General features: G+C 47.7%; 5 protein-coding genes, 1 long non-coding RNA gene and 1 pseudogene across 13 annotated transcripts; 3 read left to right on the top strand and 4 right to left on the bottom strand.

The window, feature by feature from the left end:
• Positions 1–15625: 15625 nt before the first annotated feature.
• NPAS1 (neuronal PAS domain protein 1) lies at positions 15626–110326 on the top strand. 5 transcript variants are annotated; one of them, XM_081921981.1, is made up of 12 exons: positions 15626–15739; positions 28034–28208; positions 31300–31538; positions 57503–57576; positions 75786–75875; positions 86893–87067; positions 94224–94336; positions 98440–98636; positions 99123–99229; positions 101833–101980; positions 105617–105714; positions 107313–110326. In XM_081921981.1, exons 2-12 carry the CDS (start codon positions 28117–28119, stop codon positions 108512–108514), a joined length of 2535 nt encoding a protein of 844 aa, XP_081778107.1. In that variant the 5' UTR covers positions 15626–15739; positions 28034–28116; the 3' UTR covers positions 108515–110326. The 5 variants fall into 5 exon arrangements, with proteins under 5 accessions (XP_081778107.1, XP_081778108.1, XP_081778109.1 ...); XM_081921982.1 differs by having other exon boundaries at positions 15637–15739; positions 28037–28208; XM_081921983.1 differs by lacking the exon at positions 15626–15739 and adding an exon at positions 16880–16897.
• Positions 110327–112589: 2263 nt separating this feature from the next.
• TMEM160 (transmembrane protein 160) lies at positions 112590–123166 on the bottom strand. The gene is made up of 3 exons (XM_081922452.1): positions 122967–123166; positions 119971–120063; positions 112590–113435 (listed from the first exon to the last, which is right to left on the bottom strand). Exons 1-3 carry the CDS (start codon positions 123157–123159, stop codon positions 113179–113181), a joined length of 543 nt encoding a protein of 180 aa, XP_081778578.1. The 5' UTR covers positions 123160–123166; the 3' UTR covers positions 112590–113178.
• Positions 123167–123339: 173 nt separating this feature from the next.
• Positions 123340–156980, top strand: LOC309376243. Of its 2 annotated transcripts, XR_014171101.1 has the most exons (6): positions 123340–123821; positions 124226–124331; positions 124845–124935; positions 133664–133734; positions 142969–143143; positions 156655–156980. It is a non-coding gene; the product is annotated as an uncharacterized lncRNA (long non-coding RNA). The 2 variants fall into 2 exon arrangements; XR_014171100.1 differs by lacking the exon at positions 124845–124935.
• On the bottom strand, positions 126491–132751 carry LOC309375967 (NTPase KAP family P-loop domain-containing protein 1-like). 2 transcript variants are annotated; one of them, XM_081922026.1, is made up of 4 exons: positions 132546–132751; positions 131144–131837; positions 130313–130441; positions 126491–130159 (listed from the first exon to the last, which is right to left on the bottom strand). In XM_081922026.1, the coding sequence occupies exons 2-4, from the start codon at positions 131145–131147 to the stop codon at positions 128076–128078; spliced, it is 2217 nt and encodes a 738-aa protein (XP_081778152.1). In that variant the 5' UTR covers positions 131148–131837; positions 132546–132751; the 3' UTR covers positions 126491–128075. The 2 variants fall into 2 exon arrangements, with proteins under 2 accessions (XP_081778152.1, XP_081778151.1); XM_081922025.1 differs by having other exon boundaries at positions 131755–131837.
• LOC309375679 (UDP-N-acetylhexosamine pyrophosphorylase pseudogene) lies at positions 149989–151635 on the bottom strand (annotated as a pseudogene). Its single transcript has one exon. The product of its transcript is annotated as a UDP-N-acetylhexosamine pyrophosphorylase pseudogene (transcript).
• A 3463-nt stretch (positions 156981–160443) lies between the features above and the next one.
• Positions 160444–185508, bottom strand: LOC309375818 (uncharacterized protein; the record flags this gene model as incomplete). The annotated part of the gene is made up of 6 exons (XM_081921742.1): positions 160444–161486; positions 161706–161899; positions 179868–180840; positions 183022–183180; positions 184980–185124; positions 185473–185508. 6 exons carry the CDS (start codon positions 185506–185508, stop codon positions 160444–160446), a joined length of 2550 nt encoding a protein of 849 aa, XP_081777868.1.
• A 7288-nt stretch (positions 185509–192796) lies between these two features.
• EHD2 (EH domain containing 2) lies at positions 192797–235930 on the top strand. Its single transcript, XM_081922172.1, has 5 exons — positions 192797–194042; positions 201888–201985; positions 219614–220026; positions 230590–230754; positions 231944–235930. The coding sequence occupies exons 1-5, from the start codon at positions 193645–193647 to the stop codon at positions 232478–232480; spliced, it is 1611 nt and encodes a 536-aa protein (XP_081778298.1). The 5' UTR covers positions 192797–193644; the 3' UTR covers positions 232481–235930.
• Positions 235931–239587: the final 3657 nt, after the last annotated feature.

The following is a 239587-nucleotide window of genomic DNA, read 5'->3' as shown; positions in this document are numbered from 1 at the left end:
CTTGCTAATGCCCGGGGAAACAGCTCGCCACCAATCATCTCTGCAAACGAGATCCTTGTGGGGCCTGCCTTCTTTTCTCCTAGAGCAGGCATGGGCAAACTCCGGCCCTCCAGATGTTTGGGACTACAATTCCCATCATCCCTGACCACTGGTCCTGTTAGCTAGGGATGATGGGAATTGTAGTCCCAAACATCTGGAGGGCCGGAGTTTGCCTATGCCTGTCTTAGAGTCATTCACAACGTGAGTTAACCCAGGGATGGGGCACCTTGGGCTCAAGGGACAAGTGTGGCCCTCCATGCCTGCCTACCTGGCCCTTGAAACACCCCCTGAGCCACACCCCTCACTGCCTCTGCTTCACGTCATGAATGCTTTTCCTCAAACGCCGCTCATGCCTCTTGCTTACCTGAGTAGAGGCTAAAGAAAGGTGTGTGTTTAGAAACCAGCCTATGACAAACAGGTCAAATATATGTTCCTTTCTCCGCCCATTTTGGCCTCTGGCGCTACCCACCCCTGGCAAGAACATGTAGCGCTCAGGCTAAAAAAATGTTTCTCATCTCGCTGAAGCACATTGTGCAGTAACTACATGGCCAGCAGGTGGCAGTGCTGCTTTATTTTGCTTTGGAGCCCGTGATTGAAAAGGAGAGGCATCTACATCAGATTTACTGATTAGGTTGCAATTCTAGACTTCTTGTGGTTGGCATCCATCTGCCTTGAGAGACAATGGAGTGTGCCTCTGGGGGTGAAGGCAAACCGCGGGAGAATCGCAGCACCTGCCGGGGCTGCAGAAACTGGTGACTGCTGCCTCCTGTGTTTTTGCTGCGTTACCAAACCTGGGTAGTGTGTAGGGAGCCCCTGGGCTGCCCAGGTTAGAAAAGAAAAATCCTCTTGTCTTCACTGCTGCGGTCCAAAGGAAAGAGCAAGACATTTGGCACCAGCTGGGCGTGCAAGCCGCCATCCAACCTTCTTAGGGACGCCACTCTGGATTTGTGTAGACTCTAGTTCTCCCAAAGACATCCCAGAAGGTAGCAGAGGTTTAGGATCAGAGTTTTCTTTCCCAAGTTGATGAGCCCCACCTGCCCCTCACTTCCTTCTGTTGTTGTTGAGTCGTTTAGTCGTGTCCAACTCTTCGTGACCCCCTGGACCAGAGCACGCCAGGCACTCCTGTCTTCCCCTGCCTCCCGCAGTTTGGTCAAACTCATGCTGGTAGCTTCGAGAACACTGTCCCACCATCTCGTCCCCTGTCGTCTCCTTCTCCCTGTGCCCTCCATCTTTCCCAACATCAGGGTCTTTTCCAGGGAGTCTTCTCTTCTCATGAGGTGGCCAAAGTAGTGGACCCTCAGCTTCAGGATCTGTCCTTCCAGTGAGCACTCAGGGCTGATTTCCTTCAGAATGGATCGGTTTGATCTTCTTGCAGTCCATGGGACTTTCAAGAGTCTCCTCCAGCACCAGAATTTAAAAGCATCCATTCTTCGGCGATCAGCCTTCTTGATGGCCCAGCTCTCACTTCCATACATCACTACTGGGAAAACCAGAGCTTTAACTAGACGGGCCTTTGTTGGCAAGGTGATGTCTCTGCTTTTTAAGATGCTGTCTAGGTTTGTCATTGCACTTCCCTCTACATGCTAAAAATGCCTTCTTGATTCATTGAACCCATTTTTGGTCAATCTGCCAAAGCCTGTCTTCACGTGCAAGGGACGTCCCTCACGGTGGGGACACAAGATGGACAGACTACCCCAGAATGAGCGCGACATGTCTCCCACCAGAGGTACTACCCCTCCCCTAACACCCCATCACTAGGACCAGAGACTTGAAAGCACAGCAACGTAAAATCAGACAGTAAAACGTAAAATCAGACAGAAAAGAGTGGGTGCAGTTTTTAACCTTCAGTCACCAGGGTGGTGTCCCCCTTAGACCTGTCCCAAAGGTAGGACTCTCAGGGGTCAAAAGTAGTAGTAGTAGTAATAATAATAATAATAATAATAATTTATTTATACCCTGCCCATCTGGCTGGGTTTCCCCAGCCACTCTGGGCGGCTTCCAACAGAATATTAAAATACAATAACCTATTAACCTATTAAACATTAAAAGGTTCCCTAAACAGGGCTGCCTTCAGATGTCTTCTAAAAGTCTGGTAGTTATTTTTCTCTTTGACATCTGGTGGGAGGGCGTTTCACAGGGTGGGTGCCACTACTGAGAAGGCCCTCTGCCTGGTTCCCTGTAACTTGGCTTCACGCAGCGAGGGAACCGTCAGAAGGCCTTCAGCACTGGACCTCAGTGTCTGGGCAGAATGATGGAAGTGGAGATGCTCCTTCAGGTATACTAGGCCTTTGAGGCCGTTTAGGGCTTTGAAGGTCAGCACCAACACTTTGAATTGTGCTTGGAAAAGTAAAGAGTGCTTCTGTGCTGAATTTTTTTGTTTTTGTTCAGTTACTGATGAGTAGTGGACCTCAAGATAAGAGGCTGGGGTGACAGCGGTGGGGGAAGCCGCTTGGGCGCCTGGGGCGAGCCGCCCATGGGGTGGGGCGCATCGTGGGGCCTCCAGAATTTGCCTGCCTCCGTCCACTCAGCCGCCCCACAGCTGGGGGGGAGGCAGCGGGCAGACCTTTTGGGCAGCACAGAGCCTGCACACGCCCAAGCCAGGAGAGACGCGTGACTCAGGCGCGCTGCAGGCCCTGTGGTGAGTGCCACCCAGCATTTTGTCACCCGCTCTCAGTGGTGACACCCGGGGTAGACCGCACCACCTTTCCACTGCCCCTGGGGGGTGGTTGTGGCGAGACATAGAGAGGGGATTCAAGGCAGATCTAAGCTCGCTCCTTCTATATATTTTTTTGCAACTGAATTCCACCAGCCCTAAAACTCAGGTTTGAATCTGGGATATGCCCTGAACAAAGAACTGCATAGTTTAAGCTATGGTTTTCCCAGTAGTGAGGTATGCAAGTGAGAGCTGGACCATGAAGAAGGCTGATCGCCGAAGAATGGATGCTTTTAAATTATGGTGCTGGAGGAGACTCTTGAGAGTCCCATGGACTGCAAGAAGATCAAACCTCTCCATTCTGAAGGAAATCAGCCCTGAGTGCTCACTGGAAGGACAGATCCTGAAGCTGAGGCTCCAAGACTTTGGCCACCTCATGAGAAGAGAAGACTCCCTGGAAAAGACCCTGATGTTGGGAAAGATGGAGGGCACAAGGAGAAGGGGACGACAGAGGACGAGATGGTGGGACAGTGTTCTCGAAGCTACCAGAATGAGTTTGACCAAACTGCGGGAGGCAGTGGAAGACAGGAGTGCCTGTTGTGCTCTGGTCCAGGGGGTCACTAAGAGTCGGACATGACTAAACGACTAAACAACATTAGCAGGGGACTGGACTGGATGATCCTTGGTGGCCCCTTCCAAGTCTACAATTCCATGACAATTTTACCAATGTACTAGATAAGAACATCAGAAACTGGATCAGGGCAAAGGCCTGCCTAGCCCAGCATCCGGTATCCGCAGCCAGATCCTTTGTCGGGAAGCTCAGGAGCAGGACCTGAATCGATTCACACTCTCCCCCACTCGTGAGGAACGGGTATTTCACCAGCGGAGGGGAAACGGAGACGCTGCGGGCTGCGCCGCTGTGCTCAAAGGGTTAACTCCCGAGCCAGTCTTCTTCGGGTCTCCTCTCTGCTCCCCTCCTCCCCCCTCTATCCTAGCCGTGAAAGAGTTAACGGAGGTCAGGCATGTGTCAGCGGCTGGCAGTGTCTGGAAACCGGTGCATGGTTATGAGGCAGCGCAGGGGCCCCCCAGGGATCATCTGACATGGATTGAAAACTGCCTGATTGACAGCCGTGGCTCCGCCGGAGTCAAAGGGCTTCCCAGCGGAGCCACACGGGTCAAGCTTGGGCCTAGTCCCTCCAGGCAGCTCTGGCGATGGGTCTTTCCACAGCCCACCCCTCCTCCTGCCATGCGCACCCTGCATCACCAAGCGCCTCCCTTCCCCATTCATCTTCCTGATCACGCTTGCATTCCTCCGCTGGCCGGGAGCCTCTTCAAGTATGCAGGGAAGACAGCCTGTGCGCACACAGACGGGCGCACCCGCTGTAGACGAGGCCCGGCTGGAAGGAAAACCCTTGGCTACATTGGGTGGGGTGGAGGGGCATGGCAGAACCCCAAAGGAGGCAGACCTCATGCAACATAGGATGCTCTCTGCATGGCACATCTTCCAGAACTGTACTGGTCCCGTGGGTTATCCGAGAAGCAAGGTCTGTGGTCAAAGGTGCAACGAGGAGGCAGTCCGTAGTAGCTGAAGCCAGGTGCAGGGCAGGGAGTCGGGTGAAGTCAGGAACAGGCTTGCAAGCAGGGAGCCAGGATGGGTCAGGAGCTCTGGCAGAAAAGCAGGACAGGGTTCAGGCAGGAACTAACAACCAACAGTGTTGCTCCCGCAACTTGGGACTGGGGCTGGCTGGCTTTTATCTGCCCCGAGGCATAGGGCGGCCCCGATCCACTGGTGACTCGCCTCTCCTGGCCTGGAAGCGAGCACTCCTCCTGCGGGAACTTAGTTCTCTCTGCCTCTCTGCCCTGAGCCTCTGCTGGAGGCTGGAGGGTTACCAGACCCAGAGGCAACTTCAGCTTCCCCTGACGGGGCTGAGAGAGGAGCACCTGCAGGCAATGGGTCCTCCATCACCTCAGGAGTCAGAGCAGACTCAGCACCTGAGGATCCAGCACAGGTGAGGACCCTTCAGGTTCAAGCCCCAGCCCCGGCTCAGCTGGTTCTGGAGGCGGGGAATCCTGTGCAGGCTGGGATCCCTCAGGTTCAGCACCCGAGTCCGAATCCCAGGCCATCACAAGAACTCTCCAAGAATCCCAATTTTCCAGGGACAGTCCCAGATTTACAGAAGCCATCCCGGTTTCTGATTTGATCCTGGAACGTCACGCTTTTCCTTAGGGCGTCCCTGTTTTCATTGCAGAAATGTTGGAGGGTATGGAACAGGATGTCCCTAGGGCAGGGGTCAGGGATGCTGTGGGTTAAACCACAGAGCCTAGGACTTGCTGATCAGAAGGTCAACGGTTCGATTCCCCGCGGCGGGGTGAGCTCCCGTTGCTCGGTCCCTGCTCCTGCCAACCTAGCAGTTCAAAAGCACATCAAAGTGCAAGTAGATAAATAGGTACCGCTCCAGCGGGAAGGTAAACGGTGTTTCCATGCGCTGCTCTGGTTCACCAGAAGCAGCTTAGTCATGCTGGCCACATGACCTGGAAGCTGTACGCCGGCTCCCTCGGCCAGTAAAGCGAGATGAGCGCCGCAACCCCAGAGTCAGCCACGACTGGACCTAATGGACAGGGGTCCCTTTACCTTTACCTTAGGGCAGGGGTCAGCAAACCTTTTCAGCAAACCCCCCCTCAGACCTTGTGGGGGGGCTGGACTATATTTTTTTTGGGGGGGGAAATATGAACAAATTCCTATGCCCCACAAATAACCCAGAGATGCATTTTAAATAAAAGGACACATTCTACTCATGTAAAAACATGCTGATTCCTGGACCATCCACTGGCCGGATTTAGAAGGTGATTGGGCCAGATCTGGCCCCCGGGCCTTAGTTTGCCTACCCATTGTCTAAGGCTTCTTTTCAGCCGGGACTCTCCAGAATTCACTTCTCAGGTGGGCTGCCATTGCCATTCAAAGAGAACAAAGGAGGTGGGTTCTGGGATATCATCTTCTAGAAAAATGGCGCTGGGCACCCCTATTTTCGTTGGAGACATGTTGGAGGGTATGATCCGTTGTTTGAGAGTTGCAGAATCGGGTGGCAGCTTTCTGCGCGATGAGTGTGAATGGGTATTTCAGATCCACAGCATTGTGGAGCTTCCATACTGCTCCGAACGCGGCGGGTCATCTCTGGCCAAGTTTTCCTCGAGTAGTCCCACTGAAACGGCTGGACCCAGCTTAGTCATGTTCGTGGCTTTTCATGGGCCTCCTCTGAGTAATAATAATAATAATAAATTTTATTTATACCCCGCCCTCCCCGGTCAGAGCCGGGCTCAGGGTGGCTAACACCAGTAAAATTACAGTAAAAACATAATAGGAAAAGAAAGAAAGAAACAATTTAAAATACAGGTTAAAATGCAATTTAAAATGCAGCCTCATTTTAAAAGTAGCCTCAATGGTCGCAAAAGGAGTGAATTCAGAGAGTACTCAGAAGTTATTCAGACATCACACAATGCCCACCGTGGACCAGGGAGCAGGTTGGTTCAGTCTACATTTACAGGCAAACTCACGTGATTTGTGCTTTCCGAACCAATACCGGAACTGAAAGACAACCTGCCTTAGAAATCTGTACTTCTCTGGATTTCGCGAACGTATAATGGTCAAGTTGGAAGGGACCCCAAGGGCCATCTAGTCCAGCCCCTTGCCGTGCAGGAATTGCAACTAACCATGCGGTTCTCCAGCCAAGTAATGTGTACATAAATTGGCATATACTAGAGTACAGAGCGCATTCAAATGGATGTTCAGTAGTGAACATAATATGCAAAAATAGGGAAACTAGCTAAAAACATGCAAAAGACTATTGTTAAAAGGTAATTAGACTCTTACAGAATTGAAACTATATATAAAGAAGCAAATCTATTACAATACAGATAATAAAAACAGCGCAACATTATTAAAAGTCCTTTAAAAAACAAACAAACTACAAAACAGTCAGTTTCCAAGGGCCTGTCAGAATCAAAGAGCCTTCACCTGCTGCTAAAGGGAGGAGGGAGCCAATCTGTGGGCAGGGAGTTCCAAAGTTGCCTGGGAGCTACCACCAAGCAGGCCCTGCAGCAGCATTTCTAAGTTTCCCTCTGGCTACCAAGTGGACTCCAAATGGGGACTCCAGGAGTTGCAGGAACACTGGACACCCACAAGCTAACTTTCTGCCTCCCAGTCTTCAAAGAAGAGAAGAGGAGGAGTTTGGATTTGATATCCCACTTTATCACTACCCGAAGGAGTCTCAAAGCGGCTAACATTCTCCTTTCCCTTCCTCCCCCACAACAAACACTCTGTGAGGTGAGTGGGGCTGAGAGACTTCAGAGAAGTGTGACTGGCCCAAGGTCATCCAGCAGCTGCACGTGGAGGAGCGGAGACGCGAACCCGGTTCCCCAGATTAGGAGACTACCGCTCTTAACCACTACACCACACTGGCTCTTAACCAAAAGCCCAGGGGCGCCATGCCGTCGTAAGGAAGGTGCTTCTGTCGGAGTCCCTGATGTGAAGTTCTTGACTGTCAGTCCCATAAGATTTGCATCCTGCTCTTCCGATACATTTGCATTGCTCAGAGCAGCTTCTAACACATAGGATGCAAGACTCTCTTAACAAAACGAGGTGGAACAGGGCTTGTTATTTTCCACATCTCTCCTGGCAAAGGAATGTGCAAACCCGGTGGTCCCCGAACTTTTTCCGGGCCCACTTGGTTCCGTAAACTCCTCTCTAGTGCTCCCCTATCCTGTAAAAAGCATTACTCAGAATAATGCTTTTCACGATCCACTACGGAAGAGAACACAGTAAAATTCAAAACAGTAGCATTCAAAACAGTAACGATTACTTGCATAGCTATTCAAATCCAATTTGTAGCCCTGGATTCCCAGAAAAACTGAGTGTGTGACATTGATGTTCACAAAAATTTATAAATATATGCTCTGATCTAATATTGTAGCACGCGCGCGTGCACGCACACACACACACACACACACACACAAAACATACACAGCAAAGAGTGCTGCATGGAAAATATTTTCACACATTCTTACAGAACATAAGGGTGAAGGAAAGTCATAGCATAAAATATTGATGGAAGGGACCCCTGTGGTCATCTAGTCCCACCCCTTGCAATGCAGGAATCTCAATTAAAACATCCATGACAGTGGACATCCAACCTCTGCTTAAAAACCTCCAGTGAAGGAGTGTCCACCAGCTCCCAAGGGAGTCGGACAGCTCTTGCTGCCAGAAAGTTCTTCCCGATTTTCCTTTCTTCTCGCTTGAAGCCATGGGTTCGGGTCCTACCCTCCAGAGCAAGAAATAAGAAGCTTGCTCCATCTTCTGTGTGAAAGCCCTTGAGATATTTGAAGATGGCTCTCATATCTCCTCTTTTCCAGGCTAAACTTCCCCAACTCCCTCAACCATTCCTGATCAGGCTTGGTTTCCGCACCCTCTGCTACAAGAGTCCTCTCCCCTTCTGTGGTTTCCAGAAACTGGTATTCAGCTAGAAGCGGTTTAGTCATGCTGGCCACATGACCCAGAAAAGCTGTCTGTGGTCAAACGCAGGCTCCCTCGGCCTGAAAAGCAAGATGGGTGCCGCACCCCACAGTCACCTTTGACTGGACTTAAGCATCTAGGGGTCCTTTGCCATTTTTATATTTATTCAGAAACATTGCTGCTTATAGCTGTGGAGGCAAACAGAGCCTCCACCATAGTTAAGAGCTAGATCAGAGGTCAGCAACCTTTTTCAGTCATGGGCCGGTTCACTGTCCCTCAGACCATGTGGGGGGCTAGACTATATTTTGGAAAAATAATAATGAATGAATTCCTATGCCCCACAAACAACCTAGAGATGAATTTTAAGTAAAATGACACATTCTACTCATGTAAAAACACCAGGCAGGCCCCACAAATAACCCAGAGATGCATTTTAAATAAAAGGACGCATTCTACTCATGTAAAAACACACTGATTCCTGGACAGTCTGCAGGCCGGATTTTGGTGATTGGGCTGAATCCGGCCCCCAGGCCTTAGGTTGCCTACCCCTGAGCTAGATTACCCTCGTGCTCCCTTCCAACTCTAATAAGAATAATAATTTCATTATTTGTACCTTTCCCATCTGACTGGCTTTCCCCAGTCACTCCCTGGGCTGCCTCAGCCATCTACAATTCTCTGAGTCTCCGTAAATTTGCCCAATCCTCTTTTACAGCCGCCATCACTGTCTCCTGTGGGAGAGAGTTCCGCAGTTGAAACTATGTGTGTGCTGTGTGTGTGTGTCCCGCCCTGAACTTCCCACATCCAGAAATTCCTCCGGCCCTTTGACTGACCTGCCTGTTGCCGACGCCTTTCTGACTGTCAAATTCTATCCGCTGATGGAAAAAAGGGAACAGAGATTTTTGAAAAATGCCTGCGTTGTTCATTCCAGGACACGTAGCACCACGATAAAGGTGGACGTGGACTCCCCGCCCACTCCGCACAACTAGAAAATGACAACAGCGTATCTGACAAGTTGATTTCGGAGGAATGAGTTGTCAGAAAAACTGGGCGGGGGGGGGGGATAATTCTCCAGATAGTGTTGGAAGCGCTGTACTTGGGTACCAAACAGCATCGCGAGGACTAGCGACATGTTCTGCCCTCACTGAACCACCGCAAGCATGCGGGGCGGCCCCCCCTCGCCCACGTGGCTCCTGCCTCTCCCTTCTCCCCACCCCCACCCCACACGCAACGGCCTGTCAATCAAGCCCAGGGTGACATGGCAAGCCGTCCTTGGTCATTATGGCTGACAGATGTCCATTATCTCCTAATCTCTCTGCATTAATCAGGTGTTTGCTGCCAATCACGTTGGCTGGGGGAGATGTGTTTTTATTTGCATCTGTCAGGGCCAATTACTGCTGTGCAGACAAAAGCTTGCCATGTTTCCCACCCCCCCTCTCCCTCTTCTGTCATGGATTTCATCTTTCCTCCTGCAAAGGGGAAAGAAGGCCAGAGGGACCTTTGAAAGTTGCAGGATTTCCACAGCCTCCAGAAAGGGCCGATCAGGAGGGAGGGAGGGCTTCTTAGAGGGCAATAAATTCTGCAGCGCCGCAAACGCCTGGTCAGCAACTAGGGACTCTGCTAGATTGGTAAAGAAAAGGCGTTTTATATGCGTTGTAAATGCAATATAACACTGCGACACCAGAGGGCGCTGTGGAGTTCCATTTTTTGCCAATGCGATTTTTCATACCAAGTTTACAACGTGTTTTCCTGAAACGCTGCATTGATGTGTCTGGATCCAGCCAAGGTTTCTTGGTGAGCTGCTTGTGGAGGAAGAAGGGGCCCGAGGCCACCCCAAAGTGGGTGCCATGCCCTGTGTTTATGTCTTTGTTGTTGTTATTTAGTTGTTTCCGACTCTTCATGACTCCATGGACCAGAGCACGCCAGGCACTCCTGTCTTCCACTGCCTCCCGCAGTTTGGTCAGACTCATGCTGGAAGCTTCGAGAACACTGTCCCACCATCTTGTCCTCTGTCGTCCCCTTCCCCTTGTGCCCTCTATCTTTCCCAACACCAGAGTCTTTTCCAGGGAGTCTTCTCTTCTCATGAGGTGGCCAAAGTATTGGAGCCTCAGCTTCAGGATCTGTCCTTCCAGTGAGCACTCAGGCTGATTTCCTTCAGAATGGAGAGGTTTGATTTTATTGCAGTCCATGGGACTCTCAAGAGTCTCCTCCAGCACCAGAATTCAAAAGCATCCATTCTTCGGCGATCAGCCTTCTTGATGGTCCAGCTCTCACTTGCATACGTCACTACTGGGAAAACCATAGCTTTAACTATACGGACCTTTGTTGGCAAGGTGATGTCTCTGCTTTTTAAGATGCTGTCTGCCTTGCCGTGGCGAAGGGGCTTGAATAACTCAGAGAAGCTATGAGCTATGCCGAGCAGGGCCACCCAAGATGGACAGGTCATAGTGGAGAGTTTTGACCAAACGTGATCCACCTGGAGCAGGAACCGGCAAGCCACTCCAGTATCCCTGCCAAGAAAACTCCATGTCTTACTATATTTATTTATTTATATCCCACCTTTTTCTTCGAGGAGCCCAAGGTGGAGCACATGGTTCCTCCACACAACAGCCCTGTGAGGTAGGTTGGGCTGAGAGGCAGCGACCGGCCTAAGGTCATCCAGTGAGCTTTGTGGCCAAGTGAGGATTCGAACTCTGGTCTCCCCGGTTCTAGCCCAACACATTAACCCAAGGTTTCCTGAAACTTGAGTCTCCTGCAGCCCCCTCCCAAACTAGCAGGGATTATGGGATTTGTAGTCCACAAAACAGCTGGAGACCCAGGTTTGGGGAACACTGCTCTAACCGCTACACCACACTGGCCCTGGCAGTATTGGTGGATGGGAGGCAATTCATTTCAGGCCAGCCTTCCTCAACCTGGTGCCCCCTAGCTTTTCCCCTTTTGGGGGGCTACAACTCCCATCAGCCCCAGCCAGCACAGTTGATGGGAGTTGTAGTCCAGCAGCTGGAAGCCTACTAGCCTTAGGTGGCTGATGTTGGTCCCCAGTCTCACCATTCAAATCAGTGGTTCCCATAGTGTGCAGCAGCGCCCCCTGGGGGTTGGTAGGATTACCCAGGGTGGGAGCTAAGAGGCGAGGGCGATGTAAAAGATTATCAGACTTTGCAGAACTTGTATCCCTGCGTCAAGCTCGTCGGTTTTGTTGAATTAATTTGACTAAACAGTTTTATATATATATATATATATATATATATATATATATATATATATATATATATATATACAGTCATACCTCAGGTTACAGACGCTTCAGGTTCCGTCTTTTCGGGTTGCACACCACGCTGAACCCAGAAGTACCGGAACGGGTTACTTCCGGGTTTCGGCACTCACGCATGCGCAGTACCACTAAATTGCACTTTGCGCATGCGCAGAAGCGACATTGCGGGTTGCAAACGTGCCTCCTGCATGGATCATGTTCGCAACCCGAGCGTCCACTGTAATTTTTATTGGTTTTTGCACATGTTTTCCAAACATAACACCCCATTTTATACAATACAGTGGTACCTCGGGTTACATATGCTTCAGGTTACAGACGCTTCAGGTTACAGACTCCGCTAACCCAGAAATATTACCTCAGGTTAAGAACTTTGCTTCAGGATGAGAACAGAAATTATGCTCCGGCGGTGAGGTGGCAGCGGGAGGCCCCATTAACTAAAGTGGTGCTTCAGGTTAAGAACAGTTTCAGGTTAAGAACGGACCTCCGGAATGAATTAAGTACTTAACCCGAGGTACCAGTATTTAACCTTTGGCTATCACAGCCTAGGACTTCCGTCAACCTCGACTAATGGTTTTCTAACTTTCTTTCTGTTTTTGCCTTTTTATTTTAATAGTTATTGCTATAAAATCCAAATCCTAAATAAACTCCTTCTTAGTCCTTTTTCGCAATAATTCATATAGTTCTCCTTACGAAACTCCTGGCAACCTTGCAAGCGATGTCAATTGCTTGCAATTGTCTCTGAAATATATCATAAATTTCTTTCAACCTTTCAGGAAAGTCTGGTCTTGCTGGTTCCGAAATTAGTTAATTTCGCCAACTAAACAGTTTTAATTGGATTTTGAATAAAATGTGGAATTAATTGTTACTGCTTTGAATTTTGTGGTGTTATCTTTCTTAGAGGGTTGTGCAAGCAGCAATTTGGAATAATGCTTTTTACGGGGAAGGGGGTATTGGGGAGGTGTTTATGGGACCAAGAGGGTGATGGGCCCCCCAAAAGAGTTGGAAACCATTGATTTAAATTGAGGGCTGGAGGACAGAGGGGAATGAGGCTGGGAATTTCCGTCTGTGGAGGAAAATGAGCTTGTTTGCAAATATTGGGAACTTCCCTTTCAGATATTGCGAGACGCTGAAAGGTAATTCCGAATGAGACACTGACCCTCAAAATGTGGAACTCGTATTAAATTTGGGAGCATTGGTCAATCAAAATGTGTTTCAATTAAATTAAAATTGAAATCTCACATGCTTTTCGTTGTCAAATACTTGATGCCATTAGTCAGCAATTCAATGCTGTTTCTTTCTATTTAGTTGTCCATTGTTCTTGACACATTGGAGAAAAACGTATTGCTCGGAATGTCAAAAGACAAGGCTGGGTTTTCCAAAAAATACCGTCTTAATATGGCTATCACACATTGGGAAGAGTTCCTAAGGCACAAGTCCCATTTTACAAAGTTTATGCAAAAGTGTGCATGCACACGAAAGCTCATACCAAGAACTAAATTAGTTGGTCTTTAAGGTGCTACTGGAAGGAATTTTTTTGTTTTGACTATGGCAGACCAACACGGCCACCTATCTGTAACTGCAAAAGTGGGTGATAGCCAACTTAGGTCTAGCTATTGAAATCAATAGGCTTAAGTCACGCCCTTTATTTCCAGTGGGTCTTCTCTGAGTAGAGGTGGCATTGCCCACAACCTAGACTCTACTGGAAAAGCTTGATTATTTCAGTTTTATTTCTTTCATGTCGAATTTCTCGTTATGATTAATTGCTACGTATAAAACCGGAAATTTAAAATTAAGATTTAGGTATGTAAGTGGTTGAGTTGGGCTTGGCAATTGTCTTATTTGTTGGGTCGACAGCCAGGCTTATTTATTTATCTAATGTGTGTGTGCGCACACACACCACTCTAGCCACGATAAACATATTTTCTCCAAAGCACACAGAATTTTAAATGTGATTTGCGCTTAATTAAACTCATTTTACTTCTCACCTCATTCATTTTATAATGTGCACTCCCCCTCTTGTTTTTACACTGTGATTATGATGATGATTTATTAAATTTGTATATTGCCCTTTGTCGGCAAATCTCAGGATGGTACACAACATAAAAATGGTGACCTTTGGCAGCAAACTTGATGCCTTCCAGAACATTTTGGACCATAACTCTCAGCCTCCCTGAACTTTGGCCCTGCTGGCAGAGGGGCTGATGGGAAATGGAGTCCAACAAGAGCCAGGAGACAAAAGGTGAACGACCCTTGATTTTATTACGATGATTATAAACCACCCTATAACAGAGGTGCTTTGTTTTTACAAAACGAAATAAAACAGATTAGGTACAGACAATACACCGCACAAACCAAAAGCTAGGCTAAACCTAAGAACTGGTATAGATTTAAAAAACTGATCCAAGTTTGAAAGATCTGGTGTTGAAAATACTTTGGAGTGGTTGCCAAGTGGAGTTTTCTGGAGAGAGAGGGTGCCACCACCAAAAAGGCTTTTCACTCCTCATTTGGGGAACCGAAAATGGGCCCCCCAAAATGACTCAGGATTCAGATAGATAAGGTAGTTGGGACAAACTGCCTGGTCCCAAGACAATCCAGGCCAAATTCTGTTGTCGTGTTTATTTTGGTTGTTGTATACCATGGGTAGGCAAACTAAGGCCCGGGGGCTGGATCAGGCCCAATCGCCTTCTAAATCCGGCCCGTGGATGGTCTGGGAATCAGCGTGTTTTTACATGAGTAGAATGTGTCCTTTTATTTAAAATGCATCTCTAGGTTATTTGTGGGGCATAGGAATTTGTTCATCATTTCCCCCCAAAAATATAGTCCGGCCCCCACAAGGTCTGAGGGATAGTGGAACGGCCTGCTGCTGAAAAGGTTTGCTGATCCCTGTTGTAGACTAACTTCCATAGGAAAAAGAAACAGAAATTGTAAGCTTTAATATGTGGAACTCATAATAACAAGAAGAAATAGAATAAATAAATGGAAAACCCCGAGAGGAGATACTGAGCTTCCTTACCTTAACACAAGGAACAAACCTTTATAGTGAATACTGATTCATTCAAGAGCACAGGTTAGAGGAATATTTGGCAAATAAAATGTAACTAGCCACAAAGGGGAGCTCCATGATCCAGCAGAAACCCATGTTAAATTCATGTATTTGAGTGCAAACTCTTGGTATGCTCAGAGGCAATTCCAACAACTGGCTTTGCATAAAAGTAAAGAACGATTAAACATCTTTGGTGCTGCTTCTACATTCCTACAGTGCGGGGGGTTGGACTAGATGGCCTTGGGGTGACCCTCCCTATTCTACAATTCTGATTCTATGGTTGCTGCTCTTCTTTCAATGCATGGACGCTTTTTGGCTTTGGTCTGCACGAATTTCTTCTTCTTCTTTTTTTGCCAAATAACATTTATCAGTTTTCCCAATCTGTGCCAAATCACATCAAATTTAACACAATCTCCCCCCAAAGTTGACTTCCCGCTTTGCGTCCTAGACGCGTCCCTGCTTTCCCCCATCGCTTGCTATTACATTTTGATTTCTGACCCCCATTTCCTTCCTTAAATTACAATTACAAATTTTAATTTTTTTTAATAAAAAATCCCTTTCCCATTATCCATCAGCTGTCGATTGCTCAACTCCTGCTCGCATATATTCACGCAACAAGAACCCATTCCTTTCAAGAACAAAAGGCGGTTATTATCCATCTTCCTTGCCTGCCCGCTTCGAACCTGCGCGCATTTCCAAAACCTTGCGTCTTTGGTGCGCGCGCGCGTGGAGAGAGCGCCCCTGCGCGCGTGCAGAGCGCCCTGGCCGCTCAACTTCGGCTCGGGCCGACCCCCCCCTTTTCTTCCCCCTCTCCCCCTCCCCTCCCCTCCCCCGCCCCCCCCCGTCCAGTCGGCGGAGGGGCGGAGGCGGCATCAGTATGCGCAGCGCCGCGCCCGCTCATCACCATGTGAAAGGCAGCCGCGCCGGCGGCGCCTGCTGCTTCTGCACCCGCTCCAGCGAGAGCGCAGCGCAGCCGGGGCTCGCCGGGGCGGACGCGCCTTCGCCGGCCGGCCGGCCCGCCTCCCTTCCCTTGCCTTCCTCGTGCGCGCCTGGCCGGCTCGCCCCCTCCATCGCCCGCTCTATGGCGGAGCCTCCCCGCCGGGCCGCCCCGAGGCCGCGCTGGACGGGCAGCTCCCGGCGGGGGCGTCCCGGGCGCGGGGAGGAGAAGGAGGACGCGGGCGCCGCCACCGCCGCCGCTTCTTCTGCTTGTGCTGCCATCATGCGCGCCCGGTGAGTGAGGCGCGGGGAGCCCGGCGCGCCCCGACGAGCCCCCGGCGGCCCCGGGAGCGGAGCACGTGCGCGGCGGGCGCGTTGGGGTGGGGTCGTCGGGGAAAGTTTGGGGGGCGGATTGGAGAGGGGATCCGAGAGCGCCTGAGCGGGAGGCGAGGTGGTTGGGGGACCCCCCATCCCCCCGAGGGTGAGAGTTCAGGGACGAAGAGGGAAAAAGTTTTGGGGGCCCCGTAGAGCAACGTGGGTTTTTTGGGGGGAGGGTGAGAAGATGGGGGGAGATAGGGGGCGAAGTGGCGCAGGAAAGCTTTCCTGAAGGCTGGAGCCGCCTTTTGGGGGAGCCCCTAGACGGGGTTTGGGGTGGGGAGCGGAAAGACGGTTGGGAAGAAAGTGGGACGGAGGCGCGAAGTTGGGACTGGGTGGGGAATCCAGAAGGGGACGGGACCCCACGGGGTCATCTAGCTCAACCCCCTGCAATGCAGGAAGCGAGGGGGTTTCGATGGAGGCTGCCTGAAAGTGGGGCCACCCGCTTTTTTACATGGGGGGTGGTGGTGGAGGGAGTGGTGAGGCTACCACGGAGCTGTGACCTGGCTCGTCTGAATTGTCTGGAGCAGCGGTGATGTCTCAGATAATGGCGGGGAGAGAGAACCCCATATAGGAAGGGAGCACAAAGTTCCTAGTGGGGGTGGATGTCTCCCTGAACGGGGGGCGCTTGATGAGAGGTTCCTGGGGTCACGTGACTTGCATTAGGCACTGGGTGGGTACCCATAGGTGGGTCAAGAATGTCTGAGTCAAAGCCTTTGGGAGTCCAGCCTCCTCCCAGAGCTGCATGGTGGCGCTAGGGTGCTTCCTGGCCGCTTTGCTGGGACCCTCTGCCCCTTGGCAGAGATGCTCCCTGCCCTCGATTCTGTGGGGCCCTCTTTCCATTTCCCCCAGTGTGGGGTTTCCCCCACCATCTAACCCTCCTCTTCCATCTGGTGCTTTCCCTGTGTCCAACTTCCGATAAGATTTAGGCTTGGTGGGGTGGGGTAAGTCGTCCCCCCACTTCAGGAGAAACAAGGCCACCCCCATAATTCTTGCTTGAACCCCCTAATCCAGGGTGGTGGGTTCAGTGAGTGACTTAACAGGAGCTTTTTACAGGATCCAGCCAAAGCGAAAAAGGTAAGTGAGAAGTTTGCTTCCTGTAAATTCTGGGCCGGGATGTTCCTTTCCCCTTATCTTTCTGGGGTGCCAAAGAGCAAACTGTGGGCGTCTTGTCTGGTGACTTCTGTGTTGGCCCAGAGGGAGCTGCATGGTCCCAGCCTTGCTTTGTGCCAAACTTGAGGGCTTTTTTCCCTGTGCGGAGGAGGGGGGGAAACAATTGTTGCTTGTTTTTGCTCCACCAGAAGCAAAAGATGGGCATGAGCAAGTAAATAAATCGACTCACCGCTGAACTGTCAACTAGGCAAACACCCTGGTGAAATCTGAATCAGCCAAGAAGTGCATCGCCTGCCCCCAATTTGGCCCTTGAGGTTCTGAATCGTGGCCACTGTTTTCTATGATACCTTCTCTGCACTGAGCCAAGAATTAGTCAATTCTGTGAAAGAGGTGCTGGGGCTGAAACTCCCCAATCCCAGCTTTGCTGGCTGCTTCCTCCCCCTCTCAGCTGCCGGTGTCTCGAGTGTAGTGAGCAGGGAGGGGAAAGGCACTCTGCACGTGTTCAGAGGTTGCAGCCTCCGTTCACCGCAACTTTGCCCGTCCAGCAGCTGATGGCAGAAAACAGGTTTGCAGGTCTTGAGCACTGGGGTCAAGAATTGTAAAGCTCAAGGCTGGACAGGGGTCTCGGCTGAGTTGGTTGGATCCTCACGGAAGAAGATGTTATCCTGACAGAGTTTCCAGCTGTGGAAAGGGATGCTTTCGGGTTTTTTGCTTAGGGCAGAAGCAAAGCGAGGGAACTCAGACCTCCCAGTGTGTGCATTTGTTCCTGAGATGCAAAGGTGACGTTTTTGGAAACAGTGCTCCAGGTTTAGCTGGGCTTTTGTGGAAGGAATGCAGGTGTCGAAAAGTGTTTGGGTTGCAGAGTTTCGGAATCCGGTTGCATGCAGGTATACAGCTTGGGCGTCTTGTTTGGAGCTTCTGCCAAAACCTGGATGTTGAGGGCTTCGGAGAGCTCAGGGATAACTAAAACCAGAGCAGAAAGCTCCAGAGAGTTGCCTTTATCCTTGCTATCATTTTCAGGGACTCGTTATAACACAGGGACTCGTTATAACGCTTCCACACCTTTAACTGAAACAGTCACATATTGGACTGCTTTTTGGCCAGCTAGTATTACTTCTGGCCAAGAATGTAGCAAGCTGCCTGTTGGTCCACTTAACTCAGTGTTGTCTACACTGACCGGCAGTGGCTCAGCCAGGAGTCTTTTCCAGCCATGAAATGAACCCAGGACCTTTTGCATGTCCCAGGGTGGGGTGGGGAGGAGGGGAAAGCCTCCCCATGTTTCCATCAGGCCTCCAGATGTTCTAGAAGTGATGGGCGGTGTGTTTGATGGCGGATGGTCCAGCCTTGTGTGCTACACTTCCCTTCGAGTCTGGGCTGCCAGCAGGAAACTCTCTTGTAAAAATTATTTTAGGAGCTAGCAGAACTTTTCTTCAAACCTGACACCCCCCCCCCAATTTTTGATTAAAACTGCAGAAATGGTTTGTATTCTTTAAAAAAATCAATCTCCCCCTTTCTTACTTGCCAGGTTTAAAAGGAAAGGGTTTGCCGTTTCTGGCAAAGTGTGCTCTGTGCCGCCCAGCCCCCTGCCAGTTTTTGTTGGGGTGGGGGCATCGGCGCAGATTGTCTCAGGGCCAGATTGAAGGCAGGCTCAGCGGTAGAGCATCTTCCTTGCGTGGAGAAGGTCTCTAATTCAGTCCCCAGCAGGTGAGACCAGGAAAGGTCTCTTTTCTAGTTGCAACCCTGGAGAGCAGCTGCCAGTCTGTGTAGGCAGCACTGAGCTAGGTGGACCCAAGTCTGTGGGGCAGCTTCTAAGAGCCGGATGTGGTTGAAGAGATGCTTTGCTGGCACACGTCTTCCTGCCAATTAAACAGGTTGGGCAGGCTTCCTGAAACCACACCAAAACCTTCCCAGCCTGCTTTCAAATCCCCTCCGGTTTCAGGGCACGGGAAGGGAGACCCTCACATCCCTGAGCTCTCTGAGATGAAAGCTGCATCTGAATTGTGGGGCACAGTGAGGAAGAAGCCAAATGCATCCAAATACTTTGAGGGGCTCTATGTGGAATGAATGGTTCCTTTGGAATGAATGGGAGATCCTTGTCCTCCAGGGGCTTTGCTCCCTTGTCGCTGCTGTCAGAGATGGTGGCGTGAATGATTTTGGTAGAGTGCAACCCAGCGTTTCCTAATCCCCGTTTCTCAGCTGGGTGTCTTCTCTGCCACTTGGGGCGTGTTTCTGGGCAAAAGGGCATTTATTTCCCTTTCATTTTCTGCTGAATTTCTCTCTCTGATTGAAAGTCTTTATGCAATTAAAACACCGCCAGATCCCTGCATAAGAGGGAGTTGGCAGGCAGCAGGTACGACATGACTTGACCCCTGATTTGGAGGGGCAGAGTAGACTGAAGAATAACAGGGAGGAGAGATGCAATGGAGTGTCTTGGAAGAAGGCATGACTGGCTGGACAGCAACACTGCGCTGCAACTTTTTGTTGCAGGGCCCGCTTGTTTATTTCCTTCCGTCAAATCCTGGCTTTATACCACACGTCTTTTTCAAGCCTTGCATGTGTTTTCAAAACCATTTGGGCTTTCTTTAATTTCCCGTGTTGTTTGAACAGTCCTCCCAACTTTCTCTGCCGCGTTTGGGACAGTCTTTCTGGAAGTCTGGCCCCAAACATTTCATTGTCCCATCAGCTGTGAGCGTTTGGAGGGGTGCTTTTTAGATCCCTCTCAGTGTTGCAAAGGATGCTACCGACTGAGCACGTTCCACAAGTTGCACTCTCCGTTCTGTGGCTTGGCAAGGGACGATGGGGTATGTGCACCCCAGGAATCGTGCTTTGCTTCTCTGCACCTCCCAAAAATCTTGTCTTGCTTTAGCGATAGCCCCGGCGTTGCTCATAAACCTGGGGAAATTCTGGTCTTGTGGCTGCTTAAAATGTTTGCCGCTAGGAATGTGATATCGGTGTTTCAAAGAAAGCTTCCCTCCTAGCTCTTTTGGCTACTTTATCTCTTCTCAGGGTTTTTTTTTTTGGTGCAGTGAAGCGCTGCCGTGCCAAAAATCTTTAAGCTGCCTACCCACCTGAACTCCCCTTTGGAAACTAATTTGTGTGCCCTTCTGCTCTTCCTCGGCGCCCTCTGCGGGGTGATCTCCCCCCAGTTGCAGGCTGCCTTTTCCTGGTCTTCTCCCTCATCCTAGTTAGTCGCTTCCACCCCTTTTGTTGTCCTGGCTGTCGCTGGCGCACCAAACAAATGCACCTTTCCAAAAAAAACAACACCCCACCTTCCTGGCCTGAAAGTTTCAGGCGTGCACAAGTCTTCGATGGAGTGGGTCTCCCTCCTCTCCCCGCCACCCAAAAAACACCCCGCCTTCTGCTCCAAAGTCTCCTGGCGCCCCAGTCCTTTCCATGCCATCCTCAACATGCAAAGGTGTTTAACCGGCAGGCCTGCGAGGGCATTGGTATGCGCGGTGCGCAGCGTCTATTGATGATCTCGATTTTATATGCGAGAGAGGTGTGGGTTTTGTATTGGTATGTGTGAGAGGGTGCTGGTGCAGTTGTGCGTGCCTCTGGATCGGTATGCGTGGGCACTCACGCATCGAATGCGGGGAGGAGGAGAAAGGAGAGGCTTCGGGGGGTGTGCCCCCCCTCCGGAGCCTGCCTGGCAGAGCCGACTCTATGCTGATGCTTGAAAAAGAATCACTTTTTGCTCCTGCTTTCTTGAATTCCCAGCCACTGCAGATTATACTTATTTTCAGCTTTCCCAATGGACTGTTCTGCACAGCCGGGCCAAACTGGGCAGCCTTCCTCCTCCTCCTTTGGCGAATTGCACCTCAGGGCGAGAAGTTTATTTGGCACAGTCCGAAGGGGCTTGGATGTTGCGAGTCTCTTCTTGGTTAGGTTGTTGCTTTGAAACCGAGGTTGTTGTTGTCGTTTAGTCGTGTCCGACTCTTCATGACCCCCTGGACCAGAGCACGCCAGGCACTCCTGTCTTCCACTGCCTCCCGCAGTTTGGTCAAACTCATGCTGTCCAATCATCTCGTCCTCTGTCGTCCCCTTCTCCTTGTGCCCTCCATCTTCCCAACATCAGGGTCTTCTCCAGGGAGTGTTCTCTTCTCATGAGGTGGCCAAAATATTGGAGCCTCAGCTTCAGGATCTGTCCTTCCAGTGAGCACTCAGGGCTGATTTCCTTCAGAATGGAGAGGTTGGATCTTATTGCAGTCCATGGGACTCTCAAGAGTCTCCTCCAGCACCAGAATTCAAAAGCATCAATTCTTCGGCGATCAGCCTTCTTTATGGTCCAGCTCTCACTTCCATACATCACTACTGGGAAAACCACAGCTTTGACTATATGGACCTTTGTTTGGAACCCGAGGTTAGCTGAGTTTAAGCAGAACGGGGATGCGCAGTCCGTTTAAACCAGGCCGTGGCAACCTGGCGCCCTGCAGACTATTTGGACTACAACTCTCACAGCTGGGCACCCGGCCAATCCTTATGGTACACTGCCTCTGGTCTTGGAGTCTCTATTCTTAACCAATGTGGCCAGTCACTTAAGTAGAGTCCTGCTGGATCAGGCAGTGTTAGAAACTCAAATATTTAAGCTGACCGCCAAATGGCACCTTAGACCTAGGTTATGGTCCCAAAACGGAATGTCTGGGCACTTTAAAAAAAAAAACTATAGAATTTATTATTATTATTATCATTATTAGTATTATTATTATTATTCATTTCATTTCTGTACCACTTTGTATTTTAAAGAAAACATCTCAGACTGGGTTAAAGCACATTAAAACATCAAACAAAACAATCCAGAATAAAAGAAATTCAAGCTTTCAGGAAAATATTTCAGATCCTTCTCTCAGTGACACTTCGCTTCCCCCACATTTAATGACCTACCGTATTTTTCGCCCTATAGGACGCACTTTTCCCCCTCCAAAAATGAAGGGGAAATATGTGTGCGTCCTATGGAGCGAAAGCAGGCTTTCACTGAAGCCTGGAGAGCGAGAGGGGTCCGTGCGCACTGGGCTCCCCAGGCTTGTGGATAGCCACCTCCAAACCTGACCTGGTTTGGAGGCTGGCAGTGGGGAAAGCAGCGCTTCTCCCCACCGCCAGCCCCACAAGCTGGGGGGACAGTGGGAGGCGGAGCACCGCCTTCCCGCTGTTCCCCGACCTGGTCTTTGGGGCTTGTGGTGGGGGAAAGCAGCGCTCCTCCCCCGCCAGCCCCAAAGAGCAGGTCGAAAGGAACCCAAAGCCTCCAAAGCCCAGCGGGAACGCCCGCTGGGCTCCGGAGGCTTTGGGTGAACGCACCTTGAATGCACAGAATGCACCTTGACTTAGAGGGGGAGAACAAGAATTTTTTTTTTCCTGTTCTCCCCCTCCTATGGTCCGGTGCGTCCAATAGAGCGAAAAATACGGCACTTGGTTTCTAGAGCTGCCCCATAGCAGAAGGACTCTAGGAAGGCAGTGTGGTGTAGTGTCAGACTGGGAGCTGGGAGATCAGGGTTGAAATCCCCCACCCAGCCATGAAGTTCGCTGGGTGACCTTGGACCAGTCACAGCCTTATAGGGTACTACTTTGTAGAAATGGATGGAATATAAATGCAACAAATAAGTTCTTTTTGCTTAACTGCTTAAGAAAGCTGGAGGGGCCAGCCGGATGGAGATGTCAGTCGCCAAGCTGGCATCCAGAGATCGCAATTTGATCCTCGCCGGTCCCAAAATGTGCCTGGCTCATGTCTAACACTGCATCTGTAGTGATGCAAAAGCAAAATTTCGTTTCTGAAATACACGTTGGGCTGAGGTCTCTGTGATCCTTTCGTTGTCCGACTGGGACAGAGGTCTCTGCCTGATATGTAAGGGGGAGCAGGGCAGGTGGCAGTCGCCAAGCGGTGAGGGTAAGGCCCTTTGTGCATGCCCAGAGGTACAGTTCCGAAAGTACGAGGCCCAGGAGCCTGTGGCCCTCCAATGTTTGGCCAGCCTCCAGTTCCTGTAATTCCTGATGGTTGGGCATGGTGGCTGGAGCCATTGGGAGTCCAACAGCATTTGGAGAGTGCAGAATCCCGACCCCTGCGATATATTATTACTTTGGACTGCCCGGATGTTTTGTTCACTCTTGCCCAGCCATACAGGTAGAAGCTTGCAAGGGAAACTGGGGAAAAGAGGTGTCTTCTCATGTTGGTGCTACCACTTTTTTGTTATTCAAAGTGCTTGGCAATCCTTCGCTTTTTCACCCCTGATATCCTGGAAGACTGTGTGTCAATCATCCATGCCCGGGTTAACTCTAGGCTTGGCTACTGCCCTATGCTCCGCATGGGGCTGCCCTTGAAGACAGCTCAGAAACTACAATGGAGGAGAGGAAACCCACTAATATATTTAGATGTATTTTTACAGTGGGACAACTTAGCTTGAGAGCTAGCCAAGGCTGACTCCACAGGATAGATTTGAACTCGGGTCTCCCGGGACCCACCCTGAAATCCCTTCTGCCCCCTTTGTTTTATTGTCTCCAAAGAATATGGCGATGTGCTCGATTTATTTATATTTTATTTTTAGGAAGGTCTCCTTCTCTCTGGGTTTTTACTGCCAGCTCTGTGGATTTTTAATTATAACTCCAGCAAAGGGAGTCAGCGATAATTGAGCTAAATTTGTGTCATAGCTTATGCTAATAATTTTTTTTTTGCAATTAGTGGCTTTTTAGCAAGATTCTTCTCTCGAGCTCAGCTTCTTGCTGCTCGGAGAGTTTGTCAGCCCTGCAGTTTTCCATTCTTCCCTCTGCGCCGTTTCCTCCCACCCTAGTAATACAAACTTGTTTTCAAATGGAGAGCTATTTCAGGGCCTCTTTTCTGCATCCCAAAAGGCAGATTTCTCTCTCCTCCCCCGCCCCCCCCCCCGGTGTCATACGACTTTTCTATATGTCTCTTTCCCTAAATTAATGTGAGTGTAAATATGTATACTTTCAAAAAATTGACTGTAAAGGCAGCTCAGCAGTATAACTCTCTCTGAGCTGTTTCCCAGCAAGGAGCAAAATAGCGAATCCAAAATTCAAGGCACGACTAGGGCAGGATTAAATTCGCTGCTTCTCCAGCTTCAGCTGAGGGCTAGCGCATCTCATGCCCTGCTTGTGCACTTTTGGGGTGGCCAGGCGAGAAGAGGGTGCTACACTGGGGGGGGTCTCCTTTGGCCTGATCCAGCTAATGGGGACTCTAAAGGTAAAGGGACCCCTGACCATTAGGTCCAGTTGCGGACGACTCTGGGGTTGTGGCGCTCATCTCGCTTTACAACCCAGGTCCCAGAAGCCATTTGGCTCCTAGTTTTTCTATCCCAGTTTCTAACACTGGCTAGAAGGGACCACAATCAAACAAAAGGCCTGTTGTTGTTGTTGTTGTTGTTGTTATTATTATTATTATTAAAATTTATATACCACGCTTCATCAAAAGGTCTCAGGGCGGTTCACATAAAAAACACAAGATGAAACACAAGTAAACAATTAAACCAAAACAACAAAACAATAACACCCCCCCTCTTCCCACGGATACATTTTAAACACTGTAGGATATTCATCAGCCAAGAAAAGTTTTCACCTGGCACCTAAAAATATATAATGAAGGCGCCAGGGGAGCCTGTCTGGTGAGAGCGTTCTACAAACGGGGAGCCACTGCAGAAAAGGCCCTGTTCTCTTGTGGTCACCCTCCGGTCCTCATGTGGAGGAGGCACACGAAGAAGGGCCTCAGATGGTGATTGAAGGGTCGGGGGGGGGGGCAGTGTTATAAGTAGCTGGTCCCTTACCTTTCTCGCCCTGATCTGGCCACAGTGATCCATGTGACGGTCACCTTCAGGCTTGATTATTGTAACTTGCTCTACGCAGAGCTGCCCTCGAAGCTGTCCCAGAAATTCCAGCAGGTGCAGAATGCCACAGCGAGGCTCCTTACGGGGTCTTCGCCGCGGGACCACATTCATCCAGTGGTTTACCAGCTGCACTGGCTCCCGGTGGAGTACAGGGTCAGGTGCTGGTTTTAACCTTTAATGCCCTATACGGCCTAGGACCCTCATACTTACGGGACTGCCTCTCCTGGTATGCCCCGCGGAGGACCTTACGGTCCACAAATAATAATATCTTGGTTAGGCTGGCCTCAACCAGAGCCAGGGCCTTTTTGGCTTTGGCCCCAGCCTGGTGGAACGCTCTATTGCAGGAGACCAGGGCCCTGCGGGACTTGACATCCTTCCGCAGGGCCTGCAAGACAGAGCTGTTCCGCCTGGCCTTTGACCCCCATCTGTGGGCCCCTGTAAGTTACCTCTTTGGCCCTTTTATCGGCTCATGTGGGACCAACATGGATAGCTGGCCCTGAGGAATACTTGAGGTTCCCGACCCCTATGGTTGTAATTCGTGGGCAGTCATTTAATTTTATCCGGGTTCTAATTTTTAAGCTGTATTTTAATCAATTGTTTGATTGTGTTTTAATGTATTTGATATTTGATGTTAGCTGCCCTGAGCCCGGTCTTTGGCCAGGGAGGGCGGGGTATAAATCAAAATTTACTTACCTATATGGAGTCCAGTGTGTTGTCCTCCCGCAATTCCATAGCCACTGGCATTCTAAGGTAGACTGCTTCTGAATCGGTAGGTTCCATCTGGACCATTGTGGCGAATCGCCATCCACAGACCCCCTGCTCCATGAATTTGTTGAATCTGTCATCCACCATCAGATTCTGTGAAACAGGATTAGGGAACCTTGAACAGCGTGGCCCTCCAGGCTTCTCTATGTGGCCCTTGGAACCTTCCCTAGGACCCACCCTTTCACTGGCCCTGTTTCGCACCCCAACTGTTTTTGCCTGGCTGTACTGTGTCTTTGGGGACGCGGGTGGCGCTGTGGGTTAAACCACAGAGCCTAGGACTTGCCGATCAGAAGGTCGGCGGTTCGAATCCCCTCGATGGGGTGAGGTCCCATTGCTCAGTCCCTGCTCCTGCCAACCTAGCAGTTTGAAAGCACCTCAAAGTGCAAGTAGATAAATAGGTACCGCTCTGGCGGGAAGGTAAATGGCGTTTCCGTGCGCTGCTCTGGTTCGCCAGAAGCGGCTTAGTCATGCTGGCCACATGACCCGGAAGCTGTACGCCGGCTCCCTCGGCCAGTAAAGCGAGATGAGCGCCACAACCCCAGAGTCGGTTACGACTGGACCTCATGGTCAGGGGTCCCTTTACCTTTTACTGTGTCTTTGAACTCTGCTCTAGTCTCGATGGAAGCCAGAGAGGCAAGTGCGAGTGTCTGTAGAAACTAGCCTACCGTGTAAGGGTTAAAAACCAAATTCATGGCCCCACCCACTTTTGTTTCCATGTGGCCCATGGGGAGAGGAATAGGGCCCTTGGGTGAAAAGCGGTTCCCCAATCTGGAATTAAAATTTGTTTCCCAAGTTTGGTTGATTGATTTGCAGCCTGAAGTGGCTCATAGCTATTTCCTGCTGGAAAATAAGCACATTGCATGGGGGTTGGGCCAGATGACCTTTGGTGTCCCTTCCAAGAATGTGGCCCGGCAGTTTGGACAAAGGCAGCAGCGGGTGTTCACCTGTAGCCACCCCAAGGAGCTGGGGGAAAGCCCATCGTGGAACCCAGAGGCTGTTGCCATGCAGAGCCAAGTCAGATGAGGCGGTTTTTCCTCTGCAAAGCGTTTTTGCAAACAAATCACAGCAGTTTCCGCCGCAATCCACGCTGTTCTGAGAAGGGCTGGGATATATGAAGCCACGTATGGCAGGTGCAATGTTGGGGGGTGCCAGAGAAGTAAGTGCACCCCATTGTCACAGGGCAGGTTCTGAAATGTGTAGAAAAAATCCCGACATTTCAGTTCACTAGCCGGTGCGTGCGCTGCTGAAATAATAATAATAATAATAATAATAATAATAATAATAATAATAATTTATACCCCGCCCTCCCCAGCCAAGGCCAGGCTCAGAGCGGCTTCCAAGCAATAATAAAAACAAGTTGAATGAATACAACTTAAAAACAAAATTAAAACACAACATTAAAATATTGAAACATTAAAATATTAAAATGTAGCCTCATCGCAGGAGGAGAAATATTGAAACCAATCCCCCCATTTCTGGAATCATGGCACGAGGCACTTTTTTTAATGATAATTGGAGTAAACGTGCTGCCAGTCACTGTCGGGAAATATTTTTCTTTCCAATTCTGGATGACTGTTAATGCAGCAGGGCAAAAAACGTTTTCGTGTTTGCCCTTCGCTCTCAGACTTTGCCGTTTGACTGGCTCAAGCGGGGGGCGAGGGGCCTGCAAGGCGGTTGGACTCCAACTCCCATCAGTCTGCGTGGCCAACACTCAGGGACCATGAGATCGTAGAATTATAGAGTCGGAAGGGTCCCCTAGGGGTCATCTAGTCCAGCCCCCTGGAGTTGTTGTCCAGCAGTATCTAAAAGATTCCTTACCTCTGGACAGAAGCTTTTGTTGATTAGTCTGCTGATTGAGACTTACAGATCAAATTTAATGTTTAAGGGCATGAGGACTAGAAACCTGAGTGCTGTTTTTTGGCACTGATTTTGAAAAGATTCTGGATCTTGCGCTGGGCACTCAATTCTTCTCTTTTGGGCTGGTGTGTGTGTGAGTGTGTGTGTGTGTGAGAGAGAATATACACAGCATTGTATACAGTTTTGGCTCCAAGTGATTGCAGTGTGAAAACGGCGTTCACAGGAGGAAGTAAAAAGATCTGCATACTCCAGAGATGCTGAACTTGGTGTTGGCTTTTCCTTGTGCTTAGATTTAGTTGCTCAACATGTTCTTTGAGGGAGGCTTCGATAACAAAAAAAAAAACCCCAACAAAACTTTGCTGAGCAGCAGATCAAGTGTACAGCCTACCAGCGGTGTGACTTATAATTCTCTGGCAAGGAGGATTTTAATGTTTCATATACAGGCTGGGGCCTGAGACCTGCAGGTACAGGGCAGTATACAAATTTAACAGATAGATGGAGATTTCAGTCGCCAGCCTGGTATCCAGAGATCTCGCCATTGAACCCGCGCCAGTTGCAAAACTCTCCTGGCGCCTGGGGAATTTTGAACACCGGGGAGAAGAAAGGCAAGAGCAGGGGACCCATTGTAACCCCAATTTCCCTCTTTTTCCAGAAGGTTGTGGCCTTCCCTAACGGAAACCAGCCATCGGAGGATGCGTTGAGGCTGCCCCGAAATCGGATGGTTCCGGGGTTGAGATGGCAGCCCTGTACGGCAGCGAGGTGAAATGTGTCAGCGTGGAATGGGATTTCCTGCAAGGCTTATTAGTGAAGAACCAGCCGGTGCCTTGGTAAGAGGTCTCCATTTACTGCCTCCCTTCTTGGGGCTACTGGGCGTAATATTTCATAGCCGCTGTGGCATGGATTGCGGAGATCTTGAGTTCAAGTCTTTGCTCGGTCATGAAGCTGCTCCCTCTTGTAACCCGAGCCTACCTGGACTAATTTAGCCAGCTAGCCCTGGTGATCACCTAATGTTTATTGGATGGATTTTCCCCCCAAATTGATTTTTGAATTCTGAATTTATTGTTATTCATGTTTTATACGGTATTTTATGCTGTTTTTTGTTGCATCAATTCATAGCTGTCAACGTTTTCCTTTTTTAAAGGGAAATTCCCTTATGCCAAATAGGATTCCTCGCAAGAAAAGGGAAAAGTTGACAGCTACGCATCAATTAAGCGTTTTAAATTGTTGTTAGCCACCCTGAGCCCTGTTTTTTGAACCGGGAAGGGCTGGGTATAAATAAATTATTATTATTATTATTATTACTACTACTACCTTGCAGGGTTGCTTGAAGGCAGGGCTGTCTTACCCATGGGTGCTAGGGGTGCGGGGCACCCGGGCGCCGGGCTCTCAGGCGCACCAGGCCAAGAGTCCGGGGCCCGAGAGTTGAGTCCGGGGAAGAGCCCGTCTGCCCGTCAGAGCGCTGTGGCGGGCTCTTCTGTTGCGGGCAGCTCTGTGCCGCGAGTTCGGGGCCAACCGAGCCAGCGAGACGCTGAGGTGGCCGGCCGGCTCTGTCCTACTGGGACTGGGCAACCTGGGGGGGGGGGCGTCAGGCAGATTTTGCACCCGGCGCCGCATATGCTTAAGACAGCCCTGCTTGGAGGGTTAGCTGGGGCAAACACCCACCCACCCACATGAGCCACCCTGAACTCCTTAGAAAGCAGTCTTTGCCGTCCAGGCGTCCTGGACTACAACTCCCATCAGACCCTGCAAGCCCTCAGTTCCTTCTGTCCCATTTTGTGGTGCTCCCTAGAAAGGTCTGGCAAGAGCCAAACGCGGCAGTCTCATGTCGAGCAATGAGGAATATGGACGCATGGCTTGAGTGCGTGTGACAGGCCAAACCTACGCCATGCATTTAAAGCGCAGGCTTGGCTCCCCCCAAAGAATCCTGGGAGCTGTAGTTTGCTGAGAGTTGTCCGGGGACCCTTTATTCCCCTCACAGAACTAACGTTCCCAGAGTGGTTTTACAATCCATTCCTCCTCCCAGGGAACTCTGGGAATTGTCGCTCTCTGAGGAGAATATAGGTGTCCCCTAACAACTCTCAGCGCTCTTGTCAAGCTACACTTCCCAGAATCCTTTGCGGGAAGCCATGTTTGTTTGAAGAGGCACCAAAGTGCTTTTAATGTGTAGTGCAGGTCAGGCTGGATTTGATTTAAATCAAATCGATTTAAATCATGATTTAAATCACTAGTCAGTAAGACTTGATTTAAATCTTTTTTTTTTACAGAAAGACTCATTCTTGCTGGTATAATCTTAATACAGTGGACTCTCTGGATACGAATGTAATTTGTTCCAGGGGTCCGTCCGTATCCCGAAAAATCTGCAAGTAGAGGCGCCACTTCTGTGCATGCGCTCGGGGCAATAGAGTGCTTCTACACATGTGCGAGGTGCGCAGAGTGCTTCTGCGCATGCACGCAGCAAAACTCGAAAGAATATACTTCCGGGTTTGCTGCGTTCACAACCTTAAAGTTACGCTACCCCGAAGGTCCACTGTATTCACAACCAGATGAAGGTTTCATTTTTGGAATAATAAATTTTCAGAGTAGTTTTTACAGTTATATCAAAAATTACTGATTTGGTTACACTATTAGAAATACATTGACAGATGATTATGAAATTATTGTGAGGTTTAATAAGTTAACTGTTTATATTTGGACAACTTTTCTGGTGTACTTTATTGGAAGGAGAAAAATAATCTTTTCCTTAATAACAATTTAAACAATTTATTTAACTAAAACAATAACATTATAGCATATGTATCCATGTTTGTTAACTGACATGGTTAAACAATTTAAAAAACAACAACAACAACCTTAGGCTGAGTTTTAGCACACATGAAAAACTTACAACAAAGCCTTATTTCCTGATGGATAGCCTTTGGACTATAATGTAACGTAAATAGAAAACTATCTTTAGAAATATTTTCCCTCCAAAAGCACTTTATTTTAAAAATCCAGTTTAAATAAAAAAAAGTTTTTCCTTTTTTTTAAAAAAACACATTAATTTTTATCCACCCTGGTACAGGTGTCTCCTCTGACACATTTCATATGATATAACTACCATCTTTCTCTTAGTATTTTGAACAGGAACCTCTGAGGAAAAGTGGGGGCTGGGAGAAACAAATGGAAACCCTTTTGCGCTTTTTGCAGAAGCGAGATTCCTGCATTCCAGTGGGTTGGACTCCGCAACAATTCTATGAGTTTTAAGTGTACCTTGTCGGCCTTTTCTGCCATTCACGGCTGGTCCTGCTGCTCTGTGAGCGGTTAAATGGCCGGCAAAGGCTTTCAATCCTGTTGGTTGGCATTTGGTCAGAGCAGGCCCCTATCTCTGTCCTGTTCAGGAGGCTGGTGGTTATAATAATAATTTAATAATAATTTATTATTTAAACCCTGCCCACCTGGCTGAGTTTCCCCAGCCACTCTGGGCGGCTCCCAATTGAGTGTTAAAAACAATATAGCATTAAATATTAAAAACTTCCCTAAACAGGGCTGCCTTCAGATGTCTTAATAATAATAATAATATTTTTGTGGCTCTTACGATCCGTATTTTGTGTTTTTATACCAGAAGCCGCCCTGTGATCTTCGGGTGAAGGGGATGGTAGATAAATTTAATAAATAAAAATACAGTCATACCGCGGGTTACAGACCCTTCAGGTTGCGTTTTTTCGGGTTATGGACCTGCCGAAACCCGGAAGTACTGGAATGGGTTACTTCTGGGTTTCACGCATGTGCAGAAGCGCTAAATCGCGCTTTGCGCAGAAGGACCGAATCGCAACCCACGCGTGTGCAGATGCGCCGCTGCGGGTTGTGAACGTGCATCGCGCACGGATCACGTTCGCAACCCGAACGCCCTCTGTAATAATGATGGTGGTTTTTCCGCAGCCTCCAGGCCCTGCGCAAGGAGAAGTCCCGAAACGCTGCACGCTCTCGCCGGGGCAAGGAGAACTTCGAATTCTACGAACTGGCCAAGATGTTGCCGCTGCCCGGAGCCATCACCAGCCAGCTGGACAAGGCCTCCATCGTCCGGCTCACCATCAGTTACCTCAAGATGCGAGACTTTGCCAACCACGGAGACCCGCCCTGGAGCCTGCGGGCAGAAGGGCCTTCCCCGCCTGGCAAAGGTGGGTGGCAGATGCGTGTGGAATTGTCCGTGGGCCATGAGGGACGGCGACTTGGTTTGTTTTTTTAGCTGTAAGAGTGGCAATGATCATCGCTGCCTCTGGAAGGAAGCTGGAGCCAAAGGTTAAGGACTCCCCCTTGTTTAGATCCTAAGAAGTTGTCCCCTACCAGGGCAAAGGCATTGAGGGCTACCATACGTCCAGAATTTCTCAGACATAGCTGGGTTTTGGCCCTCATAAACAGCGTCCCGGGTGGAATTCGCTGAAACGTCAGGGGAAATCTGAGTTTATGGCAACCCATGCCGTAAGTGTAGATTTTGGCGAATCTCCTTAAAAATTGCTTAAAGCTTCAGCAACAACTTTGGCAAAACAACAACAAAGCTCAACAACTTGTGTGTTTGTATATGTGTGTAAACACACACACACACACACACACACACACACATATACACATGGTTTTTTTCCTAAAAAAAAGTTTAAGGGTACTCTCATTTTCCTACCCATATTGAAATACTCCCCCTCAGTGAGGCCCAACTTAGATTCACAAAATGTTTAGGGGTATGTGTCCCCCTCAGGAAAAAAAAGCAGTGTGTGTGTGTGTATAATTGTTTTATTAAGTTTTGTTTTACAATTTAAAATATTATTTTACATCCATAAGATATCAGTGACTCCCTTTCTTCTCTTTCCACGGTTCATTTTACAAATCATAAATCCCTGCACATTTTACAAAAAAAACTATACCATTCAGTATTCCATTATTGCATCCATCAAAACTTGTTTGCACTGCTGAATTTATCTCAATGCTGTCAGCCCTCAACAACTTTTGGGTCCAGATTTTCACTGTTTGGAATATGGCAACCCTATAGTACAGTCTACTTTGGCTGGCAGTGACTCTCTGGGACCGCTGGTTAGAGGAAGGTCTTTTCCATCACCTGCTACCTGAGATCCCTTTACCTGGAAATTGAAGCTGGGGACCTCTGCATGCTCTGCGGCTGAGTTGCAGTTCGTCCCCTCCTGCCGGTCTCTCGCAAGACCGACGTCCTTCTTGGCGCCCCTTTTGCATGACACAGTTAAATCTCGTCTCCCCCCAGAGCCTGTCCATTTCCTCCTCCTCGTCCTCCTCCTCTCCCCATATCCCTAATTCCTCGCAGAAAAGGCCAGGGCGCCGTTTCATTCCAACACACCCATGCGCTCACGCACGCACCGCACAAAGGCGCTTGCCCAGATAAAATAGCATTGATTAGCCATGCAATAAATCACCATTTAAATAATGCAGCTTCAAAGTGTGTAATTAAATAAATTAACTGCCTTGGAAGAATACAGGCTTGCAGCAATTTCTGATTACTATCATTACCCGCGGGGTAATTATCAGCCAAATAACGAGTGTTCCATGAAATAGGGATAAACATCTGCCTATTGTTTGGAGAGGCTGGGCGAGGTGCTGTCTGTTTCTCCCCCTCTTCCTGCACCCCCTTTGCCTCTCCCCCCCCTCAAAAAGCAAATTCCAGCACTGAGAAAGGGGCATTTTGCTGTTGAGCTGAACTCTGCACCCCACCCTTAGGCACCCTGTTTGCAAGAGGAGCCAAAATCTCTGCAGAGTGAATTCTGTTAATGATCAGCTAGGAAAAATGAGCGCCGAGAACTTTATGAAACTATGGAAGGGCTTTCCCCCTATTGTTCTGCTGCAGCTGTGTCCTGGAAAAGGGTTTAAAAATAGAGAGTGGTGTTGGAGGGTCAAAGCAGGGTCAGAACAGAGAATTAGGATGCCCGAGTGCTTAATTTATGGGCAGAGTGTGCTGTGTGAGTTAGCTTTTTACAATGAGGACTAGTGGCATGGTATGGGGAAAGCAGTGTGGAAATTGATGTTTGGGCCTGAACTGTGGAGAGGGTAATACTAGTAGCTGGGAGTGGCAGCTTTCATCCAATGAAACTGACGGGCAGCCGGTTCAGGGTGGGCAGAAGGAAATATTGGTCACACAACAATGCACAATTAACTTGTGGAACTCACTGCTTCAAGATGTGGGTGATGCCTGCTACCTTACATGCCAATACGTTTCCGAGCACAATTCAAAGGGTTGGTGCTGACCTTTAAAGCCCTAAACGGCCTCGGTCCAGTATATCTGAAGGAGCTCTCCACCCCCATCGTTCTACCCGGACACTGAGATCCAGCGCCGAGGGCCTTCTGGCGGTTCCCTCACTGCGAGAAGCAAAGCTACAGGGAACCAGGCAGAGGGCCTTCTCGGTAGTGGCGCCCTCCCTGTGGAATGCCCTCCCACCAGATGTCAAAGAGAACAACAACTACCAGACTTTTAGAAGACATCTGAGGGCGGCCCTGTTTAGGGAGGCTTTTAATGTTTGATGTAGTACAGTATTTTAATATTTTTTTGGGAAGCCGCCCAGAGTGGCTGGGGAAGCCCAGCCGGATGGGCGGGGTATATATAATAATAATAATAATAATAATAATAATAATAATAATAATAATAATAATAATAATAATTATAGGTTTAGGCTAATTCTTTTAAGAGGGAAAGGACTGCTACCTTAGATGTCCTTTTTAAAGATTTAGGCCATTTCTTTTAAGAGGGAAAGTCTATTGGCCACTCTGAGATAGCACCATGGAGCCTCCAGCCTTGGGAATAGCATATCTCTGAATATCAGGTGTTGGATTCAGAGGGGAGAGCTGTTGCCTTCACGCCTTGCCTGGGGAACCTGTGTCCCGCCCCAGAGATGTTGCTGGACTAGAACTCCCACCAGCGCCAGCCAGAGCGGCTGGGAGTTAGAGCCCAACATTGCATTTCAGGGGGTTGGACTAGATGACCCTTAGGTCCCTTCCAACAGTACGGTTCTGTAATTCTAACATAACTGGTACAGGTTCCTTTTTTCTGGAACTTTGGGTGCAACTCAGCTTGCAAAAGAGGAGTTAAGACTGGTAAAGTTTGGGACCTCCAGATCCCCAAATCATCTCTGTTTCTTTAACTTCTTGCACTGACCTGTCTGGCAGATGTTAGACTGATCCCTCTTAGGTTAACAAAAAATGCATCTTCCATTGTCCAAGGTACTGCCAGCTGCTACAATATCATAGGAACATAACAAGGTGCCCTATACAGAGTTAGACCTCTAGCTCAGTATTCTCTGCAGCAACTCTCCAGGGTTTCAGGAAAGTGCAAATGTCCTGTTTGCCCCTGTCCCTGAGAGGATTGTGTCCCTCTGAGCCTCGGTGTTCCCCACCTGTAAAATTGGACTTCATGCTTACCAGTGTTTGCAGAACTTTCCCATTTCATAAAACTGAATCTTGCAGCCCCTTTCTTTCTCACCTGCAAAACATAAATATTAATTGGTTCTTCGATGCAGCTCTGCGGGCAGGTTTTCTAATTTTCTGCAAGGATCTCTGATCTTAGTCACTTGGGTGAAGATCCATCCTGGCTACAGGACAGCCAAGTGTTTTAGACTTATGAGGGGCCAGGGAGGAAGGGTAATGGGTTTGATTCCTGCTCCCTGAGTCAGCCATTTTGTGCTTGGTCCGCCCCCCCATTATTTTGTACTTCACATTTTGCTGCCTAAGTGGAGCAGAAAACATACCCCGCAAGCGTCCCAGGAAAAAACAGGACATCCCGTTTTCTCATGCGAGAGCATGGCTGCCATTTAGGGTGCAGTGATTTCGCACTGAGGTCTCACAGGAAGATGTGCATCCCAGTTTTGGTGGGTATGCAGAAAACGGTCCGCCCCATTTTCTGCTTCTCCTACTCAAATTGCAAATTGATGTATTTTTCGCTCCATAAGACACACCTGACCATAAGACGCACCTAGTTTTTAGAGGAGGAAAGGGGGGAAAGCCTGTTTTGGGGGGAATCAGCTCACAGTTGTGCAGCTTCTTTTGTAAAGGGGAAAAAATCTTGTTTTTATGGGGTTCAACTCACAGTTCTGCTGCTTCTTTAGGAAAGGAAAGGGAGCCATTTCTACAGTTTCCAGACAGATAATCTAATCAGCCAGTCACATGTCACTGGGGAAACAAACTGCCTCCGTCTGCAGAGCATTCAACAATGGAGGCTGGGGCAAAGGAGCCAGCGATCGACCACACATTCGCTCCATAGGACGCACAGACATTTCCCCTTACTTTTTAGGAGGAAAAAGGTGCATCTTATGAAGCGAAAAATACTGGCTGAATTACTTTGACACTTGAGGTAGAAAATCTGCCCGAGCACCTTAACCTGGGCGTGAAAATGCCAGAACTGTTAAGTTACCTAACAATTTGCAGCCACGCCATACATTTAACACGCTATGATTCCACATTAAACAGTCATGGATTCCCCCCAGAGCGGCCTGGGAGCTGTAGTTTGCAAAGGGTGCTGAGAGTTGCTAGCAGACCCGCTGGTCCTCTCACAGCACTGCAATTCCCAGAATGATTTAACAATCGATCCTTCCTCCCAGGGAATTCTGGGAATTTTAGCTCTGGGAGGGGAATGGTGGTGGTGGGGTCTCCTCACAGCACCATTAAGAAACTACAGTTCCCAGAATTCTTTGCAGGCAGCCTTGGTAGAACAGTACAGTGTTACCTCAGGTTAAGTACTTAATTTGTTCCGGAGGTTCGTTCTTAACCTGAAACTGTTCTTAACCTGAAGCACCACTTTAGCTAATGGGGCCTCCTGCTGCTGCCGCGCCGCCGGAGCACGATTTCTGTTCTCATCCTGAAGCAAAGTTCTTAACCGGAAGCACTATTTCTGGGTTAGCGGAGTCTGTAAGCTGAAGCGTATGTAACCTGAAGTGTATGTAACCTGAAGCGTATGTAACCCGAGGTACCACTGTACTTAAAATCTATGGTGCAGACACGCCTTGAATTTTATAATTGTGCTGGTTCTGAGTGGACCTTGGAGTTTTAGAAGAAGAAAAAGAACGCAGGTCCCGGAAGCCTGAATTTCACCCGTCCTCAAATAACAACCCGTAAAACTCTTAACCACTTGCAAATGTCGCCTCTGGGCAGAACCCAGGAATCCTGACTTGCAGCACCTTGCCTGATGGGCAAATTATTCTCTCTCTCCTTCCCCCCCCCCCAACCCCCATCCGCAAAAGAGGCTGTTGGCCAGCGATTTCCCCTGTACTAATTACCATCTTTGACCCGGGGCCAATTTCCTAATCAATCGCATTAGCGCAATTAGCAGCAGTTTTTAATGCCGCCAGCAAAGATCTTCCCGGGGCTTAGCCAGGGAAAAATATTAAGGTCATGTTGATTAATCAATCAGCGGTTTATTAAAACATCTGGAGGGAGACCAATTGTTTAAATTGGCCCTAATTTGACAAGGAAAATGGAGCCTGATTTTTCAGTTCTCCCCCCCCCCCGCCCCCAGTCACCCAGTGTGGAAGAAATGGGAGGAAGGAAGTGGTGTAGGGGACAGCAAGCATAAAACTGAATTTGCTTAGGGTTATTTTATGGGGCCTTGAGTGTTTGCAGTGCTCTGCAGAGTTCAGAGAAGGGAACCAGGACGGTTTGGAAGTTCTGCTTTAATATTTCTTGTAAACCCCTGGAGGTCTTGCTACGATCCGGAGGTATGTGGGTTTTGCAAAATAAATAAAAAGAGGGTTTGGAAGTTCCCTCATAGCTGTCAACTTTCAGATTTGAAAATAAGGGATCAGCAGCCTCGAAAATAAGGGATCAGCAGCCACACCTGTCCAGGGGACAGTCTACGGGATATCTGACAATCCGGGATTGCAGTGGGAAACGGTGCTGGAATAAGGGAATTTCCCGCAAAAAAGGGGAAGGTTGGCAGCTATGAGCTCCTTCCTTGTCCCTTGCGAGAGATCAGGCTCCGAATTAAAGTTTGCCCCGTCTAGGTGACAGAGTTGTGGAGCATCACCAAACACGAGGCTGGCCTTGAAGGCACCAGCCAGGAAATTCATTCCGATTTATCCAGAATGCAGCCTGCAGGAAATTTTGTTTGGAGCAAGCAGGTCACATCACATTAGGCCAGTCCTTGACCTGCTGCCTTGTTGCCAGTTCAGTTTCTGGGTTTAGTTCAAGGTTAACAGTTAACGCCCTGCCTAAAAGGAGCTGTAGTTTGCAAAGGGTGCCAAGAGTTATTAGGAGCTGCAGTTCCCAGAGGGAAGAGGGATTCAACCGCTCTGGGAATTGTAGCTCTGGGAGAGGGGAATGGGGTGGGTGTGTTTCCCAACACGTCTCAGCACCCTTAATTAACTACAGTGGTACCTTGGTTCTCAAACGCCTTGGTACTCAAACAACTTGGAACCGAAACACTGCAAACCCGGAAGTGAGTGTTCCGGTTTGTGAACCTTTTTCAGAAGCCAAATGTGCTCCGTTTTGAGTGTACACTGAGGTCTGTCTGTTTTTGCAATTTATTTTGCGTTTTTGTGGTTCTTCTTTTTGTGTTTGTGACTGTGTGGAACCCAGTTCAGCTACTGATTGGTTGGTTGTGTGACTGCAGTACATTGTTTATTGCTTCCGTTTTATGGATCAGTGGTCTCGTTAAATAGTAAAATCCATGTTAAATTGCTGTTTTGGGGGTTGTTTTTTAAAGTCTGGAACAGATTAATCCATTTTGCATTACTTTCTATGGGAAAGCGCTCCTTGGTTTTGGAACGCTTTGGTTTTGGAACGGACTTCTGGAACGGATTAAGTTTGAGAACCAAGGTACCGCTGTACAGGTCCCATAAGTCTTTTGGGGGGGGGAGCTGTGGCTGTTTAGAGTGGAATCACAGTGCTTTAACATTTGTGGTGCAAATGTAGGCAGAGAGACTTTCCTGAGCAGCAGCCCTGACAGATGACACCCAAGGGAATGTAGCCCCTGATGGAAGCAAAAATTCCTGTCTCCGATCCGTATACAGAATGGGTGTCTCGTGCACAGAATCAAAAAAGAGAGACACGTTCTAAGAGCCCACCCAGGGGCATCATTTAGTTGCCTATCCTTACGTTCAAAGGTTTTCTGATTTTTATCTGTGCTTCAATCACAATAGTTTCATAGAATTATAGATTTTGAAGGGGACCTAAAGGGTCATCAAGTCCAAACCCCTGCAATGCATGTACAGTGGTGCCTCGCAAGACGAAATTAATTCGTTCCGCAAGTCTTTTCGTCTTGCGAGTTTTTCGTCTTGCGAAGCACGGTTTCCCATAGGAATGCATTAAAAATCAATTAATGCGTTCCTATGGAAACCGCCTTCAGACCAGGTCCGGGGACAGTCTGTCCCCCGACCTCTTCTGAAGGCCGGCGGGGGGCAAAAGTCTTTGCTTCCCCCTGCCTGCCTTCCCGGGAGAGCGGGAAGGCAGCGCTGCGTTTTCCGCTCTCCCGGGAAGGCAGGCAGGGGGGAGCAAAGACTTTTGCCCCCCGCCAGCCTTCAGAAGAGGTCCGGGGGCTTTTAAATTACCCCGGACAGTCCCGGGGCGATTTAAAAGCCCCCGGTTAGGCAGGCAGGGGGCACAAAGACTTTTGCCCCCCGCCCGCCTTCAGGCGGGGGCCCCCAGTTAGGCTGGCGGGGGGCAAAAGTCTTTGCTCCCCCCCCGCCTGCCTTCAAAAGCCGTCCGGGATAGCGGGAAGCGCTTCCCTGCTATCCCGGACCGCTTTTAAAATGCTGGCGGTGGGGAGCAAAGCCTTTCGCCCCCGCCGGCCTTCCTGGACCTCTTCTGAAGTCCGGAGGGGTGGGGGGAAAGGCTTTGCTCCCCACCGCCAGCATTTAAAAGAGGTCCCCGGAGATTTCCCTATGGGCTTTCGTCTTGCGAAGCAAGCCCATAGGGAAAATCGTCTAGCGAAGCGACGCAAAAACCGAAAAACCCTTTTGTCTTGCGGGTTTTTCGTCTTGTGAGGCATTCGTCTTGCGGGGCACCACTGTACATAAATTTGTTTTTTGAATGGTCTTGCAGATTTTAGCTCCTGTTTTGTCTACAGCTCCTTTTGCACACCATTAGCGATCTCTTTCATTAAGCCCTTCGCGAATCTTCCAAACAAACGGGCACGTCAGGGGGAGACGCGTTTGACAGCTTGAAAATGTTTATTTCTTCCTTGCGACGGGGAAACTTTCGCCTGTACTTTGCCTGAATGTGGGTCAGGCGATCGGGAGCTGGAGAAAACTGCCCTTGGCTGGCCCAGTTTTGCCTGCTGGTGGCCGACTCCCTGCTCTTAAATCGTTGCATTTTGCAGTTCCACCCTGCATTCTTATTTTTGTCATGCATTCTCATTTTAATAGCACCATCGCTGCATGCATGACAATGGGCCCGGCAGTGCGAATGGAGGGAAGAGTCCTTTCCCAGAAGAGCTTGAAACAGAAAGAGTTGGGGAAGGAGGGGAGAGGCGAAAGAACACAGCAGCTGAATATGGGCAAGTCCAGCGGGGCTGCTGTTTGACAGCCCATGCAGCTGGCCTCTCTTCCCAGCCTCTTCGGGATCCGGGACAGAAGTCCTTCTCCTGACCCAGGGGCATTTTCTCCACCTTCTCTCTCTGCCTGCATTGGAGAAGGGCTGCGTCTCAGTGACAGAACACCTGCTTTGCATGCAGAAGGTCCTTGGCAGCGTCTCCAGGCAGGGCTGGGAAACGTCCCCTGCCTGAAACCATGGAGAGCGGCTGCTGCCAGTCATTGCGGGCAACATTGAGGTCTGTGGAAGCAGCTCCCTGCGTTTCCATTTCCCATTACCGTATTTTTCGCTCTGTAAGACGCACCAGACCACAAGACGCACCTAGTTTTTGGAGGAGAAAACGAGAAAAAAATATTATGAGTCTCAGAAGCCAGAACAGCAAGAGGGATCACTGTGCAGTGAAAGCAGCAATCCCTCTTGCTGTTCTGGCTTCTGGGATAGCTGCGCAGCCTGCATTCGCTCCATAAGACGCACACACGTTTCCCCTTACTTTTTAGGAGGGAAAAGGTGAGTCTTATAGAGCAAAAAATACGTGCGACTTTTCCTTCTCAAGCGTTGCTGCCCTCGGTCACGTTCTGAATGGGGCGGTGGGAGTGTCTGTGCTCTAAAAGAGGATTGCACAAATTCACAAGAGGGTAATAATAATAGTAATAGTAATAATAATAATAATAAAATAAAATAATAAATTATTTATATCCCACCGAAACCAGGCTCAGAGCAGCCAACAACAATAAAAGCAACACAGTTCACATAAAATCACAATCAGTCAATTGAAATGCATTCTAAAATCAATTCATTCTAAAACCAATTCAAAATCAAATTAATGGCAACCATTGGGCTAGAGTGCTATGAGGATTACCGAAGGAGGGGGTCAGACTGTGCCTTGGCCAAAGGCCAGGTGGAACAGCTCTGTCTTGCAGGCCCTGCGGAAAGATGTCAAGTCCCGCAGGGCCCTAGTCTTTTGTGACAGAGCGTTCCACCAGATTGGAGCCATGGCCGAAAAAGCCCCGGCTCTAGTTGAGGCCAGCCTAACCTCCCTGTGGCCCGGGACCTCCGAGATGTTTTTGTTTGAAGACCGTAAGGTCCTCCGTGGGACATACCAGGAGAGGCGGTCCCGTGGGTACGAGGGTCCTAGGCCGTAGAGGGCTTTAAAGGTTAAAACCAGCACCTTGAACCTGATCCTGTACTCCACCGGAAGCCAGTGCAGCTGGTATAGCACTGGGTGAATGTGATCCTGTGGCAAGGACCCCGTAAGGAGTCTCGCCGCTGCAAGGCTCTTCTTCCACGTTTGGAGGCGGCAAAGCTTCTGAACACCAGTCGCTGGAAACCACAGGAGAGAGTTGATATTGTAATCAGGTCTTGCTCCCCTGGGAAGCATCTCTTTGGCCACTGTGATGCGGGACTGGAAGGGCCATTGGTCATATCCAGCAGACTCTCCTTATTATCTCAGACAAAAAAAAAAATTATTATTCAAAGATGAACATGGCAGAATCTTGGCAGTTGAAATACAATATCAAGGAGAAAAAATTATGTTATTAGGAATTTATGCACCAAATGAAGGGAAATCGGAATTCTACAAGAAGTTGCATGAGAGCATGCTGGAGTATCTGGACTTTGATAACATCATTATGATGGGAGATATGAACGGGATTGTATCAACTAACATGGATAAGTCGCAAGGTCAAAAGGTTACCAAAGATGGCAGACTACCAAAGACCTTTTTTGAAATGACAGACAATATGGACTGGATTGACATTTGGAGAACGAGAAACCCCTTGGGAAAGGAAGGAACATTCTTCTCTGAAGCCCACCTGACTTGGACAAGAATCGACCAAATATGGATTACTAGAGGTCTGGCACCTAAGGTTAGGAAAGTGGAAATCTGCCCAAAGACCTGCTCCGACCATAACGCTTTGAAAATGGATTTGACACTGCTCCCAACCGGTTCCTTTCGATGGAAGATGAATGACAACTTATTTAGAGATCAGGAGATTATCAAAAAGGCCCAAAAAGCTTTGAAGGACTATTTCGAAATAAATTTGAACACAACGGTGGAAAAAAGAACAATTTGGGACGCAAGTAAAGCTGTGATGAGAGGGTTCTTAATACAACAGAATGCTATTAAGAAAAGGAAACAAAATGAAAAGAAAGACAAGATTTTGGAGAAAATAAGAGAATTAGAGAAGAAGTTAAGAGCAAATCCGAAGTCACAGCCGATTCTGAGAGAAATTAAACTTTATCAGGCACAATATTCTAAATTGATAAATCAGGAAATAGAATGGAAGATTAAGCTAATGAAACAAAAAACATTTGAATCGGCAAATAAATGTGGGAAACTGCTGGCTTGGCAGTTGAAGAAGAGACAAAAGTTGAATATAGTAACAAATTTAGAAATTGAAGGAAGAAATATCCAGAACCCTGTGGAAATTAGAAAATCCTTCCAGAAATATTTCAAGAAACTATATACCCAAGGGCCGCAAAATGAAGTTGAGATTGAACAATTTTTGAAAAAATATAGTCTTAAAAAATTTACACAAGAAAATAGACTACTCCTGAATAGTCAAATAACACGACAAGAAATTGAACATGCCATTCAGAACATGAAGCTGGGCAAATCTCCAGGACCAGATGGTCTGACCTCCAAGTATTACAAGACAATGAGTGACTATTTGATTCAACCTTTGATGGAGGTCAGCAATGAAATTTTGGAGGGAAAGAAGGCGCCGGAATCGTGGAAGGAAGCTTTTATCACGTTGATACCAAAATCAGAAACTGAAAAGACACAACTGAAGAACTACCGCCCCATCTCCCTTTTAAATGTGGATTACAAAATATTTGCTGATGTTTTAGCAAGCAGACTTAAAAGAGCTTTGAATGAAGTAATTCATAAGGACCAGGCAGGCTTTCTCCCAGGAAGACATATGTTTGCAAATACAAGGAACATTATAGACATTTTGGAACTTTTGCAAACAAATATAAACACTTATTATCTCAGACAGATTTCCCCCAGCAAGGTGCTTCTTACGTCCTTGCTCTCTTCTCTGGTAAGCAGACCACAGCCGTGGGTGTGAGAGAGCCTGTGTGGTGTAGTGGTTAAGTGCGGTAGTCTCGTAATCTGGGGAACCGGGTTCGCTTCCCCACTCCTCCACATGCAGCTGCTGAGTGACCTTGGGCCAGTCACACTTCTTTGAAGTCTCTCACTTTTTTTAAAAAAATGATATTTATTAAGATTTCAAAAAAGATTACAAAAATGGTAAAAAAAGATAGAAAAAAAGAAAAAGGAAGAAAACAAAACATACAAAATACAGAAGAAATAGAAACAATTAAAAAATAAATCCCTCTTTCTAAATCTTGCCTTTCATTTACTTGTTTCCCTGACTTCCTCGCACCTCCCTTTTTGTATTCCAATTCACATGTTTAATTCAGCAAATCCTTTCCCTCTTTGTTTTTATCTTCATTCTATGTCTTAACATATTGTAGCTTTATATTATCATCTGTTATCAATCCATTTTTACATATTCCCTTTTAACCTTATTGCTAAAACCGCTTCATTTCAAACCGGCATCATTTTAACATTCATTAATTTTACACTGTTTCTGTAAATAGTCTTTAAATTTCTTCCAATCTTCTTCCACCAACTCTTCTCCCTGGTCTTGGATTCTGCCAGTCATTTCCGCCAGTTCCACTTCTTTGAAGTCTCTCAGCCCCACTCACCTCACAGAGTGTTTGTTGTGAGGTTGGAAGGGAAAGGAGAATGTTAGCCGCTTTGAGACTCCTGAAGGGGAGTGAAAGGCGGGATATCAAATCCAAACTCCTCTCCTTCTTCTTCTTGCTTTCTTCCCCGGTAAGCAGACCACGGCCGTGGGTGTGAGAGACAGACAGAGAGAGATGGATGGACCTGGGTGCGTGACGATTTAGGCACCCAGCGTTTGCCATCAAATCCCTTGGCAGCACGCCCTGTCCTCTCGCTTCTCAGCGGGTACCGAATCGCCCTCAGCCTGGCGGAGAGCCAGGGGCCAGCCCCAAACTCAGTTCCTGAAGCCCAGCCTTACCACGACTCCTGTCTCTTCCACCCCCAACCAGCCCGGCTGAGGGAGGGAGGTGGAAGAATGTCTGATGCCTCAATTTCCCCCCTTGCAAAAGTGACTCGCCCACGCTTGCCCTCCATCCATGGTTGCGCCACCCCTGGGCCACTCAATCTAATTGACCCAGATTGCCTCGCGTTGGCTGGATATGTCCCCCTTGTTCCCGGCTGGTGTTTGAGTCGGAAGACGGGGTACTTTTGGCTTGCAGTGTAGGAGCAAGAGAACAGGCAAGGGCTGGCTGGAGTGCGGATTATGGGAACAAAGTGAGCATAAGTTTAGTGCCCTAATGCCCCCTTCTTCTTCTTCTTTTATACATTTTAATTGTTTTTTTTAACATATCATTTCCAACAGTCATCTAACATAACTTCTTATCTTATACAATGTTTTAGACTTCCATCAACACCTCTGATGATTTTTCGTTCTTATCACCTATTCTGCATTTCTTAATTTCTCTATTACTCTTAATTGTTATTAACTAACAATTCACTCATAGTCTTTCTTGCATTATTTCAAATCATCCTCCTTACAAAACTTCTTGCAGTCCTACTAGCGTAATCTGTTCATTACAATTACTTTTCAAATAGTTCATATATTTACTCCAGTCTTCTAAGAATCTCTGATCCCGCAGGTTTCGAATCCTTCCTGTTAATTTATCTAATTCTGCATAGTTCATCAATTTCATCCTCCATTCTTCTTTCGTTGGTAATTCTTCTTGCGTCCATTTTTGTGCCTAATGCCCCCTTCTTGTGCTGCCGGTGCTGTTGGCTGGAGACCGTGATGCCTTATTTTAATCCTGGTCATCCTCTAAGGAGCTTGGAGAAATTTGTTCTTATATCCTCACAGCAACCCTGCCATGTTGGCTAAGGTGAGAGACAAGGGACTGGCGCAAGGGCATGCAGTGAGCTTCACGACTGAGGACAGATTTGAACCCAGGTCTCTCCAGTACTAATCGGGGACCCTGCCCACAACACGCTGCTGTCCCTGGCTTGGCATGTTTCTCTGCCGCAGCTTCACATTGCAGCTTCTCTTCTTCTCAGTATTAGGTCCCCACCTGACAAATGGGGGATACGGACCTACCTGGCCAGGCTATTGTAAGGTGTGCTGAGGATGCATGAAAAAGGTTCCACAGCTGTGTATAAAGACTAAGCAAGCGCTTATGACTTTGCATCTGGTCTTCCCTGGAGATGTTGTTGTTGTTGTTAAGTCGTTTAGTCGTGTCCAACTCTTCGTGACCCCCTGGACCAGAGCATCCCAGGCACCCCTGTCTTCCACTGCCTACCGCAGTTTGGTCAAACTCCATGCTGGCAGCTTCAAGAACACTGTCCCACCATCTCGTCCTCTGTTGTCCCCTTCTCCTTGTGCCCTCCATCTTTCCCAACATCAGGGTCTTTTCCAGGGAGTCTTCTCTTCTCATGAGGTGGCCAAAATATTGGAGTCTCAGCTTCGGGATCTGTCCTTCCAGTGAGCACTCAGGGCTGATTTCCTTCAGAATGGAGAGGTTTGATCTTCTTGCAGTCCATGGGACTCTCAAGAGTCTCCTCCAGCACCAGAATTCAAAATAACCCTGGAGATATTTTCCAGTAATTCCCTGAAGGCATTTTCCACAGCGAGCCCCAGAGTTCCAGGATCTTTTGGCCAGGCGGCGCAGAATATTATTCCCTCCTTTCTTCCCCCTACTGTCACCCTCCCACCTCTAAATTATGAGGCATCGGTTCGTCCCCTTCCCAGCTAACTTTGCCAGCAAGGAGCCAAGAGACGGGTTTGCTCTTTGCCTTTCAGCTGCAGCTAATTCTCCCGCTGCTCCGACTGCGCAAAAGGGGGTTTGCAGCTGTTCGGCCGTAATCCGCTGCGATTCCACTGGCTTTATTCTCCCACATAATTACACACTTGGGGGAAGAATTCAGTGATTGCTCCAGCTCTGGACGACTCTCTTTTTTGTGACTCCAATAATCCCGCCAGATTTTGACATTAACCCCCTCGCGGCTTCTGATTCTTCTTCTTTTTTGAAAGGGGGAGGGAACCCTTCCCCCCCCCCCTTACACTTTTGCCAGAAGAAGGGAGACTCTGCTGGATTAGGAAAGGATAATATTCTGTGCCCTCCAAAATGTTTGGCGGTTATAGTAGGGTGTGCAGGATTCAGCCTCCATTTTTCTGGGTCTGTTGTTTGCAATGAAAGATGCTCTCAGCCCTCACAGGTACAGTGGTACCTTGGGTTACAGGTGCTTCAGGTTACAGGCGCTTCAGGTTACAGACTCTGCTAACCCAGAAATAGTACCTCAGGTTAAGAACTTTGCTTCAGGATGAGAACAGAAATCGTGTGGCGGCAGTGGGAGGTCCCATTAGCTAAAGTGGTACCTCAGGTTACGAACAGTTTGAGGCTAAGAACGGACCTCCAGAACGAATTAAGTTCTTAACCCGAGGTACCACTTTTCCAGGGAGAAAAGTACCACTTTTACAAGGAGAAACCTGCAAGTGTGCAGGCAGCTGACCTCTGAAATCTGAGGGGTAGGAGCTGAGCAGGTTTTTAAGTAATCAAGGATGGATTTGGGGCCTTGCTTCTCTAGAGAGCCAGTGTGGTGTAGTGGTTAAGAGCGGTAGACTCGTAATCTGGTGATTATGGTTTGCGTCTCCGCTCCTCCACATGAAGCTGCTGGGTGACCTTGGGCCAGTCACACTTCTCTGAAGTCTCTCAGCCCCACTCACCTCACAGAGTGTTTGTTGTGAGGGAGGAAGAGAAAGGAGAATGTTTGCCGCTTTGAGACTCCTTAAAGGGAGTGATAAAGCGGGATATCAAATCCAAACTCTTCTTCCCCACCCGCAAGTAGAATAAATCATGCCAGATGAATAGCAATGGGGGCAAATGTGATATATAAATGTGGTATACATGGATATCTGTCTTATACTGAATCAGACCATCTGGGTCAATATTGCACGGCAGCCATTCTCCAGTGGTTCAGGCAGGGGTGTCTCCCAGTCCTATCTAGAGATGCTGCCGCATTTGAACTCAAGGCATTTCGCATGCAAGCTTCTACCACTGAAATCCAACCCTTCCCCACAGAAGTTTCAGCTTGGCCCCTCGACTGTGGGTGCCCGGGGGCCATGGGTGCCATGCAACATGCATGGCCCTGGCTCCAAAATTTGTGGGTGCCTGGCCCCTTCATGGGGAATTTTGTGGTTGCTCGAAGCCCCAGGGAGCCGGCACCTATGCTTCCCCATTTGAAATTGAAAAACCACTTGATTATAGCTGGGACTTCCAGAGCAGGCACAGGCAAACTCGGCCCTCCAGATGTTTTGGGACTACAACTCCCATCATCCCTAGCTAACAGGACCAGTGGTCAGGGATGATGGGAATTGTAGTCCCAAATAACATATGGAGGGCTAAGTTTGCCTGTGGCCTGGCATAGAATGAGGTCCATTTCTGAGCCAAGAAAGCTTAACTTTTGGAAAAGGGAGGAAAGGGTAAGTGGCTTCTTTTTCTCAAGAAGGGCATTTAAAAAAAAAATTCTGGTCCTCAAAACAGGTGTTCCCTTAATTTTTCAGATTTCATTTTTTTTCATCCATGAGAGCTTTTATGTGGCTTGCTGAGCGTAGTTTGCCCATCAGTACAAATGAGAAAATATATGCAGATGTGCCTAATTTTTACAGAGTGCAAAAATTAGTTTTGGCTTTACACAGATTCCGCCCCCTCCCCCCCCCAAAAAACCCCCCTTTCAGTTTAGATAGCAGTGTAACCCAGAATGGCAGTAAGGAACTGGCAAAAATCTACCATGGATTAAAAACAGTGTCAATCAGGATATGATGAGTCAAAGCAACAACTGCTTCACAATATTTTGGCAGCTTGAGTGGAGTTTGGAAGGCAGGGGCTCTTAATTTTGTTGGGGTTTTTTCAGGTTTCCACCTTGAACCTGGTGATCTTTTGCTTTTTCAGAATCTGTGGCTTCTTAAACATACCGCTCTTTTGAAGCAAGCTCCTTGTCCTCTTGGGGGTATGAAAGCCTCCACTAAGTCAGGGGGTTAAGAGCTCCCAGTACGTTTCTGAGCACAATTCAAAGTGTTGGTGCTGACCTTTAAAGCTCTAAAAGGCCTTGGCTCAGTTACTCTCATCGTTCACTGAGGTCCAGCTCCAAGGGCCTTCTGGCAGTTCCACACTACGAGAAGTGAAGTTATAGGGAACCAGGTAGAGGGTCTTCTTGGTGGTGGCGCCCTCCCTGTGGAACACCCTCTCCCCAGATGTCAAGGAGATAAACAACTGCCTGACTTTTATAAGACATCTGGAGGCTGCCCTGTCTAGGGAAGTTTTTAATGTTTGATGTTTAATTGTCTTTTTATATATGTTGGAAGCTGCCCAGAGCAGCTGGAACAACCCAGTCAGATGAGTGGGGTACAGTTGTTGTTGTTGTTGTTGTTGTTGTTGTTGTTGTTGGCCTCCAGTCAGGTTCCACTACTGCTCTGGTCAGACCTCACCTGGAGTACTGTGTCCAGTTCTGGGCACCACAGTTCAAGAAGGACACTGACAAACTGGAACGTGTCCAGAGGAGGGCAACCAAAATGGTCAAAGGCCTGGAAACGATGCCTTATGAGGAACGGCTAAGGGAGCTGGGCATGTTTAGCCTGGAGAAGAGGAGGTTAAGGGGTGATATGATAGCCATGTTCAAATATATAAAAGGATGTCACATAGAGGAGGGAGAAAGGTTGTTTTCTGCTGCTCCAGAGAAGCGGACACGGAGCAGTGGATCCAAACTACAAGAAAGAAGATTCCACCTAAACATTAGGAAGAACTTCCTGACAGTAAGAGCTGTTTGACAGTGGAATTTGCTGCCAAGGAGTGTGGTGGAGTCTCCTTCTTTGGAGGTCTTTAAGCAGAGGCTTGACAACCATATGTCAGGAGTGCTCTGATGGTGTTTCCTGCTTGGCAGGGGGTTGGACTCGATGGCCCTTGTGGTCTCTTCCAACTCTATGATTCTATGATTCTACCCCTACACCAACTGCTACTCCTGAGTTACCTTTCCTCTTGATGCCAGAGGAACGATCTTGCAAAATATTTGCTTTGATTTAGTTAGCACAGCTGTCCTGCTACTTCCACCTGCAGTAGCTTCCTCAAGAAAACTCTGGGTTTTGTAACAGGAGGGAGTCCGTTCTTAAAATTGTGTGTGTCTTTTCTAATCAGAGTTGGAGAACTGGATTCACTATATGCTTTTCTCTCTGATTGGGCCTGCCCTTTGCCATAAGGTCCCAGGGTGGGTTGCAACAAGGTGAAAACACAATATTTAAATTGGTGGAAACAATCTAGAATCAGAAGGTGGGGGGGAAATTATATCTCGGGTGTCAAAGGCCAGTGCGGTGAGATGGAAATAACAAATTCAAATAAGCAGCTGCAGAGCGTAACAAATGGAACAGGAGTTTCCAGCTACCTCTTGTTTAAGAACTCAAACGCATATGGGATGGGAAATGCCTCTTGTGAGGTGACTCAACAGCTTGGGTGCCACCACTAAAGAGGCCCCGTCCCTGGTACCTGCCTGTCTGACCTGCAAAAGCAAGAGCAGGGCCTTTGGTGATGATCTCAGAAAGCAGGTGGGCTCATATGAGAAAGGAGGTGTTTGTTTGCTTATTTATTTTTTATTAAATTTGTTAATAATAATAATAATAATAATCATCATCATCATCATCTATTATTTGTACCCCGCCCATCTGGCTGGGTTTCCCCAGCCACTCTGGGCGGCCTCCAACAAAGATGAAAGATACACTAAAATGTCACATATTAAAAACTTCCCTGAACAGGGCTGTCTTCAGATGTCTTCTGAATGTCAGGTAGATGTTTATCGCTTTGACATCTGATGGGAGGGCGTTCCACAGGGCGGGCGCCACTACCAAGAAGGCCCTCTGCCTGGTTCCCTGTAACTTGGCCTCTCGCAGTGAGGGAACCGCCAGAAGGCCCTCGGAGCTGGACCTCACTGTCTGGGCAGAACGATGGGGGAGGAGACGCTCCTTCAGATATACTGGACCGAGGCCGTTTAGGGCTTTAAAGGTCAGCCCAGGGCAAACCAAAGCAGCAAACAAACAAAACAGATTTTTTTAAAACCCCACTTAGATGTTTTAAAGGCAAAAGCAAATAGAAATAGCGTAAAAACATCCACTTCTAAAAGGTCACAGATAGTTGAATGCCAACTGGTTATAGAGGAAGGTTTTTGCCTGGCACTTAAAAAAAAATGTAATGAAGGTACAAGGCAAACCTCCCTAGGGAGAGCATTCCACAAATAGGGAGCCACTGCAGAGAAGTCCCTGTTCTCGTGTTGCTGCCTTCTTGACCTCTCGTGGAGGGGGCACACAAGGAAGGGCGTCACATGATGACCGCAGGGTCTGGGTCAGTTCATAGGGGGAGAGGCGGTCCTTGAGGTGTTGGGGTCCTGAGCTGTTTTATACGTCAAAACTAGCACTTTGAATTGGGCCCAGAAACTAATTGGTGGAGCTAAGCAAATAGAGACTTAGCTTCTAAATGGCTGCGGGGCAGGAATCTGGCTGCTTTAGAACAACCCGTTACTCTGGTTCCCTTAGAACAACCTTTTACTCCTGATAAGGAAAATTCCGGGTTGAGAGACTACTCAACAGCCCGGCTTGCTGGGGTACAGGTCCCCCCCGGGTCCATGCGGTCAGTAAAAGAAGGAAATTCCAGCTCCATAAGATGCACCATAAGATGCACCTGACCATAAGATGCAACTAGTTTTTAGAGGAGGAAAAAAAATATTCGGAATGAAACAGTGGATGTATGATTTTTGTGGTTCACTCTGTGGCCACAGACATGTGATTTGACGGTGAGTTTGGGGTAGCCCAATGCTAAAATCCTGAGAATCCATGTGGATCCGTGCTTTGTAACCACTTTTTTTGCCATTGCATGAACTGCTTTTCGCCCCTGGGCAATTCCAGTGGCGTAGCGTGGGTGGTGCAGGGGGGGCCGGCCGCACCGGGCGCAACATCTGGGGGTTAGGGTTAGGGGTGCAAATCCACGGGTTAGGGGGCGCAAATTACTTGCCTTGCCCCGGGTGCTCACAACCCACGCTACGCCACTGGGCAATTCGGCTTCAGGAACCATGCATTCGCTCCATAAAACACATAGACATTTCCCCTTACTTTTTAGGAAGAAGAAAGTGTGTCTTATGGAGCAAAAAATACGGTAACATGGAGCAAAACAGCAGTCAGTAGACTTAGATCCTTTATTGTTGCGCAACAGGTTCAAACTTCCCACAATATCCCAGAATACAGTTCGTACAGCATCATTGATACATCATCTTTCGTGTCCTCACGCTTGAGGCTGGAGGTGACAGGGGGACGAGTCCTTTTTCCAAGGGCAAAATGGCGTTGGAATGGAGGAACTTGGCGAAGGGGTTGATTTGATATGATTTATAAAGCTAGGTATCTTCCCTGAGCTGTCGAGTCAAAAGGATACATTCAGGCATAATATTTGTAACATTTAACAGCTTTAAAGATGTGCCCCCTGCCCTGTAATTTCTGTAACACTCCCCTCCATAGAAGTGAATGATGACTGTTCTCTCCTGTGTGCCATTTGCTCCCCTGAAAGTCAGCAAAAAGTCCAGGATGTGAACAGGCAGGCCTTGCGCTGTTTGGTCTTAGGCGTAGCAAAATACATTCATTTAAATAGAGTTTCCTCCTGCCGCGGAATGGAGGGAGGGGAAAAATAACATGTTTTAAGAGATTAAGAACCATTGTTCAGTGGAGGGTGAAATATTATGATTATTGCACGTTGACAGGACAAAATTACTGAGTGGATTGCGATGGTGCTTGCATGTGCTGTCCACCCCCCCATCTTCCTCCCCCGCCATGGGCCTTGTTTTCGCACAACGCACACCGCGGAATCAGTTCTTCGGTTGCTGTTTTCGTTCAGGTGCGGCTGTAGGCTGCTGCTGCACTAACACTGGAGCACATGGGCGCTGCATCAAATTCCTTAATTTATTTGGAAAAAAGTAAGTTCCTAGACCTCAGTGTGGCCACATGGAGATTTAGGAAAGTCATTTCTGCACTGGGCTCCGTCTTTAACCCTCTTCCCCCCACCAAACTCAGAAGCTGCGAAAGGAAAGGGGGGGAAATTGAACTTCCGAAGGCACTACAAGAATTTAGGACAGAGATTATGATATTATTATTATTATTATTATTATTATTAATAATAATAATACAGTGGTACCTTGGTTAAGAACTTAATTCGTTCTGGAGGCCGAGTGGGGATTTGAACCCTGCTCTCCCAGGTCCTAGTCCAGGGGTCCGCAAACTTTTTCAGCAGGGGGCCGGTCCACTGTCCCTCAGACCTTGTGGGGGGCCGGGCTATATTTTGAAGAAGAAAAATGAACAAATTCCTATGCCCCCCACAAATAACCCAGAGATGCATTTTAAATAAAAGCACACATTCTACTCATGTAAAAACACACTGATTCCCGGACCGTCCGCGGGCCGGATTTAGAAGGAGATTGGGCCGGATCTGGCCCCCGGGCCTTAGTTTGCCTACCCATGTCTTAGTCTGACACCCTAACAATTACACCACCTTGGCTCTGACCCCATGGCAGCCCTCGTGGAAGCTGATCAGATTAGGGTGCCTGGTCAACAGCTTTTTGCGCTCCATTTGTGGGTCCCATCCTGCTGGTTGGAGACCTTTGACCTGATGTTCTGGCATTTTCCTTCCACCTGTAGAGTCGGCTGTCTTGCTCCCTTGCCGATTCACACCGTGTATTGATCACATTTCGAACCCGGGACGTCCCAGTCCAAGTTCACCATGCCATCAGCTCCCACTGTCTCTCTCTGCATTTCAGAGGTTTCCGCCAATAATAATCAAATATTATAAGCTGCTTGCATTTTCTGGGCAGCCTGTGGTTGTCGTTTCCTCCTGCTTTATGGCTTTAAAAGCTGGCGATATTGCAATCGTGTGTGTTAGGGGGGGTGTATTTCTGTCCCCCTCCCCATATATTCCTCTTTCACTCTCCCCCCACCACACTGTACCCTTCTTTTCCCCGTAATCCTAGCAGCTTTCTAATTCTTACATTAAATGCTTTTAATTATAGGAGCATTCTGTCTGACCCGCGGGGTTATTTCAAGAGAGAAAAATGAAGGAATTAAAGAAAATGACAGAGCAAATTGCGGCAATTAGCGGTGCTGGTATTGTTCCGAGTGTCTGTCAAGGGAGTTCTCTGTTTGTTAGTTACAAGTAAATTCGTACAGATAACGGAGACAGCCATTATAAATGCCATCTCCGAGGCTGCCTGGTGCTGCAGCTATTTTTCCTTTTTTTAAAAAAAAAGAGGGAGAGAGAGAGGGAGAGAGATTTTCTTTGTAAAAATAATATTTCTCCTTGTAAAAATACTATTTCTCCTTGAAAGTGAGCTCTGAAAGAGAATTGGTTTCTCTTCCTGCCCTCCTTTTGCCCCAGTAAGTCCAGGATCATGGTTTTGTGGGTCTGTGTCTGCCTAGTCGATCATCAGACTGAAAGAGCCTTAGAGATGCAATGGGTGACCATTTGAGTTTGGGGGGCAAGATTTCACCCGGGGCTTAACCCCACAGCCTGCTTCCCATGGCTGAGGGCAAGCTGGGGGCTAGAGCCCTTTCCTTACACACATAAACCCTCCCATGTCCATTTTCCCGGCATCTGCAGTTAAAAGGATGAGGTAGGCAGCGATCATAGGGACGCGGGTGGCGCTGTGGGTTAAACCACTGAGCCTAGGACTTGCCAATCAGAAGGCCGGCGGTTCAAATCCCCACAACGAGGTGAGCTCCCGTTGCTCGGTCCCTGCTCCTGCCAACCTAGCAGTTCGAAAGCACGTCAAAGTGCAAGTAGATAAATAGGTACCGCTCTGGCGGGAAGGTAAATGACATTTCCGTGCGCTGCTCTGGTTCGCCAGAAGCGGCTTAGTCATGCTGGCCACATGACCCGGAAGTTGTACGGCGGCTCCCTCGGCCAATAAAGCAAGATGAGCGCCGCAACTCCAGAGTCGGCCACGACTGGACCTAATGGTCAGGGGTCCCTTTACCTTTAGGCAGCAATAGGGATGTCTATTTCCTGCCAGAGACCACGGAGGGCTGCTGCCAGCCAGAGCAGAGCCCACTGAGCTCAGCAGAATAACGGTGTGACTCCCTGCAAGGCAAGCTTCACATGTATGTATAAACACCAGGCGTATAATTGAAGCCAAGTGGTGTCTCTGAGCATTTGAGGCATCATAGAATTGGAAGGGACCATGGGGGCCAATCTAGTCCAACCCCCTGCAATGCAGGAATATTTTACCCAACACGGGATTCGAACCCACAACCCTGAAAGTAAGAGTCTTATTCTGTACCAACTGTGCAACTGAGGAGTTGGGGTGTGTGTGCTAAGCTCCAAACCTTCGTTTCCAAAAGGTTATATAGAATGCCAATTTATACAGAGTCAAACTGTTGGTCTATTTTGCTCAGTATTGTCTACACTGGCTGGCAGCAGCTCAGGCAGGGGTTTATCCCTAGCTCCACCTGGAATTTGACCCTGGCACCTTCTGCGTGCAAAGCAGATGTTCTGCCACAGACTCACAGCCTTTCCGTTTCATCTGTGCCCCTTTCAAGCAAAGCCCCCTGCCCACAGGCAGGTGTGGGTTTTCCGTAGTGTCTGATGAGCCGGGGCAAGACTGTGGCACCTGGTGCAAATGATCCCCTTGCCACAGCAGTCTGGAAGCTCAAATCTGTTTCCCACAGCCAATTATGCAGTGGCATCCCGTTGACAGATGGGATAGAAGATTAGGGCAGAATTGCAAAATGGAACTTTCTCCGATTTTTAAGTTGTCGTAACCAGCGCTGCGGGACGCGGGTGGCACTGCGGGTTAAACCACAGAGCCTAGGACTTACCGATCAGAAGGTTGGCGGTTCGAATCCCCGCGACGGGGTGAGCTCCTGTTGCTCGGTCCCTGCTCCTGTCAACCTAGCAGTTCAAAAGCACGTCAAAGTGCAAGTAGATAAATAGGTACCGCTCTGGCGGGAAGGTAAACGGCGTTTCCGTGCACTGCTCTGGTTTGCCAGAAGCGGCTTAGTCATGCTGGCCACATGACCCGGAAGCTGTACGCCAGCTCCCTCGGCCAGTAAAGCGAGATGAGCGCCACAACCCCAGAGTCAGCCACGACTGGACCTAATGGTCTGGGGTCACTTTACCTTTACCTTTAACCAGCGCTGGGACTTTGCTGGTGAAGGGCAAGTAATAAATTTAATGATCATTAAATCATCAGACAAGAGTTGGGCAGACCCACTGACACTAACAGGAGAGGGGGGGCTCAGCATTTTGCCCTGTTCTCTCCCCCCCCCCCATTGACTTCAACAGGGCTGGCACAGGAAGATTCCCTGGTTAAGTGTCCAGGGTTAATTGGCAGGTTGGCTCTACAGTTCTATGATCCAAGGTGCCATTTTGCTACCCCACCTCAAAGCACCAAACAATCCGGTTTCTGCCCAGGCAAACTCCCGGCGGATTTTTCAAACTCCTCCCCACCTGCGTCAAAACACCCCAGGATAGGGGCAGAAATTCAGAAAGGTGGCAACTGGAGGATGATATTGATGGACTATGCAGAACTAGACAAACTAACAGGAAGAATTCGAAACCGGTGGGACCAGAGATTCACAGAAGATTGGTGCAAATTTACGGACTATTTGAAAAGTAATTGTGATGACCAAATTACACTTGTAGGTTTGCAAGAAGTTTTGTGAGGTGAATAATTTGAATTATTGCAGAACTGGATAAAAAGGAAGATGTTAGTTAAGATAATTAAAGGCAATATGAATTTAAGAAATGCAGAAGAAATGATAAAAATGGGAGATCATCAGAGGGGCTGATGGAAGTCCAAAAAGATTGTATAAGATGTGAAATTTTGTGGTATGTATGACAATATGTTCAAAAATTAATAAAAATTATTTTTTAAAAAAGGAATTCAGAAAGGTGGCGGAACAGAAGCCATCTTTTTCGGGCTCGTGTAGATTTCTCCAAGGCCTCTCCTCTTGGCATCTCACAGTTGGGTGTCCTCGTCCGCACGTCACCCCCCCAACACCCCCTCTCTTTCGGCCCCTGAGCCAGGGAACTTCGCTGCAAGGGAGTAAAGGGGCTGAAAGGAAGGTTAAGCCGGGGTCTTGTGAGCTTTTCAGCTTTGCTGGGGAGCAGTGAATGCAGAGCTGATAAGTATTCTAATCCCATCTCCCAGGAATGTGCAGAGCACAATGGCAGGTCCTCACTCTCCCCTCCAGACTTCCCCCTCCACACCCCCAGGGCTCTGTCCTTGTCTTCCCCCAGAGTGAGTGCCTGGTCCTTGCTTGTGTGAGCTCACCACCCCAGAGTGGGGTTTGTGCAAGCATCAATGTGCACAGATGCACATGCATGTAAAGAGAGGAGATGTGGGTGACAGGCTGGGTTTATTGTTGTTGTTTTGTATGTCCCTGTATAAAATTGTCCCGGAATTGAGATGCAAATTCCCCTCTTAGTAACAGCTTTTGTTTTGCCAAATTACTTGGTAAATCTCTCTCTTTTTGTAAAAGATCTCTGTCTGAGGCTTCTCTCCTCTTCTTCACATTTCCCTTCTACCTTTAAATTACTTCTGGAAAAGAATCCCAACCTTTCTGCCCCCCCCTTCCTCTTCTGTTTTTTTGGTATTTGCTCTTTGGTGTGGGGAGAAGAAGCTGTGGGGAGAAGAAGCTGTGGGGAGGAGGGTCTCTGCCTGCGGCTGACCTATAACCCCATGGTTCAGTCGCTTGAGATGCTTTCTTGCCTTTGAGCAAAATGGATGAGGTTTAGGATTGACATGCTTATATACAGACCTTAAAACACTTGACTGCTGATGGTCTACAAGCCGTCCTCAAGCACTGGCTGGGCTGCTGTGATGTCACAGCATGCTCACTGCTGAACGAAGGAAAGGCCTTCGAAAAATGAGGAGGTCGATGTGTGGGAAAGATTATATTTGCACTTCATTTATTTATTGTGGGGACAGGTGGGGAGACTGAAACTTTGGTTGTCAGTCCCTGATCATTATCCCCTGAACAAATATAAGATGAAAGAGTTTCTGCTCCTCCTCCTCCTCGTTCATATTTTTTTCCAGAATATAGTCCAGCCCACCACATGGTCTGAGGGATGGTGGACCAGCCCATGGCTGAAAAAGGTTGCTGATCCCTGGATTAAACTCTCTTAGGACAAATCTCTCGCTGATAAGAGAGATCTTCAGTTCTGCAATTCCAGCTTTAGGGGGGCGGGTAAGCTCTGTGCTGGAGCCAAACCTGCAATACGTGTTGTGATTATTTTGGGGGTCCAAGAAGGATCTCCCAGGGCTGGCAAATTCCACTCTCCCCCCAAGCTGTAACTTTGCAAGTTCTCAGCCTCTCGAATCCATGCTCTCCTGGTCACACCATGAGTCTCAATGCCATGGCACCAGCAGCTTCTTCCTGGCAAGTGTGGAGTTCAGGGGGCCAAATATTGGGTGGTGGGGTGTCCAAGGTGTGACCTCTCTGATAGCGGGTTCCTTCTCTCTCTCTCTCTCTGACAGCTGCCGGCCGGAGGAATGTGAACACCCTGCTAACAGAGCTCTTTGAACAGCACTTAGGGGGCCACATTCTACAGGTGAGTATGGCTCACGTGACCTTCCTGTCTCTTACCGGTCTGACTCTATTTGGCAATTATCTGCAGGATCTGATTTCTTTCCGCCTGGCCTTTGGCTTGGAATCAACTTGGTCCCCTTCCCCTCTTTCTCTTTTCCTTTCTCCTTCTGTGATGGAACTCCTATTTGGGGACTTCCCTGGCTTTTTTCTGGCCCACGTAGGACCAGTCTGGATAGTTGGCCTTGGTGAAGATTTGATGTTTTCATCCCCCAAAAAGTTTTTTGATTTGAGTTTCTACTGAAATGAGGCTGCATGTTGTATTTTAATCTTGTTTTTAAGTTGTATTTTAATCAATTGTTTTTATGCCTGGTGTTAGCCGCCCTGAGCCCGGTCTTGGCTGGGGAGAGCGGGGTATAAGTACATTTTATGATTATTATTATTACTTATTGTGAAGAGCCAATGAAGTCCAGATTCTGTCTGATCTCCCTCGCTTCACCTAAAAGATTCTTCTCCTTCAATCTCTGGGCAGGCTCCGCCCCCTTCCTAAGCCACCTATTGCACTGAAATTCCACTAGTGCATTTATTTGGTCCCCACCCCCACACTTTTTATGCATTTTTTATGCCCCCACACTTTTTATGCATTGGTATCCTGGCGTTCAATACTTTTTTTTTTTTGTCAAACGTATTTTGCAGAAAATCCTTGAGGCATCCCATTTTGAAAATAGTTTGCTCGTGCTACTTTTGGGGGAAGGGAGGGAAGTGAGCTTGCTTGCACAGTTCTTCCATCTTTGGGGAGTTTTGTGGCCAGGCAGAAGTAAACCAGTTTCCTCCTCCATTCGATACGATATGATATGATATGATACGATAATCTTTATTGTCATTGTCCCATACAGAACAACGAAATTTAAAAAATCTATATCAGACATTCAAAACCAACAAGCCTGCTATCCCAGCCTGGTTAGCCCCCTAAAAACTCTGATACCCCATAATTAAATACAATATACTCCCATAGAGACTACCTTGCACTGCGTTTAAAACCAAAATCGCATTTGGATAGAAATTGTTTCTCAGGCGGCTAGTCCTGGTCTTTATAACCCTGTACCTTCTTCCAGAAGGCAGAAGCTGAAAGAGATCATTTCCGGGGTGTGCACTATCCTGCGCTGTCTCTGCAGCTTTCTTATGGCACCTGGAAGCATAGATTTGATCCAAGGTGGGAAGAGTGCACCCAGTTATTCTCTCTGCAGTCTTTACAACCCTGGACAGCATTGTTTTTTCCCTGGCCATGCAGCTCCCAAACCACACACACAGACCATAAGTTAATACACTCTCAACAGGACAATGGTAAAATGCCATCAACAGGTCCTTTGAGAGATTATTTTTCCGGAGGATTCTCAGAAAATATAACCTCTTCTGTGCTCTCTTCATCAGGTCTTTACTGTTTTCGCCCCAGGTTAGGTCATCTCTCAACTCCATTCCCAGAAATCTAAACACCGAGACCTGCTCCACACATTTCCCCTCAGTAATGAGTGGCTGAATATTCATGCCACCTATTGTTACAGCAGAACATTTCTGGTGCAGGGAGCTGTGCCGTTTTGGTTTCCTTGTTAGGAGTTTATGGGTCTAAAACTCGACTTCTTACACCATGTTGCACAAGGCTTGGAGTCAGGGTTGGGAAGCCTGGGGCCCTACAGATTCCATCTCCCATCAGGCTCAGCTAGCATGACCAATGGTCAGGGGTGAGGCAAGCTGAGGTCTCGCAACATCTGGAAGCTCACAGTTTCCGGCTCAGAGAGTCTACCACAAAGCTAAGCAGGAACGTTCATTATCTCTTACTGGGAAGAATAGAAAGCTCCCGATTTTCACAGTGACCCAATCAAGTCCAGCGCCACCCAGTGGCTAAGCGATGCCACGACGCTATCCATGCATCTTGCGAGTCTTGACATTTTGAGGGCAGGCACCGGTGAAGCCGACGGATCGGGCTAATTATTTCTTGAGAGCGCTCATTACTGCTGTCTCCTGGGGCTGTGGGCTAATTATCAGAAGTGGCATATGGTAATATTTTAAACAGCAATTTATCAATCCCCAGCCGATGGCTGCCCTTGTTGCACAGCCTGGCTCGTGACAGCTGAGGGGAAGTGTGTGAGCAGGGGAACAGACCCTGCATTACATCTGTGCCCCACAAGCCCGCGCACATGAAGGATCTGGGAGACTTGCCTCGTCACGTTTCCAACAGGTCCCCTCAAATCTGGATGTGGTTTAATCTGTAGCTTTTAAAATCAGAGTCCAATCCTGTGTTACGTAAATGGTGCTTGCTTATTTCATCTTCCTAACATCCCTGCAAAGTAGGCTAGACAGAGAGAGAGAGAGAGACTTGATCAGAGAAGTCCCATTCAAATTAATGCACCGTAGTCACGTTCATTCATTTGACTGGGTCTCCTCACAGTACGGCTAGTGTTAGGTACAGCCTCACCTGGTAGCAGCGCAGCCACAGATTCACACTGGAAGAAATATTTATTTGTTTTTTCACACTACTGGAAAACTTTGATAGGGAAACCATTGAAGGACTAAGACGCTCTGGGAGAAAATCGAGTTGGGCACTACCTGCTGATGCACGTAATCCATTAAATGCAATTTGTATACTTTAATTACTGGCTACTTGCAAGCCTCTACCTTATAGGCAGATCGGGTACTCTGCTGGCCTCTTTGGTGTGGCTGGCAGCGGTTAGGATTTGGCCTTCCTTCTACCTTCTGCTACCTCAGCTAGTCATTTTAAAGCCCTCTCAATAGAGGTATGTTCTTGCCCCTTCTCCTCAAGGAGCTGTCAGAAAGAGAGAGAGAGAGAGAGAGAGAGAGAGAGAGAGAGAGAGAGAGAGAGAGAAAGAAAGAAAGAAAGAAAGAAAGAAAGAAAGAAAGAAAGAAAGAAAGAAAGAAAGAAAGATAGATAGATAGATTCTGGTTTCCCCCTCAATGTTTCCAAACGCTGTCCATCGAAACTTGGCAGGAAAGATGATGATGATGATGATGATAATAATAATAATAATAATAATAATAATTATTATTATTATTATTATTATTATTATTATTATTATTAATATACCACCCATCTGGCTGGGTCTCCCCAGCCACTATGGGTGGCTCCCAACAGAATGTTAAAAACACAATAAAAGATCAAAGATTAAAAACTTCCCTAAACAGGGCTGCCTTCAGATATCTTCTAAATCCAGATAGTTGTTTACCTTGACATCTGATGGGAGGACAGGTGCCACCACCGAGAAGGCCTGATCCTTTCTCTTCCCAGGGGTCCCTCTCTTTCCAGAGACCCTGAGCCTAGCCCACCTCACCTCCCCGTTAGATTCTAGCTTGCCTGTCCAGCCCCCTTCTCTTTACCTGCCCCACCCTGCTTAAAACAACCACCCAGCTTTTAAAACCCTGCCATTTCTCTTGGGAGGGGAAAGGCTGGAGGCAGTTTGGCAGCTGTTGACCCAGGGCTTTTCTGCACCATAGCCTGAGAGCAGCCTGCCATCATTGCTCTGCATTCGACTCACTGATTGGGACAAACTTGGGACTGGCAGAGGGTGTGTGTGGGGTGTGTGTGTGTGTGTGTATTAGGAGAGGACTTTGCTTTGCTCTTTTACAAAAGAGGCTACGGGAGTCAATCCAAGCTTTAAATTGAGCCAGGATGAGACTTCCCTCTTGATTTACGTTTTCATCTTTCCAAAATTCTAACATTGCAACCTGTTCATTGGGGTTTTTTTGGGCCTCGTCAGAACAGGTATTCCCCACCCCCACTCCAGGTAAGATGTAAAAAGGAAAACGGTCTCTGACGATATGTTGTTGTTTGTTGTTGTTTAGTCGTTTAGTCGTGTCCGGCTCTTCGTGACCCCATGGACCAGAGCATCCCAGGCACCCCTGTCTTCCACTGCCTCCTTCAGTTTGGTCAGACTCATGCTGGTAGCTTCGAGAACACTGTCCAACCGTCTCATCCTCTGTTGTCCCCTTCTCCTTGTGCCCTCCATCTTTCCCAGCACCAGGGTCTTTTCCAGGGAGTCTTCTCTTCTCATGAGGTGGCCAAAGTATTGGAGCCTCAGCTTCAGGATCTGTCCTTCCAGTGAGTACTCAGGGCTGATTTCCTTCAGAATGGATCGGTTTGATCTTCTTGCAGTCCATGGGACTCTCAAGAGTCTCCTCCAGCACCATAATTCAGATCTGCCTTCTTTATGGTCCAGCTCTCACTTGCATAGATCACTACTGGGAAAACCATAGCTTTAACTATACGGACCTTTGTTGGCAAGGTGATGTCTCTGCTTTTTAAGATGCTGTCTAGGTTTGTCATTGCTTTTCTCCTAAGAAGCAGACATCTTTTAATTTTGTGTCTGCTATCCAAAGTTGGAAGTAGAGGCTCCCTTTCCCTCTGCCTCTGTTTCAAATCAGCCATAGCTACGGGTGTAAGGAAAGCACTGATTTCTGATCCACTCTACATTTGTTGCTGTCCTGCTTCTGGGGTAGGGGAATGTTGTTTGCCTTGCTGTCCTCTGTGGTGGAACTTCGCGTAATTAACTACATGCTTAATGATGTTTTCATTATGTTATCCCCACCCCCGCCCCAATTCATGTCCGTGCAAAGGAAGCAGAATGCAAATGAGTTTGAGGGGAGAGCGATCAGTTGTGTATCTTTTGAGGACTGAAAACAACAGCGACTATAGATCCTATTTGCCGGGTGCATTTTTGTTCTGGACACAGGACTAATAAGTGAATCTTGGCCATTTCCACACCCCTAACTGTTACCTCCCATGCTGAGAACTTCATCTCCTGCTCAGCCACAGATCGTTGAAGTGTGGCCTGCAATTAACTCATTTCTGAAAGCAACAAATTGTCTTGCGCAGGGGTAGGCAACCTAAGGCCCAGAGGCCAGATGCGGCCCAATTGCCTTCTCAATCCGGCCCGCGGACGGTCTGGGAATCAGCATATTTTTACATGAGTAGAATGTGTCTTTTTATTTAAAATGCACCTCTGGGTTATTTGTGGGGCATAGGAATTCGTTCATCCCCCCCCCCCAAAAAATATAGTCCAGCCCACCACACGGTCTGAGGGACGGTGGACTGGCTCACGGCTGAAAAAGGTCGCTGACCCCTGGTCTTGCTGGATCATCTCTAAGACCTGTGCAGTGCAAGCTCTTTCTTCCAACAGGGGGAGCCCAATTGCTGCAGGAGATCACCAGCAGAGCATGAAGGCAACAGCCTACTACTGCTGGCTGCCTTCCTGTAATTAACACAAGAACCTGTATCATAATGATGTTGTTCTGCTTCTCCCTGGGAAACTGCTTTACACTGAGTCAAGTCCTTGGTCTATCTAGTTCAGCCTTGCCCACACTGACTTTCAGCATCTCTCCAGGGCTTCAGAGAGGGCTTTCTCCCAAGCCCTACCTGGTAGGGAACCTGAGGGGGCCTTGCTGCATGGGAAGCTGATCCTGTACTTCCCTTCTCCTGCCTTGAAACAGAGCTCAGAACAACACACACATCTTCCTCTCACTTTTGTACACCACTTCTCGCTGGCATCCGTCTGTCTCGAGAGACAATGGAGTGTGCTTCCGGGGGTGAAGTCAAACCGTTTGGCATCTTCTTGGCTGCAGGTGTTGCCGGAAGGAGGCATTCAAGGTGCCCCCAAAAACCCCTTTTGGACTCCATTCCGGATTTATGTAGGGTTCACTCCCGAGCCTTTTCTTCTCTCAAAGATATCTCGCAAGGCAGTGGAGCTTTATGATCAGAGTTTTCCGTCCCCTAGATGGGCTCCCTTCCCAGGTGGACGAGCCCCATCTGCCCCATACGCCCCTCTTCTACAGAACGTGCAGAAACCACCTTCTTGACTGCTGGACCCCATACACCACACTTTGTTGTTGTCATTTAGTCGTGTCCGACTCTTCGTGACCCCATAGACCAGAGCACGCCAGGCACTCCTGTCTTCCACTGCCTCCCGCAGTTTGGTCAAACTCATGCTGGTAGCTTCGAGAACACTGTCCAACCATCTCGTCCTCCATCTTTCCCAACATCAGGGTCTTTTCCAGGGAGTCTTCTCTTCTCATGAGGTGGCCAAAGTATTGGAGCCTCAGCTTCAGGATCTGTCCTTCCAGTGAGCACTCAGGGCTGATTTCCTTAAGAATGGAGAGGTTTGATCTTCTTGCAGTCCATGGGACTCTCAAGAGTCTCTTCCAGCACCATAATTCAAAAGCATCAATTTTTCGGCGATCAGCCTTCTTTATGGTCCAGCTCTCACTTGCATAGATCACTACTGGGAAAACCATAGCTTTAACTATATGGACCTTTGTCGGCAAGGTGATGTCTCTGCTTTTCCCCCCTTCCTGCTTTTTCTCCTTCATGGATCACTGCCTTGCCGTGGTGAAGGGGCTTGAATAACTCAGAGAAGCTATGAGCTATGCCGAGCAGGGCCACCCAGGATGGACAGGTCATAGTTAAGAGTTTTGACCAAATGTGATCCACCTGGAGCAGGAACCGGCAAGCCACTCCAGTATCCCTGCCAAGAAAACTCCATGGGCAAAGACAACAGGCATACACCACACTAGACATCTTCTATTTCTGGGTGTAGTGCATTGGCCTGGCAACACGCTTTTCCTGGGTTGCTGATTCAAAGGGAACCTAATTTTGCCTGCAGCCAGAGCAGGTGCGAAGAGGCAGGAGCGAAAAGGTGAGCAAGCTGGATCAATTGAGTTAGAGGATTCTGTGCAGAGGGGGAATGGAGGTGTTAACCTCGTTTGGCTCCTTGGCCAGGTGTGGCGGCTTCCTTTCCACAGCCCACTGTCTCCAGCTTGAGGGCTTGGTTTTTTTAAGTGTGAGAGGCTAATTCAGGTTTATTTGGAAGCAATCTGATTTGGCCGCTAGTGTGTGTGAGGAGGGGGCTACGTATAGGGAGGGTGAGGGGGATGCAGATGTTGTGCCAACAGCTGGCTGACAGAAAGCACTGCTGTGGGGGGCAGCCCTCCATGTGCAACCTCGGAGGGAGTGCCATAGCTCCTCTCAGTATAGTGGAAGCTGCTTGCTGGACTATGCTTTTATACGAACACGGCTAATCCTCCCCCCTTTGGACTCCTTCCTTCCTCCGCCAGCACTGTTGTTGCCAGAACGATTTGTCTTTTCTCGTTGCTCTGACCATGGGATGCAGGCCTTAAAATCCCTCTCCTGGCTTCCTGACCGCTCTCGGATCCGGCAACAAGCCCCTTTGTTTTTCGCTCCCATGTGACGCGGTAGAAATCCCGTGGAACGATGCACAGAATGGAGAAAAGAGAATGTGGAAAAGTTTATCTCCCTCTCTCGTAACTCCCACAACTTGTGGACATCTGAGTGTTGGGAAGATTCGGGAGAGATAGAAGGAAGGCTTCACACCAGCGCAGAGTCAGAGCATGGAACTTGCTCTCGAGAGAAGTAATTATTATTATTATTATTATTATTATTATTATTATTATTATTATTAAAAAAAATTATTTATACCCCACCCACCCCAGCCAAGACTGGGCTCAGGGCGGCTAACACCAGCTATAAAACAATTGATCAAAATACAACTTAAAAACAAGATTAAAATACAACATTAAAATGCAGCCTCATTTCAGCAGAAACTCAAATCAAAAACTTTTTGGGGATGAAAACTTCAAATCTTCACCAAGGCCAATCATCCAGACTGGTCCTACGCAGGCCAGAAAAAAGCCAAGGAAGTCCCCAAATAGGAGTTCCATCACAGAAGGAGAAAGGAAAAAGGATAGAGGGGGAGGGGATCAAGTGGATTCCAAGCCAAAGGTCAGGCGGAACAACTCTGTCTTACAGGCCCTGCGGAAAGAAATCAGATCCTGTAGCCATCAGAAATCAGAAGTAGCAATGGCCACCAGCTTGGATGGCTTCAAAAGAGGATTGGACAAATTCACAGAGGAGAATAAGACTGTCGATGGCTATGAGCCACAAACAGCGATCCTCTGCTTCCATGTTTGGAGGCAGTAGTAATTCTGAATCCCAGTTGCTGGAAACTACAGGAGAGGGTTCTTGCGCTCAGATCCCACAGGCATCTAACTTGACATGAGCCAACAGTGTGACGCGGCAGCTAAAAAAGCCAATGCAATTCTGGGCTGCATCAATAGGAGTATAGCATCTAGATCAAGGGAAGTAATAGTGCCACTGTATTCCGCTCTGGTCAGACCTCACCTGGAGTACTGTGTCCAGTTCTGGGCACCACAGTTCAAGAAGGAACGTGTCCAGAGGAGGGCAACCAAAATGGTCAAAGGCCTGGAAACGATGCCTTATGAGGAACAGCTAAGGGAGCTGAGCATGTTTAGCCTGGAGAAGAGGAGGTTAAGGGGTGATATGATAGCCATGTTCAAATCTATAAAAGGATGTCACATAGAGGAGGGAGAAAGGTTGTTTTCTGCTCCAGAGAAGCAGACACGGAGCAATGGATCCAAACTACAAGAAAGAAGATTTCACCTAAACATTAGGAAGAACTTCCTGACAGTAAGAGCTGTTTGACAGTGGAATTTGCTGCCAAGGAGTGTGGTGGAGTCTCCTTCTTTGGAGGTCTTTAAGCAGAGGCTTGACAACCATATGTCAGGAGTGCTCTGATGGTGTTTCCTGCTTGGCAGGGGGTTGGACTCGATGGCCCTTGTGGGCTCTTCCAACTCTATGAGTCTATGATTCTATCTAGTTGGCCACTCCTGAGATCTGGATGCTGGACTAGATGGGCCATGGGTCTGATCCAGCAGGTTTTGTCTTATCTCCTACATTCCAGGACCACCATGGGCTTGACCCACCCATCTTTCTGCTCCTGTATCCTTTCCCCCTTGCTGCATCCTTGTTGCATCCTCAAAACACCTGCCTGGAATCCATCAAGACTTCCTCCCAGAGCTAGCAAGCTGCATTGCTCAGCTGGTGAGCTGGCCTGTGGGTCCTTGCCTGCCTCAGCCTCTTAGAGCACCCCATCCGCTGCTTCTCCCTATGCCTCGGAGCCCTTTGTGTTCATGGAGACAGGGGCTGCTCTGGGTCCTGTGCACTGGCCCCCATCCCCTTGTCATTCTCCATCAGCCCGTGAGTAGCTTCCTACATCTACCTCTTCTTCCCCATCTCCCAGCTTGCCCCCTTGTGCCCCAAGTCCTGGCAACACACCTCACCCAGATCCTCTTTCTCTTTCCTGTTGTCCTGCCAGTTTGTGACACAAATGAAGATTCTCAGTGGTTTGTCCTTTAAGGATTTGCCAGGGCCCAGAGCCTGAGAGAGAGAGAGAGAGAGAGAGAGAGAGAGAGAGAGAGAGAGAGAGAGAGAGAGAGAGAGAGAGAGAGAGAGAGATTTCTGTGCTCTCAGACTCTGCTGAGCAAGGTGCCTGTTTGGAGCTGTCCATGGTCCTGCAGCTCCTCACCTGCTGGATGGGAAAATGGTGCTTCAGGAGACCTCTCCTCTCAGCTCCTCCAAACCCTTCCTTGAAGCCCCTCTTTCCTGTGAAGTCTTTAGCACAATCCCTGCATCCTCAGGCCTGGGGGCTCTTGGATGATTTGGCCTGCAGCTTCCATCTGCCCCAGCCGGCATGGGCCGTGGCTCAGGGACCTTGCACGCAGTTTGATCCCTGGTAGATAAAAGGCAAAGGTAAAGGGACCCCTGACCATTAGGTCCAGTCGCGGCCGACTCTGGGGTTGCGGCGCTCATCTCGCTTTACTGGCTGAGGGAGCCGGCGTACAGCTTCCAGTTCATATGGCCAGCATGACTAAGCCGCTTCTGGCGAACCAGAGCAGCGCACGGAAACGCCGTTTACCTTCCCGCCAGAGTGGTACCTATTTATCTACTTGCACTTTGAAGTGCTTTCGAACTGCTAGGTTGGCAGGAGCAAGGACCGAGCAACGGGAGCTCACCCTGTCGCAGGGATTCGAACCGCTGACCTTCTGATCGGCAGGTCCTAGGCTCTGTGGTTTAACCCACAGCGCCACCTGCGTAAAAAGATAAAGGTAAAAAGTTAAGTCCAGCCAAAGGCAACTCTGGGGTTGCAGCACTCGTCTTGCTTTCAGGCCGAGGGAGCCAGCGTTTGTCCACAGACAGTTTTCCGGGTCATGTGGCCAGCAGGACTAAACCGCTTCTGGCGCAACAGAAACCAGAGCGCACGGAAATGCCGTTTACCTTCCTGCCGGAGTAGTACCTATTTATCTACTTGCACTGGTATGCTTTCGAACTGCTAGGTTGGCAGGAGCTGGGACAGAGCAATGGGAGCTCGCTGCAGTCACACGGATTCTCCAGGTGACGCTGCCAGCCAGGTTCATGCCCCAAACCCCAGACAGACACTGCTGCCAGCCAATGCACACAGTAAAGAGCAAGATGGAACCCAGTGGTCTGTACCCATTATGCCAATAAAGTCTGAATGAATGAATATATGTACCTGTAGCTGCCTGCGTTCTTAGGAGAAAAGCAGAGGCTGGAGTCAGTGCGGCCTGCTTGCTCAGCAGCTGGTGAGAAGTGCTGCGGGGAGGTTGGTTCACTGATGTGGGGGGGCAGGGGACCCACAGAGAGCTCCTTCCCCCAACGAGGGGCCCCCAGAACTTAAACTGCAGCTCTCTCTGTCTCTCTTAAACTGCTCTCCCCCCGCTTCTACTTTTGCTACCCTCACCAAGCGTGTTTTTCTTGATGTGCATGTGCTGAAAATCTGGCAAAATGAAATCTAGGGATTGATCCATGCATACCTCTCTTCTTCACTGTTTGCAGCCGCCTCCCCCCCCCCCCCCGCAGAGACGTCCCCATCATGTGGTGTCAACCATTTAATTGCCACAGCAATGACCTCCGGCCGGCACATCGAAACCACTTGATGATGATAAAAAAAGCAATTTTATCTGTCAGCAGTAATTAACGTGCTGGAACGTTAACGTGGCTGTCGGTTCCATTCATCTCCTGCTATTTCTTTCTCTCCTCTCTCCCCTCTCTCCCTTCCACCCCCCCTCCCCACCACCCAGGCTCCTTCGTGGGGGAAAGTCGTAATTGTGCAAATATATCCCGTTGGTATAAAGAGGCATTGTTGCTGCAGGGCAGGCCTTGGGAGAGAGGCAGGGGGTGAGAGATGGGGGGGGGGCTAAGAGCAGCCCCCTTGCCCCAGGACAGGGATTCTGGTAGTGCAAGCTCCAGAATTTTTATTTTCGGGGAGGAGACTCATAGAATCGTTGACTTGTAGAGCTGGGAGGGATGCCAACGGTCATCTAGTCCAGCCCCTGCAATAATAATAATAATAATAATAATAATAATAATAATAAGCCACTGGGCAGCTTCCAACAAAGATTAAAAATACATTAAAATGTCACACATTAAAAGCTTCCCTAAACAGGGCTGCCTTCAGATGTCTTCTAAAAGACTGGGAGTTGTTCTCTTTGACATCTGGTGGGAGGGCATTCCACAGGGCGGGTGCCACCACCGAGAAGGCCCTCTGCCTGGTTCCCTGTAACTTGGCTTCTCACAGTGAGGGAACCACCAGAAGGCCGTCGACACTGGACCTCAGCATCCGGGCAGAACAATGGGGGTGGAGATGCTCCTTCAGGTATAGTAAGCAGAAATCTCAGCTAAAGCAAGAATCTCAGCCAAAGCATCCATGACAGATGTCCATCCAACCCCTGCTTAGAAAACCTCCAAGGAAGGAGAGTCCACAACCTCCTGAAGGAGACTGTTCCACTGTCTCCTTCAGCTCTCGCTGTCAAAAAGCTCCTCCTGATGTTTAGTTGGAATCTCCTTTCTTGTAACTTGAAGCCATGGGTTCGAATTCTACCCTCCAGAACAGCAGAAAACAAGGAGATATTTGAAGATGGCTGGCGCTGTGGGTTAAACCACAGAACCTAGGACTTGCTGATCAGAAGGTCGGCGGTTCGAATCCCCGCGATGGGGTGAGCTCCTGTTGCTCGGTCCCTGCTCCTGCCAACCTAGCAGTTCGAAAGCACGTCAAAGTACAAGTAGATAAATAGGTACCGCTCCGGGGGGAAGGTAAACGGCTCTGCTCTGGTTCGCCAGAAGCGGCTTAGTCATGCTGGCCACATGACTCGGAAGCTGTACGCCGGCTCCCTCGGCCAATAAAGCAAAATGAGTGCCGCAACCCCAGAGTCGGCCACGACTGGACCTAACGGTCAGGGGTCCCTTTACCTTTACCTTATCACATCTCCTCTCCTTTCCAGGCTAAACATAGCCAGCTCCCTCAACCGCTCCTCATAAGGCTTGGTTTCCAGACCTTTGACCATCTTCGTCACCTTCCATTGCACACGCCCCGTATTGTCAATGTCCTTCTTATATTGTGGCGTCCAGAACTGGACACAGGAGTCCTGATGGGGTCTGAGCAAGGTAGAATAGAGTAGACAAAGCTACTTGATTACGGGAAAAGACACTGTGGCTCACTTCATCTGAGAGACGCCAACTGTGAAAGCACATCTGACTTATTTTGGGTGTGAAGCAATATTGGGAGTCTGAATTTTGCACCAGGGTAACCCACCCCAGTTGGAAAACCCCCTTTCTCCGGGCTCCAAAAATTTTATTAGGCGCTGCTGGTTCATCCTCTAGCTTATCCTGGCAATCATATGGACTAGAAATTTTGCCAAACTTCTGCTTGTTTAAACTTCCTTTCAGAGCGGAACCACATTTCAAAGGCAAATGTGTTGTGCCCTAAAAGAACACCCCCCCCGGTCTATTTTGAATGAGAAGTTTCTTCGGGAACAGGCAATCTAGGGTGGAGAAGCAAAGTGGGGTGCTTAACTTCTTCCTGTGCAAATGGCGATGACTCTCCCTTTCCAGCTTTTTAAATGCGTGTTTGTGAGGGTAAATCATCATCAATCTTTATTATGGTCCAGAGACCCAACAAATCATTACAAAGCAATACACAATTCATACAGCCTACCTCCAGGTTAAACAAGCATTTTGTTCAGAATATAGGGATTATTTGTTCTTGCAACCACCGATAAAAACTTTGCCACTGCTAATGTTCTAGCATCTGTCCGGTCTTTCAATAGGAACCTGACATAGTGAGCCTCTGATTTTCCCGGGAAAGGTACCAGCAAGGGTAGTATCAGTTCAGCCCTGGCTTGCTCATATTTTGCACAATGCAACAAAATATGTTTTATGGAATCGGTGTCTTGAGGGTAAATAATGTCTTTTGAACCGGGGGGGGGGGTGAGAGTAGCAGCTGATTTTGAGTTTAGGGCAAAGAAGGTGAGGAAAGGGTTACATCAGCCACTTCCATGCTTCAAATCCGCTCCCCCACCCCACCCCACATCCCCCTGGGACCAGTACACAAGTTGGCATATAACATGTCCTTTGGCCCTGGGAGTGGCGACGGCTTTGGCCCCGATCTCTCTTTCCAGCCCTGGGCATTGTTGCAGCCACAGAGGGGGCAGGTTAACATTCATCCCTCCTTACGGGGATTTATCGCCCGGACTTTGCAAAACGAAAGGAGGGCGAACTCAGCGTGGAGCCCCCAAAGTCCTCCCTTTGGAGCTCGCAGAGTCGTTTCTGCCCAACGGCCCTGGGACCGGTTTCGTAAACTGCTTCAAACGTTGCCTTAGGAGAGGACATCATCATCCAGCTTTAAAGGGATTTGGCCGGAGACCCGAAAACCGGGCATTTTTTGGCGTTTGCTAACATTTGCCATGGCGAGATTCAAAGGGGACGTCTGAGGCTTCCGTCCTGTGTCTCCTTGGGGAGCAGCTTCCTGTTTTCTGGAACAGTTTGGAGTGGGGGGGGGGGTGAAAAAGCAAAGGAGAGAAAAAACTTTTGGCTGTGGCTCTTCTCCCCTCCCCCTCTCGGCCTTATTCGGCTCTCCTCCCTGGATGAACCCTGAAGAGGTTGCGCGCTCTCTCTGTCTGGTCTTTGCTCATCACAAATATTCAGGGCTTTCTTGCTCCTTATTTTGCAGAGAGGGTTTGCTGCCTCGCCTTCTCTTTGCCCAGGGAATTTCCAGATGTTCCTGCACTTTTAAACAGCTGCTTCTAGGTGCCTCTTTAGGCGCTGTGCAGATCTTAAACCCACACAGAGGTGCATAAAATTTATGCTCAATTTGGAGAAAGCAGAAAGGAAGTTGTCTTCCTCATCACGGTATTTTATTTTATTTTTGGGAAATAATATTTATTAAAGTTTTAAAAGTTACAAAAAGAAAAAATAAAAACACCATATTAGACAAAAACAAAACAGCACATCACAATAACCTCCTCATCATGGTAAAACACTGCAATCCGGAGTCGGCCAACGAAGCCGAATGCTATAAACTTCAGGGCAGGCAAAATAAGTTACTGTATTTTTTGCTCTAGAAGACTCACTTTTTCCCTCCTAAAAAGTAAGGGGAAATGTGTGTGCGTCTTATGGAGCGAATGCAGGCTGCGCAGCTATCCCAGAAGCCAGAACAGCAAGAGGGATTGCTGCTTTCACTGCACAGCGATCCCTCTTGCTGTTCTGGCTTCTGGGATTCAGAATATTTTTTTTCTTGTTTCCCTCCTCCAAAAATTAGGTGCGTCTGATAGTCTGGTGCGTCTTCTGATAGTCTGGTGCGTATTTTAACTGTTAGATGCAGGTATTGCTGCACTTTTATAGTACTGAACCTTTTGGAACCTCGTCTATATGCCAGTAAAGGTTTGAGAGGGGTTGGTTGACATAGAGTTGGAAGGAACCAACCAAAAAGAATCTTTTTCCCCAACGTGGGACTTGAACCCATGATTCTGATTGTAAGGGTCTCATGCTATACCGACAACTGCTCTTCTTTATCTTCTGAGCCTGCCTTCACTACGACGAGGTTTAGGAATGCCTTTTTGCTCAAAACGAACCCTAATATTCTTGTTGTTGTTTAGTCGTGTCCTACTCTTCGTGACCCCCTGGACCAGAGCACGCCAGGCACACCTGTCTTCCACTGCCTCCCACAGTTTGGTCAAACTCATGCTGGTAGCTTCGAGAACACTGTCCAACCATCTCATCCTCCGTCGTCCCCTTCTCCTTGTGCCCTCCATCTTTCCCAACATCAGGGTCTTCTCCAGGGAGCCTTCTCTTCTCATGAGGTGGCCAAAGTCTTGGAGCCTCAGCTTCAGGATCTGTCCTTCCAGTGAGCACTCAGGGCTAATTTCCTTCAGAATGGAGAGGTTTGATCGTCATGGGACTCTCAAGAGTCTCCTCCAGCACCAGAATTCAAAAGCATCAATTCTTTGGCGATCAGCCTTCTTTATGGTCCAGCTCACATCACTACTGGGAAAACCATGGTTTTAACTATACGGACCTTTGTTGGCAAGGTGATGTCTCTTCCTAATATTCTTAGGAAGTCTTAATTCCAGGACCGCTTTGGGTGACATTTGGTCCTTTGGTATTGACTTGGCTCTAGTCCTGATGTTGCCCAGCCCTTGCAAGCAGCTCTTTTGTGGAGTACTTCTTCTGTAGCAAATAGGGTCCCTGGGGTGTTGCCATGCCGCCTGTTTTGGCAGACGCGACAAAGAGCCTTGTGGCACCTTAACAACGGGCGCATTTATTGTAGTTTAACAAGCTTCCATGAACGAGAGTCCACTTCATCACATGCAGATTGGTGTCTGACTTCACCTTTGGGGGGTGAAGCCTGGGAGTCAGGAGTGGGAGAGAGAAATCCACTCAGAAACAGCCCATGACGTCCCTACTAACCTGGTGCTAGGGGAGTAAAGTATTGCACTTGGGCAAAAAAAATGAGAGGCACAAATACAAGATGGGTGACACCTGGCTTGAGAGCAGTACATGTGAAAAGGATCTAGGAGTCTTGGTTGACCACAAACTTGACATGAGCCAACAGTGTGACGCGGCAGCTAAAAAAGCCAATGCAATTCTGGGCTGCATCAATAGGAGTATAGCATCTAGATCAAGGGAAGTAATAGTGCCACTGTATTCTGCTCTGGTCAGACCTCACCTGGAGTACTGTGTCCAGTTCTGGGCACCACAGTTCAAGAAGGACACTGACAAACTGGAACGTGTCCAGAGGAGGGCAACCAAAATGGTCAAAGGCCTGGAAACGATGCCTTATGAGGAATGGCTAAGGGATCTGGGCATGTTTAGCCTGGAGAAGAGGAGGTTAAGGGGTGATATGATAGCCATGTTCAAATATATAAAAGGATGTCACATAGAGGAGGGAGAAAGGTTGTTTTCTGCTGCTCCAGAGAAGCGGACACAGCCCTTGTGGTCTCTTCCAACTCTATGATTCTATGAGTCCTTAACTCAATGGTGGAGCGCATATCTTGTCTGCAGGAGCTCACAGGTTCAGTCCTCATGAAAAGCAATCTTTGGTGGATGGGAAAGTTGTGGAAGAGCCCTGCACCTGGAGAGTTACTGCCGGCCAGAGCAGGTCAAGCCTAGCTAGATGGGCCAGTGATTTGTCTCTGTGCACGGCAACAGCTCACATACTTTATTTTCTGCACATACTTTATTTTTCCGTGTATAACACCCCCCTACTTGTTGATCTTTTTGGGGGTTTGGGGGAGAGGATTGCCCAGAGCTTTTCCGGGGGGGGGGAGGGGGATGCAATAAATCACTAACCCAATGGATAGGCTCTGACAATCGCTTGCATTGCAGAAGCCAAAAAGCGTCTGCCCAATCGCCAGCAGTGGCCGACAATCGCACGCACAATTGCCGTGGCACCAGCCAATACAAACCAGCCTTTGCCGCAGCCACCAATCGCCTATGACAATCTGCAGCTTGCGGCAGTCACATGTCCTCCCTACCCACGCTCCGTGTATAAGACAACCCCCCCCCCATTTTTTAACACTATTTTGGAGTAAAAAAACAACTCGTCTTATACACGGAAAAGTATGGTACATCTTTAACATAGGCTGCCAGCCAATCTGAAGGTGCTTCCTGTTTTAAATTAATTTATCCCCACCCCTATTTTGCTTACTTGATCTGAACTTAAATATGTTTGCATATTTGCAGTGTTCAAAATTTCCCGGGGCGACAGGTACGTTTTGCTACTGGTGGAGATTTCTGGGTGCCAGACTGATCACCACAGTTTAAAAACCTCTGCCTTAGTCCATGTTGTTGTTGTTTAGTCGTTTAGTTGTGTCTGACTCTTCGTGACCCCCTGGACCAGAGCACATCAGGCACTCCTGTCTTCCACTGCCTCCCGCAGTTTGGTCAGACTCATGCTGGTAGCTTCGAGAACACTGTTCCACCATCTCGTCCTCTGTCGTCCCCTTCTCCTTGTGCCCGCCATCTTTCCCAACATCAGGGTCTTTTCCAGGGAGTCTTCTCTTCTCATGAGGTGGCCAAAGTATTGGAGCCTCAGCTTCAGGATCTGTCCTTCCAGTGAGCACTCAGGGCTGATTTCCTTCACATGCCATGGAAATGGAACTGGTATTAAAGTTAATACCAGTTCCTTTTCCATGGTGTGTGTCTCTCCTCCTTGCATACAGGGACAAGTGAATTGTTGTAACAGCAAGCTGCAGTCAAGCTATATGTAGCAGAGATCATAGAATAGTAAAATGGTAGCTTTGGAAGGGACCCTGAGAATCATCTAGTCCAAACTCCTTGTGAGTAGACATTATTTTGTGGCGACCGCAACCTAGGTTTAAGGTGCCATTTAGAGGCTGGCTTATATTGCTGAGATTCTAACACTGTTTGCATGTTGAAAAATCATTCCTGGAGGAGGAGAGAGCCCCCTCCCCATTTTTAAATGTGAGGCAGATAACAATTTATATGAGTATTAAAAAAAAAGGAAGGAAAAGGCCTTCTGCAATTTTTTGTTCGCCATCCAGCTTGGAAGCTGGCGAGATCCAGTCTCACCCATTAATTAATCAACGGGCTCCTTTTAAGTTGCAGTTAATATCTGCGCTGATCAATCGTTTTAAAGCCTGCTGCCCTATTTTTAGTGCATTGGGTTGCTACCCTGGATCTGTTTGGGCTGTAAACCGAATTAGGAACTGTATTTACCAAGGTTTGATTTGGGGTAGAGTTTCTAGTCCCTATGACGTAATGCCCTGGGAGTTTTGTAGCAAGGTTTTATTCTGTGAACCACCCTGTGATCTTCGGATGAAGGGCAGAATACAAATCTAATAACTAAAATAATAATAATAATAATTTTGGAATCTTCCCTACACCTGGACCAGCTGTGTTGGTGTGACACGTAACTTTCTTTCCACCTTTCCCCCCTCTGCTTGGCAAAAGCACCAGCCTTGTTTATTTGGAGTGGGGGTGGGGAAACACATCTATATAATATAAATGTTGTTTCTGTGTTCTCTCTCTCTCCACAGTCTCTGGATGGGTTTGTGTTTGCACTGAACCAGGAGGGAAAATTCCTTTACATCTCCGAGACGGTGTCTATTTACCTTGGGCTCTCGCAGGTAGGAGCTGTGTGAGCTGTGTGCTAAAACGTGAATAATACATGCACAGACTGGAAATAAAAGAGGGGGGGGAACCCCACTCATGCGGCCAGATGTATAGCGCATGAGTATTATGCAGTCGGGTGGGGGTTGTGCTGGGAACAGGCAAGATTATTCTCTGCGGCGTTTGCAAGGTGGAGAATCTACAGGCTCCCAAATACTTTGGGGGCTGCAGCCAGATAGCGTTGGACAGCTGGAATGGGCAGGAATGGTTGCAGCCAACCCATAATTTGCTTACTATGGTATTCTTGAAGCATGCAGAGCTGTGAGCTTCTGCAGACTTCTGAGAACCTCTGCTGCTATTTTAATAGGGAGAGAGAAAGAGCGTGCATGTGTGTAGTCCTCATGAGGACAGTCCTTTTTGCCCATGCATAAAGGAAGTTGACTTGTTTAGCTTAGGAGGTTGAGACCAAACGTGCTAGAGCAGCCTTTGTCAACCTGGTGCCCTCCAGCTGTTTTGGACGGCAATTCTCATCCGCCCCAGCCAGCACAGTTGCGCTCAAAAACATCTGGTGGCCAGAGATCTAGGACTCCACAAGTGATTCTGGGAGAGTGAACAGGATTGGGCAATAGCTCCCCAAAATGGACAACAAAACGCTGCTGAAATGTGTACAATGAGTAAGGATGCAACTTTAATCTGACAAAGAAATGTATACATACGAATACAATTTCTAAAATGCAGTGAGATATGATCTCAGCTACCCAGAATGACGCCTAAAGGCAGGTGCATGGGAAAGTGTGGGATAACGTTTGCTCTGATGCGGCAGCAGTTTAACTCTCCTTTTGCAAAGAAATCAGAATGATTGCTCATTAAATAGCCAGTGTAGCGGATCTCCCTGCAAACCAATCTGGATGAATGCTCAACAAAAAGGGCGGTTTGGAAACACCCTTAGTTTCACAAGGATGACGATGATGATGATGATGATGATAATAATAATAATAATAATAATAATAATAATAATAATAATAATAATAATAATAATAATAATTTATTTCTACCCCGCCCATCTGGCTGGGTTTCCCCAGCCACTCTGGGCAGCTTCCAACAAAGATTAAAAATGCAATAAAACACCAGTCATTAAAAACTTCCCTAAACAGGGCTGCCTTCAGATGTATGTCTGTGATCCCTGTAAGGAACAGCGGCATATTCCTGCATGGCAGGGGGTTGGACTAGATGACATTCAGGGTTCCCTTCCAACACTATGGTTCTATGATCTATGAGAGTGTGGTGCATTAGGGACTCTCTCTCTCTCTCTTTCTCCCTTAAATTGGGCTGCCTTTTTGTGCTCAAGCTTCAGAGTGTGAGCTTCCAAGTTCTGCAGGATGTTTCCTTGGGCCTGGCTGCATAAGAAACTTCTGAGCCGAAAGCTTCACCCGACCCCAGCGTCCCCCTTTGCCTCCTGGCGAAGTGTGCTCTCCCCGTGCTTTTTAGCGTTCTGCGTCCCACCTCCCAACAGAGAACATCGCTCCCCTTCCTGGCCTGCCGATTTCCAGCCCCCCCCAATAAACACTTCACAGTCCTTGCCGCATGAATAATTAATCGTGGTAATTATCTCTGCTACAAACGATGCAATTTAAACATGCTTTGTCTGATAATTGATGATCGGCCTTCCTTCTGAGCTGCGATTGATGGGTTGCAGCTAGGAGAGAAGGAGAAGAGAAGAGCGTCGTCGTCCCCCCGCCATATCCCACGACGCGCATGTTTTCCAGGAGACCTTGGGGAGGAGGAAGTCGGGAGCAAATTGCAAACCGCAGATTCCACACACCCAGCCTGCATCTTCCTTGCAAAGCACCCTGTTAAAGGTGGTTTGCCCTAAGGGAAGGTAAAGGTAAAGGGACCACTAGGTCCAGTTGTGGCCGACTCTGAGGTTGCAGCGCTCATCTCGCTTTACTGGCTGAGGGAGCCGGCGTACAGCTTCCGGGTCATGTGGCCAGCATGACTAAGCCACTTCTGGCGAACCAGAGCAGTGCACGGAAACGCCGCTTACCCTCCTGCCAGAGCGGTACCTATTTATCTACTTGCACTGGTGTGCTTTTGAACTGCTAGGTTGGCAGGAGCAGGGACCAAGCAACGGGAGCTCACCCTGTCACGGGGATTCGAACCGCCGACCTTCTGGTCGGCAAGTTCTAGGCTCTGTGGTTTAACCCACAGCGCCACCCATGCCACCCGTGTCCCTATTTGTACCCTCAAAAATATCAGCCTGCCATTGCCGGGACTCCCACTGTTGTCCCAGGTGCCATGCTGCTTGATGAGCGACCTCGTAGCAGTAAGCAATTTTTGATTTTTGCATTGTCCCAAATTGCAGGTTTTTTGGGGGGTGGCAAGCTGACTCCACCCAGTGTCATTTACGCGTCTGTTTAAAGCGTTTTTTGTTCTACCCTTCGGCCAAAAAGGACCCCGCACCTCCCACAGCTTGCAGTCTGAAAATACGTGGTACGAAAGGAAAAGGCGATGAGGAGAGAAAGCGAGCTTGGCTCTTCGAGTTTCAAATCTCTTGTAGCAAGCAGCTGAGAAGGGAACTGTGCTTCTGGGGATCCGACAGCGAAAGGAGCCGGTTTGTGAGCACAGTCGATGGCCCGACCCTGCTTCCCTTCTCTACTTCGGCTCTGCGGTTTGATGGGACGGTGGCTGCGTGTGAGAGTTGGGACAGAGACGAAAGGTTGCCACCAAGTCTTCACTCCCTCCCTCTAGCCTCTTGTGAAGGAATCATCCATAAAAGCAGCAGAAGAGCTGCAGATTCGTAAAGCGAATCGTAAAACGACCATGGCCATTTCTCCTGAGAGACAAGGCCTGTTTCCTGTGCACGAAAGTCGCTCAACGCTCAACACCCCGCAAGCTTTCCCTCTTCTTTTTAAGCTTTCTTATTTTTCGTTTTCACCTTGACAACAAGGCAAGAATGTGAAAGCAGGGGGCTGACGGCGGGATTTGAATATCAGCAGAGGGGAACGTGCTCCGGCCCCGACCAATCAATAGCACCAGTTTCACTCCGCGCAGTGCCGAACGAGACCTCTTTTGCCTTTCAACTTTCCATTTCCCCTTAAGCAATTAGAGCTGGATGAAGGGGTAAGGGGAGGCAAGGGACCAGCCCCCCCCCCCAGCGGAGAGCCCTGTTGTTAGGAGGTGTCAGTCGGCTGGCGCCGGGCCCAGGAACGGCAGTTTGTGCAGCGTGAGTGACAGCTGCCTCATTCCATCAGCACATCTCCCTTTCGGAGGAGGAGAAAGAGAGGATGCCAGCAACCGATTCCTCTTATTCCCGAGGAGTCCAGCTATGCAGGAAGGGAAACTGAGGCAGAGACCAGGGAGGGCGCCTTGAGCGAAGAAGACCCTAGGGGAAAACTGGCTTGAGTGACACCTGCCTCCCAGAGTTGGCTTCTGAACCCTGCTTGTTTGCCACAAACCCAACTCAGGTGCTGGAATTTAGGCGGCTGCGTTCCGGCCCCCAGAATCCTTTGCTCTTACCCGCCAGGAACCAAACTCTTCAGAGAAGAGTTTTGAACGGAGGCCAAGAGCTTGCAGCCGTTCGGACTTCGTGCTGGCTGCAAAACGGTGTGGGTTGCTTTTCTCCGGGAAATATACCACGGAGGCAACTGGATCAGAATCAGGCCTTATCTGCCCCCGTGCAGAGAAGGGTGACAGAACGAGAGCCCATGTGCGAAAGCCGTATTCCTGTTTTGGTCCTAGGAATACTCTGCTGGGAAGATCTTGAGAGACCCTGCAAGCCAAAACACACCTCCTGATTGTCTGGAAGTCAGGATTTTTTCAGTGTACACGGAATAATTATGGGGAAGCCGTTGTAAATAACGAATCTTGAGTCTGGTTCATCCCCACCCACTCCTTCTTTCTTCGGGTGGCTTCCTTCCTGTGCTTTCCTCCCCCCCCCCTCCACAGTCTGGTTGGGGTGTGCCTGAGAACAGCTGCGGGGTGGGGGGTGGGCGCGGGGAGAGACAAGGCGACTGCTCCGCTTTTCAAGCTGATTTTTGCTCCCCGAGGCCCCCACTTACAAACTGGGCACTTTCAACCTGTTCTCTGGCAAAGATTCCAGACTGGAGCGAACCCCGGGCAAGGAGAAGGCAGCCTTTGATATAGCATTAAATTGTGATGGAGAAGACCTTGCCGGAGGCCGTAGGAGAAAGGCAGAGGGGACTAGCGGGGGGGGGGGCGGGTGAGAGGAAAAGAAGACAGGTACTGTGTGTGTGTGTGTGTGTGTGTGTGTGTGCGCGCGCGCGCGCGCGCAGAAGGAAGGTGACTCTTGCATCCATTCTAAATTTCATCAGGACTCCACTGGGCAGCTCCTTCTCATACTGGGTCTGGAATGGAGTCGGTTCGCCTGGGTCTCGGGCATCCCCGAATTCTTCTCCCCTCTTCAAACAGGAGCTTCAAATGCACTGGAAACGCATCTCCGTCATCTCTGTGCCCCCCTCGAATCCCACCCACTCTGTCCCCCCAAATTCCTGCCTTTCTCATCCTTTACATTTAAAACCAACCAACCAACACCACAGCTTTAAGGCTGAGCCTGGCCAACGTGGTTCTTCATCTCCTTGGGGCCGGCTCAACCAAATACTTTGGCAGTGGGAGGCGGCCGCTTCAGGCAGCAGTTGCTTGGTTGAAGGAGTTGGAGGGAACAGAGTTGTGTGTGGTGCAAGGTTTTTTCTGCATCTCTTAAGCTACCCTGCTGCCCTCAGGTGCAGAAGAGGACGCTTGGCAGAGTTGAAGTAAGAGGCAACTCCCAGCCCGGTCGGATTCTGCACACAAAAGAGGGAGTGTGTGTGTGATCTGGGCATTTGCCTCTGGCAGCAGAACGTCTTGGACCAGCCTTGGCCCAGCCCTTTGCTCTCTGGCCCTCAACCCATCAGCTCAGCAAGACAATGCTATCAGGATGTGATGGTCGGACTCATCGCCTGTTTTTCCCTCCCTTGGCAATCTAATCTGTGGCGGTCTTCCTGCTGTGGAGAGGCATCCTTAAGAACATAAGAAGCGCCTCCTGGATCAGGCCAACGAGTCCAGCATCCTGTTCTCGCAGCGGCCAACCAGATACTTCTGGGAAACCCTTCAAGCAGGATTCGAACACAAGATCCCTCTTCCCTCCTGCAACGGGCTTTCAGAACCATTGCCACCTTCAACCATGGAAGCACCGAGGGCCTTCTGGCGGTTCCCTCCCTGCGAGAAGTGAGGTTACGGGGAACCAGGCAGAGGGCCTTCTCGGTAGTGGCACCTGCCCTGTGGAACGCCCTCCCATCAGATGCGAAGGAAATTAGCAGCTATCTTCTCTTTAAAAGACATCCAAAGGCAGCCCTGTTTAGGGAAGTTTTTAATGTTTAATGCTGTATTCTTTTTAACACTTGATTGGGAGCCGCCCAGAGTGGCTGGGGAAACTCAGCCAGATGGGCGGGATATAAATAATAAATACCGTATTTTTCACTCTATAGGGTGCACCAACCCATAGGGCGCACCTAGTTTGGGAGGGGATAAAGAAAAAAAATTATCCCCCCCCCCAGGCGCAGGGCTGGGGCGGGGGAAGCCCGAGCTTCCCCCCGACTCCAGCCCCCAGAACAGGCTGCTATCCGCAAGCCTTCGGAGCCCGGCAGGAACTCCCCCACGCTCAGAAGGCTTGCAGATAGTTGCCTGAAGCGCGGAGAGCCCAGCACTGCGCTTTCCGGGGTTCGGGCTGCAGGCTGCCATCCGCAAGCCTTCGGAGCCCGGAGGGAACTCCCACCGTGCTCCGAAGGCTTGCGGATAGCTTCCTGAGGCCTGGAGAGCGAGAGGGGTTGGTGCGCACCGACCCCTCTTGCTCTCCAGGCTTCAGCGAAAGCCTGCATTCGCTCCATAGGACGCACACACATTTCCCCTTCATTTTTGGAGGGAGAAAAGTGCGTCCTATAGAGCGAAAAATACGGTAATAAATTATTATTATTATTATTATTATTATTATTATTATTATTATTATTATTATTAGCAGAGCGCCCCTGTTGTGGCTAGTAGCCATTGGGGAAGACAGTGCCAGGTGCTGTACAGAATTGAGCAGCCAGGCCAGAGGTGTGTTGCTAACAAGCCCCGGCTCTTTAGAGGTCTTTGACCCTGCAGGAGGGGGCAGCAAATATATTTCCTTTCCTCCCGTCTGCTTTCCGCGTCCCCCCCCCCTTACCCACCGCCCCCTCTTTCTTCTTCCTCCGCCTTCCTCGCCTCTTTCAGTCAAATTGCCCTTTGCTGGTGCATCTTTAATGAGGAGCAGCTCCTTTCAAATGCACCTGACCCTGCCGATACCTCGGCATTATTATTTATTGATCCCTTTCTCCTGTCCGCCCCCCCCCCAATTCATTACGATGTGGGAAACGTTAACCCGAAGTGCTGACCTTTAGTATTCAAATCAGGCAGTGCGGTTCCCTGGCTGCCTGCATGCTGATGAGGTGCTGTTGGGTCGGCAGGCAGGGTGGCTCGGAGGTCACGGAGGTGGGGGCCTACCTTTTTATTTTATTTTATTCCTGGGGAGAGGGTGGCGGCTAACAGAGAGGGCTGGGTTGTGGGCTCCTAGCTGCCTGGGGGGGGGCCTTTCAGGCAGCAGCCGAACGCAGCTGCCGCTTCTCTATGTTTGCGCAGGGCAGGCCCCTTCTGCATGCAGATGTGCCGGCACACCCAGATTCCCCCAAAATCTAGGGCAGACCCACAAAACAAGGGATGTTACACCGGGCAGGAAGGCTGCAGCTTGATTGCCGAGTGCACTGAGGAATAATAATAATAATAATTTTTTATTTACCGTATTTTTTGCTCTATAAGACTCACTTTTTCCCTCCTAAAAAGTAAGGGGAAATGTGTGTGCGTCTTATGGAGCGAATGCAGGCTGCGCAGCTATCCCAGAAGCCAGAACAGCAAGAGGGATCGCTGCTTTCGCTGTGCAGTGATCCCTCTTGTTGTTCTGGCTTCTGAGGTTCAGAATATATTTTTTTCTTGGTTTCCTCCTCCAAAAACTAGGTGTGTCTTATAGTCTGGTGCGTCTTACAGAGCGAAAAATACAATATATCCTGCCCTCCCCAGCCAAAGCCGGGCTCAGAGCGGCTAACAACAATAAAAGTAACACAGTTCACATAAAATCACAATCAATGAATTAAAATACATTCTAAAATCAATTCAGAATCAAATTAATGGCAGCCATTGGGCTAGAAGTTCTGTGAGGATTACCAGAAGAGGGGGTCAGACTGCGCCTTGGCGAAAGGCCAGGTGGAACAGCTCCGTCTTGCAGGCCCTGCGGAAAGATGTCAAGTCCCGCAGGGCCCTAGTCTCTTGTGACAGAGTGTTCCACCAGATCGGGGCCACGGCCGAAAAAGCCCTGGCTCTGGTTGAGGCCAGCCTAACCTCCCTGTGGCCCGGGACCTCCAAGATGTTTTTGTTTGAAGAGGTCCTCCGGGGGACATACCAGGAGAGGCGGTCCCGTAGGTATGAGGGTCCTAGGCTGTATAAGGCTTTAAAGGTTAAAACCTGCACCTTGAACCTGATCCTGTACTCCACCGGGAGCCAGTGCAGCTGGTATAGCACCGGATGAATGTGATCTTGCAGCGAAGACCCCGTAAGGAGTCTCGCTGCGGCATTCTGCACCCGCTGGAGTTTCTGGGTCAGTCTCAAGGGCAGCCCCACGTAGAGTGAGTTAGAATGCCTGGAGACTGACCCCCCCCCCAACGCTGGATCCTTTTTTAAAGGTAGAAAAGCATCTGGTTGGCATGTAGAAGGTCGACTCGCCAGTGGCACCACTGGCAGGCTAAACGATCAGGTAGCGGCAGGTGATGGGAGGGACCTCTTTTCTCTGAGAGCCCGGAAGAGCAGCTGCCAGTCAGGCTGGACAGCTCTGGTCTAGACGGGCCAGTGGTCTAATATTGGAGGCAGCGACTTCACAGAGCAACCGAGAGCAGTTACAGGTAGGTAGCCATGTTGGTCTGCTATAGTTGAAGCAAAACAAAATAAATAAATTAAAAAATTCCCACAACCACTTCAAATTTGGTGATGATCTGTTCCTCTACAGCAATGGGCACTTGCATGGCTCCACAGTATGCCAACATCTTCATGGCAGATTTAGAACGTTTCCTAAACTCATGCCCACTCAAACCTCTCTTGTACCTGCGGTACATTGATGATGTTTTTATTATCTGGACACATGGTCAACAGACTCTGGACACTTTCCACCAGACATTCAGTGACTTTCACCCCACCATCAACTTAACAATGAACCAATCTGTTCAAGAAATACATTTTTTGGACACTACTATAAAAATACAGGACGGGTGTATAGACACCACCTTATACCGTAAACCAACTGACTGATAAACGTATCTACATGCTTCTAGCTACCATCCCAAACATGCCAAACAATCCATTGTATATAGCCAGGCTCTACGTTACAGCCACATCTGTTCACTCTAAGGTGCTACTGGAAGGAATAATTTTATTTTATTTCTTTTATATTGTTTCAACCCAGAGCAGCGAGTCTGCTGTTCTCTTTAAAAAGATAAAATAAAGGCAAATGAGATTCTGCAGGAAGAAAATTCTGGGCATGCATGAATGTGTATGCCCCTCCTTCTCATTACTGTTAATGAGTTTTTGCCCCTCCTGTTCTGCATAATTTATTTTTAGTGCATTGTATTGCCCTGTTTCTTCTGCTCCCGGGAAGAGGGCAAAGGACTACCAGGAATGTATACCTCTTTAAATATAATACAAATAACTAAGCAGGGCGTTGGATCCCCACCTTGGCCCCTGAAAACCTTCTTCATCCGCACCTCTGGTTTTTGCTGAGCATTGCCCGCGGACTTTCAAGCCACGAGGACTAGAAACTTGCCTTCTTTACAAAACAATAAGCAAAAGCTGGAGTTCTCTGGAGGCTGAATCCTAAAGCCAGTGCTGCATTCAATTCTGGATTCCCACGCTCCCCAGAACTGCAGTGCTTCTATGAAAATCCAAGAGGATCTGTTGCACTAGGCGAGAGGGATTTGTGTAAACCTGCTATGTTAACCTTCAGCATTTAAATCAGGGCGGTCCAACTTTTCATATCAAGTGGGCTGCAAGAATACTTCAGCATAGAACATTGCTTTGTTGCGCAGGGGTGGGGAGTAAGGCCAAAATGGAGGGCACCTTTCCCCCTGCCCCAAGGGTGGTGCTTTGGGTTAAACCACAGAGCCTAGGACTTGCTGATCAGAGGGTCAGCGGTTCGAATCCCCGCGACAGGGTGAGCTCCCGTTGCTCGGTCCCTGCTCCTGCCAACCTAGCAGTTCGAAAGCATGTCAAAGTGCAAGTAGATAAATAGGTACCACTCGGGCGGGAAGGTAAACAGCGTTTCCGTGGACTGCTCTGGTTCGCCAGAAGCGGCTTAGTCATGCTGGCCACATGACCCAGAAGCTGTACGCCGGCTCCCTCGGCCTATAGAGCGAGATGAGCGCCACAACCCCAGAGTTGGTCACGACTGGACCTAATGGTCAGGGGTCCCTTTACCTTCCCCCTGCCCCAGCCCTTCTGCTGCCTTCCCAAAGCCAGATAAGCAAGCAAGTGCTCCCCTTTTGAGAAGGAGGCACAAACAACAACAACCATACATACATACATGCATGCATGCATACCCTGCCCATCTGGCTGGGTTTCCCCAGCCACTCTGGGTGCCTTCCAACAAAGTATTAAAATACAGTAGTCTGTTAAACATTAAAAGCTTACCTAAACAGGGCTGCCTTCAGATGTCTTCTAAAAGTCTGGTAGTTGTTCTTCTCTTTGACATCTGAGGGGAGGGCGTTCCACAGGACGGGTGCCACTACCGGGAAGGCCCTCTGCCTGGTTCTATGTACCTTGGCTTCTCACAGTGAGGGAACCGCCAGAAGGCCCTCGGCACTGGACCTCAGCATCCGGGCAGAACGATGGGGGTGGAGATGCACCTTCAGGTATACTGGACCGAGGCCGTTTAGGGCAGTGTTTCCCAAACGTTTTTGGGCAACGGCACACCTGTTTACTGAAAAAAAATCTCGCGGCACACCACCATTAAAGCCCCGCCCCGTGACGTCAGCGCGCAGCGTCACGCCGGGAGGGACGCACAAAAGTGAAAGTTTTTTCCCTCCCCCTTGCTGGGGAACCTCCAAGCTTTGGGGGTGGGAGGAGGCAGCAGAGCGAGGGACTGAGGGACGGCGGCAACTGAGGCGGCGGCGGCTGAGGCAGAGCTGGGAAGGGGGTTTCCAGGGGACACGGCAGCTCCTCGAAAGGCTTCTCTCAGCTGCGCTCAATCCGCCTCGGAGAGGATTTCCCCTCCGGTCCCATGCGTTCGTTTGGGGCATCGCTCCGGCTGCTCCCTCTCCCGCCGCGCAGGAGCGATGCCTCTCTCTGGCTCTCCCTCCGCGCAGGCTGAGGGAGGGAGGGAGAGGCGCGTGTGACCCGTCTCTGCTGGGAGACCAAACCCAGCGAGGCAGAGTCGCGCGGAGGCGCCCAGGCAGCGCTGCCGGCTGCGAGGAGGAGCGCCAGGCAGCAGCAGGAGGCGCGGCCTCTCCTCGCCGCCGCCGCCCCGCCTCTCGCCGCCCGACTCGCCCGCCTCCCTCCAGGCATCTCGCGGCACACGAGGCAACGTCTCACGGCACACTCGTGTGCCGCGGAACACCGGTTGGGAAACACTGGTTTAGGGCTTTAAAGATCTGACTGGGTCCTAAAGCCTCCCTTTTCCCTCCCAGACCTGGCAAAGCAATAACTATATTTTGGGAAGGAGAAGGGAGGACCCTGCCAGTGTCCTCACACCTCCTTCCCAAAGCCCAGCGCCATGTTTACCTGGCTGTGCAATGGCAGCACTGAGGCCTGGGGTGGAGGGCTGTCCAATGTTGCCCAAGGCCACTGAAAAAGGCCTCAAGGGCCACACGTTGGACCACTCTGATGTTGATAAATCTGGGTAAGGAGTAAGAAGGGAGTCAGAATGCTTGGAATCCCGAAAGATCCTGCTCCTGTTCCTGACACAGCCAGGTGTTCCTTGTCTTCCAGGTGGAGCTGACGGGGAGCAGCATCTTCGATTACGTCCACCCTGGAGACCACCCTGAGGTCGCTGAGCAGCTGGGCCTGAAGCCTCCCTCGGAGACGTCTCACTCGACGCGACAGAAAGCGCCCACTCTGGCTACTGCAACCTCCTCTTCTGGGCTGACGGAGACCTCTGAATCTGGTATGCCTTCTGGGTAACAGCAAGAGGGGAGAGGGCTCTTGTGTTCAGATCCTGCTTGCAGGTTTCCCATAACGGGCTTCTGCTTGTCCACTGCAATAACAGGATGGTGGACTCGACTGGCCGCCAGCCTGACCCAGCCAGGTGCCCATGCTTCAAGTACACCGAGAAATGGGTGTATTGCAAGCATGGAAGCTGTGTGTGGTTGCTCAGGTCATGGGGAACAGGCACTTGGCACATGCTTAGAGGTACCCTCTCGCCTCCAGGGCTAGAACAAAGCCATCTGTTTCAAGGGGGGGACCACACATGGCTCCAAGGAACAGCGACAGGGAATTTCGTTTTGACGTTTCTTGTCTGAGAGCCATGATGACTGAAGCCCATTTAATGTCCAGTGTAAAAGGTAAAGGGACCCCTGACCATTTGGTCCAGTCGTGACCGACTCTGGGGTTGCGGCGCTCATCTCGCTCTGTAGGCCGAGGGAGCCAGCGTACAGTTTCCGGGTCATGTGGCCAGCATGACTGAGCCGCTTCTGGCGAACCAGAGCAGCACACGGAAACACTGTTTACCTTCCCGCTGGAGCGGTACCTATTTATCTACTTGCACTTTGACGTGCTTTCAAACTGCTAGGTTGGCAGGAGCAGGGACCGAGCAACGGGAGCTCACCCCGTCGCGGGGATTCGAACCGCCGACCCTCTGATCAGCAAGTCCTAGGCTCTTTGGTTTAACCCACAAGCCACCCACATCCCAGTGCAATGTCCAGTGTAGACTAGCCTTTATAAATGAATTAAAACTTGCTCCCGAACCAGCCTACCCTCACCCGATTCCCTCTTTTTGTCAGCTTTGGCAGCCAATCACCCAGTCTCCTCCTCTTCCATAATACTGGCTATATAGTATTTCACCTTCATTAGCTCAGCAATCTTTACAACACCCCGGCGAGGTAGACCACCTCTGCAGTTTTGACATTGTAGATTGGGCCACTGAGGTTAAGGACATGCCTATGATCAGGGCTGTCTTAAGCATATGCGGCTCTGGGTGCAAAGATCCGCCCGGTGCCCCTCCCCCCCAGGTTGCACAGGTTGCCGAAGCCTCAGCATCAACAGAAGAGCCCGAGGCGGTGGTTGCAACAGAGCAAGGCCGGGGCTGGGCGCCTGGGGAGGGGGTGGGCAAACAGAGCCCATTGCAACAACGGTTGGGCCCGTGGCGGTGGCGACTGAGTGAAGCTGGGTGCCTCATGTGAACTGTGCGCGCTGAGTGGGCCTCTTGATGGCCTGCCAATCCCAGGTGCGCAGGAGGACAGAGCCAGCGGCTGCCTCAGCGTCTCGCTTGCCCGCAGCAGAAGAGCTGCGCCGCTCTGATGGGCTCAGCTCTGCTCGGCAGCGGCTGTCGGCTCTTCCCAATCTCTGGACTCCAGATCTCTGCCCCGGAATGAGAGCCCGGCGTCTGGGTGCCCCGCACCCCTAGCACCTATGGGTAAGACAGCCCTGCCTATGACCGAGTGAATTTGTGGCCGTGGCAATGGTTGTGTGCTGGTCCCAGGGGGTTACCGTGCGGCGTGGTCTGAGTCCAGTCCGTGTTCGATGGTGTGGTATGGAGGCTGTCCGTCAAGGCTGATGCGGGGTCCAAGGCAAGGAGTCGGATGTAGTCAGGAACTCTGGCAGAAGAGCAGGACAAGATGCCTGCAGGAAGAGGTTACCAACAATGTTGCTCCTGCAACCTGGGACTGGCTGCTTTTATCTGCCCCGACGCATAGGGCAGCCCCGGTCCACAGGTGACTCGCCTCTCCTGGCCTGGAGGCGAGCACTCCTCCTGTGAGAACCTAGTTTCCTCCGCCTCTCTGCCCAGAGCCTCTGCAGCTCAGGAGAGGCTGGAGGGTTACCGGACCCAGAGGCAACCTCACCTTCCCCTGACGGGGCTGAGAGTGGAGCACCTGCAGGCAATGGGTCCTCCATCACCTCCGGAGCCAGAGCAGATTCAGCTGGTGTCTGCTCCTGAGGATCCGGCACAGGTGACGGCCCTTCAGATTCAAGCCCCAGCCCCGGCTCAGCTGGTCCTGGAGGCAGGGACTCCTGTGCAGGCTGGGATTCCTCAGGTTCAGCCTCTTAATCCGATTCCCAGGCCATCACAGGTTGAACCTGGAATATTCCAGCTCAGGCTCCTGGGATCAAACGTCATCGCATGCAGTTGTGTGGGTTTGCGGCCCCCGTGGGTTTTCTTTCTCCCGAGGAAAACGCTTGTGGGAAGCTGGAATCGTGAATCAATCTGGGCTGCAAAGGCATCCAGGAAACCTCTTTCAGAACACTATTTTCTCTTGCAGACAGAGGGGGAAAGACCTGGGTGCATAATTGGAGCCCATGACCCCCGTCTACTCCCTTCCCCCATGGACGCCTCCAGCTCTAACCACTGGCCAGCATTTCCCTCCCCAGGGAGTTGGTGGGAAATAAATCTTTTGAAGAAAGGGGGAGGGGAATCCCAGATAGCCGACACGATTAATTTTTAAAGCTACGTGTCTATTTATCTAGTACCAATTTATTTTTGACAGCAAACAGGAACGCCGGCACAGAATCTTCTGAACAGGCCTCTGCTCTTCCAAACAGTGGAGCTCACTCCTTTTCCCCGAATCTGGAAGAGAATCCATGCAAGGGTCATAGCTCAGTGCTAGAGCATCTGCGATTTGTGCAGAAGGCCGTAGGTTCAAACCCCGGTGTCTCTAGGTAGGCCCGGGAGAGATTCCTGCCTGAAACCCTGGAGAGGTTCTGCCGGTCAGTGTTGGACCAAGGGCTGCCAATTCCATGCCTCCAGATGTGTTGGACTACAATTCCTAGCATCCCAGGCCATGGGTCATGCTGGGAGTTGTAGTTCAAAACACCTGGAGAGTGCCAGGTTAGGGGAAAGCCAGAGCAGACAACACCGACCTGGGTGAACAAATGACTCTGGCGCAATTCACGCTGTAAATTTAAAATGCTGTGATTCAGCTTTAAGCAGACATGGCTTTCGTCAAAGAAACCTCAAAACTGTTGCCTGTTAAGGCTTAACCCTGTTCCCCCTCCTACAGTTCCCAGATTGGCTTACAATCATCAATCCCTCCTCCCAGGGAACTCTGGGAATTGTAGTTCTGGGAGAGGAGTAGGGGGGTCTCCTAACAATTCTCAGTGCCCTGAACAAACTACAACTCCCAGGATTCTCTGGGGGAAGCCGTGACTGCTCAAAGGGGAATTGTAGAGTCACAAAATTGTAGAGGGACCACTATGATCATCTTTTGCCCAACATGAGGCTTGAACCCACAAGATGAAGAGTCTCACACTCATGCTTGGACTACTGTAATACGCTCTACGTGGGGCTACCTTTGAAGGTCACCCGGAAACTACAACTAATCCAGAATGCGGCAGCTAGACTGGTGACTGGAAACGGCCGCCGAGACCATGTAACACCTTGAAAGACCTACACTGGCTCCCAGTACATTTCCAAGCACAATTCAAAGTGTTGGTGCTGACCTTTAAAGCCCTATACGGCCTCGGCTCAGTATACCGGAAGGAGCGTCTCCACCTCCATCGTTCTGCCCGGACACTGAGGTCCAGCGCCGAGGGCAATCTGGCGGTTCCCTTGCTGCGAGAAGCCAAATTACAGGGAACCAGGCAGAGGGCCTTCTCGGTAGTGGTGCCCTCCCTGTGGAACCCCCCTCCCACCAGATGTCAAAGAGAAAAATAACTACCAGACTGTTAGCAGACATCTGAAGGCAGCCCCGTTTAGGGAAGCTTTTAATGTTTAATAGGTTATTGTATTTTAGTTTTTTGTTGGAAGCCGCCCAGAGGGGCTGGGGAAACCCAGCCAGATGGGCGGGGTATAAATAATAAATTATTATTATTATTATTATTATTATTATTATTATTATTATTATTATACCAGCTGAGCTATCACAGTGCTTTAAAGGTATGGTACAGATGCGGCCTCTTTCTCTGTTTTTCCTGTGCTGCTTTGATCCTGTTTCGCCCTTGCTTGGCTGCAAGTGCCATTGGGCTGATGGGACGTTGCTGTCTGGGATCAGGCGCCGAGTCTCCAGTAGCTCTCCCTGTTGCTTCTCCGCAAGCTGACCTGGCGGGTCAGAGGCTGCCGCCGGGTGCCCGGTTTGCCCTCTGTCCCCACTCACTTGCACACCTGCGAAGGACACCGAGGGGGGGAGAGAGAGAGAGGAGCAAAGCATGATCTCGAGTCTCCTCCTTTCTCGTTTGGCATCCGCCCGCTCGGCTTTTATCCAGGGAACTTGTGAAAGATTTATACCGAGCTGGAAAGTAAAAGAGAATATGAGAGCAGTGTTCTGCCCCTGAGTGTGTTCTCATAAGAATGTGGGGGGAGGAAAGGGGGGGGATCAGATGAGGAGTCTGTCTCATCCAGCAGTCTTGTTCTCAACATGGCCTGGCTAGCTAGATTCCTCTAGGACAGCTTTCACCCCAGCCCAGCCCCCCTCCAGCTGTTTTGGACTACAGATCCCATGTGGCTGTGTAACTCTGGGAGCTGCTGGGAATTGTCCAAAACAGCCGAAAGGGCTGACCCTTTTATAAACGCGAGAAGCAGGGATCCCCACAACCGAGAGAAGGAAAACAACAGGTGTGCTGGTTGCTCAGATAAAACATTTCTTCTAGGCCTGATGTCCTACGTAGGGCATTGGAGCTGCAGAATGCTAAAATTAAATATATACTTGGTCAAGGTTCTCTCCCCCATCCCAATTAAAAAGCTAAGCCAGGAACCAGCTCCTCATGTGGCAGGCAGTTCCATAGGTTAAATTGTGCTTTGATGGGAGTGGATGGGAGTTGTGGTCCAAAACAGGTTGATGAAGGCTGATCTGTGAGTCCTGATTGCAGCCTCCTGTGGTTTCTTGTTTTGTTACAGTTGGGTTAGGTTAGGGTTCCGTTGTTTACTTCACTACATTTGTATCCCACCTTCTTCCTCCAAGGAGCTGAAGGTGGTATGTATAATTCTCCCCCTCCTCATTTAATTCCCACAACAACCTGCTAAGGTAGGCTGGGTGGAGAGGTAGTGACTAGCTGAGCTTCGTGGCTGTGCAATCCACATTTTGGTTTTTATGACCTTCAATAGTTCGATGTAGACAGCATCTTAAAAAGCAGAGACCTCACCTTGCCAACAAAGACCAATATAGTTAAAGCTATGGTTTTCCCAGTAGTGATGTATGGAAGAGAGAGCTGGACCATAAAGAAGGCTGATCACCAAAGAATGGATGTTTTTGAATTCTGGTGCTGGAGGAGACTCTTGAGAGTCCCATGGACTGCAAGGAGAGCAAACCTATCCATTCTGAAGGAAATCAGCCCTGAGTGCTCACTGGAAGGACAGATCCTGAAGCTGAGGCTCCAAGACTTTGGCCACCTCATGAGAAGAGAAGACTCCCTGGAAAAGACCCTGATGTTGGGAAAGATGGAGGGCACAAGGAGAAGGGGATGACAGAGGATGAGATGGTTGGACGGTGTTCTTGAAGCTACCAGCATGAGTTTGACCAAACTGCGGGAGGCAGTGGAAGACAGGAGTGCCTGGCGTGCTCTGGTCCAGGGGGTCATGAAGAGTCGGACACGACTAAACAATCTGATGTAGCTCTTGGCCACATCACTGTTTCTCACACAAACTCCAGAGCATCTGTGAAGGAGTTAAGTCAAGCTGGTCCCAACACAGATTCTTCTTGCATCCCTTCATTGCATCCCTGCTCTCTGCCTTCGGCCTTCAACCAGTTTCTGATAAGGATCTCTTTCTTACCCAATAACTGCCAAGTTCGCTCAAGAGCCCTTGATGAGCTTTTGGGACGTTCAGATATATAATATTGTTTCCAGCTAAGTTCTGTTCAAAGTAGACCCGTGAAATTAATCTAGGTTAGTCATGCCCATTAATTCCAATGGGTCTGAGTATGTCTAGCATCTGATCCAACCTCTCACGTCTACCAGATTACCCCTGGCCATGTGTTTTTGGAGACACACAGACAATTACAGAAGGCTAGAGTGAGGCAGGACCGCCCATTGCAGAAACCGTGCTGATTCTTCCTCAACATGGCTTGTTCTTCCATGTACTTAAAAATACTAGCTTTAATAATGGTCCCTGCAAATTTACCTGGGAGGAAAAATAAGGTGGTGAGTCTGTAATGGCAAATGGCCACCACATTCCTTAATGCTTAGGTTACCTTCCAGACCTCTGGGAAGAAGGAATCTGATTTTTAACGCTGAATATTTATGTTAAAAGATCAGCAGTTTTGCATTTGAGTTCTTTAAGGACTCTTGGGTGAATGCCATCTGGCTCTGACTTCTTGTTAGTTTGTCAATTAGCTCTTAAATTTCACCCTTTGTCACCTCTATTTGACATAGCTCTGCAGACGCATCTCTTCACCCCCCCACCCGCACGAAAACAGTAGCCCAGATATGGACATCTTCCACGGGGAAGGCCAACACACAAATACAATTCGCCATTCTTTTTCAAAACTCTCCATTCTATGGAAAGTCATCTAAAAATCTTCTGGCTCCCTGGTTTCCTGTTCCTAATGTGTCCAAACTTGGCAAAACTTCTGCTTCTTAAAAGGAAGTCCGCTCACCATTTACGGTGTCCTTGACATGGCTGTTTAACCACGCTGGCATCCTCCTGGACTTTTTCGCAGGGTTACTGTATAGGTAAAAGGTAAAGGGACCCCTGACCATTAGGTCCAGTCAGGAATGACTCTGGGGTTGCGGCGCTCATCTCGCTTTATTGGCCGAGGGAGCTGGCGTACAGCTTCCGGGTCATGTGGCCAGCATGACTAAGCCGCTTCTGGCGAACCAGAGCAGCGCACGGAAATGCTTTTACCTTCCCGCCGGAGCGGTACCTATTTATCTACTTGCACTTTGACGTGCTTTCGAACTGGTAGGTTGGCAGGAGCAGGGACTGAGCAACAGGAGCTCACCCCGTTGCAGGGATTCGAACCGCCAACCTTCTGATCGGCAAGCCCTAGGCTCTGTGGTTTAACCCACAGCGCCACCCGCGTCCCTCTACTGCATAGGTACGAATCCTGATTGCTGGTTGGCCATTGTGAGGGCAGGATGGTGGACTATGTGGGCCATTGGCCTGGTTTAACAGGCTCTGCTTGGAACAGCTCCTAATATTGAAGCTGTGCCCCTTGCCTGTCTCCGTGTTTTAGATCCAGCCAGCTCCCATCCTGCTGAGGGCGACGTTTTGGACCGCTCCTTTTTCATCCGTCTGAAATCCACCCTGACCAAGAGAGGGCTTCACGTGAAAACTTCCGGCTACAAGGTAAAATGACGCCCGCTCCGGCTGTGGGTCTTACTTCCTCTTTATTTATTTATTAAAGATTTTCTTGATTTACAAAAGTGTGTGCAATGTCTCTCTCGCGTATTTCCCCCCCCCCCCATGTAACATTTTTACAAATCAGTTTCATTTGTTGAGACATTAGGAAGAAAAGGGGGAAAGAGATGGAGGGGGGAAAGATGGGTGGGGATCGGGTGGCAATGTTTCTATTTTATTTAATATATGTGGGGTTTGGTGTCAGCGTTGCTTGTGCAGGTTCTCTGCTGTTCACTCGTGTTCCTTTGGTGGTGAGAGAGGTTGGGGTTGGCCTAGGGTGTGGTTGTTCATTTGTGGTTGGCTGTGGTGGTCTTTGTTTTCGTGTGTGAGTGGGGTGGGTGGGTGTTTTGGATCAGGTTAGCCATATTGATTTGTATGCTGTTGGTGGATTTTTGTCGTTGTCTTGTTGGGCTGTGTTGTATGTGATAAAAGGGAGCCATACCGGGGTGAAGGTGTCTTCTTCTGTTTGTCCCCATGTCAGTTTCAGTTTATTGGTTAATTTTTCTAGTAGGGCTGTTTCCCATACTATTTGGTACCATTGGTCCATGCTTACTCCTGACAGGTCTCTCCAGGGTCTGGCTATGTGGGGAGGCACTGTTGACGGCCTGTCTTGTGGCAGTGGGGGGTGGGGGGTGGGGTGGAAGTGCAGAATTCCCTTTTCCCCCCGCCCACAATAATATTTATTGAATTTCATACAAACACAACACATACTATACATTGAATAAAACAAAAATAAGAAAAAATAAAAAATATAACAAATAATAACCAAGGATACGACCACCAACACATATACAATAAGTTAATTAATTAGTCAAACTTCCAGCTTCATAAACATATTACTTGACTTCCTCTAATCTCTTCCATCTGAATTTCCTTATAATCGAGTGTAGCAGTTTTCCAGTTTATTATTCAAAAAACAATATTCCAATTATAATCAAATTTCTTAACTTTTCTTAACATTATATTTCTCATTTATTTGTTTAATTCTAATTTAATCCTAGGCCTATTTGGTACTTTCAAGTAGTTACTAATCTTTCATATTACAATATTTGTTCAAATAATCTTTAAATTTCTTCCAGTCATCTTGAGGAAGTGCAGAATTCCCAGTGTGCATCTGAAAACAGCAGCAAAGAATCAAGTCGCTAGTCCTTAAGGCGATCACCTTGTATAGGCAATCTCAAAAGCAGTATTCCTAGAAATCAGGCCTGGGGCTTTCAGGTTTGCTTCCTGCCGCACTGCTAACAGGCGCAGAGTAATGCACACAGAATAAAATCCTGCAAGATGCAAGGAGCGGTGCAGATGTGTGTGTGTGTTCTTTGTAGGTTGCAGAATTCTGCTTTTCTCGATGCAAAATGTGGTTCGCCTTTGCACAAAAACGTATAACGTTTTTCCCATTTGGAAAAAAAAAGTAGTTGCGCAGAATACATAAGCCGCCACTTAGAACCAAAGAGGTGGTTGTGGCTGGACAAGGATTTACCGTATTTTTCGCTCTATAAGACGCACCAGACCACAAGACGCACCTAGTTTTTGGAGGAGGAAAACAAGAAAAAAAATATTCTGAATCTCAGAAGCCAGAACAGGAAGAGGGATCGCTGTGCAGTGAAAGCAGCAATCCCTCTTGCTGTTCTGGCGTCTGGGATAGCTGCGCAGCCTGCATTCGCTCCATAAGACACACACACCACTTCCCCTTACTTTTTAGGAGGGAAGAAGTGAGTCTTATAGAGCAAAAAATACGGTAAATGAAACAAAATGAGGTAGGATTCCTGCTTCTGGCCTGAGATGATAGAATCATAGAATTGTAGAGTTGGGAGGGACTTTGTTTAAATGACTTCCTATGCACCATTCTTGATGATGATTATGATGGTGATGATGAAGATAACAACAACAGCAACAACAACAACAATAATAATAGTAATACAGTGGTGCCCCGCAAGACGAATGCCTCGCAAGATGAAAAACCCGCAAGACGAAAGGGTTTTTCGGTTTTTGCGACGCTTCGCTAGACGATTTTCCCTATGGGCTTGCATCGCAAGACGAAAGCCCATAGGGAAATCTCGGGGACCTTTTTTTAAATGCTGGCGGTGGGGAGCAAAGCCTTTTTCCCCCCTCCGGACTTCAGAAGAGGTCCAGGAAGGCCGGCGGGGGCGAAAGGCTTTGCTCCCCACCGCCAGCATTTTAAAAGCGGTCCGGGATAGCAGGGAAGCGCTTCCCGCTATCCCGGACGGCTTTTGAAGGCAGGCAGGGGGGGCAAAGACTTTTGCCCCCCGCCCGCCTTGGGAAGAGGTCCTGGACCTCTTCCCAAGGCGGGCGGGGGGCAAAAGTCTTTGCTCCCCTCTGCCTGCCTTTCCGGGAGAGCGGAAAAGGCAGCGCTGCCTTCCCGCTCTCCCGGAAAGGCAGGCAGGGGGGAGCAAAGACTTTTGCCCCCCGCCCGCCTTCGGAAGAGGTCCAGGACCTCTTCCCAAGGCGGGCGGGGGGCAAAAGTTTTGGCCCCCCTGCCTGCCTAACCGGGGGCTTTTAAATCGCCCCGGGACTGTCCGGGGCGATTTAAAAGCCCCCGGACGGCTTTTGAAGCCTCCCCCAGCCGCCCGGCATCGGGGCGAGAAAGCCTCCCCCCGCCGCCCGGCATCGGAACGATGTCCCGAAGCCGGGCGGCGGGGCGGGAAAGCCTCCCCCCGCCGCCCGGCTTCGGAACGATGTCCCGAAGCCGGGCGGCGGGGCGAGAAAGCCTCCCCCCCGCCGCCCGGCATCGGAACGATGTCCCGAAGCTGGGCGGCGGGGCGGGAAAGCCTCCCCCCGCCGCCCGGCTTCGGGGCATCGTCCCGATGCCGGGCGGCGGGGCAGGAACGCCTCCCCCCGCCGCCCGGCTTCGGGGCATCGTCCCGATGCCGGGCGGCGGGGCGAGAAAGCCTCCCCCCACCGCCCGGCATCGGAACGATGTCCCGAAGCCGGGCGGCGGGGCGAGAAAGCCTCCCCCCGCCGCCCGGCATCGGAACGATGTCCCGAAGCTGGGCAGCGGGGCGGGAAAGCCTTCCCCCTCCGACTGGCTTCGGGGCATCGTCCCGATGCCGGGCGGCGGGGCGGGAACACCTCCCCCCGCCGCCCGGCTTCGGGGCATCGTCCCGATGCCGGGCGGCGGGGCGGGAAAGCCTTCCCCCGCCGCCCGGCTTCGGGGCGGGAAAGCCTCCCCCCGCCGCCCGGCTTCGGGGCATCGTCCCGATGCCGGGCGGCGGGGCGAGAAAGCCTCCCCCCGCCGCCCGGCATCAGAACGATGTCCCGAAGCCCGGCGGCGGGGCGGGAAAGCCTCCCCCCGCCGCCCGGCTTCGGAACGATGTCCCGAAGCCCGGCGGCGGGGCCGCGAAGCCTGGGCGTGCTGGCAACTCTCCGCAAGGAGCGCTCCCGCTGCTTGCGGAGAGGTCCGCGAAGCCTGTCCTGGACCTCTTCTGAAGGCAGGCGGGGGGCAAAAGTCTTTGTCCCCCCTGCCTGCCTTCCCAGGGGCTTTTAAATCGCCCCGGACAGCGGAGAAGTCCTCCGCTGTCCCGGGCGATTTTAAAATGCCGCCTGCCAGAAGAGGTCGGGGGAAGGCGGTTTCCATAGGAACGCATTGATTTTCAATGCATTCCTATGGAAAACCGTGCATCGCAAGACGAAAAACTCGCAAGACGAAGAAACTTGCGGAACGAATTAATTTCGTCTTGCGAGGCACCACTGTAATAATAATAATATGATGATGATGATGATGGGTAGGCAAACTAAGGCCCAGGTGCCGGATCCGACCCAATCGCCTTCTAAATCCAGTCTGGGAATCAGCATGTTTTTACATAAGTAGAATGTGCGCTTTTCTTTAAAATGCATCTCTGGGTTATTTGTGGGGCATAGGAATTCGTTCAGTCCCCCCCCCCCAAAAAATAGTCTGGCCCCCCACAAGATCTGGGGGACAGTGGACCGGCCCCCTGCTGAAAAGGTTTGCTGACCCCTGATGATGATGATGAGGTTCGCCTGTCCATGCCCCCTCCCTCAAACCCTCTTCTCCTGCTCTCCCTTGCCCCCTGCAGGTGATCCACGTCACGGGCCGCCTCCGCCCCCGGCTGCCGTCCTTCTCCCACGCCCACTCGCTGCTGGGCCGCGTGATGGGGCTGGTGGCGCTGGCCCACACCCTGCCCCCTTCCACACTCAGCGAGGTGCGCATCGAGTGCCACATGTTTGTCTTCCGGGTCAACATGGACTTGCAGATCGTGTACTGCGAGAGCAGGTGGGTTGCCAGGGCCCTCTGGGCTGCTTTGTGCCATTCCCGGGGAACGCGGGCATCTGTTGGCAGAGACGGCTGAAAAAGTCACAGCGCCCGAGTGAGTTGGAAATCGAAGTTACGCACATAGCACTTCAAAAGATGGTGGCTTTCTGTTGTTTTTATTTCTCTGCCCATCTTGGTTTCTGCTATTGCCTCTAGATTTGCTGCTCCTGTCCCCCAGCCCCCCACCCATATTGTATCTGAGCCAAAGTCCACATAATTGATCCTATATCCTCCTCCTGCCTCCTTCCCCCGCCCACGTTCCTTCTCTTGTTTCCCTCTGTCTGGTTTGGATTGTAAGCTCCTTCGGGCAGGGCTCTGTCACACCTCTTTCTTGTAAGGTGCTGTACGCACAGATGGCCCCGTATGAATGAATGGATCTCCGGCTCAGCCCTTCCGTAATCTGCCTTCCTTTTTCCTCTCTCTTCCCCTGACACCCCCCCACCCCAGGATCAGCGATTATATGGACTTGACCCCCTCAGAGCTCGTGGGCAAAAGCTGCTACCAGTTCATTCACGGCGAGGATGTGGAGGGAATCCGGCAAAGTCACCTGGACTGTATGTTGGCTTCGTAATGGTGTTAACAGTGATAGTCTTTTTGTTTTAGAGCATCCCGTGCATGTTCCTGGGTTGTGCCAGAGCTTCCATCTAGTCCAGGGCATGCCCTCCAAAAGCTAGAATTCCTGGCACCCTTAGCGAACTACAGATTCCAGGATTCGGGGCAGGGGAGTCCATGTACTTTAAATACAGGCAGCCTTTGGCAAGTCCACAAGCAGAAGCCACCAATAATAATAATAATAATAATAATAATAATAATAATAATAATAATAATAATTTATACCCGGCCCTCCTCAGCAAGAGCCGGGCTCAGGGCGGCTAACACCAGTAAAAATTACAGTAAAAACATAATAGGGGGTGGGGGGTGGGGAACCAATTTAAAATACAGGTTAAATTCAATTTAAAATGCAGCCTCATTTTAAAAGTAGCCCATAGATCAAAACCATAAGGGGAGGGAAACATAAGGGCCAGACTGAGTCCAAACCAAAGGCCAGGCAGAACAGCTCTGTCTTGCAGGCCCTGCGGAAAGATGTCAAGTCCCGCAGGGCCCTGGTCTCTTGTGACAGAGCGTTCCGCCAAGTCGGGGCCAGTGCTGAAAAGGCCCTGGCCCTAGTTGAGACCAATCTAACCACCTTGCGACTTGGGACCTCCAAAATGTTGTCATTTGTGGATCTTTCCCCTTGGAATCCCCCAGGGACTGGAGGCTTTGGCTGCTTTGGGAAACAAGAGTCTTGGGCTAGAGTGGCCTTTGGTCTGGTCAGCCAGGGCTCCACTTAGAATCATAGAGTTGGAAGGGACTGCATCTAACCCTCTGTAATGCAGGGATCTTTTGCCCAATGTGGGGCTCAAACCCACAAGCCTCAGATTAAGAGTCTCATGCTCTATTGGCTGAGCTATTTATGTCGTTCTAGAACATGGCTGGGCAGTCTATAGCCCTCCTGATGTTTGCTGGGATCATTGGGATCATTGATAAAACTTTATTCACATTAGCCAATGGCAGTGGTGTAGCGTGGGTTGTCAGCACCCGGGGCAAGGCAAGTAATTTGCGCCCCCTAACCTGTGGATTTTAGTAGGGGCAGAGAGCTGCGAGTGCGAGCATGCCCCCCCCCCCAGATGTTGCGCCCGGTGCGGCCGGCCCCCCTGCACCCCCCACACTACACCACTGGCCAATGGCCATAGCAACAATAAAACATTACAGTTTTCGCAGAAAGGGAAATTTGATATAAGAGCACAATTTAAAGTCCTGAATCAGCCGTCAGTTAGTGGCCCTTATTCTGATTGCCCCTGCTATGAACCTAGCAACCTTTGCTGTTATCTGCTCATATTGATCTGATAGAAGAAAGGACATTGTGGCAGTGACTGAGTGCCCTGGGATGGTTAGTATGAGTGGGGTGATGATCTCGTTCCCCAGGTCTTTGTAGAGAGCGCAAGACAGGAGGACGTGTGCCGCTGTTTCGGTGCTGCCATCTCCACAGGGGCAAAGGCGTTTCTCAGGCGGGATCTTTTGGAATCGACCCTCAAGTGCCGCAGATGGCAAAACACCCAGTCTCGCAAGTGTAAAAGCACGTCTGTATTTTGGGATCATAAGTTTGTGCAGATATGGGGCCAGAGAATCAAAATGGAGAGGTGGAAAATGAACATACCAAGGGCAGAATTTCCTTATGGTGGCCAGGTTGTTCTGATGCTCGATATATTTTAGACGTTGACCAATTAGACTGTTTGCTTTAGTGGGGCCCATAGTGAGTAGGTGTTGTGGGGATAGGCCACAAGAGTGAAGTTTTTGATGGATGGTTTTAAGCCAGGCACTTTTATGAGAGTCTTGAAGTACTAAGGATAGTAAACTGGCGGCGTGTGTGTTTGTGTGTGTTGAATTTAGGTGGAGCCAGAAGTTAAGAGTTCTTTGCCAAGTCCGTACTTCTACTGAATGCAGACTTGTTTGCTGGACTACAGCTTCCATTGTCCCTTGCGGTTGGCTGTGCTGGCTGGGACTGATGGGTGTCAGAGTCTAGCATCACCTGGAGGGCAATGGGCCCCCCCCCATTACAGACCAAAGGGGTCACTGTTTTGGCCAAAGCAATCTCTATAAGCCACCCCTGGCTTCTCCTGATCCGTTTTCAGTCAAGATTCCTGCCTCGTAGCGGGTTGGACTAGATGACCCTCAGGGTCCCTTCCAACTCCACAGTTCTAAGATTCTTCTCCTACCCTGGCACCTCTTCAGCTCTGCTGCCTGTGAAAAGCAGATTGTCCAAGGACCAGTTTGATGCAGTCAGCAGAATCAAGCGGTAAAGCTCTTCCTGGACTGTACTACCTTCCGACAAAGAGGGGAGGCTGTTGAATTTTTGATTGGCCCCCTCCATTAAAAAAAACAAAAAACCCTCCTTGCATTTAACAAATGTGTTGTGAAAGAGTGAAGAATTTCAGCCAAGCTCAAGGCTTGCTTTCTACCCAGCTTGCAACCTTCCCTGGTGACCTGAAGTGGTACAGTCCGGGCAAGTCTTCGCCACTGTTCCTCAGCACTTTGGGGTAGACACAGTTAATGTTTTTCTTCTTAAAACTGTTGTTAACGGCTGTTGCCTCCCCTTCCTCCTCTCCTCCTCCTTTAGTGTTAAACAAGGGGCAGGTGGTGACCCAGTATTACCGCTGGCTTCAGAAGAATGGGGGCTTCGTGTGGGTCCAGTCGTGCGCCACCATCTCGGTCAACGTCAAGAACCCCACCGAGAAGAACATGGTCTGGGTGAACTACATCCTCAGGTGAGGCGTCCCGTCTCGATTCGTACAAAGTTCAGAGCAAACGGGGGCATATTTTTTAATAGCTTTCCACCGCCGCAGAATTCCTAGCACCAAGGGGTTGCCATCAGTGCATCCCAGTCAAGGCACATATCACAGCCAGAAAGGGGCTCTAGGGAGGCAGTGTGGTGTAGTGGTTAGAGACTAGGACCTGGGAGACTGGGGTTCAACTCCCCATTTGGCCATGGAGCTGGGGCCAGCTGCTGTCTGTCAACCTAGCCTACCTTGCAGGGATCTTGGGGGGGGGGGATGAGAAAGTGGAGAATATAAATGCAACAACAACAATGATAAACCTACTACAGGTTAATTATTGTTGTTGTTGCATTTATATTCTCCCCCTACTACTCCCCCTGCCCCTGAAAGAGCTGGGACAGGTGCTGAAAGGGGCAGATGCTGTTAACTAGCTTCCCCTTCCTGGTGGGGATGGAATCCAATGGAGAGCACAAGTGTTTTATGTTTTATGTTTTATGATGGTTTTATATTTTGCTCTAGATTCAGGTAGGTAGCCGTGTTGGTCTGACGCAGTAGATATATACATACACACACACACAATATAAAATATATAAAAATTGTCCAGTAGCACCTTAAGTTGGTCTCTAAGGTGCAACTGGACATTTTTTAAATTTTTTAAAATTACAGTGGTGCCCCGCAAGACGAATGCCTCGCAAGACGGAAAACCCGCTAGACGAAAGGGTTTTCCGTTTTGGAGGTGCTTCGCAAAACGAATTTCCTATGGGCTTGCTTCGCAAGACGAAAATGTCTTGCGAGTTCCTGCGGGGGGTTTTTCCCTCCCCCCCCCTTTTTCCCAAGCCGCTAAGCCGCTTATCAGCTGATCCGCTAAACCACTAATAGCGCTAATCCGCTAATCCGCCAATGGGCTTGCTTCGCAAGACGAAAAAACCGCAAGACGAAGAGACTCGCGGAACGGATTCTTTTCGTCTTGCGAGGCACCACTGTATTTTGCTGGAAGCTGCTCAGAGTGGCTGGGGCGACCCAGTCAGATGGGCGGCATATATATAATAAAAATATTTATTATTATTTATTTATCTTGCTCAAGCCCCCACCATCTCCCTCCCAAAAAACAACAATCCCAAAGCTGGCAGTGCGCATGTGTGCAAGTGGTTATTCTGCAAGAACGCAGGCTATTCTTGAAGCAGGCCTCCTCCCACCGGTGTGGCAAAAGTTAGGTACTCAGAGGGACCCTTAGGATCTCAGGAAACTGCCTTACGCAGAGTAATGCCATTGGTCCATCAAGCTCAGTAGAGAAACTGAGCTCACTAGGGAGTTTTTCAAATGGGCATTGGATGTTCAGGGTGCCTGGCTGCCTTTTTAAATTTAGTATTTTTCAAAGGTTCAGTCCCCGCTCCCTGAGGTCTCAAGTGGCAAAAGTTCATCAAGAGCTTCCACCACACTCAGCCCTTCGGATCTTGAGTCCTTTAAAGGTAAAGGTAAAGGGACCCCTGACCATTAGGTCCAGTCATGGCCGACTCTGGGGTTGCGGCGCTCATCTCGCTTTATTGGCCGAGGGAGCCGGCGTACAGCTTCTGGGTCATGTGGCCAGCATTACTAAGCCACTTCTGGCAAACCAGAGCAGCGCACAGAAATGCCATTTACCTTCCCGCCGGAGTGGTGCCTATTTATCTACTTGCACTTTGATGTGCTTTTGAACTGCTAGGTTGGCAGGAGCAGGGACAGAGCAACGGGAGCTCACTCTGTCACGGGGATTCGAACCGCTGACCTTCTGATTGGCAAGTCCTAGGCTCTGTGGTTTAACCCACAGCGCCACTCCTCAAATCAAGACCACCCCCATCTCTGTTGCCCCAGGTGCAACATTTAAAATCTACTTAAGAACTACCAAATATTCTCTGCTGAAGTCTTTTTTCTCCCTCTTCCCAGCCTGCCACACTTGCCCACCCTTCCAAACAGATAAAAGGGATCTGTGAATGGCTACTGCAGATGGTTATTAATGACTACTTTCCCCCTTTCCCTCCCGATAAAGCAAAGGGAAGCATTATTATGCTAATCCTGCAAGCAATTGCCGATGGTAATGTATGATTTGTAAGGGTGATTAGTATTTTAGTTAATTAGTGCTGTAATTAGAGGCTAATTAACTTTCTTGCAGCCTCCCTGCAAACTTGCTTGCTTCCCTCTCCGCTGCCACCGCCCTGCCAAAACCAACACCACTTTGCAAAGCGGGACAGGGCGGGATTGTTCATTGGACAGGACAGGGGAGGAAAAAATGGCCGGGCTGGAAGGCTCTGTGTTCGAGGAACAGCAAAGCGGTGTGTTGAGCTGGAACGCACCATTTGTAAGTTGCAGGGAGGACAGTTTGGCAGTTTCAGGGAAGGAAAGCAGCTGAACTTAGCGGGTAGCGCTGACCCCCAGATTTTGTCTCCTCAATTATATGGCGATGAAGCATCATTCGGAAAGACCCCTGGGAGCAGGGAATAGTGCTTTTGAGAGTAGCACAAGCATAGCAGCACAGAGGTTGGCGATGGGAAAAAGTGAGCGATGGTATCAGACATAAACTCTCTCACTCCCTAGAGCCCAAGCCCCAGATACGTTTGGACTGTCATATTCACTGGCCACGTCCCTCTTTATTTCACATGCCCCTGACATCCCAAATGGGTCCTGGGGCTCCAGAGAAGAACGACGCCTGGGTTCTGAATCGCCTCCTTCCATTGCATCTGCTGCCCTTGCTTTTGGGGGGAAGGGACTCTTAACTTGAACTGGTTCCAGCTTTGCTGGCTTGACAATAAAACCCCCAACCCTGCTGTTTTGGTATGTGTGCATGTAGGGTGCTTTTTGCAAACACACACACACACACACCAAATCCACAAGGGAGAGTTTGTGATTTCAATCTGTCCTTGTTTGTTCTTGGACAATGAAGCGCCAATGGTCCCTCTGCTGTGGCGGCGGCTGTTCCGCTGATTCTAGCCTGCAGGTGGCTGGATGTGTCAGCTCTTATTCAAGTTGGCTTTCTTCAGTCCCCTTCTGGGTGGGAGGAGGGAGTTGCGGCGCTTATTTTAATCCCTGGCCTCTCAGCGTTGCCACATGGCTGCAAAGCAGGGACACTGGATCTCTCTCTCTCTGTCTCAGCTTCCTTGCTGCCACCAAGCGGCCGCGCTTACGAGATCCAGCTACCATCCTTCACGATGCCAAAGTCCCCAGCGCCATTTCAAAGGCCTCCTCTTGAGGGATGGATGGTGCAGAGCAGTGCCCCAGAGGTGGAAATGGTAGGGAATGTGTACAGGAGAGAGAATTACATTTCCTTTGCATCCTGGCACATATTCTGCTGCCTTCTGTATCCCAGCCACCACTGGAGGTGTTCCACTCTGAAGTTCTTTATACTGCTTTCCGGTGATCCTCCAAGCTGTTGTGGGCGGAACGGAAAAACGGACCCTCCTTCGAGGCATCTCCTGGGCCCGGCCTTTGGCTTAACCCCGGCAAAACATCCGAAACCCCAACATCACCTCTGAACCTCGCTGGCAAGACGAAGATATATCTTGAAGCTTTGGAACGATCCTCACATATGCATTTCTTTAATCTTCTACTTTCCTCTCCCCCCCCCCCCCCGGTTTCACTTTTAACCCTTTCCAGCAAGCCGGAGTGTAAGAACACCGTGCTGGACATATTCCAGCTGCCCGGGATCCCTGCAAGACAGACGGAGGCCGTTGAGGTGGGGCCAGAATTCAAAGGTGAATAAAATGAAGCCTTGGACAGGGAGGGGAGGTTAGCTTGCCAAGCAGACAAGCTCCGTGCATTGCTAGCGGAAGAGATTTGGGCAAACAGGTGTGGGCTGTCTCTTTCAGCAGAGCTCTTAGGTTCTTGCCTGCTGATAAAACATAGCAAACCTACTATTTTCCCTTTGAAAATTGAAGGGCCCCCTTTGCTATTTATCAGTATGCTTTTTTAAGAGAGAGTCCTGGTGTAACCACTGCCTTCGCTCTTCTCAGCCCCTTTGTGAACTGCTGCAGGCAGGAGGTGTTTTGTTTCTCTGGCCCCAAGGTGCTGTTTTAAGCTTTCAGGGGCTTGGGACCCTGGGGGAACTGAAGGATTGCCTCCTTCTGTGTGTTTCTGCCCTGCGTGCTCCAGTCATCTTCTCACACCAGAGAGCCCTCAGCCCCATGAAGCACAGTGGGCACTATCTTTAAAGCCCTAAACGGCCTCGGTCCAGTATACCTGAAGGAGCGTCTCCACCCCCATCACTCTGCCCGGACACTGAGGTCCAGTGCCAAGGTCCTTCTGGTGGTTTCCTCACTGTGAGATGTGAGTTTGCAGGGAACCAGGCAGAGGGCCTTCTCGGTGGTGGCACCCGCCCTGTGGAACGCCCTCCCACCAGATGTCAAAGAGAAAAACAACTACCTGGTTTTTAGAAGACATCTGAAGGCAGCCCTGTTTAGGGAAGCTTTTAATGTTTAATAGGTTATTGTATTTTAATATTCTGTTGGAAGCCGCCCAGAGTGGCTGGGGAAACCCAGCCAGATGGGCGGGGTATAAATTATTATTATTATTATTATTATTATACCACACTTCATCTGTCCCAAGGCGGTTCACAGCTTAAAAACAAAACACATAATAAAAACAAGAACAAAATAAACCAATAACCACCCTCCCCCCCCCATGAACATATTTAAAAGGGTTTAGGATCTTAAGACAGCCCAAGGCATGGCTCAGTGCGACCTTCAAGCTGAAAAAGATTCTCCACCCTGCTGCTTGGTGGCTCACCACGTCACCCAGATGTGGGCACTGCGCTGTTATAAGTGGCCACTGAAAACGTGGCTGTTTAGAAAGACTCTCTGCTGATTCACCTTTAACGTCCCACTTTCAGGGGATGTTTTGCATATTGTTATGGGGGCTTGGCCTTAAGATTTTTGGTGGGGATTGCTGCATTTATTGTTATTATTATTATTATTAGTCACCTTTAGTTCCTTTGAAAATACATAAAGGGATAAATGAAATTACAGGCAGGATGTGCAACCTTATTGAGTAGGTTTCCCCCCTCTCCAAGGCGGAAATTCTGCCATGCTGGCTTTTGAGTTCCTGCTGTGCCCAAACCCACTTCAAGGCTTCCCGGCGTCGCTTTGCCTCTGTGGTGGTGATTATTAGCTGCGCTGCTGGCAGGAAGCTGCTCTGAAGCGAGGTCTAAACTCTCCCCCAGGTCTTCTGCGGATAGAAATTTTGCTTGGCAATATAAATCTGGCCAACTCCTGGCCGTGGGAAGATGCTTAGCTCCCTGCTGCCTTGCTCAGTTGATTTCCCCCTCTCCTGTCTCCCCACCTGATTTCCCTTTCAGAGAGCAGCCTTGCCAAAGAGAGCAGCCAAGGGAGAAAGCTTTACTCCCCCAGCAAACCTGGCTCCCTAGCCGAGGCCTATCCCCGGAGCGTGGCAGAAGCTGGTGCCCGGTGCCGCCTGGCAGAGACCGATTCCAGCGGCCCAGAAACGAGCTACCGGGAGGAGGAACTGTCAGACGGAGGCGCTGGGAGCGACACCGAGGGACCGCCCAGCAAGCGCATCAAGCTGGAGTTCCAGCCAGAGAGCCCCTCGCGGGAGGCAAAGGATGCCAGCTCCGAGGAGTCAGACAGTGGCAGCGAATCGGAGCTGGGCCTCCTCCCACAGCAGAGGGCCCCTCTGGCCAGGAAAGCTAACGGCTGCAAGGCCGGGGGGCGGAGGAGCACAGGGCCCGGCCGCCCGGAGTTTGCCTCCGTCATCCAGACTCAGAAGAGCTCCGTTCTGAAAGCCGCCCCAGCCCTTAGCATTAAATCTGAGCAGCCCCCCGGTGCCAAGGGAGCCCCCTGGACCTGTCCTGCCGCCCACAAGGGCGGCCCTTACACTGTGAACAAAGCACTTAGCTTAGAGAAGCCCTCTCTGCGGCCCGCCTCTTCTCACCTATACGTCTCCATCCCAGACTCTGTGCTCACCCCGCCCGAGATGGAGAGCGGCGCCCCCAAAGCGCCTTTCGGCACTTCTCCCCGGACCGTCCCGGTGGCCTCCTCTTCGGCGGACACTCTCTCGCCCCCGCTCTCGGGCTCCCCGTGCGAGGAGAGGGCCACGTCCACGCCCTTCACGCCGCTCCTCTACCCCGCCGACATGGAGGTGCTGCAGCGGTTCCACGCGGGCAACGTGGTTGTGCCGCTGGTGCACCAGCTGGGTGGCCCGCATGCCAGCACATCCGGCTCGCAGGGCCTTTACACCACCAGCACCATCCGGTACGCCCCTGCCGACGTGACCCTCGGCATGCAAAGCAACATGCTGCCGCCTTCCCACCCCATAAACCTCATGGACATCGGTGGCGCCGAGGCCAAGACGCCCCGGGAACTTATGTACCACCACCTGCAGCGGTTGAACATGGTCGCACCCTTTGGGAACTCGGCAAGCTTGGCTCAGATTTCAGGGGGAGCCTTTGCTGCGACGGACTCCTTGTTTTCCACGCTGCCCTTCTCAATGGCCGGCAGCGGGGTCCACGGTGCCTCGGCTTTGGAACGCAAGGAGGACTGAGCCCATGGCCAAACTCTGTGCTGGGCAGAGCCATCAATTAAAGGTCCTGTGTGTCCCTTTTAGAGGAAAGCTCGGTGCCAACTTCCCTGCCGCCGGGGGAAGAAATCTCTGTTCTCTTAACAAATCCCTGCGTGTCTCATCTTTTCATAGCACCCCTTTCTAAACCTCTGGCAAATTAATAGCGTGACCATCTCCTCAGCAGTCTCGTGTTCCACTCTTGCTCCTTGCCTGGCCACTCAGATGCTGCTGTTTGAAACTGCTGTTCTGGTTGCGGAACAAATTCAGGAGTTAGCCCAGTGCAAATGCGGAGTTCGGGAGTTTAACCCAGGGCAAAGTCGGTGCAACTTTCCTGGGAAAGATGAAAGAGGTATCCTACATTCGTTCTTGTCTGTCTTCCTGCTGCTACAAGTTGACTTCCTTCCTCCACCATGTTTGCTGGGGACTTTGGGGTGGGTTTTTTTTTGTATGTATGAGGGTTATGTTTAGGCCTTGCAGGTTTATCTGTTGAGAGGACCACCTGCCTGCTAGCCAAGGCGAGTGTAACTCGAAGAAACCTGCACATGAAGAGCAGGGTGTCACCACCCCCGACTCAGTCCCCCAATGTGATTACATCAGTGTTACCACTTTTGCTTCTGTTCTGTCCACACTGCACTATCCCTTACAGCACAGCAATTGCTCAAAAGTCCGGCTCTGAATTATAAACAAGAAATCCAGGTGTGGCAAGTATATTTGAGTGAATCAACCCTTTGGGCACTCCTCTTATCTCGTATAGCCTCACCTTCGTCACGCTTCCCCCTTCTGCAAATAATGGATTAATAGCTTATATGTTTTCTGTGTGCTCAGATCGAAGGGGAAAGAGATTACTAAAGCTGTCTTAACTGCCCTGTTGCCAAGGGTTCTGCCACCAGCTTAACAGTCTTAAGTGAAATGTGGGTGCCAACAGGTGACGGCTAATTTCCCAGTGGTTAAAACTTCTCAAAGGGAAGGAAGATGCAGTGTGGATGAGCTAATAATTGAGCATGGACAGTTCTAAACAGTTAACAGGGTCTGATTCTGCTCTTCTAACTACCAGGTGTTAAGACTTCTCATCCGCCCATTTGTCTACCAGTGGCTGTTGTAGCAAAATGGAAATTCTGTGTGCAGAGGCAGTCTACCAGAGTGACAGATTTGGGGTGGGGTAGATTGGGAGAACCATCACCACCACGCCGTTCCTAGAAGGTTCTGCCTGGCTACTATTGGGAGGTGGGGGAAATAGTGGACAAGATGCACCTCTTTGATGGTCCAATCCTGCAAGGTTGCTTGTTCCTCTCATCACTGTGCAAACCCAGCTGTTGCTTTGATCCTGTACTCAGTAGAAAAAAAGCTTCCACCATTGAGACCCCTTGGGACATGAAAAGGACCTTTTCCACCCAGAGCCCAAAATGCAGGCCAGAAAAGGGATGGAAACAGGTAGGTCGTCATCGTATGTGATGACAGCACTTAAAAAGGTTAAAAAAAAATGTTACGCCATAACTTTTAGCACTTATTCAGAATAAAGACTACTTGTACAGTTCGGTGGGAAAGGGTGGGTGGGGGGAAACCCACAGCGAGACAGTAGCACTTGGATGATGTGGTATTTTTCTGTGTAACTCATCGCTAAAGATCTGTGTGTGTGTGCGCGCGTTTTTTTCTTTTATTAACCTACGGTTCTCGTTGGATAGATGAATGTAGTTTCCACTGTTCACTTGTTCTTGACATTTTGCTGCTTCTTTTGGCGATCTGGGGTTTCAGAGAAAATGAAAATAAATGGGACTCTGTTCCTGCCTAAAAAGATTTCAGTAGGCGCAACCATTTTTCCTGGCAGGCTTAAGAGCAGTAAGATCTTGTCGTAATAATACCTGTGTGTATCCTCATTTTGAGTTAATTAACAAAAGGATCCCCCACACACACACCCCAAAGAGAAATACAAACCTATTTGAAAGTACTTGGAAATACAATGTGATGTTTTTTTAGGGCACACACCAGCCTGAACACGCATGATTCCTCTGCAGTCTGGTCTCCCCTGAAATGTTTGTTAGTTATTTGGATCAAAAATTCCAAAGTGTGTTTTCTCAAATTTGCTAGTGACAGGATAGTTCAGTCGGTAGAGCACGAGACTCTTAATCTCAGGGTTGTATGTTTGAGCCCCACCTTGGGCAAAAAGATTCCTGCATTGCAGGGGGGGTGGACTAGATGACTCTCGTGATCCCTTCCAATTTTACAGTTCTGTGATTCTGAGATAAAAGCAGAAGCGGTTGCCAAGTGCCATCAAGGACAGGTGTGAAATTCAAAGCAGCCTTGGCAAATTGTGAGCAATTACCTGAAACGAAAGGAAATTCGGCGCTGCTAAAGCACAAGGAAGGGTCTCAATACCGTCGAGAAAAGTGACTGCCTTCCTCGTTGCCAGCTCAAACATTCAAATAGGACAAGAGCTACTGTGCACAGGGTCACGTCAGTGTATGAGGTGAAACATGACAGAGCTGGATAGGTAGACTTTTTCCTCCCACATAATACTAGGAGTTGGGACCATCCGGTGAAGCTGAATGTTGGAAGGCTCAAGAAAGGACTTCTTCACAGCACATAAACTATGAAAGCAGTTCCCCCCAGTGGTAGTGACGGCCACCTACTTGGATGGCTTTAAAAGAGACTTTTTAGCAATTCACGGAAGACTGTGTTGTTGGAGGCAGGGCGCTTCTGAGTTGCTGGGACACACAAATGGGGGAAGTGCCGTTGTGCTCAGGTCTGCTTCATTTTCCACAAGCATCTGGTTATCCCCAGGGAGAGCAGGCTGTAGACTAGATGGGCCTTTGGCTTGATCCAACATGGTTTTTCTTATGTACCCAGAGGGGGAATGAAGTCAAATCGCAGCCCTTCCCATCTACGTCAGCTGCATGCTGTGCATCCATGTCTGGAGGGAAGAGCTCTCATCTTCCCTATTATAAGTGCATGACAAAGCCCCTGCCTATAGGAGCAGCACAGCTCAAATGAGGCTCAACAGCGAGAAGTCTGCAAACACATGGAAAGCTCTACCCAGAGCTGCCTCTTGGGTCTGTGGGTGCCCTATTGGCACTTCTGGTAGAAACATTGCTGGGAGCAGTGTTCCAAGCGAGGCTTGGGGGTAGTTCTAGCTTCTCTCAGTGCTCCAGAATGCTCAATGTAGTGTCTCTCCAGGACATGCTGGGAAATGTTAACTGGTGGCTTGTAGATGCAGCTGCCTGGCATTGTGGAGAGGGGGGGTGCCGAGGGCAGGCATTCGTGGTGATGGTGGTGGCCCCTGGCAGCTTCAATGAGCTGCAATGTGAAGAGTAGGATTGTGCCAACCTTTATAGCAGGGATGCAAGGGGACTTCTGGGTTCCATGCCTCGAGGGTCCCGCCTTATCTCAAGAACCACCCTCACACCTTGATGTGAAAAGTGTGGGAAGCTATGAAGGGAGAAGATGGCCTTAGGTGCCAGCTGGCAGAATCGATGAAATCGCTTTTGTACGTACCCTGTTTTCCCGAAAATAAGACAGTGTCTTATATTAATTTTTGCTCCCAAAGATGCGCTAGGTCTTATTTTCAGGGGATGTCTTATTTTTCCATGAAGAAGAATACGGTACACATTTATTGTCTAATTGTGAGTCAGCCAGACCCCATCAGGGCAGAGCGAGCAGCAGCAGGTGGCAGCTTGTCCTGCCGGCGGCGCAGGCTCTCTGATTTAAAGAGACGTCGCACTACCTGAACAGCTCTGGCTGTGCTGCAGCCAATCAGTGAGCTGCATGGAGGCACCCGCTGCTACGGTCCAGAGGAGCCAGACAACTTACGGTAGGTTTGGTGCCTTATATTCCGGGGAGGCCTTATGTTCGGGGAGGTCTTATTTTTTGGGGGGGATGCCTTGTATTACAGCAAGAGGCAAAACTGCAAGTAGGTCTTATTTTCGGGGGATGTCTTACTTTCGGGAAAGCAGGGTAGAGGTTAGTCTCCCCAGCTAAAACCAAGAGCTGCGTGCCCAGCTGCTATCAGAGGGAAGAGCGTGAGCAGTTTTTTTGTCACCAGGTTAAAAAAAAAAGTAGGAGATTTGGTTTTGGTGTCTTTAATACAAATGTCAACTGATTTGGACAGGTGGAGCAAAGAGGGCATGGGCCAGTGGCAGAAGAGATACACCTGATATGTGAGAAGCAGGAGGATTGGGGAGCATAAGCAACACTGGGAAAGCAGGGCCAGGCTTTACAGGAGATGCCAAGAGAGCAGGGCATTTCTTTCAATATCTTTAGCTGATAAATATCAGCTAGCATATCAATTAACTGGTTGAAGCGGGGGGCAGAGCAGAGCAAGACCAACTTCAACAGAATGCTTACGTGCCAGAGATCCCAGTTCAGCAAGAGTGCGTGTTGCTGGCTCAGCAGAGCGTCCTCTGAACAATTCCCTTCTTTGTCGTTGCCGGTGACCTGATTTTTGCTACTGTCACTTTCCCAGAGCCCATCTGGAAAACCTGAAATAAATAGAAAGCAGCCAGCACATCCGCTTGTCTCTTGTTTGCAAGGAAGCCGCCTCTCCTTGCCCTTCGGCCCAAAAGGCAGAAGGATTCAAACATGCCGGGTGGGGTGGCCTTAAAAGCTGCAGTCCACAGAATACAATCGCGTGTCTGCACAAGCCGACTGGGCCTTCACTTATCCGACTTCCCGTCCTCCTTTTTCTTGTCCTGGCACTTGTCGTTGGGGTCGTCCTGGATGATCTCCACCTCCAAGCGCCCAATGTAGAGGGAGATGGCGCACAGCCAGAACAGTGCCACAGTGGTGACTGCGGCACAGTTGAGGAGAGCCGTGGAAAAGGACAGCATCATGGTGCGACGGAGGAGGAAGAGGCTGACGAGGTAGGAGGCGCTGCCGTACGAGACACAGATTCCACCCAGGATGAAGAAACCTGCAAGGAGATACAAAAGTCAGCATTGGGCAGTACTATGCCTGTCTATACAACTCAACAGCCTTCTACTAAAACAAACAAAAAAAACCCTTATGCGTGTCTGGATGGGCTTATACTGGCGGGGAGAAATCCCTTATTAATTCTTATGTACAGTGGTACTTCGGGTTAAGAACTTAATTCGTTCAGGAGGTCCATTCTTAACCTGAAACTCTTCTTAACCTGAGGTACCACTTTAGCTAATGGGGCCTCCTGCTGCCGCCGCGCCATTTCTGGTCTCATCCTGAGGTAAAGTTCTTAACCCGAGGTACTGTTAGCGGAGTCTGTAACCTGAAGCGTCTGTAACCTGAGGTTACCACTGTATTCTTTGTACATTCAGACCTTCAAGCTGACATTAAAAAGTAACATGAAATTTTATTAGACCAACCAAGTTTGAGCTAGGAGCACACATGCCTTCGAGACAAGACAAGCTCTTCATGGTCTGAAAAAACAAACCATTGATGAAAAGTTCTACATGACTCTAAAGCCTGCATAGGTCCCTGTTAATCTTGCCTACCTCCTGTCTCTAATATGGTTACCGATCTCTACTGAGTTTCCGTATTCACCTGAAGTGGCATAGGCTCAGAAAATTAAGTATTTAATCTGTTCCTCCAAATCTGGAGGTTACTTGATACACAAAGAGACCCACTCCAAGTCTCCTGCTGTAGTGGTGGAGGGCAAGATCCCACTGGGACAGGGAATATGGTGTGAAAAGCCTGGGGAGGTGAGAGGGATTCAGTTGGAATGTTTGACATGCACACTGTCTTGCAGAGGTAATATCCTATTTCCAGCATGATGAACCCAAAAAAACAAAACATGCCTACTCCACTGGTTCCTCAAAGATAAAAGCTTGCCCAGAATTATTCCGCGCCACCACCCCTTCATACCTGCACAACTATTGTCATTTCTCAAAACCATAAATGCCGTTTATAAACTGGGAACACCAACACAACTAATTGTAGCTCAGTTTCAAGTATGAGGATCCACTGCCCCACTGTGGTATAAATGAGAAACACTGTTTTGGAACCAGTTGACAGATTTAAGAGTCAGCAGTGACTAAATCTTTTTCAGGCAGCCCTCAATATCCCAACAATATTGACTTTGCTGTGTAACTGCTACTCTCTCTCCCACCCACTACACATATATATAGTGTCTGTGAAAGAATGGGATCTTTACCAAAGCTGCTGCAATTCAAGAGGATGCCATACTTAAAACTGGTTTTCTACTTGCGCGCCTAGCTTCAGCATTGCATATGGAGGAGGGTACATTAAAACAAACTTGTCCATAGATTCAGATTGCCCCCTTCACTCTGCTGGACACATGACAGTCTGAGACTACTCTTCTTGCCTTCTCACAGAGTCCATCCAGCAACCTCCCTCTCCTGACTGCACTGAGGTGAAAGAGGTGAGGATACTGTAAAGAAACCCAGTATCTGGAAAAAAGCCAATTAACAAAATGCAGCTTATCCGCAGAACTATGGCTTAATTTTAGGGAAAGCTATTTGCATTTGGAAGATGGCGGAATAATGCAAGCTCATAGGTCACTGCAATCTGCATAATTATCAGTGTGCTGAATTTCCTTTAAAATGGGGAAGGAGGGGCGAGAGAAGGAGAACCACTTTAAGGGGCCAAGTGTATGTTCTGGTGCCCTAGCCTCTGGGGAAAGGAACAAGTGCTACTCTTTGCACCATCAGCCTTAAGTGCTGGCCTGACTGCAAGAGCTGGTGTGCGGGGGGTTGTAAATGGAGAAAGAATTGTTACCCTGTTGGGTAGGTGAACATACAAAAATGGATCGAAGAGGAAAGAGAAGCACCTGGCACAGCCTGGTGCTTAGGGAGCAGAAGGCCAGGGGGCCAGCATCTCACAAAGGACTTCTGCTGGGCCCCTGTAATGTAGATTTCTTATAAGCAAGCAAGAATGCCGTTCAGAGTAGGGAAACTTGTGACCTCCAGATGTTGTTGGGCTCCAGCCCTAATCAGCTAGTGTGGTGACTGGGAGTGGCCACTGGGACCACATAACACCGGTCCTGAGAGATCTGCATTGGCTCCCAGTACATTTCCGAGCACAATTCAAAGTGTTGGTGTTGACCTTTAAAGCCCTAAACGGCCTCGGCCCAGTATACCTGAAGGAGCGTCTCCACCCCCATCGTTCAGCCCTGGACACTGAGACTTCTGGCATTTCTCTGATTACGAGAAGTGAGGTGTCAGGGGCTCAGGAGCAGAAGCACAGGAAAGGGAGGAAATGGAGAGCGAGGGGGAGGAATCCGAAGGAAACGTAAGCGATGACAGTGGTCCGAGGTCTCTGAGTCTTTCCAGCGAATCGGAAGACTCACAGAAAGGGGCTCCCATGGTCAGAGCAAGGGGGGTGCCTAGGGGGACACCCCAGGAAGAAGGGGCCAGAGGGGACTCAGAGAGCAGCAGTTGGAAATCAGGACCAGCTTCCCCACCAGAGCGCAGTAGGGGGGAGGAGTCCCAGGTATCAGGATCAGGCTGCTCACCGCCAGCGGGAGGAGATGAGTCAGGATTGGCCACGCCTCCATCGGAGAGCGAGGAAACGGTTGAGAGGAAGGTTGGAAGCTGGGCGCGCGCACCAAGTTCAAATGTACAGGCGAGTGGCACAGTGGGTAGCCCGGATAGGGAGCCAGGTCCTAAAGCCCGCCGAAAGGAGGGACAGGAGTCAGGGGGGTCAGCGTCAGAGGAGTCCAGGAAGGAGGAGACCCCGGGGGGCAGAAGGACCCAGAGGAGAAAGGAGCGACGGAAGAGGTGGAGTAAGGCTAGAGTCTTAAACTGGTGTACAGGGGGTGGAGACTCAGACGGAGCTTCGCCAATCTAGCTTCTAGACGTAGAGCTGCACGCTGCAGCTTGTAAATGGAAACTGAACTTCAATAAAGACTTTTGTACATTACTACCGGCTAGCGTTGGTCCTCTGTGAGCTGGGACCTGGAGGCAGCTCTGACATGAGGTTACAGGGAACCAGACAGAGGGCCTTCTTGGTAGTGGCGCCTGCCCTGTGGAACGCCCTCCCATCAGATGTCAAGGAAATAAGCAGCCATCTTATCTTTAAAAGACATCTGGAGGCAGCTCTGTTTAGGGAGGTTTTTAATATTAAATGTTGTATTGTTTTTAACACTCAATTGGGAGCCGCCCAGAGTGGCTGGGGAAGCTCAGCCAGATGGGCGGGGTATAAATAATAAATTATCATCATCATCATCAATGGTCAACTGTTATAGTCATAGTCCAGCAACGTTGGAAGGGCGACAGGTTCCCCAGTCCTGATGCAGTCAAACCCTGCCTCCTCTTGTCTCCTTCCCTGCTTTATTTCACAGACTTCGGGGCACATCAATTTCGACTTTCCGTTTTATTCAGACTTAAAGAGTTCAAGCCACCCATTTCAAAGAACAAACCCTCTGCTTCTGCTACCTTCCTCTCTGCACACCTGCTACCCCTTCCTGGGCATTCCATGTGGGCAAATGGAATACACCTGCAACTCAGTGGATCCTCAGCCTCTAACTGCCACTGCTGGCCTTGAGCTTTTAAAGTCGGCTAATTCTCCCCACCCATCTTTTTCCTAGGGACAAGCAAACTGTCCAAGGTCGCTGAAACAGTCCCTGTCTGACTTTCAAGGCTGTAGAATCGTTTGCTCTTCTGGGTGCCGTTTACAGAAGATGACATCACAAGAGCTATTAGTGTCTGAAATGTCAATTGAGACTTATTAAGGTTCCTCTTCATCTTTTGACTCACTTATTCAGAGAAGCTCTTTCTGGCTCTAACCATCAATTAGCTCTTCCAAACGTTGGAAGAATGACGGCCCCAGTCGTAGACAGTACAGTGTCTACAGACAAATGTTGCACAAGGTGCATCTCAAGTAGGTTCCCCCTCGGACAACACAGCTCCCCCTAAGTCATTTGCTACACGGCAACAGCCCTAGAAGAACAACCCGCTCTTTTCCGGTTTGCAAAGTCTTCTCAATACAGTCACTTTAAAGCCATTTTGACTCCCCACCTGCAGCAGGGCAAATAAACAGGTCTGTTTTGCAAATGGGCAAAAACGGGCTGTGATGCTAGTGTCCACTTCCTGAGCTCCAGAGTTACAGCTGCGGTGTGTCGCCAGCGATATACCAGGATGTTGAAAAAAGCTGCGTTGGCCCCAGCCGGCGAGATGCCGGGTGAAACTGCTGCAGCTCTTTGTGGGAGCTGAGGCGCTTTCACCCCGGTGCCTCGAGGGCTGCGGCGGGCGGGGGGCTCCGTAAAATTGCTTGACAGCAGCACGCTTCTCAGCCATGCAGTTTAAAGAAGCGGAGGAAGGAACAAGCTGAAAGGGCACCCCACCGATTCAGCTTGATTCTCCCTATGTCGGGGCAGAGTGTGATGGTGGTTTCACCAGTGGTATATTGCTGGTGAAACTGCCACAGCTTGAGTCCCTCTGCCTCTAGCTCCCAGCTAGTTTGCGAGAAGCATGCTGGGGGCAAAGGGACTCGAGTGATACAGTGGGATGCAGTGATACAGTGGTACTTCAGGTTAAGTACTTAATTCGTTCCAGAGGTCCGTACTTAACCTGAAACTGTTCTTAACCTAAAGCACCACTTTAGCTAATGGGGCCTGCTGCTGCTGCCGTGCTGCTGGAGCACGATTTCTGTTCTCAACCTGAAGCAAAGTACTTAACTTGAGGTAATATTTCTGGGTTAGTGGAGTCTGTAACCTGAAGTGTATGTAACCTGAGATACCACTGTAGTTTCACCAGCAATGTACTGCTGAATGAAGCTGTCATTGCGGCCTGCCCCCATATACTGGTCCTGGGCAATATATTGATATATCACCCAGGCCTACTCTCCTGCTACGTATGCAAACTATACAGCTTGTGGTTGCATCCTTTCTCTGAAGAGCAGAGGGGCAGAAGACCAGATGCTAGGTACCTTCTATTTCATCAGCTGTATTGGAAGAGCTTGACCAAGTCTCAGAAAATGACCCATGGGGACCCACCCTTAGTGTTAGAGCCAGTGTGGTGTAGTGGTTAAGAGCGGTAGACTCATAATCTGGGGAACCGGGTTCACGTCTCCGCTCCTCCACATGCAGCTGCTGGGTGACCTTGGGCCAGTCACACTTCTTTGAAGTCTCTCAGCCCCACTCACCTCACAGAGTGTTTGTTGTGGGGGAGGAAGGGAAAGGAGAATGTTAGCCGCTTTGAGACTCCTTAAAAGTAAAGGTAAAGGGACCCCTGACCATTAGGTCCAGTCGTGACCGACTCTGAGGTTGCAGCGCTCATCTCGGTTTATTGGCCAAGGGAGCCGGCATACAGCTTCCGAGCAGCGCACGGAAATGCTATTTACCTTCCCGCAGAAGCAGTACCTATTTATCTACTTGCACTTTGACGTGCTTTCGAACTGCTAGGTTGACAGGAGCAGGGACCAAACAACGGGAGCTCACCCTGTTGCAGGGATTCGAACCGCCAACCTTCTGATCAGCAAGTCCTAGGCTCTGTGGTTTAACCCACAGTGCCACCCGCGTAGGGTAGTGATAAAGCGGGATATCAAATCCAAACTCTTCTTCTTAATTATCCTTACCACGGCCCTGAAAGGCAGGCCTGTAATTTATTCTCATATTGCTAGTGATCAGTGTTAGAAACTCAGATATATAATCGCCAAATGGCACTTTAAACCTGGGCTGTGGCCACCATAATGGAATATCAAGGTTATGTGTCCCCCCACCACTCCACGGTATGATGATATTATTCTTATTCTGATTCTTATACCGCTTTATATTTTAAAGAACAAATCTCAAAGCAGTTTACAACACATTAAAACATCAAATAAAACAACGCAAAATAAAATGAATTCAAGCTACAAGGGAAATATTTCAGATCCTTCTCTCTGTGACATTTTGCTTTCCTTGGTGGTCAGCCTGGCATCCACAAAACTCCACGTGGTCCCAAATGGACCCACGCTAGTCATAAAATGTGCCTGGCTAATTTTGAACACTGCCAGTGATGTTTAAAAATTGAATTGAATTAGAAAAGTGTCCTGTGCAAATTGGGGAAATTTCCCGATACCCTTGACTGGAGAGTGATGTAATTCAGCATATATTACCTGTATTTAGTAAACAAGGCTAAAAGCGTTCAAACCGTCAAGCTTGCCTAATACTGTGGTTACAGTGGGCATCCGTTTGTTGTTACTAACCATCCTATGAATCAACATTTTTTCCGCTCCACATCACTGCACAGTGCAGATGAGGCAATTGTATGGCCTGCATGAACCCACGATGCAAGTTTCTGATCCAAAGGATAAATGAATCAGAGCCATGTAAGCTGACTTTGTGGCTTCTCACTTCTCCCTAAGGAAAGGGTGTTGGCCTGTTGACACAGGTAACCCCTTCTATGATTGTTATCCTCTTAGAAGAATGATGCCAACAACATTTTGATGGAATGATTCCTTTATCCATGGCAGCAAACTAAGATCTGCCAATATCCTGTCACCCCACCCTGAGTATCGACTTGCTTGTTACCTACCATAAGCTGCTTCGCGCCCCATGTCACTCTGAACGTAAGAAATCACTCCAACACCAGTAGCCAGCAAGCCATTCCGAAACCAGGAGAGGAAACCTGGTGAGAAAGGAGGAAGGGAATAAGAACCATCTCCTCTGTGTTTAAGCAGACATGGTTTCTATCAGATTAAATCAATACATATTAATAATACTAATAGTACACCCTACATATATCTACTCAGAAGTAAGCCCCACTGAGACATACTCTCAGGTAAGCCTGTAAAATATGATAGTCTAGTGCTACTGTTAATAAACATAACTGTCACAGTACTTTACAGAACTGGTTGTTACAAGGGTTAACTAAGGCAATACAGTGGTACCTTGGTTGCTGAACTCAATCTGTTCTGGAAGTCCGTTTGACTTTCAAAACGTTCACAAACCACGGCATGGCTTCTGGTTGGCCCAGAAACAATGCCAACAGCCAAAACGGACATTTGGCTTCCAAAAAACATTTCGCAAACAGGAACACATACTTCTGGTTTTGCGGCATTTGGGAGCCAACTTGTTTGGGAGCCAAGCCATTCAGGAACCAAGGTACCACTGTATTCCTGAAGCATTCTGAACACTCAAAAACAGATATAAAAGTGCTGCTGTTGTTTCAGTTCTGAATATCTTTAAGTGTTCTTAGCTGTTAACGTTTTAGTTTGTTTTTATGTTATTCTTTGTGATACTGTTTGTAAGGATGACTTGAGACCATTGTGCCACAGCTTGCCTGGCTCATCCCTCTCTGCCCACTGAGAGGGAAAAGGGAGGGAGGAGCAGGCAGTTCGGTGGGCCACTCCCAACTGCAAGCAACTGTGGGAGCAAGGTGGGTTGAAAGGCAGTGGAAACAGCCATGGTGATTTAATGAGCATTCACGTTTCACATTATTCTCTTGGAGCGAATTGGTTTTATTATAGAATTTTTATTGGTATGTTAGAATATTACTTAAACCACTCTGAAAGGTCTGGCTGAAAAGTGGCATATAAACATCTTAAATACATGAAAGAATGCAAGATTAAAGGTAAAGGTAAAGGGACCCCTGACCATTAGGTCCAGTCGTGGCCGACTCTGGGGTTGTGGCGCTCATCTCGCTTTATTGGCCGAGGGAGCCAGCGTACAGCTTCCGGGTCATGGGGCCAGCATGACTAAGCCGCTTCTGGCGAAGCAGAGCAGCGCACAGAAACGCCGTTTACCTTCCCGCCAAAGTGGTACCTATTTATCTACTTGCACTTTGGCGTGCTTTCGAACTGCTAGGTAGGCAGGAGCAGGGACCGAGCAACGGGAGCTCACCCTGTCGTGGGGATTCGAACCGCCAACCTTCTGATTGGCAAGTCCTAGGCTCTGTGTTTTAACCCACAGCACCACCCGCATCCCAATGCAAGATTGTAGCATCAACAAAATCTGAAGCAGTAGCTAGAAACAGCATAATGATAAAAGTACTTAAAGACCCTGAACAATACTGTAATGAAGTCTTAGCTAAGGGGCAGGCAAAGAAACAAACCACCAAACAGGTGCCAGTGGAAGGCCCCAGGTTCAGTCCTGAGACCTACAGTTAAAAGGGTGATGAAGCAGATGGTGCAGAGAGATCCCTTGGCGAGGTGCCATTCAAGAAAACTGACCATTCAGAGCTAGAACAGCCTGGTCTAAGCCAGGAAAAGGCACTTCCTGTATACTGAAAGGGTAAGGGTTGGTGGGAGTTACAGTCCTACAATCTCTGAAAGACCACAGGTTCTGCAACCCTGTTCTAAATCATGTTCCACATAAGAGGATCTTTGATATTTAGTTAAAATCACTAGGCAATGCTTCAATTGATTGTTTTGCCTAGTACACAAAATCAATCAGGAACTTTGCTAATATAAAGCTAGCTATGCTTCTCTTCACAAATGATGTCTGACTAAAGAAGATAATCTAGACCTCCAGATGTTCCAGCTACAACTCCCATCAGAGGTGACCACTGTCCATGCTGGCTGTGGACCAACGTTTGAAGGGCCACAGGTACCCCACACCTGGCACGAGACAGACGGCGGTAACAACAAAGCTTAATGTTTTCAAAAGTGGGGATTAGCCATTGCTGCTGCTTCCTAGAATCCTACTGATCTAGCCTGCAGCCTTGCATCTTCTGACTAAGTCTGTATGCAGACCTCAATGTCCAGTGTACAGTGGTACCTCGGGTTAAGTACTTAATTCGTTCCGGAGGTCCGTTCTTAACCTGAAACTGTTCTTAACCTGAAGCACCACTTTAGCTAATGTAATGGGGCCTCCCACTGCTGCTGCCGCACCACCGCTGCACGATTTCTGTTCTCATCCTGAAGCAAAGTTCTTAACCCGAGGTACTATTTCTGGGCTAGCGGAGTCTGTAATGTGCTGTTTGTGGGGTTACCTTTTGAAGACTACCTTCCAAACAGCAGTTTGGAAACTGCTGTTAGTACAGAATTGTTTCTACAGGGAAGCGGGTGTTTCTGATCCCTTTCAACTCTGCTTTGTGCACCACCTACCCCAGGCATAGGCAAACTCTGGCCCTCCAGATCTTTGGGACTACAATTCCTATCATCCCTAGCTAACAGGACCAGTGGTCAGGGATGATGGGAATTGTAGTCCCAAATATCTGGAGGGCCGGTATTTGCCTATGCCTGACCTACCCTGAAGATGAGCTCTGCCGAACTCTTAACTTTGCACATTGATAAAGGTACTGCCTAATAGCATATATATATAATATTGTTGGGAGATATTAAAGGTAAACATGCAATGTAAAATATCTAAAATATGGAGTTAATTTTAAAAGCGGGATCCTAAGAGGTGACCCTTGGCCCATATTAAGCCTCCCTGTTCCCGCCCTGGAACGTCTTTATCTGTCTACTTCCTGCAACAGACCTTAAGCCCCGCCCCTCCAGAAGCCCCGCCCACGTCGGCCTTCCGCAGGCCCCACCCCCTCCCTGCGCGCGCCTCAGCCCCCTCCCCCTCCCGCCGCCCTTCCCTCACCGGTCTCGTGAGCTTTCCTGAGGAGCCAGGCGTCTGCCTTGTCCAGCTCCGAGACGACGGGAGGCCCCGGGCCCCGCCCAGAGCTGGGCCTCGCCGCCCTCCCTTTCCACGGCCAGGCCTCTCCCCTCAACAGCCCGCCGGCCCCTCTCGCCCGCGCCATGGCCCGGCTCCACCAGGCCCCGCTCAGCGCCATGGCGGCGGCCACGGGAAAGGCTCAAGACTAAGGAGCCGGTGTGCGGAGAGACCGCCCCTGTCAGGCGCGGAAGGCGGGGCTGGCGCTGATAGGCCGCGTGGGCTGCCGCTCCTCAGCAGCACCGCCCCTCCACGGGCAGATTTCGAGAGGGATTGGCCGAGGCGCATGTCGTTGTGAAGTGAGGCGGGTACGTTGCTTATCAGGATAGGTCGTTCGTGACCCATCGGGTATTCAACGGGGTACCTTCATCCTTCTGATTGGTCTCAAGAGAGCATTCTGGGAGATGCAATCGCTCTGGGCTGCCCCGTTGCATGCTGGGGATTGTAGTCTCCACCTCAGGAGAGCCAAGTACAGTACGTTACACTGTACAGAGAGAGAAAAGCGGTTGAGTGACAGAAAACGTCTGCAAGGTTCCAGTTTTAGGACCATTTAGGACCGAGGAAAGCTTCGCTTGTGTGACTGACGAGCGGAAGGAAGGAAAAAGACGTTTTAATTTCAAACCCTATATGAAAATATGAACAGTGGGCTAAGAGTTCAGGCCTGTCATAAACTGCTCGCTTCCAGCTCCGAGACCCATGTTCAGTGTGGACCATCTTACAGTGATATGACAGGGCTGCCATAAACCACAAAGATAATATTTGTAGTATTGGACCGCACTGCAGGTGAAATATACTCAAAGTGATTTCATGCTCTTTATTCAGCTCATAGTGGTGAGGAGGAATGAATGAAAGTCCCCTCAAAGTATCTGCTTTATATACATTATTTACACAATGGGCTGCACATGATTGGCTAATTCTGGAATACTGTAAGCCAATCAGGTTGTGGATTCACTTATATCTGGGGCATGATTGGGTGGCTCCTGCCAACCAATCATACTGCTGCATTGTTCTAGGACCAATCAGACTGCTGCATTCTGAATCCTATTGTTCTAGGACCAATCAGACTGCTGCATTTTGGATCCTATTGTTCTAGGACCAATCAGACTGCTGCTGTTTGGATCCTATTGTTCTAGGACCAATCAGACTGCTGCTGTTTGGATCCTATTCAACTCAGTACATAACACCAGGGTTGTCATAAACCCTGCTAGGCTCCCAGTGCCCCATTTCTCCTGAGCCATGGACACCAACGCCCTCAACTCTCTGCAATTTATTTATGACAGGAAGTGTTAGCAGGTGAGCATTCGCTTGAGGTCACCAATCTGTGTGGCAAATATTGCCCTGCTTGGGGTAAAACCTCAAGTGTACCATATACAGTGGTACCTCAGGTTACAGACGCTTCAGGTTACAGACTCCGCTAACCCAGAAATAGTACCTCAGGTTAAGAACTTTGCTTCAGGATGAGAACAGAAATCGTGCTGTCGCGGCAGCGGGAGGCCCCATTAGTTAAAGTGGTGCTTCAGGTTAAGAACAGATTCAGGTTAAGAACCGACCTCCAGAACGAATTAAATTCTTAACCCGAGGTACCGCTGTAGATGTATTTGGGCTCCATTCAAAGGCCCCGCTTCCTTGTTAACACCAAGTACCTTTTTTGCTCCCTGATTCCTGTCCCTCCAGAGAGCAAGGGGCCCTTTCTCTTCTACATTGGGAAAGAAAACCTAAATTGTGTCTCCATTAAAAAATAATAAATCATAGAGTTTCAAGTATAAATGGTACCAATTTACAGAGTTTCACACATTATTTTTACAGGTGCCCCACTTCCCGAAATGGCAAGAGGTTTCAGGGGTGCTGCTTTCTTGGGTCCAGCTTCCTCTGGAAGGAGAGATCTCTGGATGCTTATGTGAGTTTGCAATGTTTGTATTTATGTACAATTATACAAGATGAGCACAGGAAGAGGCAAACAGCATAGCGTTCTTTCCCACAGTAAATTTACTGCCTCACAATCAAATCCCCTGGATCCAGCATTCCCCAAGATATAATCGCCCAAATTGCGAGAAGTGAGGTTACAGGAAACCAGGCAGAGGGCCTTCTCGGTAGTGGTGCCCACCCTGTGGAACACCTTCCCTTCAAGGCAATAAGCAGCTATCTTACTTTTAAAAGACATCTGAAGGCAGCCTTGTTTAGGGAAGTTTTTAATGTTTAATGCTGTGTTTTTAATATTCATTTGGGAGCCGCCCAGAGTAGCTGGGAAAACCCAGCCAGATGGGCGGGGTATAAATAATAAATTATTAATATTATTTCTTTTCCTTCTTTTTCTCTCTGTGTCTCTCTGCCTCTCCCAAAATGCTTCTGTTGTCCTCTGCACACACAGATCTCGAGCCTCACCCATAGGTGCTGGATAGGGGTGAAGCAGTCAGAAAAGGCATGTGTAATCTCTTTTGAAATGATTTTCATATTCCCACCATTTCTATTAAACTAGAGCCTGCCCTATCATTTGGCCGAGTGAGGCAACTGCTTCAGGTGGTAGGTACTGCGGGTGGGAGTTAAGCAGGGGCAGCCCCTCCAGCTCTTCCTGTTAGTTGGAGGGCCACAGTCTCTTTTCTGCACTCACTAAGTTAGCCTGCTGCCCTTGGATGCAGTGGGGAATGCTGACCCATTGCCGGAGCTGAAATCAGATTTAGCTGCCAGAATGTATACATGGGAATGGGGTGAGGGGTGGGGATCTTATAGGCAGTGCTTTGTTTCTGCAAAAAAAGAGGTGCCGGTACTCTCTGGGCACAAATTTTCCCTGGGGCCAGGAGAAACAATTACATGTTAAACAAATGCATGTTCTACTGAAACTTCATTATGATCTTGGTATATAGTTATTACATGATGCATGATAATGACTTGCGGCAATATCACAACTTTTCCTGCACTCTCAGTACCTGACTCCGCATGCTTATTTTCACCACAGGGTCATGCCATCCGACATTCTGCTGGGACACAGGCTTGCACCTCCTACCTCAATCCTGGGAAGTATTTGCGCAGCTTAAGGAAGGAGGCAGGATGCTTTGAGAGGGTCCAAGAGCCATCCTGACACCTTCCTAAAGCCCTCCCAGCTTTGGAAAGGAGGCAGCAGGGCTCCAGGATCCTGTCAGAGCCTCACGCCTCCTTCCCTAAGCTCAGAAAACGTTTGCCCAGTTTAGGGAAGCAGGCGCAATGTTCTGACAGGTCCGAGAGCCTCCTGTCTCCTCCCCAACAAAAAAGGTGGTGGAACTGTGTTCTGGCATGTTCAGGACTGCTAATAACCTGCTTCAAACATCAAAATGTATTGGGCTGGGTCCAGATATCAATTCTAACCCATAACACTCTTTTACTAATCCTGGAAATCAGAGAGCAAATTCACCAACATTATGTTCCATGACATTTATAGTTAAGTATAAAGACTTCAGTATACACACACACACCAGCACTTGTTGGTTTATTTAATAAAATTTATATACCACTTTATTGTATTGACGCTTTTAAGGTGCTTACAAGAAATATTAAAATTATCGTAAACAACAGTGAAAAACAGTAATTAAAATGAATTAAAAGATTAACAGTAAAATAAATTAAAATACATCACCATCTGTATATCTAAGTAGGCTTGCCTAAACAAAAACACAGGTGCTGAAATGTTGCCTTAACTATACCTACATAAATCTCAACAGAAAGTGATCTGACCATGTGCTGTTGTCAATATCTCCCACTTTTAGAACACCCTCCTCCTGCCCAGGTGAGAGGAGCCCAGGACGGCAAACAAATAAGAATTAAAATATCAAAAAATACCCAATACAAATACCCCAATACAAATGCAGACTGGAAAATAGCTTATTGACAAGAGGGTCTTCAGGTAGGTCCCGAAAAGACAACAGACCCCCTAATTTTCACAGTGTTTCATTTTCCAGTGATACACATGCAGCAGTGCCATTTCAGGGTTTGGTGGGGGAGATTCCCATCTGAGTTTCAAGCTCTGCCATTTCGGTATATTAACTACTGATTTAAAACAATGCATGTTGAAAGTGTTTGTCTTGTTGCTTTTTAATGCCTTCTTTGACAGCCTCCTGTGTAAGAAACACAGAGATAGGAGCATTTGAGATATAATGATGTGAGAGTTGACTTAACACCCTAATTGGAAAACCAGTATTGATCCAGGGTTGTTAAAATTGTATACCAAATGTCTAACTAGTATTGGTTGAGGTTTAATTTCTGGGTCATGGATATTGGTGGTTCTGGGGTATTTTTGTGTTTGGTTCTTTTAACTAGGGCTTTTTTTCAGCCCTGGAACTCACTAGAACTCAGTTCTGATACCTCTCAGGTAGGCGCCATTGCCATTCTAAGAGAACAAGGGAGATGTTCATGATGAGTTCCGGCACCTCTTTTTCTAGAAAAATAGCACTGCTTTTAACCCTTTTGAGAAATGATAAGTGGTAGAGTCCTTCGAATCTCTAAGCTCAGCCTTCCTCAGCCTGGTGCCCTCCAGTTGTCTTGGACTACAAGTCCCATCAGCCTCGACCAGCACAACTGCAGAAGGCTGTCTCACACCTGTAGCCATATGCATTTTCAAACTGTTTGGGTTGTGGCTTGCTGTTGTGACACTGTTCTTGATTTCATTTCATTTTTTTTCATTTCACTTTTAATTTGTATACCGCCTTTCTATATTAGTATACACAAGGCTGTTTACAAGCTGAAGGAACAACAAAATATACAACAAAGATCTCACACACACCTTATATCAATTTGATCCAATACAAAAAAGTCATCATAAAAATATATCTTTAAAATAAACAATTTATATCAAATAAAATAACATTCAATAATCCATTACATATACAATAACATTATGTATCAGCAAATAATAATTAAACAGAAATTCACTCTCAACGATTACAATAAATAATTACTAAACTATAATCAGTAAAAGTAACAGCAATTCACAATGAATAAAATACCACAATACATACAAAACGTTGTAAAAGGATCAAGTTGAGAAACAAAGGCACACAACTTACAAAGTTATTTAAAAAAAATATTTCTGAACTCATCTTCTGTCATCTCAGATGTTTCTGCTTTTCTTAAAGTCACGGTCTGGGAAAGACTGGAGGGTGGGGCAAGGCGGGTGGGAAAAGCCATTGTCTGATGGTCAGCACAAAGTCTCTCACCCCTCATAATTCTTCCTTCAGAAACAGCTCCTTTATGCAGGAGACTCCTAGGGCTGGGGCGTCGGGCAAGACGGGTGGAAAAAGCCTTTGACTGATGCCCAGCACAAAGTCTCTCCCCCCTCATAATTCTTCCTCTGAAAACACCTCCCGTATGAAGGAGACTTCTAGGGCTGGGGCGTCGGGCAAGACGGGTGGAAAAAGTCATTGCCTCATGGCCAGCACAGAGTCTTTCCCCCCTCACATTTCTTCCTCTCAGAACAGCTTCCTTATGAAGAATACTCCTAGAGGTGGGGCGTCGGGCAAGGCAGGTGGGAACAGCCATTGCCTGATGGCCAGCACAAAGTCTTTCTCCCCTCAATAGATGGTGACTTGCTGCCTTTTCGTCTACTGTTTCTTTCTCTGCTTTTTCTTCCTCTGCTGTTATGCTGTTCAGGCCCCGTAGCAACTCAAACGGCCTTTTCAAAGAGAGATCCAAACTGATCAGGTAATTTGCCAAATATCTGGCCCACTTTGCTGTGATATGGGACCTGGTGACCAGGAAGCTTCTGAACAGATCTGGATCTCCATCAAGTTCCAGAAGTTTTTGGATATCATTCTTAATCTTAGCCAATGCTGGCTCATGTTCATCATAAATCTCCAGTAATGTTTTGCTGTCTTCCTCTGTTTCCCTCCATAGCAGATTTCTTCCTTGTCTATCTGCTTCCCTCCTCTGGCTTTCCTCAAGCTTTCTTCGGTATCGGGCATCATCCAAACATTGCAAAATCCAGCTCAGGCGGCAAGGCCAGCCGTTGGAAAGAACAACCCAGTCTATCACCTCTCTGATGTCAATTTTTTCCTCATATTTCCAAGGAGCCTTTGATTCCATCTTGGTGATGGACAAGATGGTCAGGACTGTGTTCACCACCCTCTTCAGTTGCGCAGAATTCCCTGGAATGTATTCATTATTTATCAGGTGCTTACAAATACTTAACTTTTCGCTACAGCTGGGATCTTCTAAACCTACCACCGTGATCTTGATGTTGTTTTCTTCACAAGAGCATGCAGCTGGATTCTCATAATCCACCTTCAGGATCTCATTAAACAGCCTTAATTTGTCCTTGGGAGTCATATGCGGCAGGGAGAAGGGCAAGGACACAATTCGGTTTAAGTACAAGTAACCATTTGTGTTTTTCTTTTCTTTCTGAATACAATCCACAAGGATGCTTGGATCGGCAGCCAAGATGGAGATAAATGGGGCATCTTTGTTGGAAAGAAGTATGTTGATGGCATCCAGAACATCCACCACTTTGTCCTGAGTGCACCTGTCCAAATTGATGATCTTCAGGACCACCAGGATCTTTCGATTCTCTATCCATCCCAGGAACTGGAGGAAATTAGCGATGGTTTCCACTTCTTCTTTCACAAAGTTCATGAAGCCCATCTTGGCACTGAGGGTGTTTCTGTCAATTTCTATCTGAAGCTTCTTTTTCAGTGTGTAGTAGAACTTTGTCATTACGTGTATGAAAGGAGCGATAAACAGAATAGCCCCTACTAAAGCAGTGGATCCAAAGAGCGACTTTAAATTATCTTCCTTTATCAGCATGCTAACTGCTAGTAAAATAAGAATCAAACCTATTATAATAGGAATGAAGAACTTTCCCCATCCTTTAAAAACCCATCTCCTTCTCTTAGTTTTTTTCAGAGATTGCCCATCAAGGATCATAAAAGTTGTAAAAAGTGCTTTGTTTTTTCCTTCGATTCCATCAAGCAGCGCTGTAAGAATGCCAGCCCAGATGTGGTCACATCCCACATACTCCCAGGCATCGAAATGGATGAAGATGTACTGGGTACCTTTGTATTCTTCTGAACCAGAAGCAGGGTAACATAGAATCATATGCCAAATGAGTGAAAACAGGGAATACTTTCTTCCACCTTCCTCTCCCTCCGTGGGCATGTGGCCTGTAAAAGAAAGCAGAAGCACACCATTTATATTAATCTGTACCTGTTATTACTTAATATTGATTTCTCCTGGCCCCAGTTTATTCCACAAGTTTATTACTTTTTGTCTCCTTATATGGGCTTTCTGTTCCCATGGGAATCGGTGGTACTTACTTTCAATTTCATCTAAGAGTCTTCTTTTGTTTCTTCCCCATGGTGCATAGAATCCCACTGTCACTGGCGGGTCAATCTCTTGTAGAGTCTTTGCCAGGGCTTTGCAGTAAAGGGCTTCGTGGGTTTCAACTGTGCAATCACAATCCATTTTACAGGAAAGAAAGCAAAAAGATATTATTTTTTTAAAAAACCAGGTGGATAGTAGCTGCTGTCGGCACCTCCTATTGCAACCACAGGCGTGAAATAAAGAGGCACGCCACAGGAGAAGTTAAATGCAGGCTTGGGTGACAAGGGTTTTGCTTTTTAGCAAGCCCAAATTGTTGCACCCACATGAATGACAAGGATCTGAGAGGTGTGCCGCAGCAGCACAGGGTCAAACGATGTTGGCAAGAGGCAATCCCACCTCATACAACGCCTACCCATCCAGTGCACTGAAGCTCAGTGACTGAACCCAAACTGAGCAGTTTTCTACACCCTCTGACTGACCCAAAACACCATGCTGTGGAGACCAGTAAGCACTGTGAGATGCATGTCAGGTGGAACCATAACCAATGTGGGCCCTTAGATGGCCTAACATAAGGCTGGAAAGCTCCAAATGTCAAGTCCACCATGGCCTGTATATCCTTGCTGCCAAAACCCAAAGTGCCAGCAGTAGTATATGCAGCAGCACTGCAAAAGGATTGTGCACCAAAACAGGTCACATCCATCCCCAGCCATGTCAAGGCACCATTTGTAACAGCCCCAAACTGCTATTTAATGAGGAACTTCCCATCGTGGTGATGAAACAGTGGATTTGCAGAAGGCAGAAGGCTGACTTAATGTCGCACTTACCCATGAAAACACCTTGGGCGACAACAGTGAACCATGATGATTCCGCTACCAAAGCAAAAGTAGCAATCTGAACAAAGGTGATCAGGGAGGGGCATCATTAACCACCTGCCCCTTGTGCTGGGACCACTGCTGAATGAGATGGCGTTGAACCTCCTGCTTCAGGGGCCACGGGGAAGATGTAGCACTGACTGCCTCAAGCATGAAACTAAAGCAGCCTGGCTACAGGCTCATACCACCACTGCTGCCACACGTGGTTTCTCTTTCCTCCACAAGGCTTCCTCAGAGGCGCATGTACCATAAAGATCTGAAGAAGCCAAGAGGGAGGTGGGATGGGCTTAAATAGCCCCCTGCTCTGCTTAGCTCACTCTGTGCCAACATGCAATAGCACAGTAGTTTGTGGGTAAAGGCACATCATCAATCAATCAATCAAAATTTTATTTATATCCCGCCCTCCCCAGCCGAAGCCGGACTCAGAGCAGCTAACAACAGTAAAATAATACAGCATGGCCCATTCCTGAAGTGGCCACAAAGGCCCACTGCTACCAGAACCCTGTGGACCAAGCGGCCGAGAGCGGAAAGTGCAGAAAACTGATTTAGTAATAATGATGCACCTTCGTGGTCTCTCATCAGTGCTTGGTGCTCTGGATCATTCATCTCTGTGGCAAAGCGTCTCAACTTCAGCAGCTGCCCAACTCTGTCAAAAAAGATATACATAGAATAAATACATTTTGGGGCAGGGCACTAGCTTAAAGGAAGGGTAAGTGGTGGTGGGCCGCCATACTGCTTAAATCACACTGGGATGCTGGCAATTCCCACCATACCTAGATGTCTCCCCATTCATCTCCGGGCTCATTTAAAAGGTGCTGGTTAAAGCCAGGCTACTTAAGCATTATCTGTATAGCTCAGTGGGTAAGAGCATGGTGCCAGGCTTGCAGGCTTGATCCCTGTACGGGACAGCTACATATTCTGGCTATTGCAGGGGGTTGGACTAGATGATCCTCAAGGTCCCTTCCAACTCTAAAGTTCCATGATTCTATTATCTCATCGGCATTTATGATCCTGACTGTCCCCTGTGGTCATTGGGTGAGGTGCAGTTGAGAACAAGTAGCACCCTGGTAATGCAGCACCCAGATCTGACTTTCTTAATCTATGTCCTTCCAGATGTTTTGTAGTACAACTCCCATTAGCCACAGACATGATGGTCATGCTGGGTAGAAATCCTTGGATATGGTCTGAAGATCCATGAGGCTAAAGCCAAGCTAGACAACGTAGGAATTCTTGTGGCTTGGAACTGTGCTGCATTCCCTGATCCATAACATTTATGCAGGTGCATAAATCATCTCTAGATAAGCAAGTTAATCCCACCCTCTTCTTTTTTGCCTTAAAAAAGAATGCACCTTACCTGGGGAAAAAACCAACACGAGCATGGACTTGTTTGGATCCTTCACCTGAAGGCTTGCCACAGATTTAGTGGAGCTTGAATAACCCCAGACACTGACTCTTGGCTCTGAATCTCACAGACTATATATTAAATGGGATGTGGCTAACCATGACACAATATGAGCAGTGGCTTTCAACATAATGAAAGGAAACTTGGATTACACCAGCTTGTTTGGTTAGAAGTTTGCTTGGCTGTAGATTCACAGAAAGTAAACAATTATCAGTTCATAAAAGCCAATAATTTATTGTTGTCACCATAGGTCTTAATAAAAGTAACCATCATACAGAAATGAAAAAGATTTCTTAGGATAGTTATGTAACATTAGTAATATCTTGGTAAGGTGTAGCTTTTCTTCACAAAAGCAAAATAAGCAACTTTTTCAGTAATCACCCTACGATTTGTGGTAGAATCAAAGTATTTGTTTCTTTATTTGCCCAGTGGCAGACCAATGAGAAAGTGACTTGGATTTTGGTTGCTTGAAAACAGAATAGAAAATGAGGGTTATGTTCAACCTCATCAAACCTACAAACACAGCATCTCTGAGCAGAGAGAACCTTCCTCAACAGACTACTGTACTGTGGTACCTCTGGTTAAGAACTTAATTTGTTCTGGAGGTCCGTTCTTAACCTGAAACTGTTCTTAACCTGAGGTACCACTTTAGCTAATGGGGCCGCCACGTCGCTGCCGCGCAATTTCTGTTCTCATCCTGAAGCAAAGTTCTCAACCCGAGGTACTATTTTTGGTTAGCAGAGTCTGTAACCTTAAGCGTCTGTAACCTGAAGGGTCTGTAACCTGAGGTACCACTTTAATGTGCTGTTTGTGGGGCTACCTTTTGAAGACTACCTTCCAAACAGCAGTTTGGAAACTGCTATTAGTGCAGAATACAGCAGCTAGATTGCTACTAACTAGCACCTTGCACTGAAAAACTGTTGCCCCCTTGTTCAAGAACTACACTGGTTTCCCCGAGTGCAGTTCAGAGCTGATGTTTCCCTTCAAAGCTCTACCTGGCTTGGGATCTGTCTTGTAGGAATGTCTTCCCCTCATATTAAACATGCCCTTGTCTTGTGATCCTCTTGGAGGTCTTCCTCCAGGTGTCCTCACCAACTGAGGGAAGGGTCTGACTCTGACCACAACCGAGAAGAACTAATATGTGGGTACCACCCCATTTATTGAACACTTTCTCATCTTTGGAGTGTGGCATGAAGGACTTTTGACTTTTAATAAAGTACTCATTTTGGTTTCTGGTTTATACAGCTGCTATTGATTATCCTATTAGCATTTCGTTAATGTGTTATTAGTGAATAGGAATTTCACCCTGCATTAGGAGAGTCACTCATCACTTGAATTGACAGGAAGCAGGTGCATGAGTTTCTTGCTCATACCAAAATTAAGGAACAAGCTATTGCACAGCTAACCACACGAGGTGGTGATCTTGGCAGCCAGGAAAAGGAACAAATGCATTGTTTTTGTCCTTTATAACTGGTAATCCTTCCTTCTTAGCATTTTCCTCGAGATGGGGATATGAGTCTTTCCCGAGGAACTCTTAGGTCTGAAAAGATGACACTTACCTCATAAGTTCTACTCTCTAAGGAAAGGGTCTGTTTCTTGGCTAAGTGTTAATGACATAATGAGTCAAATATCACTCATGAAGACTTGGCACAAGAATGAAATTCCAATGCTGAGAATGTGTGTGTATGAATTCCCAGCAGAGCTGTTTAGAGTGGTAAACCGGCTGGTCCAGATCGGTGTGGTATCATTGACAGTCAATAGCCTGCTGGGAGAGACCTGTGAATCACTTTTAGGGTAAAATCACCTGAACCCATGCTGAACTTGATGCCACCGTGGTTTCAGGTTTATTGAAAGTCTCTGGAACATCAGGGAATTACAGGTGTGAACAGGATCCTTGCACAGTGAGGCCGTAGCTACCACTTTGAAGAGGGTCTTCCCAGCATCCAAAGGTTTTTGAGAACTACTGTTCACTCTCTAATATTCCTTTCCTCAGCAAGGTGATCAAGAGGGTGGTGGCCGCTCAGCCACAGGTATGCCTGTAGGAAGTTGATTATCTAGCTCCATCCCAGTCTGGTTTCAGACCTAGTTCTGGCAGCAGATCAATCTTGGTCACTCTGACTGATGACCTCTCTTGGGAGAGAGACAAAGCGAATGCAACCCTGAAGGTGCAATGGTTTCATTCCTATCTGCAGGGTCAGTACCAGGAAGTAGTACTAGGCGATTGTTGCTTGGCTCCATGGCTTTTGGACTGTGAAGTCCCGCAAGGGTCCATTCTGTCTCCTTGCAATTTAACATCTATTTGAAACCATTGGGAGCAGTTGTTTGGGGATTTGGAGTGTGGTGTCGACTGTATGCTGAAGACACGCATCTCTTATCTCTCCATTCCATCAGAAGGAGGCAGTGATGAACTGGATGGGAGCCAGTAAAATGAGGCTGAATCCTGATGAGACGGAAGTGATTTGGGTGAATGGTTCTCCTATCCAGAAACTAGGTACACATCCTGTTCTGCAAGGGATTACACTTCCTTGAAGGACCAGGTTTGTAAATTGTCTCAGGAGCCCTTAAAGCTAGGAGTGGTTTACACAGAAGTCTTAGGGATTGTTATGGACTGGCTGGATGCAGAGGAGTGGTGAGAGGCAGCAGCTTGGGAACCCCCAAAGGAGGAAGGCTCAGAGCCAGGGTGGGGTGGGATGACAATGAGAGGGAGAAGAGGGAGCAGACTGGAAGGAGTAGGTGTTGGATCCTGGAGAGGCAACAGCATTTAGTGAGCAGGAAGAGTCTGTGGCAGAGAGCAGTTCAGAAGCAGAGGCTGGAGAGGAGAAGGGGCCAAGAGGCAGAGATGAGTCAGACTGGTGAAGGAGCCAGGGGGTCTCCCCGTTGCTGCAACCAGCTCCCCTCCTCCCTGGTCTCCCAAAACCAGGAGAGGTATGAAGAGGGAGGAGCAAAGACAGAAAAGGTGTCAGAGTCTCGGATTGCTTGGGAAGGACCTGAGGGAGCAGGAGACTTAGAGAGCTGTGGGAAGGCGGGGCTCATCAGTCTTCACAACTGTCTCATTGGGGCAAGATCTACTGGGAAGAGTTGCTCTGCTCACTGGGCCTGGCCTCCTGAGCTGTTTTGTTTTTTGAATAAAGAGAGTTAGCTTCACTGACACTGTGAGTTACTGCTGACCTGCTTCTGACAAGTATCAATAAAAATTATGTAATAAAGCCATTGAACCAAGAGAATAAAAAAATTGTGTACAGCTGCATCTCCCCGCCACTGGCCTACTTAGTGCAAGATGGTTCTTGAGTAGTCCTGTGGGGGCAGTGCAAGAGGGGTAACACCCCAGCTGGACCACTGGGAGATGATGGGCAACTCTGCCTTCCCCCACTTTTTTTGCTGTAATCCACCCTGGAAATACTTGCACTGAAGGGCAGATATAAAGTATAGGAACAAACAACTCCTTCCTATAAAATTCTAATTCTAGTTAGGTCACTGTGGCTGTTCCCTCTGCCTTTCATCCCACCTCACTCCCACATTTGCTGGCACTTGGGTGGTCAGTTGCCCACCCAGCTGCATACTACTCACTCTCTTCATCACAGGTCTTGTTGGTCTCCAGGAGCAGAGAGGAAGGAGCTAGATGAAGCAGCTGTGGCTCAGGCAAGCTATTACGCATTTTTCTTGACTCATCCTGGTGAATAACCCCGTAAGGCAATCTGATAATCATCTACTTATTTCATAACAACAGTAGCGTTTCAGTGTTCAAAGCACTTCATTTATTGCCTTGGTTCTTCCTTAGAAACACCCTTGCGAGACTGACCAATATCTGTGTTTCTATTATTATTTACAGTATTGAATACCGAAATAGTATGGGGTGATGGAAGTTGTGGTACAACATCTGGAGGGCCACAGCTTCTGCATCCCTATTCTAAACTGGATCCCACGTAAGATGGACAGTGTTCTTTAGCTAACAGTCGCTAGGTAACACTATACAATTTGGCTGTTTCACCCTCCATACACCACCTAAATCTAATTACTGGCTTTGGTGATGTAGACATGTGTTCTCCTCTTTACAACTGCTTTCTGCCCGAAGGAGATGTGTTTCATTTAAGGCAGGGATGAGGTGCCTGTGGCCTGTTGCTGGATGACAGCTCCCATCATCCTTGACCATTCATTGTGCTGCCTGTGGACTCTTGGGGGTTGGGAGTCTTACAGCATCTGGGGGGCCACAGCTTCCCCAAACCTGGCTCAGTACATGAGACAGATCTGGGTAACAGCAAGACTTAACGTTTTCAAATATGGGAGTCAGCCATTGCTGCTTTTATGCCAGGTATAAGCTGCTGCCTGATCTAATCTGCAATCTCCATCTTCAAGTTGAGTCTATATCAAGTTTAAAATCTATTGTTTGTTTTTGGTTTTGATTCAGAAAGCGCAGTTCTGGAATATATACAGTCTCTTTGCTAAGGTTGCTGCTATCTTATATGAGGCAAATATGGTGGGGGTGGGTACTGATTTGAAACAGTTAACTCTACGTTTGTGGAGCAGGGGCACTATATTGATTGATGTACAGTTTTAAAGGAAATTTCTTTTCCTTTAATTTCTTAAGGAAATCAGCCCTGAATGCTCACTGGAAGGACAGATCCTGAAGCTGAAGCTCCAATACTTTGGCTACCTCATGAGACGAGAAGACTCCCTGGAAAAAACCCTGATGTTGGGAAAGATGGAGGGCACAAGGAGAAGGGGACGACAGAGGATGAGACGGTTGGACAGTGTTCTCGAAGCTACCAACATGAGCTTGACCAAACTGCAGGAGGCAGTGGAAGACAGGAGTGCCTGGTGTGCTCTGGTCCATGGAGTCACGAAGAGTCGGACACGACTGAACAACAACAAAAGTTTTAAATGCTATAAAAAGGGAGAAAACGGGTGTGCTTGTACTTACAAGAAACCCACCATAAAGAGGCCCGCCAATTGTTTGCTTAAACATCAAGGGCACAGTGTGCAATTCACCTCTCCAGGTTCATCCAAATCACTAGGAGGCACGGGGCTCCAGCAGATGATGGCAGTTGTCTCATCTTTGTTAAAGAATTATTGCAGGGTCACCTGTGCTTCAATTTACAACCCTAATTCAGGTCAACAGCCATTTGACAGCCTTTAAGCTTTTATAAGCCAGGATGGGCAAGGATCAAGGAGACAGGTGGTTGGTTTCACTCGTCCAAGCAGCCTGTCCACATCCTCGGACATAACAGATTGGAATTGACCCCACACAACTTGACTAGACAGGATTCTAGCACTCTCCCGCCCCGGCCCTGCTCCCACAGTGGAGTCTACCACTTCCCAATTCTGAGCTACTTTATCTGCAAGAAACTTTGCAAAATCATTGCAGGAGATCATGTTGTTCCACTAAATTGCAAACCACCTGAAATAGTCTTCTGTTTTAGGCAGATGCAATAGAGGCGATGAAGAAAGTCTTCTTTGCCGTCACTACCACTACTTGGTAGGCTCGACATTGAGCTTTAACCCGTGTCCGGTCAGCTTCAGAATGAGTTATCCGCCACCGGCGCTCTAGCCTTCTCAGCAATTGTTTCATTGCCCTTAGATCTGTGGAAAACCACGGGGCTATCCAGGCTCCATGCAATCAGAGAGGGCGCTTCGGAGCTAAACAGTCAATGTTGTTGTTTAGTCATTTAGTCGTGTCCGACTCTTCGTGACCCCATGGACCAGAGCACGCCAGGCACTCCTGTCTTCCACTGCCTCCTGCAGTTTGGTCAAACTCATGCTGGTAGCTTCGAGAACACTCCCCATTCCAGCGGGCCACCAGGGAATCAGCTAAAAGGCCATCAACATGGGATAAAACATCCCCTACCACTCTCTGGAAACCATTTGGATCCATTAAGTGGCAGGGGCAGACCATCCGAATTGGTCCCACCTCCCTGCAGAGGGGAAGGGTCGTGGAGAAGTCCAGTTGCACCAGGAAGTGATCTGACCATGGCACTTCTTTAGTTTCGCTTTTACTTAGTGTCAGATCACCAACATCCATAGAGGTGAACACCAGGTCCAAGGCATGTCCGTGGCTATGGGTTGGGCCAGACATATTCAGGGACAGCCCCATGAAGGCCATGCTTTCCATGAAGTCCCGAGTGGCCCCTTGTAAAGTCATGTCGGCATGGATGTTAAAATCCCCTAGGACAACCAAACTAGGAGAACATCTGCCACGACCTGAAGCAGCTCGGGGAGGGAATCCTTTGTGTAGTGGAGAGGTCAGTACACCAAAAGGAATCCTGTACTGCCCCTATTGCCCAACTTCCAGAACATGCACTCGGAGAACTGGGTCTTCCCAATAGGACACCTGGTGCAAACTAATGACTTCCTAAAAATCACTGCAACCCCGCCTTCCCGCCCACAAGGCCTGGGTTGCTGTGCATAAGAGAAACCTGGTGGACAAGCAGCGGCTTTACCTTTTACTGGGCTTAAACATTTTGAGGAACATGCTTTAGTGGACACCTGGCGCCACCTACAGCATGGAGAGCATAATCACACATTTTCCTCTCCTAGGCATGCTGTTCACACAAGAACCTATTTTATACTGATTTCTTCCAGTCTGGTGTCGAGGGTGGAAATAGCAGAGAGAGGTTCAAGGAGGCATCTGACCATGCCATGCTTAAAGTGCCTCTGTGGAGAGATGATTCACACCCTACATAGACTCTATTAACTAAATGAGTTCATTGTGAAAGAAAATATATATGGAGGCTTTATTTAAACTTTACATAGGGGACAATATGCACCTGCATTTTAAGCATCTTATTGGCCAGCTTTTATTAGCATCATGGCTTGTAATAGCTGGATACTGAAATTTATTTGAAATTTACCGTATTTTTCTGTGTATAAGACGCCCCCATGTATAAGACGCCCTCTACTTTTGGGGACCCCAAATTTAGAAAATGGGCATATGCACTATCCGTGTATAAGATGCCCCCAGATTTTTGACCTTCTTTTAAAGTAAAAAAACAAAACAAAACACTAGTCTTATACACAGAAAAGTACGGTATATAGGTTGTGACATTGACCACATGGTATTAAAAAGACTGGCAATTGGTGCTGATAGAAAAATTAACTACTGAACTAAAAATATCAAGGGGAATGAAACAAAAAAAACACATGTTGGTTGGATTGGCATATCTTTATTAAGTATAGCTTAAAATAGAATGTGGGACATCCTCCACTTTCTTTCTTTTTTCTTTTTTTCTTTTTTCAGTTCCTGTAGTTTTTTTGTTTCACACATTAGTGTTATAGTTTCCGCACTCCAAATGGCAATAAATTTCAGGGAGAGTGCTTTTCTGGGTTCAGCTCCAACAGGAAGGATAAATCACTGGAGACTGGTGGCAGTTGGTAATATTTGGATATATTTACAAAAATACAAGTTAGGCATAGGTGAAAGCAAACAGCATAATATTCCAGCCCATAGCAAATCAACTGCCTCACATCAAATCAAGTATTCCCAAGATATATTTCCCCTGCTTTCGCTCACTCTCGTTTCTATCCTTAAACATATAGCCCTGAATATATTTGAATGGATTATAGAATTATAGGTTTACTTGAGAAGAATTTTGGTTCATACCTCACCATTTCCCACCAGCCCGATATAAAGTAGCATCTTGAGCCAGGATTCTGTTTTACCCAGTCCTTAGTATATTTAACATGTTTAGCTGTTAACGATGTTTTAAATATTTTTATTTTTATAGTTTTGCAGCTTTGTTGTTTGTCAACCTAGGGCCTTTGGGAGGAATGGAGGGATATAAATTTAATGAATAATTGGAATAAATAGGAACACAAATATCAGCCAACCTTTGCAAGGAGGAACCAAGACAATAAAGAAATGCTTGGAACTCTGAAATACTATTGTTATTATTAAAGAATGATACATAAAGATACATTTTTATTGACACAAGAGTTTTTTATGTAAGCTACACTGAGGATTGCCTGAAAAGTGTTAATAAAAACCTTAAATAAATCAATGAAAGATAAAAATACAGAGTAATAGCAACAATATAATCTCAAGAAACAGATAGCAGCATAACAATAAAAGATAAAATAAGTTAAATATTAAAGTAGACCAGATCTTTCCAAACTGTGTCATGACACATCACTGCGTCGGCCACAGTGTGTAGGTGTGTCGTGTGAACGCCCCCCGCATTCCTCCTGGGGCTGGAAAGGGGTCAGTTTAATCTTTGGTTTGCTAGTAAAACAGAATTACTGTGTTGTGAAATGATGCATGTCTAAAAAGCGTGTCACCAAGCTGAAAAGTTTGGAAATCTCTGAAGTAGACTCATGGAGGCCAGGAGTCCAAAAGCATCTAGAAGGCCACAGGTTTAAAGCCTAATGTTTTCAGAAATAGGTATCTACCTCTGCTGCTTCCCCCAACATCCTAGTTATAACCTAATACCTGACCTAGCCAGCAGTCTCCATCTTCACACTGAGTCTATAGGCAGACCTCCAGGCTTCAACATCCAGCCTGTTTTGGGGTGGGTTTCTCCTCCCTTCCAATCCTGCTTTGAGTCTGTTCTGTAAGATACAGAGCAAAAGGTGCTTTTGGGAAGAAATGCTAGGAGAGCAGACATCGTGTCCTAACTGGCAAACCAGGATTGTTCCAAAGTTGTTAAATGTTTCTACCAAATGGCAAACTAGTATTAGTTGAGGTTATGTTTGCGGTTCACGGATATTGGTGGCTTTGAGGTAATTTAGTGTTTTGTTCCTGTACTCTCTTGGGTACAGGAAGCCCACAACTTACACACATTTAATTTGTATATATTCAGCTTTACGGTGCGGCAAAAAATAAATGTAAAAAGCAGGTGGAAAGAGGGCAGGGTTCTGGGGGGGGGGGAATGGCTTTGGTAATCCCACAATATGCGATTTTGGCTTTATTAGTGAACTGTGGTAACCCCCTAGTAATTGTGGATTTACAGTAATTATAAGAGGCAAAGATCAAATCACTTCACTCAGCCTAATGTCATCTAGATCCACCGGTCTATCTAGCACAGCTTAGGAGGACTGTCTTGGCTGCTAAGCATATGTGTTTTCAAACTGTTGGGATTTTGATTTCTTGTTGTGACACTCAGTGGATGGTGACTTGTTTCTTCCTCTGCTGTTATGCTGTTCAGGCCCCGTAGCAACTCAAATGGCCTTTTCAAAGAGAAATCCAAACTGACCAGGAAATTTGCCAGATATCTCGCCCACTTTGCTGTGATCTGGGACCTGGTGGCCAAAAATTTTCTGAAAAGATCAGGGTCGCCATCCAGTTCCAGAAGTCTTTTTATATCATTCTTAATCTTAGCCAGTGCTGGCTCATTGTCATTGTAAATCTCCAGTAATGTTTTGCCATCTCCCTCTTCTTCCCTCCATAGTCGGCTTCCTTCTTTTCTATCTGCTTCCTCCTTCTGGTTTTCCTCAAGCTTTCTTTGCTGTCTGGCATCTTCCTCACATTGCAAAATCCAGCTCAGGCGGCAAGGCCAGCAGTTGGAAAGAACAACCCAGTCTATCAGTTCTTCAATGCTGATTCTTTCCTCATATTTCCAAGGAGCCTCTGATTCCAACTTGGTGATGGACAAGATGGTCAGGACTGTATTCACCACCCTCTTCAGTTGCGCAGAATTCCCTGGGATGTATTCATTATTCATCAAGTGCTTACAGATAATTAACTTTTCGCTACAGCTGGGGTCTTCTAAGCCTACCACTTTGATTCTGATGTTGCTTTCTTCGCAAGAGAATGCATGATAATCCACCTTCAGAATCTCATTGACCAGCCTTAATTTGTCCTTGGGAGTCATCTGCGGCAGGGAGAAGGGCAAGGACACAATTCGGTCTAAGTACAAGTAGCCATTCGTGTGTTTCTTTTCTCTTTGAATACAATCCACAAGGATGCTTGGATCGGCAGCCAAGATGGAGATAAATGGGGCATCTTTGTTGGAAAGAAGTATGTTGATGGCGTCCAGAACATCCACCACTTTGTCCTGAGTGCACCTGTCCAAATTGATGATCTTCAGGACCACCAGGATCTTTCGATTCTCTATCCATCCCAGGAACTGGAGGAAATTAGCTATGGTTTCCACTAATTCTTTCACAAAGTGCATGAAGCCCATCTTGGCACTGAGGGTATTTCTGTCAATTTCTGTCTGAAGCTTCTTTTTCAGTGTGAAGTAGAACTTTGTCATTATGTGTATGAAAGGAGCGATAAACAGAATAGCCCCTACTAAAGCAGTGGATCCAAAGAGCGACTTTAAATTGCCTTCCTTTATCAACATGCTAACTGCTAGTAAAAGAAGAATCAAACCTGTTATAACAGGAATGAAGAGCTTCCCCCATCCTTTAAAAACCCATTTCTTTCTCTTTGTTTTTTTCAGAGATTGCCCATCAAGGATCATAAAAATCGTAAAAAGTGCTTTGTTCTTCCCTTCAATTGCGTCAAGCAGCGCTGTGAGAAGGCCAGCCCAGATATGGTCACATCCTACATACTCCCAGGCATCAAAATTGATGAAGATGTACCGTGTACCTTTGAGTTCGTCAGAACCGGAAGCAGGGTAACAAAAAATCATACGCCAAATGAGTGAAAGCAAGGAATACTTTCCACCACTTTTCTCCCCCTCTGTGGGCATGTGGCCTGTAAAAGAAAGTGGGAAGCACAACATTTGTACCAGTCTGTACTCATCATCACAGGTGGGATGAGTCTGCTGCAGTCTACAGCTGGTGGGGGGGGGGGTGTCAGTCATTTTCTGGTCATCACTTAGGAACATAGGAAACTGCCTTATACTTAATCAGCCCATTGGTCTATATAGTAGTAGTAGTAGTAGTAGTAGTAGTAGTAGTAGTAGTATTTATTTATTTATTTATTTATTTATTTATTTATTTATTTATCTGTACCCTGCCCATCTGGCTGGGTTTCCCCAGCTACTTTGGGCGGCTTCCAACAAAGATTAAAAATACATTAAAAACTTCACACACTAAAAACTTCCCTGAACAGGGCTGCCTTCAGATGTCTTCTAAATGTCAGGTAGTTGTTTATCTCTTTGACATCTGATGGGAGGGCATTCCACAGGGCGGGTGCCACTACTGAGAAGGCCCTCTGCCTGGTTCCCTGTAGCTTTGCTTCTCGCAGTGAGGGAACCGCCAGAAGGCCCTTGGCGCTGGACCTCAGCATCCAGGAAGAACAATGGAGGTGGAGACACTCCTTCAGGTATACTGGGCTGAGGCTGTTTACGGCTTTAAAGCTCAACACCAACACTTTGAATTGTGCTCGGAAACGTACTGGGAGCCAATGTAGGTCTCTCAAGACCAGTGTTATGTGGTCTCGGCGGCCGCTCCCAGTCACCAGTCTAGCTGCCGCATTCTGGATATATAGCTCCATATCTACCTGCACTGACAGTCATTAGCTCCCCAGTGGTTTTCTGGCAGGGGATATTCCCAGCCCTAACTGGAGATGCTGGAGATTGATCCTTAATAATAGAAATCTACTGGCTCACAAGCTGGTTTGGAACAGGAGACCACTTCCTCTTTAATCTGTCCTTTTATTTGGTCTGTATCTAGACTATGTGCTTTAGCAGGGCATCACAAAACTCCGGATACCAGTTTGGTGTGGGTATGGAGACACAGCAATGTAAAAGAATGTGGAGTTAGTAGTTAGTTTGTTGGACTGGGACCTGTGAGAAGAAAGTGCAAATCATAGGTCAGCCATGAAGCTCACTGGGCCAATCACTGCCTCTCAGCCCAACCCATCTCACAGGTTTGTTGTGATACAAGGTGAGCTCCATGGAGGAAAAATAGGGTATACACATTATTATAAACAAATTACTAGAAGTATGCCTTAAAAATAATAATTGTGCGTTGAGTACTTAATCTCACGTTCTCCTGGCCCTGAGCCACTGAGCTTCCCTGATGCAGGATTTCTTTGCAAGAAAGAGCTCATGCCTTGCCAGTTAACTTCACACCCCTTACCTTCTGCATCCCTCTCTGGGATATTTAAATGCAGCTTTGATTATTCTTTTTTGAGTCAATGGTACTTACTTTCAATTTCATCTAGGAGCCTTCTTTTGCTTCTCCCCCATGGTGCGTAGAATCCCATTGTCACTGGTGGGTCGATATTTTGCAGAGACTTTGCCAGGGCTTTGCAGTAAACGGCTTCATGGGTTTCAACTGTACAATTATAACCCATTTTACAGGAAAAAAGAAAGCAGAAAAAATTATCTTAAAAACCAGGTGGTTAGTAGTTGCAGCAACAAAGGGAGTTTAAGTAGGCACATCCTACGGCAACCATAGGCATGAAATAAAGAGGAGTTCAAGGCAGGCTTGGGCGACAAGGGCTTTGCCCTTTAGCAACCTCAAATTGTGGTACCCACATGAACAACCAGGATCTGAAAAGGATGCTGCAGCAGCACAGGGTCAAACAATGTGGGCAGGAGGCAATCCCACCTCATACAACGCCTGCCCATCCAATGCACTGAAGCGCAGTGTCAGGGAACTGCCATCGGAGAGTCAGGTGGTGGAAGGGCTCAAGGAGGCTAGGAGACCTTCGGATGCTGAGGAAGGAACCAGTAGGGGGAGTTACAGCTCATACCAAGAACTAACTTAGTTGGTCTTTAAGGTGCCAGTAGGGGGAGAGGGAGAGTTCCTGCAGAAACTCAATCGGAGGAATGGCTCCAAGATGTTTCCAGTGAGAACAGCGGGGAGAGCTCAGGACCTCGGCTGGGGACGCCCACTCCGCGGAGGAAACTGTCACGCAGAGAATCCAGAAGGAGAGTTTCCGTCAAGGAACTCTTATGTTGGCGTAAATTCCGGAAACGCCCACTGACGGATTCTGCCAGCGATTGAGGTAGCCATGCACCCATGGCTCCGCGGACTGGGAAAGTTTAGGAACTGATGGTAAAGCTTGGAGGGCTTAAACGCTTACGCACGAGCAGCCCCCTTTTCCCATTACACGCAGTGACTGAGACTGAACTGGATTCAGTGAGCAGTTTTGTACACCCTCTGACTGACCCAAAGGATCATGCTGTAGACCAGTGGTGTCCAAACCTTTTTCAAAGAGGGCCAGATTTGATGAAGTGAAGGCCTGTGGGGGCTGACCAAAGGGCCAGCCCAAGTTGTTGAGCTTTTGTTAGGATTGAAAAATTGGGTTGGAGTTGTTGAGGTTTTTAAATAAGGAAATAAACTGACTGGCAGGCCAGATTAGGCCCCCGAAATGGACATGTCTGCTGTAGACACCAATAAACACTGTGAGATGTATGTCAGGTGGAACTATAACCAATGTGGGCCTTTAGATGGCCTAACATAGGGCTGGAAAGCTCCAAATGCCAAGTCTGCCATATATCCTCGCTACCGAAACCCAAATTGCTAGCAGCAGATTCAGTGCAAAAAAGAAACTTTACCAAACCAGGACACATCCATCCCCAGCCACGTGAAGCCATGATTTGTAATAGCCCCTAACTGCTATTTAATGAGGAATTGTCCATCATGGTGACCAAACAGTGGGCTGGCAGAAGGCTGACTTAATGACACATTTACCCATGAAAGCACCTGGGCTGCGACAGTAAACCATGACATTTCTGCTATCAGTGGAAGAGAAGCAAACTCAACAAAGGTGATCAAAGAGGGCGCCATTGACCACTTTTGCACAGATAGCATAAAGATTTGAAGATGCCAAGAGGGGAATGGGATGGGCAAATATGGCCCCCTGCTCAGTTCCACCCATTCTGCACCACAATGCAGTAGGACGATTTGTAGGCAACATCATTCCGGGACCCATTCCTGGAGTGATCGGAAAGGGTCATCGCTGCCAGAGCCTTCTGGGTCTGGCAGCTGAGAGGGAAAACTGATGTAATAATAAAGGCACACCTGGATGGTCCCTCATCAGTGCTTGGTGCTCTGGATCACTCATCTTTGTGGCTGGCAAACTTCAGCAGCTGTCAAAAAAATACATAGTGTGAGTGTCTTATGATTTGCTTGGAAGGCTACTTTGAAGATAGTGTGGAAAGTGGTGGGCTGTACACAATCAGTTCACGCTGGGCTGCTGACAAGTCCCACCATCCCTACACATCTCCCCGGTCATCTGCAGGCTCAGTTTAAGGGTGCTGCTTAAAGCCTGGATACTTGAATAACTATCTCTCCAGCCTTTATGTGCGTGAGTGTCTGAGGGTGGTTAGAGCAGTGTTTCCCAACCTTTTTTGGGCAAAGGCACACTTGTTTCATGAAAAAAATCCCGAGGCACACCACCATTAGAAAATGTTTAAAAAATTAACTCTGTTCCTATATTGACTATATATAAAGTAACACTCTTTAATAGGAATCAAATAAACACAAAGATAGTATTTTATAATTACTTTATTATGAAATAGTAAGTAAACAGAAATATGAAAAATTATAAAATACTTTATTCAGTGCGCAACCTGGGCCTGTTTGGCTGAACACAAAGCTGATATTCTGGCTGGAATCGAAGAAAGACACACACGTAACTCTTCGTCAACAGCTCTCAGTCTCTCTCTGTATTTAGTTTTTATAGCAATCATGCTTGAAAAGCTCAACTCACAGAGATATGTAGTGGAAAATGGGAGCAATGTCAAAATAGCTTTGTTTGCCAGAAGGGGGAACTCCTTGGCAGTTTCCAACCAAAAACTGTCCAAAGGTAGATCAGCAAATCTTAGCTTGAAACCACAATTTTGTCTCAGTTCAGTTAGTTCCTCCTGCTCCTGTAAAGTCATATCCATTCCACCAACTGATGCTGAGCTATAAGGGTCCCTAACCCAGTCAAGGCATTCAGTGGAGACTGAAGAGAAATAAAATGACAACTTCCCCTCGAGAGTTTTTAAATGTTTACCTATTATCTCACACAGTGCAGCAGTGTGAACACCTTGCCATTGCTTGGTGAGTGTGAACATTTCAATAGAAAAATGACTTTCTTACAGCAGCACACAAAAATTATTCTAGTTCATATAATAATAATAATAATTTATTATTTATACCCCACCCATCTGGCTGTCAAATCAGCCATTAATTTGTATGTGGCAGAATTGCTAGTTAGCACAAACACACCATTAAAATTGACAAGGTGCTTCCTATTCTGGAGAGTGCTTGTGCAGACCAGATTATGATACAGGTGGAGGGGCTGCCTCCCTGTTGCAAACTTTTATTCAGCAGGCACTCGCTGGCTTTGCCAGATGCTGCACCTGGCCCCTAGAAAAGACTGCCAACGTTTTTGTTTGTTTTAACCAGCCCCTAGCTCCCATGCACATCAGCGCAGCTTGATCTGAAAGAAGTAGCTAGCGATCTTTCTTTTTCCGTGCCAAAAAGCACCCAAACTCTCAGTAGCTGCCCTTCTACAGATCCAGCTGTTATTTTTTTTTAAAAGGAGGTTAAACCAGGCCAGGGAGGTTTCTCTATCTCCCCCCGCGCTTGTAATCTTTTACCACACTTATTTGAGAGTAAGGTCCACCAAACCCGAAGGAAAGTGACTCCGGCGCGAACACGCATAAGCGGTGGAGAATCTCGTGCGAAGGGGTCAGAGGCAAGAGACAGGGAGAGAGAAGCAGACACGCGTCCCCGCAATCGCGGGGCTGTGGGTGGCTGTGGGTGTGGCGGTGGCAGCACGGCTGCCCTTATTCCCCCAAAGCCCTCAGGGGAAGAGCTGCATCCCCCCGCCAAACACGAGCCACTTCTCCGCCCCCCCAGCTCCCGCTGCCTTTCCTGCCCCCTCGCTCACCAGTGCCAGTTGTTGACGTTGGTGGCATCCGCGCGCTGCTCCACAATCCAGCGCGGATCTCCCTCTCCCCACTTGGCCATCAGCGCCTCGCTGAAGGACTCGCCGCTTCTGCCTCTGCCCGGCTGGCTGGCTGGCTGGCGAGCGCCCCTCGCCCTCGCTCTCTCGCCGCGCGTCTGGAAGCTACTAGAAGCGCCGCCGGCAGCCGCGCCACTTCCCAGCTTCCGGCAGCCGCCGGAGAGCTTCCTTCCGTTGCTCCCGCCGCCGCCGCTGCCGCTCCTTACTCCCCCAGTACAGTACCATAGAGAGGCAGATCTATAAGCGTAACATACGACTCGCCCGCCTCCCTCCCACGGCACACCAGGCAACGTCTCGCGGCACACTGGTGTGCCGCGGAACACCGGTTGGGAAACACTGGGTTAGAGGATAGATGACAGTTAACGGATTGAGGTTGAATCCTGACAAGACAGAAGTACTGTTTTGGGGGGATATGGGATGGGGGGACTCCCTGGTCCTGAATGCGGCAATTATGCCCCTGGGAGTCATTTTGGACTCACAGCTGTCCATGGAGGCACAGGTCAACTCTGTGTCCAGGGCAGCTGTCTACCAGCTCCATCTGGCACACCAGCTGAGACCCTACCTGCCCGCAGACTGTCTCACTAGAGAGATGAGTTATCTCCCGCTTGGACTACTGTAATGTGCTCTTCGTGGGGCTACCTTTGCAGATGACTTGGAAATTACAACTAATCCAGAATGCAGCAGCTAGACTGGTGACTGGGAATGGTCATGCTGGATAGAAGTCCTAGGGTATACACTGAAGATACAGGAGACTATCACCTTGCTAAAGCTGAGCTGGACAATATAGGACTTCTCAGTGCACATGCTTAGGATGTGCTGCATTTCCTAAAGATGTGGAAGGTGAACCTAAAATTTACAGATTGTATCTTACAGAAAGAGAATTATATGAAAATGATGTATAGATGGTATATAACACCAGAGAAAGTGGTCAAATGTATAAAAAGGGATCAAAAAGTTGATGGAAATGTAAAGAAATAGATGGGACATTCTATCATATGTGGTGGGAATGCAAAAAGATTAGAAATTATTGGGAAATGATATATAATGAATTGAAAAAAAATGTTTTAAAAGACTTTTGTTAAGAAACCTGAAGCATTCCTTCTAGGAATTTTAGACCAAGGTGTAAAAAAAGAAAATTGGAAATTATTTAGGTATGCAACAACAGCGGCAAAATTTTATTTTTTATTTATTTATTTATTTTATTTTTTTGGGAGGGGGAAGACAATTTAATCCAGTTTCACTCCTTCAGCATTCTTTCAACTGTGCAACCTTTGCAAGATACAACCGTTAATAAAAGCACAATATGGGCAGCCATAAAATCCCATCACTTTTTTTAAAGTCACATATATTTGAGGAAAATAAAATTTCCCCAACTCAAACCCCGTACCATAAAGCCTTTTTGAAGGTATACCATTGGATTTGATACAAAATGCCTTGAAGTTCTGTAGAATGAAATGTAGCATCCTTGCTATTTTAAGTGTTACTACCCTTAAATTAAAAGTTATATAAATAGCTATCCTCAAGATAAAAAGCGTGAAAAGGACTCCATCCATTCTTACTGCAGCCAAAATCCTGGATTTTGAGGGAATTCAATTTAAGTGAAAAACTGAAACTTTAATTTGAATATTCACAGTCTGACAACCGAGGATCACAACAAGTTCTAGACCAGAAAGATGAGCAGGGGGATCTCACAATCCATTCTTCACCAACTCATGGATAATCAAAGGGGCATAGAATTCTTTGTCCTTCACGTATTCCTCCAGGCCTTCACCCCCGTAGGAAACAAGAGGAGAAATCTCACACTGAATTGGAAAATCACTGGCATCCTTCAGTCGGGGAATTGCAGAAAGGCGTCTTCCATTTTCATCCACAAAGTGCCCTCCAGCATTGAGAACCCAACAGTGATGCAGTGACATCAGCGAGTGGCGTGCAGTGGTGGGACTGTCTTTCCCATTCTGGCTGTCTGCGTTCTTCAGAGGAGAGAACTCGTCTTCTCTCAGCACTTCGTAAACCACAAATTTTTTGGCAAACTGGAAGATGTCAAATACGAATTTCTCCATCTTAATCCCATTTGGTTTGTCTGGCTTCAGAGGCTTTCCAGTGGCTACATCTATACACGGGATCTTCTTTTGGGCCACGTGGTGCTGTAGCTGAGGCTCGTAAAGATTGACAATGTCTTTCAGAAACTCCAGGGTGAAGTAGTGGTTGGCTATGTTCCCAGCATTAAACAGCAGCCGGCCATCAGGACCCCTTTTCTGTGCTGTGGCCAGAGAAATCTCACTGTACTCCACCACTTGGTAAACGCCACCCACTCGGCACACCACACCAACTGGCTCCGTGGGATTGGTCTTTTCAACAACCTTTGCTCCACAGTCTGCTCCCTTCTGTACACAGAAGCCAATGAAGCGAGGGTCAGCCACTTTGACTAAAATATTGTCAACACAATAGACATGGATGCTGCCAATGCCTCGCTTTTCCATGTCCTCCACAATATGATGGGCTCCCAGAGCTCGGTAGAGACCACCATTACCATCTGGTGCCATAGAAACTTTGCCTTTCTCTTCCAAGATGATTTTCCCATCAAAGTCCATAGCAGGCAGCATCCCTTGCTGGAAGAAGATCACGTTCTCTTTCTTTAAGCCAAAGTATTTGTGCTTCAGGAAAAATTCTTTAGTCAATTCCATTGTCCTACCACTTGTCATGATGTACCATGGAATAACACATTTCAGGCCATGTTGTCTTTCAGCCAGCTGCTGCAGTTTCAGGATGCGCTCTGCTTGGATCTGGAAGAGAGTTTTGTGGGATGGCAGGCCTACATCATACATCCCCTTGGGGTACGAGACACCCAGCCTTGTTCCTTGCCCACCAGCTAGAAGAAGAACAGCAACTTTGTTTTGGGAAATCTGTCGGAGACCTTCCTGCTCCCAGGTGGACAGCTGGGCTTGGTCCCGCGTTGCACTCCCTAGCACTTCACGCGGCACAGGTTCCATTTTGGCATCCACGTTCTCCTGTCCTGGCAAATGGCTGCTTTCCTTCATGGCTTTCTGGAAAGCTTGGCCCAGCTCTCCCAGATTCATGTCCTTCAAGTCTCTATACAGCTCTTGCTGCTCTGACACATCCAGTTCTTCCCAGAACCGAAGAAGATGGCTCTGTCCTGCCTCAGCCAAGCAGCGCTGGAGCTCATGGATCTCATTGTCCCCGTCCATGGCCTCCCGCGGCGACTCGCAGCGCCGTCTCGGCTCCTTCCTTCCCACCCGCAGCCCAGCCCAGCGGCAAAATTTTATTAGCGCAAACATGGAAGACAGAAGAAATGCCAAAGAAAGAACAGTGGCAAGGGAAACATGGAATATGCAGATCTGGCAAAACTAACAGAAAAATTACATGAAAAGGACAACAAAGACTTTAAAAGAGAATGGGAACCATTTATAACATATATGAAGAGGCAACATAAAGAAATGCACTCATTGGCAAGGTTTGAGTACACAATCACAACTATATTCAACAAAAAATACGACTATAAGTATTGAGAAATTTTTGGGGAAACAATACGCAGGGTGAACAATATGGAAATAAAACAAAATGGGAATATGAGGAAAGTCCAGGGGAGGAGGGTGGAAATATGAAAAATTGTTAAAGATATATTGTTAGAAGAAGTATACATGGAAAAATCAATAAAAATTTATTTATCTCAGAATGTGCTGCATTTCCTGATCCTGAACATCTATCTGGGTGCATAAATCATACCCAGATAAGAAAGTCAATCCCTGCCTCCCTTCTTTTTACTCATTAAAAACACTTACCTGGTAAAAAATCCAATGTGAGCGTGGACTGAACTTGCCCGGATTCTTCAGCTGAAATACATACCACAGAATGCGTGGAGCAGCAGTAACCCCAGACACCGACTCTGCTCAGAATCTTGCAGAATATATATTGAATGGGATGTGGCTAATCATGACACAATATGAGCCATGTCTTTGCATCACAATGATGGGAAGTAAGCTTACGTGAACCCAGTTTGCTTGGTAATAAGTTAACAGAAAGTAAACCAATATCACGCCGTAAGTCAATAATTTATTGTCATCACCATAGGTCTTAACGAAAGTCAGCATCGTACATGGATGAAAAAAATCACTTAGAATAGCTCAAGAACATTAGTTACACCCTGGTAAGATGTATCTTTCTTTCAACCAAGTGAATTAAGCTACTTTTTCTTTTTTTTATCGAATTAAGCTACTTTTTCAATAATTACCCTGTTAGTTGTGGCAAGCAAAAGTTTGTTGTTTTCTTTATTTCTCCAATGGTTGACCAGTGAGAAATTGACTCAGGTACTTAGATTTTGGTTACTTGTAAACAGAACAGAAAATGAGGGGTATGTTCAACCTCTTCAACCCCACAAATACAGCATCTCTGAGCAGATGAAACCTTCCCCAACTGATGGCTGTAATGTGCTGTTTATGGGGCTACCTTTTGAAGAAGACTGTTTGGAAACTGCCGTCAGTACAGAATACAGCAGCTAGATTGCTGCTAACTGGCACTGTGCATTGAGAAACTGTTGATGATATTCCAAAAGACAAAACTACCGTATTTTTCGCTCTAAAAGACGCACCAGACGCACCTAGTTTTTGGAGGAGGAAAACAAGAAAAAAAATATTCTGAATCTCAGAAGCCAGAACAGCAAGAGGGATCACTGTGCAGTGAAAGCAACAATCCCTCTTGCTGTTCTGGCTTCTGGGATAGCTGTGCAGCCTGCATTCGCTCCATAAGATGCACACACATTTCCCCTTACTTTTCAGGATGGAAAAAGTGAGTCTTATAGAGCAAAAAATACGGTAATTTTTTCTTATACGCGACGTCTGCAGCAAGAATCCTGGTGGTAAGTATTGGAAAGGTAATCAGCTACCCACTAGGGGAGAATGGTTATGTAAGCTTTCAGAGTACTTAGAATTAGCCAAATTGACAGATATAATAAGACAAAAGCCAAAAAGTGGAGTGAAAAAGGAATGGGAGTGTTTAAATGAATACCTTAAAAGTCAAGGTTCGAGGACAGAAATCTAGCTGGGTCTGGAATAACCTTGTGAAGTGAAAGGATAAGAGGGATTTATATCTAGATGCTAGGATAGAGATGGTAAGGAAAACAGGAAGACACAATGAGAGGTAAAGGAGGTGTTGTGGGATTGGTGGAAGTCAGTCAATGTTTGTTTTTCCTTTTTGTGTTTATATTATTAACTTGTAAGATATGGATTTGGGTTTTTTGTATGTTGGTTTTTGTGTTTTGTGTATTGTTATTTTTCGATATTTTTTGTGTTGCTGTTGTGTGGAAAATACTAATAAAAATTAAATTATTAAAAAAGAGAAACTGTTGCCCCCATGTTTAAGAACTTCATTGCCTTCTGTCCTGTTCCCAAGTACAATTCAGAGCTGCTGTTTACCTTTAAGGCTTGGGAAGTGAGAACCTGTAGAAATGTCTTCCCACAAACCAAACTGTCCATGACTTTTGTGAAGGCCTTCCTACCGGTGTCCTCGCCAACTGAGGGAAGGGGTTGACCACAACGAAGGAAGACTAATCTGTTGGTGCCACCACCCCAGTTACTGAACCCTTTTCCCTGGAAAGCTCACCCATAGTGGCATCAAGAAGAGCTTTTAATATACAGTATACCTAAATGTTTGGACTCATTTTGGTATCTGGTTTACACTGCTGCTGCTGTTATGATTATTACATTAACTTTTTTTTTTGTTAATGATGGACCTGTAACTGATCAAGAATTTCACTCTGCATTAGGAGATTCTCCATTCACTTGGATTCACTTGAAACAGGTGCATGGTTTTCTTGCTCCTACTAAAAGGAACAAGGATCTCTCATGAAATCTTTCAGCTAAAAAGCTGGCACTTACCTAATCAATTCTGCATTGCTTCTAAGGTTTTGTTGACTTCATTGTGTGAATGATGTGAGTGAGTCAAATATCCCTAGAAAGACTTAGTGCAAGAATGAAACTCTAAAGCAGAGACAGAGAGAGAGAAAGAGAGGGAAGGAATATGAATCACCCAGCAGAATTGCTTAGAGCGGTAAACCATCTGCGGCAGACCCGTGTGGTATCATTGACAACGGACCAGTCAATATCCTGCTGTGACTCACTTTTAAGGACAAAATCACCCGAACCCATGCTGAACTTGATGCTGCAATTGTTTCAGGTTCATTGAAAGTCTCTGGAGCATCTACTGGGCATTGTTGGGAGTGATATAAATAGAAAGGAATGTAACCTCTTTTTTTATATGCAATAACAGCAGCAAGAATATTATTGGCTCAAAAATGGAAGCAAGAAGAATTACAGACGATTGAAGAATGGAGGATGAAGTTAACGGACTATGCAGACCCAGATAAATTAACAGGAAGGATTCGAAACCGGCAGGACCAGAAATTCACGGAAGACTGGAGTAAATTTACGGACTATTTGAAAAGTATTTGTGAAGACCAGAGGACGTTTGTAGGTTTGCAAGAAGTTTTGTGAGGAGTATTATTGAAATTACTGCAAAAATGTATAAGAGGAAGGATGATTTGTTAAAAGATTTAAAGGCAATATTTAAAGTTAAGAAATGCATAAGAAGTGGTTAAAATGGTGGATCATCAGAGGTGCTGATGGAAGTCTAAAAAGATTGTATATGTGATAAGTTTTGTGGTTTACTTTATAATTTATATGTTTATATATATATATATAAAGTCTCTGGAGCATCAGTGAATTATACCTTGTGGAATCCATTTCAGGTACTGCAACCCAAAGATATGGATAGGATGCTTATGGTGGTGAAGGTCTGCAATGTGCCCTCTAGATCCCTGTCTATCATGGCTATAAAAAGTAGGAGGAGGGGATTGATTGGATGGGTCCAGGCAGTGCTCAGTTCCTCACTACAGCAGAGAGTTCTGTCCAATGCTTTGAAACAAGCAGTGGTGTCCCTGCCCCCCCTCCTAAAGGGATCCAGAAGTTTGGGAAAACGTCAGTCCGTTCTCTCTTATTTCTTTCCTCGGCGAGTTGGTGGCCAACCAGCTGCATGTCTTTCTGAAGGAAGGTGATTATCTGAATCCATTCCATTTTTTGTTTCAGACCCATTTCTGGCTTCAAAACAGCCTTGGTCGGTCAAGATTAAGGGGAATGCAACCCTGTTGGTTCTTCTTGTTGACCATAGTGTTCTTCCGGAGCAACTCAGAGCTGGGGGCACTCTACAACGGTGCTTCTACTCCTACTTGCAGGGTCACTACTAAAAAATACTACTAGGATATTGTTGCTTGGCTCTATGATTTTGGGGCTATGGGGTTCTGCAAGAGTCCATTCTGTCTCCTATGTTATTTAACATCTATATGAGAGTGTTGGGAGCGCTCATCTGGGGATTTGGAGGGTGATGTCATCTGTATGCTGATGACACTCATCACTATCCATTCCATCAGACTCAGGAGAGACCATGAAGGTGTTGGACAGGTGTCTGGATGCACTGAATGGGGGTCAGTAAATTTGATGCGTCTTCATAAGGTGCAAGTGCTGTGGGTGGGTGGTTCACATGTCTGTGAATTCAGTATACATCCTGTTCTGAGAGGGATTGCTCTTCCTTGAAGGACCAAGTTTGTAGTTGGGCAGCTCTCCTGGATTCCAACTTGTCACTGGAGTCCCAGGTAGCTTCTGTGGCTAGGAATGCTTGTGCCCAGCTAAGCCTGGCTATAGCCATTCCTGGCCTGGGAGAGTTTGGCCTCAGTTGTCCACACTGTAGTGGCCTCCTGCTTGGACTGCTTGGATGGGGGTCTCCACCCCCTTCATTCAGCCCAGGCAGTGAGGGCCTTCTGGAGGTTCCCTCGCTGCGAGGAGTGAGGTTACAGGGAACCAGGCAGAGGGCCTTCTCGGTAGTGGCGCCTGCCCTGTGGAACTCCCTCCCAGCAGATGTCAAGGCAATAAACAACTATTTTACTTTTAAAAGACAACTGAAGGCGGCCCTGTTTAGGGAAGTTTTTAATGTCTGGTGCTGTATTATTTTTAATATTCAGTTGGAAGCCGCCCAGAGTGGCTGGGGAAACCCAGCCAGATGGGAGAGGTAATAAAGTATTATTATTATTATTATTATTATTATTATTATTATTATTATTATTACTACTACTACTCTTGTGCACTCTATGTGGGTCTGCCCTTCTTGTTGTCACTGCCATGGGCCAACTGGCTGTTGCTGATCCATGACAGGGCCTTTTCAATGGAATGCCTTCCCTAACCTGACTCAGTCATTATTACCTTTCAGGAAGAATTTGAAAACATTCCTGTTTACCCAGGCATTCGGTGACTGAAGAATACTGTTCCTGGCAACCTTGAGATTATTGGAAGGAAGCATGTCTTTATTATTCAGCACCAACTCTGCTACCTCCTAAGTGCCGCAACAGCACATCCAGTTGGCTCAGCCTCTTTTGCCTTGGGAAGTCACGCTCAGGAGACAATTCCTGTTGTTTGTTTGGCCAATAGCACCGTCTGATTAGGGCCAATGAGGTGGGAATAGTCACAAGGTGTTATCTCATTGCTGTGCCACAGACAATAACCCACGAATCACAGTTCCTTCCTTATTTCAAGTGACAGCTGCCACACTCCAGGATCTTCAACTCTGGCTGCTAAGGAGACAAGAGCTGCTTGGAGGGCAAGGGTGAGTTTTCTTAAGCAGCTGGGGCAGCAACAGCAGGTAGAATCTGCAGCAGGTCAGAGCTATGGCTGGTACGGTGGACACACAGCAGTTTAAAGTGGGTTTGGCCCATCCTGTATGTATGTGTTGTCTTCAAATGACAGCCTACACAATCTCTCTGTTTAATTCAGCTTTTTCTGATCTAGGGATAATGCAATGAGGGGAAAAAATCCAGCATATGGGTGGGCCCTGGTGATATCATTAAGCATGATGCTTTATTCATTAACCACATTTGCTGAGAGCATGAAAACTGTTCCTTTTGGAAGGAAGCACTGTCCAGACCCATAAGTGATCATTCAAAATTTTATTTGCAGAACTTTCTTCAAAACCATAACAAAAGCATCAAAGATACATCCCAAATATCCAAGCAATGTCTTGTGCAATTCAGCACAGGCTCAGCATCATATAAATAACTTATAATCAGAGCTGACAAACATAGCTCTCTCTTCCACTCAGGCTCTATTGCAGGGGTCAGCAAACTTTTTCAACAGGAGGCCGGTCCACTGTGCCTCAGACCTTGTGGGGGGCCGGACTATATTTGGGGAGGGGGAAATGAAGGAATTCCTATGCCCCACAAATAACCCAGAGACACATTTTAAATAAAAGGGCACATTCTACTTATGTAAAAACACGCTGATTCCCAGACCATCTGCGGGCCAAATTTAGAAGGTGATTGGGCTGGATCCAGCCTCTGGGCCTTAGTTTGCCTACCCAATCTCTATTGCCTGCATTATAGCCCTTTCAGCCATAGGGCTGTTTACCTGGAGAGCTTCATTTACATCCACACCCCATGGAGTATTGAGGAAAAACAAAGAACTAGCAACCAGCCTTCCAAGATGGCATATTTGCAACTCAATACTTCTCACATGATCTAATGTTAAAGACTCATGTTAGGTAGCAGGAAACAGCAATAGTTAATTATCAACTATCACAGAGATTCCTTCTTGCTTTTCATGGAAAATCCCCATGTTACAACCTTCGCCAATACACAGGCATTCCCATTTCATTGTGGTACCTCCGGTTGCGAACGGGATCCATTTCGGAGGTCTGGCCGCATGCCGAGGAATTCGCAACCGGAGGTGTCAATTCTGTGCATGTGCACGTGGCGAAACCCAAAAAAATACTTCCAGGTTTGCTGCGTTCGCATCCTGAAAGATGCGCAACCAGAGGTGTGCGTATCTAGAGGTACCATTGTATACTTAACACTTCTCTGGTTGCATTCTGCTTTCCTGTTGCTGCTACACAGCTTCGCATACTGCATATCTCTGCTAATGCTCACAGGTTCCATCTGGATGTGAGTCGCAGGACCCGTACAGGGGCATGTACAGACATCGGTTATGGGCCCAGGGCTGTTTTGGTATGTTATGCTTTCGGATGTTGGACACAGGACTGTTGTGATTTATGGCGCAGGAAAGGTATGTGGCTTGCGTCCAGCTGCTGCCGAGAGCTGCTGCTGAAGTTTCTGTTTGTTTGGCAGTAAATCATGCCCAAATCCACTAATTAGGCAAAGGAAAGAGGGTGCCGATTGGTCAAGCGTAAAGCGTTGCTGCACTGTGTGTCGTTTGCTGGCTTAAAGAAAGCAGATACTGCTTGTGCGCAGATCGGATCCGAAGCTTTAGCATTCCCTCGCCTAGAATCCAATAATTACGCAACATGGACACCATAGATGGTAAAAGCACATCTGGTGTGTGTTATATGTATAACAACTGTTTGTTTAACTGGTCAGACAAACAGCAAACTATTGTGAGCTTAAGTTCCTGTGAAGCTGAATGCTCTGACAACATCCTCATGGATGTTGAGCGGTTATTGCAGTTGTGTAAAGACATGATAGTGATTGTGTCGTGTCCTATACAAGTTTATCAGGACAACAAATCATGCTTTGCTTTGCTTAATTCTGAAGGTGTAAGCAAAGAACCAAGTACTTGCAGATCAAGTTATGTCATGCAAGGGATTGTATCCACAGTGGACTCATAAATGTGTCCTATATACCTGCAGATTTGTTGTCAAAAGTTGTTAACAAAGAACAACTGAATGTGTTTGTACATAAGCTGCAAATGTGCTAAAGTCATCAGCGATGAGGTCATGAAATGGGGGAGATGTTAGTATTTCATTCTCTCATCACAGGATCATGTGATCCTATGTTTACGTTCCATAACACTGGAAGTGTGGCAATGGAAACTCAGACTAGAGAACTTCCATTCTGTGTGCTTATGTTTTATGCTCTTTGTTCTCTGCTCTCAGACAGAGACGCTGCTCACACAAGCCATGTTTTGTTGTTTTGATTTCCTGTACAGTGGTACCCCGCAAGATGAACGCCTCGGAAGACGAAAAACTCGCTAGATGAAGGAGTTTTTCGTTTTCTTAGCCGCTTCACAAGACGCATTTCCCTATGGGCTTGCTTTGCAAAACGAAGCTTGCCCTGCAAGCTCCAGGGATAGCGGGGAAGCGCAGCGCGTCTTCTCCGCTGTCCCCGGACCTCTTTTGAAGCAAGAGACGGCAACGGGGAGAAGCGATCTTCTCCCCGTTGCCAGCCCCGCAATCTCCGGGGACAGAGGAGAAGGCGCGCACGCCTTCCCCTCTGTCCCCGGACCTGTTTAAAGCAAGGGGCGGCAACGGGGAGAAGCGATCTTCTCCCCTCCGCCCCTTGCTTTATTATTATTTTTTTAATATCTTTTTATTGAATTCCTCACTGCACGAAAAAAGACATAAAACATTAGAAATAGAACATAACAGCACACAAACGAAAGAGAGAAAACCAAAAAGACCAAAAACTAACACACATAACAATTAAACAGACGAATCTACTTTAAAACAATAATTGACTTCCCTCCATCTCAGATTGGGCTATTCAGACCCCATATCTCTCTGCAGTTTATTTCACTAAATCTTTACGTCGCAGGTTTTATATTTCACCTACTGTGATTTTAATATTTCCTAAATTTGCTTCTATATATGTTGTAAATTTGTTCCAGTCATTAATAAACTTTATATTTTTCTGATGTCTGATTTCTGTGTCCTGCGATCTTCTCCCCTCCGCGCCTTGCTTTAAAACAGGTCCGGGGACAGAGGGGAAGGCGCGCGGCGCTTCCCCTCTGTCCCCGGACGGTCTCCATAGGAACGCATTGATTGATTTTTCAATGCATTCCTATGGGAAACCGTGCTTCGCAAGACGAAAAACTCGCAAGAAGAAAAAACTTGCGCAATGAATTAATTTCGTCTTGCGAGGCACCACTGTAAATAAATTTGTGATGCCATATAGATAGCCTCGCTTCCTGCATATCTCTGCTAACACGTGCTCACAGGTTCCATCTGGATGTGAGTCGCAGGACATGTACAGGGGCATGTATGGACATACTCCTGTTATTTTTTCTTGCTTTTCTGTATGTTCTTCCGACCTCGGAGCAACTCAAATGGCCTTTTCAAAGAGTAATCCAAATTGACCAGAAGCTCTGCAAAATACCTGACCTTCTTTGCTGTGAAATGCTTCTTGGAGACCATGAAGATTTTGAAAAGGTCAGGATCTCCATCAAGTTCCAGGAGGCGTTTTATATGGGTTTTCTCCTTATACTCAGCCAATTCTGACTCGTGGTCATTGTAAATTTGCAGTAAAGTTTTCTCAGCTTGCGTCCCTTGTTGGTTTCTTCTGCCATTGCCCTGCCTCACATTTGGGTTTGCTGCCTGGCTTTCCTCAAGTTTTCTTTGCTGTCGATTATCTTCCTCACACTGCAAAATCCAGCTCAGGCGGCAAGGCCAACAGCTGGCAAGAACAACCCAGTCTATCAACTCTGCAATGCCTATTTTTTCTACATCATCCCAAGTAGACTCAGATGGCAGCTTTGTCATGGACCAAATGGTCAGGACTGTGTTCACCACCCTCTTCAGTTGGGTAGAATTCCCTGGGATGTATTTGTTGTTCTTCAGAGCCTTACAGATATTTACATTAGCATTGGCTTCTTCCAAACCTTCAATTTTAACTTTGATGATATTTACTTTACAAGAGCAATTTACCTGTTTCACCTTGAGAATCTCATCGAGTCGTTCTGATTTGTCCTTGGGGGTCATTCTTGGTAGGGAGAAGGGCAAGGACACAATTCGGTCTAAGTACAAGTAGCCATTCGTGTGTTTCTTTTTTCTTTGAATACATTCCACAAGGATGCTTGGATCGGCAGCCAAGATGGAGATAAATGGGGCATCCTTGTCGGAAAGAAGTATGTTGATGGCGTCCAGAACATCCACCACTTTGTCCTGAGTGCACTTGTCCAAATTGATGATCTTCAGGACCACCCGGATCTCTCTGTCCTTCTGGAACTCCATGAACTGTAGGAACTTTGTGATTGTTTTCACCTCTTCCTTCACAAAGTGCATGAAGCCCAGCTGGGCACTGAGAGCCTTTTTGTTAATTTCTCTGTTAAGCTTCTTTTTCAATGGGAAGCAGAAGTTTTTACATGCATGTATTAAAGGAGAGATCAATTTAAGACCCACTACTCCAGCAGCGACGCTGAAAATTTTCTGTAATTCATTTTCCATTAGCAACTTACTTAATAGCATTAAAACAACAAACAAACATGACACAATAGAGAAGAGCCCCCTGCATCCTCTAAAAACCCATTTCTTTTTCTTACCTTTCTCCATAGCTTTACAACCAGAGGCCCTAAAAAGGCTAAAATGGAACTTTTGCGTTCCTTCAATTTCATCAAGCAGTGTAGTAACAAGGCCAGCCCAAATATGGTCACACCCCACATACTCCCAGGCATCAAAATTGATGAAGATGTACTGGATAGAATCATCTTCTTTCTTGTTTTTGATGTCTTCTGAACTGGAGACAGGATAGCAAAGGCTTATGCGCAAAGCAAGCCAAAGCAGACAACACATTCTTCTAATTTCCTGATGCCACATCCTTATGGTTTTCAAATGATTTCTTCTTCCTTCCCCCCAATCCTTGCCTTCTCGGGACTTGCTGTCTGTAACAGAAACATGCCATTTGTACCAATTAACCCATCATTGCAAGTGGGTTTGCTGCAGGCCAGAGCACTGAGAGGGCCATTTTGTGGTTCTCACATAGGAACATAGGAAGGTAATCTGTACTGAATCAGATCATTAGTCTATGTAGCTCAATATTATCTACACTGACTGGCAGCAGCTCTCCAGCATTTTCATCCAGGGGACATTCCCAGCCCTATCTGGAGATAAAAAGGTAAAGGTACCCCTGCCCGTACGGGCCAGTCTTGACAGACTCTGGGGTTGTGCGCCCATCTCACTTAAGAGGCCAGGGGCCAGCGCTGTCCGGAGACACTTCCGGGTCACATGGCCAGTGTGACATCGCTGCTCTGGCGATCCAGAGCTGCACACGGAAACGCCGTTTACCTTCCCGCTGGTAAGCGGTCCCTATTTATCTACTTGCACCTGGAGGTGCTTTCGAACTGCTAGGTTGGCAGGCGCTGGGACCGAGCAGCGGGAGCGCACCCCGCAGCAGGGATTCGAACCGCCGACCTTTCGATCAGCAAGTCCTAGGCGCTGAGGCTTTAACCCACAGCGCCACCTGTATCTGGAGATACCAGGGGTTAAATCTGGGGCCTGCTTTCAATCAAATGCTCTACAACTGAGCCATCGGTCTTGCTCAGGGTTAGTCTCATCCAGGCCTTGCTTAATAATAGTAGCCTGATGGCCAGGGGTGGTCCATTCCGTTTCGCCACCTGAGGCCAAATGGGAAGGTGTCCTTCCAAAGCTTCGCCTGCTGGGATCGCCTCACTGCAGTTTCTTGGTTCCAGCAAGATCTTGTGAGAGGTTTGCAAGATCTCGCTGGAACCTTGAAGCCGCAGCCTGTACTCCTTGCTTCTCTGGCAGAGTTGCAGCAGGGCGCCCCCACCACAGGAGAAGCGGGCAGAAGTGTTGCGTTCCGAAGGCAAAGAAAGGATTTGGACCCTGATTAATAAAATACACACGAGGCTTGACCAGCAAGACTCTGGGAGGAGTGCCAGTAATAATCTCTCACACCCTGGCCCAGGTCCCTTTTATTAACAAAAGAACTCTTAACACAGCGTTTGTAAGAACCAATCAGATTTCCTCTGAGCATTTCAAAAACATCCCCAAGTGTGACATAGTTAGATCAGAGAAATCCTTTTAACTACAAAGACTACTTTGAGCATGCATACATGTTCTTAGGCTAAATAAAACAGGGACCAAGGAGGAATGCATTTCACAAACCCCGGAGGTCATAAACAGCAGTAAACAGGAGAGGAAGGACGGCAAGGAAGGATAGGCATTTTTATCATCTCCTTGTGAACTCTCTTCCTGGCCCTTAAGATCTACCTAAACTAACAAAAGCTGTATCAAAGCTACCTTCTATCTTTGTGGCCCAGGATGCTTGGTGATGCAACTGGTCTGCGTAAAATGCTATACAGTGTACTCAAAGCCACCACATGAGTTTAACCAAACTGCGGGAGGCAGTGGAAGACAGGAGTGCCTGGCATGCTCTGGTCCAGAGGGTCACGAAGAGTCGGACATGACTAAACGACTAAACAACAACAACAAAAGGTAGTCTCTATGGGAGTATATTGTAGTTAATTATGGGGCATCAGAGTTTTTAGGGGGTCAACCAGGCTGGGACAGCTGGGATAGCAGGCTTGTTGGTTTTTGAATGTCTGATGTAGATTTTTTCAATTTCGTTGTTCTGTATGGGACAAAGACAGTAAAGATTATCGTATCGTATCGTCCTGCCAATTAACTCCATGCTCATTGCATTCTGCCTTTCTCTCAGTGCTTTTTTTCACATATTTTTGATTATTCTTGTGGGAACTGGTGATACTTACTTTTCATTTTCATTTCAATTTCAATTTTATCTAAGAGCCGCCTTTTGTTTCGCCCCCATGGTGCGTAAAATCCCACTGTCACTGGTACTGCAACACATCTTAGAGTGTTTCCCAGGGCCGCACAGTAAATGCCTTCATTGGCTTCATCTGTTGAATTATCATTTTTCGGAAGAAAGAACTCAAATAAGATTGTTTTTTTAATTTATTCATTTCTTTATTAAATTTGTATACCGCCCTATACCCGTACAGTGGTGCCCCGCAAGACGAATGCCTCGCAAGTCGGAAAACTCGCTAGACAAAAGAGTTTTCCGTTTTGGAGGTGTTTCGCAAAACGAATTTCCTATGGGCTTGCTTCGCAAGATGAAAATGTCTTGCGAGTTCCTGCGGGTTTTTCCCCCTCCCCCCTTTTTCTAAGCCGCTTATCCGCTAAGCCGATAAGCCGCTAAAAGCGCTAATCCGTCAATGGGCTTGCTTCGCAAGATGAAAAAACCGCTAGACGAAGAGACTCGCAGAATGGATTCTTTTCGTCTTGCGAGGCACCACTGTAGATCCCAGGGTGGTTCACAACATAAAGTTAAATATAAAATATAAAAATATAAAATATAAAAAACGCAAAATAAAAACAAAATAAAAACGAATACAACATAATAATTCCCTCCTTACAAAACACATTTAAAAGGGCATAGATATTGGTTAAAAGATACTTTAAAATTAAAAGTAAAATATATTGAAAGATATAATTAAGATACGAAACAAGGTAATAATTTGCTGATAGGTTTTATTGTAAAGAACGCAGGGGGAGGGAGATGTGGGGAAGTCCTGTTAATAACTTGAAAATGTATTTTGAAAGTTGGAGTATTATTCTTTCTTCTTTTTTCTTGTCTTAAACTGAAAATGTAATAAAAATGTTTTTAAAAAATAAAATAAAAGGGCATCCGATGTCAATCAGCCAAAGGCCTGGTTAAAGAGAAATGTTTTCAACTGGCAACCAAAGGTGTATAATGAAGACACCGGACAGAGCATTCCACAATGGGATGGTTTGTTCTTGTGTTGCCACCCTCCTGACCTTTTGTGGACGAGACAAATGAATAAGTTTAAATAATGTTTAAGCCAGGTGGTGAGTAGCTAGAGCATGTGTAAGTAAACTAAGGCCCGGGGGCCAGATCCGGCCCAATTGCCTTCTAAATCTGGCCTGCGGACGGACCGGGAATCAGCATGTTTTCACATGAGTGGAATGTGCCCTTTTATTTAAAATGCGTCTCTGGGTTATTTGTGGGGCATAGGAATTGGTTCATTTTTTCTTTCCAAAATATAGTCCGGCCCCCCACAAGGTCTGTGGGACAGTGAACCGGCCCCCTGCTGAAAACGTTTGCTGACCCCTGAGCTAGAGCAGCAAAAGGAGCTTGAGTGGAGTCATCCCGTTGTGACCACAGCCATTAAATAAAGAGGTAGATAAAACATGGGGCCACGTTTATTTAAATTTATGCAAATTACCCACAATGTGTGCAGGAACCTAGCTGTTAATCACTAGGGTGAGGCTATAACTCTGCACTCCTCCATCAGCTCTCAAACCCAATGATGGACAAGGAGGCTTTCCTGGCCCACCCTGACTTGGGACCCTACGGCTCTGAGTGGGTGTCATAGATTAGCCCCCAAAGGTGATGCTTAGCCAGCCAACAGGCACTACAAAGCCAGAATACGGGACTTGTTTTATCTTTCACCTTAAAGGTGCCTCCAAGTGTTCCCCAAAATCCTACCCAATGAAATTCCCACACATACCCATGACAGAAGCGGACAAGCCTCGTCTTAGTCCCTCTGCTCCCACTTGCACTGAATAACGTCACTTGAGGCGTCGCGCAGATCACTTAAAAAGAAACTATTGCCCAAATCAGACATGTGAACTTCATCTGGCCTATACAGTTCTTCCCAGGAACACCTTACCTCTGGGGGATGAGTTTCCCTGTTAGGATTTCCCTGTTTTCCTCTTTATGTGCCCAATCAAGGCGTATTGTGTCACTGCAACCCCTCCAAGGGATAATGTCTGGCCATACACTCAAGGCACTTGGCCAACACTGCCTGATACCACCGACACCAAGGCAAGCTTGGATGACCAGGGCTTTGCCTTTTAGCACCCTCAAACTACCCCCGGCTCATCTCTGCCCACCCTGCACCAACGTTACGTGCAGTGCCATGGGCTGTAGGTGAAGCCACGCCAGGACCTATTTCTGAAATGGCTTAGGGCCCTCGTATTTACGGGACCGCCTCCCTCTCCTGGTATGCCCCGCAGAGGACCTTAAGGTCCATGAATAACCATAATTGAGAGGTCCCGGGCCCTAAGGAAGTCAGATTATCCTCCACCAGGGCCAGGGCCTTTTCAGTGCTGGCTCCGACCTGGTGGAATGCTCTGCCCCATGAGACCAAGACCCTGAAGGATTTAACTTCCTTCCACAGGGCCTGTAAAACAGAGTTATTCCGCCTAGCTTTCAATTTGAATTTAACCTGATCTTTCATTCGCCTTCCTTCCCTCCCCCTCCCCTTTTTATGAAGATTACCCGCTCTGGGATCCCACAGCTGGCTCTCCCCTGGTCTCCTCGCTGGCCCAGGTGGGACTAATTTAGCCAGCTAGCCCTGGTGATCATCTAATGTTTATTGGATGGATTTTCCCCCTAAATTGATTTTTGATTTTTGAATTTATTGTTATTCACGTTTTATACTGTATTTTATGCTGTTTTTTGTTGCATCAATTAAGTGTTTTAAATTTGTTGTTAGCTGCCCTGAGCCTGGTTTTCTGACCCGGGAAGGGCGGGGTATAAATAAAAAATATTATTATTATTATTATTATTATTATTATTATTATTATCATTATTATCATTATTATTACAAAGACCCACCTCCACCAGAACCCTGCGAGCCCAGCAGCTGAACAGAAAAGGCACAGGAAACTGATTCAGTAATAATGGCACACCTGGATGGTCTTCCAGCAGTGCTTGGCTCTCCACGTCACACATGTCTGTGGCCAGAAGTCTCAATTTCAGCTGCTGCTCAACTCTGTCAAGTAAATACATTGAATGAATAGACCTCCCTCGTGGGTTGGCCTCCAATTTGTCCGGAAGGTCGCTTTGAAGAAAGGTAGACAGTGGTGGGCCTTAATTCACACATACCCTTTCCCCCAAACTGGGATGCAGGCAGGTCCCACCAGGGGCATAGCATCGGGGGGGCATTATTCTAGGGGGCCATTTGGCTCCTCACGCCACCCTGCCAGCCCTGTGGGATCTGCTTTGGAGGCTGCCTTCAAAGATGCTTCCAGATATGTATATAATACTGCAGAGTCATTCAGCTACCACAAAAGGGTCACTGGCAACAGGGTTTTTAAAATTTATTAAACAAGGAGGATCTACAGATTGGCATTCAGGAAAGGAAGAAATTCAACAGAACAAGACATTCCCTGAGAAGAGACGATATTCAACTTCTGCTAAAAAACCTGCAATGAAGAAGGTTGAACCCCCTGGTCTTTTTATAGCCAGACAGCATAGAAGTTCTTCAAAGGAAAGTAGTCTTGGCATGTCCCACCGGGCACTGAGAGAGTCCAACTCTCCAAGCACTTTCTCTTCCCCTCTCTGTTGTGTTCTGTCTCCTGCACCTTTTCACAAATATATGCTGAATAAAACCCAAACATTGCTTGAGAATTGGAACTTTGAACCAACTGGTGCAAAGTAAATATATACAATCTTATTTTATTTCCATCACACAAAGTGAAGCATGTGTTTCTTCAAAGTGTAGAATCTGTGTTGGTTTGAGATGGGAGGAGTTCCTAAATGATTTGGGTTGCAACCCTAAAAAGAAAGTCCTAGTGAACTCTGCAGGACTTCTCAGTAAACATGCTTAAGTTTGTGCTCTAGTCCCTGAGCTGGAGCATCTGTCTAGGTACATAAATCATATCCAGATAAGAACGTTGACCTCCTCTCTTCTTTTAATCCCTTAAAAAACCCAATACGTACCTGGTAAAAAGTCAGCGTGAGGATGGACTAAACCTGTCTGGAGCCTTCCAGTGATATATCTAAGAGCAGCTATAACATCACATACCAAATTTTGGCTCAGGTGGTTGCAGAATATATACCATATGGGGCGTGGCTAATCATGATACAATCTGAGCAATGGCTTTGCTAGGAACTTCGGATTACTTTCACCAAGGAGAGAACAGATCTTGGAGTAAGCTGTGGGGCAAGTTTCCCTATAAAAGCATCTCAGACTGCATTGAGGAATCAATGTTGAAGAGAATGCAGAAATGGTAACCCCAGTTAAACTTTCACATATGCATAAACATACTTCATCTAGGTGCTGGCAAGGGTGTGGGAACAGAGGCAGCTATAGGCACTTGTGGTGGAAAATTTTGGGGAGCAAGTGTTTAACGAGATAAGAAAAATTACTCAACAGCATATCACGAAGTCTCCAGAGCTTGCATTATCAAATCTGTATTTAAATGAGAATCAGGACTTGATGGATAAATCACAAATGGCATTTCTCTCAGTGGCAACACGTGTGGTTATAATCACGTTCTGGAAGGACTTAGATGGTGTGAACTTGAATACCTGGCAAGAGCAGCAAAGCACAAAGATACCTTTGCAGGAGAATGGCGGACCTTTATTTCATTTACAAATTCTCCAGAAAACCAAAGACCAGGTCCAAAAGTTTATGAAGAGCTCGTCGCCCACTCAATAAGAACACATTTTACAAATGCTTACTGTTACAAGTTGTGGTGTATGGGAATGCAAGTTTCTTTTTATAATAATATTTATTAAAGTTTCAAAAAAGTTACAAAAATGAGAAAGAAAAAATGAGGGAGGGAAACAAAGAATACAGAATACAGAAAAATAAAAACAATTAAAAACATTTCCCTCTTTCCATGTCTTATCTTTCATTTACTTATTTCCCTGACCTCCTCACACCTCCCTTTTTTGTATTCTAGTTCAATTAAATATTCCAGCAAATCCTTTCCAGCTTGGTTTTTATCCTAATAGTTTATCATAATGTAGTATAATTTTACATTCTCGTCTTTCAACAGTTAAAAAATCAATTTTTACCTAATATTTTGTATCATTTCTGCTAATACCACATTACTTCATTCCAACATCCTTCTAACATTCCTGAATTTTACAATGTTTCTGTAGATAAACTTTAAATTTTCTCCAATCTTCTTCCATCAACTCTTCACCTTGGTCTCAGATTCTGCCAGTCATCTCCGCCAGTTCCATATAGTCCATCGCTTTCATCTGCCATTCTTCCCGGGTGGGTAAATCTTGTGTCTTCCAATACTTTGCGATGAGTATTCTTGCTGCTGTTGTTGCATACATAAAAAAAGTTCTATCCTTCTTTGGCACCAATTGGTGGGAATACAAGTTTCCATAATGTATTTTTGGAACTACATCATATTTTTGGAAATACATGAAGGTGAAAGGAAGATTGCCGCTAACTGGCACTGTGCACAGAGAAACAATTGCCCTAGCATTTAAGAAATGCACTGCTTATAGCCTGTTCAGGTCAGAGCTGGTGTTTACCTTTAAATCTCTACCTCACCTGAGTACTAATAGGAATGTCTTCTCCCAACTAACTGTCCACATCCCGTGATGGTCTTGGGAGGCCTTCCTCCAGGTCTCTTCTCCAACGAAGGGAAGGTAGCTACAGTGGCGTAGGAAGGGGGGGTGCGGGTCGCCCTGGGTGCCATCGCTGACGGGGATGGGGTGAGAAAACGGCGATGGGCTATGTGAGTCTGTGGCATTTTTAACTGTCAGGTTAATTCAGAGAAGAAATCAGCCCAAAATGAATGCCTAACGGCAACAAGCTGTATTGCTGGAATCAATCGAGAGCAAAGGCATAGCTGGCGGGGGGACACTGGGTGCCACACCACGGGGGGGGCATCACTTACAGCGGGCATTGGTGGAGGAAGCGGACCGCCCGCGGCACCACTACTCCAGTAGGGTGCCATCGCGGCAGCCCCCCCTGGGCACGCGCTGTGCCCCCCCCACGCCAGGCACCACACCCCCGCAGGCGGCGTGCCACACACCCAGAACACACGCCATGTCCCTGCGGATGGTGTAGAATGTGTGCTTTTCTTTAAAATGCATCTCTCCTGCAACCCATCTGGTGCAAAACACCTTGCTCTGCTTTCCTTTGGACCCCATCAGTGAGACTGAGAGGGGAGCCTTGTTGTCTGGGCAGCCCAGGACCAGGGTCGTCTTACTCATAGAGGCTAGTGGCACAGGGCGCCAGGGTGCCAAGTTCTGGAGGGTGCCAGGGAAGAGGCAGAGGCTGGACGCAGCACCTCCCAGAATCAGCTCGCCAACCTTGCTCACCTCCACCTTGCGGCAGCGCCACGCCCGGAGCCTCTGTCTGCCTTGGCCACAGCGGCATGAAGCGGCCAGCTGAGCCAGGGGGCGCCGCTTCCACCCTCCATCCTTTCCCTGCTGGAGGAGCCGCCCTCCAGCCACTGCCCGCCCCGCCGGCAGCAACGTCCTCTTTTTAAAACTCTGGGAAATGGGGTGGGGGCACGCCGGAGGGAGCTTTGCACTATGGCGCTGGGTATGCTTAAGACGGCCCTGCCCAGGACCTCCATCCGCACTGCCCAGACTTGTGCCCCAGGGAGGTTACTTCAGTGCTACTAGCACAGCAGTTTGACTTCACCCAGTGGTGGACCTTGTGGTCTCAAATTTCGGGGGCACCCTATGTGATGCCAAAATTATGTAGGCTTAAGAAGGCTGATCACCGAAGAATTGATGCTTTTGAATTCTGGTGGTGGAGGAGACTCTTGAGAGTCCCATGGACTGCAAGAAGATCAAACCTCTCCATTCTTAGGGAAATCAGCCCTGAGTGCTCACTGGAAGGACAGATCCTGAAGCTGAGGCTCCAAGACTTTGGCCACCTCACGAGAAGAGAAGCCTCCCTGGAAAAGACCCTGATGTTGGGAAAGATGGAGGGCACAAGGAGAAGGGGACGACAGAGGACGAGATGGTTGGACAGTGTTCTCGAAGCTACCAGCATGAGTTTGACCAAACTGAGGGAGGCAGTGGAAGACAGGAGTGCCTGGCGTGCTCTGGTCCATGAGGTCACGAAGAGTCGGACATGACTAAATGACTAAATAACAACAACCCCCACCTTTCTCCTTTCATTCTACATCATAGTTGCAGTGCCCCTTGCAGAGACTCCAAGGCTCCACGCCCGGTGTGACAAAACGGGTCACGCGGCCCCAAACTTGCCTCTGCTTCACCCCCAGAGGCACACTCCATTGTCTCTCAGGACTGATGGATGCCAACAACACAAATTCAGGAACATGCTATTGCACAGCATTTGAGAAAGCGATCTTGGCAGCCAGGGACTGTATATGCCCTGGATAGTTGGTACGCCTGCTCTGGCATAATCCTTCGGGGACAGGAGTAGGCTTTTATCAGGAAATCTTACATCTGAAAAGTTGGCACATAACTAACCAATTCCGCCTTGCTTCTAAGGAAAAGCCCTGCCTTCTTTTGCAAGGTGTAAATACTGTTAAGTGAGCCAAATAGCTGGTGCTTCACTGGGGCTATTTCAAGAAGCTCAGTGGGTGTGTAATAGGCAGGAAGATGCAAAGTAGGCAGTTATTGTCTTGAAGTGTCCTGCCCACAGGCTGTCTCGCCAGAGTGGTGCATGCTCTAGTTATCTCCCGCTTGGACTACTGCAATTAAAAGTTCAAAATTTTCTAATAATCCCAGAAGTCAGAAGGAAATGGAAGCATTTGTGGCTGCTATATTTGGCTTGTGCAACCAGTGCTTTCATATAGACCCGTGGTTCCCAGCGTGGGGCACACACTCCACAGGGGGGCAATTTGCTTTTCAAGGGGGGGTCAATTCGAGAATGAGTTATTAACAGTTAATGACCTTTTAGGCTTCCTAAATTATATATGGGGGTGGGGTGGGAATCAAGATTTTAGAGATGCTTAGGTGGGGCACGGCCAAAAAAAGGTTGGGAACCACTGATAATAAAATATAATAATAATAATAATAATAATAATAATAATAATAATAATAATAATATTTTTATACCCTGCTCATCCAGCTGGGTTTCCCCAGAGAGGGCACCACTACCAAGAAGGCCCTCTGCCTGGTTCCCTGTAACTTGGCTTCTCGTAGTGAGGGAACTGCCAGAATGCCCTCGGCACTGGACCTCTGTGTCCAGGCAGAATGATGGGGGTGGAGACACTCCTTCAGATATACTGGACTGAGGCCATTTCGGGCTTTAAAGGTCAGCACCAACACTTTGAATTGTGCTCGGAAATGTACTGGGAGCCAATGTAGGTCTTTTAGGAACGGTGTTATGTGGTCTCGGCGGCCGCTCCCAATCATTAATCTAGCTGCTGCATTCTGGATTAGTTGCAGTTTCTGGGTCATCTTCAAAGGTAGAGCGCCGTTTAGGGCTTTAAAGGTCAGCACCAACACTTAGAATTGTGCTCAGAAATGAATCATGCCAGGCAGCAAAACATTAGGTAGTCTTCGTATCCTTTCTGGCTATGCTGTTTTACGATTTTATTCGGCTGATCGTTGTGTAACATTCCTGCAGCCCTTCCCAGAAGGAAGTTCTGATATGTATATTTATTGGATGAAGGCAGCTGATAAAACAGCAGGAATACAAAGGAACAGGCAATTGACTCCAAGTAGATGGGAGTTTTTCCTATGGCAATATTCCTCCAGGCGTATGAGTGGGCGTTTCTCGTGAAATCTTACATATGAAAAGCTGCAACTACATAAACAATCCTTACCTGTTTGGAAGGACATATAATAATAATAATAATAATAATAATAATAATAATAATAATAATATCTTTATTGTCATTGCCCCCTCTCGGGGACAACAAAATTACTTGACTGCTCCATAAAAACACTAATTAAAACAATACAGTATAGTACAGCAAGGAAGATTAGATGACTTTCAAAGTCCAGGCTTCCCATTCAGGGCCGAGATCGCTCTGGAGAAGAAGCTGTTCTTAAGACGGCTCATTCTTGTCTTCATCGTCCTGTATCTCCGTCCCGACGGCAGGAGCTCGAAGAGACAGTGACCAGGATGCGATGGATCTTTTACTATGTCCAGTGCCTTCCTATGGCACCTTGTGGCATAAATCTGCTCTAAGGTGGAGAGTGGGCAGCCAACAATGCTCTCTGCTGCCTTAACAACTCTGCACAACCCCATCCTGTCCTGGGTAGTACAGCTTCCGTACCACACATAAGCCATAAGTGAGCACGCTCTCAATGGCACAGTGATAGAAGGCAAGCAGCAGTTTCTGCAGAAGATGGTTTTTCCTTAGAATTCTCCAAAAGTACAGTCTCTGCTGCACCTTCTTCACAAGCCCCCTTGTGTTGACACTCCAGGACAGATCCTCTTGTAATTCAATGCCCAAAAATCTGAACGTTGTTACCCTCTCCACACGGGCCCCATCTATCAAAAGTGGCTGGACATTGCTCTTCTGTCTCCTGAAGTCCACCACAAGCTCCTTTGTCTTCCTTGTATTTATGAGCAAGTTGTTAGCTCTGCACCACTCTGTCAGCCGCTCCACCTCATCTCTATAATCCGTTTCACCCTCCCTTTCAGGGATGAGCCCAATCACGGTTGTGTCATCTGCAAATTTGACAACCCTATTACTAGGGTGAGCAGCGACATTTTGGGTGGCAACACGTACATGCTGTCAGTGAGCCTAATATTCCTAACAAAGACACCAGTCTTAATCTCTCTGCACCACGTAAACAGTAAACAACACATTCTGCATTCTCATGTGCTGTGTTCACTTTCAATTTCACCCACGTCCTCCTTCAGGTACCATCCTCTTCTTCAGCCTGGGAACACACTGAAGCTGGGATCGACGGTATGTACAGAAAGATTTCAATAAGATCACAAGATGTAGGTCACAACATTATGATGGAAGATTGGGAAAAATTATGAAAAACTGATTTAAATTTTACAGATTGTTTCCTATTGAAGGAGAATTACATGAAGATGATGCACAGATGGTACACAACACCAGTGCAGTTAGGGAAAATGTACAAAACTAGTTCAAATATATGCTGGAAGTGTAAGGAAAAGGAAGGCACATTTTATCATATGTGGTGGGATTGTAATGTTATTTTAAAAATTTGGGAAATGATATACAATGAATTGAAGAAAATGTTCCATTTAACATTTGTTAAAAAACCCAAGGCATTTTCATTGGGGATTGTAGGGAAAGACCTGCCAAAAAAGCTGAAAAACATCTTCATGTATGTGACAACGGTCGCGAGAGTTCTGGTAGCACTAGGATGGAAGACGGAAGAAATCCCAACTAAAGAATCATGGCAAAAAAAAATGACAGACTATGCAGAACTGGCAAAACTGACATATACCGTATTTTTCGCACCATAGGACACACTTTTCCCCTCCTAAAAAGCAAGGGGAAATGTGTGTGCGTCCTATGGAGTGAATGCAGGGGGGAGGCAGGCGGGAAAAGCCCCCAAGCTCCGTGCGCTCTTGCGGGCTTTTCCACAAGAGGGAGAAGGGACTGACTGGCCGCATCAGTCCCTTCTCCCACCTCCCAGAAAAGCCAGGAGAAGCCGCGATCTCTTTAAAGGAGTTGCGCGGCTTCTGCCGGTTTTGCGGGAGGTGGGTGAATCCCCCCACCTCCCAGTAAAGCCAGGAAAGCCCTGCGCAGCGTCTCCCGGCAAGGAGAGGCTGCGCGGGGCTATGGATTCTTTAGCCCCACGCAGCCTCTCCCAGGAGGGAGAGGCTGCACGGGGCTAAAGGGGAAGCCAAAACAGCGAGCGGGATCAATCCTGCTCGCTGCCTTGGCTTGTGCCATAGCCGCGCGCAACCCCTCTGGCAGGGAGAGGTTGTGCGCAGCCTGTACGCTGCTCTTTGGGGCTGGGGGGGATTTTTTCCCCTTGATTTCCCCCCTTAAAAACTGGGTGCGCCCTATGGTCCGGTGCGCCCTATGGTGCGAAAAATACGGTAAGCTACGGGACAAGGATAACTGTGACTTTAAGGCTGAATGGGAACCCTTTACAAAGTATCTGAAGACGCAACAAAGCGAACTGGACTCCTTGGCAGGTTTTGAATCAACATTCACAAACTTTTTATTGATAATAATCAGCTAAATATTTTGAGGATCTGTACAACTTTGTAACATGCAGAAAACAGCATTCTCAGAGAAACCAAAGACTGGAACGGAGGGAAGTTGGGGGGTGGGGGAAATGGGGGGGAGAAACAAGGATGATATGTTTTTGGATAATATGTCTTGTTTTAATTTTGAATAAAAAAAAATTTAAAAAAGAAAAAGATTTCAATATGATATGCAGCAAGATCACCTCTCAGGCAGGATTTCAGTTACAAGGAGACCAGGGAGAAGAGTCGGTAGAAGAAGATTGGAGGAAATTTAAAGACTATATACAGAAACATTGTAAAATCAAGGAATGTTAGAAGGATGCTGGGATGAAGTTATGTGGTTTTAGCAGTAATGTTATAGAATTAAGTGAAATTGGATTAAGAATAGGTGAGAATGTAAAGATACAATATATTAAGATAAATTATTAAGATAAAAGCAAAAATGGAAAGGATTTGCTGAAATAACTAACTGAATTAGAATACAAAAAAGGGAGGTGTGAGGAGGTCAGGGAAACAAGTAAATGAAAGATAAGATATGGAAAGATTGATTTGTTTTGATTTGTTTTTATTTTTCTTTGTATTTTGTATTTTGTATTTTCTGTTTTCTTTTTACTTTTATTTTTGTAATTCTTTGAAACTTTAATAAATATTATTTCAAAAAAAAAAAAAGGAGTTCAGTTACAAGGGCTCTGTGTAGACACAAAAAGGCGCACTCTCAAACTCTTGAAACCACACGCAGTGGTGGATCTACTGTGAAACTAGCTTCAGGGCCTTCAGTCCTGGAGGGGCCCCAGTAGCAAATTTAGTCCACATTAGTTAACACGTTGGGGTCTAGTATGACTCAAATTGATTAATTTTGTTGTTGTATATATTTCAAAAATCCCAAAGTTTGAGAGTTAGTAGCACAGATGTTGTAAAGGTGGAATGTTGCCTTGAGTTGGCTATGTAATTCTTTCCCCTTTTTAACAAATTTCCTATATTTGATATCCCTCCCCTCAATGTATGGATTTCCCGTGTGGCTTACAGTGCAAGAAACATGGAGGAGAAGTACACCGTTATTATTATTACTATTATTTATTAAATGTGTATACCGTTGTATATATCAAGATCACAGGGCAGTACACAATATAAAAATACAAAATGAAACACAAAATACCGTATGTAACCAAACAAAAACAAACCAATAACACCCCACCCACAAACAAACATGTTGCTCAGCCAAAGACCTGGTAGTAGAGAAATATTTTTGCTGGCGCTTAAAGATATGTAAGGAAGGCGCCAAGCGAGCCTCCCTGGGGATTGTTGTTGTTTAGTTGTTTAGTCGTGTCCGACTCTTCGTGACCCCATGGATCAGAGAACGCCAGGCACCTCTGTCCTCTACTGCCTCCCGCAGTTGGGTCAAACTCATGCTGGTAGCCTCGAAAACACTATCCAACCATCTCGTCCTCTGTCGCCCCCTTCTCCTTGTGCCCTCCATCTTTCCCAACATCAGGGTCTTCTCCAGGGAGTCTTCTCTTCTCATGAGGTGGCCAAAGTACTGCAGCCTCAGCTTCACAATCTGTCCTTCCAGTGAGCACTCAGGGTTGATTTCCTTCAGTATGGAGAGGTTTGATCTTCTTGCAGTCCATGGGACTCTCAAGAGTCTCCTCCAGCACCATAATTCAAAAGCATCAATTCTTCGGCGATCAGCCTTCTTTATGGTCCAGCTCTCACTTCCATACACCACTACTGGGAAAACCATAGCTTTAACTATACGAACCTTTGTTGGCAAGGTGATGTCTCTACTTCTCAAGATGCTGTCTAGGCCTGTCATTGCCCTTCTCCCTGGGGATAGCATTGTACAAATGGGGAGCCACCGCAGTAAAGACCCCGTTCTGGTGTTGCTGCCCTCTGGAGGCCTTGCAGAGGAAGAAGGGCTTCAGATGATTGCAGGTGGTCCTTGAGATATTTCGGTTGAGTGATAGAAAACACCAAAATTCCAGTTTTGATTTTAGGACCCCCGCCCCTCTCCTGGGAGGAAAGCTCTGTCTGCCGCCTGGCCTGGCCTGCACTCTCCAAGCCAGCTTGCTGCTCTCAGATGAAGTGAAGGTTAGTGGCAGTGGGGTTTTCTATATCAAAATATGCCGGGATGCACCTCCCTCAGAAGACCCACCTCAGAGCCCAAAGAGGCTATCTTTCGGCTTTTTTGAGGGAGGGGGTCTCCTCACGAGCCAGAGTCAGCCTCTGTCAGGCTCCATTCACAGGGCTTCCACCTCCATCACACGGGTGGGGGGGGTTGCCTCTTCGTCCTGGGAGAAATATGTGACCCACCTGTGTGAAGGCAAAGGTGGAGGCAGCCCTGCAACAGAGCCTGTCAGAGCCTGTTGATGCTCAGAAGAAGGTCCACAGACCTATTCCAATACACATAATTTTTTATTTATAACCCACCCTTCCCGGTTCAGAAAACCGGGCTCAGGGCGGCTAACAACAAATTTAAAACACTTAATTGATGCAAAAACAAACAAACAAAAAGCATAAAATACCGTATAAAACGTGAATAACAAAAGATTCAAAATTCAAAAATCTATTTAGGGGGGAAATCCATCCAATAAACATTAGATGATCACCAGAGCTAGCTGGCTAAATCAGTCCTATTTGGGCCAGCCAGGAGACCAGGGGAGAATTAGCTGTGGGACGATTACCAGAGCGGTTAATCTTCATAAAAAGGGGAGGGGGAGGGAAGGAAGGGAAATAAAAGATCAGGCTGAATTCAAATTAAAAGCCAGGCGGAATAGCTCTGTCTTACAGGCCTGCGGAATAAAGTTAAATCCTGCAGGGCCCTGGTCTCATGGGACAGAGCATTCCACCAGGTCGGAGCCATCACTGAGAAGGCCCTGGCCCTGGTGGAGGATAATCTGACTTCCTTAGGGCCCAGGACCTCTAAACTGTGATTATTCATGGACCTTAAGGTCCTCTGCGGGGCAGACCAGGAGAGGCAGTCCATTGGTCTTGATTCCATTCTCAGGGTCTGATACACAGTCTTCACACATCAGTATTAATTCAACACCTCAAACCCATTACAGTACCCCCTTCTAATACATACTGAGATTGTCTTAGAACACACCCCAGTTATAACGTACAAGTTCTAATAAATCAGGCTTCCTCAACATCAGACCTCCAGATGTTTTGAGACTACAATTCCCATCATCCCTGACCACTGGTCCTGCTAGCTAGGGATCATGGGAGCTGTAGGGCAAAAACATTGGGAGGGCCAAGGTTGTGGAAGCCTGTAATAAATGCTAATATCTACTAAACCCAAACATTTAGTGCCATACATCCTTTACCTTACGCTATGTGACATTTCTATTTAAATGTAGGTTGTTTAATTTCTCAGTTTAATTTGTTTCACGGAATTTATATAGCCCTTGATTGTAGTAAAACCTCGAAGCTGTTTATAAGTAATGTTAAAACGATCAATAAGCAACGTTCAAAAGCCATTCAAATTAACAGGAAAAGAAGAGAAAAGACATCAGAATCTATGTGCCTGGATGGGCTTACCTCAACAAAAATGTTTTAAGCAAGTGCCAAAAATCTGCCATAAGTAGCAATAGTTTGTAGCCAAAAGAAAGCATGTCAAACTATGGTTTGCCCAGATGCAAACTGCTGCTGTTACTACACCTTAATGAAGACGCTGGTGGTGGCGATTTAATTTATATCCCACCTTCCTCTCAAAGGAGCCCAGACCAACAAATACATAAGGGATAAAACCTCTGAACACAACCAGCGTGGTGTGGTGGTTAGAGGGTTGGACTATGCTTCCATTTTGAGTGTTACACTTCTGATTTGAGTGCCACACTCCCATTTTGAGTGCCACACTTCTGTTTTGAGTGTTACGCTGAGGTTTGTCTGTTTTTGCTTTTTTTTTTTGCATTTTTGTTTTGCGGCTTTTTTGTTTTGTTTTTGTGACTGTGTTCAGCTACTGATTGATTGATTGTGTGACTGCACTACATTGTTTATTGCTTTCATTTTATGGATCAGTGGTCTCATCAGATAGTGACATTCATGTTAAATTGCTGTTTTAGGAATTGTTTTTAAAAGTCTGGAACAGATTAATCCATTTTGCATTCCTTTCGATGGGAAAGTGTGCCTTGGTTTTGGAATGCTTTGGTTTTGGAACGGACTTCTGGAACGGAATAAGTTTGAGAACCAAGGTACTGATAATGTATTGATAATGAATCCTAAGAATCACTGTCTGGTTAATGCAAATAAAATCTTTTGGGTGGTCATACATTTCTCCACAAATCTCCACTGGTACTTTTTTCAAAGACTGGTGACTATTTCTGCCAGCTCTTGTTGTCGTTCTGCACTTTTCCGTATGTTCCTCCGACCTCGGAGCAACTCAAATGGCCTTTTCAAAGAGTAATCCAAATTGAGCAGAAGGTTTGCAAAAAACCTGACCTTCTCTGCTGTGAAACTCCTCTTCTTGTTGACCAAGAAGCTCGTGAAAAGATCAGGATCTCCATCAAGTTCCAGGAGGCTTTGTATATTATCTTTCGCAGTATACTCAGCCAATTCTGACTTGTGGTCGTTGTAAATTTGCAGTAACGTTTTCTTGGCTTGCTCTCCTTGTTGGTTTCTTCTGCCATTGCCCTGCCTCACATTTGGGTTTGCTGCCTGGCTTTCCTCAAGTTTTCTTTGCTGTCGATTATCTTCCTCACACTGCAAAATCCAGCTCAGGCGGCAAGGCCAACAGTTGGCAAGAACAACCCAGTCTATCGCCTCTTTTATTTTTTCTCTATGTTCGGCTTCAGTCTCCGATGTCACCTTGGTCATGGAACAGATGGTCAGGATGTGCTCAGCACCCTTTTCAGTTGGGCAGAATTCCCTGGGATGTACCTGTGATTCTTCAACTGATCACGGATAAATATAATTTCCTTATTGTTGACTCCTTCATCCTTAGGGGTCATCTGCGGCAGGGAGAAGGGCAAGGACACAATTCGGTTTAAGTACAAGTAGCCATTCGTGTTTTTATTTTTTTGGATACATTCCACAAGGATGCTTGTATCGGCAGCCAAGATGGAGATAAATGGGGCATCTTTGTCGGAAAGAAGTATGTTGATGGCGCCCAGAACATCCACCACTTTGTCCTGAGTGCACTTGTCCAAATTGGTGATCTTCAGGACCACCCGAATCTCTCGCTTCTCTATCCATCCCAGGAACTGGAGGAACTTTGTGATTGTTTTCACCTCTTCCTTCACAACGTGCATGAAGCCCAGCTGGGCACTGAGAGCCTTTTTGTCCATTTCTGTCAGAAGTTCCTTTTTCAATGTGAAGTAGAAGTTTTTACAAGCAAGTATTAAAGGAGAAATCAACGTAAGACTCCCTGCTATAGCCACGAATCCGAAGATCTCCTGGAACGCATCTTTCATTAGGTTGCTGCATGCCGCCAACAGAATAAGCAAACCTGATACAATGGGAATGACGAGCCTCCTCCTTCCTTTAAAAAACCATTTCCTTTTCTCACCTTTCTCCATAGCTTTGCAACCAAAGGCCCTAAAAAGGCTAAAATGAAACTTGTTCTTTCCTTCAATTTCATCAAGCAGCGTAGTAACAAGGCCAGCCCAGATACGGTCACATCCTACAAACTCCCAGGCATCAAAATCGATGAAGATGTACCGGATAGAATCGACTTCTTTCGTGCTGTGACTTTTGATCTCTTTGGAACCGGAAACCAGGTAACAAAAAATCATGCGCAAAGCCAGCCAAAGTTGAGAACACATTCCTCCATTTCTCCATCCGCACTTCTTGTTATTTTCCCCCTCTGTAACATAAAGGAAGAAGCACAACATTTGTACCAGCGCAACATTTGCTGCAGGCCAGAGGACTGGGAGGGCCCTTTTGTGGTCATCCCTTAGGAACATATCAAGCTGCCTTATATTGAATCAGATCATTGGCCTATGTAGCTCAGTATTGTCTACACTGACTGGCAGCAGCTCTCTAGCATTTCAGGCAGGGGACATTCCTAGCTCTACGTGGAGATACCAGGATTAAACCAATATTGCCAATATTCCAATTTAGGAACCGAATGGACTTTATCTCCTGACCATCCATTGGACTTTAATTTCTCTTGATATGATCTGTTTGCATGATGTGTTGGTCTATGGAATTACACTTTGTGAGATATTATAGGTTGAATTGGGTTTGAAATAGGAGTTACTGAAGGAATGGGTTTCTGTGCAGTCAGTTTAAAACTGACTCAAACCCCCCCCCCTTTTCTTGTTTCTCCAAGAGAGCACTCTAAAATACATAAAACTTGAGCTGTTGAGCAAATGCATAACAAGAACACAGCTGCATAAACAAGGCTCTCTCCTTTATCAGTCTGTGACGATGAAGATGGCCTTGTCCACTCTAAAGTGGAACAGGGATGACACTCTAGGTCTTATCTTACCACAAGCCTGATGCACAGACCTAAGTCCGGGAACAGAACCAGAGCGTGTTCTCGGAGATGACGACCTCTTCCTCCAAAATAAGAGTAGGAAGAGGAAGATCCTTTTATGGTCAGAAGTACAGGAAGGAATACCCTTTTATGGTTAAGAATACCAGAGCAAGAACATATGTGATGTCAACCTGCGTACATAGGCTGACGTGGTTGGAGTCCTGGGGAAGGAGGGAGAGGGTGGCTGGAGGATATATATACTGCAGGTAATCTCTGATTTCTTTGGACTTGCTGTGGACTTTATCACGCAAGTGCCTTCTGCTATCTGGAGAGCAGAATAAACTCTTTCTTTGAACCAACCTCAGTGTCATTTGACTTCCTTCCTCCTGTCCCGGAGCAACGCAGACCCAATCAGTGAACTCCAATAAGGCTACATTACATGGTCAAAAACAGCCTGTTACATTGTGTGTGTTGTTACCAGGATTGTATTTATGTAACCTAGGGTAGTAGTGTTTTGCATGTGCTTAATAATAATAGTGTGCTGGTCAGGGGCAGCAAAATGGGAGGGTGACCCTGCTGAAGCCTCACTTACCAGGATCACCTGATTGCAGTTTCTGGGTTCCAGTGGGATCTTGTGAGAGGTCTTGCGGGAACCCAGAGACCACTGCTATTTCTTGCTTCTCCGGCAGGAGCACCACACCTTGGAATTCTTCCACCCAAGGTGGCTGCCTCCTTCTGCTGGCTAACAAGCTGGTTTGGGACGGGAGCACATTATATTTAATCTACACTGTTTTATTTTGTCTATATTTAGATTGCGTACGTGTGTGGCCCATAAGCGTAATGCTGGTGGTCAACAAAAGAGGTTTAAAGACTGTCTCAAGGCAAATCTTTAAAAAGGTAGTATAAACACTGGCCACAGGGAAACATTGGCCTGCAAGCGCTCCAGTTGGAGAACAGCCTTTAGCAAAGGTGTCATGGGCTTTGAAGACACTCGAACTCAGGACACAAGGGAGAAATGTGCTGAGAGGAAGGCACGCTTGGCAAATCCACACCGTGATCAACTGCCGCCCGGAAACCTATGTCCCCACTGTGGAAGGACGTGTGGGTCCAGAACTGGCCTCCACAGTCACTTACGGACTCTTTGTTAAAACCATGTTTATGGAAGTCAATCTTCCTTGGCTACGAGGGATCAAAGAAGAAGAAGAAGAAGAAAAAGAAGAAGAAGACAGGTGACTATGCCACTTTTAGAAATTATTTTTGCTTCTGCGTACTAAATATTGCATTTACCTGGCACCAAACATTTGGCTTCCTGGGTGCCAAATCGTCAAAAAGAGGAAAGGGCCTGTGTTTTGCCAATTCACAGGAGATTCTTAATGTCTGGGTCATTGGGTCAAAAGAGTCTTGTATTGCAGAGGTCTGGACTAGATGACTCCTGTGGTATTTCCAACTCTACAGTTCTATGAGTCTATGATTTTATGGCTCCACGCTCCTTACATCCTGCCTCCTCCCTCTCTGGGCTTTTTTCATGTGGCTTTGATGGTTGTCATGGGAACTGGTGGTACTTACTTTCCATTTCAATTTCAATTTTATCTAAGAGTCGTCTTTTGTTTCGCCCCCACGGCGCGTAGAATCCCACCGTCACTGGTACCGTAACATGTCTTAGAGTGTTTGCCAGGGATTTACAGTAAATGTCTTCATTGATTTCAACTGTAGAATTGTCTTTTCCTAGAAGAAATAAAGCAAAGAAGTTACTAATTTTTAACCTATGTCCCCACCCTATGTGGAAGGACGTGTGGATCCAGAATTGGCCTCCACAGGCATTTACAGACTCACTTTTAAAACTGTGTTTATGAAAGACATTCTTACGCAGCTACAAGTGATCACCAAAGAATAAGAGTGATTTGGTATGTTTTTCATTCAGAAAACATCTCATTGTCAAAGGCAAGAGGCTAAATCAGGGGTCAGCAAACGTTTTCATCAGGGGGCCGGTCCACTGTTCCTCATACCTTGTGGGGTGGCCGGACTATATTTTGGGGAAAAAATGAATGAATTCCTATGCCCCACAAATAACCCAGAGGTGCATTTTAAATAAAAGCACACATTCTACTCATGTAAAAACACACTGATTCCTGGACCGGCTGCGGGCCGGATTTAGAAAGTGATTGGGCTGGATCCGGCCCACGGGCCTTAGTTTGCCTACCCATGGGCTAAGTAGTCCTCTAACACTAGGGACACCTCACCTCAGGTAGATGAATAGAATCACTTTGAAGAGCTGCAAGGGCAACTTGGATTTCCCTTTTTGTCCATTAAGGCGCTGGGCCAACACTGACAACACCAACATCAAGGCATGCCTGGATGAGAGGGGCAGGGGCTTGGCCTTTTAGCAACCTCAAATAGCCCCCCCCCGCTCAACTCTGCCCCCTCTGTACCCATGAGACATGCAATGCCGTGGATTGTGGGTAAACTCACGCCAGGAACTATTCCTGAAATCTGGGCAATAGATGTTGATTATAACATAGGCATGGAAGCATGGGAACGATTGTGGAATATGGATATGAAATTTACAGCATGTTACGGTTTAAGAGAAAATTCTATGAAAATGATATATTGTTGGTATCTAACACCGAGTAAACTGGCAAAAATGTATCAATCTAAATCAAACAAGTGTTGGAAACGTAAAGAGAAAGAAGGTGGTGGTCTTGTAGTAAGGTTAAAGCTTAATGGGAAATGATATATAATGAATTGAAAAGGATGTTCAAAAGAAGTTTTGCAAAAAAGAAGAAGAAGAAGCTTTTCTTTTGGGAATTTAGGGACAGAACTACCTAAATTGTATAGAAATTTATGTATGCGTGCTACTACAGCAGCAAGAATGCTACTGAAAGAAGCAGAAGTCCCAGCAAAGGAAGAATGGATACAAAAAATTATGGAATATGCAGCAATGGCGAAACTTACTGGAAGAATAAGAAATCAAAATAACAAACTTTTTATAAAAGAATGGAAACGGTTGATTGAATATTTACAGATAAATTGCAAACAGATAAAAACATTGGCAGGATTATTGTAATAACCTGCAGTTTAATGAGAGTATATATTTAAAGTAGGTAATTAAATGAGCAAATTGAATGAATCTGGATATGCAGAAGATATTAAAAAATAAATGTAAGGAACCGCAGAAAGAGGGGGGAAGTAAGTCAAACTTTGAAATGTTCAATTGATTGTAAAACTAATAATAATAATAATAATAATAATAATAATAATAATAATACAATACAATACAATAATTCATCAAATATTCGTCAAATACAATAATTCATCAAAGCTTCCCTAAACAGGGCTGCCAAAAGTCAGATAGTTGAATAATAATAATTTATTATTAATTAAATGTATAAACATGAAAAAGTATAAATAAAAACTTTATTTTAAAAAAGGAACTATTCCTGAAAGGTCCACTTCTTCCAGAGCCCCATGACCCCAGCACCTGAGCAGAAAAAGAACAGAAATTTGATTTAATAATAACGGCACACCTGGATGGTCTTCCAGCAGTGATTGACGCTCTTTGTTACTCGTTTTTGCGCCCAAAAGCCTCACCTTCAGCAGCTGCTCAAGTCCCCTTTTTATGAAGATTACCCGCTCTGGGATCCCACAGCTAATTCTCCCCTGGTCTCCTCGCTGGGCCAAATAGGACTAATTTAGCCAGCTAGCCCTGGTGATCCTCTAATGTTTATTGGATGGATTTCCCCCCTAAATTGATTTTTGAATTTATTGTTATTCACGTTTTATACTGTACTTTATGCTGTTTTTTGTTGCATTAATTCAGTGAATTAAATTTGTTGTTAGCCGCCAAGAGCCCGGTTTTCTGAACCGGGAAGGGCGGAGTATAAATAAAATTATTATTATTATTATTATTATTATTATTATTATTATTATTATTATTATTACAAAGGCCCACTTCCACCAGAATTTCCACCAGCAGCTGAACAGAAAAGGCACAGGAAACTGATTCTAATAATGGCACACCTGAATGGTCTTCCAGCAGTGCTTGGCTCTCCACATCACTCATGTCTGTGGCCAGAAGTCTCAATTTCAGCTGCTGCTCAACTCTGTCAAGTAAATACATTGAATGAATAGACCTCCCTCGTGGGTTGGCCTCCAATTTGTCCGGAAGGTTGCTTTGAAGAAAGGGTAGACACTGGTGGTCTTCACACATACCCCCTTCCTCAAACTGGGCTGCCTACAGGTACCAGCACACCCCACTCCCCTTACATGCTCCTTTCTGAGTCGGCAGTGGCGGAGTGCGGTGAGCAAATGGTTTCAAATCCCTAGACTGGAGGGAACAATGGGAAGAAGAGAAAATGGAGACGATTCATAGCCTCCCTGCTCCACGTGGGGCTGCCTTCAAGGGTGCTTTCGGGACGTGGACATACAGTGGTACCTCAGGTTACATACGCTTCAGGTTACAGACTCCGCTAACCCAGAAACAGTGCTTCAGGTTAAGAACTTTGCTTCAGGATGAGAATAGAAATCTGGCTCCGGCGGCGCGGCAGCAGCAGCAGGCCACATTAGCTTAAAGTGGTGCTTCAGGTTAAGAACAGTTTCAGGTTAAGTACGGACCTCCGGAATGAACTAAGTACTTAACCTGAGGTACCACTGTACTATCATAGGGCCATTCAGCTTCCACAAAGGAGTCGTTGGCAACAGGTTTTTTAAAAATTATAAAACAAGGAGGATCTGCAGGTTGGCATTCAGAAAAGGCAGAAAATGAGCAGCGTTATTCACTGAGAGAAGAGGCAATAATATCTAACTTAGAATCATAGAATCGTAGACTTGGAAGGGAATGCCCCTTGTCCAAACCCTCTGCAATGCAGGAATCTCACCTAAAGCATCCATGACAGACATCCAAGCTTTGCTTAAAAGCCTGCAATGAAGGAACTTGCTGAACTTCTTATAGCCAGACAGTCTTATAGTCAGACAGCTGTTAAGGCACAGGAAGGAAAGTAGTCTTGGTATATCCCACTGGGCACTGAGAGAATCCAACTCTCCAAGCACTTTCTCTTCCCCTCTCTGTTGTGCTCTGTCTCCTGCAGATTTTCACAAATATATGCTGAGTAAAACCCAAACATCGCTTGAGAACTGGAACAACCAACTGGTGCAAAGTAAATACAGTGGTACCTCGGGTTAAGAACTTATTTCATTCTGGAGGTCTGTTCTTAACCTGGAACTGATCTTAACCTGAGGTTCCACTTTAGCTAATGGGGCCTCCCGCTGCTGCCGCGCCACCGGGGCACGATTTCTGTTCTCATCCTGAAGCAAAGTTCTTTTTTTAAAAAAAAGATATTTATTAGAATTTTCAATATTAATACAGTAAAAATCAAAAAGAAAAAAGAAAAAAGAAAAAATAACAAAAATACAAAAATAAAAATAATTAAAAACACACAAAGTTTCCATAACTTATTTTCCTTTAACTTATTTCCCAGACCTCCTCGTACCTCCCTTTTTTGTATTCCAATTCAAATTGTTAGTTCAGCAAATCCTTATCAATAAGCTTTAACCTGCTTCTAAACCATTTTTCCATATTCTCTTAAAACATTACAGCTGGAAACCACTTAATTTCTATCCAACATCGTTCTAACATTCATTGATTTTGCAATATTTCTGTAAATAGTCTTTGAATTTCTTCCAATCTTCTTCCGCCGACTCTTCTCCCTGGTCTCGGATTCTGCCAGTCATTTCTGCCAATCCCATATAGTCCATCACCTTCATCTGCCATTCTTCCAGAGTGGGTAGATCCTGTGTCTTCCAGTACTTTGCAATGAGTATTCTTGCTGCTGTTGTACTGAAGCAAAGTTCTTAACCCGAGGTACTGTTTCTGGGTTAGCAGAGTCTGTAACCTGAAGCGTCTGTAACCTGAACAATCTCCCATCCAACCTACACAATCTTCCATCACACAAAGTGAAAAACATGTTGCTTCGAAGTGTGGTTTGAGATGGGAGATGTTCCTAAACAATTTGGATTGCAACCCTAAGAAAAAAATCCTAGTGAACTCTGCAGGACTTCTCAATAAACATGCTTACCGTAAGTTTGTGCTCTAGTCCCTGAGCTGGAGCATCTGTCTAGGTACATAAATCATCTCCAGATAAGAACGTTGACCTCCCCTCTTCTTTTAATCCCTTAAAAAACCCAATACGTACCTGGTAAAAAGTCAGCGTGAGGATGGACTAAACTTGTCTGGAGCCTTCCAGTGAAAGATATATCTAAGCAGAGCAGCTATAACACCACATACAAAATTTTGGCTCAGGTGGTTGCAGGATATATACCAGATGGGGCGTGGCTAATCATGATACAATCTGAGCAATGGCTTTGCATCATAATGTTAGGAAGTTCGAATTACTTTCACTAAGGAGAGAACAGGTCTTGGAGTAAGCAGTTTCCCTATAAAAGCATCTCAGATTAAGGGACCCATGTTGAAGATAATGCAGAAATGGTACTTAACCCCAGTTAAACTTTCACATATGCATAAACATAGTAGGTGCTGGGGCAGTGGGGGGACAAAGGCAGCTATAGGCACCAAAATTACTCATCAGCATATCACAAAATCTCCGGATCTTGCGTTATCTAATCTGCATTCAAATGAGAATCAGGACTTCATGGATAAATCACAAATGGCATTTCTCTTAGTGGCAACACGTGTGGTTATAATCACGTTCTGGAAGGGCTTAGAAGGTGTGAACTTGAATACCTGGCAAGAGGAACAAAGCACAAAGATACCTTTGCAGAGCTTTATTTCATTTACAAATTCTCCAGAAAACCACAGACCAGCTTCCTGCTCACCCCTTTGTTTTACAGACACATATGGTTATAAGTTGTGGTGTATGTATGGGAATGCATGTTTTCATAATGCATTTTTGGAAATATTAATTTTTTTGGGAAATACCTGAAAATGAAAAGATTGCTGCTAACTGGCACCATGCACAGAGAAGCAATTGCCCCAGTGTTTAAGAACTGCGCAGTACCTCTGGTGGAGGGCACATTGTGCTCCTGGGGGAGTTTGTCCACTCTTGGTCTCCACCCTGCCCTCAGTTTTGCCCTCGGTTCTCATGTTTGACTCCTAAAAGCTGTCAGCATTTGACAGTGGCCACACCCTGGGAACCCTCTTGTGTGGGAAGCCATTGGTGATGTAGGAGCTTCTCCTGCTGGTGAAGACAAGTTCTGGCAGATGGAGTGGATGTGACCAAGAGTGGGTCCAACCGTCAAGGTGAAGAAATGGAGTAAACTCTTCACAAATCTGGCCTGGAGTCCCTGAGACGGTAGGATGGCGCCTTGTAAACCTCCTTACGGCAACTCCTGCAGCTAAGCTGGTGCCAAACATCTTCCTCTGCTTTCCTTTGGACCCCATCAGTGAGACTGAGAGGGGAGTCTTGTTGTCTGGGCAGCCCAGGACCTCCATCCACACTGCCCAGACTTGTGCCCAGAGGTTTGACTTCACCCAGTGGCGGACCTTGTGGTCTCAAATTTCAGGGGCACCCTATGTGATGCCAAAATTAGCCACCACCACCCCACCTTTCTCCTTCCATTCTACATCATAGTTGCAGTGCCTCCAAGGCTCTTGGCAACCAGGGACCGTATATGTCCTGTATATGCCCTCTCTGGCTTACTCCCCAGGGAGAGGAGTAGGCTTTTCTCAGGAAATCGTACATCTGAAAAGTTGGCACCTACCTAACCTATTCCCCCCTGCTTCTAAGGAAGAGCCCTGCCTTCTTTTGTAAATACTATTACTACGTCAAATAACTAGTGCTTCACTGGAACGACTTCAACAGGCGTATGAAATATAATAGGCAGGAAAGTGAGAAGTTCTACAATTCGATGATTCTATGTAAGAGAGCAGAACAATTGCAGACAAGGTCATGCACCGAATGCTACATCAGCAGGGGCATAGGAAAGGGGAGGCGGGGGGGTGGGCCGCCCCAGGTGCCATCATGGAGGGGGGGTGACAAATGATCAAGGATCAATTACTGCCCTACTAGGGTGGTTCATAAAAAACTTTTTTAAAAAAATGCCTGCTCCAAAGGTCTTACCTTACAACACTAGGAATTATATCACCATATATGAAATTTCATGCACATCAGTTAGTATCTTGACCTTCCTCCACGAAAATAATAATAATAATAATAATAATAATAATAATAATAATAATAATAATAATAATTTATTATTTATACCCCGCCCATCTGGCTGGGCCTCCCCAGCCACTCTGGGCGGCTTCCATAAAAACCAAAAATACAATAAAATCACACGTTAAAAACTTCCCTGAACAGGGCTGCCTTAAGATGTCTTCTGAATGTCAGGTAGTTGTTTATTTCCTTGACATCTGGTGGGAGGGCGTTCCACAGGGTGGGCGCCACTACCGAGAAGGCCCTCTGCCTGGTTCCCTGTAGCTTTGCTTCTCGCAATGAGGGAACCGCCAGAAGGCCCTCGGCGCTGGACCTCAGCGTCCAGGCAGAATGATGGGGGTGGAGACGCTCCTTCAGGATAGCTGTTTACTTGGCCATTTTCCTAATGTTGTGAAGGCTGGTTACCCAGTTCCTATTTCTGTTTTACAGGCAAGCCAAAGTAGCTCCAGAGCAGGAATGCAGCAACCCACGGCCGAGGACAGCAACTTCTGTTCCCCGTGGAGACGGAGCACGTGGAGTGATGCTTCCCTTCCACAGTCACAGGATGGAGGCACCAGTGCGCCTCTTGGAAAAGCGATCGAGTGCTGGAGAAAACTCAGCTGTCTGCTAGCAGAAGCACCACACCAGACGTTCAGACCGATAGTTACGTAAATTCAACTAACAAATATACCCACAACTTAACTGGCTGTGTTTAACTATATAAATTCTTTATTGACGTCATATAAACGTAACACTTTTTACATTATCTAACTGAGTAGAAGCAATTAAGGACCAACATTTAGAACAGGAAATACAAATAGATAAGTTCTTATATACGTAATGTCCATAAAGAAGCTTTTGTGTTTCACGTATGTACAAATGAATCAATTTTTTTAAACAGAATGTCCAAATAAAATCTTTTTGTGTTCCACGCATGTCTTAGCAAATACAAGTGTCAAACGTAACAACTTTAAGGAACAGTACTTGCAAAAGATGAACTTTTCTTTGTAATGTTCCACATCTGCCAGTGGCGTAGCGTGGGGGGTGCAGGGGGGGCCGGCCGCACCGGGCGCAACATCTGGGGTTTAGGGTTAGGGGGCGCAAATCCACGGGTTAGGGGGTGCAAATTACTTGCCCCGGGTGCTGACAACCCACGCTACGCCACTGACATCTGCCTTGGCAAAGTATGGTTGTTGTATGCAGCTGCTGTATGCAGGTATCAGACAGGATACGAAAGATCTTAACATGTGCCTTTCCAAAATATAGTTGTTGTCTGATGTATAAAGAATTTATATAATTAAACACAGCCAGCAGAATCACCACTGCAGCTGAAGACAAGTCAGATGGAACAGTCAGCAACTGAAACCAGGAGAAAATGAAGCTACAGCTGAAGAAAGAGCTGTGGAATGGCAAAGCACAGTGCCCAAGTCAGCTGTTGCTGTTCTTTCCGTGTCCATAATGGAGAACCAGCACTGGCCGGCCCAGGAAGAAGGGTGAAGGAGCCTGCCTTGGCAGTGGGTGTGGACCTCCTAGGTCAAGGAGAGTCAACCTACAATTCCTACTTTAAAAGATTCAATGTTCTAGAAACAAGCTCCAGCTGGAGCTCCAGCAATCATATGTTGAGAAGTCCAATAATATTAACAATAATCATATAAGTGGTGTAGGGGAAATGCAGAAGACCATTGTAATTTTGAGGAGTTAGATGACATGTCTCTTTCCCTTTACATCCCTGGTTTAAAGTTTGCCGATTCACGCTGGTATAACTTGTTCTCCACACACCTGTGTCAGGGGTTTCCTGGGTCTCCTGTCTTCTAAGTGCTGATTGGCTAGTGGGGAGGATACCCAGTTGCAGTGAATTGGGTTGGAGACTCTCAGCTGCTCCGCATTCCTGTTGAGTCACACCCGGGCTGTCCCAGGTGTCCCGGGCTGATGATGCCTGCTAACCAGGTACAGTCAATCAAGTCAATCAAAGTTGGCTATAAAAGCTGTAGGTTGAAGGGGCTCAGAGAGCTTCTTCAGAGATCAAGGTAGGAGATGATGGGAGACTGTTGGCTGGGGTCTTTCTCGCTGCTCTACCTGGAGCTCCCGGCAGCTGAAGGGGAGATTGTGTGTGACTTCTGTCAGGTATGCTATAATTTGTGTTTCGTATGCCTGCTGCTATCTGTTAACCTTATGCAAATACAGTGGTACCTCGGGTTAAGTACTTAATTTGTTCTGGAGGTCCGTACTTAACCTGAAACTGTTCTTAACCTGAAGCACCACTTTAGCTAATGGGGCCTCCTGCTGCTGCCACGCTGCTGGAGCACGATTTCTGTTCTCATCCTGAAGCAAAGTTCTTAACCTGAACCACTATTTCTGGGTTAGCGGAGTCTGTAACCTCAAGCGTATGTAACCTGAAGCATCTGTAACCCAAGGTACCACTTGTAAAGCATGACTTATTCTTCATCCACTGGTGTGTTTTTTGGCTCCAGGTCTGGAAAGAACCCGGCCCTTGGCAGAACGGGAGGAGTGGACAGGAAGGTATTAAAATCTCCACCAAGTGATAGAGCACTCGTTGCTGGCCCAATAGCCTTCTAAGTCCGGCCCGCGGATGGTCCAGGAATTGGTATGTTTTTACATAAGTAGAATGTGTCCTTTTATTTAAAATGCATCTCTGGGTTATTTGTGGGGCATAGGAATTTCTCTCCCCCCCAAAAAAATATAGCCCCCCCCCCGCAAGGTCTGAGGGACTGTGGACTGGCTCCCTGCTGAAAAAGTTTGCTGAGCCCTGATATACAGTGGTACCTCGGGTTACAGATGCTTCAGGTTACATACGTTTCAGGTTACAGACTCCACTAACCCAGAAATAGTACCCTGGGTTAAGAACTTTGCTTCAGGATGAGAACAGAAATTGTGCTCCGGCGACGCGGCAGCAGTGGGAGGCCCCATTAGCTAAAGTGGTGCTTCAGATGAAGAACAGTTTCAGGTTAAGAACGGACCTCTGGAACGAATTAAGTACTTAACCCGAGGTAGCACTGTATCCCATCTTGTTCCTCCACCTTTCTTTTGGGCTCGCCTTTCCTTCCTTCCCATACCACATGGTGGCATCAGAGGCCGTCATTTGCCAAGCCTGCATTCTTGCAACTTTGGAGAGGAGCTGGGAATGTGTGTATCTCTTTTTTTCTTTTTGCGCATTACTTGTTCTCAAGTTCTTGGACATCCCAGGCGTCACCCTCCCTTCCGGAATAATTTATGCTAATGTATTCTGCACCCTGTTTCTTGGCAGCTGCTCGTTCCGACAGCCAGCGCCTTCCTGCAAGCGGGAGTCCCCTTCAGAAGCTTCTCAGGACCCCAGAAGTGGGGAAGGAAAACCAACATTTATTTTAAACAAACCAAACCCTCCCAAACAACCAAAAGGGATTTTCCATCTGAAACTGGCATTCGTGTCTCCCTTACTCCACCCTTGCCTGCACCGCCGTGTGCTGGCTTACAGCCTCTCTCGACCGCATTTTGGAGAAGAAAGTGAAGTCTTCTCTTCGAAAGGCAGCAGAAGAAACACAGCGATTCACACATCGGAGTATTTATTTCTGATCCGGAGTCTTTATATCTAGCGGCAAAGTGCATGCTGTGCTTTTACACCTAAACCTCGGGTGATCAGCACATTTACAGCTGGAAGAATATCCCACAGAAGATCTCTTGACTGATGTGCTTTTACTTGGGATCTCCTCAAAGTTCTGGACCAGCCCACCAAAGTCTGATATAGAAGAACTACAGATGCCACCCATAAAATCTCGGTTTCATCTCAGCTCCCTGGAAGATTAGAGACCCATTAGCTCACTGGATTCTCTTTGGGTGCTGGATCCTAACAGCCTTTTGGTCAGGTTTGGGGCCCTTGCCTACTTCTGTCAATCCTGATCTCCTCCTTGAAAGGTCTGCAGGCTGTCTGTCAAGACTTCGATCTCCAACGAAAGTCCCCTCCTCTTCCACCTCACCTCCAGCTTCTTCGATTTACAGTCCACTTCCAAGGGACCGGGCTCTGCGCCATCCTCACCGGGCTGCCAAGATGTTCAGCTGGATGAAGAAGAACGAGAAGAAGAACCCCGAAGTGATCCGCACGGTCACCGAGGGCCTGAAGGACCTCTACAAGAGGAAGCTGCTGCCCGTGGAAGAGTACTACCGCTTCCACGACTTCCATTCCCCGTCCCTGGAAGATGCCGACTTCGACAATAAGCCCATGGTGCTGGTGGTGGGACAGTACTCTACCGGCAAGACCACCTTCATCAAATACCTGCTGGAGCAGGACATCCCCGGGAGTCGCATTGGGCCCGAGCCCACCACCGACTCTTTCATTGCCGTCATGCACGGCGAAACGGAGGGCATCATTCCGGGCAACGCTCTCATCGTGGACCCCAAAAAGCCCTTCCGGAAACTTAACCCTTTTGGGAACACCTTTCTCAACCGGTGAGTGCCCCAGAACTACCACCTCCCCATATTTTCTGGCCTTTGAGTGCATTCCTTGTTGAGGCTAAGCTCAGAGAGATGTGTTTGTGTTGTATGGCTGTGTGGTGTAGTGGTTGAGTGGTAGTCTCGTAATCTGGGGAACCAGGTTTGCTTCCCTTCTCCTCCACATTCAGCTGCTGGGTGACCCTGGGCTAGTCACACTTCTCTCAAGTCTCTCAGCCCCACTCACCTCACAGAGTGTTTGTTGTGAGGGAGGAAGGGAAAGGAGAATGTTAGCTGCTTTGAGACTCCTTCGGGTAGTGATAAAGCGGGATATCAAATCCAAACTCTTCTTCTTCTTCCTCTTCACCCCTTTCAGTCTCGGGACCCAACTTTATTAACTTGAACATGCAACATGACACTGGATTACATTATTATTATTTACCATATATGACCATTTCCCCTCTCGGTGTTGATCTGATGCAACACCTCTCTCTTATTAACATTTATATGCCCCACTTTTTCGCCAGCGAGCTCAAGATGGCATACGTGGTTCAACCGGGGGGTGGGGGGGGGGAATAAGAAACGGAGAGAAGCTGAATTTGACCGTCTTAAATTCAGTTCTCCACATTCCCCCAGCAATTTGCTGGTTTTAATTCTAAAAGTATCACCTAGAAGGTTTGCCAGCATTTTAGTGCAAATTTCTCCTAATGTACGCAATTTCCCCCTTAAAATGATGCATTTTTGTAAAGTTCATTCATGTGCATTTTTATGTACCTTTTCATGTGCGCTATTTGGCTGGAGAAGCAAATCACAGATTTCAAGGGATAACTGTGCTTCAGCTAGTTTATTGGTTCAAAAAATGCTTCTCTTGTTGAAATGCAAACAAAAGTTTGAAATCTCCCCAGCCCTAGAAGAGGCTGCCTTCCTTTGCATCAGCTTATTCCTGCCTTTCTCCTTTTCTTTAAAAAATGCAGGATGACAAAAAGAAAATGTAGGGTGTACCACTTAGTGTGCAACTCAATCTCGGATCAGCACATGGCTCACTTGCAATTCCCCCATGGGCAACCAGTGGCCTAGTATAGTGTTTCCCAGATTTGGGTCTCCATGTGTTTTTTGGACTACAACTCCCATCATCCCTAGCGAACAGGAGCAGTGGTGAGGGATGATGGGAACTGTAGTCCAGAAACAGCTGGAGAGCCAAGTTTGGGGAAACTGGTCTAGAGGGATGAGGAAAAAGGTTTGCCAGGGTTTAATGCAGGGATTGGGAGCCTGCTGGACTCCACTTCTCATCATTCCCAGCCAGAATGGCCAATGGTCAGGGATGATGGGAGTTCTAGCCAAGGCGATCTCTGGAAGGCCATAAGTTCTTCATTACTGGACTAGGTGGAGCCCAAACTACATTCACTGCTATGTGCCCTCCTTGCTACTGGGTGGGGTGTGTGTCTGTGGCTCTTCAGATGTCATTGGACTTCATGGAATCTTAGAACTGTAGAGCTGGAAGGGATCTAGTTCAGTCCCTGCAATGAAGGAACACACAGCTGTCCTTTGGGGAGGGGGATATCGAACCGGCAACCTTGGCATTATCAGCAGCACACTCTAACCAACTGAGCTATCCAAGCTGGCAATTCCAGTTCCATCAGCCCAGCATTTCTGTATAGGAGACCTGATGGGTATTTTCAGTTCATGCTGCATTCGGTATGGGAGTAAAATAAGACAATATTTGGCAGCTTCCTATGCTTCTAAATTGGGGGAGGGAGAGAAAATATCCCTCATGCTTTTTAGATCCAGATCCATTCCTAGATGCCAGGTGTGTATTGAATTTGCCCCCTTTCCATTGAGCAGAGGCCCTCAAGCAAATTCCCTCCAAAATAAGATACCAGCCTTAATTATATCCAGGACTTTCAGCTTCAGACCCCCACTCTAACCACTAGGAATTTTGGCGTTTCTCAGTTTCTAGTTTTCCAATATTTAGCTCAGCTCTCCACTTTTCAACAACTGGTTGTGTTTTATTCTAAATAGTGCTCCTAACAATTCAGCATTTGTACAACTATCTCCTAATTCACACATGTGCAATTTTGCCCTATTCACATTTTTTGCAAAGCAGTTTTGTCTAACACAATGCACGTTATTTCCACTAAGATATTCTCTTTACCCTAGCATAACCGTTAGTGTACACGTTTGCAACTGGTTTGCAAAACTTGGGGAGTGCCGCGATTTCAAAAGATGGCTGTTTCAGTTTGCATATTGTTTGGGAAAGCAAAAATTAGGGTGTTGTTGTGGTTGTTGTATAGTCATTTAGTTGTGTCCAACTCTTCGTGACCCACTGGACCAGAGCACGCCAGGCACTCCTGTCTTCCACTGCCTCCCACAGTTTGGTCAGACTCATGCTGGTAGCTTCGAGAACACTGTCCCACCATCTCGTCCTCTGTCATCCCCTTCTCCTTGTGCCCTCCATCTTTCCCAACATCAGGGTCTTTTCCAGGGAGTCTTCTCTTCTCATGAGGTGGCCAAAGTATTGGAGCCTCAGCTTCAGGATCTGCCCTTCCAGTGAGCACTCAGGGCTGATTTCCTTCAGAATGGATAGGTTTGATCTTCTTGCAGTCCATGGGACTCTCAAGAGTCTCCTCCAGCACCAGAATTCAAAAGCATCTATTCTTCGGCGATCAGCCTTCTTTATGGTCCAGCTCTCACTTCCATACATCACTACTGGGAAAACCACAGCTTTAACTATACGGACCTTTGTTGGCAAGGTGATGTCTCTGCTTTTTAAAGATGCCTTTGAATGTGAACTGAACCCAATGGGTCCCTCATTTTATGGGTCCTCCACTAGCCTCTACCTCCCCTTCTCGAGCTCAGCCTGGGACTCGTGATGTTCCTCTCCAGCCGTTTTGGATACCATTCCAGATGCTGCCCAGCTGTTTCGCAGAATCAGGGTGTAGGGAATGCAAAGGGCACTCTTTGCAGGGGCGAAGAAAAGGAGAGTGAGGGAGAGAAAGAAAGAGAGGCTGGAGGTCTTTCAGGGGTGAGGAGTGGGGATGCAAGCCCAGCTCTCTGGAACAAAGCGCGATTCTCTGTGCCAGGTTGTCCCCGCAATACCCCATGTCCCAACAGCCTGGAAATAAATCAGCCCTCCAGATGTGCTGGCTTTGGGGACAGATGGGAGCTGTTCCCAGCAGATGAGTGCCAGGGCGAAATGGCGAAACACTGGGCCTTATTAGGGTATGCACGTTGAAGAAAAAGACCAAAGAACGCCTTGACTTTTAGCTACACACAGCAGCCCATGGGCTTGCACTAGGATGACGCAACCTTTGGTCCTTTTCGGCTACAAGGCGGGGTTGGACTGGATGATCCTCAGGGTCCCTTCCAATTCTATGACTGTGGCATACTCGTCAACTGTCCTGTTTTGCGTGAGACACCCCAGAATTACAAAAGCCATCACAGCTTCTAACTGGATCCCAGAATGTCCCATTTTTTTGTTCCTGTGTTCTGGCGCAAGTCACCTGGCTCCCACAAGAGCTCGGGACCAAAAACGAACACCCCAATTTTAATCAGCAGGATCAGGCATCCCCAACCTGCGGCCGTCCAGATGTTTTGGCCTACAACTCCCATGATCCCTAGCTAACAGCACCAGTGGTCAGGGATGATGGGAATTGTAGTCCAAAACATCTGGAGGGCCGAAAGTTGGGAGTGCCTGAGCAGGATTTTGGAGGGTATGCTGAGGAATGCTAGAGTTGAGTGCATTGTTACCAACCAAGGCGCTGGGTAGTACAGGCAGAAATCCACTGGTTTTCCACTGCTGCAGCTCCACCTGTTGATTTTCTGCCTGTTATGTAGGTTTAAAAGATGCAGACTGTTTCCTCATTTTTTGTATGTACGTGTGTGTGGGGGGGGGGTATTCTTAACAAACAGCACAGGCTTCTGTTGGCTGTACTTTGGCCCAGGACAGTGGGAAACTGTGGAATTGGATGTCCCTGGGTATTTTCCGGCAGGTTCTACTTTTAGCATCCTTGTTTATACTGGTTGAGCTGTGCACCTTCCTCCATCCAGGGGTTTGTAAACATGGACTCCTCCCCAGGCGCTGAAGGCAGTCAGATTGTCTCAGTTCTTTCTTGGCCCACCCCTGTTCTCTCAGAGGGTAGGGATGGGAGAGGAAAAATTCCTTTTCCAAATCTCATTTTAGTGGGAACTCAGCTAAACCTCACTTCTCAAACCAATAGACAGACCGAAACACAATTACTTTTCAAAATTTGCACAAATTTTTAATGTTGGGTCACCTACTGATTTGGGAAGGTGCAAAACGAGAACTAACCCACGTCTTGTCCCCCCCCCCTTTCCCTGCTTGAGAGCAGGTTCCAGGGGCATCAGGTTTGGTTATTTCTAGAAACACCTTTCTTTGGGGCGCAAATGGGTGAATCTATTCCACCCTTTAAAACAGGGCTGGAAATTTTTGTTGTTTCAACATTTCATTCAGGTTATTTATTGCATGAATTTACAAGTTGCTTATAAAAACGCTGAAGTGGCGTAGAATGTAGAAAAACACCATGATTTACTTGATTTGAGGAGGTCACTGCCACACCCTCCCACCGCCGTGACGCCCATGACAGGGATCGAACCTGCGACTTTCTGGGTGCAAGGCAGAGGTGTTCTGCCACTGAGCTACCGTCCTCCCACTGCTCTAACACATCTGGTCGTGGTGCTTTAATCAAAGCTTCCTGATATCCACCAAAAAGCTTTTTCCCGCCCCCCTTTGTTGCTTATGCTAGCGTGGGTTAACCAGGGAGGGCAAGTTTGAATAGATGGAACCAACGGGGCGAGCCAAAACCGCAGGAGCAAAGCAGGCAATCTCCTGGGGGTGCCAAAATTCCTGGTGTACACAGATATGGAAAGAGGAGGAGGAGGCACAGAGAGAGTTAGTAGCAGCAGTTCGGCAGGCTTTTGGCCAGAGCAGCACCGACGCTCCAGGGGAGTGTTCACAGCACAACGGAGATCCTTGTGATCTCCATCAGCTGCTGGGTCATGAGCACAACTGGAAACAGGGGGAGTTTTTAAAAGTGACAAGCGCCGAACACGAGAAAACAAGGGCTGCTCCCTTGGTTCTTGGCTGCTCAGAGTGCTGCTCTTATTGCTTCTTGGCGTACGAGGAGCGAGGGGAGGGGTGGCAACTGTTTTAGGAGCCCGGAGCAGAAGAAAAAAGAACAAACAGGCCGGGAAAAGCCAAGAGGGAAGGGTGCACTCGCTTGTTCATTCAAATTGGTATATACCGTATTTTTCGCTCTATAAGACGCACCAGACCACAAGACGCACCTAGTTTTTGGAGGAGGAAAACAAAAAAAATATTCTGAATCTCAGAAGCCAGAACAGCAAGAGGGATCGCTGTGCAGTGAAAGCAGCAATCCCTCTTGCTGTTTTGGCTTCTGAGATAGCTGCGCAGCCTGCATTCGCTCCATAAGACGCACACACATTTTTTAGGAGGGAAAAAGTGAGTCTTATAGAGCAAAAAATACGGTATTTAACATCCATAACTCGACTTCTTCGTTCTTGTTGTTAATCTCCAAGGCAGGCTTACTGGAAAAGCAGAACAAACATAGGGTGCTGGCTTTTCCTAGTGAAGCCATTGGTTCATTTAGCTCTGTATTGCCTACACCAGGGTTTCCCAAACTTGGCCCTCTAGCTGTTTTTTGACTACAACTCCCATCATCCCTAGTTAGCAGGACCAGTGGTCAAGGGTGATGGGAGTTGTAGTCCAAAAAAACAGCTGGAGGCCCAAGTTTGGGAAACCCTGGTCTACACCAAATGTCTAGTCCAGACATTTCTCTGATGAAAATAGAGATGTCCTATTCCATAATAATAATAATAATTTCATTATTTATACCCTGACCACCTGACTGGGTTGCCCCAGCCATTCTGGGCAGCTTCCAACATATAAAAAAAATAAAAATAAAACATTAACCAACTTCCCTGTACAGAGCTGCTTCAGGTGACTTCTAAGTATAGCGACTTATCTTCTTGGCTCAGGGGCCACATAACTCCATACCCTCCAACGTTTCTCTGGTGAAAATAGGGATGTCCTAATAATAATAATAATAATAAAATTTATTTATATCCCGCCCTCCCCAGCCGAAGCCAGGCTCAGGGCGGCTAACAACAATAAAACAGTACAAAAGTACAGCACAGGAAAAGGAAAAGCGGGACATTCTGGGATTAAACTAAACTAAACGGCCTCGGTCCAGTATACCTGAAGGAGCGTCTCCACCCCCATCATTCTGCCCGGACACTGAGGTCCAGCACCGAGGGCCTTCTGGTGGTTCCCTCACTGTGAGAGGCCAAGTTACAGGGAACCAGGCAGAAGGCCTTCTCGGTGGTGGCACCCACCCTGTGGAACGCCCTCCCACCAGATGTCAAAGAGAAAAACAACTACCAGACTTTTAGCAGATATCTGAAGGCAGCCCTGTTTAGGGAAGCTTTTAATGTTTAATAGGTTATTGTATTTTAATGTTCTGTTGGAAGCCGCCCAGAGTGGTTGGGGAAACCCAGCCAGGTGGGCAGGGTATAAATAATAAATTATATTATTATTATTATTAAATCAGAAACCGGGACTGCTTCTGTAAATCCGGGGCTGTCCCTGGGAAATAGGGGCACTTAAGAGGGTCTGTTTAAAAGATTTGGGGTTTTTTCGCAGAACTTTCCCCATGAAAACCTGCTCCATACCGCTGAATCGGAGTAAACTGCAATCGGAGAAAACTCAAATTGCTGTTCGATTCATTGTTAAAAGAGCAGGTTTTGTGGGGAAAGCACTGGGGCAATTGGGGAGCCCTTGGACATGGAAGTTCAAAGCACAGACTTGTGGCTAGAAAGTGCAGGGCAAAAGATAAGGGTGGATAAGCCCCAGTTGGCATGGCTCTCTGGGATTTCAGACTGAGCTTTCCCTTGTGTTTTCCTGGCTTAGAGTTTTTTCTCCATCTAAAAGCATAAATCACTTAAACCAAAAAATATAGCTAAATGTGCCTAAACGCTCAGCAGGCACGTGAGACTCACAGGCATTTATGAGGGTCACATGTGCCAACTGAGCAAGCATTTAGTTATCTTTTTGTTCATCTAGATCAGCGGTTCCCAGTTTGCACTGCGGACCCCCTGTTTTTCAAAAGCCAATCCATGGACCCGTGCCGAGACCATATAACACCGGTCCTGAAAGACCTACATTGGCACCCAGTACGTTTCCGAGCACAATTCAAAGTGTTGGTGCTGACTTTTAAAGCCCTAAACAGCCCTGGCCCAGTATACCTGAAAGAGCATCTCCACTCCCATTATCCAGCCCAGACACTGAGGTCCAGTTCTGAGGGCCTTCTGGCAGTTCCCTCACTGCGAGATGTGAGGTTACAGGGAACCAGGCAGAGGGCCTTCTTGGTGGTGGCGCCCGCCCTGTGGAACGCCCTCCCACCAGATGTCAAAGAGAACAACAACTACCAGACTTTTAGAAGACACCTGAAGGCAGTGCTGTTTAGGGAAGCTTTTCATGTTTGATCCATTACTGTATTTTAATATTGTGTTGGAAGCCACCGAGAGCGGCTGGGAAACCCACCCAGATGGGTAGGGTATAAATGTATTATTATTATTATTATTATTATTATTATTATTATTATTATTATTATTATTATTATTATTATTTATTTGCCACGAGGCCCCTGGGGGGTTATGTCTGCAGACCACCAATTGATTTAGAGAATTGATATGATTTAGATCATTAACATTTCTTTTGGGGGGGAACTTCTGTAAGGAAATCTCTCTAAGCCTAATTTCTCGCTGCTCTTGTCTACACAAGCTCCTCACCTTGGCCTCTGGCCTTCTCTCTTTCTGCCCGCATAGGTTCATGTGCGCCCACCTGCCAAACCAGGTTCTGGAGAGCATCAGCCTTATTGACACGCCAGGGATCCTTTCTGGAGCCAAGCAGCGCGTGAGCCGAGGTAAGACCATCCCGCGGTTGGCAGGATTGAGGGCAAGGATGCTCAGCTGAATCATAGAATCATAGAGTTGGAAGAGACCACAAGGGCCATTGAGTCCAACCCCCTGCCAAGCAGGAAACACCATCAGAGCACTCCTGACATATGGTTGTCAAGCCTCTGCTTAAAGACCTCCAAAGAAGGAGACTCCACCACACTCCTTGGCAGCAAATTCCACTGTCGAACAGCTCTTACTGTCAGGAAGTTCTTCCTAATGTTTAGGTGGAATCTTCTTTCTTGTAGTTTGGATCCATTGCTCCGTGTCCGCTTCTCTGGAGCAGCAGAAAACAACCTTTCTCCCTCCTCTATGTGACATCCTTTTATATATTTGAACATGGCTATCATATCACCCCTTAACCTCCTCTTCTCCAGGCTAAACATGCCCAGCTCCCTTAGCCGTTCCTCATAGGGCATCGTTTCCAGGCCTTTGACCATTTTGGTTGCCCTCCTCTGGACACGTTCCTTCTTGAACTGTGGTGCCTAGAACTGGACACAGTACTCCAGGTGAGGTCTGACCAGAGCAGAATACAGTGGCACTATTACTTCCCTTGATCTAGATGCTATACTCCTATTGATGCAGCCCAGAATTGCATTGGCTTTTTTAGCTGCCGCGTCACACTGTTGGCTCATGTCAAGTTTGTGGTCAACCAAGACTCCTAGATCCTTTTCACATGTACTGCTCTCAAGCCAGGTGTCACCCTGCTCAGGCTAATCCTGCCCCACTGTGTGGGTTCCCCCCACTCTCTTTGGGTGCACATTTATTTTGTTCCGACAAGCTGGAAGGTGTGTGGAGGAGGGCAACCGAGATGATCAAGGGTCTGGAAACCAAGCCTTGTGAGGAACGGTTGAGGGAGTTGGCTGTGTTTACCCTGGGAAAGAGGAGATGTGACAGCCATCTTCAAATATCTCAAGGGCTGCCACATGGAGGAGGGAACAAGCTTGTTTTCTCCTGCTCTGGAAGGTAGGATTCGAACCCATGGCTTCCAAGTTGCAAGAAAGGAGATTCCAGCTAAACATCAGGAAGACGTTTCTGACAGTAAGAGCTGTTCAGAAGTGGAACAGTCTCCCGCGGGACGTTGTGGACTCTCCTTCCTTGGAGAGTTTTAAAGCAGAGGTTGTATGGCCGTCTGTCATGGATGCTTTAGCCGAGATTCCTGTGTTGTAGGGGGTTGGACTAGATGACCCTCGGGGTCCCTTTCTGCTCTACAATTCTATTAATCAATTCAAGGATCTATCCTCTGCCTTTCATGCCGCACTGCCCTCACAGAGTTGTTTACATAAAGTAAAAAGGTAAAAGGACCCCTGACCATTAGGTCCAGTCATGACTGACTCTGGGGTTGTAGCGCTCCTCTCGCTTTATTGGCCGGCGTACAGCTTCCGGGTCATGTGGCCAGCATGACTAAGCTGCTTCTGGCGAACCAGAGCAGTGCACGGAAACGGCGTTTACCTTCCCGTCAGAGTGGTACCTATTTATCTACTTGCACTTTGACGTGCTTTTGAACTACTAGGTTGGCAGGAGCGGGGACCGAGCAACAGGCACCCCGTCGCGGGGATTCGAACCGCCGACCTTCTGATTGGCAAGTCTTAGGCTCTGTGGTTTAACCCACAGCGCCACCCTTTGCATACAGTAGGAAAAACATAAATACGTAGAAAAATTTCGAGAAATCCATCCGTTTTTAAGCAGGAGTGGGGAACCTCAGGCCTGGGAGATGAGTGTGGCCCTCCAAGTCTCTCTGGGTGGCCCCTGCTGCTCTCTCCGGCCTCACGCCTCACCAGCCCCATTCTGTGCCTTCTTCCTGCTTGCTGGGGCTGATGGGATTTGTAGTCCAAGACTTCTGGAGGACACCAGCTGAAGGAAGGCTGTGCTAGGTTGTGCCTCTGCTTGACTCTGGCCACGTCTCTTGCCACGGCGTGCCTCAGTTTCTCCTCTTGAGCCCGTGCCCGATACTGCAGAGCCCCGTGCCGGCAGCTGTAGGTTCCTTGGCTGTGTCCCCAGTTGCAGCTGGCTGTGACAGATCCCTGGGTGTTTCCCTGGCCCCCGGCCAGACCAGCTCTGCCATGTTCCTGCCTGCAAGGTCTGAGGCTGGTAAACGTTGAGTCTCAGAGGCCGATTTCAAAGGAAACAAAAGCACGCAGCGTATTCATTTCAAAACGAAGGAAGCAGCTGGACAGAGAAGGGAGAAGTGGAGTTAGGAGGTGGCAGGGGGGAGACTGAAGGCTGCCAGTTGCCCCCCACCCTCCCCATGGGGGGATTTGGAGTCCAACAGCAATTGGGAGATCAGAGGATCACCATCCCTGATCTAGCTAGTTACAAGAGTTCTGGGGAATTCAAAATATTGCACACTATGGCCTTATTCACACTTCTGCTCCTGTTGCGAATGCTGGGAACAGGTCTCTGATTTATAGGCACAGATCCAAGTGATTTTTCTTGGTCCCACTGCTTTTCCCAGGAAATCCCTCTGTTTATTGCTGAATCGGAACAAACGTCAATCAGGTTGTGGAACGATATTCGTTCCGATTCAGCAGTAAACAGTAGGTTTCCCCAGGGACAGAAAAACAGCAACATCCCTGCAAACCGCAGACCCGTGCCGAGAAACTGAGGCAGAAGGGAAATGTGAATGAGCCCTTTTTGGTTAGAGTTGCCCTAATAAAGATATTTACCTAATACAGTGGTACCTCGGGTTACATACGCTTTGGGTTACAGACTCCACTAACCCAGAAATATTACCTCGGCTTAAGAACTTTGCTTCAGAATTAGAACAAAAATTGTGCTCCGGCAGCGCGGCGGCAGCAGGAGGCCCCATTAGCTAAAGTGGTCTTCAGGTTAAGAACAGTTTCAGGTTAAGAACGGACCTCCGGAACGAATTAAGTACTTAACCCGAGGTACCACTGTATCCCATCTTGTTCCTCGACCTTTCTTTTGGGCTCGGCCTTCCTTCCTTCCTATACCACACGGGGGTTTTTGCATTCCCAGGCAGGTGGCAAAATGAGGCTGTTTAGAGAGTCCACAACTGGCCCCCGTATTTGGTTGATAAGCTGTGTTTGCACACACACACACACACACACACACACACACACACACACATATTACAAAATGCAAGGAAACATTTAGCAGATGTAGGAAGGAATCGGTTACAAAGGCAGCTATTGAGCGGGAACAGAATGTGCCAGAGAGAGCGAGAGAGAGAGAAGATAAAGCCGTTCTAAGATGTGCTATCCTCATTCCAAGGTGTGTCGAGGGCTCTCTTGAGTTCAGATGTGAGCATGCACCAGGGGAGATGGGGAAAGGGGATGCCAAAAATGTCTGAAGGGTGTATGAAGGACACAAGTCATGGGAAACGTCCTAAGGAAAACACAGGACGTTCCGGGACTGAATCAGAAACCGGGAGGAGCTTCTGTAAATCCGGGACTGTCCCTGGAAAACTGGGACACTTGGAGGGGCCTGTGAATGCTGGATAAACAGTGACCCTGGAGGAGCTCCTATTTCACAGGGGGGTTTTGTTGTCGTTGGGGATGAAGAGAAGAGAAAGCCGCAAGGAGCCTTTGCTTGCAGGGAGAATTTAGTGGGCCTTGCTTCCAGGGATGGTCATAGCTGTCAAGCGTCCCTTATTTGGCGGGACAGTCCCTTATTCCAGCGCCATGTCCCGCTGCTGTCCCTTATTGATGATGTCTCTTAAATAAGCTACTGAAGGTAATGGGGCCCTTTCTATGTCCAACTTGCCTTGTCAACAACAAATGGTTGCTTTTTTGTGTGTGTTGAATATATGCTATATGGTAATTTATGGACCTAATAAGTATCTAAAGCTATTTGCACGCAACAAAATATGTATTTTATAAAAGTAATTGTTGATCCCTTATTTTGGCTGCTGGTCCCTTATTTTCGAGGCTGCTGGTCCCTTATTTTCAAACCTGTAAGTTGACCGCTATGGGGATGGGGCATCTAGCTCTTTTCCTACACAACTGGGACAGACATGTTCCCCACAAAGTCCCCCCCCCCAAGAGGACAGGGTGGGGAGAGCCCTTTCATGCTTTTCCTGTGACGCTCACATTCCTGTACTCGTCTCCCCTTGGGAGTTTTGCCTTCCACTGCGTGGGATGGGTCAGCTCTGGGTGGCTTTTAATTCCCGCTGAGAGGCAGGCCTCTCTCTCTCTCTCTCCCAATATTTCTTTGGTTGCCAGGGCACCCCCGGGAGAACCCTGTACAGAGATAGCACAGGTTTGCTGCATTCTTTCCACGTTTTATACATGAAAGTATGTGGGGAATCTGGATAGACCCCGCCTCGGCGAACAGGGCGAAGTGGAAACTGGGAAAGGCTTTGCGCCCTGGACAAATGGCCTTGTTTATTTGGGAGTGTTAGCCAAGAATCTGCGTTCCTGTGGACGACACACTCCTCTGACCCCTGTAGCACGGTGTGTGGTTGTGAGGTTTCTCCTGCAACAGGGTGTTAGTCCAGCATCCCGGGGCAAGGTTTCTCCAACCTGGTGCCCTCCAGATGGTTTGAACTACAACTCCCATCAGTCCCCGCACTAGATGCTCTAGACTGGGGGTTCCCCAACTCCATAGCTGTCAACTTTTCCCTTTTCTTGCGAGGAATCCTATTCAGAATAAGGAAATTTCCCTTAAAAAAAGGAAAAAGTTGACAGCTAGGCTCAACTCCCCCCAAACTCAAGACTACAGTGGTACCTCAGGTAAGTACTTACAGTAATTCGTTCCGGAGGTCCGTTCTTAACCTGAAACTGTTCTAAACCTGAAGCACCACTTTAGCTAATGGGGCCTCCTGCTGCCACCGCGCCGCCAGAGCATGATTTCTGTTCTCATCCTGAAGCAAAGTTCTTAAGCCGAGGTAGTATTTCTGGGTTAGCAGAGTCTGTAACCTGAAGCGTATGTAACCCGAGGTACCACTGTACTTGAAAACGGCAGAGCACTTCTATTGCTTCTTTCATTTATTATCCTGTATTCCATTTTCTAGTCTTAGAATCTGCATTCTGTCAGATTTGAATGGTAGAGTGCAATGAAATGGAATATGGGGATCAAAAGAAGCAATTCTTAAAATTGCAGTTAAAAATCAATGTGGAGGTAGCTGTGAACCACCTAGATGAAGCCCACCGACCACAGTCTTTGATCCTTTGCTCTAGGCTTGATGTCGTATTCTAGAGCAGTGTTTTTCAACCTTTTTTGGGCAAAGGCACACTTGTTTCATGAAAAAAATCACGAGGCACACCACCATTAGAAAATATTTAAAAATCTAACTCTGTGCCTATATTGACTATATATGAAGTAATTCTCTTGAATAGGAATCAAATAAACACAAAGAAAGTATTTTATAATTACTTTATTATGAAATAGTAAGTAAACAGAAATATGAAAAATTATAAAATGCTTTATTTTTAAATCTTTCGAATTTTTCAATTTTTCCCACGGCACACCAGGCAACATCTCGCGGTTGAAAAACACTGTTCTAGAGGGCTTCGCAACCACTGGATTTTGACGGCAAAGCTTGATCGTAGGTGGCAGCCCCTCCAACAAACCTAGGCATCCAAGTGCATCCATCTAACCCCCTCGTTCATTCATTTTTATAGTCATTTATTTGACCCCGCTCGTGAGCCAGAAAGGCTTATAAAGATCGGGAGTAAGACTGCTCTTGCCGCTCAGGCTTGCCATCTGAAAAGACATGACATGAAGGGAAAAGGGATTGGGAGGGAAAGGAGAGGGGGGAAAACCCTCCAGCATTAGTTAAGAGTTCTAATGTGTCTTCTTTCTAGCAGCGAAGGGTGAAGTAAGTTTTCTACAGCAGCTGCTTCTCAGGCCAATGGTTATTCTCCCCCACCCTCGCCATGAAGCCCCCTCAAAGGTGGGCAGCCCCTTGGTCAATGAATGGCGCCAGTGTGTGAAGCCCTGAGTTCCAGAGAGTGCTAAACTTAGAGGCACCACTGGCCTGTGGCCCTCAAAGTTGTCCCAGGAGGACATACGGCCCTCCGCCCCTGCCGTGGGCCATTATGACTTTGCAGGACGAAGCCTGGGTGAGGCCTAGCTGGCACAGAAGCCTGCCTCCCTGACCGGGGGCCCCGGGAGGGACTTTTAAGAGAGTTTGTGATACAAATGGGGAGCGGGAGAGAATCCTCCGCCAGTCGTGTGTCTGTGGGAAAGAGCAGCCCTTGCTCCATGGCAACGGAGCGCACAGATGATTCACTTGCGAAACGCTGAGGAATGTCTCCTGCATGCCAGGGACGGAGGAGGAAGGGCACATTTCCAGGGCAGCACAAAGCGTGCACATGTGGAGATACAAAGGTAGTTGTAACTAGGAAACTGGGTGGGCCCAGCAAGCGCTGGGATTAGCCTGGCATGCAAAACAAAATGCACGGGCAGCCCTCTGTTGCAAGGCCTTCTTCCCCATCTCCCCTCGCCCTCCGGCTGGTGTGTGCCTCTTGGGTTTCGTTGTGTTTTTGTATCTGCAGCAGAACGAGGTGGTAGAATGGACTTTGCCATGCAGATTACACAGAAACATAGCTGTCAAGCGTCCCTTATTTGGTGGGACAGTCCCCTATCCCAGCGCCATGTCCTGCTGCTGTCCCTTATTGATGAGGCTTTGTTTGGCTGCTGGCTGGGCTTTCTGTCTTTGGCTTGGAAGGGCTCAGACGTTGAACATACCTGTGCATGGAAAATCCCTTATTTTGGCTGCTGATCCCTTATTTTCGAGGCTGCTGGTCCCTTATTTTCAAATCTGTAAGTTGACAGCTATGCACAGAAATCGAAGAAGTCATAAAAATTACAAGCCATGCAATGCCAGCGGCGGGCAAAAAAATCATTATGGCCCTTTACAGCAGCTGTTCGCCAACTTGGTGCCCTGGAGGTGCCTTGCGCTACAATTCCCAGCAGCCTCATCAGCCAGCATGCTGGGGCTGATGGGAATTGTAGTCCAAAACCTCTGCAGGGCACCAGAAAGCTCCCTGCAAACAGAAAACCAGCATAGCAGACTAGAGCTCTGAGCTTCTACTTTCGTCTTCTTGCCTTCCTTATTTATTTACAGTATTGCATTTCTATCCTACCTTTTTCTCTCCAAGGAGCTCAAGGTGGTTTCTGTGGTTCCTCAGTTAAGCAACAAAACAACCCTGTGAGGTAGGTTAGGCAGAGAGGGAGGGAGGCCCAAGGTCAGCCTGTGAGCTTCATGGTCAAGTGAGGATTCGAACCCTGGTCTCTCCCAGGTCCGAGTCGAACACTCTAACCACTGCACCACACTGGCTCTTTTTCTTATGCATGCTAACTTTCTGCTTGCAGGGAGATAATATTACCAGTACAGTGGTACCTCGGGTTATGTACTTAATTCGTTCCGGAGGTTCCGTACTTAACCTGAAACTGTTCTTAACCTGAAGCACCACTTTAGCTAATGGGGCCTCCTGCTGCTGCCGGGCCGCCGGAGCACAATTTCTGTTCTCATCCTGAAGCAAAGTTCTTAACCTGAAGCACTATTTCTGGGTTAGCAGAGTCTGTAACCTGAAGCGTATGTAACCTGAAGCGTATGTAACCCGAGGTACCACTGTATTACTGTTATTATTTTCCTACTACTATATGATAGCCCTCCACAATAATCTGATTCTGAATCGGTGGCACATTCCGTTTGGCGACCTCTGTCTCAACTCATCCTCCTGAACCTGCCCAGCCAAACTTTGCACAAACATGTTATAGACAGGCTGGAACAACGCCGCAAGATCCATTTAATAATTAAATGCTTGCATTCTAAGGCAGTTCCACTTCAAATTTGGTTGGCGCGATGGTTTAGTTTGAAACGGAGCTGCCTTTCAGTGCAAACCTTTGGTTCCCAAATGGTACATAAGGTGGTGCTGATAATAAAGAGTGCTTCTGAGCATGTGTGGAGTACACCTAGTGAATTTGTGTATGTTTAGGATTGCCAAGGGACACAGGTGGCGCTGTGGGTTAAAGCCTCAGCGCCTAGGACTTGCTGATCGAAAGGTCGGCGGTTCGAATCCCTGCTGCGGGGTGCGCTCCCGCTGCTCGGTCCCAGCGCCTGCCAACCTAGCAGTTCAAAAGCACCTCCGGGTGCAAGTAGATAAATAGGGACCGCTTACCAGCGGGAAGGTAAACGGCGTTTCCGTGTGCAGCTCTGGCTTGCCAGAGCAGCGATGTCACACTGGCCATGTGACCCGGAAGTGTCTCCGGACAGCGCTGGCCCCTGGCCTCTTAAGTGAGATGGGCGCACAACCCCAGAGTCTGTCAAGACTGGCCCGTACGGGCAGGGGTACCTTTACCTTTACCTTTTAGGATTGCCAAGCAGGGCTTCTGAGCTAGAAAGCCCCAACTTCCTCAAGCCCTAACACCCCCTCTTTTATGTTTGCTCTTGTGGGGGGGGGGGGAATCCCATCGGCCAGTAGCTGTTCCGACATCATCTAGCGGCCTAACTCAAGGCTGCAGAACTTTGCAGCCTACCAACTGAATTGGATGCAAACCATTCCCTAAACCATGTATAGTATGACATTCTGCAAAGCTCAGCAAACCTCCAGCTGGGGGGACCTCAGAAACTACAACTCCCTCAAGCACCAAAATGCATGAGGTTCCTCGGCTGCTTGCAGCTTACAACTTCCATGTGTTGCTGTTGTTTAGTCATTTAGTCATGTCTGACTCTTCGTGACCCCCATGGACCAGAGCACGCCAGGCACTCCTGTCTTCCACTGCCTCCCGCAGTTTGGTCAAACTCATGCTGGTAGCTTCGAGAACACTGTCCAACCATCTCGTCCTCTGCCGTCCCCTTCTCCTTGTGTCCTCCATCTTTCCCAATATCAGGGTCTTTTCCAGGGAGTCTTCTCTCCTCATGAGGTGGCCAAAGTATTGGAGCCTCAGCTTCAGGATCTGTCCTTCCAGTGAGCACTCAGGGCTGATTTCCTTAAGAATAGATAGGTTTGATCTTCTTGCAGTCCATGGGACTCTCAAGAGTCTCCTTCAGCACCATAATTCAAAAGCATCAATTCTTTGGCGATCAGCCTTCTTTATGGTCCAGCTTTCACATCCATACATCACTACTGGGAAAACCATAGCTTTAACTATATGGACCTTTGTTGCCAAGGTGATGTCTCTGCTTTTTAAGATGCTGTCTAAGTTTGTCATTGTTGACAACTTACACAGGCCTAGATTTCACCACAATAAAAGCACGGGTCTCTTGTTCCCTGCCTTCAGACACGAGGAGCTGTTAGTATTTTAAAATCTTCCCCCTTAAAAAACACAAAAAAACCCCAATTGCGGATCAGGACAGATTTCTCCCCCACGGATGGTAAAAGCTTCTCCTTCCGTGCTATGGTTTTGCCAGCCTGGGCCTGTCTAGATCCCGCCCTGCTCCTTGGCTCCCTTTCCTGCGCACAGCCAGGGATCCATGGGATTCCTGAGCAGAGAGGAAATCCTCGCAGCGAGTCGGCACAAGCCGGAGTCAGCCGCCTGCCCTTCAAAGTGAATTACGGCTCTTTCTCGGGGATGCGCCGCTGCCGCTGCCAGCCTTCGCTCAAAAGCTCCAAAAAGCAACCATCTGGCTTTGGAAACACACCTGTGGGCTTCATAATCTTTCTAATATACAAAGATTCCTTTTTGCCTGGCACCAAGGCGCAGGCTGCGCACGCCCTGTACACTTAAAAGCACATTTAATGTGCATGGCTTTCCCCCAAATAACCCTGGGGGCTGTAGTTTACCCCTTGCAGAGCCGCTATTCCCAGCACCCTTATCAAACTACAGTTCCCAGGATCCTTTGGGGGAGGTTACGTGCTTGAAATGCATGGTGCGTTTGCGCAGCCAAACTATGGTAAAGCATTCTTTGCTGTAGGCTGGGGTGCCTTCCTAATTCTGCTAACTGGGGGCCCTGGACATCTTCCTCTGCTGCCTTGTATCTGGTTTTCCCTGCACCACCACCATCACTAACAACAACAACAATTTATTTATATGCCTGACTGGGTTACCCCAGCCACTCTGGGCAGCTTCCAACAAATGAAAACACATGAAATATACTCGGAGTTGAGTGTGGATTTCATGCTCTTTATTCAGCTCATAGTGGTGAGGAGGAATGGAAGTTCCCCCGAAATGTCTGCTTTATATACATTATTTATACAATGGGTCCCACGTGATTGGCTAATTCTAGGATTCTCCTGTAGGCCAATCAGGTTGCGGATTCACTTCCACCTGGAGCTGGATTGGGTGGCTCCTGCGGACCAATCAGACTGCTGCATTCTGGATCCTATTGTTCTAGGACCAATCAGACGGCTGCATTCTGAATCCTATTGTTCTAGGGCCAATCAGACTGCTGCATTCTGAATCCTATTGTTCTAGGGCCAATCAGACTGCTGCATTCTGGATCCTATTGTTCTAGGACCAATCAGACTGTTGCATTCGGGATCCTATTGTTCTAGGACCAATCAGACGGCTGCATTCTGGATCCTATTCAACTCAGTACATAACAACACAGTATCAGTGATTGCACAAACCAAAGAAAAATGCCTTGGAAGAGCAAGGCTGCCGTGTTCTTCATTATCTTGTATAAAAATGTGCAGGGTTCCCCTCCTTCTCTTTTGCACGGCAAAACAACTCTAGATGCAGCAACAGCAATAAAAGCTGGGGCGGGGGGGGGGGGGGAGCGGTTCACCACCATCCTCCTCGCCAGCCAACCCAGCACATTCCACACTCCCTCTTCTGCTGGAAACCCTTCCCTGTTCAGTTCAGAATTTGCTTGGTATTTCTTAAGTATCTTGGTGGAGGGAAACTCCCCTTTCCCCAGCTCATTTGGCAATCTAATCCAAGCCGTTTGCTGGCCTATGCGCCAAAGTTAACTGGGTTTCCCAATCGGGGTTTGGATTTGTTCATTAGCAAAACCCAGCGAGACACAGCGCCACGATGCAAAACCACGCGCTTCCAATTATAACCGACGCAAATCGATTGGTTTAGCTGCACAACAGTGCTTTGTTTGATGCACAAAGTTGCACATAGGAAGCTGGCTTCTACTGAGTCAGTATTTCCTAGCATGGCTCTCCGGGATTTTAGGAAAGGGACATTGCCAGCCTTTACCTAGAGAGGCAGTAGGTTGATCCAAAGGCCTTCAGCATGAAAAACGGATGCTCCGCCTCTGAGCTATGACTGATGCACTTTGGCCCATCATGGCTGCTCTGCTGGTTGCTGAAATTTGCTGCTGTTGGCGATTCCACAGGCCTGGCAGATCCAGATTATTAGCATTATCAAGAGTTCATCCCAGCAGATAATGTTAGTGCCTAAAAGGAGCCTGCTCTCACAGTGGCCAACCAGAGGTCTGTCGAAAGCCCCAAACCAGGATCTGAGCACAACACTACAGTGGTACCTCGGGTTAAGAACTTAATTCGTTCTGGAGGTCCATTCTTAACCTGAAACTGTTCTTAACCTGAGGTACCACTTTTGCTAATGGGGCCTCCCGCTGCGCGATTTCTGTTCTCATCCTGAAGCAAAGTTCTTAACCCGAGGTGCTATTTCTGGGTTAGCGGAGTCTGTAACCTGAAGCGTCTGTAACCTGAAGCTTCTGTAACCTGAAGTACCACTGTACTCTTCCTCACCTGCGAGTCACAGCAAATAATATTGAATGGTGCTGCACAAATGCACCTTATGGCATTGACTCTTAGGAACTATAGGGCGCCCCTTCCCTTCTCCTGAAACAACGAGCCTGGAAACAAAGATCTGGATGGAGGGCAGTGAGAAACAATGGAAAGAGCTGGCCCATATTGAGAAGATACAGTAGTACCTCGGGTTACAGACGCTTCAGGTTACAGACTCTGCTAACCCAGAAATAGTACCTCGGGTTAAGAACTTTGCTTCAGGATGAGAACAGAAATTGCGTGGCGGCGGCAGCGGGAGGCCCCATTAGCTAAAGTGGTACCTCAGGTTAAGAACGGTTTCAGGTTAAGAACGGACCTCCGGAACGAATTAAGTTCTTAACCTGAAGTACCACTGTATTTGCCAAGTCAAAAGCTGGTCGGTTACATGGTCTGGTCACATAATCTTACAGTGAACAAGAAGAATATCATCCAGAGCAGCAACGCTCAGTCTGGCCGCACACACGGAGAATCCTCTTGTACCGTCTCAGTAGGAGAAGACCTCAGGGATGTGGTGCTCAGTTTCTTAAAGCACATGAGTTGTTGCGAATCGGACAACTTATTCGTTGCATTTATATCCTGCTTATTTCTCCAAGACGCAGGTGGCGCTGTGGGTTAAAGCCTCAGCGCCTAGGATTTGCCGATCGAAAGGTCGGCGGTTCGAATCCCTGCGGCGGGGTGCGCTCCCGCTGCTCGGTCCCAGCGCCTGCCAACCTAGCAGTTCGAAAGCACCCCCGGGTGCAAGTAGATAAATAGGGACCGCTTACCAGCAGGAAGGTAAACGGCGTTTCCGTCTGCAGCTCTGGCTCGCCAGAGCAGCGATGTCACGCTGGCCACGTGACCCGGAAGTGTCTTCGGACAGCGCTGGCCCCTGGCCTCTTAAGTGAGATGGGCGCACAACCCCAGAGTCTGGCAAGACTGGCCCGTACGGGCAGAGGTACCTTTACCTTTACCTTTACCTTTATTTCTCCAAGAAGCTAAAGGTGGCATAGATGGTCCTCTCCCTCTCCTCATTTAACCCCCACAGGCCTGTGAAGTAAGGGAGGCTGTGAGGAAGCGACTGGCCCAAGGTCACCCTGTGAGCTTCGTGGCCGAGTGGGAATTCGAACCCGAGTTTTCCCAGGTCCTAGTCCAGCCCTCTAACCACTGCACCACACCGGCATTTTGAACCAGGCCATTATGAACTTTGGCAGCACCTCTGCTTGAAACTAGCTATGCCGTAAGATTCGGGGGCACTGCCCACCAGTCAATTGAGTGGCCCTGAAATCTCCAACTTCCATGTGTTGTTGTTTAGTCATTTAGTCATGCCCGACTCTTCGTGACCCTATGGACCAGAGCACGCCAGGCACTCCTGTCTTCCACTGCCTCCCGCAGTTTGGTCAGACTCATGCTGGTAGCTTCAAGAACACTGTCCAACCATCTCGTCCTCTGTCGTCCCCTTCTCCTTGTGCCCTCCATCTTTCCCAACATCAGGGTCTTTTCCAGGGAGTCTTCTTTTCTCATGAGGTGGCCAAAGTCTTGGAGCCTCAGTTTCAGGATCTGTCCTTCCAGTGAGCACTCAGGGCTGATTTCCTTCAGAATGGAGAGGTTTGATCTTCTTGCAGTCCATGGGACTCTCAAGAGACTCCTCCAACACCATAATTCAAAAGCATCAATTCTTCGGCGATCAGCCTTCCTTATGGATAGGTAGCCGTGTTGGTCTGCCATAGTCAAAACAAAAAAAATTCCTTCCAGTAGCACCTTAAAGACCAACTAAGTTAGTTCTTGGTATGAGCTTTCGTGTGCATGCACACTTCTTCAGATACACACTTCTTCAGCCTTCTTTATGGTCCAGCTTTCACTTCCATACATCACTACTGGGAAAACCATAGCCATAGCTATGGAGGAGGAGGAACCGGCAAGCCACTCCAGTATCCCTGCCAAGAAAACTCCATGGACAAAGACAACTTCCATGTACAGGAATGCAAATAACCTCACATCTCACACCAGGAGTCATGCATCTGGCAGCACTGGGTGTGTCTGTCTGCTCAGATTCCATTGAGTCAGTTACATTTTGCAGGAAAGGCTTAGAAACATTTGTTTTCACACCACCTCCTCTGCTTTACTAAATAAACTAGGGAAGGGTGGAAATTCCTTCTCCAAGGAGATACAATCACTCCTTAAACACCCACTCTTCTCCTGGGCCAGATCTTCCTCTGCCAGCCACAGGCTGCTCATCAACTGGGTCTGGATCCGGCCAGAGCCCTGGAGCCTGCTATCACCCAGAGGGCAGGCGCTGGCATGGGCTGCCTGCCTAGAAAGTTGGCCCCTTATCACTGGCTGAATGGTGTACTAATAAACCAGAAGGGGAAAGGAAAGAAACCTGCAAAAAGCGGCACTTTGTAAACTCGTAATTTGCAGGCAATCTCGATATATATATTTATTTTAATCCCGCTCTTGTGTGCAAGAAGGGAGAGTTTATGTGGCTTGCAAAATTCACTGGAAATGCAGTATCTGACAAGGGTAACAAGGGTCCATTAGCCATGACTTTCAGTTTCCTGCCTGGACTCCCATGCTGCAGTAGTTAATTCCTGAAATACTGGGGCAGCCCCCCCCCCCCGCCCCAGCCTGGCTCTAGCTGCTCAGTGGTGAGGCAAAATGCACTCTGCACACACTCAGGGGCACCTTCACCTTTTGTTATTGTAGCGCATATTCCAGGGGGCTGAGCTGCGATGTTCAAAAAGGGACCCTGCCCCTCTGCCAGAGCTCACACGGGCTTAAACCCTCTCCCGCCATCCTTTCCAGGCCTGCCCCGGGGGCAAACCAGAGAGCAGAGAATGGTTCCTTTGTCTTGACCTTCTGTATCTCTGTCTTGTGACACCAATCCAGAGCAGCATATTCCACTTGGGCAATGCATGCGCCATCGTTCGGGTGACCTCTGGCAACCCCTTTTCCCGCCGGTGCTTCTCTAAGATAAGGCTGCGCGGCCGGCCAACCCTGCCTCTTTTATTTAAGATCTCCCATCTTTATTATTTTTCTTTAATCGGTCAGAACAATGAAGACTCATTGCTCAGACTTTCCTATGGAACGGCTCAGTTTCCTTTTTTGGTGCTGTGGAACAAGCCCTTCTGAACTTCGGCTGCCAAGAGGCGGGTGAGAGAGGCCGAGAGGGGTGGCTCTGATCCAACAGCTACGAAAGCTGCAGAGCTTGTTTAGATTTGGCAGGGATGGAGAAGAGGGAGGGGGCTGAGAAGGAGAGTCCGGGACAGAGGCTGGGGGGGGGGCGAGACTGCTTTTGCTGGACTGGAAGAGGGGGACCCAGGTTGCTGGGAACAGGGGACATGACCGAGGGGTATATAATTGTGCACAGATAGAGTTTAAACAAAACATATTATCTTAAAACATATCATCCTTGATTCCTCCCCCATTCCCCCCCCCCATGTACAGTGGCGTAGCGTGGGTTGTCAGCACCCGGGGCAAGGCAAGTAATTTGCACCCCCTAACCCGTGGATTTGCGCCCCCTAACCCTAACCCCCAGATGTTGCGCCCGGTGCGGCCGGCCCCCCTGCACCCCCACGCTATGCTACTGCCCATGTAATAAACCCCCCTCCCCCCCCGACTTCCCTCAGCTCCAATCTCTGGTTTCTCTACAACTGCTATTCTCTGCATGTTACAAAGCTGTAATGATCGTTAATATATCTGACTGGTTATTGTCAATAAAAAGTTTGTGAGTGTTTATTCAAAACCTGCCAAGGAGTCCAGTTCACTTTGTTGTTTCTTTCAGTACTTTGTAAAGGGTTCCCATTCATCTTTAAAGTCACAGTTACCCTTGTCGCGTAGTTTATGTGTCAATTTTGCCAGTTCTGCGTAGTCCATCAGTTTCTCCTGCCATAGTTCTTCAGTCGGGATTTCCTCGTTCTTCCATCCTTGTGCTTTTAAGGCTCTTGCCGCCGTTGTTGCGTACATGAAGATATTTTTCAGCTTCCTTTGCTGGTCTTTTCCTACAATCCCTAACAAAAATGCTTCCGGTTTCTTAACAAATGTTAGATGGAACATTTTCTTCAGTTCATTGTATATCATTTCTCAAAACTTTTTTAACTTCGTTACAATCCCACCATTTGTAAATTGAGTCCCTCGCTGCTATGGGAAAGCACACCTTTGGTTTAAGAATGTCTTGGTTTAAGAATGGACTTCCAGAACAGATTCAGTTCGTAAACCAAGGTACCACTGTACATTACCCCTCAGTTCACTTTAGATCAGGGGCAGCCAACATGGCGGTGGTGTTAGACTCCAAATCCCATCAGCTCCAGCCAGCATGATGAATGGTCAGGGATCATGGGAGCTGTAGTCCAAAGCATATGGAAGGTGCTACATTGGCTATCCTTGCCTTTTAGGGTCTTGACCAAGGGGAACAAGACTGGCAACTTTCTGTCTGTGGTGGTAGAAAACACCAGCTAACTCCCCAGGACTTGCCACTGAGCGAGTTCAACCCATTCCATACTGTAGTACGAAACAGCAGTTTGGCACGCAACGCAAAAATCCTGGAGATGTCTTAATGTTTACAGTCAAGCCCTAGATTCTAAATTAAGAAGCTTTATTAAGAGCGGAGACAAAGAGCGAAGGAAAAAACAGAGGGGCCCCAGATTTGATCCCCGGCAGCTCTGGGTAGGGTGCGAAAAGACTCCTAACAAATCCACAGCCAGCTATTTTGCAGACAGTAGTAAGACAACAGGCCAATGGTTTGGCAAGATGCAGATCCGCACCATAGATCTAAAGCACATTCCATGCACATTTAGAGGACATGGCTTCCCCCAAAGAATTCTGGGAGCTGTAGTTTATTAAGGGTCCTGGGAATTGTTGTTCTGTTGAGGGGCAAACTACCATTCCCAGGATTCTTTGGGAGAGTCATGTGCAGAAGTCCCAACAAAGGAAGAATGGATACAAAAACTTATGGAATATGCAGAAATGGCAACTGCAAGAATAAGAAATCAAGATAACAGACTTTATTAAAGAATGGAAACGGTTGATTGAATATTTACAGATAAATTGTAAATGGATAAGAACATTGGCAGGATTATTGTATGAACCTGTAGTTTGATAAGAGTATATATATATAAAGCAGATGAAAGAGCAAATTAAGTTAATTTGGATATGCAGAAAATACTAAAAATTAATTTAAAGAACCTCAGAAAGAGGGGGAAGAAAGTTGAGTTTTGAAATGTTAAAATGATTGTAAAATCAGTGAAATGTATAAACCTGAAAAGCATAAATAAAAATTTAAAAATAAAAATGAAAGCAACCGCTGTTAAGCTGCTTCTTTCACTGAAAGTGAGCCAAGATGCCACTTTGCAGGGGGGGGGTGTTTGTGCAAAATAACCTCTTATTTGTGCGAATGTTCAGGGATGCAGGAGAGAATATATTGTTTAATTATATCCTTTCCAACTTGTGTTAACAAGTTCAACAATTTAGCAGAGTAACATTCCCTTTTTTAAACTTGCACAGCGGATGCGTTTGCTCAGGCTTGCTAAAGCCTCTAAAATAAGTTACCTGGTAATTCCCCCTTTAGTCCCTCATAAAAGAAATAGAAAAGACACAGTCTTCTATAAAAGTATAAAAAGAGTTTACTCACTCACTCATTCTGTTCACAGATGGATCCCAGAAGGCAGACTTAAGTTACAAAAGTAATATACCTGGAATCTATCCCATAAAGAGATAGTCCCTTTGACCGCATCTTAGGCTAAGCTGATGTTGCTTCTTCGACAAATGTAGTCAGAGAGAGAGAGAGAGAGATGGCGGCCAGTCCTATGCTTTAGTTACCTGCACAGGTGAGGCCACGCCCACCTCTGGTCACATGTAGAGGAAGTCTGTCCCAGCCTAGGAGGAAGCAGGAAGTTCTGACTGGCTGGTCCAGACATCCCCTTTTTATGTCCACTCTAGGGATGTTGTACTTGACTGCTCTGCGTTTCACACCCCACATTATTCCACAAGGCTCTCTCTTCTCCTCCGCAGGCTACGACTTCCCGGCGGTGTTGCAGTGGTTTGCCGAGCGCGTGGACCTCATCATCCTCCTCTTTGACGCCCACAAGCTGGAGATCTCAGACGAGTTCTCGGAGGCCATCCGGGCCCTCAAGGGCAACGAGGACAAGATCCGGGTGGTCCTGAACAAGGCCGACATGGTGGAGACGCAGCAGCTGATGCGGGTCTACGGCGCCCTCATGTGGTCGCTGGGCAAAGTGTTCAACACGCCCGAGGTGCTGCGTGTCTACATCGGGTCCTTCTGGTCGGAGCCCCTGATGATCTCCGATAACCGACGGTTATTTGAGCTCGAGGAGCAGGACTTGTTCACGGACATCCAGAACCTGCCCCGGAATTCTGCCCTGAGGAAGCTTAACGATTTGGTCAAGAGAGCCCGTCTGGTCAGGGTGAGTACTTGGGTGGCCACAAGGTAGACAGGGAAGGTCTCAGCGGTGGCTAAGGAGAAGAATATCCTAGGACAACAAGGAGATGTTCGGTTGATCGGGGTTGGGAAAACCTGTGGCCCTCCAGATGTTCTTGGATTCCAGCTCCCAGCAGTCATGAAAGGTGATGGGAGTTGTAATATGAGAACATCTGAAGGCACACACGTTCCTCACCCCCTGCGGCAGGTAATGCATTGTGATGGGTGTCAAGTTATGAGAAAGGAGGTTCTGACTAAACATCAGGAAGAGCTGTCATAGCCCTGTCTGGGCCCTGTTGCTGATCAACAAGGGGATAGGAGTCTCCAAGGAACACTTGCCTGAGAGCAGAATCCACATATGAAGTCAGGGGACCCAGAGGTCAGGGAATCCAGATGATCACAGAGACAAGGGTCTAGATGGAGAGCAGGACACAGCAAGGCAGGGCCGAGAACCACAGGGATTGTTTCCAGCATCTGACTGCTGCTGAGAGCTCTGCTTAAGAAGGCTGAAGCCAGCTGGTTCTCATCAGTGCCTTCTCCTGTTCTTGAAGGCTGATCAGCTGCGGGTGGCATCATTAGAGGAGGGAGAAAGGTTGTTTTCTGCTGCTCCAGAGAAGCGGACACGGAGCAATGGATCCAAACTACAAGAAAGAAGATTCCACCTAAACATTAGGAAGAACTTCCTGACAGTAAGAGCTGTTCGACAGTGGAATTTGCTGCCAAGGAGTGTGGTGGAGTCTCCTTCTTTGGAGGTCTTTAAGCAGAGGCTTGACAACCATATGTAAGGAGTGCTCTGATGGTGTTTCCTGCTTGGCAGGGGGTTGGACTCGATGGCCCTTGTGGTCTCTTCCAACTCTATGATTCTATGATTCCGCCTTCTTCTCCTTCAGGCTGCTGTTCAGCAGGTGAAGCTGACTCCTGACCCATGACAAGAACTTTCAGCCAGTAAGAAGTGTTAGGACAGTGGAACGGACTCCCTTGGAAGGTGGTGGACTCTCCTTCCTTGAAGGTTTTTAAGCAGAGGCTGGATGGCCATCTGTCAGGGATGCTTTCGTTGAGAATCCTTCATTGTAGGGGTTTAGAACAGATGAAACTCTGGGTTCCTTCCAACTCTATGATTCTATTACCCAGCACAGTGGTACCTCGGGTTACATACGCTTCAGGTTACATACACTTCAGGTTACAGACTCTGCTAACCCAGAAATGTTGCTTCAGGTTAAGAACTTCGCTTCAGGATGAGAACAGAAATTGTGCTCCGGCAGTGCGGCAGCAGCAGGAGGCCCCATTAGCTAAAGTGGTGCTTCAGGTTAAGAACAGTTTCAGGTTAAGTACAGACCTCCAGAACGAATTAAGTACTTAACCCAAGGTACCACTGTGGTTGGTCAATGACAATAAGCTGTTGGTCAATGACAGTAAGAAAATGTTCTGTTCTGATGGTTCCCAAACTGCCCTCGTCCCCCAGAGTGCTTGAAAATCGCTGAGGGTCTTGGCCATGGGTAGGCAAACTAAGGCCCGGGGACCAGATCCGGCCCAATCGCCTTCTAAATCCAGCCCGCGGAGAGTCCGGGAATCAGCGTGTTTTTACATGAGTAGAATGTGTCCTTTTATTTAAAATGCATCTCTGGGTTATGTGTAGGGCATAGGAATTCACTCATTTCCCCCCCCCCAAAAAAAACCTAGTCCGCCCCGCCCAAGGTCTGAGGGACCGTGGATCGGCCTCCTGCTGAAAAGGTTTGCTGACCCCTGGTCTTGGCGGACACTTATGAATTTGCCTGCCTTTTGTAGCACGTATCACACACTGAGCTAGATGTTGTATGATTTTTAATTGTATTTTTGTAGGCCCACTCCAGACCACCTGAATGATGCTCACAGGCCACTGGTGGTTCACGGACCCCAGTTTGAGATGCCCTGTGGACCAGTTCCATTAGGAGGAAGGGAAGTGCGGCCTCTGCCCATTTCAGGGACGCTCCATTGCAGACGTGAATGCTCTGTTGCAAAACATCCTTGGCTGGCAGTGGAACATTCCTTTGCAATGGAATTGGAGGGCAAATAGGCATTGTGTCTTGAGATGCTTTTGCTGGGTTGTGAAAGGCAAATGATCCCAAAGGGAGATTTGTTGCAGGCAGGGATCTTCTCCAACAGGAGAATGCGGCATGCACTCCCGCCAGGAGAAATGTCCCATTGCAATGGGGGTAGGTGCAGCAACGGAGCTGGGGTGGGAATTCTGTTGTAGTCACCTGTAGGACACAGTCGCATTGAAATGGGACTGGAAAGGAGAACAGGAATTGCCCACTGAGGGAACTTCAGGTTGCAAGAGACCGTGATACGGGTATGTTGTGTGAATGAATGGCACAAGGGAGGTTATTCTTAAAGTGTTCCACTGAGGTAAGGATTGAAGAAAGAGCACGCATTATCCCATTTGAACAGCCCAGTGTGTGTGTGTGTGTGTGTGTGTGTGTGAGAGAGAGAGAGAGAGAGAGAGAGAGAGAGAGAGAGAGAGAGAATGAGAATACAGTGGTACCTCGGGTTACACACGCTTCAGGTTACAGACTCCGCTAACCCAGAAATAGTACCTCAGATTAAGAACTTTGCTTCAGGATGAGAACAGAAATTGTGCTCTGGCGGTGCAGCGGCAGCAGGAGGCCCCATTAGCTAAAGTGGTGCTTCAGGTTAAGAACAATTTCAGGTTAAGGACGGACCAGCGGAACGAATTAATTACTTAACCCGAGGTAAAAGGTAAAGGGACCCCTGACCATTAGGTCCAGTCGTGACCGACTCTGGGTTTGCGGCGCTTATTGGCCGAGGGAGCCGGCGTACAGTCATGTGGCCAGCATGACTAAACCAATTCTGGCAAACCAGAACAGCGCCCGGATACGCCGTTTACCTTCCCGCCAGAGCGGTACCTATTTATCTACTTGCACTTTGACATGCTTTCGAACTGCTAGGTTGGCAGGAGCAGGGACCGAGCAATGGGAGCTCACCCCGCCGCGGGGATTCGAACCGCCGACCTTCTGATCGGCAAGTCCTAGGCTCTGTGGTTTAACCCACAGCGCCACCCGCGTCCTTAACCCAAGGTACCACTATATTAATGACTGCAGAACTGTTGGCCAGTGTGGTAATTTCCCATTGCAACCACAGCTAGGTGGAGATGGCAAGCATTATTGAATGGAAGGATATTCCAGCGTTGCAGACATGTTTGTGACTGAAGGAAGGGCTTGGCTGATGCTCTACACAGTGAGAAAATACGGAGTTTTAATGGGGTTGTGGGGAGAGGACATGCAATGGCAGGCTTTACCCATCTGGCTAATGCACCAGATGCATTACTGTGCTTCATCCTACAATTGCCCTCCTTCCGCTGTCTCCAACTACACCGCTTTTCCTTTTTGAAAGGACTGACCTTAAGTAATACGATCACACTTGCAGAAGGGCCCTTCCACTAAAGCACCCCCATTCCCCTTTTTCTCCGTCGCAGGAGACCGCGGCTTGTCCCAACGCCCAGTTTTTAATTGCTGCTTTTCCTGTTCTCCGTAGCAATTGGGAAGGGACTTTATTGCGCCTCCCCCTCTGAACAATGGCCCCGTCCCCGCAGAGGAAGCCTGCATTGTGCTGCAGGGTACAATGTGTTTATGGGCTCGGCTACCCCTTTCCTATTTCCCAACGCTTCCCTCTGTGTTTTGCTCTGGTTTTCTCGTTAAGCACGTTCCCAATGAGGTGGCATCTTCCGCCGTCTTAATTAGATGAATGACGCCGCCTCGTTTCTCTCTTCTCAGGCCTGTTGCTCTGGGTACGCAGAGTAGCGGAGATGGGTAGAGGCCTTGCCCAAAGATCCGTCCTAGCCATAGATCAAATCCTGGCTCCCACTTCTCACAAACAGCAGTAGCTATTTATTTTTTGTAATAAATTTTTATTAGATTTTCCACAGTGATAACACAAACCACAAAGCAAAATGATACACAAAAACAGAAAAAGAAAAAGAAAAAAGAAAGGGGGGAACAATAAACAGATAAACAATAACAACTCCAACCTTTTAAACATCTTGGTTGACTTCCTCAAATCCCTCCCTTCTGAGTTTCCTTGTAATTAAAGGTAACAGCTTTCCAATATCATTATTAAACTAAAACAATTTCCAATTATAGTCCATCTTATTCACTTTTCTTAACATTCTATATCCCATTTATTTAATTATAACTTAATTTAATCCTAGGCCTATTTGTTTCTTTCAAGTAATTTCTAATTTTTTATATTACAATATTTATTCAAATAGTCCTTCAATTTCCTCCTGTCCTCTTGAAACTCCTCTTCTTTCTGGTCACGGATTCTTCCAGTCAGGTCAGCTAGCTCCGAAAAGTCCATCACCTTCATCTGCCAATCTTCCACTGTTGGCAGTGCTTGTGTTTTCCAATCTTTAGTAAGTAATATTTGGGCAGCCGTTGTGGCATACAAAAATAATTTAACATCTTTCTTGGGTAATTCTAAACCTGTTATTCCAAGAAGAAAGGCCTCTGGTTTCTTAATAAATTTATATTTCAACATTTTTTTTCAGTTTATAAATCTTCTCCCAGAAGTCTTTCACCTTGGGACAAGTCCACCACATATGGAAAAAGTACCTTCTTTTTCTTTACATTTCCAACAAAGGTTATCACTATTGTGACAAATCTTTGCTAGTTTTACAGGGGTCAAGTACCATCTATACATCATCTTCATAATATTTTTCCTTTAACATTGTACATGCAATGAACTTAACCCCTTTCCTCCATAACCTCTCCCAGTCCTCCATCATTATATTATGTCCCACATCTCTTGCCCAATCAATCATAACCAATTTAACTTGTTCATCCTTTGTATGCCACTCCAACAGCAGTAGCTATTTTTTGACCCATCAGAAAGACAGTCTTTTAGCAAGCCAGGCATGGGTCTGAGTCCCTGAAGGCTGCTCCATGGGGGTGTGGGGGGCACTGTCCTACCAAACGCAGCCTGCCTGCAGCCAGCCCCACACCTCTCTGCCCTCTTGCTTTTGACCAATCCAGAGAGTAGTGCAGCCTGTCATCTTCTCCCTCCTCCGTTTCAGTAGAAATTGGCAGAGAAGATGGGTACCAATCTAGAATCGGCTGCTTCTGCCTGTCGTTGGCACTGACTCCAACTGCTGTTGGCATCCCTGCCTTCCGCCCTACCATTGCCAAGATAGAGAGGGAAGGAGCGACCCACTTTTTCTGGTTTGGGTCCTGTCCGCACTCAGTTTTGGACACAGCCTAACCCACTTACGTTCTGTCGCTATCCACTGCCGGCGTGCAGTTGCCAACAGATTAATTCCAAGGGAACACGGCCTTTGAAAGAAAACAGCAACAAACCACTATTGTAAGGATGGTGAGGTGATGGGTGTTGTTTTCCAACTCCCATCAGCCCCAGCCAACGTGGTAAGTCCAAATTGCAGTCCAAAATAACTGCAGGGCCCTGGTTGGGGAAGGCTGATTCCTGCATTGCAGGGGGTGGGGCTAGATGACCTTTGGGGTGCCTTCCAACTCTACAATTCTATGATTCCATGTTTCTGTGATACACGGGAAGCACTCTGAACGCCTGAAGGCTATGTATAGACCTGGTAAGTGCCCCTACCTGCGGGACCAGAGATTCTCAGAGGACTGGAGTAAATATATGAATTATTTGAAAAGCAATTGTAATCAACAGATTACGCTAGTAGGATTGCAAGAAGTTTTGTAAGGAGGATTGTGCGAATTATTGCAGAGAAAACCATGATAAGAATTATTAGTGAAGGAGTAATGCTGAAAATTATGAAATGCAGATTAAGTGAAAAGCTTGGAAAATCTTCAGATGCAGTTGATAGAAGTCCAAAACATTGTTATAAGATAAGAATGTATGTTATATGATTTTTGGAAATTATCTGTAAAAACGTGTGTGTGTGTGTGTGTGTGTGTGTGTGTAATTGCCCTTACTAAATTACTTAATTCTTAACTGGTTAACATCCCTAATTTTCATATTATAATAATAACTTACACAGTACTGTGTGGGATTCTCATCTGACAGCATCACCACATCTTAGAATAATGTTTTGGATGGGCACCTCTGGCCAGCGGAAGATTTGGAGGGATGAGAGGGCACATAATCACATCTCCTTTGGCCCTGGATAATTGGCAGCTTGCTGCTTGCTTAAATGGCCTCCCCAAATCTGCCACCTAGAGTGGTTTGCCTCACCTTGTTGGCTGGGAATTATAGTTCTGAGCGGCTAAACTACAGCTCCCAGGATTCTTTGAGGGAAGCCACATGCTTTCGGTGTATAGTGTGATGGATGTGACTTGGAAATATGGGAAGCTGCTGCCGTGATTTGCCCTTAGAAAACACTGCACAGATTAATTCTAGCCAATCTATTCCAGCAGCAAGGAGATATCACTCCTTCTGCTGGCTCCTCCATCTCTCTCTCACGAACAGATTTGCAGATTATTTACAAGGTTCTTCAGTTGCCCAGAAAACGAGCTAGCAGTTACCCAAAAGTTCAGGAAGCTTCTGTTTTCGCCCCCAGATTTCTCAGCCTTATCTTTTCCTGTCACCTGTAAGGATGGGTTTGTATTACAAGGGCCCTCCAGTAGCAATTTCCTCCTGGCTTTGGAAAAAGTAAATAACACAAACCCACAAAAAACAGCTGGGTGGCTGTACAAGGAAGGACGTCAAGGCCTCTGCAGCGAATTCTTCTCCAGTGTCAGGCACACCAACCCTGGAGTTGAGTGAGGACTGAGGACACGTCCAAAGAGCCCTTATTTTTTTTGGTGGGGTGTTTCAGTTACATGCTGGCAAATTCAGGCTGCACAATTGAAGCCGATTTGGGGTTCCTGAGCAGCAAACCTTCCCACTAAAAATCGGACTTTTGGCAAGGAGGGAAGCATGGAACGATAGCGCTTGCTTTGACCCACTGTACTCACTGTGCCTTTAAAGCATGACTCCCCCCCCCAAAAAAGAATTCTGGGATGTGTAGTTCATTAATAATAATAAGAATTATTTATACCCTGCCCTCCCCGGCCAGGGCTGGTCTCAGGGCGGCTAACACCGAATATAAATTACAATAAAACATAATAGAAAAAAGAAGGGGGGGAAACAACAGTTAATTAAAATACGGCTTACAATACAGCTTAAAATGCAGCCTCATTTTAGTAAGGTAAAGGTAAAGGAACCCCTGACCATTAGGTCCAGTCGTGGCCGACTCTGGGGTTGCGGCGCTCGTCCCGCTTTATTGGCCAAGGGAGCCAGCATGCAGCTTCCAGGTCATGTGGCCGGCATGACTAAGTCGCTTCTGGCGAACCAGAGCAGTGCATGGAAACAGCGTCTACCTTCCCGCCAGAGTGGTACCTATTTATCTACTTGCCCTTTGACGTGCTTTCGAACTGGAGCAGGGACCGAGCAACGGGAGCTCACCCCGTCACGGGGATTCGAACCGCCGACCTTCCAATCGGCAAGTCCTAGGCTCTGTGGTTTAACCCACAGCGCCACCCGCATCCCTCCTCATTTTAGTAGTAGCCCATAAATCAAGACCATAAAGGGAGGAAACATCAGATATTCACCCGAGCCAGCTATCCATGCTGGTCCTACATGGGCCAGCAAAAAAAGCCAAGGGAAAATTTATATACCAAATCTTATATAAGGGGTCAGAGTGAGTCCAAGCTGAAGGCCAGGCAGAACAGCTCAATTTTGCAGGCCCTGCGGAAAGATGTCAAGTCCCGCAGGGCCCTGGTCTCTTGTGACAGCGCGTTCCACCAAGTCGGGGCCAGTGTTGAAAAGGCCCTGGCCCTAGTTGAGACTCATCTAACCTCCTTGAGGCCTGGGACCTCTGAAATATTGTTATTTATGGACCTTAAGGTCCTCTTTGGGGCATACCAGGCTGCTGAGAATTGTAGGGCCCGATATCCTTTGCAGGAGAGCCCATGTGCTTTAACTTTGTGGTGTGTCTGCAGCTATTAAAATCCCTTCCCCGCAAACTAAATCAGGATGAAAGCTCAGTCAACAGATTTCATAGAAAGGACCATGAGGGTCATTTAATCCAACCCCCTGCAATGCAGGATTCTTCTCGCTAAAGATCGAAGACTGAAATAGCATTGAAATGTGATGATGTTATAACTGCCCCCTCACACCACTGTGAGCACAAAAATCATCATTGTTGTTGTTGTTTAGCCGTTTAGTCGTGTCCGACTCTTCGTGACCCCGTGGACCAGAGCACGCCAGGCACTCCTGTCTTCCACTGCCTCCCGCAGTTTGGTCAAACTCATGTCCGTAGCTTCGAGAACACTGTCCAACCATCCTGTCCTCTGTCGTACGCTTCTCCTTGTGCCCTCCATCTTTCCCAACATCAGGGAGTCTTCTCTTCTCATGAGGTGGCCAAAGTATTGAAGCCTCAGCTTCAGGATCTGTCCTTCCAGTGAGCACTCAGGGCTGATTTCCTTCAGAATGGATCGGTTTGATCTTTTTGCAGTCCATGGGACTCTCAAGAGTCTCCTCCAGCACCACAATTCAAAAGCATCAATTCTTCGGCAATCAGCCTTCTTTATGGTCCAGCTCTCACTTCCATACATCACTAGCATAAATCATCAAGGATGCACAAATAGAAAGGACCCTCGCTTTATCCATTTCTGATCAGAGGCCCAGGACAGGATTTACAACCTGGCTCCTGGCTCGCTCTTTGCGGACGTTTCCTCTGCTCATCTCTCTCCCGCAACCCCTGCATCCTGTCTTGCCTGGGCTTCTGAGCCTTCTCACGCCCCAGACGTCAGCCGCTCCAGCTTGGCTGCCACCTCAAGGGTTGATGAGCCGAGCCAACGACGCGGAGATTTCCTTATTCTCCAGACAATGAGCTGCGCTGCTTTGCACAGGAAAGTCCTGAGCCATAAATCCCGCCGGTGGTTGGGGAAGCAAGCCCAGGGAATCCATCTTCTAGCCAGAAGTCCAGAACTGCAAAGCCTGCTTTAGGCTGCTCTCAAATGCTAGAATCTTCTTCAGTGCTGCATTGCTCACGTCCTGGAAGGAACACAATCAGTTTTCGTGCGCACCAAGTTGGGGAAGGCTGGTAACGCTTTTGTTGGAAGCCTGAAGGTAGCATTCAAAGGTTGTCAGTGACTTCTACCACCTCAAGCTTCCTGGCCCTGTAAAACACCTTTTCCTGGAAAGAACACCCTGCCTAGCACAAGTCCAGGATATCTGCTTTGGCACGTCTTTCTTTCCCCACTTAACCGCCTTGACTTATTTCTGCATCCTCTTCCTCTTTCTTCAGCACCGAAATGCTCTGCCTGACATCTCTTAACCTTTTGCTTGTCTCCATGCTCCCCACTTGGAGGGCCTGCGGACATTCCATGACATCACGGCAGCTCAGCCACTCAGGGCCGGTCCTACCGTTTGTCAGAGTAAGGCGGCAGGTGCCAGTGTGTGTGTGTGCACAGCTAAACAATGTTGGAGGGCAGTCGCTAGGTGTGTGCTGCAAAGCCTGCCCTGCTTGCCCTAAGCCAGCCTGCAACCCTCAGGTGTGGTGGAGGACAGGTTCCTGTCATCAGTGCTGAAGGAACCTCCCCCTGCCAGCTTGATCAGCTTTGGAGCATGGAATAGGAGGCAGCGCTATCTTGTCCTTAGCCTCAGGTGGCCAAAAAGCTTGGGCCAGCCTTGCAACCAGTGGTGAGCAAAGAGCAGGGGGCGAGGGAGTGTATCTTTTTTTTTGGGGGGGGGAAATGAAGTTTTCACATTACAATAAGGGAGAAAACCCCAAACTAATCTACAGGAAATAAAGAAAAGAAAGATACCGAAGAAAGAAGGAACAGAAAAAAGCTACAAGATACTCCCTCAGCACTTAATAATAATAATAATAATAATAATAATAATAATAATAATAATATCACAGTAAAAACATAATGGGGGGACAATTTAAAATACAGATTAAACTGCAATTTAAAATGCAGCCTCATTTTAAAAGTAGCCGATATCTTAACTTTCATCCTGAGTAGAGGGGTTGTATCCAAGATTAGTCTGAGCAGACCCTTCAAAATAGGCACAGCTCCCATTAATTTCGATGGGCAGTATCCAATGCATTAATAATAATAATAATAATAATAATAATAATAATAATAATAATAATAAATAAAAAAATAGCCTGCCCATCTGACTGGGTTGCCCCAGCCACTCTGGGCAGCTACCAACAAAACGTAAAAACACAGCCAAACATTAGATATTAAAAATTTTCCGATACAGGCTGCCTTCAGATGTCTCCAGAAAGTTGTGTAGCTCTTTATCTCCTCGACATCTGACGGGAGGGCGTTCCACAGGGCGGGCGCCACTACCGGGAAGGCCCTCTGCCTGGTTCCCTGTAACATCACTTCTCACAGTGAGGGAACCGCCAGAAGGCCCTCAGAGCCAGACCTCAGTGTCCAGGCTGAGCAATGGGGTTGGAGACACTCCTTCAGGTATACAGGGCCGAGGCCTTTGAATGCATGGTGTGAATGTGGCCTGACAGAGACACGTGCTGCTCTTAAGAGCCGATCTTCATAAGCTGCTGCTTTGGTCCACGCAGGTCCATGCTCACATCATCAGCCACCTGAAGAGAGAGATGCCATCCGTTTTTGGCAAGGACAACAAGAAGAAAGCGCTGATTGCCAAGCTGCCCGTCATCTTCGCCAAGATCCAACTTGAGCATCACATCTCGCCGGGCGATTTCCCCGACTGCAACAAGATGCAGGTGAGGGCAGTTTCCTTGTCTCCCATCGCACTCATCTGAAGCAGCCATGATAAGCAAAACAACAAAGGTTTCCCTGTACTGTACCAGATCCCGTCTCCTTTATTTTTTTGCCATGGTCCTCACCTCAAGGTCAGCGGTAGGGAATCTGGGACCCTTCCAATGTTGCTGGTGGTGTGCAGGCAGAATCCGCACCTAGTGTCATGGGCTGCTTGGATGCAGAGAAGGGGAGGGAGGCACCAGCTGGGGAACCCCCAGGGGAAGAAGGCTCAGAGCCAGGGGGTGACAATGAGTGGCCAGAGGGAGAAGACAGGGAAGAGGAAGAGGTAACAGGGTTTAGTGAGCGGGAAGAGGCTGTGGCAGAGAGCAGTCCAGAATCAGAGGCAGAGGCTAGAGAGGAGGGAGGTCAAGAGGCAGAGATGTGTCAGGCTGTTGAAGAAGCCAGGGGGCTCCCCCTCCTTCTGCAACAAGCTCCCCTCCTGGTCTCCCAGAACCAGAAGAGGCATGAAGAGGGCAGAGGAGAAGTTAGCTTCATGCAGGCACAGTCTCAGATTGCTTGGGGAAAGCCCTGGAGAGGAGGGGACTTAGGCAGCTGTGAGAAGGCCTTCACACTCAGCAACTGCTTCAGGTGGGCACTCCTGTGCAGATCCTGTTTTTGCTAACAGTTAACTCCGACTTAAGGGACACGGGTGGCACTGTGGTTTAAACCACAGAGCCTAGGACTTGCCGATCAGAAGGTCGGCAGTTTGAATCCCCGCGACAGGGTGAGCTCCCATTGCTCAGTCCATGCTCCTGCCAACCTAGCAGTTCGAAAGCACGTCAAAGTGCAAGTAGATAAATAGGTACCGCTCCGGCAGGAAGGTAAACGGCCTTTCCGTGTGCTGCTCTGGTTCGCCAGAAGCGGCTTAGTCATGCTGGCCACATGACCCAGAAGCTGTACGCCGGCTCCCTCGGCCAATAAAGCGAGATGAGCGCCGCAACCCCAGAGTCAGCCACGACTGGACCCTTTACCTTTAACTCTGACTTGCTCAGTGTGATTTACTGCTGGCTCGCTCCTGCCACCCGGCTTTGGGGGGGGGGGTTCAGCATCCCTTAATGTATATAGAATATAGCATTGTATTCAAGCAGGCAGGAGTACCACGGGGCTAGTCCCATAAGCTATGCCACTTCCTCCTCTCCCAATTCTTTCTAGGAGATGCTCATGGTGCACGACTTCACCAAATTCCACGGGCTGAAGCCGCGCATGGTGGATGCTTTGGACGAGCTGCTGACGCTGGACATTGCCAAGCTGATGCCCCTCCTGCGCCAGGAGGAGGTGGAGGTCCCCGAGCAGATCGTGCACGGCGGTGCCTTCGAAGGCACCCGCAACGGCCCCTTCATCGAAGGAGCGACCGAGGGGGCCTACGAGGGCATGGACGACGACGAGTGGGTTGTGACCAAGGACAAGCCCAAATACGACGAGATCTTCTACAACCTGTCCCCTATGGACGGCAAGCTGAGCGGCACCAAAGCCAAGAACTGGATGGTCACCACCAAGCTGCCCAACTCCGTCCTCGGCAAGATCTGGAAGCTCAGCGACGTCGACCGCGACGGCATGCTGGACGACGAGGAGTTTGCTCTTGCCAGCCACCTCATTGAGGTCAAGCTGGAGGGCCACGGCCTGCCCTCCGACCTGCCCCGCCACCTTGTGCCGCCCTCCAAGCGTCGGCAGAAGGGGTCGGCAGAGTAAGGAATCTCCCCAAGCTGGCCTCCATTCCTACGCCAAGGCTTGAACTGCTCCAGTAGGCCCTGGTTTGGCTCCGACTTTTCATTTTCCACCCCATCTGGCTCAAAGCCCTCGTGAAGGCCTCGTTCCCGCACAGCATGGCAGATCCTGCTTCCTGCTCCCTCCTTCAAGCCAGTCACCACTTCTGCCTTCTTCTTCATTCCTACTGGACTCAAAAGAAAACTAGAAAAGTTCCAGTCCGCTCCAGCAGGCTCCAGTTCCTCACGTAGGCCTTAGTCCTCCAAGCATCGTTTCAACTACTTCAGTTGGTATCATAATCCAGGTTTCCACTTCCTTCTCCCAGGCCTAGTTGGGCCATTGGCCATTGGCCTTCACTCGCCAGACTTTACCAGGAGATCTTCCTTTCTCAGAAAAAGGGCTCCCTGCAGCCATGCGGCAATAGTTATGTCACACTTGAGCTACCTGCTTTCTCGGCACCAGCCTCAGACTGTTCTCTTGCCGCTCGCAAACAAAGAGAACCTTGACCCAAGAATCCTGACCTTTTTTCACTGGGTCTTTGGCCTTGTTGCCAGCTCAGACTCCAGGGTGTGTCCTTCTCATTCCTCTGGCTCCATAAGAAACCTTCTCTATGTTGAACCTCCCTAGCTGGACACCTCAAGGCTGCTCGGGGACATTATTCCGGCAGGGCCTTATGGACAGCGACGGTCGAAGGTTTCCTTGGTGGCGTTGCTGCCGCCATTACTCCTTGCCGGACTCCATCAGTCAGGGTGGGGGGCGACGTGAGGCAGGAGTGAAGGAAGACCGGCAAGGAAAAGGACAGAAACGTCAGTCCACACTCAGGTCCACCTGACCAGGAAGCCTTTAAAGAAATCAGGGAGAGACTATCCATTGACCCACCCTGGTCTACTGCCATCAGTAAGCTTGGTTCAACTACAGCGTCCACTTTTTTGAGCAAGGTTCACAGAATGAATGCTCACCTAGCAACCTTTACATGCCCAGAGTACAGGACCCTCTAGGGAAGGGCTATAGCTCAATGGTAAGGAACCCGCTTTGCATGCAGAAGGTCCCAGGTTCGGTCCCCGGCATTTCCAGGTGAGGCTAAAGAAATGGATGGGGCTTGTCGTTTCACAGATAGTGTTGGTGGTAGAAGACAGCTTTGCCTGGCTTTCTTTTCCACCCTTGCAAGTGAAAATTATGCCTTGGCTTGGGAAGTTTGTTGGCTTGGGAAGTCAAAGTAGAAACCATGGGCTAGATAGATAAAAGAACTCCCTTGTTTCCCATTGGAGGGGTGCCCTTCACAGCGAGAACCTGCCCGGAATGTGTAGAACCCTCAGGGAAAACAAGGAGAGTTGGGCCAGCAGGAGACCAGCAGATGTTGGAAGTGCTCCTGGCACCAGGTCCCCTGGGTAGCAGAGAATGCTTGAGGCGGTGGTGTTTCAAATCCAGCCTCTGAGATGGCCCCCTTTGCAGACCAGGGAGGCCAAAGCGTCTTCCACCTGGAGACAGGATTAAGAGCGCTCACCTCAGTGCAACAGGCATTCCCCTCAACCTTCTGGGAAAACGCTGGCAGAAGTAAGAACTTATTAGGAGCCCCTTCCCAAGTGTTATGGGGTGTTATGGGGGATATAGGGTGGAAGCTCCTACACAGGAACAAAAGAGGCGGTGAAGGCCACCAACCTGGGTGGCTTTAAAAGAGGAGTAGACAATTTCATGGATGTTCACACCGTCCATCCCCATCAGCCATTATAGCTGTTGCCACCTCCCAAATCGGCATCTGGTTGGCCACTGTGAACCCAAGATGGCCCACTGAACCAGATCCAGCAGGACTCTTCTGATCCTCTTAGCAAGCTCTGCTTCAGCCCACGTTTGCTGGGTTCAAGCCAGAGCCGGCCCTACCGGTAGGCAAGAGGCGGAAACCTGGCCTTCACGTTCACAGGCCAGATTTTGGGTGGGTACTACTGACAGACGTCGTCATTTGCTTCGTTGGCGTTAAACTTTTTATCATCCCTGAGGGAGGCTGCCGCTCTGTTTTCTCTGTCTCAGAAAACCAAATGCCTTGGAGCCTTCTCTGGGCTTAAGTAGGGTCGTTCCCTACGGAGGCCTGCGACACTGTGAGGAAGCTGCTGCCGTCCCATCTACTCCTCAAAAGCCTCTGCTGGCTTTTGAGAAACCACACCCCAATTGCTCTGGCTTTGTGCTGACTACTGAAATAGCCTCCATTCCTAGGCCTGAATACTGCTGGAGGCCACACCCCAAGGCCTCCTGGGATTTAGCTTCCTCCAAACATCATGCTTTTTCTACTGGCCAAAGGCCAAGTAGAGGCCTGAGTTGACCTCACAGCTAAGAAGATCTCCATTCATTTGCAAGGGTGAGGTGGTTGAGAAAGTTGAACAAGGGCTGATGTCCAGATGGGCAGTCTATGGCTTGAGGCTTCCATTGGACTAAGGCAGCCAAAGTTAGGAATCGGGGAGCAATCTGCTTCAGCTTGCACTTAAAGATGAACCTAATCCGCATGCCCCAAAACAATATGCAAACCGAAAACGCAGCCACCCTTTGAAATTTGCACTTTTCTGTTCTATAGCCAAATAAAAAGATGAACGTGTTAGCGGAGAAGCTGCATAGAAATGCATATATTGCTGAAATTAACACACAAGACTTATTTATATCAGGGGAAGTTGCTTGCAAAACAACTGTGCTGGCTGGGCCTGGTGGGAGTTGCAGTCCAAAACATCCAGAGGGCACCAGGTTGGCGAAGGCTGCAATTACGCAATTAATATAGCACGGGGTTTTTGTCTTGCGATTTCGAGAGGGCTGTCTGAGTTACCCGTCTGTCGCACCAAAAGCAAGGGCAAAATATTGTACCACACCTTAAAGACCAACTAATGTTGTTATGGCACAAGCCTTTCTGGAGTCATGAATTTGTGAGTCTCTAAGGGACGCAGGTGGCGCTGTGGGTTAAACCACAGAGCCTAGGACTTGCCGATCAGAAGGTTGGCAGTTCGAATCCCCGCGACGGGGTGAGCTCGGTCCCTGCTCCTGCCAACCTATCAGTTCTAAAGCACGTCAAAGTGCAAGTAGTTAAATAGGTACCGCTCCGGCGGGAAGGTAAACGGCGTTTCCGTGCGCTGCTCTGGTTCGCCAGAAGAGGCTTAGTCATGCTGGCCACATGACCTGGAAGCTGTATGCCGACTACCTCGGCCAATAAAGCGAGATGAGCGCCGCAACCCCAGAATCGGCCACGACTGGACCTAATGGTCAGGGGTCCCTTTACCTTTAAGGTGCCACAAGGCTCTTGTGTAAATTCCATCCATAGGGAAGCCTGAGCAGCCCCACCCAGCCCAGCCCCAGCCTTTTATCGTGCTCCATTCCAGCCCACTTCCCCACCACCAGCTGCTTTTTATGTAATGAAAACCATGCGCATTAATTGCTTTCATACAATAAAATTGTCTGTCTCGTTTGGTCCTCAATCTGTGCATTAGCAGTGCCAAAGTTTTGCATTTTTATTATCCTAACACTGTGCCTTAGGCTCACCCTCTTACAAGGCATCATAGCTGCATTTGTACCCAAGCAGCACACTGGATCTCTTCTGCAACTGATAGGAAGCCTGCCCTTTGGTGCTAGCTCTGATCCGAGGGCCCTCTTTGGTAATTCTGTCCAGACCTCACCCCCATGCCCTACACCTCTGCAAGCCTTTTCCCTTGCTGAGAAGACCAAAGCAGTGTTCTGCCCACACTTGATGCTTCCAAGATGCTCCTTTTGACCTGGGAGCATGTCATAATGAACCCATTTAGAACATATACCTGCTTTGGGTTGTTGGGGTTTATACTATCCTGGCTTCCCTGCAAAGGACGCTGCGGGTTGTCACTTGCTTAGGGTGCTAAGAATTATCTCCTTAAAAATCCTGTCGCAGACCTGCAGTTCCTGGGGGGAGAAGAAGTGACAGGTAAACCAGTTCAAGCCTGTCGTGTAGACGTGGCCTCTGTGTCTCAGTCAGTAGGACTAAAACCGGAGAACCAGCCATAGGGACAAGTAGGTTCCCCATCTTGGCAGCTAACTCCACAATGGTTCTCCGGAGGACTGTGAAGCATTCCCTGGCAGGGCTGTGCATGTTCCATGTTGAAAATGAAAGATTTGCACATTCAGTCTTTGGAATATATTGCACCACACACTGAAGAGCTTACGCCATGGGTGAGCAACCTTTCAACGTTATAATATCTTTACAGCTATTACAGGAATTGTAAAGGATGCTTGTCCCTGCAGTGTTATCCAAATCTTTAGACCTTCGAGCCGGAGCTCCTGGGTTGTTTTTCCTGTGCTGCAATTAAACATGTAGATGTTCTGATATTGAAAGGTTGTCCCTCCCCCCCTTGACCTAAATATTGGCTGTCAGCTGTCTGCAAGCCCCCTCAAGTAGCTTGGCTGAGCTGCTGTGATGTCACAGAATGTGCGTGATCTTTTTTTTTTTAAGAATATTTATTGAAGTTTTCAAAAAATTATATAACATAAAAACAACCAAAAAAGAGAAACAAAAAGAAAACAGAAATAACAATAAGATAAACATACATACAAAACAAAAAACAGGTATAATTTCATTCCCTTATGGTCGTATAACTTACTTTCCCGACCACCTCATACCTCCCCTCTCTGTATTCCAATCTCTAATCAAGCCAATTCAGCAAATCCTTCCCCTAATTTCTGATTTAATTTTTAATCTTTCTTTTCTTAATTGCATAATCATTACAGCTAGAAACCCCTTAATTTCTAAGTCAACATCATTCTAACATTCAATAATCTTGCAATGTTTCTTAAGATAGTCCTTAAATTTCTTCCAATCTTCTTCCGCCGTCAGAATGTGCGTGATCATTATTGATTAGAGGGGGCTATTTACAATTTACATTGTTCTTATGAGAAAGATGTCTGGTTCTGTGGGAAGTGTTGTGGGAATGAGGTTCAGAGGAGACGTCGATTCCACCTATCGCTTCAACATAACAAGTCTTCTCTGCAAGTTTCTAATGATGTATATTTGTATATGCTTCCATACCTTTTTCTCCTGCTAATTGATTCTCCCCCCCTCCCAAATTATTGGAGTTCAAAAGAAGTACAGTGGTACCTTGGGTTAAGACCTTAATCTGTTCCAGAGGTCCATTCTTAACCTGAAACGGTTCTTAACCTGAGGCATGCTTTTGCTAATGGGGCCTCCCGCTACCGCTGTGCCGCTGGCGCAGGATTTCCATTCTTATCCTGGGACAAAGTTCTTAACCTGGAGGAACCACTTCCTGGTTAGTGGAGTTTGTAACCCGAAGCATCTGTAACCCGAGGTACCACTGTATGTTAGAGGGATGAGAAAAACATCAGGAGGTGTAGAAACTCGGGAGAAGTTTCCAACCATTTATCCAAATCCATGAGGTCTAGCAACTTGCTTTAAAACAAGTACACCAAAGAATTGCGAGGTTCTCAGATGCGTAGCTCTTTGTTGGGCAGAAAATCCTTTGCTGGCATGTCATCCTTTGGGCTGGGTGTGACACAAACAACATTCTGTTCATTCATTACATTACTTTGTCAACAAACGTTTGCCAGTAGTCACGGAGTTCAAATCTGCTTCCCGGCCTCTCCAGCTGTGTTTTTGCAGTAGCACTGTTACAGGTCAAGTTTGTTCTCATGTGAGCACTGTGTGTAGGGAATAGCTGTCACTTTTACTTCATCTGCACTGCTTCATGTATACCTGCTGGGCTCAGATCCCTCCCTCTGTCACTGTATTCCAGCTGCACACTCGAGCTTGTTCGTTCGCTCCATTCTGCCTTATTGTTACCATTGCAGAAGCTGTGTCCGTATTATTTCACATTGAAACAGCAGCATTTATCTGCCGACTTTGCTTGCCGTTTGCTTTAGGAGTGACTTGATGCTGACTTTGGAGATTTCTGGATTGGGTGAAACAGACAGGGAGCAGAGAGCGTGTAGCTGACATTCAGATGGCCTGCTTCTGGCGGAAGCTGTGTGGTGCTTACAAGACCAAACAGATCCTTAGAGTGCTCTTAGAAAACCCCTTAGCCCACTGATGAAACTGTGGGTTCCCTATCCTGTAGGCAGGGCTGTCACCCCTTTATTCTTAAAATGTCAACATCTGCAACCAAAGACTCCAAACTCTGCGCCCAGAATAGATGATGCAAGCCACCTACACATAATATGAATAACCTTATGCGTGTGTATATACACCGTTTCGCCCAGTTCATTCTGCTTCCAGACTTTTCCCAGCATCCCTGTATTTGCAAGGTCATTCCCACTGCAGAGGCAAAGGCTGACCTGCAGCCCAGGATTTTGCACCAGCAGAGCTGCTCCGTCCCCTGGGATGGAAAGGGAAGACAGATAGCTCCACATCAAACCTCAGGATCGAGGCGAGAAGTTTGATTCCACGTGGTGGTGGGGAAATCTAAGGAACCAACTGTCTTCACTGAGACCCCTCTGCTGGTCTTGACGCACTTCCTTGGGAGACCCTGCTGCTTCCGCAATGTGCCTTTGTCACTGTAACAGCATTTCAGCCTAAATAAAACATGTTGTATTTACCAGCCGGAGTTTGGTCTGCTTTTTCCGGGATTTTTTTTTTAATATATATAATAATAAAATTTATTCGAGTTTCAAAAAAGTTATAAAAATGAGAAAGAAGAATTAAAATTTCAAAAAAGTTACAAAAATGAAAAAGAAAAGAAAAGAAAAGAAGGAAACAGAGAATACAAAATACAGAAAAATAAAAACAATTAAAAACATTTCCCACTTTCCATGTCTTGTCTTTCATTTACCCCTGACCTCCTCACACCTTCCTTTTTTGTATTCTAGTTCAATTAAATATTTCAGCAAATCCTTTCCAGCTTGGTTTTTATCCTAATCCAATCTTCTTTATCCTAATAATTTATCTGAATATACTGTAATTTTACATTCTCTTCTTTCGCCAATTAGGCATCCATTTTTACTTTATTTAATCTTACTTCTCCTTAAAACTGATATATTTAAACTTAATCTCTTAAGACATTTCCCCTAGGGTCATAAAAATTTCATTCCACGATTTTTCCAACTCTCATAATTTTTTTTTTTTTTTAATTCTCCATATATACATTT

The sequence above is a fragment of the Podarcis melisellensis genome, assembly GCF_964234715.1.
Source record: "Podarcis melisellensis genome assembly, chromosome: 8".
Lineage (NCBI taxonomy): Eukaryota > Metazoa > Chordata > Lepidosauria > Squamata > Lacertidae > Podarcis > Podarcis melisellensis.
Note: the sequence above shows the minus strand (reverse complement) of the source record. Positions and strands in the feature narration are given on the sequence as shown.

Excerpts from the sequence above, each read along its gene's own strand:
- EHD2 (XM_081922172.1), top strand. The coding sequence starts at position 193,645 with ATGTTCAGCTGGATGAAGAAGAACGAGAAGAAGAACCCCGAAGTGATC. Across the intron at positions 220,027-230,589 it reads AGAGAGCCCGTCTGGTCAGG|GTCCATGCTCACATCATCAG; the intron begins GTGAGTACTTGG and ends TGGTCCACGCAG. Across the intron at positions 230,755-231,943 it reads CCGACTGCAACAAGATGCAG|GAGATGCTCATGGTGCACGA; the intron begins GTGAGGGCAGTT and ends AATTCTTTCTAG.
- LOC309375967 (XM_081922025.1), bottom strand. The coding sequence starts at position 131,797 with ATGAATGATCCAGAGCACCAAGCACTGATGAGAGACCACGAAG. Across the intron at positions 130,442-131,754 it reads ACTGATGAGAGACCACGAAG|TTGAAACCCACGAAGCCCTT; the intron begins GTGCATCATTAT and ends GTGATTGCACAG. Across the intron at positions 130,160-130,312 it reads ACTCTTAGATGAAATTGAAA|GCCACATGCCCACGGAGGGA; the intron begins GTAAGTACCACC and ends TTTCTTTTACAG.
- TMEM160 (XM_081922452.1), bottom strand. The coding sequence starts at position 123,159 with ATGGCGCTGAGCGGGGCCTGGTGGAGCCGGGCCATGGCGCGGGCGAGA. Across the intron at positions 120,064-122,966 it reads CAGGAAAGCTCACGAGACCG|GTTTCCTCTCCTGGTTTCGG; the intron begins GTGAGGGAAGGG and ends CTTTCTCACCAG. Across the intron at positions 113,436-119,970 it reads GGGGCGCGAAGCAGCTTATG|GTTTCTTCATCCTGGGTGGA; the intron begins GTAGGTAACAAG and ends ATCTCCTTGCAG.
- NPAS1 (XM_081921981.1), top strand. The coding sequence starts at position 28,117 with ATGGCAGCCCTGTACGGCAGCGAGGTGAAATGTGTCAGCGTGGAATGG. Across the intron at positions 28,209-31,299 it reads AAGAACCAGCCGGTGCCTTG|CCTCCAGGCCCTGCGCAAGG; the intron begins GTAAGAGGTCTC and ends GTTTTTCCGCAG. Across the intron at positions 98,637-99,122 it reads ATCGTGTACTGCGAGAGCAG|GATCAGCGATTATATGGACT; the intron begins GTGGGTTGCCAG and ends CCCCCACCCCAG.